General features: G+C 37.4%; 9 protein-coding genes and 2 long non-coding RNA genes across 29 annotated transcripts; 7 read left to right on the forward strand and 4 right to left on the reverse strand.

Annotated features, from left to right (window-relative positions):
* Nucleotides 1-4,124: 4,124 nt before the first annotated feature.
* On the forward strand, nucleotides 4,125-9,684 carry LOC131698688 (uncharacterized). The gene is made up of 3 exons (XR_009307713.1): nucleotides 4,125-4,451; nucleotides 7,220-7,351; nucleotides 9,111-9,684. It is a non-coding gene; the product is annotated as an uncharacterized LOC131698688 (long non-coding RNA).
* A 6,023-nt stretch (nucleotides 9,685-15,707) lies between these two features.
* six1b (SIX homeobox 1b) lies at nucleotides 15,708-18,496 on the reverse strand. The gene is made up of 2 exons (XM_034029612.3): nucleotides 17,733-18,496; nucleotides 15,708-16,555 (listed from the first exon to the last, which is right to left on the reverse strand). Exons 1-2 carry the CDS (start codon nucleotides 18,290-18,292, stop codon nucleotides 16,261-16,263), a joined length of 855 nt encoding a protein of 284 aa, XP_033885503.1. The 5' UTR covers nucleotides 18,293-18,496; the 3' UTR covers nucleotides 15,708-16,260.
* Nucleotides 18,497-29,664: 11,168 nt separating this feature from the next.
* Nucleotides 29,665-38,426, reverse strand: LOC117963850 (homeobox protein SIX4-like). Of its 2 annotated transcripts, XR_009307715.1 has the most exons (4): nucleotides 37,415-38,426; nucleotides 33,663-34,360; nucleotides 30,822-32,338; nucleotides 29,665-30,766 (listed from the first exon to the last, which is right to left on the reverse strand). XR_009307715.1 is itself a non-coding variant. In XM_034905310.2 (3 exons), exons 1-3 carry the CDS (start codon nucleotides 38,143-38,145, stop codon nucleotides 31,515-31,517), a joined length of 2,253 nt encoding a protein of 750 aa, XP_034761201.2. In that variant the 5' UTR covers nucleotides 38,146-38,426; the 3' UTR covers nucleotides 29,665-31,514. The 2 variants fall into 2 exon arrangements, 1 of the variants encoding a protein (XP_034761201.2); XM_034905310.2 differs by having other exon boundaries at nucleotides 29,665-32,338.
* A 1,329-nt stretch (nucleotides 38,427-39,755) lies between these two features.
* Nucleotides 39,756-85,312, forward strand: LOC117425253 (CDK-activating kinase assembly factor MAT1-like). 2 transcript variants are annotated; one of them, XM_034905954.2, is made up of 8 exons: nucleotides 39,757-39,985; nucleotides 43,549-43,701; nucleotides 44,432-44,505; nucleotides 45,044-45,147; nucleotides 45,983-46,123; nucleotides 49,890-50,018; nucleotides 63,831-63,952; nucleotides 84,517-85,312. In XM_034905954.2, exons 1-8 carry the CDS (start codon nucleotides 39,897-39,899, stop codon nucleotides 84,635-84,637), a joined length of 933 nt encoding a protein of 310 aa, XP_034761845.1. In that variant the 5' UTR covers nucleotides 39,757-39,896; the 3' UTR covers nucleotides 84,638-85,312. The 2 variants fall into 2 exon arrangements, with proteins under 2 accessions (XP_034761846.1, XP_034761845.1); XM_034905955.2 differs by lacking the exon at nucleotides 49,890-50,018 and having other exon boundaries at nucleotides 39,756-39,985.
* Nucleotides 85,313-85,361: 49 nt separating this feature from the next.
* Nucleotides 85,362-89,465, reverse strand: LOC117422702 (tRNA (guanine(37)-N1)-methyltransferase-like). 2 transcript variants are annotated; one of them, XM_058991940.1, is made up of 5 exons: nucleotides 89,342-89,465; nucleotides 87,705-88,333; nucleotides 87,413-87,537; nucleotides 86,189-86,843; nucleotides 85,362-85,655 (listed from the first exon to the last, which is right to left on the reverse strand). In XM_058991940.1, exons 1-5 carry the CDS (start codon nucleotides 89,359-89,361, stop codon nucleotides 85,597-85,599), a joined length of 1,488 nt encoding a protein of 495 aa, XP_058847923.1. In that variant the 5' UTR covers nucleotides 89,362-89,465; the 3' UTR covers nucleotides 85,362-85,596. The 2 variants fall into 2 exon arrangements, with proteins under 2 accessions (XP_058847923.1, XP_033893861.3); XM_034037970.3 differs by having other exon boundaries at nucleotides 89,331-89,464.
* A 66-nt stretch (nucleotides 89,466-89,531) lies between these two features.
* LOC117424348 (probable sodium-coupled neutral amino acid transporter 6) lies at nucleotides 89,532-113,837 on the forward strand. Its single transcript, XM_058991941.1, has 16 exons — nucleotides 89,532-89,820; nucleotides 92,775-92,905; nucleotides 94,725-94,798; nucleotides 96,853-96,905; nucleotides 97,387-97,426; nucleotides 100,802-100,880; nucleotides 103,780-103,865; nucleotides 105,651-105,709; nucleotides 105,904-105,969; nucleotides 106,812-106,862; nucleotides 107,062-107,141; nucleotides 107,928-108,028; nucleotides 108,518-108,642; nucleotides 109,795-109,939; nucleotides 110,187-110,281; nucleotides 112,311-113,837. Exons 1-16 carry the CDS (start codon nucleotides 89,728-89,730, stop codon nucleotides 112,392-112,394), a joined length of 1,362 nt encoding a protein of 453 aa, XP_058847924.1. The 5' UTR covers nucleotides 89,532-89,727; the 3' UTR covers nucleotides 112,395-113,837.
* On the reverse strand, nucleotides 109,348-133,477 carry LOC131698690 (uncharacterized). Of its 2 annotated transcripts, none has more exons than XR_009307717.1 (3): nucleotides 133,362-133,477; nucleotides 119,413-119,524; nucleotides 109,348-109,665 (listed from the first exon to the last, which is right to left on the reverse strand). It is a non-coding gene; the product is annotated as an uncharacterized LOC131698690 (long non-coding RNA). The 2 variants fall into 2 exon arrangements; XR_009307716.1 differs by lacking the exon at nucleotides 133,362-133,477 and adding an exon at nucleotides 129,866-130,015.
* Nucleotides 133,478-133,525: 48 nt separating this feature from the next.
* LOC117428032 (protein kinase C eta type-like) lies at nucleotides 133,526-177,055 on the forward strand. Of its 2 annotated transcripts, none has more exons than XM_058991939.1 (14): nucleotides 133,526-133,588; nucleotides 144,956-145,019; nucleotides 151,877-152,030; nucleotides 152,523-152,557; nucleotides 153,182-153,264; nucleotides 154,495-154,624; nucleotides 155,088-155,221; nucleotides 155,504-155,647; nucleotides 156,033-156,206; nucleotides 161,618-161,772; nucleotides 173,138-173,276; nucleotides 173,634-173,822; nucleotides 175,504-175,650; nucleotides 175,781-177,055. In XM_058991939.1, the coding sequence occupies exons 1-14, from the start codon at nucleotides 133,529-133,531 to the stop codon at nucleotides 175,928-175,930; spliced, it is 1,758 nt and encodes a 585-aa protein (XP_058847922.1). In that variant the 5' UTR covers nucleotides 133,526-133,528; the 3' UTR covers nucleotides 175,931-177,055. The 2 variants fall into 2 exon arrangements, with proteins under 2 accessions (XP_058847922.1, XP_034761863.2); XM_034905972.2 differs by lacking the exon at nucleotides 133,526-133,588 and adding an exon at nucleotides 133,861-135,107.
* Nucleotides 177,056-192,669: 15,614 nt separating this feature from the next.
* On the forward strand, nucleotides 192,670-209,060 carry LOC117418428 (hypoxia-inducible factor 1-alpha-like). 2 transcript variants are annotated; one of them, XM_058991944.1, is made up of 15 exons: nucleotides 192,670-193,134; nucleotides 198,829-199,019; nucleotides 199,674-199,819; nucleotides 200,133-200,217; nucleotides 200,800-200,912; nucleotides 201,762-201,967; nucleotides 202,366-202,472; nucleotides 203,227-203,374; nucleotides 203,545-203,768; nucleotides 203,899-204,155; nucleotides 206,145-206,267; nucleotides 206,607-206,971; nucleotides 207,100-207,196; nucleotides 207,485-207,590; nucleotides 207,898-209,060. In XM_058991944.1, exons 1-15 carry the CDS (start codon nucleotides 193,103-193,105, stop codon nucleotides 208,047-208,049), a joined length of 2,352 nt encoding a protein of 783 aa, XP_058847927.1. In that variant the 5' UTR covers nucleotides 192,670-193,102; the 3' UTR covers nucleotides 208,050-209,060. The 2 variants fall into 2 exon arrangements, with proteins under 2 accessions (XP_058847927.1, XP_058847926.1); XM_058991943.1 differs by having other exon boundaries at nucleotides 192,671-193,134; nucleotides 199,671-199,819.
* Nucleotides 209,061-211,337: 2,277 nt separating this feature from the next.
* LOC117425003 (snRNA-activating protein complex subunit 1-like) lies at nucleotides 211,338-218,467 on the forward strand. 2 transcript variants are annotated; one of them, XM_034041610.2, is made up of 11 exons: nucleotides 211,338-211,448; nucleotides 211,649-211,831; nucleotides 212,088-212,247; nucleotides 212,533-212,673; nucleotides 213,548-213,652; nucleotides 213,804-213,962; nucleotides 215,252-215,353; nucleotides 216,185-216,247; nucleotides 217,199-217,331; nucleotides 217,867-217,959; nucleotides 218,306-218,467. In XM_034041610.2, the coding sequence occupies exons 2-11, from the start codon at nucleotides 211,698-211,700 to the stop codon at nucleotides 218,338-218,340; spliced, it is 1,125 nt and encodes a 374-aa protein (XP_033897501.1). In that variant the 5' UTR covers nucleotides 211,338-211,448; nucleotides 211,649-211,697; the 3' UTR covers nucleotides 218,341-218,467. The 2 variants fall into 2 exon arrangements, with proteins under 2 accessions (XP_033897501.1, XP_058847935.1); XM_058991952.1 differs by lacking the exons at nucleotides 211,338-211,448; nucleotides 212,088-212,247 and having other exon boundaries at nucleotides 211,707-211,831.
* A 1,512-nt stretch (nucleotides 218,468-219,979) lies between these two features.
* On the forward strand, nucleotides 219,980-253,532 carry LOC117416881 (synaptotagmin-16-like). Of its 12 annotated transcripts, none has more exons than XM_034028400.3 (9): nucleotides 219,982-220,317; nucleotides 235,556-235,735; nucleotides 236,340-236,369; nucleotides 243,957-244,169; nucleotides 244,966-245,201; nucleotides 247,393-247,836; nucleotides 248,072-248,110; nucleotides 248,753-248,942; nucleotides 250,070-253,532. In XM_034028400.3, exons 1-9 carry the CDS (start codon nucleotides 220,305-220,307, stop codon nucleotides 250,381-250,383), a joined length of 1,659 nt encoding a protein of 552 aa, XP_033884291.2. In that variant the 5' UTR covers nucleotides 219,982-220,304; the 3' UTR covers nucleotides 250,384-253,532. The 12 variants fall into 12 exon arrangements, with proteins under 12 accessions (XP_033884305.2, XP_033884314.2, XP_033884291.2 ...); XM_058991951.1 differs by having other exon boundaries at nucleotides 220,231-220,321; XM_058991950.1 differs by lacking the exon at nucleotides 219,982-220,317 and adding an exon at nucleotides 223,679-223,698.
* Nucleotides 253,533-288,358: the final 34,826 nt, after the last annotated feature.

A 288,358-nucleotide genomic window follows, 5' to 3' on the forward strand; every position in this document is an offset into this window, starting at 1 on the left:
AAGGAATAATTACTTTGTTTGTATAACACGTTTGTATACGTTTTCAAACATGGGCAACAATTTCACTTAAATTGAAATGGAATCTTACAGAAGAGAACATTTGAATGGCTTGTTATTAACCTGTGGCCAGAGATCATTCAAGGGCACGGCAGCACTGCATGCGTCTTTGGGAAGTATTGTGTTTTTATAACATGTACAATGTTTGGACCTTAATTGAAAAGCTCAATTTGTGGAAGAACTTTCCTTAATATCAAGCGCTGTATCTGCTTTGCAACGGAGCATCATTTTGAACTGTGTCATTCCCTCTCCTTCTGGTGCTGCATGTGCTTGAATGGAAGATAGATTCCAAAATGAGATCTAGTTTAAAAAAAAAAAAAAAGTTATTGTTGCTTTGAATACCAAAAAACACACAGATAGAGGCCATAACTAGTGCTACCACATTTTATCTCACAGCACAAAACAAAAACAAATCACTACATATAACCAATCACTATTCTAAATTGTTGTTCACAACAGTCACACACACACACACATATATATATATATATATATATATATATATATATATATATATATATATATATATATATATATATATATATATATATATATATATATATATTCTTATATATTAGTATGTATTCTTCACCTTTACCAGTAGAGCTACACATGTAACAAATGAGGAAATTCCTCACTTTTACTAAAATGGATCTTATGTGGGTGAAAATAGAGAGTCGCTGTGGCAAGTGGATTCCAGTACTGTTTGTGGATAGATCATAGAAAATATTAAAACACATACAGAAGCAATTCATTTCAGAGCCTTGGACACCACAGTAGCCTGGCTTTGACCACACACTCTTCATCTCCAGTGATCATTTTCTTTATGACACCCCAGGCTGTGGGGAAACATGGCACAGTGCAAAGCTGAACTTTACTACATCCATTTGTTTCAGTGCAGCTTACAAACACCCACAACTCGCACATGGCTGCAGTCTTCTGAGCTGAACATAGCAAAGCACAAGAGCAGTTTGACTTCATTACAGGGATCCAGACCCATGAGGTTGCAGTTAAGGAAGGACAAGTAAGGAGAAAAGACAAATAGTGTGCTGAGCACCCTTTCCCCTTTTAAGATGTTATTGTTTGCCTTTCCTCCAAATGGGATTTTCACTCAGTGCCTGTTGCCACCCAGTAACCTAATATTGTAATTGTGCAATCAGCCCTAAAAGAGGGCTTAAAAGTTCCTCACATATTGTGGAGAAAGTTAAATCTCCCGTACAGCCCTGAAGTGAAGCAAAATATTTTTGTAAAGAATGTTCCAAGAAATTATAAAAGCATAACAAGGTAAAGACATTTCATGTATACAATAAAACCAATGGAATGTAATAAACAATTAGGTAATACACTGTATTCGAATGTCTTTCTGCTCTTAAATGATAACAAAAGTTATCTAACTAATGTATTCTTTTTGTTAATTTTTTATTTATAATTTTATTGCAGACACGGAAAACGGGACAATTGTTTGTATTGTTTTTTCTACACAATGTTAGGAAATATACTGTTTCCATGTTTGAGTTTGTAACAAAGGTTTACAGCAGGTAATACACTGAAAAGGGAAGTCATGATAGCACTAAAGGATGCTGCATGTTCACTGTATAACATGCACACTACAGCTGCTGCCCCTGCTTGCTGTGCAATCTTGTACATTTTCTTTAAACACTGTCATGATTGTTTTGATATGTGCTGACCTATACAGTACTTTATATATATATTTCCCTCTAAAGTTAATAACCCTTAACTCGTATGCCTTATACTCGTGTATATGGGATCCTCTTTTGTGTGCTGAAGAACCTTTCTGTTCTTCTCTCTTTGTTCTACTTTAGCATACCCACATATTTCAAGTGCTTTAGTCTGATAGCAATATTTGCATTCCAAATTAAAATCTAAAAGAACAGGAGAGAATGGATTTTCAACCCTTCACTAGCACTCTTTTAACCGTGTTCCTGTTTGATAGGGAATATTATATTTAGATTAAAGTGCAATAGTAGTGGGTGCCAACCAATGCGGATAAAAATATCAAAACAACCGTGATAGTGTTTAAAAATAAACATTGAACTGAACACAGGAGACTGACGGCAACAGTAACTGGGGAGAATGCTCTGTTAATCATGGGATATTTGCAGACACTTTAGCGTTCACAATAGGATCAGTAGGTTAAGGGAAGCTTGCTGAACACCTGTCTGTACAGTGCTTCTGTGTAGACAGTATATCTGCTCCCTCACATATAGAAGCAGCAACATTAAAAAAAAAAGACAGCTTGGACTGCCTGCTAGAAGATGAATGCTTACAAAGCAAACAGATCAAATGACAGGGACGTTTTGAGCATCAGAAAAATAATGAATGTCATAATTAATCATGCACGCTATATGAAAAGGGGTTTCCTGCGAGGAGCAGGTGGGGATTGTATTGCCTCATCCTTTTGTTGTCAGTGGATTAAACCATTTGGAGAAGTTAATATCGCTTTCAAACCTGTTTTTCATTAGCCATGCTGCCTTTTACATCAATCTCTTTACTTTTTAATTTAGAAAGTTCACTCATCAGGATAAACCCAGTGAGATATACAAGTTATTTATTTATTTATTTATTTTCTTATTTATATTATATTTATTTACCGAACAAGGCCAACCGAGGCCTCATTTACCTCAAAAACAATAAAAAAAAAGACAATTGCAATGTATAAAAACAAATGACAAAGTACAAACAACACAATAAAAACATGTGTGGCTCAAACTTAATCAGCATCACACACAGATCTAAGAATAGTATAAATAAGACAGCCTCTATTTGTTAATGTGGACTGAGGGAGAAGCATTGGCAGGAGGTTCTAAGCAATTCCTGAATACGACCTTTAAAACCGGAGAGGGAAAGATTATCAAATTCCATCTTCACACTCGGATGGAAACAATTCCACATCTTCGGGAGTTAATATGCAAAAAATAATTCTCCCGTACGTGTTGGAACAGCCAAATGAACACAGTCCTAATGGAGTTGCACACAACACAAATCACGGCTACAATGGAGTTTATGTGAAATGTTAGATCAGCACAACGTCCTGTCATTTCTTGAAAAGTAGGTGTTGATTTTTTTCAAAAGTTGAAACAGTTATAAAAGTTGAAACAGAAATAAATGTAACCCTGTACAGTGCATAGGGAGCTGTGAACATGGCTGCTGTATGCTGTCATCATTGGTGTCCCTTTAGTTCTTATTCCAAGCTTAGTCTGCATACTGCACCGGATTCCAGTCAGGTTGCAGGATCCCTGTGAGACTGTGCTAATTAGTGTGAGTGCTGTTAGAATGCAGAGCTTGCATACTGTTATAAAGTCTAATTGATTACCCCTTTAACTGTCTCTGTGCTGCATGAATAACACACATCATTCTAATGAGGAGAAACAGGTGTTTTAGCATGTGATTTAAAGAATATCGTTATCAATTCATGAAGACTAGGATTTGCTTTTTTTTTTATTTTGCAGGGAGTTTTTTTTTTTTGTCTTGAGAAATCATGTGCTGTTGTGACCTTTCAACTCTCTCAACCACCCAGACCTGGAAGCAAGATGAAATTGAGTAGATCTTCATATTCCAACTAGGGGCCATTCAGAATGAATACAATCATAATTGGGTCAAGGATTGAAACTTAAGGAGTGAAAGTCTGTAAGAAGGGTCTGCTGGGTTATTGAACAAATTCATCATTTTTCGTAACTGTTTCCCACACCAGCAAAAACCAACAAACAAACAAACAAAAAAAAAATGAACTGGGCCTGAAGTGGATAATTGAGCAGTGAAGTGGTTAAAAAGGTGACGCTTGGTAAACATGAATTTGTATATCTTTTATCGAGCTGAAAGAATTTTCCTCAATTGGGTTTGAATAGCCACACTTCATTATAGCCTAACAAAAGCCAATGTCACCGAATGTGGAGTTATTCTCTGAAAAACGAGCTTCAGTGATCTCCATTTTAATCCCTACAAAAGGAAAGCAAAGAACAGACAAAAATGACGTGGTTTTTGTGAAAAAGGTAATTCTATGGCTCTGGTTTTTTTGGACAAGCATTTGCAATAAGTGCCGAGGAAGGGCTGCCAGCGTCCAGCTTCTCAATCTGATCTCTATTTTCCCTCTATCATCTCCAGGCTGAAAATAATCTGTGTGGATTCCTGTGAGCCTTTGTGTTTGCTTGGGGAGATGTTGGCGCACAAGGATCGCGTTACAACTTTCATTTCCTGAAATGTTTGAGGGAACATCCAGGGTTTTATCCACACATCAGGCAAAACCGGAGGCTCGGGTTTCAAGCCCTGTCATTCAGCTGTCACCAAAACAAACGGGCCTCTCAGCGATGGAGACTGTGAGAGCTACCTGCTATTCATGACCCCCTGAAACAGGTGATCACTCATGGGAAGAAGAGGTAGGATTAATTATACTGCTCTTCTCCATTTCCTCTTATTTTGGCTGACTCAGACCCCGTGTAAAGTCTGTCATAAAAAAAAGAAACAATGTTAACTCCTTCTTCGCTGCCCAGAATTTATTTCACTAGCTAGAACTTAGAAAACGGACTGTCAGGTCACTTTACAAGTACATTGCTTTTCTCCCTTTAACACGAGTTGGTGCCCTCAGTGATCATATAGTATTTCATTGGCCACCCGTTACCGTTATTAACTTGATCTGTGTAAAAAGTCAGAAATGTATTGGTGTATTGCTAAGGTGCAAAATGATATGATAAAATAAGTAGGTCTTAAAGGAAGAACCTGTTCTTTTATAGAGTAGTCTTTATTGCAAACCTCCCAACACTGAAATAATAAAGTAGGTAACAATGAAAAAAATATATACATCAAATTGATTTGCAGCTTATGAAAATAAAAATGAAAATACTGTTAATTGTAAGTGAGCTATGGGTCGGACTATTGAGAGTCCCATGCTTACCTGTATTTCACATCGGAATCATGGTCTTATCTCTTTGTGAAGCTGAGATCCTGCTCTTTGTCTCAGTGAGGTTTGGTTAGTGCTGCAATGCCCTCTGCTTACAGGGCTACCTGGGGCTAGCTGCTTATGTAGAACTCTGTTTCCTGGGCTCTGACTCGACCCACATCCACTCAACACATTCCCTTTGTTTTAGCCGTGCTCCACTGGTCACCAGTCAGGTATAGGATTGGTTTTCAAATTCTGTTATTCACCTACAAAGCTGTCAATGGCCTTGGGGTTTCTTATCTACAGGAAGTGCTGTCAATCAACACCTCCACATCGCTCCCAGCAGTGGTCCAGCCTGCTCCTGCTCAATACCCACGGTGGTCCAGCATTTCCCTGTAATGGCCCAAGGCTATGGAACTTGATTCCCAAAGACATACGTGATACGGACCGAGTCCACAAGTTCAAATAGCTTTTTAAAGTCTACCCAGACTTTCTCTTGATTTTTGCACTCCCTTGGTTGTGTAAAGCACTCTGGTTTTACATTAAAGGTGCTCTAAAAGTTGGATTGTGCTATATTGTATTTTTTATATTGGATATAGTCAAACATATTGCTTTTCTTCCAAGATTTTGCAAATAACCCTAACCCTGGTCATTTTACTGTTACCTTGTTATCACTTGTACATTTTAGTTGTAAAAGCAAACCTTTTGTTGCTTCTGTTCTTTTTTAAAAAAAAAAAAAGATTTTAAATGCTGTTAATTGCAGTAGTTTTACATTTGTATTAAGCTAGTGTTACTATGTTACTGCGGAGACCAATTTAACAAAGCTAATAGTTTATTAAAAAGATTTGCTGGTAAAGGCATATTCACATGAAAGAAAGTTTGAAAGAAACCAGGACCAGTATAAAAAAAAGTTTGATGGATATCAAATTTAATAGAATTCATCAAAACATTGAAATACATTCTTTACATAACAGAACATAACAAAACAAATAAATACTATGGATATTTTGGTATTTACAAGATACTTGACCAGCTACACTATACTGGAGCTTCATTGAAGGATCTAATTTCATCCAAATGTTGCCAGCCTACCATTTTTAGAGGTCTGTGACACTTTCACAATGTGTTTATGGCATTTTGGGTGTAAAAATTGATTACATTATGTCTGTGAGACTACAGCATACTGTTTCTTAATGATGGACTTTCATTATTTAAACATTACTTAATATGATGTTTTCAATCCATAAATTACTGGAAAATGTCACACACGTACACGTACATAAAATAAACCCTTCATTGGCTCTCTAGCTGGCTGTTCTCTAGACGTGAAGGAGCACTGCCAGTGGTTCATATGCATCCTCTATTTGTGTAAGATTATTCTGTGGTGTACTCCCTTCCTTTGAGATGTGAAATAGAAGAAAAACATATAACAATAATAAGAAATAATCCCCTCCAGCCTCAATTAGAAGAATTCACATTCCTAGAAAGAAAACAAATCTAAAATCCACAAAACCCCACAGTTCTGTTATTGTGGCTCACCCAAAGAAGCTGTTGTATAAATTGGAACCATTTAAGCTAGGAATGCTGACTGTCTTGAGCCACTGTTGGTGGTTTCCATCCACAAAACACCCTTTATGTTTCAAATTCAAATGACAGATTTATTTTCCTGTGCCAGAAATATACGCAAGACCATATGTGGATTGTGGTGTATTTAGTGACCTGTTTATAGTGGAATCTAAAAAGGGCTGAGAAAAGAATCAGCTTTTCAAAGCGTTTACTCCAGTGCAAAACAACTTGAAACACTCAACCCTAAATTCAGAAGTAAAACTATAAGGAACTCCAAAGACAAATGTTTCAGCTAGCATCTTCATCAGTGTTGTTCTGAAAAAAACTTCAAGGTCAAAACCTCATTTTCAAAGTGTTTACTTGTCTCTTATAAAGTCCTACTTTTTGAAAGGAGAAAAACACCTGTTCATTTTTTTTTTTTTTACTAAAAGAGAACTAGGAAATGAGGTCATGTAATTCAAGGTACTCTCAGCTTCTTTGTTTGTCAGTATTGTAAAATCAGTGTGGAACTGAGTTCATTAAAGAGTAAACACCTGAAAAAACACACCTCAGTTTTAATGTAGCACACTGTAAACCCGTTCCTTCATAAACAAAACCTAAATGTTAGATATTATTCACAGGCCAAATTAGTTATTTATTTAGTAATGTTTAGACTGATCAATAAAGTACAGGTGTAATGTTTATTAATGGCTCATTCCACAGGTTCAGAATGGAAGATCTGCAATGTATTACGATTGGCAAGGATTCATGGTGTGCTTAATTGACAGTGGTCCCAGAGGTTTCCTCCCCTCCAGGGTTCTTTCCTTTCTCCTTCCCTCTTTGCCCCTGGGTCAGGTAGGTCTAGTTTTGGATACTGATGGCATTTACTAGTCTATGTCTGGCTGTGGTAGTGGTCAGCATGTCATTCTGTCTTTTAGCTTCTGAGGTGGGGGTCAAGCTCAGGAATGAGGGAGGGCAGCCTGTGTGTGAAACGACACAAGAGCAAGGCTCAAACTCTGGTGAGCGATATATTAGGTCTGTTTCTTTAGAGCTGTTGCTACAATCAACCCACAATCCTATTGGGTGACATTCTAACTGGCATTCAGAAACTCACTAAGATCAATCAGTCAATCAAAACATTAATCAGGAATAACAGTGTTCTCCATCCAAAGCAGCAACACAGTAAGAGACTTCATAAACGTTCAAGAGTTCTGGGGAACTAGGGCCAGCCTCGCAAACCAAGGTAGCAGGATGCTAAATACAGTTTATTCTTTAGAAAACAACTCATTAAAAGAAAAAAAGCAATATTGATTAATGATTAGGCTTGCTACTATTTGATTTTTATTTTTTTGCCAAATCGACAATTAATATCGACGTTTATTTTAGAAAGAATTTATCGTTTTTTTTTCTATCATTATTTTTCAATTCAAGCAGAGAATGGGTGAAATCGACCTTTATGCTTTAAAAAAAACCAGACTTTTCATGCCATTGAAAAACGTCTCATTTAGCGAAACCCCTTTATCATATTTAACATTCAACAAAACCATGGTTACCAACATTCTAATTGAAATAACTTTTGGCCATAGCTGAGCTATACATTTAAAAAGCTGATTTTCAGTTTCAGTCAAAAAGCAGTTAAAAATAAATTAATAAATAAATAAGCAGCCCTGCATCCTCAATATAACTCGATATCTAAACTACAGGTATACAGGTAAGAACTACCACATAAACTCTATTACAAATGTGTATTTTTTAATGGAAGAATAAATTAATTAAGATAACTCTGCTATTTCCTACCCATACCATGCTTCCTGTCAAAGCTTTGTGAATAGGGCCTTCTGTTTTGTGAACCCAGCTAAGATCTTTTTGCTAGCTTGCAGCATGCTAAATGCTTTGTGAAACTGGCCCCTGCTGTTTCAAAAGTAGTTTCAAGTAACTTACTGTGACGATGTCGTGCAACTTGATCCTGCAAGCAGAGTGGGTGTGAACAGCATTGCAGAGTCACCTCAATAATTTGATCCATCTTTATTTATTATACAGGCCTACCATCAGGTAAGGCTTGGTTTTGGCAACAGGTATTGTCTTGAGTTCAAGCTGGTATGACTGAATGCTATTCTTTTACATAGGCCCTGGTCTTAGTAAAATTTAGTGGAACGCTACTTTAGAAAACACAGACACACTGATTATTTGGTGTTGAAATAAAACTACTATAAATAAAGTCAAGTCGACAAATGCTAATGCTGTCGTTGTTGTCATAACAACCTAGAACCATACTAATATGATGTTACATGAAATACCTAGTTTTACAAGTTTGACAGACTTTGACAGAACAATTGAGACACAGGAGTAAAAGCTTTTAAAATACATCCCATTGTATTATGATAATGTTAAACGTGTTTATATTTAAGACTGTATAGTATGTAGTATTAATCGAGAATGACAGGATTACAATCTGTGCTGATGATGGATAACCTGCATATTAGTTAAAAAAGAACAGAAGTAGTTAAGCACTTCTCATTGCTGGTTGATTTCAGGTGTCTTTCTACACTGTGCTAATCCTGCAAATGACATGGAAGTGTTGTTTAATTGATATTTTTTTCTCTGTTATTCACAGGAATCTGAAGTGTCAAATCTGAAGGGAAGGTTTCACACTCCCTTAAAACTCCAGGGCAGGCCTGGCTGAGCTTTGTTTTGTCAATGAAGATTTGATAGTTTTGACCATGTTTCCAAAAGTGACAATTCCCCCAAATGTCCCGAACGTTTGCACAGAAGAACAGTCCAATAATTCAAACTATGACCATGTTGTAAAGCAATATAAAAAAATGCACCTCTTGTGTTCCGAAACATAACAACCGTTTTCATATGCAAAACGAATGGTCCTCGTTGTGTATCAAGTAGTTTGTCATGTTGCCAAAATAAATGCCAATTTAAATGGTACTCTAGGCCTATGAATAGAGTACAGAATTCTATTTGTTTATCAAAAGAACACTTTTTTTTTCTATAACGTACCACATAAAGCCAGCCTTGCTTGTTTGTATTGATAATTATCTGAGGTAGAGAGGCTAAACAAAGAGACTGAATATAAAATGAATTGCATTCTTACAACACTGGCTGAAAATAAATATTTTATTTACAGGTGCTGTGGTATTAACATGTCTGTTTAGTAAGGAAAAGGCATTGCAATTAAAATGGGCTTAATATACTGAGGTGAAACAAAAGGTAGACAAAGTGATGTACTTTGCAAGCCTTGTAGCTATTTAATAGTCCTCTCTAAAGTATACTGCATAACACAAAAACAGTCTATAGATAAGAAGATCTGCATATTACCAGTAGGCCTCTCATTTAAAGCAATATATACAATTGTGTTTGTACATGCGTTTGATATGCAAATCACAGCCATGTCTATTTACACCACTAGTCCACACAGCAGTATGGCCCCTTACTATTTACACCACTGCTCTAAACACACCTCGAATATTATTTCATTTCATTTGTCTAATCCTAGCCTAAACCCTAACTTTAATCATTATTGACAGCTCTTACTGGGAAACTTGAATTTGCACAGTAGTGGTGGAAATAGCTATTTCAGTGAAATCACACTGTTCCAGCTACACCAAACCCTTCTTGGGGTTCTGTGCGGTAAGAGGCTACCTGACCAACATTGACTCAATGGGGCTCTATTTAAATGATCTAGACTGTGATGCTCTTTCATGCTGTATGGATCCTGCTGGAGGTTCCTCCCAGACGTGACTCATTGACCCACTTAATAACATGAATGCAGACAATGTAACACCGTGGAATGGGGTTTAGGACGGTGGTATTAAGACAAGTCACTGTTTGGATCATTCAAATAGACCCCAATCAGATTAGGTCCCAGTGTTCTTTCCACTTGCGGACAAATAGACCTACTATTATCAAATTGATATCCTCCCCGGGTCTGGATTTAATAAACCCATTCCCTTAACATTGCACTAGATGATACTATATGCCATGTTGTGATGTCTGAAGGTATATAAATCCCCATGGCTTCTTTTGAAAGTTGTCTTCATTGCTTCAAGAGGGCAATGACAATAGCCTTAACACTTTTGATATTATGAAACTTGAAAATAGTTATAATCCTCCTTTTACCTTTGGGGGGTTTCGGGTCAAGGTTTTGTCAGAATAATGCATCACTGGTAAGGGAATCTCTTCACTACCTTTTTTTTTTAATCCGAGTTTTGAAAGATGCTTTTGTTTCCAAGTCAGCCCATGGTTATAAATTCCAGTAATTATGTCAGATAACGTGTATCATGCCTCTGGCACATTGAGACATCAAACAGGTTCCAGTGAAAAGGAAACAGTATGAAATATCATTTTTGTGCCATTTTTCCTGAAGGGAGCTCCTAATTTCAAATAAACAAACAGACAAGATTTCAGTAACCAAACCTACCTTTCAACAGTTTACCAGTATTAAATAAATGCATGTTTCTTTCCATAGCAAAGAGATATTTCTGAAAATGCGTTTAATGCCTGTGTTTGTCGAATTCTTTGTAATATTTAAATGAACTCACTGAAGAAAACGAACGATGGTAAAATATTCTAAGTCTATGTAATTTACTGGGCTTATCAAAAACGTTACATTAAGATAGCAGTATGTTTAATCTATTGTAAGGTATATCATTATATTGTTAACTATGCTTTTATTATTATTTTTGTTAAGCCAAGAATTATTTAACTATAGATTGCTGTTTTAAATACAACGTAAAACTTTCTTTCTGAAAAATAATCAGTTTTATGAAATGACTAATCGATTTTTTTTTATATATATAATGATATTATAGGGGCCTACACATTCAGAGTGCAATGCTGCAATATTGTGCTTTGCTGATGGCATCTGAAGGAGAAATGAATGCCTTTGTCTTAAAGTAAGGTGAAAAAACCAGGGAGCATTCCTTTGTGAATAAATAGCAATCTTAGCGTTGTGGAATAACATGTTTGTTGATCTGATCAGCCTATACCCAGCCGGGATAGACAAGAGGACCAGCCTAGGGAATCCTCCTCAGTTGTATCAACTAATTATTTCCAGTGGAAATCCCGGTTTAGCAACTGCTAGGCGATTAATACAATCCTCTGTGATCCCTCAAGTTCTGTGAAATGCTGTGGGTTGATCAAATCAACCCGTTAGTAAGCAATTGTGAATCCCAGTGAAGTCTTTGCGCAGTATTGTATAGGGTTATTATATAAGTCAATATGAACTAAGTCGACAGTACTTGTGGTTCAATATAGGCCACTACAGGGGTCATCTAGAAAAATCAAAAAAGGCAAACTGAAAGTTACAGTACAAGTAGTCTAATAATGCAATAATGAAAAGAAAAAAAAAATCTTCTGAGTTCCACCATTATCCCCGGATCATCTTTCTGCCGCTGTGGGGAGATGTAATTTGAGGACTGTGTAGTGGGGCGCGTCAGTGTTGAGCAGCTTACAGAACGACCACTGTAGCAGAATTGTAGATACAGGAGGGGAATACATACACTACCCATTCTGAAAGCTACATTTGCAAATGAATTAAAAAATATATAACATGTAGCGTTAAGTAACCTGTGATTTACTGTACGTTGAAAAATCATTTTGAATTGACAGACATGGTTGATGAAGCGGTTCGTTATAATTTGGCTCTAAAATACCTTGCTACTGTGCTTTTGCTTGACCGAGAATTCGCATACAGTGTAGGCTACAGCTTTTTAAAAATCGTTTATTTTAGAACCTGTAGATTTTCTGCGCATAATACACAATAAGGTTGAGCTATATCTAAAATGAACGTTTTCTTTTCTTAAACATAAACGACAGACTGGGTGACTAAACTGCTTCAGTCCATTTCTAAACATGCCTAATTAGGATTAACAGTGTTGACGTGTTTAACGTTGTCCCGTTTGTTCAACACTGTTATATAAAACTGCTGTTTTTTCCAGGCAATAAATAAATAAAAGTACAGAAAGCATGTAAGTACTTTTACTAGTTTTGATAAGCTGTGTACGTTTTGTGTAATAAAAAAATGAATATGTTCAGATGTTTTTGTTTGCTTGGTACTCGTTAAAGTTGTGTTTTATTGTACAAGAAAAAAATACATTTATTTTCCATCCACTGCCCAAATTGACGCTGCTATTCAATATGCCTTCATAGTCTGCATGTAAGTGTACTGTACAGGTTTTACATAATTAGAGGTCTGTTGTATCCTTTTGTTTAAATGTGTTGTGTTTGCCGGTGCCTTTTACTTTAGGACATACGTAAACAATCATTAAATATTAGCCAGTGATATATATATATATATATATATATATATATATATATATATATATATATATATATATATATATATATATATATATATATATATATAACTCAAAACGAGTTTTATTAAGGAAAACACAGATGGTCCAGTGAATATATTTATCATGATCTTGTTATTTAGAGTGTCCTATATTTTATAGAATCAGTTTTAATTTTTACAAAATATGCTGCAAACTTAGTGTGTGTTCACTATAACGTAACACCTAGCTGTGTTAATTTTAAAATGATTTGAAATGAAATAAAACAAATGTTAGGCTAGTGAGTTATAATATAGTGAACGGGAGTGGTGTGTAAATGATCTGTGTATAATCTACATTTTGAAAATGAAAATTTATTATGCAACTTCCTTCTAGGGAAACAAAACAATGAAGCAAAACTATAAGTTACAACCCCGCTCAAAATAAAATGCTCAAAATAAGCTGTATTTTTTTTTCCGTGTCGATTTTTTTTATTTGTTTTTAAAAAAAAAAAAAGAAGAAGAATCAACTGATGTGTTTGTATGATGTAATTGGTGGTATAACGTTCTTCAAAATGAAATCCATCATTGAAAATACTTTATAACATCTGCTTTCTTATTCCACGGTGTAATGAAAAACTAATCTTAATGGTTAAAATAATGCACACCAGACCCTACACACAGACATCAATGATATGTAATCGCACACTAGTGTGTGCGTACATTATCTATCTATCTATCTATCTATCTATCTATCTATCTATATATATATATATATATATATATATATATATATATATGTATATATATATATATATATATATATATATATATATATATATATATATATATATATATATATTACAATTAAAAGGATATCTGGTTGCTTTAAAAGGTGGCAGTTGGCCGTGCAGAGCCCTGCAATCAGCAGTCTAACGCAGGCAGCAACTGTTTCCGATTAAACGCAGGAAACCCTCGGCGCACTCTGTTCAAAACAATTACCCTGATGGGAGAAGGGGAGTTACTCAGGGAAAGACTCGCTGCGTCTGTATTAGTCTTATAAGTAGAATAAACATGAGAAAATAATAAAGTTATGATTATAGGCCTGTTTTCGTAACTTTTCCTTTTACGCGCCAGCTTTACCCACCATTCCAAGTAGAAAAAAAAAAGTTATGTACATTAGCTGTGTCATAATATGTATGGTTCGAGTTTTGGACCATATTATTATTATTATTATTATTATTATTATTATTATTATTATTATTATTATTATTATTAACAAATGCGCCTTTGATTGTATTAATGTGAAAAAGTTTAAAGTCAATATTTTCTGTTTAAATGCTATTTTTTTTTCAAGGCAAACTTGTGTCCTATGTTTTATAGAATCAATAATTATTTTATTGTTACAAAATCGAAAAGAGTGAAATATATTTAACAAATTATCTTTTTGTAATTTGATGTATTGTATCCCCCATTAATATATTCCTATCTAAATATTTTAGTGAAAGACAGATGCTATGTAAAATGATATGGCTGACAATTATCTTTACATTCTGTGTTAGCATTCATGTCTTGTCTGAAATTTGTATTCTGCTTAACATCAGCGTATTCGTGGTCCGTGTTTGGAGGTCGATACCACACACAGCCGATGATAGATTCTACTAAAGTTAAGAGTGTAAAAACTCGAAGGCGAAATGGAGCCTGCGGTGTTTCGGCCGAGTACATTAAAAGGCAATGTAGAACCCAATGTTTGTGTTCGCTGTGAAGAAGAATTTATGAATGTTCCCATGCGAGAAACCCTCCTGCAGAGGGTGGCATTTCTCCATGGCCCAGAACCCGAAGAACAAACATTATAAGAGCACAAAATAAACACTATAACACAAACTTAATGATCCACAACGCCAACAAAGGGGATTTGGATCTTTGGGGCTAAGGTGGGGGATGATGAGCAGGAAAGAAAATGGCATTTTCAGCCTGCTAAAAATGTCAAACGATAATTTTATCTACACGTGGTTTCACTGCAATGTACTTTTTGCGGTTTTTTATCCGTGCAACAAGAGAGGTAAATATCCCAACTATTTATGAAAATGTTTTTTTTTTATTTTTAAATCATTAAAGTCACCACTAAGGTATTTATATTTAATTCACTCATCTTTGAAAGCAGAAAAAACACCCACTCCCTTTGTACTGCTAGTAGCTGTATAGGCTATACCTCAGTCAAGTTTATATATATATATATATATATATATATATATATATATATATATATATATATATATATATATAAATCATATTACATTACTTTTAGTTACTTATAATTCACAACGTAACATCAATTATGTAACCGTTTACTTTTATCACACTGTAAAATCAAACAACTGACATGCTGTGTTTGTATAACTTTATAAATAGCCTACGTGTATATTCTTTACCTCACCAAAAAAGCTTAGACCTAAATATGGATGCTCCTTTTTAAATGTTCACAAAAGCGTATAGCTCAACAGTCGATATAACTTAAAAAGCAAGAGCAATTGCTAAATTAGGCCACATTAAAATTTAAAATTAATATCATCAGAAATGGATATTGTATTTTCTTATAGATATTTTATAGCAACTTTTTCATTCTAAAATACCTATAATTTGCACGACACGTCTTAACGAAAATAACTGATTTTATATTTGTTCCTATGCTATGTATTGCAAACATCTGCTATTGCGTCAGCAAGAATTCACCAAGAGATCCTTTTGTCTGTATTTAAAATGTAATTTGTATGTAGAACTTTTCCATCTGTTTTATTATTATTATTATTATTATTATTATTATTATTATTATTATTATTATTATTATTATTATTATTATTATATTCAGATACATAAAAACACAACTGGGTAACTTGTATGTAAATAACACACGTGAAACAACTGCAGTCAACATAATGTTATTTTTATTTAAACTACTTGGAAACGTAAACACTATACTGAATATGAAAATGTAAACTTCAAGGAGTTCAAGTTATAGCGTTTCTCCAAGTGTCCTCATCAAGATTTTCCTTTGTATTCAACTCTCTGGAAAGAAACACATATCTTCATAAATTAAGAAAAGAAAAGAAAAGTTCAGAGCCAAGAATGTTTAAATGAGATGAGTTTTTAAAACTGCAAGTTAAGTTATAATAACATCAATACTGTGATAGTGCGGTCCTATTTTAGAACTGGCTATATTTCTGTACCCACTAAACTGAGCAGATCAACACGCCAGGATGTGACGAAGAGCATTAGATACAGCTGCAGTGGCAATGATTTGATTTGTTTAATGACTTGACAAAAGTCACTGCAACGTTTTCTTCTGATTTTTTTTTTAAGTACCATCGTGTGAAAGTCCACATCAGAAATCTGTCTTTTATATATTTACTTATATTTATATATATATATACAATGAAAGTGTCGTATCTCAGTCTCTCATAAAAAAAAATATATATATCGTTTAAGAGCCAAGATCCACAAGGCTAGAAGTTAGGGGTCCGAGAAGAGAGTCTTGGAGCTGGTGCGGATGTCCTTGAATGCTGTGAACAGACTGAGAAGCGCTTAGACCGGCCAAGGGATAACTGGAGCCCACAGAGTGGTTCATGTTTCCCTGCAACAGTAAGACTGAGTTCTGATCAGGGCTTTGCGGGGGTGAAAACTCGTCTTCGGAGCTTGACATTAGAGATTTGCCCCCATCCAGTGGGGATAGCTGGTTCTGTTTGTTGTTGCCAGAGTTGTTGTTTTCACTGTTCTCCCTGGTGAAGCAAAAAAAATATATATATATATATTAAAAATAATAAATACATAAATTAGAATGAAACTTTTTCCAGAAGCAATACAAATGCGTCTACTCTTTTAGGGTCTATTTTTATTTTGCATGTATTAAAACAAAACAAATCATTAGCCTAAACATGTTATGAAACAGAAAACAAAACATTTAAACTGGGGGGGGGGTGGGGGGGGGGGGTTAATTACACTAATCAAATGCTCTTCAAACCAGCCTCTTATATTATTTTGTTAAGGTAAACATGGTAACATTATTCTACCGAATGCGTCATGAATGAGCCTGATCTTGGCCAAGCTATTATTCCTTGTTTATTTTTTTATTTTTTGGTTTGTAATTACATTTGTTTTGCATCATGATCATGTTGCATTATTTAATGTAGATGTATATTATCTATATCTATCAACCCTTGTATACCATCATTTAAACAGATCATGTAGCTTATAACTGTGAATTACAGAATCATTCGCTCATGAAACAAATAGGAACAGTGTAATTATAGTTATTATAAACATAAACGATATATATATATATATATATATATATATATATATATATATATATAACTATTAATTATTCAGATTTGTTCGTATACTATAATAACAATATTTATGCGTATAGGCTACAAATATATTTAACTAATTCAATATAAATCTGAAACAGGTTATTGTTTTGATGTTATTGTTTTGAGATTACATTTTACAATATGTGTAGTCCATGTTTATGCACTGTATCAATGCTTGCTATAGAAAAATATGATTTCTCATTTTAGAGAATAAAAATATATTTTGAACACTGTGTCCAAATCTAAACCTTGTGAAATGAACATACTTAACCGTGCTTCTTACTAAGGCTAGTCTATAAACATATCTGCATCCAGCTCAAGTGAAACGAAGACATACCGGTAGCATGCAAAAAAAAAACAACAAAAAAAAACATCATCTTATCTGTCAAAGTTTTCATCCTACGTTTTCATGAAACATTTTACAGGCTTCTGTGTATTAATAAAAACAAATAAAACCTAAACAAAACTGTACAGTGAACATTTCATAGTGGATAAACGACACGAGGCTCTGATAAAAACCGACATTTTGTGAAATGTAAGGACCTATAGTAAAAATTTATCATGTAAGATAATAATTGCTCACCTTTCTTTAGCTTCTGCGGCTCTGTCCCTCTGTCTTCTGTTTTTGAACCAGTTACTGACTTGCGTTGTGGTGAGTCCCGTGGCCTCCGCTAGTTCTCTCTTCTCCCGGGGAGATGGGTACGGGTTGTGGGTGTACCATTCCCTCAGTACGCCCCTGGATTTCTCCTTGAAGCAGTAGCTGGTTTCTTCCCCGTCCCAAATGGTCCGGGGCAAAGGGAATTTTCTTCGTACTCTGTATTTCCCGACTGCGCCCAGCGGTCTCCCTCTCAGTTTTTCAGCCTCGACGTAGTGCGCCTTCAGCCACAGCTGCTGGAGTTTGGGGTGGTTGTGTGGGGAAAATTGGTGGCTCTCTAATAATTTGTACAGCTCTCTGAAATTGCCACGGTGAAACGCAACCACCGCCTTGGCTTTCAGGACGCTTTCGTTCTTGTGTAGGTGGTCACACGCTGGAAGGGACCACAGAAACCGTCCCAGTCTTTCCAAGTTTCCCCCTTGTTGGAGCACCTCACACACACAGGCCACTTGCTCCTGGGTAAAACCAAATGAAGGCAGCATTGACATGGCGCTTTGAGGGTAGTAATTCTCACGTCGAAATAGCACGTCCTCTGAAAAGAGGAATGTATATAAAAAGGCGGTTTATAATTATCTTCGAAAGTGTTTTTGGGTGTATATGAAATCCGGTTATAGTGACAGTATCCACCGCTGATGTTCTCTGGAGTTTTAGATGTTGATTGTTGGGACAATTTGTTCCTGTTCTAGTTATGTCAGCCTTAAAGAGTGAAGCCCGCGCAGCTGATTGGTTCCCCAGCCCTCCTATACCATTGCAGCAGAGCAGAACAAAACTTTGCAACTCCATTTCCTCTTGGGAGAAACGTCAGGCTGCGAAACACTACCCCCTTCTCAAGTGTTACCTGAGGGAACTGGCCATCTCTATACAAATCAATTATTACAGACCTTTTAAAAACCCATTTCCACTGTACACTCCACCAGACCACGTCATTTTTTGGTGAGCTAATATTTAATTACGCTAATTCTGATGATGAATAAATAATGCATTGATAAATGACCTTAGGTGTTTATTGTATTTGAATGCATTATTAATTATTACTCGCTGTTTAGAGACGCATTTCCTTTTGTAAAATGGCAAAGTAGCACATCCCTTAAATATGATTTTAAAACAAACGTTATTATGTTATCTTTGGCTACGCCCTATAGTTGCAACACCTGATACAAACGTGTTTTCATTTCTGAACCATAAAACAAGTGTAATGGCATAGCCTATATCGATAAGCCTATACAGATAACGATTTAAAATATATATCTTTTAACGACTGTATGAGTTATTAATTCACTTTCGCCAACTCGCCAACCCGGCGAAATATTTGTTCTATAGCTTACGGGGGGGCGGTTGGTTATATACTGTATGCTGTAACATTTATACTTGTATACAAGACCATTGAAGCCTTAATTAAGCTATCTTAAATCTTCCTTTGCGCTTCTGCTTTCAATCTTGCATTAAATAGGTTCAATAGATACATTGACTACAGTCAAATCGGGCGAACAATTGGTCTTCTCTCAACATGAGATAATCTATTGTCAGTTGCTATAAGATATCGAGATAAGAACACTCCTCAAAAAAAGCTTAATGTCTATTTCTTTATATACTATATTGGACTTTTAGAATGTCAAATTCGAACACCCTCTAAAAGCGCACACGCGCGTTGAAACACCGTTCTCAATGTAGCCTAACTTGTAGATCTATGTCATGAAACAGGTCAAATAAGCCGCAGCCAGATTTTACGAAAAACATTATTCTATACACAGTTAACATATGTTGTTTTCTGATTATTTGTTTGTTTTACCGACACATCGACCACTGTTAGAAGGTGTAAATAAATAAGGCACATGTTTTAATTGGTTGCAAATAAATGTGTCAGTGATATAATTTACTAACAAGCGTCAATAAAAGTGAGATTGGAAAGTGGACCGGTCCTGCCCTGCTACCTTGTGACTCGGGTGTGCTTTTATTCCCTTGCAGTTGTATTTTAGTGTCTGTGATGCTCAAGAAGCTGAAACGTCCTGCCAGAAGGAATGTCTCCGCTTGGAAAAGAGCCTTATTGACAAGACAGCTGTCTGGGATTTGGAATCGAGTCTTTAACCTCATATCTGAAATGTACTTTATATCTTAAAACCACGAGAGCCTACGCAATGCTGCTATCGCTCTGCATTACCCGCGCATTGTTTCTGTGTAAAACTTCTTCTTCTTGCTATTATTATTATTATTATTATTATTATTATTATTATTATTATTATTATTATTATTAGAACATTTGTTAAACAAACAATACGTTGTATGTGGGTCAAGTGGTATTCCAGAGTTATAATAAGCTAATATTTTACTACTTGAAATAAGCAACTACAATGAATAGGTGTTTAATTGTATTTCAATTGCATATAGCCCAATGGGTTTGTAGTGCTATACACTGCAAAACCTTATGGTTTATTTCTGCTATGTCTTCGTGCAGATGAATTATGAAATTGAGTATAGTTATATGGATCTGGTGCAGGTTCATATGATACATGTTTCTATTTTATTTGAAATATAAAGTTAACATTTTTAGTAGTTATATATACATACACAGAGATAATCAATTAATTCACGTTTCTTTAACGATATTAATTATAACTTTATTAGTTATGTAGGCATATTTATCCTATATAGACTCTTTATAAAGCACATTAATTTGTATTACACTTTTTTTAATGATACAAAATATTAAATATTAAACATTTATCATAGCCATAATCCTTTTGCTTGTTTGTTTGTTTGTTTTTTTGTAAAAATTGACACAATCAGATTTTTCACGAATGAAATTGTCAGGTCAAATTAATTTTTGTTGCCATATTTTGTGTTACCCTATATGTAAAAATGGTGTTGTTTTTAACTTGCGTTGTTTACCAGACTGAAATATCGGGCTGGGGTCGTTTTTCAGCAATGGATTTACAGTGTAGGCCCTGTGTATAAACAGGGGTGTACTTTAACAGGTTGCTTTCTGGCTACTCATTTGTTGAAGAGACATAATGTGCCCTATAAAACTATACATATCTGAAGGTTTTTAGTTGGAAAACAATGTCCTCAGTTAGTTCAGCATGTTTCACAGACACTATGGACCCCAGCTTTGTTAGAAATACACTCCAGTGTGATTATAACGGCTGTGTCGCGTCTTTGAAGCACAAACGCGTAACTGCTTATTTAAAACAATACGCGAATAGTGAAAACAAATCTGCATCGCAGAGAGATGATCATATTCCCAAGCCGTTGTCGTCCTCATTGGTGCTGCTGCTGCTGCTGTTATTACTGTTGTTGTTACTTGACGCTTTTCATTTACCCCTATAAATGTTTATAAATATAAACCAAACTCCAAACATTTTGAAAGGCTTTCCAAATGTAAATGAAGTAGATTTTAGCGTTCTGTTTTTTCAGGACACGCCTTTATTAACAGCTATGGAAAAAGAACCCCCCTTTGCAGAGATTTTTTCTTTCTTTCTGTACAGTGAAATATAAAACCTGTCCATTAGTAAATTAGTTCTGTGTTTTGTGAGCTCTTTGCCATCTAGCCTCTGTTTTAAAAAATAGATCGCATTTCCTGATCTTTACTGAGATCTGCAATTTGACACCACGGGCCACGCAACCAGCTACATTCACTCAGCTGAAATGGGGCACTTCTTTATAATTTTGTTTTATACTTCTGAATGCCCGAGTATAAGTCTTGGCTCAAACAAATTGCTAGAGCAATTGCATGTGCTTTTCCAAGGTAGATGATTCGTTGCCCCGGCCATTAGTTTAAAATAAAGTGAAGCTTTAATTCGTTTTAGTGAGCTCTCCAGACACCTGTAAAAACAAAGTTTGTCAGTGTCTCAGGAGAACGGGAACAAGGGGAGTCTCCGTTAAAGCTGTCCCGTTTTGTCTGTCTTTAAGGATAATATGTTGATGACTTTAGAGTCGAGGATTAGCATTCCATTCGTCTTTAGGAAAAATAGAAGAAGATATATATATTTCAAACACGGTATGGCTGATGATTTTAAAACCATTCATCATTTTTTATGAAATATTATGGCCTCAAAGGATCTGTAAAGTCATTTTTTTTGTTAAAAGAAAACAAAACAGATAATCCTCTCTTTGGCTTCAGTGCAAGCTGTAAAATGTTAAACTGATGTTAAATGTGTCTTTTAATAATGGCCATGCAAAACCACGGGCGGTCCTGCAGTCGAAGTTCTGCAGCGGACAGACAGATGTTTAGGGGGCGAAAACAAAACGTGGAACCTAAAACCAACCCCAAGTCTTCAACACCATAAATCCACACGGATTGACAATATACCGTTGACTGACTCTGCGGTGTAAGTGGACGCAATTCGTATGCAACATCAAACTATACACTTGGTGAATTGATTGCGTTTTTTTTAGATATTTCATGTTTTACTAACATTCAGAAGTTTATGCATGAACAGGGTATATAGACATATGTAGTGTCCGCATATTCGCAGTACATATAATTTTAATCAAATGCATTTCAGTAACAAGTCCGGTTTATGGAGAGAAAAAAACCCGCACACACCCCTCTTAAAACGGTACCGCTTGTAAGGACAATATTCTTTTCTATGAATTTGAAAACACCATTCCACCCGTGGCGAAAGTAGTGTGGATGATGGTAATCTTGGGTGACATTAAATAAACAGCCCTCAGCTCAGAGGATGGAGTTAATTATCCGGTGAGTTCTGTTTAAACTTGGGAGGATCACAGGGGATGGTTTGTTTTGGCGCGCTTTAATGGGGTGGAATTGAAAATACATAGGGAAAAGAATGCCCAGTACAGAAAGGTTTTGGAAAGTGTGCAATAAGAAATAAATAATAATAATAATAATAATAATAATAATAATAATAATAATAATAATAATAATAATCGTGTTAGCTGTTGTTCTAAACACAGCATGCAATCATATTTCAAATGAAATCAATATACAGGCCTATACATTATATATGTAACCCGCTAACGTTTTCTTTCTCTTTCTTTCTTTCTTTCTTTCTTTCTTTCTTTCTTTCTTTCTTTCTTGGGAAGTGAAAAAGCTGTCGGTTAACCAGGCGGGCTGATGTAATTTTGCTAATGTGCCCATTGCTCAAAATACACACCTCAAATAATGGTCGCGCATTTCCTATAGATGCTCTGTAAAGAAACAGGTTAGCCACCGCTGGTCCCTTTGCATTGGCCATTATCCTGCCTGCTGCTGGTCTCTAATCAATCCTAATGCAATGGCAATTGGAGTCCCTGATGAATGGATCTCAGGTTTCTTGTAATGGCTCAACCACATTTCCCTGAACCTCCTCCTTTAACCTGAGAAGCCAAGGGGACGTGCCCATTCTCTGCTCATGATTACTTCAAGATGTGGACTTTGCCTTTGGGCTAAAACGGCGAGTCTTTGCTACTGCACAACTAAAACGAATTGGAAAAGAATCATCTTCTAGACACCATAACAGAACCTCATCAAAATGAAAAAAGATATCCCTATCCATACACTGGATTACAGATAATTATTTTAAACATGTGTGTGTCCAATCGTTAACATTTACTGTAACAAGATAATATAGGACGGCAACAGTTAGTGTTAGCTGTTTTATTTGAGCATTTTTTAAAAACGTGTCTAGTTATTACGGGAAGCATATAGACCCCAAGTATTCTACTGTATTGCATGCTGTTATTGTTACCTGGATTTTAAAAACGTTCAGTTTTACTAGACTGTAGGTTTGCTGTGTGGAGTGTTTTGTTTAGCATATAGGCTACCTGTATGCGTTTTGTTAAATGAGCTTTTCCATGCCATCTGTTTAGCGGTTAACTTCTTAGCAGCGATATTTCAGAACGATTTGGAATACAATAATGACATTTCCTGCAGAGGTCGACCGGCCACTGATATTTGAATGACATTTCCATGGCACCGTGCGCTAGAGACTACTTCTGATTGAATACAGCCTCATAACTCAAAACCACTGCGCAATATTTATAAAGGAATTCTGCAGTGCTCGGTCCCAGAAAAGAAAAAAAAAATGGATGAGATTTATAAAAGACCCCCCCCCCCAGCCAAAGGTCAAGGGTATAAAGGTTCTGAGTTCTAGACTCTTGAGTTGCTCAGAAAAGGTCATTAGTCTGGCATTAACCCCGCAACCCTTTCCAAAGTTCTGAGTTCTAGACTCTTGAGTTGCTCAGAAAAGGTCATGAGTCTGGCATTAACCCCGCAACCCTTTCCAAGTCTAATTTTTTTTACAGCTTAATAATTTATGAAACGTGGCTTGTAATAAATAAATAAATAAATACAAGTAGTCACTGCACAAGCGCTTATGCATATGTGTTTAATTACCGCTAATAAAACTGCTATTGCACCGACAGTAGGCTATATAGTATCATATTATGTAGTGATTTCAGTTTAATGTATTTTAAAGCTGAAATTGGATCTGGGTAGCTGACATAAATGCATTGCTTACTTAATGTGTAATTGCTCTCAAATCAATTACCAATATCGCTACAATTCAGTCTTAGGCCTATACCAACTCCTATTAACTTTATAGTAAAACAAGAACACAACAGCGTATTGTTAAATATAATCACGTAAACCTAAACTATACAGGTATAAAAACGTTGAAATCATTCCAGTCCAACTGGTAATATTGTACACAGTTCGTATCAATATATCTGTAAAAAAAAGTACACCAATGGCTTAATTAATAAAATGGCTATTTTTAAAACGTTAATAGTAGGCCTAAGCACTTTCTCTCCTTGTGTTTACTTTTTTTTTAAACCGCTTTTCGTAAAATAACAAAACAAGGTATTTCAATAAATGGATGAAGCCAAAGGGCATAAAAGACAGCAGAAGATTTCGATAACCGAATCTAGCGTAATTCGAGACATTATTAACTACTTAATATCATTTCCTGTCTTTTTTAAAATTAGATCATGCTTTTTGACTGTATTCGATTTTGTTCCATTAAAGAAAAAAAAAATAAGCTCTTAGTTTGCGCATCTATTGATTGGTATATATATATATATATATATATATATATATATATATATATATATATATATATATATATATATATATATATATATATATATATATAATATGCAGGCTTTTGTCCTTTTTTGTACAGCCTACAGTTTATACACAGGCCTATATACCTACCAAACCAATGATGTGTTTATTGAAAGGGCAAGAGTAGGGTTGTTGCCCGATATTTAGCTGATTACGTCATAATGATTTTCTAAACTAGTTTATTGAAGGAAAGCAGATTACGCCATACAAGCAAACAGAATCGCCTGCATCTCGAAAGAGTTTTTTTTTTTTAGATGAATCTGGAGAAATACAATTAAATAAAAACTAAACTAATGTACGAGGACGCAGCTATATCAGCCTCCTAATTACGAATTGACATAGGCTTGTTTACCAGATAGCTTGAGTTGAAATTGGAATATATGTATAAATGAGCACTGTCGACAGTTTAATACGACCTCTGCTTTGTTTCCTTTAGGATTGTGCATGAAGGCCAGCGCAAGATGGACTACAGTAATGTGATGCTCTTTACAGAAAGAGGGCGCCAGTTTATACACAACAACATGGTACCTTTCTAGCAGACAGTCTAAATGAATAAGCAACATACCGTGGAGTACAACATTCAACACTAATACAAGAACTGGTAGCAGCAGCATCACTACCACACTGTGTTTTAAACATGGGCAGAATACTGTAACTGGAGGCTTTGGTATCACAACACATTAAAGATGATTTACAATGGGGAAAAACTACTACTAATGATAATAATAATCTAGGTAAAATGTTGAGAAATTTGTATTGTGGTAAAATCTTACTCATCTCAGCAGACATCGAGCCTCATAATAGCAATATAGATAGGGTGGCATCTCATAGTCATTTGCAAAGACAAAACAAAAATAGGTTCACAGATCGAAGGAGATGTATCATAACCAATTCTGTAGTTTTACTCTTTAGAGGAACAGGTTAAAAATGCTTTGGGTCGAGCACGAGTTATTAATCACACCACCAGCAATGAATTGCCTTGTAATTGTGTCAGCAGTTAATTACATTTAAAATTGCATGCGTGCTCGATGCACACAGAACAATATATATAAAAATGTTCATGATAGGCATTATTGAACCAGGGAAATACAAAAGCGACATTCACACTGACGAGCATGTGAGAAAAAGCAGACAGGTGGCTTTTAACGCAAGGAAAGAAACTGTCAGGCTTAAATGTCTTCAGACAATGTAAAATGCAACAATAGCCATTAGAGAATCTTATGAGAGTATCCCTTTCGTGTAACAAAGAAGGGTTCATTTCTGGCATAGGCCTATACCACTTGACCAGTGTGGCGCGTGAAGATCATGAAGTGGCCTTCCAGCTGTCATATCTCTCCCATTACTGCAAAGACCAACAGTTTGTGAGGCTCCGGGCTATTTAACCACAGATCCATTCACACACAAACTCTCCCACACATACACACATCAGCTCCATGAAGATCTGTTGAATTTGCTGGTCACACTTTGTAATCCACACTAAGTATAATCGCGCATATGTTTCGTTTTGTATTATGGGTCTAACCGTACAGTGAGGCAAGTGCCGTGCAGCATTTTTTTTTTTATAAAGCAATGAACATGTGTTGAGCGCATTGTTTCATTTAAAAACAACAGCAATTCAATTACATTCAACAGAAGAAACTTTAAACCTTTTTGGTAGTTTTTGAAAAATATGATACCCGATTTGTGTAATGAGACCTGTAGCCTCTAACTGAACTTTCGTGTAACCTGGTAAATATAGTTTTGGTTAGCAGTATGTGACCGGTTTTAATCATAATACACACTATCACAACACCCCCCCCCCCCCCCCCCAAAAAAAAAAAGTAAATTCATTAAAAATATAATAATAATAAATATTATTTCCCATCATGCCAAAGACTAATTATACAGTATAGCCAACTGGAAAATTCCATGTTCAGTGTTTTGAATCTTGAAGCCTATATTTAATAATATGCATATGTTTATTTAAGATAACCACAGGTTGTACATTTTCTAAAACTTTCTAAACAGCACAATGCCTTGCTGCTACACAGATAGTTTTACCTTTCAATGTGAAACACATATGTTGGAAACGGTGAATACATTACAGTAGGCCTACTCAGCAACAAAAGGTCCTGACTGAGGGAACAGGAACTCCATACTTTCACTTAGACTAATCCCATGGTTTGCATGTGGGATGACTTCCTCCTACAGTCTGAAAATACATATTTCTGAAGACATGTCATGATTTACTTAAATTAAACCATATTCTAATAATTCACAACAGCGCATGAAAAAAATATAGTATACAGAAATAGTGGTGGGTCTTTGAACCTCTCAAAAGCACACAACCTTTCACCCCTCATTAGTGATGCCAGGAGGGCTGTAGCAATGTATGGCTGAGGTCATATTACATATGGCACACAGTCTGTTGCAACACATTAAATGTCAGCTTTGAAATTTTAAAAAGGCTAAAGGTTAGCCCTTTTAATAAGCTCTGTTCTGGGGGTTCCCTCTTTACTGGCGGGCTGTTCGTGGTTTACTGTGCACTTTTTAAAATTGCGTACAAAACGATGTCTGGAGTTTCCGTGTAAAAGACTGACTTCAAATTGAATGGAATAAAAGGATATTTCGTTACAAATGTGAACCCTCACCTTGAATTAGACTCATTTTCTAAATGTCATCTACCTACTTTAAAAAAGGTACATTTAAAAAGGCTTTTCCATTTTTTCCAAGTGCATACAATTCTGCCCTAGAAGAAAATAAATACATTGTATATATTTACATATTAACAAGTTAGGTTAGCCAAATTGTATGGGTGGAGTAGGTATTCCTTAAGTTATTTATGACACACACACACACACACACACACACACATATATATATATATATATATATATATATATATATATATATATATATATATATATATATATATACTGATATTATTTCTTTATTTAAAAAAAAAATGATGCATCACTATTCCTTAAAAAAAACTTTTTTTTGTTATGTGTAATTTAAGAATGCAATAAAAGTGTTTAATACTTTTTTTTTTTTTTGGTGTATTTGGTCTGAGATTCACAGAAGCGCGAGAACTGCACATCAGTTGTTTTGACAAGCTTTACATTGAGGTAAGCTGAATAAATAGACTAAAGATGAAACCCAACTCAGGCACATCTGGGATAGCGAATCCACTCAGTATGTTTTTGGCTCCCAGGCACCATGCTGGCCATCTGCTGTAAGGATCTACAGAGTGACCATAAAGAACAGCAAAGGACCTCTAGCAGCACTTAATCTGTACAGCATGCTCTTTGTTACGTATGGAAGTCTTACCTTGCTCACAGACCCTCAGGTCCGGGACATTATTGACTTACATGAAAGCTAGCGTATATCTGAGGACAAGTTGTTTTTGCAAAGGTAATGGACTCTGCTGATGTGTATGATCATATGATTTGAGATCCCATTTTATTTTAAGGATATACTGATCCTGTCTTTGTTTGTTTAAGAATATAATGAGGATATCTGCCTGCTGCCTCTTGGGACATCCTTAAAAAGAGATCTTGACATATCAAGAACCTATCCTAATGTTGACATTTTAAATAACAGTAATGAAATATCTACAGCATTTGTCTCTGTGCCTCTACAATACAGACACCTTAGTCACATGAAAGCCCAAATAATCATGCTTGATGAAACACACAGGTATCTTGTCTCAGTTCTTTTTAGTGATGTCATCACCTATTCAATTTATGCAACAAAACATTCTCATACCGCAAAGTTCCGGAATATTGATGAACTATAATCAGGTTAACCACTTTCCAATCTCAAAAGAGGAAGATGGATATAATTTGAAAAAGCACAGAAGTCTCTGGGTCTACTACACAAGATGCTGCACTGCTTAAGTCTGAGTGGTGTACAGCAGTTTGCCCATTTATTTTGAAAATGTGTAGATAGCAAAACTGAAATGCAGTATTTTCTGTTAAAACAAAAGAAAGAGGAGATCATATTGAAGGACTGCATTGTACATACTGGCATGCTTTATGAACACAGAACAAAGGGAAGGCAAGTGGGAAATGGTTCCTAAGACCCTCCTATAATTAAAAGCAACAAAGAGCCTTAGAAACACACATGATCTCAGTGCAACAGTCCAACTGCATTTCACATCGACTTTTGTTCTACTTAACTGTGGCACCATTATGAAAATGTAATGTTTGGCTAAAGAGAAACTAGCTGCATTTTCTCTCACTAACCATCAGCAAATAAACTGTCAACAACATCAAAGTGAGCGGTTTATTTCTCTAAAGGATTTCTGTTTGTTTCCTGGTGCCCGAGAAGTATGGCTTACTTGTTTTTTAATATTAAGGTGTTATCTGATATTGTGAAAGTCGTTTAATCTGATGCCTATGGAGATTAGTTCACTTGCACAAAGGTAACAATAGGTCCATTACCTGCAGTTTTTCACGCACCGAAGCCTCTGAAAGGTACAGTCACATGGTGAGGTGCAATGACATTCCAACAAAACAATAATCACTAACCACGCTGTCCACGGCCTAACATGAAAAAACTTAATAAATCTGTAAAGAACATTTCTGGCAACTGCTTACATACGTCAAATGATTTTAATGCCTATACAGATAAGTTCTAATATGTCATACACACATAATCGAGATGCAAAAGATAAAGAAGTGCCTACATCCATTGTTTATTTTCAGGAAATGTTAAAATACAATTTCAAATAAATGAATTGCCCAAGATCCTAAATATGTTTAAGGAACACTAATAGCATATATGAAGAAGCAGAAGAAATAACATCAAACTATGTATAAATATAAAGTTTTATTGAGTATAGCGTTTAGAAAAATAAGTTCACATCATTTCAGAATACAAACAAAAAAATGACATAACATTTCAGGCATACAATCCTATTACAGTACATAACAAACCCTTAGAAAGATATCTTTGGTATAACAATAGAGCACACGAATGCTGCCTTGTATGCTCAGTGTACCACCACCAAGTAGTGCAGTATAGACCTCCTGTTCTCTACCCATACCCCACACATTGTACAACTGTATCACTTCATCTGTAAAAAAGATATAAGGCACATAATCGGAGCACTGGTGTATTGGACTAAATTCAGATAACCATGCAAAGTAAGAAAGAACCCCCTTTCCAGTTAGAAAACATAAAAACAAACATTTATACACTGCATATTCAAAACATTTTAGGGAAATCCGTCTCTTAACAGAGATTCACATATTTATCTCAATGCCTTGCATTCTCAAAGCTCACATAGTTACAGGTAAGGCCGGCATATAAAATGTATTTAAAAAAACCTATAGAAACCTTATTTTATTCTAATCTGATTTTATTTTTTTACAGTTCAGGTCGGTATATTGCATATAGAACGGATGGAGACCACAGGATAGCAAGCTACAAATCACTGCAAGGGGGGTGGTAAACAGGCTGCTTTCGGGTCTGTCTTTAAAGGGGCTCCTTATGGTCAGCTATGTCAATAAAGTCGTGTTGGAAGATGTAAAAGTAAAGTGTAATCACAGCTGTAAGGTCTACTTTATTACACTCCCCTGCAGTGAAGCAGCAATCCAAGCGCAAGTGGAGAAGCTCATTTGGATGGATATGATTACGTTTACTGATAGTAGAAAAGGCACCTTTAATTGTAATAAGTCATTCTCCATGACAAAGTATCAAGAAAAATCCACACAAAGGACGGTAGGTCAATAATGGGTGAACCGCAGGTCTCCTGCAAGCTGAACTTGGAGCCATGACAAACGTACTGTGAATGTATTGCTCAGATGAAGATTGTATCTGTCTAGTTCTTTTTTTATGTAATAATTACATACATATTGTGTCTGATTCTTTGCTTGGTCACCCCACACACTTGCTGTCTACAGGGCACTGACTCCTAACTTTGTGGTTTCAGAACTTTTTACTTCCTAATGGGCTTTAGACCCCACAACTTTCAGATACCGCTTTAGATAAGTAATTAACCTTTGGTTAAAGCATGTGTCGGTCTCCTTTTTGCTTACGGGCTGTTGTTTACGTTACTCAGCCTCATTAAAACCAATCTATAAAAGTAGGAGAATTAAATTAAATGAGCAGTACAGTAATCCATTGAATTATAAAATGATGCATGAAATGCAAATACATACATTGGACTAAATACAATAACGCTGACTTTACAATCAATTATTTTCTGTGAAGTATTCGCCCAAACTTGGAATCTTTAAACCACGGGAGTCATTAATACCTTCAGAAAGGCTGCAATTTACTTGACAAAAGGTATTACAACAAGTATAGTTCCCGTTATCTTCCTGTATGGTAAATTACAGTAAAAAATAATAAAAATAATAGTGGTTCATAAAGAGGTACACAGTCTATAACCTCTGACAAAAACAGACTATTTTAACACCCTGGTTCAAAAACAGAGAGGTTTCCCTTTAGAAATAATACAGATTACAGTACATCTGATATCATATATATGCTACCTTCTGTGTAGAACCATGAAACTTTGTCCGTATTGCAAATTGATTTGTAGGTCGTCAATATTATAAGAATTCAGAAATGAATGAACAGAGTTGTCTAAAAGCTTTGTAAAAGTATAAGGCTAAAAACAGTCATATTGTCTGCAATTAATAATCTCTTAGTAAAAGTTAGATATCACTGATGTCTTCATCCATTTGGACGTTTTGCAGTTTTGCAAGCTGTTTCTCTTCCGTCTCCATCTCTCCACAGATGACTCTCACCATTTCACTCATTGCATACTTTGACTTGGAGTCGAGCATCATGAACTCCTCGCTCGATTTGTTCTCTGAAATTGAAAGGAAGTTGCCCTTCAGTGTGGGAACCAGCTGCTGCACTGTGACTTGCTGGCTGCTAAAGTCTTGAGAAAGATGCTGCCCTGATCTGCAGGAGTCCTCCCCTCGGTCTGCGGCCAGCATCAGATGGGACTCAGAGACGGTCAGTGGGCCTTGAGCTGCCGTGGAGATCAGAGGGATGTTCTGAAGAGTTGCATAGCTAGTGTTGCCCACAGACACTGCGTTGGGTGGGTTGCTGGCTGCCACAGAGACAGGCTGGTTAGACACTACTGCTGAGGGCCTCACTAAGCTGTTAGAGTTCAAAGGGTCTGAAGAGCCAAGGACAGCTGGCGACACCAGAGAGTAATTCTGGTTCAACGTTACATTGCTCAGAGGCGAGATCACAGTCTGTGCACAGGCCCTGGAAAGGTTTTCTGAAGACACATTCACATTTAGCTGGCTATTTTGATCGACTTGCAACAATTGAGAAAACACTAAACCCCCCTCTGCTGGCTCCTGCTTGATGGAGGTCACCCCCTGCAGTGTGTTTGGGACCGTGTACAGCACAGTGCGAGGCTGGACAGGGGACAGGACTAGTTTGCCCTGCTGCACTGTTGAGGATGGCCCATTGGAGAAGGATTCCCCTTGTCCAGTGGCAGCATTGCTTAATAAAATGTTACCTAAAAGGAAGATAACAATGGAATTTAAAATTATATTCTGCATCACATTTGTGCAACCTTTTGCATTCTATCTGGTGAAAGCATTTAACTATAGTGTGCACCTAGATCAAATCCCCTAAGTGCACATCTAGTTTATTTTTATGAACTGTATGCAAGAGGGGCAACACCAATTAATGTATATTGTAAGGGTGACACATTGGACCGTATTTACTAATTTATTTAAAGTGTGCTACTGTATTACTTAAACATTCTAGTGCATCTCTGAAATTGGCATTTATTTTTCTATTTGACACTATTTCATGAGCCATCACAGAGTAAACAGTGGGCATTTCTAATAGATTTTGATATATTTAAAACATGCTTAAAGATCTTTCACCTTGACAATCAAAATACTTCAGTGGCTTCTGTGTTCTGCTGGTAATGGCAGTAAAGGGATTTGCATGTTAGACTTGAACAAGCTCACCTTGAGATACTACTGCAGTACAGCAGACTCTGCAGGGCTCACATCAGAACACAACGTATTAAACTTCAAATGCACTTAGCAGAGACCGTACTGTGATGCGAAAATTAGAAGCGTGAGCCTGGATTTCAAGTAGAAAATCAATAACTCCTTTTAAATTGTTTATATGATATGCACTCTCCCTCTTCTCCTGCAGCGAGCCAAGAAAATAAAAAAAATATTATAATGTAGTGCAGAATTTTAACCTCTAATTTAACACCCAGGCACCTGCTGTAAACACATAGCCATACTGTTTGTGTGTGTCACTGGAGTGAATTTTAAACTTGTGAGTCATACTGTGCACTTTCCACATATCCCATCCAATGCCAGATCAGTTCAGACACTATGAGCGACTGCCTTAAATACACAGAAAGTATCCAAGCAGCAGACTACCTGCCCTTTTGTGAATATATTACATTACAAGGATACAGGTCACCTTTCATACTTGTGGATGACTTGACAGGATGACCCTCAGTTTCCAGGGTGTATGTGACAAATTGAATGGACTACATTTTTTGAAACCGACACGCAGATAAGCTAAACTATCACAAAAGTCTTGTCATAATTAGTGCACAGTATAGTAATCCGTCAAATATTGAGCGACTTACATAAACAGTACTCCAGTTACATTTAGATTTAAGCAGGATTACATTTATTTTACAGAAAAGTCACATTTGTTTTTTTTTTTCTTTTTTGTGTCCTCAAAACTAGTCCCCATGCAAGCAAATAAACCGAATGAATGGAATTTCACTTGAACACCCTTCGTTTGGGTCTCGCTCTCTGAACGAAGCTAGTGGTAGTTTTAGGTTAATGGAAACAACATACCATGGGAAGGTGCTGTTGAGACAGGAGGCATTTGTAATGGTGGAAGCCCAAGGTTCCCATTGACCATCTGCCCACTGGTTTCAGCAGTGGGGATTTGAACAAGGCTGTACTGCTTGACTTGAAGGGGTCCATTGCATGTTGTAAAAGTGACTACAGGTCCTCCCTCTTGAGAAGCGAGGGTCTGTAAGCTTCCAATTTTGATATCTCTGGCATTAATGGCTGCTGGGAAGGAGGCACTTGACGTGGTGAGATTGTAAGACATGGCAGAGTTAGTCACAGGTCCATTGAGGAGCTTAAAGTCTTTCTCATCAGACGAGTGCAGCATGATCTCTCCATTGCTTGTAATGTTGTTGGTGCTCCTCAGCGGGCTGAAGGCAATGGCCTGGGTTCCTCCCACGCTTAGTCCATTGAAGAGGATGTTACTTGGCGTCTGAATGTAGGAGCTCCCATTAAGGAACACCGAAGGAGTGTTAGCAGTCACAAGGTTCCTATTGAACACTGAACCAGGTGAACCAGAAGAGGTTTTTGGATCCCCTATCTGTTGAATGACCATGCCTTCTGTAGTGCTGGTGAGGGAGATGCTGTTGCTGTGGTGGTGGCGGTTGATCCCGTCCGACGAGTTGGACAAGGGCCGAGGGGAGAGGTCATCATGCCCTTTGCTCGACTCGTCTTCAGTACTGTGATTGCCATCAGACTCGCTGTAGAAACAAAAAAGATCTGGAGTTACTGACTGTGCTGCTTCATGGAGACTGTGGCTATGGACAAATGTTTAGAATCACCTAGAATTTTAGGAGCGAGACAATTTAAAAAAAATGTATATATTATATATATATATATATAATGTGTGAACATAATTTATGTAAAGCAATGAAACTACAAAATGATATCACGAAAGTCTACCAGAAGCCATAATTGTAGTACAGTATTTCATGTTAGATTGCAAAATGTCACTTGTCAGTTTTTCGTTAAGTATATGGAAAACTACAAAGTGGTGTGTAATTTAATATGTTAACGTAACTTTATTCAGCGGGTTTCATTCGACTTTATGAAGCAAAATTAGTTAATTACATATATACAGCCATTGCTGTATATATCACTTCTGACAGAGCTGATTGGAAACCCCCCCCAAGCCACTTTGTCTCATTAAATCATTATGACACCAGTCTGTAGATAAGGGTCACCTCCAACACGCTTCATACAACAACTATGAATGTATGCATCTTTCCACTTCAAGTACAAGAAATGTAGTTTGTCATCAGTTTGTGTGCTTCCAACCTTAATTTAAGATTTAATCAAATATCAGTAGCAGACTAACAACTGAAATGAGTTTAATTTATGAAAAAATTTAAATCTCTTTGGATTTGGTTAATTTGCAGGTGTGTGTTTGTGTATATATATATATATATATATATATATACACATTATATATATATATATATATATATATATATATATATATATATATATATATATATATATATATACATATATACACGCACACACACAATCATGGACCCTCTGAGTCCCAAATATACAACTTTAAAACTTGCTTCTAGAAAATGAATGCCTGTTTTTCCATATCAGTAAATCGATTTTTCACTAGATTTTGCATATTACAGACTCACACTATAAACATGCATGTCCTTCAAAAAAATCTGCAGATGTGAAGGAGGCATTTACTGATTGATTTGTGGAATTTACATTACATCCGCATGGGCAAAAGGCCCTAATCCCTGAGTGTAAATTAGATTAAAAAAAACAAACAAAATAAAATCCTCGATTCTCATGATGCAGGTTTTAACTGCAGATAGCCTGAAGGGGGGCTTGAAAGGATTATAAACAATCTGGAACCATTTGGTGCAATAACAGTACACTGTGATACTCGTAGTCCTGCGTCAAGTCACAAATGGGCAATGACAATGCCCTGCATGCGTCTACATTTATGATGTTTATTTAAAAAAAAAACACACACATTCGGTATAGAAAGTGTTCCACAGACACACCTAGTACAACAAATGAAAAAAACAACGCACTTAACTTTAGAAATACAGTACTCGGTGTACTACCGCTATGGTCAAACGTTTTGCATCACCTAGAATTTTATGATAATAATAATAATAATAATAATAATAATAATAATAATAATAATAATAATAATAATAAATCTCCATGAACGTAATTCAGAAAATTTATTTAACATGTCAAAGAAACTACAAAATTATATTGCAAAAGCCTACCGGAAGCCATAATAGCAGTGCAGTAATTCATGTTAGATTTTTAAATGTTACAGTTTTTTGTTATATATAGAAAATTATAAAGCGGTACTTTATGAAGCAAAATAGTTAATTCTATAGGGTGATGCAAAACTGTGGGCCATAGCTGTACTTACATGTTAATTCAATCAGTCACAAACTTAATATTTTATAACAAAATCAGTTCTTAACGAGAAATGTATCAAATCTCAGAAAATTACTTCTGAATTATATATATTATATATAGTTGGGGGGAACTTTTCCTTTTTATATGAATAGCCCGTGGCTATTCAAAAATGCTCTTTACGCACACTAACAGATGAGCTTCCAGCCCTTTGATTAAAACCGAAACAGTTCATACAAAGGAGTCTATTGAAGCTTTATAAAGCAGACTTCGTCTACAGCATTTTTACAGGATATACTAGAAATACGAAGTCTTCATCTTTGTTCTCACTCAAGTATCTCATTTTATTTTGTTGTACATTGACGCCAAACATACACACAAATAAAACAATTAATTAATCAAGGTTTTCCTATAAAGGGATTTTGACTTCCCGAATTTATGAGACGCTCTAGTTTATTACAAAGGCGTCCTAGAAGCCAAAATGCCTTTGAGCAATTTATGACATCAACTCCGGAAAGAAAAATGGATTCAGCCTGCAAGGGGAGGTCACCCCCACCAGGTGCTCATGAGACGAGCGATAAGAGAATACTGTACTCTCAATCAACAATCTGTGTTCTTTATTTGAACATCGCACTTCACGGGGTTCACGCGTTTTAATTAGGTCGGTGAGGATCTATAAGAATAAATAAAATAACGTGTGTTGTTTTGTTGCCTAAATAAAACATGCATGGCCTATCGCAATGGCGATTACAAAACAAACATGAAAATAAGTGTATTACTTTCAAATATGATTCATAAATGTAAATAGCCTGTAGGTTTAGCGCAATAACTTTTACTAGAAAGTCAAGACATACACTAGATCATTAATTAATAAACAATGCATACTTCATATGTTTTTTTAAAAAACTAATTATACACTAAGATTAAAGCAAAACAAAATAAAAATAAATAAAACAAAAACAGAATAAAGCAAACAGATAAAGAAAGGAACGGAGCGCGTTAGCAAAACCTGGTCATCCATCTAGACTTCTAATGGAATTCGATCTGAATGCGGACAGAATCAAGTTTCAAAACACAGCAGCGAGTGCATGCCATGCTTTTCCTTTTTCAATTAGTTTTGTAAATGATTAACTCTGTCAAAACAAAAAATAGCGAAGCCGCAATACAAACTGTATGGTATAGCCTCATTCGCCGTCCAGATTCTTAGGAAAACTTTTTAATTTTTTTTTTTATGTGCACCGTATCAGTACAGAATGCACTTTCCGTATATGTATGTTGTGCTTTATTATATACAAACAGAACAATATAGAGGTAGAGCAAAGCGCCATATTGCAGCACCTCACCAAAAAGAGGGGAAAAAAAAGGTTTGCGCTCACCTTTTGGATTGCGTTTCAGACGGATTTCTGTCCCGCTGCCTCCTGTTTTTAAACCAGTTGCTGACCTGAGTTAATGAAAGCCCTGTGATTTTCGCCAGGTTTCTTTTTTCGGCCGGAGAAGGGTATCTGTTGTGCTTATAAAGCTCCTTCAGCGCGTTCCTGGACCGCTCTTTGAAGCAGTACACCGTCTCCTCCCCGTCCCAGATGGTCCGGGGAAGCGGGTATTTTCTCCTCAGCCTGTATTTGTCCACAGCTCCCAGAGGTCTCCCCCGAGCCTTCTCCGCTTCTGTATACCGAGCCTTGTACCACAGGTCCTGCAGGGACGAGTGGTTGGAGGTGGTGAAACTGTGGTTCTCCAAAATGCTGTAAAGTTCCTGGTATCGTCCCTGATGGAAAGCCACCAAGGCTTGGGCTTTCAGGATGCTTTCGTTGCCACGTAGTAGGTCGCTTTGGGGCAATGACCACAAAAACCTGGCTAAGCGATCCACGTTACCACCTTGCTGCAAAGCCTCACAGACGCAAGCCACTTGCTCTGGGGAAAACGACAGGGCAGAAGTAGCACTAACCAAAAGTTCATTGTGGAGCTGCTCAGCTGTTGAAATTGCATGCTCCATAGACAGGGCTGCGGAATCCAGTTCTAGCAGTTTCGTGGTCTCCTGCGAGTCTCCCGTCCTAACATTCTCTTTCTTTATCTCATTTGCACATATGACTTCGCTTGAGGAAGAAGACATTTTTTGTATGCTTCCTGGTAGTCACTCCTCCTGGTTTCGGCAGGCTTTAGCCGATCAGGTTTCCGTTCGCCATACACAAACTATCAGATGTTGCTGTAAATGGATAGCTCTCTCCCCTTCTCCTCTGACTCAACGTGACTTCTAGTTAGCAAACTGTAGCAGGAAGGGGGTTCTGGCTGTGGAATGCGATCCGATTCGCCGACAAGACACTACATGGGAGGAGCCAGTAGAATCCAGCGCAGACAACTTCTACAGGAGATGTCAATCAGAAACACAGAACACTACGCTTACCTGTACAAGGTGATTTCAGACAGAACGAAGGATTACCAGCATAATGTCATATTAATTGGCGCTTACGTATTCCCACCAGAAATAATAAGCATATTCATCTGTTTGCTATGCTGTCTATTAAAATGTTTACACTGAGAATTTTGATATAGCTAACCGCAACACCACAAAAATGAGACAACGCCAAGCATCGGGCTACATGTGCTATACATTTGCCAGCCCTTAAATTGAAAATATGCAATAATTGTAAATGACAACATTTATAATGTATAAAGGGGTTGGGTGTGGTCGTCCATCAAGATAGAACCCATCATTTCCCCTACGTTGTAAACATAGTTTGGGATAAAGACAGATGTAACCTATCAATTTAATACATGCTCCGTTTGAACGTGCATGACCAGTTTTGCAGGGCGGCTAGATTGTTTCAGGAAAGTATTATGTAATTTCCCCCCCCCCCCCCCTATTTTGAAGTGTAGACAAGACACGCATGGACTAACAATTCACTTTTTTGTTACCTGCGGTTTTCATTTAAATCTGAAATAAATCTATACTTTTATAATAATAATAATAATAATAATAATAATAATAATAATAATTTAAAAAATCATAGATATTGGAGTTTGGTGTTTACATTGCTACAATGTTGCAAGTCATGTTTTGTAGTTTTGTAAAATACATTGTAACAGTTATTAGTATTACAGATACACTTTAGAGCTTTATAACACAAGTCAAAAACATTGTTGCAGTTCCAATAACCTGTCTACTTTTTAATTTAAATAATAACGTATTGTTATAACAATTACCAATTTAACATAATCCATTGTGTGTGTGTGTGTGTATATATATATATATATATATATATATATATATATACACACACACACACATTAAATGACAGATTTATATAGAATACATACAGTACTATGATTGTAAAAAAATTATAAGTAGTACAGTCAGTAACAGTAATTTACATCCGAAAATATGCACAGTATTTCATTGAAGAATTCTCAATGTAACACCTTCTGTTACAGCATTTCTTCTTTCGTGTAAATTATACGCAGTAGCTTGCATTGTTTATAATCACCCGGTAAGGATATGCAATACAATGCTTAGCTAACCAAAAACGTCTGCTTTTCAATTTCCACTGGGGTTTTAAGATAACTGCCAGGTCAACATGCTGTACACATTTCTTGTTTTGTTGAGCTGCAAATGAATGTGTTCTGCAACATTCTATTTAATAAGAAACATGTACAGTAATTCGATCCTTGCACAAGCCAAATACACACACACAAGGAAGCCCAGAAATCAAAACAAAAAGCCGGAACTTTACTTCGAACGCACACTGTTTCCAACTCGGAATGTATTTAATGTGAGGCTGCTAGTGTGGCGATGTCTCCGAAACACAGTAATTTGAAAGCAAATTAATTTATTTTAAAAAAAAATATCAGTTAAGGCAATAAAAAATGGACGACCAGGGCTGTCCGCGATGCAAAACTACCAAATACAGGAACCCGTCTCTGAAGCTAATGGTTAATGTCTGTGGACATACACTGTAAGTCATTTGGTACTGTTGATTATGGTTTTAAAAAAAACAAACACATGTACAATAATACAAAGTGTGAATCTTTAACTTTTAAGGGCTTAAACACCTTTTTAAATATCGTTTTTAAATGCAGTATGTGTTTTAAATTATATAGATTATTGTTTATTAAATGCCTCCGTTTAGAACTGATGGTTTAATTAAATATATTTACATTTTTGTTGTCTCCATTTTCAATCATAATTACATATAATTAGGCATTCTTGTACTGTAAGGTTTACTGAAAAACTTTACGTGTGATTTTTTTTCCCTCCCAGCTAGACATACCGGTGTTATGTGGTATTCTTATGTACATCTCCTTATTTGTTTTGTTTAATCGCTCATCATCAGATCAATCTGTTACTGATGACGTAGAGATGTGTTTGTCTGTTTACTGTGTGTCTCAGAACACTTGTTCTTGAAGTTTAGTTTTGAAGAATGATAACCTTATCAAATACATGGTTGTGGTGATCAGATCTTGACTTAATGCATTTTTTTGTTTTTTTTCTTTTTTAAAATATCACTGAAATGTCCGTGCTGCTATATGAATAATATGTTCAAGGTAGTCCGTGGTAGTTATTTTACATAATCTCATTTTGGCGAGCATGCAAATCATAATGCATAAACCTGCAAATCATAAAAGAGCCTTTAAACCCAGCAAGAGGACTACAAAAAGAAATGGCACAGAGACCACTGTTTAGCTTTTGGTCTGCCCTTAGTGGCAGTTTCCTTTGCCCTTTGTGGCATGTTGGCGCAACACTGATTCATTTTGTTATGGCATTTTTGGTAATAAAAATAAATACTTCTGCATTCAGCCCCCAACTCTGTGCAGTAGGTATTTTAAGACAACCTACTCCTTTTGTCAGGTAATTAAGATTTCAATATGAAGCGACAGTAGAATAGTTTGAAATGTAATCCTGATGCCATCACAATGTATCCACGGCTGTACCTGTCTATATTAACGTGTCTAAGTGCAGCAACCAGCGACAGAAATGTTGATCTTGTGGAAGATTACGAAAATAAAGAGCTCTTTTTTTTTTTTTAGCTGTTTCAGGAACAGAGCCAAAGTCACATGGGCTCATCATTCACCGGTGGTTGTTTATTGTGTTGGTGGTTGATTGATATTGCATGCAGGACAGTGCTGACAGTTCATGAGCTGCTTGAACGAATGCCCAGCTGGAAGGGAAAAATGGAATGGCCATCCTCTAAAATTAAACCAAGCGCACATTTATTTTCATATTTGTTGCTACATACTTATTTGTCACCTATGCTTGCTCACGCAATGTCCTTTGGTATTTAAATCCAGTACAACCCATCGTAAACAAGTAGTGTATTGGACAGCACAAACCATAGTAGATTTCCTCAGTGTCTGTATGTTTTAGCCGTCTCTGAAATACTGTAGCAAGACAGTGCAATTCTCACATGGTAGAAAGGTACTACACATGCTTCAGTCGTGTGAAGAGAACATTTTGACACTAAGCCACTGTTTTTGTATGTCTGCTGAGCTCCCGGAATGCTGTCTGCTAAAGGGAGAAGTGATCTCTTTCCCACAGCTTCATTACACAGACAGGGCTTGAAACAGTGGGGTTCTTGGCTGGCAGTCCTGAAGTACTGTATTGGGTACCCTGAATCTGTGCTAATCTTATCTGGGAGGCAGCAGATATCCAGTTTGTAAACTGGTTGTCAAGATATAGGCCTAGTTGAATGTATTTGCTCATCTCAACTGCACACCTCTGAACTGGGCCTCAGTTCTGTTTGACTGCAATCAGACTTCAAAGCAGGATGGATCCCATTGGGAAATAGATTTTCGATTTCTGTAGATGGGAAGCTAGGTACTTTCTTACTGACTAAGCAGTTTGCAAGCTTATATTTTCAACCGTTTGTTTGAATTCCTTAGGTCCGTGCATATGTGAAGTATATAGATTTTGCCGGCTTTGCAAGATTTTCACAGTTTCAATGTTATCCTGCTTAAACCTGCTGATGTTTTGATAAAGCAAAAGCATATGTTAGCACTGCAGCCCAGCCTTAAAGATTGGGAGATTAACTCTCTGGGATTTTCACTCACATAGCTCAGCACTGAAGAGGGTGGGTACTCCAGGACTGAGCTACAGTAGTACAGTAGCACAACAGCTACCAAAGCTCTAAGATTAAAAGTGTTGCCCACTGTTTTAAACTTCCAGCAAGTCCCCTGACCCACATCTTTTACTATCACCCCTTTGCATCTTCATCCCATTTCACCAGACCTTAACACTTTGTTAGGCATATGTTCTGAATGCAGCCATTGTATGGATGAATCTGTGGGCATGAGTTATCAAGAAAGATGTAACTCTAACTACATCCACAGCCACAAACCCAATACAGTCTTTCTATTCCCAACAGGCAGCATTAAAGTATGGATTACTGGGAATCCAGGACCATTGCAATACAGAGTGAATGTTCTTAGTGAAACGCTGTTGTGTCTTCCAGCTTGTGTTTCTGCAGTTTTGTTGCTTTAGCATCAAATGGAAGCTCTATTACTAAATATATAGCTAGTTTTCCACCACCACACTTAAGCCCCTGCATTGTTAATAATTGTGTCACGTGAGTTGCAGCATTGGGCATCATGAAAACTTAATATTGGATCAAATGAACAATAGTTTGATTTGATGGCTTGGATTATAACTGTCAGGACCCTTATTTTTAGAAGCTATTGGTGATTGATGCAGCATTGTTTCTCTCACAAGTGTGTCTTGTTGCCATGAAAACCAAATGAAGCTTAAAAGTCCTGTCCACACGAAGAGCCCTAAAGGTATAGGAACCCAGTGTTTCTATTGTTTGTTTCAAATTATTTGCAGTTGTGTGTTCCACGTGCTGGAAGGCATGTGATTATTGCCCATTGTGTAAAGTATTATCAGTGTCAATCAGCCTCTATGTCAAGGAAATAGTGTTATAGTACATAGTCCAAATTGGTCAGAATTTTAAGTCGCAGGATTTAGATCCACCAGTCTTTAGTTGTCCCCCCACCCCCCCTTAGATTTTCACAATAAATATTATGCAAGTCATCTAACTTTTTTATCAAAAACAAAATATTCTCATGGATATAAAATAATATATAACCACAATGTGTTGCATAATTAATGATGTACTTACTTCTATGCATACATGGTTCCAGTTACAGCAACTGGTCTGTTGTGTTACCAGTAGTTAATACATGGAGGTGGTAAGTATCAAAGAGTAAAGAAGAACAATTTCCAGCTGGTTTCCAATGATTCTGCATATAGTGGTCTCCTGGACAGCATCAAATATGCAGTTGACAGTAATACAATTTTCTGCTACTAAAATTACATAAAGCACAGCAATAAAAACATTTAAGTTGATGGAAATCTCTCATATCTGCAGTTGTGAAACTATCCAAGACAGATGGCAGGAATGTTATGGGCTACAGGGTTAGTAAGGAGACTGGAATGAGTAGCCGTTTACCATTGTTCACTGCAGCCTGTGGGCATGGTTCTGATGTTGCTGGCTGTTGCTCACGCCCTTGTGTTTGTGTGTTTCAGATGCGAAAGCTGTGTGGAAATGCTGTTTATCCGCGGCTCTGGAAACTGCCAGGAGTGTGACACCCCGCTCAGGAAAAGCAACTTCCGGGTTCAGCTTTTCGAAGACCCTGCAATAGACAAGGAAGTGGAAATCCGTAAGAAAGTCTTAAAGATGTGAGCAGCATGCATTGCCTATTGAGAAATCTGTGCAGAAGTAGCTTCATACTCCTCTATAAGGGACATAATAAGTGTTGTTAATCTGAACTCTCTTTGTTCTTGGTAATATAAATGTTTGTTTTGTATGCAGAGTCACCCCCCCACCCCCCTTCCCAACCCCCCGCCCCTTTGCAGTTATTTTGATTGGAAAACATAAACATCAGCAGTGAAAATGTTGTATTTGAAAGACGTTTTAGTGGCTTCTTAGTAAGTTCACAGCCGATGTTATTTATTACTGATGCAAAAAGGCCCTCACAGCAAATCTTTGCAGTCCTGACAAAGGTTTAAATAATATATGCATTTGCAGATGATAAACCAACACAGACGTTTGTCTTTGATTTTTTCTAGTTTTAGAGTTTAGTTCACATTCAGAATTTAAACCAGGATCACTCTCATATCAAAACAGATTATCATGTAAAAAAAGAAAATATAGATTCAAGTGCAAAGCGCTACACTTTCACAAGTGAGCATTCTTGTGGGTTTCATTCAACAGCAAGCTATTTCTACAAGCACTCCTATTCTATATCAACCCTGAATTTATAAATCATGAAAATGTGCAAGATACAGAGCAGATTTTCCTTCCTGTCATTTTTGTCCTCTAGATATATTGATTGAATAAAAGTGATATGGCACAGCATGTACAATTTTACAACGGTAATCTAATTTTAACTTTGTCCTGCAATTCTAGATACAACAAGAATGATTCTGATTTCCCCAGTCTCAGAGAATACAATGACTATCTTGAATTGATTGAAGAAATTGGTAAGTTATTTATGTATTTATTTGTTTATTTATTACTTATTTGTCATATGCCCAGTATTGCAATTTATACAGTTTTACATTTTACAATCTGATCTCCAATGACCTTTTATATTTTACTGTTGTTTATTTGCCAGCTCTTCTTGATAGTGAATCAGATATGGTACCATTTAAAAATAAGAAGAAAATAAAATTAAAAAAAAGGTTAGAGGACTGTCTTGTTGTAAAGTGTAAAGGTATTATTAACATAGGTTTAATAAACACGTTCCTTGGTTTCTAGAGATAAGAGGAAACCCAAGTTCGGTGCATATGATATGTTTACAGATGCTTCTGTAGCCTTAGTACAATACATTGTTTTCACTGCGATAGTGAGTAAGATACAGGCCAGCTCCCATCAAAGCAGAACTGCAGTTTGCCAGCACTTCCTGTCATGAGTCTATTGATTTTGTGTTGTAATTTCTCCTCAAGCCAGATTCTCTGATTTAATGCCTAGGCTAAGATATATCTGTTTCATCATTTGCATTGGTTTGTGTCTCTGCAGTTTACAACCTTACAAATAATATGGACCTAGAGAACACAAAGCAGATGATGGAGCAATACCAGAGAGAGAACAAAGAAATCATTCAAAAGAACAAAATCAAATTGGTCAGTAGCTGTTTTTCATAAAAAAAAAATATATATATATATATATATTATCTTATTCAAGATTTAGTATCACTGTGTATGGAAAATCAGGCCTCACTTTCCTCATTGACACTAAACTCTAGTAGAAACAGTTGCTGGAAGTTGGAGACTGGGTCTTCCATACATATCCAGAGTCTCTGTATTCATACATGCTTTTTTTGTGTACAGGACTAAGAATGCGTTTAAGTAGAAGCAGCACGACAACCTACATTTATGATTCATATATTAAAATAACCAACTTCAGTTTAAATAGATTGATAGCATTAGGATGATATATCAAACCACAGCCCTTTGTTAACAATATGTCTTCAGATTAATTCTAAGAAATGTAAAAATAAATAAATAAATAAAATAAAATGAAATTCCCAACCCTAATATTTATGATGTACATGATTTTGTTTTTTGCTTGTTCTTTTGGCTTCTATTACATATTTTATTCCAGAACCACTCTATAGCTTTTGGAAAATTTCTTTTACCAAGTGATATGGTACCAGGAAGAAGAAAGTGGAGACATCCTTTCGCTTGAAAAATCTCCATGTACCATGAACCAAATTAAAATAAAATAATAAAAATGTGAGCAAAGAACGTAAAGATCTTCAGCCCAGCGAAAATCTTTTTAGTTTGAAAGCATTATCACCCTGGTTAACATCATTCGGGTGAGACGTAAAACTGAGGCCCTGTTGTAAGTGACTTTGCAGCAGCAGTTGTTGATGCATAGTTCACCCTCTAGTCTCTAAGTCGCTTTGGGTAAAAGCGTCTGCTAAATGACTCATTCATTCGGGGTTCTTTGTGTCAGACTCGGGAGCAGGAGGAGCTGGAGGAGCTGCTAGCTATGGAAAGGCAGGAGAATGAGCAAAGAAGACTGCTGCAGATCAAGGAGGAGAAGCGGCAGGTCCTGGCCAAGAAGAAGAACAAGCAGGCGCTGCTGGATGAGCTGGTGAGTGTCTTCCAGATACCAAGAGCAATTCCGTTTTTAATTCAAAAACATTCCCTTTAAAAACCTGCCACCTTTAACCCAGAGAGTAATGTTCAACGACAGACAGTCATAACAGCATTTATTTCTTTATTTATTTATTTATTTTTAAATGGTAGATTTGCATAATTCTTTGGTTCCACTTTAACTTGCTGATATCTCATATCCAACATTTTACATGTTTTGTGTTTTTGCCGTGTTAGTCGTCATAGTAAACCCCTGTAGTGTTTGTTTTTCTATAGGTACGCTCTATAGGGTAAACTCTAAGGGCAGGTAAGACTTAGATGCCCAGAATGCATATGTCCAAAATGCTTTTTTCTACATAACATTGAAAAACCATCTCTATAAATCCTAGATTGGGGGAGCTCCGTTGATACAGCAGCATACGCTCTTGAGAAGAGTGAAGGAGTGAATCGGTGATTGCATGAAACTTCCTCCTTTAAACCCACTTGACCCTTTATTGCAGTATTGCTTTGAAGTAACAGACTGTTTATACCAATTCCCTATGGGAGATGTGGTAGAGACTTGGATATGTGCACTCAAGAATGGTGAGGTGGGTTTTTATGGCATTCTGTCTGGATTGAGAAAGCATCTTATTTAAATGTAAGTTAAAACAGACATCTTTTGTTTTAAGTAGTCTTTGGAACAGGGAGTTTTTCTTAATCTTTTTTTTTGTCATCAGAATGCAACTAGTTGCAAACTACAACAGATTTCCACAAAAATATCTGTGTTTTTTTTTCTCTAAGAGTTTTTTGGCTATGTTGTGTAAGAAGCTTGTGCTTTTATATAACTAAAAACTACAAAGCATATTTTTTAATTTTTTAATTGCAGATAACATTCTGTGGCTGAACCAGCTTATTATGCTTTCTCTGGTTTGTCATTTTAACGTGGTGCTTTTAAAAGAGTTGCTCAGTTGCTGGTAAAGAGTATGTGGGCACAACAGTCGTTTCATTGTTCTGAGCTGAAGGTGAATGAAGTCCAGATTCTCCCAGGTGAAATGTGACGGAACACAACTGTTTGGCTGTTCCAAGTTTCACAAAGTCTGCAAAGACTAGAAAGTCTGCCATTGATTAGTATCTGTTTTGCAGAGTGATTTTTTAAATTTTTAAAAAAATGTTTTAAATGTATTTATTTTTTATATCATTATTTGTCTGTGTATCACAGCGAATGCATGTTTGTGGCTGTGATTTATTTATTTATTTTGTATTACTGTTGGCAGTGTAGCCTCAAATCTACGGGTGGGGTTCTCTCTGTTAAAAATTTATTTCCCTGCATTCCCCAGCTAGGAAGTCCCAGAAAACAACTCTTCCATTAAGCGCAGTGATTGGCAGCTAACATGCCTAGGATGCCTCTGTGTCCAACTGCCCAGTGTCTAACGCAGCTGGGTGTGATTGAACCCTACCCTTGTGTTTTCCTGTTTTTCATGTGGCCCCATTAAGGAAAAGTGCATCTGCTTCTAAGCTTGGGGTTGTTGCGATGCTTAGCCACTGAACTGGAGAAAGCCCTCCGCTGTTGAATAAATAATAAACAGCAGAGTTATTATCTGTATCACAAAAACAACACATTTCATTATAAAGGTTTTAAAAAAAAACATTGGTTCCAGTATCACTTAATTATGCACAATGGCAATTCAAAATCAAAAGCATTTTTTATTATTGATAGTTCCACTGACTGATTTGCAGTTCTGCTGGAAAGAGCAAGTTGAGTAACTACTGATTTTATTTTTTCATATTCTTGACAGCAGTTTTTTGTTATTTCTAAAAATCTAAAATATTATCTAAAAGGGTTTATTTAAATAAAAAAAAATGTATTTTTCTGTGGTTGTCATAGTAGCCTTCCAAAACATTGTACTGTATTATCTGCAACTTTATAATGTCCATTTGCATTATGGTCCTGGTTACTGGTTACTAAATTTAGTTATTTTTTTGGTAAAAAAAGACTGTACAGGAACACATACACTATAAGAATGCGGACGTCCGTGTCCTTTAATCATGTAATAGAATGCTTTTGTGAAACTTGATAAAAAACAAACAAAAAAAAAAACAGTAAAAATAAATACAAAAATATATATGCCAAATATGGGTGTTAGCTATAGTATCAGGGTTGGGGTCAATTCCTGTTTTTCAGTTCCATTTCCAATTCCTTTTTAAAATCAATTCCCAATTCCAGTTCCTGCGAGAAGGAATTTTGAACTTGCTGGATGTTTTTGGGGTAGAGCATTACTATAATTCCATATCATATGGAACTTTTAATATATGTGATAAATAGAGTAATCGATTCACATGCTCTGAATAATCGATCAAAAGGGAACATTGAGATAAAAAGCCCTGGTTTAATAATCAGCCTTCTCAGTGATGGGCTGTGAGACAGAAGTTCCCTGTCTCAGACACTACCCAGGGGTGACCTGGAGGTTCTCCTTCTACCAGTGCCTCAGCCAGCATGCTGCTAGAGGCAGCTAGATGTAAAACCCAGGTCCTGTCTGGCGTGAGGGTGTTAAAGATCCCACAGTCCTTGTTCTAGAGCTGTAACAATGATCTCAATTCTATGGTGAAATTCCACCAGGATCCCATACTTCCTTACCCCAGCCTGGAGACAGGGATCTTATTGTTTTTCATTAGGAGTGCATTATTGCTCTGTACAGAGATCTTTAAATGAATGCACACATTAGACTAGCTGAGGAAAGGACTTCAAATACATTTATTGCATGCTAACATTTATGAAAAAGTACTGTAACAATTTTTTGTGCTTTTTAAATATGTCATTTGAAGTGTTGCAGCCTTACAAGCTTCTTGTGTACAATATATCTGTACTCTGGAGAGGTAATTATTCAACGTTCACTGAATAAATCTCTATCTGTTATTTAACTACAGTGCTCCACAACCATGTGCAGTTTAGCATTAAGATAATAATGTTTGCTATATTATAGTCACTTCAGATCTCTGTACAACTTGTAGCAGTAGGAGGTTATTAAGCTCTGTTATCCTCTAGAATGAACACATTTTGCTTCATTAAGTTGAATAAAACCTACTGAATAATGTTATGTTAACATACTGAAATTACATACCGCTTTGTAGTTTTCCATGTGACATTTCTAAATCTAGCATGAAATATTGTACTACTATTAGGGCTTCCGGTGGACTTTTGCGATATAATTTTGTAGTTTCTTTGATTACATGATGTTAAATAAAAGATCTAAATGATGTTCATATACTTTTTATTTTTTTTTTATGTTTTGTTTATTATGTCTCAATCTTAACATTTTAGGAGATGCAAAACTTTTGGCCATAGCTGTAGAAACAAAACCGAAATTTTTAAAAATTATTAAAAAAAGTCAAATAAATGAAAACCATATGGGGACAGAACATCTTTAGAAATTCCCTCTCCTCTAATGTTATTTCTGAAACTATTCACGTTGTTCTGCTGACCTGGCAGCGATGATCGATTTTTTTTTTTTTTGTATCAACAGCTTTTTGGCAATGATCCTCCACTAAAATTTAAACGCTTGACTTCCACCTACTACAAGTGGAATATAGTCACGACACTTAAAAACACTTATTGCCAGTATTATGTAAAACATCTTGCTTATATCCCATTTCTCGATATCAGATCCCTGAAAACGAGCATTAATCTTTTAAGTGCTCAGAGTGAGTTTTTGGACAAGACCTCTTGAATTTGAAGAGATGAGTCTCCTTGCCCTCCCTCCTGTTGAACACTGATCCCTGTGTTACAGGAAAGCTCCCAGCTGCCTGCCACCCTGCTGTTGGCTCAGCACAAGGATCGCGCGGCCCAGCTAGAGACCGAGCTGGAAAAACAGCGGCAGACTGTCAGGCCCACCACCTTCTCTACTGGAATCATGATGGTAAGACCATGGAGTCAGACGGGGTTCATGGTTTGGGTCCAACACAAAAATTGCATTTTCTTCACCAGAACGTCTTTTTGATGATGTTTGCTGAAGTTATTTTGAGTGGTTCTGGGTTCTGTTGAACCAATATTGAGTTATTGTTGTCTTATTTTCTATATCTGTATTTACCAGTGAGCTTGTCTAGGAAATTCTAACTTCCTAGGACTGAATAGGACTCATTCCATTTAAATCATCTGGCAAACCTTGGTTGTCCCTCCTCCTACTCACCCTGTCTATATATTCAGAGCAGGTTGAGCCAGCAGAGTTGAAAGGTCACATTTTCCACTTACTATGATCAAAAACAGCTTCAAGGACAAAAGAAAGGTGGACAATTGAATACAATTATATTTAAGCTATTTTTAATGCATCTTGGTCTTTCATGGTAGACTTCTTTAAAACAAGACCTCCATTCTCCCTCAGCCAATTTCAGACTTATAGCAGCCCAAAATACCTGAATGGTCCCCCCCCCCCCCCCCCCCCCCACCACCACCACATTCCAGATCCTGGTGGTTTAATGTGCATCTTTTTACAATAAAGGTTTGCCATGGGATACATGAGCAATAAAGTATATTGATTTGACTATAACAATGTCCCATTCTGGTTATAAAAACACTAGCATGCACAGGTAACCACTTGCATACATATTACAGTAGTTCTGAATGATTGAAAGTCTCTTAAGAGTACATTCAATCATCCCTAGTGCCAAACTTCCTTATTAGTTTAGCTTAATGGCATTGACTAATCCTGGCTAATGTTGTGTCTAGATTTGTTATGTATACCATTTAACCTGGTCTAGTAGATGCATGTTCCATATAGTGAAGAGAGGGAGCTCTTTCTGTGAGACAGAGTTTTTCCACTGATTTATACATGGCAAGTGTTGATCCTGGCAGCTTAAGCCAGTTTCAAATACCTCAGTTTAGCAACCAGCAGATACTACTGTACCTTACAGAATATACAGCCCCTGGTTTACATCCCAGGTGATCATTATCTTCTGTTTCCAAATGATTAGTGGCTACTACAGCATGACAAGCCTTTGCTTAACAAACATTCCCAAATATCCCTGTATATTCTTATTAAATCTATGGGAGTTTTCCATACAGTTCTGTCTAGATTTTGATAACCCAATGGGGGCATAAGTTAGTCTGTTTCCTTTGCTTGCTGTCATTTGCATGGTTCTTGAAATGTTTGTCCTCTGAACGATACCGAGTCATTTTCCAAGGTACTCTGATTGTGTGGTACAGAAGAAAGATGCTGTATATTAAGCTGTGCTTTAGTTTGGAGACCCAGAAAGACTGGAAGCTATAAAATAATAGGAAACAATACTGATTTGTTGGAATTTATAAATGCAAATATTTAGCCGAAGATGAAGATAACTTGTTTGGAGGGGGGAAAAAATCTGTAATATTAGGAAGGTGTTACATTACTCCTCTTACTTTTTGCTCGAATGTTATCAGAATGCAACTTTACCCAGTAGAGTTGTAAAACAAACAGCTATAACACTCAAATCAAGAAACCGTTGTACAAGCAAAGCACAAGCAAGCTGTATGTGCTGTCTAGTCTGATTCACAGCCTTTCTTATGTGATGTTCTGTTAATGTTTCAGGATTCTTTTTTGGCAGCAGTGTTTTAGAGAACGGCTGAAATGATGTATCCAGCCTATTTCATTACTTTTGGACTAGGCTAAAGAAAAAAAAAAGCCAGTGCAATAAAACATAATTCACTACATGAGTTAATTTCAGTAATTCTCAATGGACTATGATAGTCTGCTACTGGAATTCACATTTGAGAGATTTGCTGTCAGTTTAGAGACTAGAGCTAAGCCAAATGTGTCCCACAACTCTACCTAAGACACCTCAGCTTCCTCACCAAGAGATAGGCTTGTCTAGACAGGCGTGCCTTTTCATTTTCTGCCCCCCCCCCCAATTTCTGAAATTCTTCCATGGTGAATTCATAGAAGCAATCAAAACATACATGTGCCATATTTGTATGGTTTTATTGTACTTTCTTATTGTTAATGCTGCTTTTGTGATATTTTATGTAATACTGTTTGCTGTGCTGTAAGTCCAGGAACACACAGGCAGTTGGAAGTATGCATTTATGAAAAATCAACTCGGTACAATGTAAATATTTTGGCTTTTTGCTTATTGTAAATGGTTTACATTTTCAAATAGTTTGATACATGAACCATCAACAGCAATTAAGAAAGGGAATCAAGTCTTGTCACTTCTCTTTCTAGTTCTGCCAGTCCCTGCCTTTTTCTATAGAAGTATGATTAGGTGCTCAGAAACTTCACATGCTGCATCACTGACTCGGACTGACAGACATAATGGTTTGGGTTTAATTTAGTTAAATGCTTTTCGGTTTGTTAGCCTTTATGAAAAAAATGATTTGATAAAACAAACAAATGAGAACAGCTGTTCCCTGTTTGCAGGTGTTTATAAAACAGTGATTTGGCTTTCTCTTCTAAATAGCTGGCAAATGGATAAAATATCATTTTTCTACAGTGCCAAAGAAGAGGGCTTTATGATTTAATTCACCACATTTAAGACTTCAAGGGGCTCAGTGACTTGGCAATCAAGTATAAGCCCTGTTATCCCCTTAGTTAGGTTTCTGCTTTGACATTGTTTCCCTGGTAGTGATTTCCATTGTAACATGCATTCTGGTGGGTTCAGTCCTATTTCTAGTAGGCAGGTAATAAAATAGAAACCAGAACCACAGCCCATGCTTTTTCCGCCAGTCTTTCAGAGTCTGAAGGTTTGGATGAACATGGAGCTTGATGTAAATATTTTGAGACAATCGGGAAATAATCGCAGGTAGTGTTGTACTGATCTTCTTAAGTCAATGAACAATAGGCTTCCAGACAGCATTCTGTAATGGACTGCATGTATTTCAGCAAGATGCATTTTCAGTCAGGGTAACGTTTGTTATAAACCAAAATATTTATTAACAGTTAAATAAACAGTATGACGTTTGACTTTAAAATGGTTCGATGTTCAGTCCTTTATATCTGAGGCACTTGGTGCTGTGAATAAACAACGTTTTCTAGCCTGAAACACAGTAATGGACAGCATAGCAATTGTATTGCTGCATGTTGTAATTTGAACCCTAATTTTAGTCTCTCCTGTATATTGTAGCCAATATTGTGCTCTTAGAGTTAAGTTGTAGATGTTTTTAAAAAAAATTAGCGACTCCCATTCTTAACATTAAACAATAAAGAGTAACCAAAGAGCACTTACGAACAGATTGACTGTTCACATTTGAAGACCCTCACTTTCTAAAATACTGTTTGCCATGTAGAAGTAAATATTTTAAATTTTGTGACATAACACTTTTTTGTCAAGCCAAAAATGCTTCAGCCAGCACATCAACATTGGGTTGCTTTTTCATTGAGTCAGATTTTCAGTCCTGTGTCTTGGTGCCGAAAAGCATGTGACAGTAGTTTTTTTCTTTAAATATTGAATGAAGGCACCCTGTTAAATCCAGGGTGCTAAACTCAATAACAGTCTGAAGGCGTTTCAGGAGGGACTGGGATTGTTGTTTGCTCAGTTGCTCTAATTAGCATCTTGAATGAATCTCCCAACTAGAAGAAGCTGTCTAGAGAGAGCTGTCCTCGACATTGATCTCTTACACCCCGCTGCTCGGTCACTGGCACAGGGCCAGTTTGGCTTCCCCCGTCCATCTCCATCGTTGCCAGTTTGAGTGTTTGCCTCCCACACTTCCCTGTTGCATTAGCTGCACTTGATTATTTCCTCATGTGCGTGTCCTGGGCTTGTTCTGCTACCTTCTGCTCGGCAGCATTTTTTTCAGCCGTCAATGTCGTGTTAAATAAAAATGATTATACCAGCTAAAAAGCGTATCTAATAAAAGAGAACAAGAACCATGTCATAAAACACTGACTTAACTCGCCATAAGAATTTTTTTAATGTTATTTTCCAGTTACACTAAAAAGAACAATAGCATGCCTATTTCCCTGTCATTTTTAAATCCAAGGATTAAATCTAATCCTTCAAAATAATTTGTTTGGTATTACTCAATACAAAGTCACAGGTAGCACATGCCCCCCTTTTTTTTTTTTTTTTTAAACTTTCTTGAAACTTTCAGTTGCAAACCTTTTACAGATACCAAAATACCCCACCCCTTTACCTCAATGCAACCATTTTAGGCTGTAAAGGGTTAAGTTTGTTTGTATTGAAATGGCCCAGTTATAGTAATACAACAAGTATTTTAAAACCTGTAAATTTCCAAAGAAGCGCTACTGTGTAGTTAATTTAGCTGTGGCAAGCTGGTATGGCTTGTCAGTCTGGTTTTAGTGTTGACTACATCAGATAATCACTAGAACAACAGGAGTTGTGAAAACGAAAAATGCATACTTTCATTGTCTTAGTAACATACCTGGAAAAAAAATCTTCAGCTTCTTTTCGGGTACATTCTGTATTGTTGTCTTGGCACCCAATAAAGCTTGGCTGACAACAGTCGCCTGCTAGACTGCTCACCTATTGTTCTACAACAACAGCTCATTTATTAAAGACCTTTGACAGTTTCCTAAGACACTGTTTAGCTTCAGAAAGGGCCTTGTTGTAGGTAGAGACTCTAGGTTACAATTATGACCCCCTAATGAATGATTGCATAAAACCAAATCATTTTACAAACATACAGTTGCTTCTTTATCAAATTAAAAGTCCACCTTTTACCCATTTTAGGCAGTTTAAATGACCTGTTGCTCAGCAGAGGACTTATTGTCTAAATGTGTATTTTTTTAAAGTAGTGACACTGTGCTTGTTTTCTGGGCTGGTGGAATGTTGCCTCGGAACTGACGTGATGTCTTGATGGAAGCAGTGCCCGGAGGTCTTTGCAGTAACACTAAAGCACTGGGCTTATTAGTAAAGTTCTGAGGACCAGTTACTAAAATGTGTGTACAAATAGTCCTCATTTTAAATCGATCACTAGGGGCAAATGCCTAGTTTCAGAGAAACCGAGCAACTAAATCAATGCTAATGATAATTTAACAATAGAGATGTTTTTGAGATTCCTTAATGACGATCTTCATAAGTAACAACTTATTAACTTCATATCAAATTTAAATGTAGTAAACTGTTTTGTATGACTTTGTTTGTACCTGATATACAGGGACCCATGGTTGAAAGCGAGTGCTGGGGACTGAAATGTAATATCTAAGGAAGTAATGTTAACATTTAGGTAAAGCAGTCTTGATCTTTGCAGCAGTACTGTCAACAACGGTAACGGAAGCTTTTACTGCAGTGGTTTCGTAGCGTGCTCTTACAGGTGAATTGATAAACAGGATCAGTAGACTTCCATTATTGTTTTGACTTTTTAAATGTTCCTGAATTGTTCATTCTGTTTGACTATGGGTCTAATTTGCAGTCATGCTCTCTGAGCAAACAGTATTTCACTCCCCTTGTGCCATTGTTACTGGGTAGGTTGCTGAATACTATGCCTGGCATTTGCCCTTTGAAGAATCTGACCATTTGTGTCCAGCTTTTCATCACCACCTTGAATAAAACATCCATTCGTAAATGACTTTGTTGTAGGGTTTGCTTAAGTCTATTCAACAAGCAGCTGATGTATCACACATGCTGCACATGTTCTTAAGTATTATTATTATTATTATTATTATTATTATTATTATTATTATTATTATTATTATTATTATTACAACTAAGGTTAGCGTTCTCTAAAATAGAGGTCTTGAGGTAAGTGGTCTGAAAAAAAGTTTTTTAAACACCAAAAAAAAATCTGGTTGATTTAAATGTAATACATGGTATTTTTTCCTGCTGTTTAACCTTGGACTGTACTTGCCAACAAGATGGTGCATCTCAAGTTGTATTAGACAGTGATAAAGTTGCATTCAAAGAGCTCTTTTGTGAACAGGCTTATTTTTTTCACTTTCTTGTTTCTGTAATAATTTTTTTATTTTATTTTATTTTTTTTACTGTGGGTTTAAGAAAACAGCATAAATTTTGTCTAGTGTTCAATTGCTCCTGAATCCCCCCCCCCCCCCCCCCCCCCCAACAATTTTTTGTAACAAGTTAAGTTATTAGAAAAAAAAAGGGTGTATTCATTCTACACACATACATGTCAGTTTCCTGGAATGTTTCCTAGATTTTTTATTATTTTTTTTAAATAACTTTTATAACTTGTTCTTTACTCTTTGCTATAAACTGTCTGGTTAATGTGATTTTTTTTCTTCTTTTGAGCTGTCTTGAGGTAGAGGTTGTCATATAAAGGTGAATTTATTACAGCATGAAAGCAGAAATCCTGCTGAAAAAGGCCACCCATGTGTGCCGTTTAAAAAACAAACAAAAAAAAACCAAAAAAAAATGTCCATTGTATACAGAGATATATGTTCTGCCAACTGGGTTGCTTTGTACAGGTATGAGAGAAGTTGTGCTTCCCGTGTAGGTTTTCAGGAGTCATCAGAAAGGGCTGTTACTCAGCGATGTTACCGGTCAAAGATGAGGGCACGAGGGCTTAATCTCAGTTTATTTTTTCTCCTTAATTCCAGGTGAATGCAATATGTATTTTGTTTGTTTAAAAACACATTCTACCAGGAAGATCTCAGTGGAATGAGAGCATCATGCTTCCCTGACCGCTCTCTGTACGTTTGCATGATTCAGCAAAGAAGATCTTGCAGTCAGGGTCAGAGCGGCCGTTCCAAGTGATGCATATTCAAGAATCTTTCTTTTTCAGCACTCGATTGCTGTTGTACAGAGATTACACATTTGAATATTTAAATGTATTTAAACTGGTAAAATGTATGCAAATCCACATGCTAGGATCTCAATATTGAAATACACTTTTTCCCAAATCTTTTTTATTTTTTTATTTTTTTTTAAACAAATCAGAAAGTAGTCTCCAATTTTTTTTTATTTTTATTTTTTTTTAAAAGGAGTGTTCCTAAACAGTTCTCTGAATCCTAATACTATGCAGATGGCTTTTTTTTTTTGCAAGGGGAATGCCATTATAGAATTATTTGTTTTGGCATACATTTATTTGAAGAATTCTTTTTAAGGCTGTCCTAATAATTTGGGAAAATAAAATGGGACCCCCCCTTCATTTTACTTGCTGTGTATTAGAATGTTTTTATTAGTTTATTTTAGTATTAATAAACATTGTATGTGTTTGTGAAATGGTACATTTAGCAGGTTAAAAGTTGGTATCCTACTATGACAGGATATTTGAATGAATTCACATTTGAAATTCAAATTATCCTTACAGCCCTTTGCTAAAGATATTGTGATCTCTTTGGCTTTTTATTGTTATATATACAGTATACTACTGTTGTTGGCTAATGCTGTGCATGTTTTTCTATGATTACAGTGACATACTTCTAAACTATTAAACTAGAAGTATAACATACAACCTGATCTCCCTTGAAAACTGTTTCCACAGCCACATCCTGAGTTGTAAACCCAATTCAGTGATTGACATTTTTGTATTAATATTTAATAGTTTACTGTGTATTAACTAACCATTACCAGCTTACAGTTAAAGGCCATAGACTGCAGTTTTTCTCATTGCACCATTGTGTGTTTTATGTGGGCTGTAGAAGAAAAAAAAAAAAAACCCAAGTCTGAGCCGCAGTGCCCCTTTCCTATTGCTGTTATAAATCTGAGAAGTGTGTTCAGAAAAAGGGGGCTGTCTGCCAAACAGAACAGGTTCAACTCGTCTCTAAGGATTTATACTGCAGTAACATGCACGACTGCCTCTGTGGAGGTCATGCTAGAGGTCACCACAACTACAGTGTACACAGGGCTTGAAGTAACATGCGCCCATGGCAGCCAAAGATTTGGGAACTAATGATTGGTTATGCGAAGATCGCAAATCATTATATTAAAGGCAGGCTGGATATGAAGTATGGTCAACAATAAGTGTAGTACAAAGATTTTTTTTTTTTTTTTTTTTTTTTATACTCATTCTAAACATTTTAGGACAGGAAACACACTGCTTACTGTAGTAATACGTTAATAATGTATGTCTTAGATTTATTTCTTACATCCTGTGCTATTTTTCTAATGTAAATGTATGTCCTATATCTTGGGTAACTATTTGAATATTTTTTGTTGGCTTAAAACAGTATCCTAGTAAATGTGTCAGATGACTTTGCTTAGAATCTGTAGTTCTGGTTCATTTTCTTTGATTCACTGCTGACACAAGTATTTATATTTTCCTGAATTTTCTGCTTTGCTGAAATGCAGTGTTCTGTGACCTTTGAGAACGCATATATCTATATTTTTAATCTTGGGAGGATTGAGATACAGGTTATCATTTGTCTAGATTTACTGTAATGTGGAAAAACAAATCGATGGATTCGTTCATAACAGTTCTTACACAGTTCATTTAAAATTGCAGTGCTTCTCAACTTTAACCCTTACAACCCAGCTTATATAAAATAATTTAAATGAATTTTAGCAATGTAAAAAAAAAAAAAAGACTTTTTAGGAGCTTGCAGTTTTTTGTTTTGTTTTGTTTTTGTAATAATAATGTTTATCGGAGGCATGTGAATACCTAATGTTTAGTAGTATTAAATTCATTTTTGTTCGATTAGTTGGCCGTAGATTCACAATACATTCATGTGGCTCGCCACAGAAATGAACAGCTATTACACTGGCATTCGAATATTATATTAGAGCTTTTTGGTACATGTTAAAAAACAAAGCACGTTTGCAGGATCATTTCATGGGTCCCCTGTAGTTTAAATTAAAAAAAAGGTGCTAATGTTAGCCTTATGAGCATGGTGACCTCTATAGCTCGCACGTTACAGCCCAGGCTGTGAAACTGAGAGGAACTGAACTTTTGAAATGTTTTGGCTCCAGTGGGGCGAGTGACCAAGAAGTCTGCTGCCTCTTTAAATAAAAAGTGATGAGTATGATGAAGTGGCAGAAAGCCATCTGTAGCAGTGCAGTTAGCTGAGTGAAGAGATGAATGGGGCTCTGGAAGGTGCAGCGGCAAATGTTCCTGATTGACATCAGCATGTGTGAGAGCACTTGTGCTGAAGCCACCTCCACAGGCCTCACTGTGGAATATTTACACTGAACAGTGCTCAGCTTTCTGGGCTTTGCGAGCGGAGCAGCTGAATCTCTTTCCTGCACTCACGGAGGGGGAAAATAAGTAATAATAATAATAATTTTGCAGATGGCTGTGCTATAACATTGTGATTTTATTGCAAACATTTTATCTAAATTAAACATGTGTTATCTGTGAGTTCTCCCTGTTTGTTGTTATAAAGCACTGGACACTGAGAAGGTATCAAATGTAATAAGATGGTTTGCCCAGACCCTGATTAGCACTAATCTTGGATTACTTTATGTTACTTTAGGCAAGATATTTAAAAAAGTTTTTTTTCTATACTGGTAGTTGTTTCTCAATGACTTCTGATAATTGTAGTTTTACCCCCCTTTTGGTTTGAGTTGTCATACAGCCTGACTTCTTTTGTAGATGTGTGTTTGTAGGGGTACCCTTGGGTATGTAGTCTCACTCATTTTATTTGGATAGCCTGTGACTAGTACCCAGCACACATGGGTCACTTGTTCTGCACACCTATTTATTTATTTATTATTTAATTATTTATGTATGTAGATTAAGTGAAACAATGAATCACAAAGTCATAACACAGACTGGCTTTGAGCATTGTGGGTTGCATTTATGCCACAGGGTAGGGCTGTTTCTTGTCTTTATTAGTATTCCATTAGTAGACGGCTTGTGGCTTGTGGTGATGACACAGAACAATCTGATGTTCGTTGACATAATGTAACTGTTAGCTACTAAGGAAATAGACCCCCTATTACAGTATGTGGAAATGCCAAGCTATGACTGGCAGACATCTATAAATTAATCTGGACTGGTCCTTTTGACTTTCATATATGCAAATACAATTTGCTATGTAAATACAGATACGTGTGCAATGCATCTCATTGCAGAGCTTATTTCTAGTAAAATGTGAATCAGATATTTTCTTTGTAGGAAATATCTGTTGTCGAATATTGAGATTGTATTTTTTTTTTTTATGGAAAAGCTTTTGCAGATTGAATTTAAGTTATTAAAATAGAATTTATATTGAGACAAACATATATACCAAAGTAAAGGCTATTTCATTTTATTGAAGGAATACTGTCAAGCTAATGACATACATCCTTGTTTTTTTTCCTGTTCAGAAATGAGCTAATGTCCTTGTAAGTTAATACATTTTGTATAATTGCATGGCAAAGGTTTCTTGAGTGGTCAAGTGTAGAAAAAAAACTAAACTAACTTCCAAACATGCATGCAAGAAAATATATAGAAACAATATGTGCACTGCAATCACTCATGCACATAATTCTATGCAATTTCTTGGCTGAATTACTTAAGAAGTTAAATACATCAGATGTTTAAGTATACAGATTAACCCCAGTGCACTGCCTTGACACATTTTATAAAACATTTTTTGAACCTTGTTCAAAGCAACCCTGGTACGTACGTAGGTAGTTTAAAATAAAAATAAATAAATAAATAAAAACGTTGCAAGTGGATTTTCCCAAACCTGGATGTGTTTGCTGTAGGTATGTGATGACACAGGTTTTTTTTGTTTTGTTTACTCTAGACTGTGACTTTGAGTGTTAATGCTAGTTCTCCAAAAACCAACTTGTATGTATGTATGTATGTGTACACACACAGGAAAATCCCCGCTGCATGTGGTTTAATTTACATAGATTTTATTAGTTTGCAGCTGTCTGTTTTGAGCTGATTTTTTTTATTTCCAGTTCTCTGTTGCTCGGAGCACTCAAGGGAACCTGCTCTATTCCAGTCCCTGTTTGTTCATTTTGTTTATTTTAAAACCAGTTCTGCTTCTTTGTTTAGTCTGGTGCTGTCACATGCAGGTTTATCCATTTTGATTTTTCTCACATTGCTAAAAACTGAAAAGATTCTTGAAGAAGATTGTGCTTTGTTCATGATTACTTTTTCTCCAAGAAACAAAATGGTGGAGCTTTTCTCTATGCCACTTAGCTCTTCTTCTACTATATATATATATATATATATATATATATATATATATATATATAATTTTTTTGTTTGTTTTGTTTTTAGGAAGAGAGATATGTGGGGGCTCCTGAGTGGCACATTCTCTAGGTGGAGTGCCTTTACTGGATGCGCCACTTGATGAGCCTTTTCTTTTGTAAAAAAATAGCTTGAAGATCGCTGGTTTGAATCCAAGCTATGCCACTGCCGACCGTGGCCAAGCGCTTACTGGCCGGGGTAGGGGTTAGGTCAGCTGGGGAATCATTGGGTCACCGCACACCGGCAACCCCTGTAGCTGGCCGGGTGCCTGCAGGTCGGCCTGTACGCAATTTAGAACTGCGTGGTCCTCCGACACTGTAAGTTCAGACTTGCAGAGTGAAAAAAAGAGGATGTCTGACGGCACTCATTTCCGAGGATGCGAGTTAGGGGGGTTGCAGCTGTGAGCCAGGTTGAATAATAATTGGACATTCCAAAAATTGGGAGAAAATTGGAAAATGAAGAAAAATAATTGTTAAAAACAAAACAAAACAAAGACAGATATGTGAGAAACATAACCCAATAAAACAAACCTTTTAAAACTGCAGTTCGTGCCACAAAATTCTTCCATTCAAAGGTTTTGAAGGCAGATGATGTTAAGTCTCAACTGTTTTTTCAGATGTTTTTGATATATATATGAATTGGTACAGTATGTATGTATGTTCAGTATATATTGAATGAGCTCATGATACATTCGAAATATGCTGCCCGTGTTTAAAATGCATGATAACAAAACCTTCCCTTTGCCCTTTTCTTTTAAAACAGAGATTTTAAAGTTGCTGACTGTTCTTTCACAGAACAGTGGTGCTAATTGAATTGCATTAATTAAAAATGCAAGGCTTGCTGTTACTTGCTATGGCTCATTTATTTGCAAAATAAAGCGGGCTTTATCAATGAAGTAAGCGGGTACTGTGCAGTGAACTATTCCTGGGGCTGATAATTATTGGAGGGAATTTCATGACTGCACGCACAGCATTGTTCCTGGAGCAGTACCTTCTTGGAATTACGGGGTCCCTAGTAATGGTCAGCCAGCTACTAATGACTTTATAAATACACTCAACAAATAATCTGGAAAGATTGTGATGTGTCTGATGACAATTTTAACATCAAACTGGTAGGAAAAGACTATCAGTCAATAGTTTGCGGTTGTTTGCAGTGTATTACGAGTGTTTACATGGGCAGAACGTTATATAATAATAATTTCCATTAACCAGGGTTTTTTAATTAGTTGTGTAATTTGCCTGCCCTGCAGCTTTTAATGTTCAGCAAACAAATAATTACTCTGACCTATAGAGGGTGAATGCCTGTGGAGTAGATTAATCCCAGAGGAAAAGGGTAGGGTTGGCATGTGCAAAACTAGTTGTGGGTAACGATTACGCTGTTATTGGTATTATTTTTGAATTTTGCGTGCTCTTTTGAATCTATTTAAATCGGTAATAAAAGCAAATGTGCAAATAATATCTTGCGGTTCATTTACTTCAAAGGTCGTTGTCCCAGCTGAACCTATATTTAGAATAAAGCAATGCGGTCATGAAGATATTATTTTATAGTCCTTCACTGCATGCACCTTTTTCCCCTGTAACCTAGGAATGAACCCAGGCTAATCCACTGGCACAGTAGTGGTTTTCCTGAATAAACTGCCTTTGTTTACCTACCTCTGCTTTGTTCTCTATCGACTTGCAGCACAGCTGGTACATCATTACTGCTGAAGACTGGTAATGGATCACACAAAGTATACTTGTATTTCTTTGCTGTAAATTAGGATTCCTGTGTCTTACCGTACAGTGTGCTTTTGCTGAGCAAATTGTGTGCTAAAAGTAGTACATTTTATAAAACTTCTGATCAGCATATTGTTGTTATATAGCTATGGAATGTAGGGTTAAATAATCAGCCTGTCATGTGATATTTTTTTTTAAGTGATCAGGTCAAATTAGCAGTCAGAACGAAGCACATGCATAACAAAAAAAATGCATACATGTAATTATCTGTTGTCTTAGTTTAGTTTGGAAGTTAATGGAATGGACAAACATTTAGATGTGTTAGTAGAACTTTTGACAGCAGTTCCCTGGGGAGGTATACAGTAAGAGGAGCACCACACAGTCACTAGCAGTAAATTGTATGTTATTATTTGCATATTCCCAGCAACAAGTATCCAGTGGAGGTGTATTTCAGACTTGATTTCACAGATCCTGATGAACATTAATCTTAGATTAGCTTAGTTTACCACATCCTACCTTGCATATCTCTATAGAACACTTATCCAATTGTGAAGAGCCTTGCTAAGGACATTTTGTGGTTCAAGTTTGAGGAGGTTCTGAATCTGGGGTTACATGGAGGCTCATGTCAGTCTGTCCGTAAGTCACAGATTTTTCAAACTGATTTTAGTAGCATGCATACATGCCTTGGTCTTTAATATGACTAATTCAAGGTTTGTGGGTGTCGCATTCCATATTTGTTCGAGGCAAATTTCATTTTAAATTAATTGCTGGTGTAACCGGCAGTGTTGTGTGATACACTGCCGTTACGGATTCTGTTCCCGTGTCAGTGAGATGAGATGAGGTTAAAAACCATAAAAAAATCATTAAAAAAAACCCCAAAAAACACAAGTGCTGATCAGCCCGGCTGTTTTGCATAGTGGTTAAGATGCTCACTTGCGCTTTGCAGGTTTGTCAGTCTCTGCCCTGTCACACTAGTGAGGACTTTGTTTTTCTTTGCTCTACAGGGACAGAAGATCTCATTGCAGCCTGTGCCCAAGATTGAAGAGGTCCTATATGTGTATAAGCCTATACATGTGGAGACATACGGACCCCCGCTTCCAGACCTGGAGAATCTAGGAAGGTTTGGGTGAGTGCATTCCTGAAGATATTTTTGTTTAGTTTTTTGCTGTTAATGCTGTATTTTATGTGTTTGACAAGTAGCTAAGGTTTGCAGGGAGTTAATGTGAGCAAATAGTTGCACAGTGCAAATAACAATGACCAATATTCTTACTGATAGAAATGGAAAATATGTATCCCACAAAAATGTCAGTGATTTAAAAAAAATAAATAAAATAATGTGCCAAAGAAAACCCCTCAAAACAGCTTATCGTGATCTAATATGGTTTGTGGTAAATGTACTGTGTAAGTAAGCGTGCATATTAGAGTTCTCTACTTCTTTTTGCTGATGGAGACTTGAGAAACTGTGACAGAATGTGTCTACTACTTGTTTGTTTTCTGAAGATGTCATTTTTACCGCGTGTCTTGAGCGCTGTTGTTGTTTCAGATAGGCAGGCAGCCAGTATGAGGAAGGCCTGTAAGCACATCCGATGGGACTTGGACATTCTTTGAACATCACAAAGAGTGCAAGGTCACCCACACCGCATCAGTTGCTTAGCGATCCTTTCCAAAACCAATAAGTCTAGCTTCAGGTCTTAAAAGATTGAGTGTTACGGACAATTTCTCCCGCTCTGTCCCTTTATGGAACTCCTGGTACATCCTTGCCAAAGCTGGCACCTGTTGGTTACATTATGGAGCAGCTGTGACTTTACCCAGTGTACTGCAGTTCTCATTCCTGATCGGCAGCAAGTGCTGGCATAAGTAGTCTTGATACATCACTATCAACACTGATTTCTTTTATGTAGAGCTTTTCATAACATCGCAAAGCGCTAGTATGAATAAAACAGTAAGCAAGTAACAAACAATATGTATTCCATGAAGTCAAGCAGAAACTACTGTATCAAAACTAGAACAGTAAACAAAAAAAAAAAGTATTTTAATCCAGGATTGCGTGCTAAAGCGTCAGTATTTTTAACCACGACTCCAGCCCCAGTCGCTGCCGTCCTTTATTGTTTTCATCTTATTGCCATTGATTTGAACAGGTTCTGACTGTAATAAATGACCGCTCTCCATTTCAGAGGGCAATTTAACCAAAGGGCCTTGCACGTCTTCTCCCAAAAGTAGGGGAGCCTCGCAGAAAAATGGTAAAGCTCGTTAAAACTGGATAATTAAGCATTTCAGTGCATCTGTTACATTTCAAAGAATGATGCACATGATGTCTGAATTGAAATAGAACAAACTAAACTGGCAAGAACATGGGGTTGGGGACTTTTTTCATCACAGATTCACATGACTGAAAATCCCTGCAGGATCCCAGTCGTTTTAACCTGTACAGCGCACTGCCAAGGAAAACAAGACATTAATTGAATACACTCCAATGTAAACAGATCATTCTCATGCAAAGCTGGTCTAAAAAGCTGATTTCCATAACTGCCTATTTCCATGCATTTCGTTTTTATACTTAATTAAATGTACTCATGTAGTCCTGATGAGAATATGTACATTTCTCAGATCTTTTAAGTGGGAGATATTTCATTTTGGCAGGATGGCAGGGTACAATGGCTACCTATACATTTATATTTACTCATTGTCTGTTATTAGTCTCTTAATTGGCTGCACTTCAATGTGAATTATTCCACAGCGTGTATGTAACTACTGTCAGTATACCATTTAGGTAAGATTTTGTATAGTGGTAAATCACCATGATCCTTTCAGGTTAAATAAATACAAAACACAGCAGTCACATTCAAAGCCTTTCTGTTTAGAAATGGATATGCACTCCGCCCATTATAAAAGCTGTCGTCAAGGTCTGCCATTGCAACCTGCATTGTGGAGCCTTTGAAGTACTAATTGCAGGACCTGATTGTGTTGAGTTGTTGTTATGGGTTGCCACTTAGCAATGTTAGCATCACTGTTCAGAGGATTAAATGCAGGTAGATTAGAATTGACAGTCAAACATAAATGACTAAAGCAGGTTTTGGATGGAGAAAAACTCATTTTTTATGCCCAATAAAGCCAAGTTCAGCATGAGTAATAAATGACCTGTCTGAGGTGGAATTTATATCAAATCAGCAGGGGAAACTTTGTTTTCCCTTTCTATGTACCAGCTTCATCACTTTGAAAGTATTTCCACCATTGATTTGATGTATTTCGCGAAGCTGTTTCTTCTTTGAATGGGCTGCTTCTTTGTCAAAAATGACATGGGACCATTAAATTGAAGCTTAACAATATCCAGAACATGCAAGGCAGTTCTCTTTTAATTGCACCTTTGAGCAGCAAGACTTGCATTAAGTCTGATATTTCACCATGGAAACGTATTCATTTTCTTCTCAGTGCTACTCTTACAGTTTAGAAATACTAAAAGAAACTTGATGACAAACGTTTTGACAAAACTGCATTGGAGGCATTGAGAAAGACTTCTAGTCAAAACGTTTGTCATTGATTTATTACGTTTCTTTTGTTACCAGTATTTCAAAATGTAGCACTATTGAGTGTCTGATAGTCATGGATGATAGCATAGACGTACAGCATTGCCATTGCTGAATTCTACGGAATTATGGCCTTTATGGAGATGGTTCAGTCCAGATCTACTATATTCCTCTCGTGCCGATCAAAACAAGCTGTGCAACACAGAATTACCAATAATGCAAAATAGAGTTTTCTGGTCAGTTGGGAAATTGACTGTCTAATGACTTGCTTCACAGAGTTTATGATTGTTGGTTTGAATTGACTTTTATGTGTTGGTACTGAAGACAAGATCACCTATGAACAACTACGAAAGATTATAAAATAAAATGTTAAAACATCTACCAGTATTGTTGTATATTAATCCCTTTTCTTCATTGATAACCTCAGAGACGAGCTTAAAGCTGAAAAAATAAAGAAAGAACCCATCAAATCTTGTAGAAGTCTCTGCAAAAACAACTGGAAAGCTATGTGTTGTACAGTATACTGTACAACTGAGAGTAGCTGTAATTTCCACAGGGGCTGGGCTGACAAAAGGTTTAAGCTTGTTTAAACAAAATACAAAAAGTAATTCTGTTAAGTCAAATAAATAACCTTGGACAATGTTAGAGACACTAAACATGAATCTTTTTCTTCACTGAGTTGGCAGTAATGAGTGTGGGATTCTGTTATGCACCCGAACAGCCCTCTTTATATGACAGGTCTAAAGTAGGTACTTACAATAATATAATGGTAACCTTTTGCTAACTGTCACTCTTGTGGATAAGGAATTCTTAGCAAAAACATTATTTGTTTATTTGTCCAAACTTGACTGTAAGCCCTGAAAGAGTATTCTTAAGTGACTGTTGATGTTTTACTAATTCTGTTCTGTCGTAGCTCAGTTTGGAAACTTTCAAAAATCAGTTACAATCTAAATTAATATACAGTGCTCCCCCTTGATAACGCTGTAGTCGGGCGCCATAGTTAAGACACCGTGCTATTTGTGTTCCGCCTTATAACAAGAATACTAGTGTTAGTGTAATGGCATTATAGTGCAAATAGGATCCATGACCGTACCACCTTATAACCTGTTCCACAGTATAATGGGCCGCCTTATAAAGGAGGAGCACTGTGCATACCCATGGTTCATGCATAGTCTCTCAAAATAATGAAACAGTAGACCATTATCCTGGTGTGTAATATATATATATATATATATATATATATATATATATATATATATATATATATAGAATATATATTTACCTTCTTTACAGAAGACTGAAGGACAGCAGGTGATTGACAGGGACAGTTATAATTCACTTGAAGTCCAAGGGGTAGCCCAGTGAGACTCGCTGAAGCAAGTAGTGGTCCTGTCAAAAATGATGGAAAAAAAGTTACCATACCAACGAGTATTCATATATTCATCCCTGTGTTATCCGTCTGCCTGTTACCACATTAACTTGATTATATTTTCACTAAACAATAGTCTGAGATTTGGTAGAAAGTCTTACAACCAAGTTCCAGAGACCTATCTAAAAGCAGTGGGGTTACAAGCAATATATTTTAAAATGTGTGTGTATGTATGTATTTGTTTAAAGTCAGTTTTGATACAGTTGTTTTTAGACAGGTGTTCACAACATCACAGTCCCAATGGTGCAAATGATCCCTTTTGTCTGCATTCCTTCATTGAGTTCAAGGACTGGTTGGTGGCTAAACTTATCCTCCCAGCCCCGGAGGGTTTCCCGTTTGGCCAGGGTTGAGGCATGTTGGCTGGGTAGCGTTAGCAAGCTTGCACTGCAGCTGCCCAAGTTGTACCACCTCTGTGGACAAATAGAGGACTCCATTCTTCAGCACTGTAAGCCTGCCGCTTTCAATAAAGAGAGTATGCATCACAGTCTTCAGAAAGAAAAAATATATAATGCAGTGAGGGGAAAACAAAGATAAATATTGCACCCTGAGAGCCAGACAGCCACATATAATCATACATACGGTATAGATGTGGCAGTCTGGCCCAAGGAACACAATCTATTGCATAAGGTTTTCTGAGTGGGCACATCCTATTGAAAATAATGGAACTTTAGGACTGTGAATTAATTAGAATACTAAGTCATTTTCACCACAGAACCATTTCCTTGGAGTAAAACAAATAATAATAGAGAAATTGGCAGTACATAGAGTTTTACAAAAACCTCAAGTGCTGACAATGAAAGCAAAAAAAGCACAGTTGTTTTTGTTGGCTCAACACTATAATTATTTCATCTAACTGACAGGAATTGCTCAGCACTAAATGCCAATCTGGATAATATTTAGAATTTTTTTTTCAATCATGGAAAAAGTGAGTTTTTTGTTCGAACCAGTTGTCAAGCATTCGTCTTTCATCACCAATCGGACACAAGGCAGCTGAGCAGGGGTGTTTAGTCTAGTGCACGCACTCAGGAGAATACCAAGGGGCAGCATAGGAAATGCAATTAGAGGATTTTTTTCCAGAATAGGTGTTTTTACACCAAGGGGCTGTGAAAGTAATGATGAGAGGGAATAGGGCACACTTTGAGAGGTTAACAGCACTATTTTAGAAAAGGCAACATTTGGTTTCTGTGAGACTAAAGTTGCTTTGTGAATAAATGTTAAATAGGGGAAAAAAGAAAAAAAAATCATTTAAACTGTTTTCAGCCTCATGCCTGTCAAACTACTGTAGAAGTACCGCAAGTTTGTTTTATTAGAATTTTACTTTCATATAATGATTTGCTTTGTATAATCTACAATTATATTTTTTATTCTGGGGAATGGATAGTTTTCTTTAGCTTGACAGCCCTGTTTACAACAAGATGGCACCAAGTTTATTAACATCATATTGTTTGAATATTGTATTGAAGTAGTGTACCCTGCTTTGCAGATGTAAGGATTGGTACTGAGGGGGGTGTAACTATAATGAGTGAGGCTGTACGGTATGGTTTTGAATACTAGAATAGTAGAGTCAAGGTTAGATGACTAACCTTCCATTCTAGTAAAAGGTAAAGAGAGTATACTCAATACTCTGTCATGTTTTACTGTTTAATGTAGCTGAGAAATCCCACTGACCTGTAAGACCAACATTGCAGTAGATCAAGACAAACAGAAATTTGAGCAATTTAATATTTTATTGATGATTATGCAATGTACAGAAATTAATAATTTCCTCAAACCCGCTTGGTTTGAGGGTCCACCACCTGGCCTGCTGGAGGAGGCAGGAGACCCCCATAACAGAGCACCAAGTGGGTAGCTACAAGGGTAGAGCCGGGGGAGGCGGAGAGATGCTAATGAATCAGACACAATAGAAGGGTAAGTCTATTTATATAGCTCTGATAGGCCAGGATTGGATGACATAATGTGTGTGTAGGGGGCAGTATAATGTAAATATAACAATTATGGCTCACAGGCCATTGAGCAATTTTAATCTGCAAACATCATGCTTCTGTGACTTGTCAGGATTTGGTTTTAGTAAAGGGAATTTGTTTTCGGTGATGTAATGAGGGGACTTTTGGCAGGATGTCAGGAAGTAATGGGACTGTGATTAATGTTTTAATAGGCTTTTTTTCCGGACTTTAAGATGTGGAAGTGAAATGGTTTCTTGGACATATTGACAAGCATACAGCAGGTTTGGATATGTCATTTTTTGCGTCGTCATTTACGTGGTCCTTTCCCCCCCCCCCTAGAAGTGCATCATTCATCCGTTGAACTACATCTTTACATCTTAGAATTCTCTGACTATTCTTTGCTGTTTGCTTTTATCTTTATTTTCTCCGTTTCTTCATCTCATTTTAGTTGCTGCTGTTTTTGAAGTGATGAAGAGTTTAACATCTCTAATTCGTTTTTGGAAAGGTTGGATCTGTGTGATCTGGCACTTAAGAAGGCTGTGTTACGATAACTGCACAGACAGCACCTTCTGCTGAGCCTTATTATAATGTTGCGCAAATCTAGATAAAAGAACAGGTGCTCTGAATCAGTTGATTTAAATAGCAGACCTTTCCTTTACCACAAAGACGTTCCAGCATGGTTTAAAATAACAGTTGTTCAATCACTTAAAAAACTTGATTGGATATTCACTGTTATACCTGAAGTGCATTTGAAGTTTATACATATGTTGTTCTGTTTTTAAGCTCATCAGGACTGCTTGGGTTCAATTTTCTTGTAGGTTTTTGTGCTGTTATATATTTTGGCATGATGATTATTTGCTGGCATAAGTCCCCATATTCCCATAAAATCATTCTGCCATGCTTTAACAGTTTTTAAAGTTAAACCATTTTGAGTATTTTGGTTTGGCAGGTCTCTGCATCAACTATCAGGAAGGACCTTGATCTGTGAAGCTGTGCTTTGATTTTGTCTGGAAGTGTACAGTATATGTAGAGTGTGTGTGTGTGTGTGTATATAAAGGTTTCATTCATAAGGTACAAGATCCAGGAAATTACCAAAAAGATGGTGAAAAAATCAAATATGAGGTTTAGGCTTAAACAGCTTATTGAAATGCAGACCTGGAGTTTCTAAATTGAAAAGATAAGTCAAAACTCTGGACCGAGGTTAAATGATTAAAGATTAAAAAATATATCTATTAAGGTGGCCCTGAAGTGCAAAACCAAAGCAAAAAGAAGTATGCCAAAAAATGCCTTCTAAAAGTAGTGTGCATTGTTTGTATAAAGCACGCATCGTTTAACATGCATGCCAAAAAAAGAGTGTCTTCAAAAACGTAGCGTGCGTCTTTTAAAATGCATGCCAAGAAAAATGTGTTCCAGAAGTAGACTTTTAAAATGGATGTGACGCAGTCCCATCGACCAAACTCGTGTAAATCCAGGTTTAATATTCTAATAGCAAATTCGGGTTTAACTTTGATGGAACATTTTATTTTGAAAATGAGTACTTTCAGTTAAACCCGGCACCTTATTAATTACAAAAAAAATCCTGCCTTTTGGAAACAGACGAGTGACAAAAATAAGTAGATTGTATAGACTCGTGACACATTTGTGGCTGCGTATTAACCTTTATATTAACTTCTAAAAGTGTGTAGCTGTGCTTTGTCTCAGAATACCATTGGATTTCTTAGGAATTGGTTGTGGATGAGACTAAGTTACAAACAGTGTATATTACTACGCTGATTTACAGGAATGCTCTGAATGAAGGTTGAAATTAGGAAGAGACGAGTTGAAGCTTTTTAAACTTCCAAAAAATCCCATGGTATTCTTCTCAAAATATTTATGGAACAAAGCACAGCTACAAGCATTTAGAAGGGTTATTAAATTAACTGAAAGTACTAATTTTCAAAATAAAATACTCCATAAAACTTAAACCTGAATTTGCTATTAGAATATTAAACCTGAATTTACACGAGTTTGGTCGATGGGACTGCGTCACATCCTTTTTAAAAGACTTATTTCCGGCACGCATTTTTCTTGGCATGCATTTAAAAAGATGCATGCTTTAAAAAAAAACAAAAAAACGCACACTACATTTTTGAAGACACTCTTTTTTTTTTTGACATGTATTTAAAGTTGTAGCAAAAAGTTGTATGTTATATTGACCAAAATGTGTTTAAATGAAACCTTGCTTTTAATATTAATATTACCCTTGTGCTGAAAGTACAGCCATCATCAGCCATTCCGACTCCTGCAAGCAAAGTTTAACAAACATTCCAGATCGACTGTTTTAAAGATTTTTTTCAGTGTATGTCTGGGAACTCTTTTAACATATTTTCCAGTCCATTTTTACTGTTAAGAAGGTAGGGGGTAATGATATTCCCATTACTGCATGGGTCAAGCAATCATTTCTCATTCCTGTTAGAAAGCTTTTGTAATAGACATGGTTGTCTTCCAAATACAGATTTTTTTCCACATTTCTGTTTTTTTCTGCAAGGCCTTTTCTGGGCCTTTTTTTCTAACAGTACAATTGAGAATTAAAAATAACATGTTATGAAAGGAGACAAAACAGGACTGGTAACTGACATGTGGTCCCCACTGGTACTTGGACACTCTGGGAAGACTGCCTTCCAAAGTATAACGGATTCTTTGTGTCGTTGTTTTGTGATGTGGGCAACGGTTCACTTTGACCTATTGCAAGTAAAAGGGAATCCAAAAGCTTTCAGTGTGCATTAAAGAGAGATAAAGAAAATCAGATTTCACTGCGATTTTACTTTAATATAGTGTGTGTGTATATATATATATATATATTTTATATGTTGTAAAAGTATATCTCGGCACCCTGGGTTAGAAAGCTCATGTAGGACTCCTTTTTCACAGAACCTGGAATGCGTTTTCTATAAACTCTGTAACTCTGTGGGGTTTTTAAACTCTGGAGCTCTTGCATTGAATCCAGCCCAGACCGAATACATTTAACAGTATTGTGATTCAAGGCTCAAAAAAGGTCACAAATGAAGGTCTGTTTATGCAGCCTGAGGCAAGTTTCTTTAGCGCTGGGGAATCTACCACAAAAATGAAGACATGGCGCTGTTATTCATGTTTTTTTAGTTCTTGAAAGCCCTAGGGAGCTTAAGAAAAAGAAATATATGCTAATAGGAGAATAAGAGCTGGTTGTTAATAATTGTACCTGGCTATGTAAAGAAATTCTGTGGGGAGAAAAGATGGAAGTTATTTTGCCAGCTTAAAGATGCATACTGGTTCCCTTCTGGTTTGTGTATCATTTTCCATTATCGTTGATATAACAATTCTGCTTGATAGGTTTTAAACTTTTTATTGCCTAAAGTTGCATTTCTGTTTCATGCAGACTGACCTAGAATATGTTTAAACTGTATGCAGAAATCAAAAGGAAGACTTGCCCTGCCTAATTTCCAATGGAAATCCAATTGAAAAGCTTTTGAAAAAAAAACTTCAGATTTTAAAATGTGCATTGACAAAAGAGAAGAGACAGGAACTAAGATCTTATAATTGCAAAGGGATATTTGCATTGCAAACCACACATTAGTAGTGACCCAGATATGTTAGTCAGTTCAGCTTTTATTTCTGTAGGGATGTTGAGCAGGATTGAAAACCACACCATAGTAAGTCATCACATGGGTTTGAGACCCTCCAGCTCTCCTTTTATAGCTGTAATGACTAAGTGCATGCTTCATTTCTCCAGATGATTATTATTATTATTATTATTATTATTATTATTATTATTATTATTATTATTATTATTATTATTATATATGGCTTTGTTTTTAAGTGCTTTACATCTTACAAGACTTTATAATTTATAAATTGGAGATGTAATACAAGCATGTCTGAACTTGGTGTTTGGTATATGACTTTCTTTGAATCGATCCTTTTCTGTTTGTTGAATAAGATTCCAACTTCAGCAAGAACCTGTTTTGAACTAGCACTAGTCCTTAGAAAAAAAAAAAAAAAAAAAATATATATATATATATATATATATATATATATATATATAATCTCTTTTTTTTAATGTATGGTCAACACTTGGTAGGTGGGGTGTTGAAGCATGCACAAAAAGAAGCACAAAACCTACTAGTTATTTTTTTGGCCCAACAAGATGTTTTATCGGTTTAAGAAAAGGAATGCTGCTTGTAAAGGCTTTACATGTGGCCTAACTGGTGACTGGGAGTGGCATGTGGATACCCCTGGATATGGTGACTGCCTCCCCCTTAGAACTTTGCGTGCTACCAGCCACCGGTGGAGGTGTTTTAACAATAACACCCAGGCTTTGTGCACCAAGGGGGGGCTCTATGCTGGGAAAACTACCTCTGAATCTTAATCTTTTGTTGAAGGTAATTATCAGGTATTGTGTTGAGAGAACCTCCCACTCTGGCCAGCTCTTGCTTGTTTAAACACAAGATTGTGATTGTTATCTCTGTCAATTACGGAAAACAGATTGGACCTGTTATCCTTCTGTTTCCCCGCAGCTCTGCATGAAAGGATTAGAAATATCATAATGGGCCATTTTATGCTTAGGAACAACTAAATAAGCTTCTATTGTTTGTTTTACCACTTAAATAAGTGCACTGTGTGGTCCAGTTGTTAAAGAAAAGGGCTTGTAACCAGGAGGTCCCCGGTTCAAATCCCACCTCAGCCACTGACTCATTGTGTGACCCTGAGCAATTCACTTAACCTCCTTGTGCTTCATCTTTCGGGTGAGACGTAATTGTAAGTGACTCTGCAGCTGATGCATAGTTCACACACCCTAGTCTCTGTAAGTTGCCTTGGATAAAGGCGTCTGCTAAATAAACAAATAATAATAATAATAATAATAATAATAATAATAATAATAAGTAATAGTTATGCCACTCTGTGGCTGCATGTGAGTCATAATCAGCAAAATTCAAGGGGACTGAACTGTGCTGATTTTTAAAGCAAATGTTTAAAAAACCTTATTTAAACATTTTTAAATTCTCACCAAAATAAGAGGCAATATTACAAAACCATTGTGGAACAACTCACAACATTAATACTAGTGTGATTAGTGGTGGTGGACAAATGGACACCTTTCATAAATAGAGGCCCATATGCTCCCTCTGTAGATCCTGAATGAAGAGTCTGGAGTTGTATGTTAACAGTAAACAGAATCTCGCCCTCTAGTGTTGGCCAAACAGTGATTTTTATAAAGGTGTGGTGTGTGTTTTCGGTTTGTGGGTTTTTTGTTGTTTTTTTTTTCCCCTCAAGATTAAAAAAAAAAAATGTATGAGTATTATCAAAATCATTATCCACTTGAGGTGGGGTTCTTTTTTTTAAACAATTGTAAGCCATTTGAACAGGCACACTTATTTCCAAAGAGGTACTACTCCCATGCTGGGGGGTGAGGAGGTGATGTTTATTGGGGGGAATCCATCAGAGCTCTGGGGGGTCAGTATTTCCCCTGCTGCTTTTTAACAAGTGCTGTAGGATCTTTTATGTCCACAAAGCAGACTGGAATAAAAGCTTCTCTTTGAATTAGTGCTACCACATGTTGATGTGCTGGGGTGCTGGTGAATAGAGCTTGTTTTGGTTATCCCTAGATAAGGTATGGGCCTGTAACCTAGTTATTATGTCATCACATTAACTAAAGAAACCTCCCACGCTTACTCTGGTCCAGGTGCAGACTTCTTTTTTTTTTTTTTTTTTTTTTTTTTGTTAAAGCTGCTATTAATATTAAGAAATATATTATAATTGCTGACCTGAAAAAAACAGTCATGACTAGTATAAGTACTGTAATGTCATGCTTGCAATAATATATTATTTATTATTATAAACAAACAAATAAACACAATCATGGGGAATGTTGGTACAGCTCCAGATTCAAGCAGAAACACCATCCAAGTTGAAAAAGTGCCTCAAATGTGAAATAAACTGATTCAGAAGCTCTGACCTGTAAGACCATTGCAGTGGCCTAATGATTGCATCACTTTGAATATATTAAAATTTCTAGACTCTGATGTCCTTAGTGTGCACCTGTGTTGAACTTGTACATCAAAAAAGCCTAATAAATAAAAAAAAAAAACAATGATACACCTACTATTGTAATGTGGCTTAAATTATATCCGCTTAAGCACTTCTTTACCTTTGATTGTATGTGAGTTTTACCTCCTGCTTTGCACCACTTGGTGGCAAAATACTGTACGATAATTGTGTTGTTATAAGAGAATTTCATTTGTTATTCTAAATACATATTTATCTTCACTTTCCAAATAGTAGGTAAATGATTAAGTCCTCCTAAGTTGTTTCTCATTAGTGGGTTTTTCTTTTTCATAAAAATTACAGTCTATTCTGTGCATATTGTACAGTAATACAATAATTCTTAGCGGTCAGAATTCTGTACTGATTTTATTCAGCTGCATTAGAAAATGGGGGAGGTGGACAGACGGAGTTGAGTGCATATCGTTTTCCAGGGTTAAATGGAGCCAAAGGCAGTTAGTCAATGACGTCTAATGTAGCTGCAGTCTCCTACAGTGTAATCCACACCATTCAGAGGGAATGCTTAGCTGGTTTCTGTGGGGAGACTGCAGTATCCTTGCCATGATATGAAGCGGTACAAATATACTGATATGCTTACCAGCACATGCTTCAGTTCTAAGTGATTGATTTGCTGTAAGCAGCAGTTCAGGCTTGGAAATTTAAGAAGGAGCAGGAATGCACTCAGTGTTTTTGTGGAGGGGGGGTTGATGAGAGGATGACAGCTGAGCACTGACCCCCGGCAGAATGACAAATGACGAGCCAGGTGCCCGGCTCATCCAAGAATTCCTCCTAATGATTGGTTCCCGTCAGGATGACACATGCTGAAGTATTTGTGTGCTAAAGGAAGACTTCCTGAGCAGCAGATTACAGAGGAGCCCTTTCACTGCTGCTGTCGTCTCAGGTTTAAACGATCCGACCAAATACACTGTTAAAAACACTGACGTAACCTACCCTTGTATACTGTAGCTCCTTTTTCAGTGGGTTTGTTTGAACCCATTTCCCCTTGACTGACAGCGCTTTCTAAACATGGTTATCTTGACTTCTGACAGTCAATAAATCAGCCCGCTTTTTTTTTTTTTTAAGGTTTAGCGGAGGATCCCTATTTGTGTGGAATGTTTTCAGTAGAAAATATGATTGAATCTGTTATCATATTTATTACACTTTTAAAATGTAACGGGGGATCGGTACTCTTATTACCAAAAGGTTTACCCACATTGGTTTGCTTGATGTAAGAATGCAGGCTGATTTACCCTGGAATTAACCACACTATTTACTAATGAAGAAATTACCTCCTGGAATTAAACACTTAATTCACTAAATAATTAACTTATTTTAAATTCCTTATAAGATTTCACTTTTCAGATGTGCCCAAGTATCAGTGCAATTTTAATATTTTCTGATAAATCTCTAAAATTGTAACTTTTTGTCTGTGATGTGAGTAGTAAACATTGTCAAAATAGAGGACATATTATTGAATTATGTATTTAAAAACAGGCAGTACCCGAATAGTGTTTTGAGTCACAGATTAATACCAGCTGACCATTTCACCTGGATTTCAGTTGTTAAATCAAGTATCAAATACCTCCATTGGTAGCCAGTGTGGTTATTCATGGTTAGCCTCTGCACTGTTACACGCTCATTTGACTCAAATGTCAGATACCAAGATGTTTTATGGGCTTAAAGTGTTACTGAACACTACGTGAGTCTATCAACATTCTTACAACTTACTGCTGCTGCCTCATGCTTAGTATGTATTGCTTAAACACATCTATCCATGATTTATATTTAGAAAAAACACATATCGTTGGGTCAACTGGGGCAGTGGCTACCAAATACAAAAAGCTGTGGGCACAAAAGCAGATCCTACCAATAAATAGTGAGTGTGTCACAGTGCTTAGTTTGACTTCTTAATAAAGCATATAAGCTTCTCCCCTTGGTGCAGTAACTCAACCACAAAAAGCCATTTAGGCTGTGAATTGTTTTAGAAATCATTTTTATTCGTTTGTTTGTTTATTTGTTTGTTTGTTTGTTTAATGTTTACATGTTTTAATTAGACAATAAAATACTGTCCTGGATCTCAAGTAAAAAGACAATCTGACTTTTTAGAGGTGATGGTAAACTTCATCCCTTTCAAATTCAACACAAGCAGCTTGTAAATAGAGCAGCTGTGACAAAAGTGTAAAGAGACACTGGCTGTGTTTTTTTAAACACTTTCTTCAGTAAATCCAGCCCTCAAAATGTGTTCACTGTCTGCTAAAGAGCCCAGAGGATGATTTGGGGAGGTGGGGGTTAAGGGGCAGATACATTTCAAATGGTGCAAGTGGCGGTGCCGCGCATGACAGGAATCTTCTGAAGCCTACTTTAAGTAAATAGTAAAGTGAAACCCAAGTTGGAGTTCATCAGAATGGCACTGTGAAATCCTACCCTTGTTGAATTTAAGATGGACAAGAACGAACTCTTACAACTCGTTGAAAACTTTTGATGCTGCTAAGTATATACCCATAATAAGTGACGTTGACAGCTTGTAGGCTGTATCGAATTCCGGGTCTGTGAGACCTGCAGCTCAGTCCTAAGTGACAGTGCCTTTTCCAGTTTTCATTTATAAAAAAAAAAAAAAAGAGAAATGAAGAGGATGAAACCACTTGCTTACGTATAGCTGCTAGGTATCGTGTAAAAGAATGTCATTGTAAAATGAAATCCATAGAAAATCATGCTGTTGAATGTTCATGTCTCACCTGTTGTATATTTTCTGTTTGTCAATGGATAGTTCTCATTCCCATTTCTGCACTTGGTGCATGCAGTGAGAGTGATAAACTATATGCGTCTGGAATGTTGAAGACGCTACTCAAATAATAAAACAAAAAGGCGTGTTTTTGTTTATTTTTAAATAATGTAGAATATGTACAATAACATATTGGTCAGGATATATTTATCACACAATAGATTATGTCTCATTTTGTCTTAAGCATTACATTTAGTAAGTAACAGCAACCAACTTTTAGCATAAAATATTATACTTTTATATAAAATTAAGTGAAATGAATCTTGTGTTGTAGTTGCTTCCAACAGCTTGTTGGTGTAGTTAAAATGCAGCACCTGAACTTCAGGTGCAATAATATGGCCTTTTTTAAATCTGGATACTGTTGATGGCTAGGTAAATAACAAGACTCTCTAAATAAGAGGTGAAGAATTCACACCCGGAATGGGTCTTCATCCAACTAGGGCAGATATGCAGCTTAGTGGAAATCCTAGATAAAACAAGGATTTAGACGTGAACCCGAGTGGTGCTTTGTGTGCATCTAACTTTAGTACATACAGCCTGGGTGTTAGCCTGCTGCTGTTTCATAAAGCAGAGCCTCTCACTTTAAAGGGAGCTCCTTGGAGACCCGCGGGTTTAAGGTTACATAGAAATCTCGCTCTTCTTGGAAGGAATGACCACATGAGCTGTAGAGGGATTAAATTAGCGGAAGGGCACTCTTTGCGGGGCTTAAAATAACCCTTTTAATTTTAAAACGTAATGATCAATATGAAGCCTTCTTCAGATCGGTGCTGAAGTGTAATCATGTCTGTGTAGATACAGGAAGTCAGGAGGTGTATTTATATATTTTTTTATGCTTGGAGGAAGAATTCAGTGTTTTTGACCATTAATTTGTAACGTTATGCATTTTCCCCCCTTTTTAGAACTTCCGTCAGCTGTTAAAAGCAGTATTTTCAGAACTACAAGAAGTTTTAGTTGTTGATTGATTTATCAGTTGTTATATAGGGCAGCTCTTGATTATGTACCCATTTATACTTAAATATGTGCACCACTGTTAGCATAAGCTTTTCTGTGTTACATATATTGACAAAAGGTCTGCTTGCTTTACAATATTGGCACTGCACATGATAAATGAAGGTTCGTCCAATTGTTATGAAACAAGTGAATGGGCCTTCCTTGGCACAGGTTGCATTAGTTAGGCTAATGAAAGGAATATCTTCATTTTTGATGACATTTTATATGGATTTGTTACTGTGTCCCACTTTTACAACAAAGCTGACACCAGTAATGTGGGGCTTACTTTATATCCGCGGCAGGGATACAGTATGCTTGTTACTGACATGCCTCATTACACTTTGTACAAGGGCGTTTCAGCCAATCGGTGCATATTTATTACGCAGCAACAGCACCAATCCAATCCAAGCCATGTAAGTATACCCTCAGCCATACAGTTCCAGCACATGGCTGAGCGTGTACTGATGGCCACGTGTAAGTATCCCCTCGGTAACCAGGTGCTGCTGCTTGATTATTCCGTATGTCATGCCAGGATTTAGAAGTCAAACAAAAATCAGTTGATTAATTTCATGTTGATAGTGGCCGCTTGTTAATTAATTTTCTTTAAATGATTGAAATATTTTGTTATAGTTTAATGTTCCCATCATTTTACAGAAGGGTATGCTGCAGTGTGCATTGTTTTCGTAGGCTATGTTTTGATGGAAGGCAGCACAGACATAGACGGTGCCAAGTTTCTGGGCCAGCTATTTGATACTCTACTTGCGTCTTGCTTCATGCATATTCAATAGATGGTCTGGCTCGGCTAGATTATTGCTGTAGGTATTGTGTTTCCTAAGAAAACAATTGACATTTAATAAAATTAGTGATCCGAAACGTGTACCTCCTATTGCCATGACATTTTCCTTCAAACCCTGGCACAATAAAACTTGGGAACTTGTGTTTTCATTGTAAACCAGCCTGCTAAATAATGTAGTAGATTTATATGTGGAATAAGTAATGTATGGTTCTAATGGTCTGTTGTGCTTACTTAAGTTGCTATAATTTTTCCCAAGACTTAACAGGAGAGAAAGAGCCAAGCCTGTCTGGAATTAAGCTAATCGGGATTTCATGATGAGAGAATGTTTGTAGCTGTAATGGATTCTCAAGAAATGAAATCAAACAAACTGATAACAGATAGGTAATTGTAGCAATTTTCATTAGACCATTTGGAATTAAGTGCACAAAATTTCAAGACCATATAGGGACCATAATTTAATAAATAGAACGACATACTGAAAACCATAATGTAAAAAGAATTTCTAGTTGAAATCATATGACTAATAGTAACCATTTCCATTAACAGCCCTTACATTGAGGGTGTGAAAACAAAAACAACATTGCCCTTTTTTTTTGTAATTTAGTAGTTGCCAATTATTTATTTTTTTATTTTTTCTCCCAATTTAGAATGTCCAATTATTTTTAGGCTCAGCATACCGCTACCACCCCTGTGCTGACTCGGGAGGGGTGAAGATGAACACATGCTGTCCTCCGCAGAGTGTGCCATCAGCCGCCCGCTTCTTTATACACTGCAGGCTCACCATGACAGTGCAGCTCTGGGCAGCTTACAGGCAAGCACGCAGGCGCCCGGCCAGACCACAGGGGTCGCTGGTCCACGTCCACGGTTGGCAATGGAATAACCTGGACTCGAACCTGCGACGTCCAGGCTGTAGGGGGCATCCTACACTCCACGTGGAGTGCCTTTACTGGAGCCCCAGAACACTAATTTAATATAATCAATACAGTACCTGGTATTGATGTTCTGAATACAAAATGCTGAACTTAGACTGCACCAACATGCTGCATTTACATACTAAAACATTAGCTTAAGGAACAAGAGAAAAGATGTATAAATATTTTATTTAACAGGTATTGATTACATTATTCCTGTGGGTAGAGACCACAGAGGTAACCAATACTGTGTGCTATGGGCGGGATAAGATGCCTCATCGGAAGTTCACCAATCATTGCTGACAGAAGAGCAATAGCTGGGCCTTTGACCAAAGTCAAAGGTTGATGTTGTAAATATCGACAAAGTTTTAAATTACTAACGCTTGCATCAGAGGGTTTTCTGCTCTAATTTACTAGCAATTACTCATCAAGGTGAGAAATACCAGACTAGCAGACTAGATCCGTTCACTTTCCTGTCTTCTGCCTAGAACACTTTGTTCATAATGCTACGGTATCATCAACATTTGGGGTAAAAAAGTTCTCAAAAATATCTCTTACCCTAAATAAAATGTCAAAGAAACTGAAGCAACAGTCAAATCTATTTGCATTTTGGATTTGGAAAATCCACATCTGGCCAACTCCATGAAAATGAGAATGTAACAGACGATGAGGAGGAGGAGCTAACAGAGTGTTAGTATTTTAGCCAGCTTGTCTATGACAGCGACTGAAGAAATGTGTTTACTTCCCAGGAATTGTTATATAGTTATCTTCCCTGGCATTTGATTAATATAATTCTACTTCCTAGCATTTTATGTATATAGTTCCCTGGCATGTTATGTATTTACTTCACTCAGTGGCATTTTATGCAGACAGAAAATAGTTCCCTGGCATTTCATGTATTTAGTTCTCTGACATTTTAAGCACAGAATATGTCAAATTCCCAAGTCAGATTTTTGTGAAGTTATCTGAACTGAACCATCGACATCGAGTCAGAGCAATTGTAAGGTAGCATTGCAATAAAGTGCTACAATATGCTTTTCAATGTGTTGGTTCTCATTACTGTAGTTCACGAATGATCTAATTTGCAATGCTCAAGGCAGGGAGGGTGGCTGCCCCTTGGGGGAGAGAAGATATTGAGATATCTTGTGCTGATTTAGCCAGCATGCTTCTAAACTGAGAGCAGACTTTAATAGGCAGCCACTGAGGGGGAGGAAACTCACAATTACTTCAGACCTCCTTCCCAGCAGGTGTTGCTAATTACCAATCAGATTGAGAAGCAGTAGTATTTCAGAAGTCCAATGATGGGGAAGAGAAAAGAATGAGGGAGGGGGAGGGGGAGGGGGAGGGGGGGGGGTATTTGATCCAAAGTGGAAAAAACTCAAAAGACAGACTTAAAAATGGTTTTGAAAAGAGTGAGTTAAAACACAGGACCAATGGTAACTTTTTTTTTTTTTTACTGTTTTTCCAAATACTTGAATCGAATAACTGCAGTTTAATCTGACAGTTTAATGTTTTGCAATTGTACTAAAAGGTGGAAAATAAAGAAAAGGTTGTGATCTTGGAAACATCCCTTCTGAAGAATGTTGCGGTCTCTGTTCGGAACATCTGCTAATGCTTAAAATAAATGTACCTAATACAATAATAGGCACAGCATGTTGAAATCCCAGGCCCAGCAGAAGATCTGGGTTCCGCAACTCCCAGAGCATACATTGCAGAGAGCTCCTTGGCAAACTGTGCTGTGCTCTGAGGGTGCACATCAGAGATGGCTGACCACTGCCAGAAAACCCCAGGAATTCATTTGTTAGCTCTAAATGAAACATCCGCGAGGGGCCCAAAAACAACACATGTTGGCAATTCTTTTGGAATCCAAATTGCTATCAGTGATAAACTTTGAAGATAATAATATATGGATAATCTAGATACCAAAAATATACAGAGAAACTGTTCTGAGTGTAAGGAATTTGAGAGGCAACAGATGTCTGCATTTCATGTAGCTTTTGCATTTATATGCATCTGATTCTGATATCATGTCGTACAGTTGGATGAAGACTCACAACACAGCCTATAAAACATTTGGGAAATACCTACAGCAGGTGGAGCGGCATTTGAGGTCTGAAAAGCACAATTACATCTGCTTCAGTTGACTTTTCTACTATATTTGTTTGACTGGTATTCTAACTCGAGATTAAATGCTAACTAAAATCGTATTTTATTCTTTAGCATTTTAGTCCACTTTTTATGATTCCAATCTTCAGCACTATTTTGCTGGTTTTGTATTTTAAATTCCACTTTTATTATTTTTTTTTATCATTGTAGTACCACAAAACTATAAAGACAACACAGTTAAATACTATGATCAGGTACATTCCAGAGTATCTAGTGTTTCAAGCTCTAGTGTTTCAGCCAGCATCCTGAAGCTGTTTCTGTATTGCTTGCAATGGGCTGCTTCTACTGCCAGCAGTGCAGCTGTTTAAGAATTTTCAGTGCTGTTCTATCTAAAGTGCAAGTTCAGACCTGAATGGCCAAATCCTGAAGTAAACTCTGGCAGCAGTGTTAGCAGAAGTTAATGGATTGGAAAATTCTGATTCTGGATAATGTAAACACAGCGTGCCATGAATAAAAGGGAAGGCATTGTATGACAACTTTGCTGGGTTAATTGTGTAAAGCTAAAATAACGCTGGTATGAATGTAATCATTTTTGTTGTCACTCTGTAGCAAATTAAAACTAACTATCACTTAATATACATAAACACATACTCTAAACCATTTGAAAGTCTTTTTTTAGACATTTTAGATATGGAGTTTATAACTGTACAGTAATTACTAATTGTACATCAAATAAATCACATAGAGTATTTCCAAAATCAATTGATGCCAATAAGTTTTTTGTTTTTTTTTTGTTTTTTTTTAACTGATGGTAAAGTCTATTTGGCTTTAACCAGAGATAACAAAGGCCCATATGTGATGCAAGTGAGTGACACCATAGAGGAAACCATGGATATTTGTTCAGAAACAAAGTAGAATAGTGGCTCCTGCAGTATTTCAGATTGAATTCATACTAAGACCTACCTCTAAAAGAACCATAGCCCTACTAACATTTAAAAGAACCTAAATGGTAAAGAAAAAACATGGGTTGGGTGTTGTTTTGTAATCAAATGGAAAATATGGAAATGAGAATACTACAAATATATTTACAGTTGTATAAAAATAGAATTGTTTGGTCTGAAATAATGACAAGTTTTTTTCCCCCCTTTTCAGATACCTGAACCATGTGCGTGCAGCGCCCCCACAAGACCTGGCAGGGGGTTACACCTCCAACCTTGCCTGTCACCGCGCCATGCAGGATGCGTTCAGTGGACTCTTCTTACAGTCTGTGTAGTTTACTTTACAAGATCAATACAGACTACAGGACAGCAGCTGGAGTGAATTACAACAGCACATTACTACTTTCAACTGACTGCTTGAACATCCATAAATATGCAAAAAATCAAATCATAAAAGTAAAGGTGGATTAGTATGCGTTTTACTTTTAAAATTGGGGAGCATATTCTTGGTATCTAAGAATATATTGTGTTTCTTATTTTTTATTTTAAATAAACTATTGCACAAACATAGCACAGTGTGTTTCAGTAGTCTTATAACTGCCCTTTCCTTATGTATGGCCTTTAGATTCAGAGCCTGGATTAAACTCACCTATGCAGGGAAACCTATCCCTCGCACTTAAATAATTAAAAATTCAATCACAATATTGTATACTGTGTACCTTTTCAGTGCTTTCAGAACTCACTTGATTCATGCTCAGTTTCCATTGCCTAGGATTACCATACCTAAAGATGAAACAGGTCAAGCATGTTCCAGTAGGGCTGGCTTTCCACAGCAGAAATACTTCTGAAGAAAGATGCATTGTACCATTTTACAACCATTCTTGTTGAGAGATGAATGAAACAGCTTGGAAATGGAGGGGATTACTGGAGCTTTCAAACCAGAACTTGAATTAATCTGGTAATATTTGTACTGAAGTATACATGTTATTAAATTAATCCGCCCTAGTAAAGTGTTTTATGTTTTCTCTTTTTTTTCCCAAATAAAGGCACAATAACACGTTTAATTAAAAACATTTAGTTTGTTTTATTAACTGCTATGAATGAGCATATCTTTAAGTCCATCATTATGTACTGTATATGAAGTCTTTTGGGAAGCTAAAATAAAATAAGATGAGATGGATCCATAATTAAAACAAATATTGGAATGGTATTCTGTTTAAAAAGCTATTTCACTGTTGTAGATTATTTTGGATAAGATTCTCGACGTTGTATCCCATTCTGTTTTATCATGATTCTAAGGTGAATCAGGACCATCACACTTCTGACGTTTAGGGGCTGGTTCCTTTGGATTATCTGCAAGAAAGTTTGACTTCATTGAGAACACAAAGATCTGAAACCTCTCCCCCTATCAGCACATTTTATACAATCCCTGCACAATGTTCCTCTTACAGAATTAAATGGCTTTTCAAATTACATTACCATTATGTGTTTTCCTTTTGCATTTTATAAAGCTAAAACTGACCCATCAATAAAGTCAAAATTAGGAGCATGATGAATATACTGTACTATAGCCAACAATAAACATTTGATAATTATTAGATAATTAGTTCAATTATGCTTTTACATTGTACTGTTTGCTCATATCCTCATTGGTCACAGGTTTATGCAAAGACCTACTTAAAACAATATTTCACATGGAAACTATTGTGCATCATTAAAACACTACAACACATAGGCCTAACCACTTCTACCAAGTTAAAATATATACATGGTTATTATTTCCCTCAGTAACTTATTGCTTTAATTTAATTAGCTTAATGTCCCAAAGGAAACTCATCCCTGCTGAGAAGAGGGTCCTTCAGAGCTCATTCCAATCAAACACTGACCTTGCTCTTCTGAATGATTCCTGTAGAGCACCTCTGCTGGGACCTGGAAGCTTATGCACATCATTTCCTTGTTTGGAGCCACATTCCGCACCAGATGAACTGTGCAGTGACCCTCCAGAGACTTTCCCAAAAAGCCTTCAGCCCGTTCCTGAATGTCCTGGGCAGGGTTATCATGCTTAGAAAAACCATAGCAGTGCACAAACGGCAGACTGGAATCGCCAGATGGCTGGTTTTCAAGAAGATTTTTAAAAGCATCAAGGAATTCGATGGCTAAAGCTGGCAGGTTCATGACTATGTGAACAGTGTTTTTTTTCTGTGTCGATGCTTTATGCAGCCGTTCAGTTAATTGTTCTTTCACTGCTCCTAGAATAAAGTCCCTACCATCCAGGTTAAATACATGTATCTTTTTGTCTACTTTGTTCAGTTTGCAGTTGTGCTGCAGCCATTTGTAAGACTCAGGGTTGAGGTCGTTGGCGAACACTAAACAGCTTTTCCTGGCCGCTGGAATGGCGAAAGGTCCGACCCCGGCAAAGACATCAAACACTGTGTCCCCTGGCTCCAGGAGGCTAACTATCCTCTCATGCTCTGTGCTCAGACGAGAATTCCAGTAGACTTTAGAGAAATCAAACTCATAGCTAACATTATTCTCTCTGACCTAAGGAAGTATAAAAGATCATCAAGTTATACATTTAGCTTCTTTTCACCAATCAATTCATTTTTAAGATTAACAGATTTATTCATGTTTCAATTGCTTTATGAAACCAGCCTATGCTTTTTGACATATCTTTTCGACTTTCATAGTATAGAAGCATAAAAAAGAATAATGATAAACTTACATTGTAGTGCCAGGATAACAAACCAAAGCACTCAACTATATAATAATGTAATAACTCAATAGTGCAATCATTACATATTACATTTAAAGGTGTTTAAGATTTAAATTAACTTTTCAGTTTGACAAAGGCAACTTATTATGTCAAGTTGTCATCAGTGACATCTTAGTTGTCAAAGTAGAGGGATAATTTAGCATAACAATTCTCTATGGACCTTAGGATCATGGGTTTCCACACTTAATTACAATGGTACTTTTTAAAAAGGGTATTTTGATTACAGCCCTGCTACACTTTTTAGAACTTCCAGTGAGGATCTCGTTGAGAGAGGTGTGGAATCAGACAGGTAAAGGAAGGGCATGCATCTCAACCCTTTTTTTGTTGGAAGGATTACCTTTGTAGCCATGTTGTCTTCTCCAGCAAGAACTTCCATCTGAAAGTTCCGGTAAGTGGTGTCAATTATATTGGTTTTATTGACTACAGATGTAATGCTAGAATTCTTGTCAATTATAACCTGTCCTGTAGAACAGAAAAATAAGCGTACTGTTATACTGTTACAATAAATGAAGATCTTGACTGAAATACCAGAAAAACATCCGTACTTTTGAAATTGTACGATGTCTGACCTGAAACTTGTAAAGTAATTAGCACACAGTAGTTGATTACAGAATGGTATATTATCTTACCAATCAGACTCTTGAATGGCAGCTGGTGCTCTCGAAGGTTCATGTGAGCGATGTGTCCTACTCTGCTGAATCCATACGTTACATCCTGGCCCTCGGGTAAAACAGCACGCAAGACCTCCTCGCTCTTGAAGTTTTCATAAGCCAGCTCCAAGTCATATGTGTGAATCTTGGTGCTGACCTCAAGCTGTTTCATTGCAGCATTTTCTGACTCACCAAAGCAGCTAGCTGTTGAAATGGTAAAGGGATCCAGGAGCACAAGCCTGTGGTTTTCATCGTCAGGGTCCTCCACCACACGCTTTACGCCTGGCCGCTGCAGTGCTACATTCTTAAGAGATTTCATTAGTTTGTTTATGACTTCCTTCTTCACTTTGATAGCTGGGACAGAGATGGTTTTCCTGAAAGCATCCCGGTCGAGCTGGGTCATGCCACGCACACCTGCAGGAGGTGTGGACAGATCCATGTCTCTCTCTGACTTCTGTTCAGGCATTGCCAACAGTGTGACAGAGCTTCTTTTGCACAGTGCAAGAAGGGATGCAGGCTTTATGAACCGTCTGTGGTCTAGCTTTGTTAATGATGCTGTTTTCAATCTGATCTCTGGTTTTGCAAAATTAAAGATCCGGCAGATATTCCTATGGAAAAAAATTAAGTTGTTCCCTTAAAACGTAGGGCAAAAAAACAAACAAACAAAAACAAAGCAAAAAATACTTAGAGATAATTTAATCTCTATGGTCTCATTAAAGTTACCAGCATGCCTTCTTGGTCCCCATTATAGCAAGCAGGTTTCATGGTGTGTGAAATGTAAACATATTATCTTTGTTCTAATGCACATGTGGTTAAACTATTAAATAATAGAGTAGATAGACAATGAATTGGTAATACACTGGCAAGCACTTAATAAGTCCATGCACATGTCATACATTTAATTGGGGGCACATCCCCCGATGCCTCTTGGCTTTGTTGGGGCCCCACACACATTAATTCAGTGTAAGCCAGCAAAGGGCCATTGTCCAAAGAAAATGAAAGGCTGATCACATTAACATGATGAACAGATCCACAAACAGACTCAATAAATTACACTTTCACGTGCATACTGTGTACATAAACGTTTATGGGGATCTGATTTCGATACTGCACCGTATGTTGTTATGTGAAACATTAATCAATATCTCCAGCATGCGAAAACTGAAGTGGATTGGTTGTGAGGCCAGATAAAGCAATCCCACCCATACCAAGCACTATTATTTTCCTCATAACGACAAATATAAATACAGGGGTTAATGATCTACTATCAATAACACAACACTCCAAAACAAAACACGTGGAACACATGATTTGGACGGTTGTAAATATTACTGATATTCGATCATTAACCCCTCTATGTATATTGTCGTTATAAGAAAAATAATAATACATACCGTACTTAACAACAGGTAACACAGCTAACGGATGTTGACATTATACCTAAGTTTACTAGTTTAGTTAGCATGTATGCACATTGCACTGGACCAGTAAGTTAGGTCTGGGATCGTTTTTATCAGCATGCATTTGAACAAAGGGAAAAAACAAACAGATGTAAATATGCTGAAAAAAAAACCAACCCATACATCTTACAGTTCTGTAACTCACCTCAACATTACCTTTCCTCTCCAGAACTCATGCGAGCGGCATGCTACGACTTTACCAATGGCCGGACTCACGGTAAACGTCACTGACAACAACAGTGATTATTGGAAGAAAGAAGTCTATCTCCAACAAAAGTAGGCGGGGTTTGGTAACATCATCTAAATGCGACTGGCCAAGCCTATGTACGTAAACTTTGGACACTACACGCAGCGCAAGCAGCTGAGCTGAGCGAAAAAAAAAAGAAGTGCCGGTTGAGTTGAGATATGTGGAAGTACTCTAGCTAGTAGTTCAGCCGTATTAGGCTTCCCATATTACTTAGACTTAACGTTGTAGGGAGCTGGTATTTGTAATGTGTGTTTTCTGTGTAATTGTGTAGTTTGTATTTGTAAACTACAGGACAATGAATGACTACGAGGGTATAAACAGTGCGCAGCCAGACAGAACTAGTATTCAGGGACATGATGTTACCGAATCGGCGCCTCTGCTCGCGAATGTAAGTTTGTAATTATTAATTAGTTGAATTAGTTAACGCCTTTAGCATCAACTCCTCTGATCTTGTGACCTATGTAGTAGTAGTCCCAATTCCTTATTACTATATTAGTACTATATTACTATATTAATAATACTATATTAGTATTAGTAATACGACAATCAATCACACCTTTTGAGTTTGACTCTTGTTTTGCCCAGGAGTTTTATGTTTTCATTTTGTATGACAATGTAATTAACTTTAGCCCGATTAGCTCTAATCTCAGACTAACGGTAAGGACGACAAATTAAGTGGTAATTGGGGTCTGTGAAACCAAGCATTTTCTAAAGCATTTAAGCATGCATTTAATTGTAATTTAACCTGAACTGTGGGGTTGGTCCCCTTTGTCATATGACTTTTATTTGTGACTCTTTGGTAAGGTGGGAGAGTGCTTCAAAACTGGGTCCAGTGCAGTTTTCATCCTTTCTAAAAGAAACTCTTACAGGAAAAGGAAAGAAACCTATGTTTAATATGACATTTATAAAATCAAGCTGTGAACTTTGCACTTAAACAAAAGCTCAGTAAATAAGTCGCATTGTTTTGTTTGTTTGTTTCTTTTGGACGCTGGGCGCTTGCCTATCCCCTTCACCATCTCTGCCTATGACCTTTACCCCCTTGGTGATAGAAGGGTTTGCAAACACAAAGTGCATTTGAGATTATGTCTTCATGCTGGTATTTGTTACACAGCTGTAATCTTGGATTCCCAGTGAAATTGTGTAATGGTCAAAAAAAATAAAATAAAACATAAATAAAATCCTTTCACTGCTACATTGTTATTACTACTAGCTATATTACAGGCTGTGTATACAGTCATATTCTTTTGACCGAGTTTCATTATGGTCTCATAAAAAATAACCATATTGCCACAAATTTTATATTGACTCTCAGGCCAAATCTCTAGGAACCATTTAAGATCCAGACTTCATATTTCTACATTAAAATTAGCAGGAACATTATTTTGATTTTGCGGTATCAATGATAGAGATTATTCTATTTGAGATGTAGTCTTTAAAATGGGTACACTGCTTCAGTATTTACTGTGATTCTGCCTGTCACTAAACATGTTCATGGCTGCATTAGTTTTAATGTGCACCCATGGTCTATTTTTCATGTGGCCCATACAAAGGCAGCGGCAAAGCCTGCCAAGAAGTATGTTCTCACTCTGCTGACACCTCTGACATGCTCTTCCTGCAGGAAATTAAATTAATGCCATGAACATGACGCAGACAGTTTCTGAAGTTAAATTTCACCAAATGCATTTTACTGTAATGAATTCTACAGTAGTGTGACATTATTTTCCTGAACTTGAGCAGTACAGTACACTTATCGGTGCAATTTTTGTGTGTTTTTCATGTACATAAAATGAAAAACAAAATCATAAAAGATGCTCATGGAAGAGTATAAAACCCATGTTTAAGAATTATCTGTTGAAATAAATAGTACCTAGCTAAAGAAAATAATTCCAAAGGTATTCATGAAGACAAATACATTTTTTAAAAGGGCTGCAGGATGTATTAAGGTAATTATCGATTTTGCATAGCAAATAACATGGTGCATGCGAATGCAGTTACAAATCCTATTTTTATGGTTGCTGAACAGTTAAGCAAATTGGAGTTATGCCAGCAGCAGAAGAGCTGTAACATCTTTGCAGAAGGAAATTATATAGCTTTTAGCAAGAACATTACTCTTCTGTTCCAGGTAATCTTATTTCCTGGAAGATGCAGTTATACTCAGATTTATTAACACTTTAGCCCTTTATTCTGAAATTGATTCTTTGGAGCACAGAACTCCAAAAGATACAATGAGAACTCCTTAAATAGTATTTGAAATGTAACAACATGTTGTCATAAACCACACCGAGGAAAGGATATTACAAGTAACCACAAATCACACACTTCTTATAAGGTATCTTATCGCTGCTGTTATTTTTTTTTTTAAATCAATTTTTAAATATGCAATATGAGTGCTGTTATGAATGTACAACTTCTGACCTTTTTCTTAACTAATCAAACTGTTGTGTCACCTTCTGGTGTTACATTCCAGTGCTGTATTTTTAGATTAAGCTTAATAACGTACTTCCTTTTTCCCTTATGAGGTTTGACTTTTCTTTGAACCGATTAGAAGTTTCAAGAAGGGTTCATTATGAAATAAGTATCGGATCACTTTTTTAAATCAAACATAAATGTACAGTTACCTGTGTACAGCGTGAATGTGTCCTCTTTAGACAGATGGTCTTTATATCCAGGATGTTTTCCATGAAAACAAAACAAAAAATAATCGTCCTTCCATGCCCAGGGAAGATGGTTCCTACTGATATACGATGTTGATATTTAGAAGGGTATTAAGAAAAGCTTCACTGCATAAACCGTATGTAAATTGATATTGTCCTCTTGTTAAAATTGGCTCCTGGGGGGTTTAAACAGAGAGGCGTTGGAGATTGCTTGCCACTTTTTAATTAAGAAAATGAGAAAAGATGCCTTACCTACAATAAACCTGTAAAAGGCTTCAATTGATTTTTGCAAACTTCATGCAAGTACAACTCGGGATCAAGCTCAGGTATTTTAGTTTTGTTCTTGGTATAGGATCACCTGGGATAAATGAGGCCATTTTCACATAGCACATTCTGCTGCTATTTTCATCCACATTAAATGGACGTGAACCAAAAAGTCTTATATAGATCTGCAAATTATGAAGCAGTATATATATATATATATATATATATATATATATATATATATATATATATATATATATATATATGTTTGTTTATTGTATCTATTTTAATCAGGTCTAAATAGGCCTTTAGTGTTGCATACAGCCAAACAAATAACCCCAGCTTTTCTAGCTAGTTGATGCTTTTTATTTTGTAGTCCTGGTTTTTAAATATCTGTATAATACCATTTCCTACTTTTTTGCAGAGAAACCTGACCCAGGGATCCCCAGGGGCCTCATTTGGCTCCTCTGTGTTTAATTTGATGAATGCCATCATGGGAAGTGGAATCCTGGGGTTAGCGTATGCCATGGCCAGCACTGGGATCATAGGATTTTGGTGAGAGAGAGGGAAAGAGAGATTTTTTTTAATGCATTTGACACAGAGTTGTTTAAACTATGAAATGGTTTTGTAATGACAGAGGAAATTAAAGTTTTGACTGAAGGCTTTGTTCAGTTTGTTTTTCAAATACAGTACACATTTCTTTTGTCAACTTTTTTATCCTGTATATTCGAGTGAAGCTGCCTGAAGTCCTTCTAAGGCCAGTAATCGCTTGTTGGGCATGGTGCTTCTGGCTGCTATAATTGTTAAATCTGACTAGTTTAGCCTTAACCAAGTTTACATTGACTGACAGCAGATCCAGTGTAATCATTTAAGAAGATTTCCATGTATAGTATTTAGGCTTATTTTCCTCCGCTCAGAATCTTCCCAAATTAAATCATCATAAGAACTTAAGAAAATTTACGAACAAGAGGAGGTCATTCGGCCTATCTTCACTCGTCCAGTTCCTAGTAATTGATTGATCTCAACAACATGACTAGGTAACCCATTCCACTCTGTGGTAGGCTGCAGCACTAACTGTAAATGCTGGTAAGCTGCAGCTCTGTAAATATTGATATATTTCACCCAAATGTGGGCAAAATTAATTTAAATTAGCTTTTTTTTTGCTGTCTAAAAGTAACTCATCAAGTATTTGTTTCATGATTAAACTGAGACTCCTGTACTCACTACAAAAAGTAAAGTACAAATGTAGCATTTTTTTAAAATCCCATTCTTTGTGAAACGTTGTATGGATTAAAAAAAAAAAAAATCCCACTGGAAATTAGATGCAGCAATTTAGCAATCAGCATTTAATTATTTCACTTTCATTTATGCTTAGTGTCCATACATCTGTGACAACTCCAGCTACTGTATTTCAGTCATGGTGCAAAGTAGCTCTGGGGTCTCAAGTGAAATGGGTCTGCTGATCCAGACCCCATTCCTTGCGGGCTGTAATACTTCACAAACCTGTTATGCACAATTGGCAGTTCCTGTTCAGATTGAAAAAAAATAAATAAATGCTGCAGTCGATAACATTTCCAGACATAAACCAACCAACTCATGTGTCATTCAGCAGATCATTGTGACTGTTGCGGCAGGCCAGTTTAACATGTTATGTCAAATTTATAAAAGTATTGAAATGAAAGCCTGTCTGTGCCATATTATGGTCCACCAAAAATAAATAAAAAACACACTCAAGAATTCCGAAGATTGTAATGGAATCACACTGTTGCTTTTAACAATAAAGGATACATGATATGCCAAAAGAATATCAGGAGAATTGTGCCTGTTGTTCATGAAAAGCTTTCAGTATGGACTCAATTAATTTTCTTGTGACAATGACATCATCTGGCTAAGGTTCCATGGTCCACACCCTATGCTGTATAACAGTAATGTGCCGGTATGGTTTTCATAATAACTGCTCCAGGCATGTCACTTACTTAATCTCATAAATCTGATTAAATGATTAAAAAAAAAATGGTTGAGTGGACTTTCTGTTAGTCACCTCATTCATAGAAGTTGATTTGACTTTAAATAACAACATATTAAATGTTCATTCTTAGTCTTGCAGAATTTGAATAGAAAGAAAATAAAGTTGAAGGGTCATATGACATCAGAGCTAGATTTAAAACAAAAAAAGACCAAAGTCAGAGCATATCCACAGTCTTTTCCAAACCGGGTCTGCAAATTGCTTTATGTTTTTTGTATTGTGTTCCCTATTACAGGGCAGAAAGAAAAGTTATACAGGCTAAATTTTTCCTTTAATTAAACCCCATTAAGTCGTCTGACTTTGGACTTGAAAAACAACGGATAATTTGAATGTTATCTTTTTTTGCAGTATCTTGCTTATAATAGTTGCCAGCCTTGCATCATATTCCATACATCTACTTCTGAAAATGTGTGACCAAACCGGTAAGTGCTACAAATGAATTGCATATACTATAAAGATTACAAGAGCACAAAATAAATAAAATAGGAAAAAGGGAAAAAAAAACTGCAGTTAAAGATCTGAAAAACCTTTACACAGAGTTACAAGTGCATGGAATAGCCTTCCAGGTGAAGTAGTAGCATTTAAAACAACAATTAGATTCCTGATCGAATGAACAAACTCCTTTTGTTCTCAAACTGTTCTTACGTTGTTTTTTTTTTATATATTTTTTTTATAAAATAACACCAAGTACTTGTATGATTAAATGACCCTGTATAGGACAAGGATTAGGATCTTGAAAATTAAATGAGAGAGGTTTGGGTAAACTGCAGAGGATATCAGATCTGTGTATCTAGGGTATAAAGCTCCATCGTTCTTGTTTTCTTACTCAAAATAGAAACAGCAAAGCATCAAGTGTGACAGGTTATCGGAAAGGCTGGAACCTGAGCTAATGCCTTGTAACTGTATATTACAGCACTTAAACAAAGTATTCATTTTGAATGAAAAATAAACATATTTTTAGAATCACTTCCACAAAGAGCTTTAAGAAAAGAAAAAAAAAAAGATAATATAAAATAATAAAATAATAACGATTAAATATTGGTTATTTAAAACAGGCATGTGGGTTGTGTTTTAAAAAAAAAAAAATCCTGTATAACACGTTGTAATAAAAATACAATGTCAGACCTTTTAAGTTGACTTTTTAACTTGAAGGTTGTTTTCTATTATATTATTAGAATTTTTTTTTTTGTACTTTATTCATGATGCTAAATGAAAGTTCACTGTTGTTGTGAGTTTCTGTTAGCCCTGTTAGTTATACTGTAGAAGGCACTTAGCTTTATTCTGAACATTGGCTTTGACAAGAGGTTTATTTGAATAAAAAAAAAATACAAAACAGCTGTACTTGTCTCTAAATATAATTCTAAATATAGTATTTTTTTTTTTATATTATAATATTATTACTGCAGTAGAATGGAGTCCTTCCAATCCTTTTTTTAAACATGATTTCTTAATGTTTGGCACAAAATATGATATATTTTTGCAGCCTTATGTGTGTGTATATATATATATATATATAATGCATTAATTAGTTTAGCATTAGTCATATGTTCTGTGTTTGACAAAATAACTTCTCAGTTTAAGGTGCTTAATCATTACTAATAATATGAAAATGAAAAGAAAAACATTTAGTTGGCAGAAAAAAATAAAATGTGTTGCTCTAAAATAGAATAAATAATGCTTCTTTCAATTACTAATCATGGTTTTGACTACATTCTTCAGAGACCCTCATTGTTTCTTAAATAAGACTTGAACCGTTTGCACGTGGTCTGCGTTTGCTTTTCAAAACCTAGTATTTCATATGTTTTTTGTAACAGACAGTGTTTTTGGATGTAATTATTCGAAAAATAAGTCAGTGTGCCTGGATAGAAAAGCTGTAGTTTTACTAAAAGCAATCTGTGCAGATTGTTTAAAATAAATATGCGTAGACTGCTTTCTTTTTTGTTTTTATAATGTTGATGTTGGACTGTACGTTTTTGGTAAAATACAAACTGCATTTGGTTTTGGATTGGGTGCTTGTGGGGAATGAACGGATGCCAATCTCATCGGTCTCTGCATGGGACAGGTAGTATATAGACAGGAAGACAGGCTCATTGCCAGCCCCCCACCCCCACCCCCACCCCCACCCCCACCCCACAGTGATCTGCCAATGTCACCTTAATCTGTCCTGAAGGGAACCCCAATCTCCATACATCAGACTAGGTGTGCATGTTAATCAAATAGTGAAACATCTTTCAAGTCTGCCAATTGAGCTTGTTCTGACCTCTTATGGTGATTACTTGGCTTTGTGACATTTTCTTTTCAATTTGATGCACAGGCCTAAGGGATGGGTACTAATCTCTGGTTTACAGGTACCTTAAGTCCTAGATGGACAGTTGTTTGTTTGGATAAACCTTGTGTATAAACTAGTAGCACAGTTAAAACAGCAATCTTACTTTAATTACTTTAATTATTATTATTTTATTTTTTTTTCCTGCAGCCATTACATCTTATGAAGATCTTGGTCTCCGTGCTTTCCAGAAACCAGGCAAGGTAAATGTTATCGACCGTTAATTAATTAGCTGTTTTGCATTTGTTCTTCCAGTTTAATTATGGCCTTGGAGAGAAACATAGCCACAGATAGTTAACCCAGAAAACACAGCAGAAGCAGGAGCGGACACTGACAGGCAGCTGGTGAGGGTAAAGCTGCAGCTGCTTCTCTCATAGCAGGTGACTGCTGTTCGCAGAACACTAATGAACTTTATTGCTTTACTCAGTACAGCACCATCCTTCATATGTCAGGAATATGAAATGTTGAATATCAAAAATGAAATAAAAACCATTGGGCTACCCATTGATGCATATATTAGGAGGACAAGGTGGTATTTTGCATCTCTGAGCTACAACATTTTATTTTGCTGAAAATCCAGAAAGGAAAATAGTCTGTTTGTAATAATTGTATTCATTGAATCAAGGTCCGTTCCCAAAATTGCATGAAAACTGATAGCTGTAAAACATTTTAATTTTTTTGTAGGTTTTGGTTGCAAGTACTATACTGATTCAGAATATTGGAGGTGAGTTACTTTGTACATTTCTTAATAAAATAATAGATTGTTCTAGGTATTCTGTTGAGCATTTAAATTGAATGTTGTGTTGATTTTGATGTCTCTTTGTGAGAATATCTTTTTTTTTTTTAAATGCCATTTTTGATTATAAACTGTAGCATCCTATGCATTGAACATGAACTCAAACTGCCGTCCGGCTGCATGAAACACCGTGCATAGTAATTTGAAGTATGACACTTAAGGATACATTCATCTAAGGTGATAACTTAAATGTGTTAAGTTACTTTCTGCAGCACCCTTAAACGAAACTTAATGTGTTTTATACACTGCCCACTGAAAATGTTACTGCTGCATTTGTAACAACACATGTTTTAGTCTAATTACTTTTTCTGATATACAATGGCTCAATACAACCTCTAGCAATTTTTCTGCCTTTTTTCCCCCAGTTGGTTTGTTTTTTTGTTAAACTCCTTCCTCTTGTCAGTCGGCCTCTTTTCATTTTGCCAAGTTTGCAACTGTTCACAACCTCACAATTAACTCTTAAAATCACAAACTCTTAAAGCTCTACAAAGCAGCCCCTATGAGAGGGTAGCTTCTTTGCATACAAAGCAACATAACGTTCACGTAACTGCCGATAAAGTAAAACTGCTGGTTACGTTGCTCCTTAACAGAGATCAAATCACCATCTATCTGTTGGAAGAAAACATTTTAATCATACAAAAGACTTCTGCTAAACCCCACTGTTTAAAAATGCAATGTGTTTCTCACATTTGTATTACTGAACAGAATGTGGCTGATGCTGCTAGTACTGTTCACAGGCAATGCTGTCACGTACATCATCATCCCAGTAAGCCTCTGTAACCGGATATCAGAAAGGCATCCCGAAAAAGGTCACAGAGGTTGAACGTTTCAATAAATACATTTGCTGTGCACCCGCTGCTTCGCTCAGTTCTGCTGTTTTTTGAGAGCTGGATGAAAGACAAGCTGCCCGGAGAAGTTCTTTGTCCTTTATCAGGGTTTTGATCACTTAGTTCTCTGCACTGAAACACATGAAAAGGAGAAGATGGGGTCCCCTACGGTGATAAAAGTTCTGCAGAGATAACAACCCTTTTATTCCTTAAAATGTGTCTTTTCAGCTGGGATTTAATTAGGAAGTGTTGTGTAAATACTTATTTGCTCCGATGAAAATTGATAAGCCCATCAACTTTAATTAGTGTTGCCTATAGAGTAAATCAGCCATGTTGACAGTAGGCTTGTGTGATGCCCTGCAAACGTCTTTTTTTTTTTTTTTTGAAAGAGTGGAAACACTTGGCTTGAAGAACAAACACAGCACTTCCTCCCATGGTGCATTTGCTTGTCTAGGGATGGACAATTAATCCTATAAGAGCTTGTATAGACCCTAAGGGTGTTGAGAAGCAAGTTTCCGTTCTTCAATGAGATACACATTATTAGGTTAACATGAAGATATATAGACAGATAGATAGAGAGAGAATGCTTTACGGGGCTCAGACATAGACCACATTTATCACCTTAAGATTTAGCACATATGTGTGTATTTGTAACTTTTATGTATTTCTTTATTTCTCCTTTCATGCAATTATTGACATGCCATAAAACAGTAAGTAGGAGTTGCTGTGTTTGTGTTTGCATTATAGTTAGTAAAGAAATGCATGGAAATGTCTTCGGTACATCAACCTGTATTTACAGCCAAATAATACAAACTGGAGATTTTAAATGTGGTGAAATATAAACCGCATTTAATTTCCTCAGACTAATTTTAATATAACCAGCTTTCAAATTAAATTTGAGTATTAACATTGACTTGCCCATTTATTTAAGAAAAATGAACTTAAAATAGTTTAAGATCCATATATTTACTGATCTTTATATTAGGCAAACATTAATGTATAAAATTAGATACTTTTCGTATGTGTGTATATATATATATATATATATATATATATATATATATATATATATATATATATATATAATATATATATATATATTTTTTTTTTAATAACTTGATAAACAAATTATTTTGTTGTTTGTGCAATTCCTGTAACCGTAACAGTTTTATAGCAGGAAGTATTGTGTGTATCACAGTCAATTATAAGTATGTAATAAAATTGCTGTAGTATAATTGCTGTGGGCTGCAGTTAATAGTTTCTGCCTTGGTCTTGGGTAAAATCACAGATTAGATTACGAGCATACCCATCCCCATATAATATATTTCTTTTTTAAAACCCCAATTTTACCCAAGGAATTGCATGCTGGTAGACGCATTGTTATTGCCACTGTTACATCCTGAACCATTGATTTGGGAAGCTTAGAAAAAAAGCATATAGCCTATGGTTTGAGTAGTATATGGAGTAGAGAAGCACTAAATAATACTAATAACAAATATAGCTATTCTGTCTAGCAAAAACTTTGGCATGCGCTCCAAACGGAATGCCTTGTCTTACTAACACAAGGTAGAGGTCAGCATAGTTACAGTTTGATTAATGTGATGACAGAAAAATATGTTGTTTTTTTTAAATAAAAGGGCACATTGTTGCAGGTTTCTGTTTTACTTTTCTAATTTTCAGAATATAAACAGAATAGAGTACTAGAAATATGAAATACTATAATACATTTTACTTTAAGACCAAGTTTAGGAGTGAATTAGAAGAAATTTGAAATGAAAACAATTACAGCCTGAGGGATTTCAGTGACCAGTAAATGAAGCCTGCAGGCTGTAACTGCAATGAGCCAGGGCACGACACAGCTGTGCAATTCCACTTCGGAAACCCTGGGACTTTAAGTACAAAGAAGTGAATATTTCCTCATTTACTGACCTAGCAACTGGTTTTAATTTAGCCATGCTGTAGGTAGAAGTCAGTTTACATTAATGTGTTTTTTTTGTCGGCATTGGCAACAGGCCTCATTTATTACGTTCGAAGGCTTACTCATGTATTGCGAATGCCTTATACCTAGCCTTTCTTTCTTATTCTTTCTTTCTTTCTTTCTTTCTTTCTTTCTTTCTTTCTTTCTTTCTCTCTTTCTTTTTCTTTTGTTTGTTCTTTCTTTCTTTCTTGTGCATAATTCACAGGATTTTAATGAAAAGCTAGAGGAGATCAGATTACAGAGTTGGGGGGAAAAAATATTCTGGTTGCCATAGCAAGAAATACCTGGATTAGGACTGCGTTTTGCAGCTCAAATTGGAAGCATTACTAATGGGTTTGAAGTGATCAACAAATGTCTGCAATTCAATAAATCAAGCATACAGTCGTTTTTAAATTTGCTGACCGAGTATTATGGAGTAAAGGTCAACAATAGTTTGAAATTACGTTAAACTGAAGAAATAGAAAAATGATTTAATTTTGGTCTACTTATTATCCACAGCCATGTCTTCGTACCTGTTTATCATCAAGTCTGAACTGCCTACAGCTATTGCCGGGTTCCTTAGTGGTGACCAAAGCGGGTATGTAATTAATTCAATTGTCTGTCCACTGGCCGTTTAACCCCTATAATGCATGACTTAAATTGTGTAGCAGATGCCCAATGTAGATATCACCTTACAAAAATTGATCTTGTTGTAACACTGTCTTCACACTACAGCCCAGTAATAACCATTGAGGAATTTACGGTTTAATTTATTTGGTAACGAAGCAACTGTGGAACAGTAAAAAAAAAAACAATGCCCCATCCATAACTAACTGAGTTCTGAGAAAGCTAAAATAATTATCTTTGTTCTCTCAGTGGTGTTACGTTAAGTATTTTTTTAAAAAAAATAAATTTGTAACATATGTTCATGTATTACATTTGTACACTAAATATAATTTCCTATAGGAATGTATGTTTTTTAAAAAATGACTGAAATAAAATGTAATGTTCAAAAACACTGTTCAGTGTTCTGATCTAGTACTTGATTTCAGCCGTGTGTGGCTCCACTGCTGGGCATTAAACTCCTGGGGGACTGTACATTTTCAATATATTTTAAATACATTTTTTTTTATTATTATTTTATATTTCTTCTATGCACCACCTTACTGGTCATGTACATCATTTTAAACACTAATAAGTATGTACCCCAATGCCATCTGCAGGACACAATCCTGCAGCACTTGGGAACATTTTTGGGGGTTGCTGATGAAGGTAGGGGCAGGGAGGTCAACACCCCCAAGGCACTGTAACCTACTGCTGACAGCATAGGACTAAGCCAGTAGCCCCTCAAGGTTTGAATCCAAGCATAGTCACATCATCACTGTTTGACCTTGAGTAGAAATGCATTGTACTGCCATTGTCTTTGGGCAGAAACACGGCAGAGTAACCTTAGCATTAAAATGTGGGCTGCGAAGATCAATTAATGTGTCTGTGACTGAAAAAGCTTACATCAGCAGATATTAATATCATCACCTTTAAATTTAAACGCCTGCTCTGAACAGACCTCATTCCACTGTATTTTTATGTCTTGATCTTGATGTGTTGTTTTTTTTAGTTTAATGTTTTAAGACAGCCCTTAATACAACATACCTCAATGATGTTTGGGGCACATTAAACCTTAAAAGAACATCAAGCAGATGACAGGAAAACCTATTGTGTTTGTCATATTTGGCAGTCTTGTGTATAGTTATGTATACACAACACAGTGTAGTAGCTTTTTTGTTCCACATAAAAAACAGAACAGAACTTTAACTTCTTTGCAGTGCTAGTGTATTTTACTGCCATGGAGTCGAAGCACACCAGATGCTAATATGTTGACCTGTGTGTCAGAAAGTTTAAAAGTTATGTCCCATTTCTTCAGGGCAGGCTGGGGATAAAGCTGTTTACCTTATGTCGGTTGTGTGATGCGGTAGACGTTTTCACATTGCAATAGCACCTTTGTGAGATGGGCCCAAGCTTATAGTCAGATATCCTGAAGCCTTTAACTTCAGCTTCTAGCTCATCTTGAATGACATTAACTGGAGTTAGACACATGGCTTGCCTTTGGCTACTTGACCACTACCTGTAGAAACAAGGTTAGCTATTTATCTTCTACATGGGATCAGGGATTTAAAAAAAAAAAAAAAAAGTCAGTTGGGACACAGATGGTGGAAAAGTGTGCTGAAAGCCTTGCTGTTTTTGGCTTTTGGTTACTATACCCAGATCTGTTTCTCATTGCAGTGGTAATGCTTACTGATTGACTTGAGAAGCCGAGTGTCTTATAAATAGACTATAAATAAATAATAAAATAAGTAGAATTTATTTCATAGATGTTATACTCAACACTCACTGACTTTGGGCAGCAAGAAGTTGCTGCTCTAGAGTATAAAAAAACAAAACAATGTAACTATAGGAAGAATATAAATATGTTGGTAGCTGATTTGTATGTGTTTGCAGTTTGCCCAGTCTTTCTTAAGCTAGACCATGCCATCGGAAGCACTCTGGCTTTTAGTTAATAGGGTAACACAGAAGCTGCTAAGCTGCCAAGTTGGCGTCACTTTGTTTCATGATGTTGTTACAGCAGGTTTAGCATCTGAGTGGGTGATGCACAGATACACATAAACAACAAGCGAGATTTAATTTTACCACCAGCAGTGCCGGCGGAGCGAAACGAAGCGTGTCTTCTGTGTGTGTCATAACGTCAGTCTTCCCTCCAGATATACATCGTCAGGCCATTCCTCAATAAGGAAAATATTATCTGGCATTCTAGACATTTGACAGGAGGCTGTATGGTTGGCAAAATTAAGCTGTGCACATGTGAATTACATAATTGTTATGGTTTGTGAGTAAGCTCGTAATTTATAACACATGATGGGCTGTCTCACTGCATTTAGGAAAGAAATGAAGACACATTTTGAAACAGTCTGCTTTCACTTAAGAGCTTGGAGCATGAACATCTGAATTCCATAGCATTTGTCACACAGCTAAAGATTTTTATACCTATTATACGGTACCAGCCACAGCATGTACTGTACAGGGGTGATATTAAAAAAGCAGACGTGGTTCAGTTTAGAACAATATATTATTTAAGGATTAGGTTACAGCTACTCAGAAGAAAGCTGTTTGCTATGCAGATGTGCCAGACAGTGTTTTACCACTTTACTTTGCAGAAGGAATGAATAAAAGGGAACTGGGTTGAAAAAAAAAAAATGCTACAGCTTAAAGATGAGGTTTAAGATATTGCTTCCAAAAACTGATAAGCACTGTTAGGTACTATCTTACAGTTCTCAGTTCCTCGAGTATATTGTACCAGCTAACTGACCAAATGTACCTTTTAAACACATAAAATATTTTATATATATATATATATATATATATATATATATATATATATATATATACAGATTTAAAGAAAAGAGGGTAACTATTCCTTGTTGTACATTACTTTCTTATTGCAGAGACCCTTGGTATCTTGATGGAAGGACTATTCTCATTATCACAGCTGTCTGCATTGTTCTTCCTCTTGCACTTCTTCCTAAAATAGGTAAGCCAAAGTCATTAAAAATAATATTTGCATTTGGAATGAGGCTGTGGGTTTAGTGCAGAGCCTGACATTAGAAGTCTGCTGTAGGGGTTATTTTGACGCCTACTCTTCCTAAGTAGAGAAGATATGTTTATAAAGCACAGATATACACAGATCTCTTTGCTGATTCACATTATTTGATCCTTTCTGCAATTACAGCATTCAATGACACAAAATGCTATCTAAAAATCCCATTCATTTTGACTCTTCTGTGACCTATGAAAGCCCACCATGGTAAAATAAGAATCTTCATCTTGTATAGCATTAGAATATAAAAAAGGTGTATGTATATGTCTCTGTTTAACAATTAGCTATGTTCCTACTTGTCAGTGTAATTATAGTTTATGATTAATCAATGTAGATTAATCAAACTGAAGATTTTTGTGGATCTGTATTCTGCCTGTGGGGCTGTACTTTTCTTAGAATTCTCTACCCATCAGTCTAAAATAATTAACTTATAAGCTATATTGGAGTCTAAACTTGCCTAATATTTAGCATGTCAATGCAGGTGTTGATTAATTTTAATCTCTGCATCTTAATACTGTTTTTACAATTGTGTTTCTGTTGAGCTAGACAACGAGCAATTAACTGCTCTCTGTTTGTCTTTATAAATGGGTTGCAGATTTTTCAAGTTTCCTTCAAGAAGCAGTTCCTTTCGGCAATCAAATCATGTGAACTTGCATGAGTAATGCGAGTTAGTTTGTTTCTGTTCTCTTTTGTACAAGTGCCTATCAAGCAAGACTGTGAAATAGCACCAGTGGTTAGTAGCATATCTTTTTTTCACAGGCTCACTAGAATGTACTGGATGTTTGCTTGAATGAAAACCTTAACTAACATTAGATAGTGAGGTGTACATTGGCTATGTTTACAACTTTCGGCAACAAGAGTGGAACGTTCTTTTTCTAGAATTGATGTCATCGTACTGTCGTCATACTTTTCTAGATTTTGAAAATGTATTCCAAGTCAGAAACGCCTGGGGGGGGTGGCCAGTTTCAATTTGATACAATGAATATTGTTCCATGGGACGAAGTGCTTTCAAATTCAAGGAACAAATTGAGACAGAAATAGTACACTTCCTTCCTCTTTCCTGTAATCCCATTGCTCGTGTTAAATGTTTGTCGCTCAACTTCAGAATGAATAATGCAACGGCCAATAAAATTCAGTATCAAAAACAAACAAAAAACCGCCAACCAGGGAAAGAGCACATCAGAGCTTCCCCACGATTCTCAAAAGTACATTCATAGGAAATTCACAACAGATTTCTCTGAAAAATCTAAAAACAGGTTAATCTGTTTGTACTGTAAATCTTTTCATTTAAATATTTAAATTATAAAATACAATATAAAATCTACACACCTCCAGACTGTCACAGATAACCCATTGAAATCTCAGCGGCAAACCAATCTCCTTCTGTAGCTCAATCAATAAAGCATTAGTTTAAGGTCCTTGAGATCATAACATCAGATCTTGCTGTTGAAAAGTATTTTAGTTTTTAAAATACTTAGTAGTACAGTTCTTTGTTGAGTGATATCCAAAATATTAGCGTAGGCCCTCCTTTAATTATTGTAAAATGACACCCACTGGCGTGACACCGAGAAGTTTGTTGTAAACCCATGTCCTAATATAAAAAGGACAGGGTCAAGTGGATTTTTTTTAGGAATAGTAGCGCTACAATCAGAAAGCGCTGCCTCTATTTTTGTTATAAGCATAGCTATTGTTTGATTTGTATTTTATTTTTATCTAAAGGTTTTCTTGGTTACACAAGTGGCATATCTTTCCTGTTTATGGTGTACTTTGTTATTGTAGTAAGTAAACTATCCCTTATTACAACAGTTTTCTATTATGAGCTAAATATGTAAACAATTCTTGATTTGGGTCTGCTTTGCAAACACTAAAGTAACTAGCCATTGATGCCAATTTATAGAAAGATGTTAATATATTGAAGTTTGTGTTCTTTTTTTTTTTTTTTTTTTAAACCAGTTGTTTTCTTAATTTGCAGATCATAATTAAGAAATGGTCTGTTCCTTGCCCTCTTCCACAAAATGTTACAGTAAGCTACTCACAGGTAAACAAAACAACTATTGTCTAGTGTAAAATGTGTCCTGCCTCTTGCCTGTTCCCTGGACTTCAAAGAAATGGCTGCTCTTTTCAGACTGTAGTTGCTTCGTGAGCATGGAAGGCTAAAGATGTCCAAGCCCTGAATTGTCTCGAGGAAACCGTGCCAGCAAACCCAGTCAGGAGCTATTAAAGTGAGCGTGCACAGAGAGGGAAGGATTCTCAATTAGTTAGACCTCAGTCGCTTGCCATCTATATCAAAGATTTCCCTTTCTGGCTCAATTAAAGGGCTTTCTTTACCTACGTACAGAATGTGCATGTATTTAGACAGGACGTCTCTTTGAGAATGTATACATGAGTCCAAAGAGGACCAGGGCTGCTAGGGGTGGGGGTTGTAGCCAGAGCACTGGGGTTAGAAGCCCTGCTCTGAGGGTCATTAATGTCTGGAAAGCAGAGTTTGGATTAAGTGTTCTGCTTCAAAGACACTCTTAACGGCACAGTGCCACCACTCACCATTATAAGATATTTGTAGAGGGAGTATGTCCATGTAATCCTCAGACAGGAATTGACCTATGACTTTCTGTGTCAGAGGGGAGTATGCTGCCCACTTAGCCCTCAAGAAATGTATTTTGTGATTGCTTCAAGATTGCTTTATCCTGTCTGTAACCCTCTCCTGGGTATAATACTCGGATCAATCAGACCTGAACTAATAGTATGAAAGTTGAATGTGTGTGTGTGTGTGTATATATATATATAAGAAAAACATGCATATGTTAGAAATGTTGCCATTCAGTTTTTTCTTGCTACTTTAAAGATTGAGATTTTAAAAAATATGTTTTTCTTTTTTTTCAGTTTTCAAATTCCAGTGACTGTGTTCCAAAACTCTTTGCCATTTCCAGTAAGGTAAGGGACAACAATGTTTGCAACGATTTCAATTCTGACCTACAGTAGGTACTGTAGCAGTATGTCACAAAACCACCATCAGATTGCATCCAGTTCTCAAAACATGCCCAACTTTTCCATGCAACAGTATCCTATTAGGAATCTGGAAGAGCTACTGTGTAGAAGTTTATTTGTTCATTTTTCTTGTCCATTGTTTCAGAGTGCATATGCCATACCTACCATGGCTTTTTCTTTTTTGTGCCACACCTCAGTTCTGCCCATCTACTGTGAGCTTCGAAGGTAAGTCTTTAATGCAGCTGAATGGCATATAACATAACAGATGCAACGATTAGCTAGTTTAATAGATTTCTGTCATTAATCCCGGTCAGACAACACTGTGACCTCTGCTGTAGGTGTAAAGCGATCTGTACAAGCACAGGGGCAGTGATGTGAGAGATGCCCCTGCACTCTGTCCTTGCCTCAATAATGCATGTGCCTGTCTTGTTTTGCACTGCAGTAAATGTTCTATGTATCAGTTGCGTCATGCCCAAGGGGCCAGGCCTCCCTGCATTTTTTGCCCAAGCATTGTGTTACAGTCATGCTTTCATATTCATGGGGCTTTTTTTCAGTAAGTAAGACCAAGTATTTGCATTTCACACAAAAACACTGTAAACAATATGCATGGCTGTGCTTAAAATAATCCTGGAATAACAGTTAACACCATTAAAATGTGTATTTCAACGCACTAGCTCTGTACTACTCAAAACTGCAGTGGGGTGGCAAATGCTGTGTGTATTTTCTACTGATTTCTTTCAGAATTTTTCATGTCGCTCAGTAAAGATGCATTAAATATTTTTTTATGTCTAAATATATATTCAATTGTTTTTTTTTGTTTGTACAGTATGGAAGGCATTTGATTATTTTAGAAGACAAGAACCAAACAACTAAGTATTATAATCCAAGATCCCTCAATTCATGCTGTTTGTTCTTAGTTCTTGTAACAATTTCTCCCTTTGAAATATAAGAATCCATTAATAAACAATGTAAAATATGCCCCATTGAGTGATCTTACCATTTGTGTTGTAGGCCTTCAAAAAGCAGAATGCAAAAAGTAGCGAACACAGGAATCGCCTTCAGCTTTCTAATGTACCTGGTGTCAGCTATCTTTGGATACCTCACCTTTTTTGGTAAGAGTGGATTATGAACATTAAGTTAGCCTGTTTTTCCTTAAGTTTTCTGCACATTTAGTTATGTTGTGAGCTCATCCTGCTGAGATAGTTGATGTACAAAGTGATGGGAACAGGCTTTAAGTTACATGAACTTGAGCATCGGCTCAGTGTTCTGAGCAGTGATGAATAAGGCTGTAGCTATTGCCCTGGTCTTTACACATGATTTCCAAATCTGTTCCTCGTTAGCAACATCGCTATAGCTGTTCAGCCCGTGTACAGTATGGGAAAAAAAAAAGTATTTGCGCATTTACAACCCCAACAATAAGAAAGTGTATTAATATTAAGAAGGTCTCAAAACTTAGAAATATGAGCAATTAAAGAGTCCTTATTAAGGTTTTGTCTCAGTACAAAATACAAAACAACACTAAATGAATAATCACCACAGTGACTTGCAGAATTTCTTCATGTTAAATCTGAAATGTGATTGCTGTTTGTTTGTTACATCAGACGAGGTCGATTCTGAACTTCTCCAAGGTTACGGCCAGTACCTGCCACATGATGTTGTTATTATGACTGTCAGAATCAGCATTCTACTGGCAGTGCTATTGACTGTTCCTCTCATACATTTCCCAGTAAGTGCTGCCAAAATTCTTTCTATTCTAGTATTGCGGTTGTCTTAACATGATGGAAAGTATGTACAGCGCACAGCGTTTTGCAGACTTTAATTTTCCCTCCTCGTTGTGTGACAGATTTGTAGAGGGCTTGTTTCTGAAAAACCGCAAAAGAAAATATGACGTCGCTGATTTTAATTGTATTCCTGGAATCCCTAGAAAGTCAAAGGGGTCACGCTGCTTTGAAAAAGGAATGGTTGATTAGTGGTGGTTCATGGTTAAAACATTTCAAAGAAATTGGATGCTATTGGAAGTGGCATCTTCGTGCAGATGGAAGCATTTGCATGCAAAACAGGCTTAGCTGCATATTTTCTAGGTGAACCTTCTTCCTAGCCTTAGTATTACACACCCTTCCAAAACAAGGCTGTAATTACAATAATCATACATATGGGTGTACAGTTTTTGCTTAGCACTGGGGCCTTCACAGATATTGAGGTTTTTAACACGTTAAGAAAACTGACTTTGCAGTGGAGCCCAGGATCAAAAACAAACCTGTGGGACATTGGGTGAATTTTAAAATAGAAATGAGCAAAAAGAGTTAATAAAGCACTCTTTCTCTGTCCCTCTCTGATACTGAGTATCTGGTTACCTTGGATCGTGCAGTAGCAAAGCAATGACTTTCTATGATGTTTACAAAGTAAAACAGGTACATTCTTTAGTGTCTGGTTGGAGGTTTTATTAAACAATTCAGAACGAGGTTGAAACCAAAATCTGGCGTGGAATACCCTGCTTTGCCCACCCCTGCTCGAGAGCCATATTGATACACTTTAGAAAATGTGAAACATTCTTTATCTTCAAATTGGAGCTCTGATTTAATTGTTGCTGACAATGCATTGTTTGTAAGTAAAATCTCTGCAGTTCTTGGATATTAATTTGTTCTGTAATTCATCACCTTTTTTCTTCCCTTTCAAGTAAAGCCAGATCCAAGCTCTTAACCTAAGCCGTCTTTCTGAGGATTTCAGTGTCACAATGTTTGTTGTGGTCCTGCAAAGAACAAAACAAAACACACAAGGTTATATACTGGTGAGAAGTTAAATAAGCACAGTGGCGAAAGCTTGTGTTAAAATGTAGGTCTATTTAAGCGTTTTGTTCTGTTCTGTGACTACCCTGCAGGCAAGGAAGGCTTTCATCATGCTGTGTTTTCCTGGCCGTCCATTTTCCTGGCTCATCCACATTGTGGTCACCATTGGCCTTGTCACGACCATTGTTTTGCTTGCCATATACGTGCCAGACATTAGGAATGTATTTGGAATAGTTGGTGAGTATAATTTATTAAACAAATCAAATGAACATCTAGGATTTCTTGTAAATATTTTCCTACCTTATTCACGATATGCACACTGTCCTGCTTTTATTCTATGATGTACTGTAAGTCTGTAGTGAAGGATTTTGTTATTATTCATACACAGAATGTTTTTGTTTGTACTATTGTTATCTGTTTGAACATGGAAACCATCCTACTTATATATTTTTGAATGCTCTACTTTCTATACGTGTCTTTCTAGGTGCTACTACCTCAACTTGCTTGCTGTTTGTGTACCCTGGGCTATTCTACCTCAAAATTAGCAGCGAGAGTTTCAGATCATTACAGAAGCTATCGGTAAGTAGAGTACTGTAAAACAAGAACATTTCGTGAGCAAGAATTTGCTAATTTCGCGTTTATTAAAAATCCGCAAAATGAATGTGCCGTGAAATTTATTATTCATACACGTGCCGCACATTAAAAGAAAAAGAAGCGCAAACATTTATTGCAGCAAAAACGGACCTTGAAGGCCATTAGCGAAATTAAGTTGCCAAAAAACAATCCTGTTTTACAGTATTGAAATTGGAAGATTACAGGTATTCACTGGTTTATCTGTTTCCCATCGAACCATTATTATTATTATTATTATTATTATTATTATTATTTATTTATTAGCAGACGCCCTTATCCAGGGCGACTTACAATCGTAAGCAAATACATTAAGTGTTACAATACAAGTAATACAATAAGAGCAAGAAATACAATAACTTTTGTTCAAGCAAAGTACAAGTGTGACAAACCACAATTCAATAATACAGCAGATAATATTATTATTATTATTATTTGTTTATTTAGCAGACGCCTTTATCCAAGGCGACTTACAGAGACTAGGGTGTGTGAACTATGCATCAGCTGCAGAGTCACTTACAACAACGTGTCACCTGAAAGATGGAGCACAAGGAGGTTAAGTGACTTGCTCAGGGTCACACAATGAGTCAGTGGCTGAGGTGGGATTTGAACCGGGGACCTCCTGGTTACAAGCCCTTTTCTTTAACCACTGGACCACACAGCCTCCTATAGTAATAGTTACATCAGGATATGATTAAATACAAAATACTACAGCTTAAACACTTGGCAGATGACAGTATTCTGAAGTACAGGATTAAATGCAGTAAAATAGGGGGCAGATAAGAGCAAAATAAAGCACATTTAAATGAAGGGTGATGGTGTCCCAGGATACAAACAGAGGAGTTCTACAGGTGCTGTTTGAAGAGGTGAGTCTTAAGGAGGCACCGGAATGTGGTCAGGGACTGGGCAGTCCTGACATCTGTAGGAAGGTCATTCCACCACTGCGGAGCAAGGGTGGAAAAGGAGCGGGCTCTGGAGGCAGGGGAGCGTAGCGGAGGTAGAGCCAGTCTTCTAGTGCAGGCGGAGCGGAGAGGTTGAGTGGGGGTGTAGGGAGAGATGAGGGTCTGGAGGTAGCTGGGTGCAGTCTGGTCAAGGCATCTGTAGGCTAGTACAAGAGTCTTGAACTGGATGCGAGCGGTGATCGGGAGCCAGTGGAGTGAGCGGAGTAGTGGAGTAGCGTGGGCGAAGCGAGGCAGAGAGAACACCAGGTAGGGCAGCAGAGTTCTGGATGAACTGGAGCGGACGGGTGGCGGACGCAGGGAGGCCAGCCAGGAGGGAGTTGCAGTAGTCTAGGCGGGAAAGTACCAGGGCCTGGACCAGGAGCTGGGTAGCATAGTTGGTGAGGAAGGGTCGGATTCTTCGGATGTTGCTCAGGAAGAATCGGCAAGTGCGTGCCAGAGTGGAGATGTGCTGGGAATAAGAGAGGCAGGGGTCCAGGGTGACTCCGAGGTTCTTAGCGGAGGAAGAGGGGAGAGAGTGTGGTAGATTCCAGAGGAACAGAGATAGAGAGATCAGAGGAGGGAAAGAAAAGAAGATCACAATGCAGTACTTCAGAAGTGCTCAGCTCTCCTCTGTACCCTCTTAGAGTTGGTTAATTGCACAGATAAGGGCCACACAGACCTCACTTCAAACCTGCGTTCTATTCCTTTTTTTCTCTACAGCAGAACAGGAGTGAATATAGACAGCATAAGTGCTGCAGTTTGCTAATCTGGTGCTGATACACAGAGGCATTTAACATCCTGTTTGCAGTTAGATGGAGAAGTAGCAGTTCACTTTCCGCAGCACGAGATTATGGGCATCAGTCGGTAACAGTACTCATTTTGAAGAGTGTCCGCTGTCATTTTAAAGTCTGCTTTAACAAGGAATGGATCGACTTGAGCAGTTTAAAGCAGCTAAGGACATGTGTTTCTGATTTGCCGATTCCCTCTCTTATGTATGGCTAATTGTTTTTTTTTTTTTACTTTTACTGTCTTCACAGGCTCTGGCTCTCCTGGTATTCGGTGTGTGTGTTGGTGTGCTCAGTTTATCTCTAATCATTTCAAACTGGGTTGAGAGTCAGTAGCATTGCTGATGCATTATGTACATAGACAACACACTAACAAGTTTAAACATCTTAAACACACCACTGAAACAATATGCTACATACTCTTCAAAATCGGCTACATACGTTTATCCGAAAGTGTAATGATTATATTTTAGTGCTGGGATGAAAATAGACTTTTCATTCATTTTTAAAATTTGTACTTTTTATTATTTTTATTTCTTAGCAGACGTCCTTATCCAGAGCGACTTACAATTGTTACAAGATATCACATTATTTTTACATACAGTTACCCATTTATACAGTTGGGTTTTTACTGGAGCAATCTAGGTAAAGTACCTTGCTCAAGGGTGCAGCAGCAGTATCTCCCACCGGGGACTGAACCCACGACCCTCCGGTCAAGAGTCCAGAGCCCTAACCACTACTCCACACTTATTTTAAACCTGTACCCCACCAAAATACCTTTGAAAAAAGGAAGACGGTAATATACAGTCATTTTCTTTGTATGATACAGTATCTAATGGTATTCTAATGTAATATTCACTTAAAAATATATATATATTTCTTTGAATAAGAACATGGTTATTTTTGTTACATTTCAGAGAAAGTTAATTCCAGGATTTATACATTTGTTTAAATCTGTGATCTCAGATTCTATAAATTATGTGATCAGTATATACACATGCTGCTTGAAATCTATATCCATAAATTCCTACTGTCTTGACAATTTAGCACAAATTCATGTGGGTGTATATTTTGCCTTGTCCTTTCAGATGAGGACTGGCACAGTTGTCATTACAACTCCAACCAGTACTTTAAATTTATAGCATACAATATAAAGTGCAATTGCTTTTAAGTACACTGCACATTGACCACATATACTGTAAACCCTATTTTATAAGTGTGCCATTCATTTACAGCTATTTTCACTAAATCCATTTAATAATCTCTTAACTTTTACTGTCTACTACACCTGTACAACACAACAGTTTGGTTATGTGGTTTACAGTAATGCAATCCATATTCTCAGGGATTATTTTAATAGGTGACAACACAATAATGCTGTTACATGTTCTAAGAATATGTTCTTCCTGTGCAGTTCTGAAAACATTCTGTATGTAAATCTAAACTAGTTGCTTTTAGAAGACATCTGTAGTTCTGCTTCATTGCAATGAGGGCTGGCCCAATTAGAAGGGTAACATTGAGACTATTAACAAGGCATACAAACAGGCAATGTATTTGGGTGCTGGACTAGAACATAGCTTGAGCAGTCTCAATGAGTATGGTAAACATCAAGAGATTTGGATTCATAAGTAATTCCAATTTATTAAACACCTGTAATAGAGAGAGATTTTTTTTTTACTGAATTAAAAGGGATCATATTATAAATAGGATTTAATATTATTTTGAATATCACCCCTCCGCCTCCAAAAAAAAAGCATATTTATGTAATTAATATATATATATATATATATATATATATATATATATATATATATATATATACATATATATATATATATATATATATATATATATATACATATATATATATATATATATATATATATATATATAAATATTTATATTTTTATGTAATTTATATATAAATATAAATATTTTTAAGCGTGAGACATACTTTTGTAAGCATTCTACAAATACCTTCATTCGTAGGTGCTTAAATTCATACCTGCAGGATAAAGGCATGATTAGAATAAAAAGTGTACATGTGCAGTTACCTGCTTTCCATTTGGAAGTACTGTATAGCTTTTCTGCAGCCTAGGCCATTTACTTGTTTGGTTAGGAAAAATCTGCAGATGTTCATCATGGGGTCTATTCAGTTAATCTAACAGCGTTTACATATTTTAAAGACACAAATCCCTAACTGTGTGCACCACTCGCACAGTCTGACCATTTGACTTCTTAACCTTGTTGCACAAAGAGCCTTATTATTGAACAGCAGCAGTATCTAGACCAGTGGTACGCAACTCTGGCCCTCAAGAGCCAATCCAGTCCAGGTCTTTACTCCAAGAAGGTTCTAATGTAGTTGAGTACCACTGATCTAGACCAATTGAAAAGACTCTGCTGAGTGAATTAAGCATTCCAAAGCCTGGGTAATATAACCTGTTTTTAAAATAAATTGAATATACTTCTGCTTTTTTTTTTTTTTTTTTTTGCACATTTTGTGTTGTGGTGGCATTGTTTGTTTGTCAAACAGGTTACGTAAAGGAACAAACACCACTGAGCAGGAGTTGCTTTTATGTATTTAGGAGAGCGATGCCAGAGCACTATTGTGGACCTATAATTTGTTCTTATGTTTCTTGTAATTGTAACACTTGTGCCTTGTTACGGTATATTGATTATGGTGCTGTTAAAAAAAAGAGTTGTTTGTATTTAAATATAAATGTTTTAAATCAGCTATTGTGTTTTTGTTTTTTTTTTGGCAGAAATGCACATGCAATGTGCATATTGTGATTGTAAATATTTCCCATATATATTAATGTATTATCACTTCCCTATGATTTTGTATAGAATGTAGATACCCTATGTATCTCTTGAAGGAAAAGATCAATAGAAATTTTCAGTAATCTGCTTCTGATACTATTATTATTGGTCATAGCGAAATCACCTGGAAGGGGTGGGCTAGTCATTAAGTGATTAGAAGAAGCTAGCTCTGAAGAGGTTAACAGTTGTTTTATAATGTTTAATTTGTATTTGCTATTATAAGCATCTTCTGTTGCGTGAATGCTTCCTCTGACTGTGCTTTACCAGCAGCAGCTGCTGCATACTTGGCTTTCAGAGAGACAGGGCCCTGACTGTGCCTGGCATCCCTCTGCCGTCACACTCCGGACTTAATCGCGTCTTTTTGAGCATTCAGGGACAGGACCGCAGCCAGGAGACGCCAAGCCGCCCTCTGCACCTGGTTTAAATTTAAAGCTTGTTTTTACATGATGTCACAGTGTTATTGTCAGCACTCTAAAGGTCAAGTCTGCTTTTATTATGGGAAGGCAGGTTTAACGCTTTTGGAATGTTTCCAAACGTCGGAGGGAATCCTTTTGTGTTGACTAAATGAGTGCTGTGGCAATCTTAAGCTACGTCAAATTGAAAAGAAGGGTTACAGGTACATATATATTGTTGTATTAAGTGTATGTAAGAGGTTGTTGGGCCTCTTTAAAATTACTGTTTGAAAGTAAGTGAGTAGCTCGTTAAAAATAATACTGTAGGTCACAGGTTCAGATTCCTTTTAGGGCAGAACTAATGTACAGTCTGTATACCAACAGCACAGCATTGTTAGAGTCCTGCCAAGGCATTGGTTTAACCTCAGTTTATTGTTCTCCAGGGCTTCTGCAACATGTGTCTGCATTATTTCTTTTTAGAATAGTGGGACAATAAAGCGCCATCTAGTGACTGGAAGATGTAATAAATATAGAATTGTCTCCACTGAGACCTGCTGTATTCTGACACACGTCATTGGCTGATTCAGATTACAGCTGCTGTTTAGCAACACACACACACACACACACACACACACACACACACACACACACAAAATAGAAAATGGTGTATTAAAAAACCAAGAAATAAAAGAGTTCTGTGGATTCTTGTTAAGCTCTGTCTGTGTTGGTGTGGATCCAGTCCTTGCGTGATTTCTATAGGTTTGGTCTTATAAGACACAGTAATTGCATCATTATTGAGGTTGTTATCCCATTAAACAACTGATCTTTCAACTCTTGATAGTTTCTGTAAAGACGGATTTACATTTGTTTTCAAAATACTTACATACATGACTTGGGGTCATATTTTTCTTTGTGAAATCCCCACTTAACTGTCATGGCTTGGGAGGAAAAAATTAAAATTACTGTGTTCAAGAGTGTCTAACAGGCAATTAGTGGTAAACTTTTCATCATGGCAACAGCGGGGATTGATTTTTACTGTCAGAATCTCTCACAATCCCTGTCAAACCAGTTTAATGCAAACGCATAAATATATTATGGACTGTATTGATCTTATCCTTGCTTTTTTCAGCTAGTTTTCTGCTTTTATTTTTTTTTACCAACCGCATCCATTTAGCACTGTATGTAAGGGACATACACTAAAAAGTGTTGAATCATTCATATAGTCTTGCATGTCAAGTGGTGCTAGACAATGGTCTATGGATTATTTATGCCGATTTCCATGCTTTTTGAAGCAGATGGGAAAACTTTCCCCTGAAACCTGAAAGAAAATCCTATACAACTGAGGTCCAGAATCGAAAAAAACTGTTTCAAAGCGGGTATCAGGTACCAGAGGTTTTTACTGCACTAACTTAAATGAAGATTCACAAAAAATCTGAAACTTGTCAAGAACGTAATTTAAAAGCAGTTGGAGTATAAGTTTCTGGTCATGTGTAAGTGGGATCCAACAATTGTTTGTTTTTCAACAAAAATGGGGCACTAAGTTGTTTACTCTTAAAACAATTCTAAAAAAAAAAAGGTGTATAAACATGAATGACTTCTTTGTAATTGACTGACTATCAGCTAGAAACATTAGGTGATGTTGAGCTTCATGCATTTGTTTTCTCTGGTTTAGTTTATAAATCCAGTTCTAAGTTGAATTGTATAAATAGCGTCATGCAATAACAGTCGATGGACAGTGTAGTAGTCTCTTTCTTCCTTTTCATGCTGGGAAAAGTCCAGAGGTTAACCTCACCGCACTGTACTGGGGTGTGTGCTGAGGCCCCTTCCACACAGCCTTTACAAATGTGCCGTGCTGTCATGTAACCGGGCCGGGGAACATACTGTTACAATTAAAAGTCATAATATCAGAATATACATTTTGAAGACACAAAAAACCCTCGCATAAGATCTGACTGGAGGGTTTAGCTCCCCTTGTGCTCTTAAGAAGCCAGGTAACATTCCCACATGACAGAAGTGAGCGTGAGAGACAGAGGTGCCCGAGGCTCACAACGCTGACAATGAAGTAACTCTAAATATCCGTGACTAAGGCAGACCTGTGAAAAGCATGCAATTATCTGATAATGACAGAAAGGCTGATTCTCCGCATTGACAAGCACTTGCTAGGTGCAATGGGCAGGGCAATAGGCCATGCAAGTCCCACACTCAGTCATGCTAACTACTACTGTTTACTAATTGAAGGTAACTGGGAGAACAGTAGCTCTGTCATTAGTACAGCTTTAGCAATTTATAAGATAGGAGGGCCTTGTCTTTGTTGAGAAGAAAATTACACTACTGCACTTAACACAGAAGAACACAAATTCTAATAGTTATAAACCGGTGAGATATTTATACCCTGTATTGTTCCTATTGAATTGCATTTAATATTTAAATAATAACCATTGATATTTAGGTGGGTTTTATGCTTATGGGAACCGTTAAAATGCATTATTGCACATTTGTTTTTTGCAGGTGACAAATACAGATACTTCGTCATTACTAACAGAGATATATAAAAAAAAAAAATCCATGTTGATGAGGTTTCACAATTTCTAAAATGTTCATGTATTTGCAACGTTTGCTAAAATAGCGTGCAGTGATGTAAAACATGAACACTGCGTCTTTAACCTAATAATTCTGTGTGAAATCAACTGGAAGAACCTCTCACCTGAGGTATTAAAAGCCCTTTTAATCCACACGAACCACAAACAACTAGTCCATGGAGTTTTTTTGAAGAAATACGAGTAAATGACTGTAATTCTTAAAAAAGCAAAGACCTAGTATTTAAAGATTATATTGAGCTTTCAAACAATTTGTCAATGACAATACCTTAGAATGCCAGGTTAAGCATGCCTGGGTGACTGGTGGAAAAAAAACAAAAAAAAAACAAACAAAAAAAACTTGTCAGCTTAGTGTAAATCGTGTTTAGGATTTATAACCCTTTCATTTCAGGACTGCCTGGATTTGGTGGGTATGCAAGGATTAGTCTCACCACCAGTACTGGCACCTTTTAATTGAGCATTTACAGTCACATCCTCCTAGTCCTGTTTTAAACCATTCTCCTTCCTAGAATTAGCTCAGTTTTACAATCTGTGGGGGTTATCCTCGTCTTTGTTTAAATAAATAAACAATCTGGACCAAAATCGAGTTCCCTTAAATTTTAGAATAAAATTGTAGAATTTTGCCCACTATTGTAGTTGCAATGTATTATTTCTATCCACTCTACCTTGAATTTAAAGCAGTGTTTTAGACCACTCAGCTAAAAATAATCACCTTCCCCTCATGCTATCAAGTAGAACAATAGTCTATTTAATAAAAAAAATAGGGTCATGTTTACATAGCAGCAGTCAAAACAATTTTTCTTTATTTTTTTTTTTTTACTTTTTAATTTTTTTTTAAGCACAGTTTTCCTCTTGGAATCCAGACCCTTGCTAGTGAGTGAAAGAGAGCATTTGTACTGCTTCGTTGTCCTGCTTATCCAGATGTGTAGTTAAATGGACCTAATTGAAGGCCCGGGCGGAGCATCATCTGACGCAGTGCTCCATGTGCCTGCACAACGATCCTGTCATTCCACCGGAAATTTAAGTGGAATGGAGGAAATTGTTACAGCTATTAGCTCCCCTCAGGACATGAAATCCCTCTCCATGTTTAGAAAATCTTCCCTTTCATTGAGCTACCAAATAATGCGAACATGCTCTAGGAACCTGGCTAATAGCAGATAAGCAGCTTCCACATGTTTCCCCTCAGCATGAGAAAGACCAGGCTTTTAGCCAGGGATTTACTGTTGGACATGAAGACCTACCTTTCTTCACTAATAGGTGAAGAGAAAGGATTTCATCCGGAATGTTGTCATGGATCAGGCACAGAACAGAGTAAAACACTTTTGCGCAGTACAGTATTTGTTCATTGGATATGTCAAGGCACATCTGAAGGAAGCTGTGCAGAATCTGACTTTAAGAACCTTTTCTATGCAAAGATTCCATTAGTAATGAAAGCAAAATAAGGTAGCCAAACATTTTGGCTAGTGTCCAGTTTACCAGTGTACATCTGTAAGTTACCTTGTATTTCTGTTGTGATTGTGCTGAAGTTATGGATGATTCACTTACAGGAAACTGGTGTGTTGGCATGAAAGGCTGCTGTCTGGCAGGGATGCGATTTAATAAGAAACTGCAGTAGTCCTACATCTCAGGTCCCAAGGGCTGCCTCCTACTCTTCAAGCTGCAGGAGGACAATGAAGATAGATGAATACATGTAAATCCCTGATAGATCACAAGAGTAGAGTTGCCTCCTGTTTGATACAAGACTGAGAGAGACGAGCTTTGGAATTATATCATCAAATAGACAAAGCTAATGCAGATAAGCGGGGTGGGGAATCTGATTAACAAAATGCTAGGGCTTTCCTAAAAACAGCATTGTGTGGAAATTCAACTGATAGTAATCCTGTATACAGTACCTCCATTACAATTGTGCACATAGGGCCATTGTTACAATCCTGCGTATTACTGAATTGAGAAATACAATTATTAGGGAAGAGATGATCATATGGATTTTTTCCTTTACAATATTTGGAAATCATAAATAAACAGCAGTTACTACATTTTGCCACTGGCAGCACTGTGTGCAATGTAATTTGCATAAAAATGTTTACATGTAAACATTTTATTTTAAAATGATTTGCAAATACAGCACAGCGGCATTCACACTGCTTCAGTTATGTAACTAGAGTTTAACTCCCTTGGACAGTCAGAAAGAATCAGAAACGATATTCTGCTGGAAGAACACAATGCAGTTGTTGTATTCAGACATTCTCAGCAAAGCAGAACACACCCGCTGTGGAGTAAAATATATACTAAAACAACACAGAGTTTGGCAACTAGCACAGTCACTCAGTGTACATAGAGTTTCAAAGGAGAGATAAGAAGAGAATGAAAAATGAGAACCCACTTGTTTCACAAAATTCCCTTAATAGTTTAAGTGCAATAGACACCAAGGTGCTTTTCAATCTGCCTTTGGTTCTACAGTTTAGGCACTGAAAAACAATGTTCATCATTTGAAAGACTGAAGGTACAACACTAAACCAGCCTTCTGCTTCTGCATTTCGTCTTGGTCCATCAGCAATATACACACTCCAGCCCCCATCGTAGTGCTCCTAGCCACTATAGTAGCTATTTTTAAAAAGTTACAGCAGGTAATCATTGCGGGGAATGTAGGGTCTGTAATTATCCCATTAGGTAGTTTATCTGCAAGACCCTTATGGTTATCCTTATCCTTTTAAAGGTTTAGCTGTGATAGTAACATTTTAATTAATTCAATTCATTGGTGTTTGCTTTTTGTGCTGTGGCTGGTCTTGGCTTGTAGATGTAATCTGAGGTGAAGTTATTTTTTCACCTTTAAACAGATCGGTGGACAGATTGTTTTTTGTCTGAGGTTGTGTTATTTTACTGTCAATATATGAAGTTAATCTGCTTGTGAATGTATTTTTCTTTCAGAACCTCACACATCAGTGCAGTGGTTATTAACGGTGAATAGTGCAAGAGTTGTGTTGCCTCAGGCCAGATAAATAAATAGATTGATAGATAAATAAATAAACAAACAGTAAAAAGCTAATGTTTGACTAATAAATAATACAAAAAAACCCCAGCTGGCAGCTGATTTAATTTGACAGGATATAAGAACTGAAAGGGTTATACCTGTGACCTCAACGGCTTCCCGAATGGCAAATCAGTTGTTTTAATAACTGGGATCTGGATCTTTTCAGTGGGACAGCTGTGGAATTGAGTTTGCTCCAGCTGAATGCTCTCCCGATCACGTGCAGGCCGGGGCCTGAGGCCATGGACCACCTGTGTGGCACCTGCACAGCAAACCCAGGCTTAATAACAATAAGCGGCTCCGCCCCCACTCTCCTTTCAAAACTCCCATTCATGCCATTCATGCTGCCCCAACAATGGCCTGTTTTCAGGGAAAGAGACAATCGCTGGTAATGCTTGTTATCCTGGCCTCACCATACTTTACCTGTGCAGGTTCACTGCGGGACAAAAGCAATGATCCTAGGGGGTTTCAGTATGGATTGCATTATATCAACTCTGCCTTAAAGTGGTTCGCAGGGATTTTGAAGCTACACTACCTACTGCCGTGCAAGGCGAAAGTACATTACAGGCATCAAGTGGCTTAACAAAATATGGTGTTGTCCGCTATACTGGTGCAACTCTGAACTCTCTTAATAAACCAGTATTTATCTACCATTGCATATTCAGCCAGGGTATCTCAGCTTTGCTGCTTTGTAAATGAATAACATCAATCATTTCCATTGCTTCTAGGCTTACTGTGCATTACATCCAAATGCATTTTAACTAAGCTCTAAACCACTAACCAGTAACCATACTGCCTTCACACCACAGCTCTTTAATATTAATCTGGGAACTAGCAAAAGATGAGCATTCGCTGTGGCCATGGACATACAGTAAGGAGTGAGATACTCACTCAGATAAGCAGGTCCAAAGCCAAGAATTGCCTTGTAAGCGAGACGCAAAACTGAATCTGTAAATCTATGCAAAACTTAACAGGTAGCCAATGCAAGGACCTAAGAACTGGAGTGATATGATGACTAATTGTAGTCGGTATTGTAGCTGCAGTCTTTTGTATCAGTTGCAATCTACTTGGTGAGGCCTCTGAATACCACAAGTTGCAATAATCAGCATGTGAGGCAGCATGAATCAGTGTTGCAACATCAACTTCACCAGCAACGTGTGCCAGCAAGACACACTGCAAATCTCTTCTAAAATAATAATGGAAATACAATATTCAGCCACTGGGTGGCATTCTGAAAAAGTTGAATCAATGGTGACCAATACAATAACCCCTTGATATTATTTGGTTTTCCCCACTATAATAATCTACTGTATTGTACTGTAGTCACCTGAGAACTGTCTCACATACCATATGGCTGTGCCTTCTGGAGTATACCATGTCTAATTATTTTTAAATGATTTATGCTTTAAATCAAGAGACATTCCTTATGGGACTACATTGTTTCGTTAAAAAAAAAAAAAGTCCTACTATAACAATAACCGAATGGACACAGTATATCTACTCATAAAAGCACATATTAGCGCTGGGGTTCATAAATCTGAGAAGTGAAACCCGAGAGGGAGTCGAACAGTGTCTGGAGGAGCTGAGCAGACAGTAAAACCTGGCTCTGTAACCCATGCTGTTCAATTAAACCGTGTCGGGATTAATCACAGATTCTGTGTCACGCTACATTGATTTCACAGCCTATCGGGAACCAGCCTTCACTGTCAACATGAAACGTATTACCACAGTAAAGTCTCTGTTAAGGTAGACTCCCTGAATACTGAAACACTTTTTAATATAGTGGTACATACAGTATTACGAGTATATGTTTTATGAAATCCTTGGTCTTATATTTTTAAACGGGTTACAGCGGGCAACTCTTTCAGATGGACAGTCCATCGGCTACGGGGGGTAATATCCCTTGTGTTTAGTGCCGAGGTTCCCAACCTGCAATCCGCACTGCTTGTGGTCCGTGAGAACATTCCAGGTAGACCCCTGACCCATTCCCAAAGTTTCTGCATCTTCCCGTTTCCACACACCCAAACCGCTCCGAACATCCTAGTCGCTATTTATCTATTCAATCTGGTGGATAACGCTCGGGTTAATCCATCACTGCTAAAATGTGACCACAAGCTGCCCTTTGCAATTACAATGCATTTTTAAAGATATTTATTATTATTATTTTATAAGCGTAATATTCCTAAAAAAACCCACATGTGTTTCTGGTCCCATGCTGGTAGAGGTCTGTGAGAAAAATCCCTGAAAGGTGAGCCCCACTGGGTTAGCATCATAATTCAGAAGGAGCAAACTGCATGAAAGTGTGGCTGAACTGGAAGAGCAGAGCAGAGTACTCCTCCGCGGAGGCTGCGAGTGCTCCTAGTACAAACAGGTGAACTAACTGTTACAATCCTTCATGCCTGTAAAGCACCTCAGCTTTAAAACTGATTCAAAGAGTCATTATCATGGAGTCATCAGCCTCATCCCTGCTGATCAATGTGCTCTGTTTACAAGAATTCCAGTTCAGTAACACTCTTTTTTTTGACACACAGATGAAAATGTAAATAGGAAAGAATTCTTAAACGTCACTTATCTTGTTTCACAATAGAAGCAACTGAAGTTCACGTTGAACAAAATTAAAAACCTTTGGAAGAAAATGTCATAGTGTTCCTTTAATTAAAGATGACACACGAGAAATCAACATGAACTGACCTTGTTATGAAGAAGTGTTCTTGCTGGTATTTTGCTGACTAAACCACTAAATTATGCGTTTTGGTTCTCCCTTTTAATCAACATATGCACATGAACACTGATACAATGAAAGAAAGGGTCAACTGTACACATTCATTCATATTACAAACCGACCACACCCAATTGCAGCTTGGGAGAATGGTCCTTTAAATTAATAGTATGACAAAACATGTATGCCATTTGTTCTCTTTTATTCAGAAAAGACCTTTCTATGGGAAAAAAACTAAACAAAAATTAGAATGTTTGTTCTTTATTTATAAAAATAAAGCAAAGTTATAGACAATGTACAAAAGGGAGGGCATTATCACTTGACTACTACAGTAAGTGTGTGATTAAGTTAAATGTCTTGTGTAAAAAAAAAACATTGATTTGTTGTTCCACACAGTATTCTGTGATCTCTTTTAACTGCAGGCACCCCAAATATTTTTGGTCTGTTGGACAAAAGCTTACTTAATATTATAAAGAGGCTGTGTGGCCTTGTGGTTAAAGAAAAGGGCTTGTAACCAGAAAGTCCCCGGTTCAAATCCCACCTCAGCCACTGACTCATTGTGTGATCCTGAGCAAGTCACTTAACCTCCTTGTGCTCCGTCTTTCGGCTGAGATGTAATTGCAAGTGACTCTGCAGCTGATGCATAGTTCACACACCCTAGTCTCTGTAAGTCGCCTTGGATAAAGGCGTCTGCTAAATAAACAAATAATAATAATAATAATAATAATAATAATGTTTTGTGATTAATTCATCCGAGGTAGTCAAAGGTATTTAAGATATAGAACAAAAGGGATTTGCGCTTGGTTCAGAAGCCACCACTTCAGAGACAGCCATGTGGGGGCTCAAGTAAATTTATCCTTTTACTGAACGTTCAAAAGATTCCTTCATACTGGAGCGACGCCTCTCTGGCTGTGGGAGTTCTTACATCTGGTTCATATTAGTTCTGATGGAAAGCCTACTTGCAAAAACGAGACGTACCCAGTCTCTGTGAAGGAAAATGTCACGTTATTATTGCTCAGGCCCAGGTCCTTCTTGCCCTCTCTCTTTTTTTTTCTCTGAGTTGAGCTAACCACTGTAAATTTTCTCAAGAATTTTTATGGGCTGCCATTTGAAAATGTGGAGCTATATAGATTAAACAAGCACTGTTTCACGGTTTTCCATTTTACTTTTAAAATATGAAACCATCAGAGAAACGGGCCTCAAAAGCACGGTTCAGAATATTTTATTAGCCCCTTCAAGTGCTATTATGTTTGAACTTTCTCTGCTTAGTTCGTTAAATGGTTATTATTGCGGTGTTTTTATTCAGACTAGCTAGGCTTGACCGGGACAATGCAAACTCTCTCAAGCCTCTCAAGGGTGCTTAAATTAAAGTTTTGGATTTCATTCCCAATGTGAGCTATGGTATGAAATGCAGACCTGTGAAAATGGATACTTAGCACCAAATCAACTTTTATGATAGTAAATTATATGCCTTGGTTTTATTCACATTTTAATATGCTGGTTGTAAAATCCTTGGGGACAAAAAAAAAGAAGACTCATAACCATTGCACACTGCTTTTCATTTAAAACGTTTACAGATTAGATTCAGCGTCTTAAAGACACATAAATGAACAGATCAGCAGGTAAGAAGGTAAAGGTCAGGCTGGTACAAAGTCACTGCTTTTTACTATAGAAAGGACCTACATCATTATACAGTGTCATGTACAATTTTAATGCAGGAGATGCTTGGGCACCATTCTGTTGTTGGCGGATCTGCATTCTCCACTATGTCTGGAGTAGCACAAGACTTTAAATGCCCATAAGAGAAAGTCATATAAGTCAATAAGTTTGCTGATATGAACATTGGTATATATGTATAAGAACTGGATACCGTTGATTACAAACTGCACAGATCCTTTCTCTATGAGCAAGAAATAGTTTTCTTGACAGCACAAATCTATCTCTAAGACTTTTTTTTGCATACAGTTTGTTAGCAGATGTAGAGATTACTTTAGACAACAAAAGCCATTTTATTCTAGTGTGCCCTCTTAATTGCTGCACAAAAATAACATTCTTGAATGGGTAAATTCATAGGGCCTTTAAAACTGTCTTAAAGCTTTCCAGACTGATTCCTCTATCCTGAGCGGACACATTCTTAACCAAGAGAAATTAGGGTTTAGTCATCCCAACCCTCCTAATTTGGTTCGAGGTTCAACAAGTGAAAGGTTAGTCTATAAATCCAGAGAACAACGTTGTCCCCACCCACACGTTTCTGGAACAGCTATTGAGCAGGCCGAGAGGAATTGCCTGGAGCCTGTTAGGGGACCCCACATCTGTTTTCCCAATACTCATGTAGTGCCCAGCGAGTTCATAATGCTTTATATATAGTGTTGTCAGAGTTTTATATCCCTTAAGTCACACGTTATTGAGGTTCCCGTCCCTGGCGTGAGTTTTAAGCCAGGTGAGTTACAGTTAACAGCGGGGGCATGGTTGGCAAGTAATTTGGTTATTAACTGCAGTGGGAGTTTATGACCGGGGTCAGGACTTAGCGGTACAAAGTAACTAAATCAAGCTCTGCCCGCGGTCCTGGCAAGGTCAAGAACAGCGTTCCAGCCAGAGAAAAAGCCTTCACTAAGGTAGAGGGGGTTCCCAACCTCGTAAAAACCACACAACCCAAATGTGCTAATTTAACAACAGAACAGTCTGGAGGCGTACCTGTCTGCAGGCTGGATCAACGAAGCGCTGTCAGAAGCTATACAAGAGCCCAGTAAAATGGATTTCTGTTCTCCAAGACAGTCCAACAAGCTCCTAAACCCTAGCAAGTTGAAGCAAGTTGAACTCACTTGATAGCTTGAGGTAACAGGGATAGCTTCAATGTATGCACAAACTAGGATGTCAAGTTCACTGCCATGCTTTAGTTCACAATGTTCTGCTGATCCTTAAAGGTATGTCTTGATTTTATTAAACACTTCAACTACAAAATCAGGCCTGATGCTGACCAAAGAAAGCATGGTTCTGTGGTTGTATCTTATTAATGTTCTGTTGATACAGGCTGCTGTCAGGTGTCTTCTTAGCCGACACATCTGTTTTCACTGATCCTGTACATATCTTCACTGACTAGTTTCCTCTATGTCCAGTGTGTTGCATAGGCAAAGGGTCCTGTTGATGATATCTTTGGCTGTGGGTATATAACAGGACACTAACATACAGTAGGTACTGTATTTTTTATTGAATGTCCACATCAGTCTCAAAAAAGGTTCATGACAAAAAATAAATAAAAAAATCTTGTATTATCCCTAAAGAATTGCTTGCCTGTGTGTATGTGTTTGCATAATGTCTATTTAAAACTAGTCATGCTTGATGTTTTGAGTTTTCCCAAACATATGGAACATATTCTTTCCCATTTAATCTACAAGCTTCTTTTGAAAGCAAATAGGAGGAACCTGGCATGATTAAGCAACTGAAAATCAATTCTCCTTTTCAGCGGTAATTCCTGGAACTGCGTTTTTGCAGGTTTTGCAGTAATGTCCTCCAACCTGCCAGAGTGTAGTGGTAATGGATTCAGCAGGAAGCAGTGTGTGACTGTCAAACATGAAACACTGGAGTTTTCATTCTCGTGCGCAGTTAAACAAACTCCTGACCAGGGATGCTTTCTACACACAAGGAGCGTTGAACTGTTTTACTGTTAAGAAATAAAAGTTAAGCTGCACCTCTTTTCAGAGACTGGCTTCCAGTCAGCCTGTGACTATGTGTGGACAAAGTGAGCTGTTCTATTGAAACAAGATGAGTAAACTTAACTGCTTGTCATGGGTATTGTTCTGTGCAATGTGGAAAATCATGTTGGGCTCGTTTTATTACGATTCATGAATGACACTACGAATCGTCACGTTGAAGATTTTGAAGTTTTACTGGGGGGGGGGGGAATACCCCATTAAGCTCTGTCACCAGTCTTAACACGTTCTTTGGATGATGTTAAACAGCCATATTTAGTAATCCACAGTCAGCCCACTCTGAGAATCCAGTGTGTTTGGGTACCGGTATGTCCCCGGTCACCCACTTCACCCACTTGACTCCCCTGCATAAGCTTCCTGGAACGAGGCACTGCACAGGAAGAATTTTAGACTCACTTTCTTTGTGATCCTAGACAGTTCAGTATGCCGTCAAACATCAAATAAAGCCCGATAATCAATATCATAACAATGATCAAGGCCCATCTCACAATCAGCTTCAGATTTCGAAACAATTTTAGGCTGATGCTTTCAACATGGGATTAATACAACAACTGCCTTCAAAATACCTAAAAACTACATAGTGCACTATACCTTTAAGGCAATTGTGTGTGCTGGCACTGTGAAGGGCAAGATGAGGTCATCAGAACAAAAAATATGCACAAAGTTTTCACTCAGGTAACCCGGCTGAAGACAGGTCTGTCTGAAATAGGAAAATGAGAGAACGGCAAAGCACAGCACCAAAACCTTTTCAGGTGAGGTCAAATAGTTTAGAATTGAAACAAAATGCATGTACAGCACTATGAAGTTTAAACTATGATACTGGATCTTTAAAAAGGTTCGTCACTGCTTGACTGGAACCTTTTTGTTTGCATTGTGACTTTCTCCGCACAGTAAATTGACTTTAACTGTCACCTGTCAAAACCAGCTGTAAAATGCATGAACACACAACGTCTATCCCAGCATTGGAAAAATGCCAGCCTATTGTCAGTCAACTCTTGCTTAATGTAAATACCCTGCATAATAACAAAGAAAATAAAACAACAACTGATACAACAGCAACCAATGGCATGAGTGCACTTAAAATACCGTGTCAGCAATAATAAACGCATACTAATACTATGTCATCAAAAATAATACATACATACAGTTCATTCACAAGCTTTACTATGATAAAGGATGATTTCCAACAGCTATGCCATGTTTATTTAATTTGAAATTAGAAACTTTAACATAGGTTACAAAGTTCTAACCCTACCGTCCTCTTGGGTCAGTCTGCTACCTGCTTGATACTTGCACTAATCATTCTACAGCAATCTTCCCTGAAATCTGTAAACTGCTCAAGTAACTCGAACCCCAGTGTACAAACAAGAATGCCATTGAAATATTTCTGCATTTCCTAGGTGCATCATTTCTTTGAAAGTTCAGTTTCTCTAATTGATTTTATAATCGAAAGCTGACACATGGAGTAACAGTCATATGAATTAAAACCAAGTTGGATTTCAACTGTATTTATAAAGTAATAAAAGTCAGGGGATTTCAATCAGTCAGTGGAAACTTTTAACATGAAACTCCCATCTTTGCATCTCTTGCAAAGGAAAGCAAGCCTGCCCCAGCTCTCTCACGCAGTGTGCAGGGTGCTGGGAGACAGTGAGTTTGAAGGGTGCCTCTTGGGCAGGAGTCAAAGCTATTACTGCCCAGTACTCTCGGAGCCCCCCTCACCATTAAGTGTTAGTTCAGCTGGTTTGGGGAGGATGTCTAATTCCAGCCACTGTGACCCCTTGTGCGGCAGCTGCCAAATCCCAATAGCTGCCAGTCGCTAGCTGGAGAGAAACCAGATCCCAGAGGTGAACAACAAGTGCAATCAGGCACATTCACTTACTGTGGCATTGACACTGGCACTAATTCCATTCCCAAAAATAGAGCCCGAGGTCACCAGCAGGTATAGTCTGCCCCCTGCAGGACTAACAATGAATAACAGGTTTGAGGTTGGCTTGAATCTGCAGCTCCTCGTTTTCATTATTTTGGAACTGCCTATTTGTCCTAACGCACACGATTGTAAGAGCATTAGGGAGGGATTCAGGGATTCCAGATAGGTTTAATGAAATAAAACTGGTTCAAACAAAACTGAGTGGATTCAAGCGCATTCTTCTAGGGTAATGTAATGCATTCTTCTAGCTATGAAATGGGACAGACAGGTCACAGTAACAGGCATATTTCTGACACTAGGGTTACCACTAGGGATGAGCAACTATAATTGCTGCCACCTCTGTAACTGTGCCATTATTAGTAAATGTAAAATGTTTAAAGAAAATCAGTTTCAAAGGGAGAAAGCCATTTTTAAGCCACCTCATTTTAGAACTTTTAAAAGTGGTTGATTTGTATTTATTTAGCAAGCATAGCAAATATTTATCTAAGCAGAAACACCAACAGAAACAGTTAAAGTGCTTAGCTGTGCTCGAATAAAAACAACATTAATCAAATTGAATCTCTTCAGCTACAGCCAGACTAAGAGAAAGTTTCAAATATATTTATATTACTCACGTCTGTTTCATGTTCTTCCCGATAACCTCAGGATTCAGAATAAGACGTTTTTATGAGGAGGTTGAAATGCACTCCCGTTTTCAGAAGGTACAAGCACAATCCAACGATGTGTAATGTGGATGTTAAAAGCTTTGGGGCCAAGTCTTCAAAATTAAACACATTTATTTAAACCAGCTGGCAAAGAGAGACTGAGTGCTCAAGTGGAGCAGGTCAGGGGTCAGGGTTAACACCAATCGCAAAGCGGCTTTGAAGCTGACATTTTACAGATTATGTGTGCCTCTGCACACAGTGGGCACAGTGTATACACAGGACTCAGAGGCAACCATTTGAACTGAGGGTTTTTATGAGTCCACAGAGCAGCGAGAGCCCCTCTTTGAACCAGAGTACATGAAGAAGGAAAACTTGTTTTTATGTTGTGGAACCACTTAACAGAAATGACTTTAAAATCTAGGGCTGTTACTTCTTGCTAGATGTCTTCCCCCGCCCCCACCCCACCAGCAGCACCCCCACTTTTCACTAATAAATAACACTGCTACATTACACATTTTTTTATGTAGATTTAGAAAAGAAAAAAAAAAATATATATATATATATATACACACATACACATGTTATAATAAGGTTTACTTAGGCCAGCTATAAAAATAGATAAATAAAACTTAAAAAAAGATAATTGAGAAATCCATTCCAGATAAAACAATGATACTACATTCATACATTCACATGCTCATGACTACTGTATAATACTGTACAATGCAATTAAATAATGGATAAATTCGGTTCTTGTGAAATAGCCCCCTCTGGTGGTGAGAGACTTTTACTACAGTCATTTTAAATGACTTCTAAATATTCAGAGCTCAACAGTTGGACAGTGCAGGGATTATTGATATAGTATTACTATGGAACCACCATATGAACTTTTTTTTTCACGCTGTGTCTTGAGTTATACGTTAATAAAAATGAAAGCGAACAATGACCTACAGGGGTATTGTGGAATTCAATGTTGTAAAGCAACGTCCACTTTCCAACGAGCTCACTGTGGTGACAGCAATTTAAAATCAAAATAAATTGACATTTGCATTCTCCCTTGCCTGGCACATCGTAATGTACCGTTCGCAGCTTCTTAATGTAGCCTGGCCTCTTTGTTTTTATACCCAAACAGTAATCACCCCAGCTCGGCTATTGCTGCCACCAGGAGTTGTTTAACCTTCACAGTAATTCACTCAGAGTGACCTCAGTTCACCCTACAGCTGCTTACTTCATTAAAACATACCATCAAACAAAACAAGGGGGGGAGCAATAAGTACTTTCATCTTGTCCAAAGGGCAGAGAAATCGCTCCTGGTAGCCTGGTAGAGGCTGGGGTTCTCTCGAGGCACCATGGGTGGTTAAGATGGATGTGAAACAGATGTATGGCAAGCAGGCCTGGCCTCTACTTTACTGCCAAATTAACTGTAGCAGTGGAAGGCAATTAAAAACCAATCATTATACACTGCGCCACAAATAGTTTCAAAGTGTGGTAACATGGGGACGCTTACCTCACGCAAAGAATGCAGACTGCCTTTCGATTCACAAGCTAGCAGCATACTGTACTGCGCTGTGAGGTAATACCAAGGCCAAGGGAGCAATATTTTATAGTCTCTGTTTTTTTTTCTCTCATGCAATCCCTCTTGCCTGCTCCTGTTTGTTGGTCCTGGGCCCACTACAGTAACCCCCTGCCGAGAGAGACCAGGGCTAAAAACACATCAAATACAGGTCAGCTCCATTAGCTAACAGTTTTAGTAGCCATCACATTTAAAGGAGACACAACCCATCTGCCTTTTTCTCCTTTCAGTAAGGCTGAAAATGTGTTATTCGGTTACTGTGCTGTTTAAAGTTTCTGTTACATACATGCCCATAAAACCACAATACTTTTAGAAAAGATTATCTAAACAATATTATTTTTGGTACGAGATCTTGTTGAGAACATCATATAAAGGGGCAATAGTAATATCAAAGTGTCTGACCTGCCATTGCTGTACTTAGGGATTCGATATAAAATACAGAACAAGTTGTTTCCATGTTCTATGGTGATATTCAATCCAGAGGCACAGTATAAATGATCTTTTCAACTGATCTCAATCACTAAAGGAAGGGGGCTTTGAATAAACCAACATCTCTAAGGGTGTGTGTGTGCCTCGTAAGTGTATTTTAGGTCTTTAAAAGTAAGTACAATGACAGGCTTGATCCGAATTTAGTATTTAAACGCTGGCAGTATTTAGCTCTGCTACAGGTTAGATCAATTTAATAGGTGATACATATAGCACCACTAAACAGGAATCATAACATGTTAAGATAATGATCTGTGCCATGGTTTTGACTGAATCATGTGTTTGTTTGTTTTTGTTTGTTTCTGATAGCTAACATACATACATGCTGAATCGGACTCCATAGATCCTGTGGAAACTCATTTTTATGTTTGAGCTCTGGTTCACTGCAGCAAGCCTTTCTGCCAATGCCTCATTTCGGGGCTGTGTTGTGTGAAACATTAGATCCTGGCTGCTTTGCACAGAAACACGAAGGGTCTTGGACCAGGCTTGCTTGCAGACAGGTGGTCTTTATAAAGAGTTGGACCCAGTAAAACACTGCGCCCAGTAAAACCAGGAATGTTTCTGCTTCACTCCTGGTATTAAACCCTAATGAAAGCAGAGGAAATGAAGCTGAAAAAAAAAATTAACCAAACATAACAGCGAACAAATGCTCTTTATTGGAGAAACTCAAAAGTGTTTTTTCTTTCTTTTTTTTTTTACTCCACAGCATTTTGGAGTGGGGTGTTTTTTTTTAAGAGTGAGAGGTCTGGTTTCTGTTGGATGAGTGTTAAAGAACACCATGCCTTTCTTTTATTATATTTATTTATATGAAAGTTTTTTGTTTTTTTTTAAAAAAGAACCTCTTTAGATTATTTTCAATGCCAATTTCAGCCCAGCAGACCCCAGTGATTTCCATTACATGAGTTTTTTTCCAGTAATCTTTCACTCCTCCCAAGTCACAAACTCAATAATCCTTTCTCCTACTCCATGAATCAAATTCTTGCCGCACCACTGTGTTTTTGGACTATTAATGGCAGAGCAATATAGAGGAAAACTTTAACTTTTTTTAACATGCATTCTCCTGGACTCTAGTGACCAAATATAATCACTGTTTGACATGTAGAAGCAATAAAGCACAACTGCCACAGCTTATAGCTGACATACCCCCTTGGCACAAGCAGGGAGGGGCGGGGGCGGGTGTGCGTGTGCGTGTGGCGCAGGTGACTGAGCTGCAGTAAAACTGGTCACGCAATCAAATTGCAGATTGATGCAGATTACCTGAGTTGTTGTCATATTTGGGTTACTACTGTAATAGTTTATCATAATAATATAATATTTTAACAGTTATTATGGTTATTATTATAATATATATATATTAATGTCGTGCATCTGCGCTAGGGTAGTTTTTAAAATGTTGTATTTTCTTACCTCCTCCCTGCCTTCTGTTTATCGTCCTCTTTCTCTCGCCCATTTCGCACTACCTTCCCAGGCTCGGGAAACATAAAGATTATCTGAACATTTGCCAGAAGGTGGAGCTATTTCCCAAGTTATGTGTGTCCTGTTCGCGTAACAACAGCACACCTGTATACAAAGCCATGTGGACAAACACAAGGTGCGCAGTGATTCAAGGACAAGGCGCCCTCGTTGGCATGATGGTAATAATATATATATAATAATAATATATCTTTAAACGGTGCTTAAACGAATGGTGCGGGCTGGAGTAGCTAGACATTTTGGAGAAACTAAAAACCCAACAACCTGCTAATTTGTATTTTATTACGGTAAACCAGAAATTGTACAGACAAATGCTAGATTTACAAACACATTAAATCATACTATACCAATTTAGCAAGAATCCAGACAAAGTGGAGTGTACGCATTTGCAGTTGTGATATTTTAGCTGTCAATATGCTACATTTTATATCCACTACAATTACAGTCTACGGTGCGAGTGTGTATATGATTGTGTTGCCATTTACAAGCTGTACGGACGCATTTATACATAAAGCTAATTTGCAGAATAATTTCAACCTCCGAAAACCAGCTGCTGCCAAACTCGGAGAACGTGGTGCATTCTGGTAGTTGTAGTCCCAACACACGGTCAGACTTTGACATTCAAGCGGCAGAAACATAGAAAAAACGACATATGTTCCCAGACGTCAGCTTTTCTTTATTTGCTTCAATCTTTAAATAAAGGAAGTGGTGAAGAAATTTGCTAGATTGAAACTTTGCAGAACTCAACCTACAAGTGCATACTGTACAGAAACTAGTGTTTACACTTCTCGAGTGTGTTGTTGCTAATGTTATTGTTTGTTTTTTGTAAATCCCATAATTTCCTCGTGCGGAGCTTTTCGCAAAGGCTTTCCTGGTTGTGTTGCTTGCGAGAAAAGCGATTTCATGTGATCAGTTTCAGCTAACACCACCAAGGGGCAGAACACAGCGTGATGACTGCACACTAGTCAGTCAGGTTTGACTGAAGCCAGATGAAAGGTTAAGTGAATCGAGCAGCATAAACGTTCTTGGGAAGAACGAGGACAATACGGCGAGAGCGCTACACCTGTTGCCTAGTATTTTTCTTTTCATTATTTGAAATGGTCTGCGTTCAGAGAAAGAAACAGTGCTCAAAAGAGGAAATCTGCGACAAACATCTTCTTTTGGTTAAGTAACTTTTCTTTGATGAGACTACATTTTTTCTATTCAGAAGTTTCTTGAAACCTATTGTATAAATGGCCAAGGACTCGGGTGACTTTTATCCGTCTGAATTCGGGAATATGATGATCTGATAAGACATACCAGCAGGGCTTATAAACAGATATTTGCAACATGAAGTTTAATGGTTATTTAAAACTGAGGATCGGGGAAGCAGTAGATCTGAAACCCACCAAATTTTCCCTGAGGCACTCAGTACTTTTCAGTAAAACATCATTTTTGCTGGATCCCTATATATTAATCAGTGTGGACGAGGGGAGAGTAGGGCAGACTCACACCAAACAGCGGACCAACAGTCCTACATACAACGAGGAATTCTGTGTCAATATTAACAATGCGCGCAAGATCGAGCTGGCAGTGTTCCATGACACCCCGATTGGATATGATGACTTTGTAGCCAATTGTTTAATTATGTTTGAAGACCTGATCAACACCGTCAACACTGAAGAGACCTTTGAAGGCTGGGTAAGTGATATTTACAACAGGCTATGAGGTTTGTATGTTATTATTTTAATTGCAATAGTCATATAGGGAAAATGTAAACATTGGACGGGCAATTGCAAATATGAAATGCGGTGAATTTGAGCAATAGTTATATATTTAAATTGCACTGTATGTATATAAATATAGATTCATATGTTCAGTTATTTTATTATTACAGTGATGATTAGATTCTGATTGACGTGCCTGTCTTAGATAGCTTGCTGTACATTCCTATAACATTCCCAACAGGGTGATTTTAATGTCAGTATGCACATCCATAACATAGAATACAAGATGAAAACTTTGTGTACAAAAATAAACAAAAATACATTCCGTGTAGAACAAGGAGGCAGCAATAATGCAGGACACACAGCAGTTGAAGCATCCCATTGAGGACGTTTAATAGGGTTTCAGAAGAACACAGAGAGAATGGTAGTCCACGTTTGTGTTGCTGTTTAGTCTGATGATTAGTTCCATTTTTAGTTTTTAGTAAAACACATTATAGTCAGAAATGGGTTCTAGTTTATTCAATGTGTGTCTTTGATGTGTCTGTCTCTTGAAGAGCCCTCAGGTCATTAAAAATCCACTTTAAGATGAAAAAGTTATTCTGGGACATAATACACCTGCTGGGGGAGCAGCAGTTCAAAGTGGATTCTGACTGATTTATGACTACTCTGTAATATACATTGAAGCTTAGCAGACATAAACCTAGGCAACAACAACATTAGCATCACTACTGATCACAAATAGATATCCGTGATGGTTAATGTGTCTAATAATGCTTTTATATTGGGTCCTATTCACAAAACTTGAACTCAATCCAATGGGGTGGCCATTGAACAATCCTAAGCAACCTAGACTGTTCCTAAGGAAGCCAAAAACTCTCTAGAACAGTTTCTTGAGTATAGAACTGTATTTAATTAGAGAAAAACAGACTTGAAAATTCTTTAAATAGCAAACAAACCAGTTACGTTGTAGCATTGTACTGTGTATCTATATATGGCCTATTGTTTCATAAGGCTATCTTTAATGATCTGAACTGCTGCTGTTAACATGAACCTTTTTGTGGAAGAATACGTTCTTCAAATGTATCTTGGGCATCAAAGCAGCAGAGTCGACATTGCCAGGGCTTCTCTTAACGGTATTTCAGTATAATGACCCATCAAAAAAAAAAAAAAAAGCCAGTACATAGGAAACATACACAGGTTTCTTCTTTATTCTCAAATAGGGTTTGTAAAGGGAGCAGTAGTTTCTACTCAATATTGTACTGCAGTGTAGAAGATATGGTGTAGTAAACATGAGTTTGAAAAGTCTTTCTCGCTGAATGCATTTGCATCCTCACACTGTGGTTTGACGTTCTTCACAGTATTAAGCTTTTTGGTGTTAGAATTGTACTACTAATACATAGTAACCACAGACCCTTATTTGGTATCCTGTAAACAATGCAGGACTTGCATGAACAGTAACTGCAGCGATATCATTTCATTGGGTGCATCGTAACTAATTGTGGCAGCGAAATACTGTATATGGTGAATAGGCTGTGCAGGCAATTGTGCTCATGATTCCCACGCATTAAAATCGCTTTGAAGTGACAGGTAGTTGGCTTTCGTTTGTATACTGCACTTGGAGAATGAATTAATGCTGTGCTTTCGTCACCACCATTGCAAAGGTACAGATGTACTTCATCTCAATCATGGTATCAAATGGTCCTCTGAGAATCAGTAAAAGAAATGAGAACTATAGGACAACATCAATGGTAGCGGATTGTACTGTACCTTTCCGATGAGGGCCAAGTGAAATGCATAATGCATCACACTGTTCACACTCAGTTATATTTATATATATATATATATATATATATATATATATATATATATATATATATATATATATAATATATATATATATATATTAATTTAGCAAGAAAAAAAAAACTAGAAATCATCCGTTCCTACCTGCAACTAAGTTTTAAGTTGCTTGTTACTTGCTGCTTTCAAGTTGCCTGAAAAAAAGGTGTAAAATTAACACTTCAAAAACAGGAGCTGTACGTCCCCATTTTGCTGTGAATGCTTTTCTATATAGAAGTTATATATTTTTGCTCAGGCTGCTTGCTTTGTGCAAGGCAGAGTTACTGGCTCGCTTATGCAGATTCTAGTGGCTTATGTGGGAGTGAAGGCTCGCAGTCTCCTTGGTCTAATGTACATCATGTTCTGTTTCCACCAGCACCTTTTTCCGATTGGGGGGGGGGTGGGGTGGGGGGCAGATATTTTAAGTTGCATTTGTCAGGCATTCGAGCATTGTGTATGGCCACTTTGGTGAGGTTAAAGTACCACATAGTCCTAACCAAACTTGCGTTATTATTCAATTTTGCATTGTCTGGGGTTAGATTTAGGTAAAAAGTGACAGGGTGTGCTTCCAGTGGCACTAGCTTGGAGCTGAGAGGTTATGAACTTGCATGTGGAACTTAGATTTCTTTGTTACAGTGACATGTTTGAAACTACCAAAACCTCACTTAGGTGCATTTTAAAAACTACCGATTTGGATGAAAAACAATTAAATGAACTGGAAGATAGCAAAATGGAAAAATATATTTAAAAAAAAAAAATCACTGTCTTTATACTCACTCACCCTGACTTTGTCACTTCAAATAATGTCTTTTTAGCAGTTTGTAAACGCTACAGAAAAACACAAAAGATACTTCTGCACATTATCCACCCCTCTGCGACACAGATCTTGAAAAATGACTGAGATCTGAGACGTCATTATTTTAATTTTTTTTTACTCCTGTTCGGCTGCACGTTTCAAAATGTGCGCGTACACACCAGAATACCCTCCTTAAACTGGCAGCTCCAGCTGGTTTTCAAGAGAGATTCGGGAAACAAAGTCAACAAACAAACATACAAAGTAGATCCATATTGAAATCGGGTGCACTAACAGAAATGTAACCATCTCTGAGGTGGAACCCTGAAGAGTTTTGAAGTATCCCTTATGGTACTGTGTGAGTGTGGTCCATTCTCACACAAACAGCTGTTTGTAGTTTCTGTGAGATATAACGTGCTCAGTGTTTCTACCATTAATAATGTTTTTTCTTTTGCATCCCATTTTCACAGGATAACATGTTCTTTTATTCAGGCTAAAACTAGACACGTTTGGCATAATAGGTATTCCCCATATTCTTGCAGTTTTAGCGTGCTTTTCCCATGGTTATACTATGCATTTACCATAGTCTACCCTGGTTTGCTGTATTTATTACTGTGCTTTACCATGCTCTCACTATTCTTTACAATGCTAACCTATGCTTTACCATGCTCTCACTATGCTTTATTACACTTTGCTATGCTTTTACTATAGGTAACTTTGCTAAAGTTTTTTTTTCTGAAAGGACAAACCCCTGCATTTACCCTGGAGAGTGCAGTAAATGTACTGAATATAGCCACTGGAAACTACACAAGACTAGTAGAAAAAATACTTTAAAAACTGCAGGCCTTTCCCCTTCCTTTTCTGAATCATAGCATGAAACTTAATTTCCACTTGACACATTGTGAACACTATGTGAACCACGAATAGAGGAAGTGCAAGTACAGGGTCTTACACGCTTACAGTATCAAGTAGCAAGATTGTTCCAATTGTTAGCAGTACCCTGAATATGAGAGCATACAATGCTGCATAGAGTAGTGTCCCTTTGATGGTGCATTTCCTGTGCCACTTTACCTTTCCTTGTTATGATTTTCTTTGCTATCATTCTCTGTGATTCTTATGCTTTAAATGTTTGATCGTATCTTCTATAAATGTGACTCTGTTCCTGGATTTGAATTTGCTAGGAGAATCCTTATTGTTTGTCCCGTGTCTGTGCTTCCTGATTCCAGAAAAATCAGGTTAGCTCTGCATGCTTCTACCATGGATACCATGGAGTTCTGGCCTTTGATTGGTTGGGCTAAATGGAAACAATATATTGAGCCGTACTTTCAGGTGACTAGTTTCATCTAATTGAGATCATCTTAAAACCTACATATAACTACCTAAAGTGTAAAATGCATAGCTGACTCATCAATTTTGCAGAATGTCACCCTTTTAAACTATGTGGTATAACGTATTTTAAGAGTTTCTGTGTGCAGTTTTTTTTTGTACACTTCAGCAGTCTGTACAGAAGCACAGGGGTCAACTATTTGTGGCTTCCTGTAACATGCAGCACTAGAAGTCACTGTATTTACCCTCCTAGCTTAACAAGAAATGACAGAGAAAGGTTAGCTCAATACCACTGGAATAATAAAACATTTGGAACCACCTTTAATGGATTAGATTAAACACCCTTTTTATTTTCTCTCTTAACTTTTGACCAGTATTTTAGATCACTTGGATGCATGTGGATTCCTGTCGTTCTTGTCATTTTAATGGCACAGTCATGGCTCATTTTCATGGCATAAGCTGATAATCATGAACCGAAGAATAAGAAAAGACAAGTTGGCATTGTTCATGTGATTGATCTTTTCTAACCTGCCCACAGTTTTCCACTGCAGGTGGAAGCCACAAACCAAAAGACTGCAGCTACTGTAGACTGTAGACAGTTTATTCTGGTGTGTGACATCATCAAAGGGATTCCATAATGTCACTACAGCTTCCTGCTGACATCAGAACAGTCTGCTCTGTCTTAAAGAATATATATATTGAAATCAACTGTATGGGACTACAGTATCTACAGTTAGTGTAATTGACGCTTTTTAAATATGGGATAGTATATGTATCAATATGTTTGAATATATTTGTTAGGATAAAACATTTATCAAGTTTTCTTATAATATCCCACTCGCCCTATGGTTGCATGTGATCCAGATTATTTGTTTGATATGTTTACCTGGTTGCTAGGCAGCCAATTCCTGCACTCTTTTAGAAACCACATGGGCCAATAAGAAACCTGGGTTTACTATGCCTCATAAAGGAGGTTCACTATATACTGTAATATATTTTGCTTCCTGCAAGGGGAGGTGCTGTAGAATAGGGCAGCACAAGCTGTATAAAACAATTAATCTTTGGCAGTTAGGGAAGGGATGTAGTTAGGTGCTAGGTTTTCAATGGCAGAAGGTTTGGCAGCTTTACTCAGTACAGTAATGTATTGTATATGTAAAGTGGGGTGAAATAAGATGGCATAAATACTGCAGGAAGATAGCTTACAGAAATAAGACTTCCTGTAATGTCTGTGCTGGGAAGAACAGCTGTCACCTTGCGTTTGAATTTGCATCTGAATTGTTGATGGAGAACAATTTTGCATATCTGGTGTTGACCTCTTCCTCCCCAGTGTTCCACACCAGGTTATGCCCTGTTTTCTTTATTGTAAACATCAAGCTAGCATGAGTCTGTCTCTGTAGCATTCTACAAACCGTCACATGTTAGGATAACATTTATTTATTTATTTTTTTTACTGGTCACTTTCTCCAGTTAATGACTTGTTAATAACTAGCTTACTAACACGTTCAGTGTGTTTGTGTTTAATTGTGAATGCCAGTAAATACTTCAGATATAGTGAGTTGTCTGGAGGTGGTGATATTGTTGAAGTGAGTTTACGTTTGTTTAAAGACACTTCAACAGTACTTTTTAAAAGTTTATAAATATAGTATCTAACCTTTAACAAACCTCTGAACTCTTTTTGTTACCGTGTTAGAAAGCTAGCTGCTGATAGTTTATGAACTAACAAAAGTAAAGCAGGAGTGGTATTGGCACACAGATAGATCCATTGCAGTTCCATGTAATGTTCCATGTAATGTAGTTACCACTGCTTTTCTAGACTTGCACTGTTGCAAAGCTGTACACTAATGAAACCCATTATCACTCATTGCAGAAGTATGTATGGCAGCCAGCTGAGCATGTGAGTCATGCTGCAGTCCCCTACAGGGTAAAAAAAAACAGAGACTTCACGTGAACGCCACTCCTTCTACCAGATACTAACACGAGACATTTCCAAAATCACACAAACTGGACTGACCTGTGTTATCTCTTCCACTCCAAATAGTTCACATTTTTCTGAAGACATGTAATTGGAGACATGTACGGGCAGATGGCATGGCTTTGAGCTGCTTTTCGTTGCTGTAGCGTGTAAAAGCCAGAGGAGGGTAATGTTTTAGCAGGTGACACGATTCAATTCACTTTTACTGGGGGCAAAAAAGTATTTTAGGAAAACATGCAAAAATAAGAGCAACTGATGGAGCATTTTTTATTTATTTATTTTTTTTGTTTAGACAAGCTCACTGATTCAGTAGGGAAGAAATTACTGGTGCACACCCCTATATGTGTACCAGCCTCTGATATGTTCCACCTTGCACAGGCTTGCTCAGACAGAGCTCCATGGGTGAAATATCCTGGCGACTTTATTAATGTCCAGGTATGATTATGATTAAGAACACATGTCGGGAGGTTTGGTGGTCCAGTGGTTAAAGAAAAGGGCTTGATACCAAGAGGTCCCTGGTTCAAATCCCAGCTCAGCCACTAACTCCCTGTCACTTTATCTTGTGCTCCGCCCTTCGGATGAGACGTAAAATCGAGGTCCTATTGTAAGTGACCCTGCAGCAGTTTTTTTTTTACATAGTTCACCTCCTGTTCTCTGTAAGTCACTTTGGATAAAAGCGGCTGCTAAATAACTAATAATAATAATAATCATTAGTTAATAAATGCATCAAAATGAGTGGTTAGGCTTGTGCTTGTGGTGACTGGTTTGTGCCCAGCCTCCATTTTGTTGTATTCATCTTGATACTCACACAGCTCATAATGTAACTTTCATTTCACTAAACTGCAGATAACACTTCAGCCTAAAAGGGTCTTCAGCCCTCTCTTTCCAGGTGGTTCGGCCCCCTCTCATCTCAAGTCTTATTATGTCTTTGCTTTCCCACACCCTGTTCTACAGACTTTTCTTATTGAAACTCATTGAGACAAGGAGATACAATGGACAGATAAAGCTGCCATTTGGAAAGCCCATCGAAAATGAGGCTGCGTTCACGACACTTGAGTATTAAAAAGTTAAAAAAAGGAGCTTCAAGTTGCATTTTCAAAGGCTTTTTGTGATTATTTTTTTTCAGTCATTATTATTTACATTTATTCAATGCTGCTTGTTTTTTACTTTTTCATATCTTTGTTACATTGTTTTGAAATGAGTCCAGATTTTTTCTTTTTCATATCTTTGTTAATTTGTTTTGAGATGAGTCCAGGAGCTGTTGTTGTATTCTAGATAAGCTAAAGCAGGGGTGTCAAACTCCAGTCCTCGAGGGCCGCAGGGTCTTCTGGTTTTCATTCCAACTTAAATGAAATAATTGATCTAATTATTTGTTGAATTTGACATATTTAATATTTTTCAAGGTCTTTTACAGTTGATGGTTTTAGAAATGAACGTGATTCAAGGTACACAACCTCAAACATTTTGAGGCCTGGAGAGAAGTGTTAAATGTGTCCAGTTAATCAAATAATTAGACCAATTAAGTAATTGAGAGCTTGGGTAGAACGAAAGCCTGAAGACACTGCGGCCCCCCAGGAGCTGAGTTTGACACCCCTGAGCTAAAGTGTCTTCATAGAAGTATGAGCCAGTGCCATCTGGTGCACAGCAGTGTATTGCCAGCAAAACAGAAAGAGACTTGAGCCTTCCTGTCTTTTATTAGATGGTTGTCATAGACACTGGCTGATCTAGAAAAAAACAGGTAGAAACAGGTAGTGTGGTCCAGTGTTTAGGAGGCAGTGTGGTCCAGTGGTTAAAGTCCAGGGCTTGTAACCAGAAGGTCACCGGTTCAAATCCCACCTCTGCCACTGACGGTCACTGGTTCAAATCCCACTTCTGCCACTGACTGACTCACCACTGACTGACTCACCTGACTCACTGTGTGACCCTGAGCAAGTCACTTAACCTCCTTGTGCTCCATCCTGCAGATGAGATGTTAAATAAATGTCCTATTGTAAGTGACTCTGCATATAATGCACAGTTCACAGCCTACCTCTGTCAAGCGGTTTGTGATGGTGGTCCACTATGAAAGGTGCTATATAAAAATAAAGATATTATTATTATTATTATTATTATAACTGATAAAGGCATTCACCAACACTCTGCTTTCTTGCAGTTTTGTCAGGCTAGAAGTACTGCACAGAGTGGCTTCATATCTTAACACATGCCTACTGTTTATGCTTTGAGATGTTTTCAGCCACAGTCACAGACCACAGTGTAGTATATAAGTGAGGAAAGTGACAGTTATATTAAGTGCTTTGCATAGAATAAAAACAGTGAATGTAGCAGAACTCACAAGGCCTTTGTTCTATGTGTTTACTCCAGCCTATACTGTATATATACTCCAGTCTGTAGATACAATGTCCCTATCATTTGTTTACTGTAATATAAGTGTATTATTCAACATGCAAATATTTTGTTTTTGTTTGTCTAATAATTATGAAAATGGTGTTCCTGCCTTGGATTGCTTTCTAGAATACAGTTCTGCATGCTCTTTAGTAATTAAAATAAATCATTATGAATGGCATTATCAGTAAAAAGCACAGGGCTGCAGGAGACTTAGACAAGCTCATACTTCATGTGCATGGCCCCAAAACTTTGTATGCCGGATATAAAATGTATTAAAACCACAAGGATAACAAAAGCCGGGCTGATAACTACTGATAAGGGTGGATATGTTGGCTTTGTCTTGTGGTTTGTGACTGGCTGTCAGTGTGCATATGTCGTGTTTAACAATTAAAAAAGCTGGTGGGAAACTTTCAGAGCGTGCAAGCTTAAATACTGATCAGGAGTTCAAGCTGACTAGCTCTCATCTAGTTACATATTGAGAGTACTGTTCCACAGCATTTCTGCTCTTCTCTATAAGTACACTCGCCAGTGAACTAATACACCGTTACCAGACAAAGTAATATACTGCTGCCTTTTAACCCCCATCCAGACACACACAGAGCAGTGGAGATCAAGAAAGAGGAAGTAACCCCCCAGCCTTCTCTGCCACACAGATCAGCTCTCCTTGTAGCGCTACAGGAGACTACAGTGCTTTTCACCAACAAACTAATCCCATCACATGTATTGGCAAATACTGCAATAATATTCTATTTTACTTGGGCTATTAGTTAGGTTTCATAGTATCTTTGATAGGGCCACAGTGATAAAATCTGACAGCTAGAGCTGTATCTATCAATAGGAAGCAGACTTATTTTATACAGTACATCTGGATAGTAAAGTCCTGCACAAAAGGTCATTCAAACAGACTAAGAATAAAACACATTGTTACTTTTGAGTTTTGAAGAATATTCAAATGAATGAATGTCTGTGGCTACACCCAACTTGTGAGCTGTTTGCACTGTTGAATCAGAAACCAGTCTGTCATCTCTAGCTTTGTGTCTATAAGCTTGCTGTTTGGGGTTCCTCATCTCATTACCTCATAATGTAGTTATTAAAAAACACTACTACCTGTTTACAGTCACATCTTGACTGGTTTGCACTGCAGTGCTGAATGCCCTGCAGATCGACACTGCAGTACTATTATGTATAGTACAGTATCTATTCCAGTTATGCCCTCATGGCATTATAAAAACTCAAGTAAGGAGTACACTGGATGTGTATGCATTTATTGCATTTTTATAACATTTTTAACACAGCTATACTGTCAAACGCAGTATACTGTACAGTAGTGCTCATGCATTTCCGTGGAAGTGACTATTTCTAATGTACTGTCTCTGTAAGTCGCCTTGGATAAAGGCGTCTGCTAAATAAACAAATAATAATAAATAAACAAATAATAACAATAACGTTATTGTCGTAAGTTCTGGTTGTTTCTCTTCCTGACTTTTGTCTCTCTTTTATTGAACAGGTGGATTTGGAGCCAGAAGGGAAAGTGTTCATTGTGATCACACTCACAGGATCCTTTACTGATGGTAAGACATTAACCACATTGTTTTTATCCTGTTCCCCCGATTTTATACAAAATGATTGGATTTCCATTCCGGTGCAAAATGACTAGTGCTCAGGTCCACCATGTTTCATGGGGACCTAGATACACACCCCTCCAAACAGTATTAGGGTACAATTTAAATGGTGCTCCTTTCTGGTTCTGCCTGTAGGTGATTTAACACAAGTTGTAATGGGGTTGTCTAAGGACAGCAATGGTTCCAAAGGTGGCCAGTGCATTGATGACCATGATCCATACAATACAGCACCAGTTGATTAACCACTTAGGAACATGGCTTCTCTTGTTGGGTTGTTTTGTGCTTTTCAAGCTGCTGATATGTCTATATTCTGTGGGATGCTGCTACCAAGTGTTAAAGAGCTGGCTGTGATGAATGGGTTAAAAACACATTTAGGATGAATTCAAACAACACTGTAGCACTTCATGCTCAGTGCTTATTAATTGTATTGTTATTTTCAAACACAGAACTAGTTTTTTTGGTTGTTTTAATGGTTGAGGGTGTGCATGTGAACTTTCTCACTCTACAAGCAGATACTCAGTGCAGACGTGGAACATGTCTACAAAATATTAGAACTCCTTCTTTATGATTTCCCATGAATGATGGTTTTCCATCATAGCGCTGTTCATGGCACCTGCTTTCAACCTTATTGACTCTATTCAGCAATGAGTACAAGGGCAAAGGCACATTTTCTGAAAGGAATAAAAACCATTTTAATGGTGTAAAACTAGCACACCAGTTCTCTGATGGTGTTCCCAAGAGGTTTAAAAGAAGTGAAAATATTCACTGCTGAGCAGCACACCCTACATATTTTATATCAACTCCATTATGAGCTCTACAACAAGGATATACACGCATTGTTTTCTGAAAATCGGGTGTGTCGGGTAATTGAGGCTGCAGTGAATATATTATGGAGACAGAAAGTTTGTGTGGCTAAACCACAGGTTACAGTTATATCAGCAGGGGCCAGAAATGTGGCCCATGTGTTTACTCATGGGTTATCTCTGCATACCTGCATATTATCGGAGCTAAAGGGAATACATTATTTTATTTATTTATTTCAAAATTGTAGATACAGAAAATGTAGGCTTGCATCTATCAGTATCAGCCAAATCAATTATCGATGGAGCCATGAAACTGACACAAGGGCATGTCCCTTAATTACTTGCTACAATATTCTGACCTCCAAATCACCATTCCAAAAACAGACAGGGTCTGGAAACCTACCTTACTTCTGTTTGTTCTTAATCATGTACAGATAAGCAGTCTCACGTGACACTCATTACTTCTCAATATAACTTAATTTTCTATATCTCTACATAGCCAGAGCAATGAAGCATGTCCAACACGGCTTCAGATATTCAGTACAGAAGTGCATGTGCATGATACTGTGGGTCACACTTCACTTGTTGAGGTTCTCACTCTGCAAGCCTGCAAAAACAGGCAGCTGAGGACAAGAGATTGTGAGAAAAGCCAATGCTATATAGTGTTGCCTGGCGTGAAAAACAAACCCGTCCTGCTACACATTTCCTGTGCAAAACCGATGCTTCAAGCCAAACCGTCTTTATTTAGCATCAAACTGACCTTGCTGCAGTGAGCAAGCGGGCCGTCTGCAACATGCATAACCAGGTCCAAGGCAGTTTGTCAGCCACATTGCAGGTTACACTGATTAAGAGGAGCAGGGACATACAGTACAGCCTTGAAGAAGAGGCCGTGACATTAACAGGTTTCTTTAATTCATGATGCTATTCAGCACAAGTAATTCATTACAACTTATAGGGTAGAAGGAAATCTGAGCCTTTTTGCCCATCCCTATGGAAGTACAAAGGACTGCAAAGCATGCTTTAACTGCACCTCTGCAGCTGAAGGCTAGCTGCAGTATATGATTGTATAGACCACTGTGATGAACTCATAACTGGTTTCATATCAATATAACCCTGATACAAGTGTACCATGTTAACAGCATAGCAAGGTGGAATAAAGCATAGTGCACACATGGTAAAGCAGGTTGTAAATCCATAATATAAGCCAGGGAAAAGTTCATGGAAATTGTTTATAAGGGTTCACAAAGTGCATGTATCACAATTATATTCCACCATATTCATATTTTATGATCTTTTTTTAATCATTATATATATATATATGATTATATATTACCTTTGCCCTAACCATGATACAACATGATATAATCTTGAAAGAACTTTCCAGTCTGGAGGTGTTTGCAGTAAACATTGCTTTGGCAACAAGGACACAACTGCACTGTGAACGGTGACATTGAGAGAGCAGGGCTGCGTGACCAGGGAGCTGGAAGGTCGAGTGACTCTGCCGTCTGTACAACCATCTGATGTGATTAGTCCCACACCAAATATAAATCCTGTTTTTGCATGCATAATGCATTTTTTTTTTGCAGTCTTTGCAAGTTCAGAATCCATCTGAAACCTGGTTTAATAAATGAAAACACTGAGAATACCGGAAGTCAGCTGAGTGAGTGTATGTCAAAGTCCAGGGCAACAGTGATAGGGCTCTCTTCAGATCAGATAAATGACTGTGAAGAAAGAGTGTGTGTTTTCATAAGTCTAATGCACTTGCTGTACAATCACGTTTCAGGCTCTCTTTCGATAAAGGAATGAATCATCAGCATATTGTAGAGAATTGAGCTCCTTCCAACTGCCATGCGAGAGGACTTTTAGCAACTCCAAAGCTGATGCTGTTTGTCCAGTCAGCAGTACTCGGGGTGCCATGACTAACCTCTTAAATGAGAAGTAACGTCTGTCAGCATTTAACAGAGTGTGAAGGGCTTGAGAATTTCAGTTCAGTTCCTATGTAGTTCAAGCCTCCTGAATTACCCCTTCCAGTGACACCAAATACTTCCCTGTTACTGTAAATCCTGAACTAATTCTTTTAAAGCACACATAACTAGTTTTTACCTCTAGCAGGAAACCATTTCAGTATATGCTGAGAACACAAAAGAGCATTTCCTGTTATTTCTAGAGACCCTTCTTGCAGGGGCGCCATTTCAGATTTCAGTTGAGCGGGCAACTTTATGTTCTTGTTTTTTTTTTTATTGCAGATACAAACTTAAAAATCTGTTTATTACGGGAGCATTTTCTGTGATTATTTCCTATATTTTTATAACTGATACGATAACAAAATTACCAACACAGGACAAACAGGCAACTTTTAAGGCTTAGCAATCTGCACCTGCGGCGGGCAGACCCAGTTCCAAATAAAGCCTTATTTTTAAGCTTCTATAAGATCACAATCTTCTATAAGATTTTTTTAATGCATTTTTTTTATACTATTGGCTGTAAAAATAAGCAATTTCTATATTAGTTTTGTTGATATTGCCTTGTAATGCAGGTTTTACTTCTCAATACTAACTATCATGCAGTAACACAGGGCAGTGGGGTCGTTCAGTCATTTTAATTTGGTAGAAGGCGGTCGCAGTACCGCAGAGTTTGAGAAGCGCTGCTGTAGAGTGTGTGGTGCCTGGTTTAAAAAGCTCTCCTATGACTCGAGTTCATTAGGCTACAAATACAGCTTATATTAGATTTACAAACGATTCTCTCAAATGGAAGTTTGGGAAATTATTTTTCTAAAACAAAAAGAAAACAATTAAGGTTGCAAAAATGTAAATAATCTGATTGTTTAAGATCTATTTTTTTTCTTTTTTGTTCTGTATTACTAAAAAATGAACAAAACATGAAGATTTACACTTTAGTTAATACTTAATGGATTTCCTGCAAGTAGAGTTAACATAATTGATGGGGAAAAACAGTAACTGTCAGTAACATTTAATTGTCAACTATCTTCTATTTTAAATGAACACACTATTGCTGTATATGAACACATAGTATCAATAAATCAATCAATCTGAATTTCTAAAGCAATGTTGATGCTGAAATTGTAATAGAAACGCTCTTTCACTATTTGTGTGACTTCGACTTTCGTGCAGAATACTTTGCAATGTGTGAGTCTGGGAACATGTCTACAACAGATTTCCTGAACTAGTCACAACATGTAAAGATCTCTGCATATGTAACTTTCTTGATCTCTGTTTTTCCTTTGGCAGTGAAAGATGTTATTGAAATGCTGGTTTTCATAGCGTCGCTGGCTCTTTTGTGTTTTTGTGATCTTGTGCTTACCACAAACATCATCATTCTTGCCCCCACATCCCACCGTTATAATCAGTCCTGCATAGTTTACAGAAAGGATGTATTTTTCCAACGTCGTTTAGGATTACGTGAGAATATGTTGTGGTCCAAGAAGCTTCAAATTTGTATATATATATATATGTGTGCATATATATAATTAGCGTGCATGGGGGAAGGCAGCAGCAGGGCTGTTAGGTGACGTAATCACACATGAAGACATGAGCCTGATATACACTCTGTCTGCGTTAACTGAGATATATATCTATATATCCCATGGATCCTAAACCCTGCTAGGTACACACGGGGATTGTAGTAACCACAGCATGCCTTTTGTAGAAATGAAAGGTTTGCTGACAAAGGATTTAACAGTAGAGTTTTGAGCAAAATACGGGAGAAAGTATCTGACTGGGAGAAGTATCCAAAAAACGTGAAAGTTCTGACAAATAAGTGAGAGTTGACAGGTCTGCATTATTGTGTATTGTTCCTAAATTAACAAGTGGTATGAAACACGCCCCTGCCTTCTTGGAGGTACATCGTCCTCAGTGTTGAACCTTTTACCCGGTTATTTATTATGTATCTCTGCCACAGCCAGAGGCCCTAGAAGCCTATATAGCCTGATGATTGCACCTGAATAGCTGGGATCAGTAAGATACTAACAACCAAACGAGCAAGATGGGCCGAATGGCCTCCTCTCGTTTGTAAACTTTCTTATGTTCTTATGCGTTTTTGTGAAATACTGCCTGTGCTTGCAAATAAATTCTGCAGAGGAGACTGTCCAGTGAGACTTGAGGCACCCATATTGTATTGTACTTTTTATCTACTTATGATCCATGTTGAGTAAATAAAGATTTTCAGGGAACTGATTTGATTAGTCAAGGTTAAGTTTGTATTTAAAAACAGCTTTGCAGTGCCCTCATAAAGTAACCTGTAGTTTCCAGTTGATTTGAATATCAAAGTTGTCTCTGTGCCCTTACAGAAAGTTTACTGCTCCCCCGGTGGCTGTAGGATGGAAATAATCTGTTTACTGTGGAACTGAATTTTCACTTCCGTACAGAAGTCATTGATGGTTAGATAGTGTAACACAAGTCGTTCCACATTTTTATCTATAGAATAGATACAACAGTGTGTCAATTAACTCTGACAGCTCCAGCCAGTCTCTCTGTCTGTATAAATGTGAAGTAGGTGGGTCTGGCAGTGTGGTAGGTCACATTGCTGCATGACATACAGTAAGTAAGCTAAATGAAAAAAGCAAGTGAAATGACAATTTGAAGCTTCTTCCTCATTAAAAGTTTGAATTTAGTGCTGAAAACTTGTATAACAAAATAGGTATTGGTGTTACTTCAAAGATGAGCTTCCTGATGAACATTTTTAGCCACGGACTTATCTCTGTCTTCACAGCTCAATACATGCTGTGCAGGCAGGGTTAGAACATTGTGTTGTGCATGTACAGGTGTCAGTGGTTATAAATGATAAATGAGAGATGCCTGCTAGGAGATGGTGGTCTGTAAACAGTGACTTTGAGGAGATCGAGTCAGAGGATCAGAACGATATTTAGCAAAACTCGACTGAAGTGTTTTTAATCTGTTTCCTACATCTTGAGGCGAGTTTTGCAAGACTACAAAACCCACAAAAGGGAGCTCGATTTCCACGGGCTTGTAATGCGCATGGTCTTAATCAGATATGTTTGCGTTTACAAAACAAAATGATTAAAATAACTATAAATAATGTCCAATGCTACATAAATGACATGGAAGGGTGTGGAAGAGCGAGCAATACCAAAACCTTAGCAAAGCACCCGAACACCCCCTGCCTCCTCACATAATCACGTCTTGTAATAAGAAATTGCCTGTTTTTCTACCTATTGCAAAAGTAGATAGTATTGCCCCAGCATCGGGGTTGCGGTACAGTATGATTTTGTGATTGCTTCACATGAAACTGTTGTGCCGCTGATGACAGATAGGGTACTTTAAAAGCAAAGAATATTAAAGCATAATGCCAGGATCTCATGTAAAGCTTAATGATGTTTCAGTAAAGCTTTAAGGTTTTATGTATGATACCACATTGGTCCATTTTTAAAAATGTGCTAACCAGTTTCATAAATCACAGGACTTTAAAATGAGGGTTAAATATGGATAAAAGGTGGATTTAGTAATGGTGAGACTGAACAGAAACAAAATGACCTGCAGAGATTTATAGGACCATCAACCTTGTATTTATAGCACATGCAAACTATATTGATATATTTCCCATGTTAAAGCACATGGGTATGAAGACCTCTTTTAGATGGTCTAGAGCAGTCATTTCAGGAAAGCTTTGAATGTGACTACGGGCTGTGTGGGTACACATTGACCGAGTGGCATGCTGGGTACACATTGACCATGCTGAGTACACATTGACCATGCTGGGTACACACTGACCGAGTGGCATGCTGGGTACACATTGACCATGCTGGGTACACACTGACCGAGTGGCATGCTGGGTACACATTGACCATGCTGGGTACACACTGACCGAGTGGCATGCTGGGTACACACTGACCATGCTGGGTACACACTGACCATGCTGGGTACACATTGACCATGCTGGGTATACATTGACCGAGTGGCATGCTGGGTGCACATTGACCATGCTGGGTACACAGTGACCGAGGGGCATGCTGGCTCTTTGTTTTAGATACAGCGACAGCCAATGGACGGACCTTCAAGCACTTCTCCAGGAAACGGCAGGGAGCGGTGCGGCGGCGAGTGCACCAGGTCAACGGGCACAAGTTCATGTCAACCTACCTGCGCCAGCCGACCTTCTGCTCGCATTGCAGAGACTTCATCTGGTAAGGGTCTTTCCACCCCATTGAACATACTGTTTCAACACATCAAGCCCTCTCATCATACGCTGCACTCAGCGTAGTAAATATGTTCATTATGAACCCATTAAGTGCCATTGATCTCATTTGAGGACAGGCCACTTTGTAATTGTTTGGAGCATTTTTAAACTGGCATCTACCTGCTATTTTAATTGTCTCTTTAACTATATTGTTATGATAACTTACTCTAATTTTGTTAACCGCAAAAGTTAAGTGTAAATGTAATGTATCAAATTACATAAATACAGCTTGTGTTTTTGTTCTCCCATAAAATTTATTTGGTACTTAATGAGTTTAAAAAAAACACACACACTGAAGCAAGCAAAAAACAACTCAACACAGTGAATCAGCAATGACCAATAATTGAGCTACTGATAATATCCACAACACTGTGCCCTGTCTTTAAATGTCTGTTTGTTTTCATATCACTCAGTTGATTTTCATTTGGTTTTATTGCAGGGGAGTGTTTGGGAGACAGGGGTATCAGTGTCAAGGTATGTTACCTTTTCTATGACCAGTTGCTGCTGTTTTAATCCATTATTTTGTTAAGGTACTGAGAGCTTCAAATTGTTCCTAATACTTCTGTATGTTAAGGAGGCTGAATGGGCAAGGACTGAGTCACCTCCCCGCCCTACAGCGTCACCTAGTGGCCACTCATTAAGGTCAAGCAGATATCTGCAGGGCTGGCCTTTGTCAACCAGGGGCCAGTAACTCACCGACATCCTCTGATTTTATAATTAACACTTCATGGGCTTGCATTTCATCATATCTAGAGAACAGCTTATCCTCTTGTGATGAACTTTGATATACTGGGCACAAGTTATAGAGGGCATCATAATAACTTATTGCTGAACTGCTTTTTAATGTGACTGTCATGGTGAGTAAATGTAACTGTCAAGACAAATGTGTTGATCAAAGCTTATCTCGATCCATCAAACCACAGAGCAGTTCAGCATTCCTGCAAGTAAATGCATATATTATCAGAGCTACTAAATGGGAATCTTACAGTGTACCCGTCCATCAGATCATTCATCAGTCGAACCCTTTCCCGTCAATGTTTTTAAATAACAAACCAGTGGGGGCCCTTCTAATGCATCTGTGTCTCTTCTGGGTTTCAGTCTGCACGTGTGTCGTGCACAAACGATGTCACCAGCTCATCGTCTCGGAGTGCCCTCGCATGAAAAAGCCCGCAATAGAAGAGGTAATGAAATTGAAATTACATTTTTAAATTCACAGATTTAAAAAAAAAAAAAAACAGTAAAAAAAAAAAAAAAAAATCAAGCATTCTTCCTTTAGAGTACACTTGCAAATGTTAACGTGCCAATAAAACTGTCACAAACCCAGCAAACTGGTTAAAAACTGGTTAAAATCGAGTCATTAACTGACAGCACGGAGTCCTCTTCGTTCTCCCAGCCTCAGGGTTTTCATTAGCCGTGTTTCTGTGGGGTTTCACACTTGAATGTTTGTTTTGTGGTATTGATACTTTTTGATATGACTTCTACCTCTGCAGCTGACAGTGTGTGCCTTTTAACATGTCTCTGCTTGCAGCTGGTTTACCAGTGGTGTTCAAAAGTCCTTTGCATATTTAAAGGGAGACGGCTATCTATCTATACCAAGATATTTAGTGAGAAAGTAGTATTGAGTGTAGTTATCCAGGAACAAACTCCCATCCCATTGTACTGCTTTCCTAGAAAAAGAAGAACATTTTGGAGTACCATTCTACTTGTGAGATGTCTTGCTCATATATATATTTGGCATATTTTTTAAAGAGGAGATGATCATCTGTTCAGAGATACCAGGGTATTTTGGAAGTAAGGGGTCTGAGTGAGGAAACATGAGCAACACAGTCCCCACCCCTAGCCTTGCTGTAAATCATTTGTTGTTTTTCAAACTTTTGAACACCTCTGTTGATGCTGGTACTAAATGTACTATAATGACATGTCTGTACAGCAAGTAATAATTTGTCTAACACTCTTGTTTGTGTTGGGTGCTGTGCTTAGTAGTCACTGTAATTACATTAATCAGTGTAAGATCAACATTTTAATTGATAAGTAAGTACTAGATAGGTTTGATGAATGGATGTAAGTAGGTTTATTTAACAGTATTAAATAAACACACAGATCATTTTTTTCAATGAAAGATAATAAAGTATTAAGTTAACTGTTATACACAGAGATCAATGGTAGCTTGAGTGGTTGGTAGTATTTGTGTGATTTCTATATTGTTAAAATAAGGCAGATTATAAGGACCTCTTTTAGCTTCCGTAGGGCCGCTTAGCTTGAGGAGGAATTGGTATAAATATGGGTACCTGTCATGTGCACTTTTACAAACAATCAGGTGTTCCACGCATCACTTCATTTTATAAATGTATACTGCAATTAACTGGGCAGCAGTGTGTGAGATCATGCAATGTACTCTTCTGTGTTTGCAGGCAACTAACCAAGGCTTCAGCATCAACATCCCTCACAAGTTCAATGTTCACAACTTCAAGGTGCCCACGTTCTGTGACCACTGCGGGTCTCTGCTGTGGGGTCTGGTGAAACAGGGCCTGCAGTGTAAAAGTGAGCACTTTTCATTCGCTAAGCTAAAAGGATACAAGCAAATACCAAGCTGTAGTTTGCTGTCCATACTGGGATCAAATAAATTATCTTTTTTTTCATTTTAAATAGTTACAGGAAATCATCAATTCTACACAGGGACTATCCAACCAGAACATAATTGTACAACATATTTCTGACACCCAGTGGCAAACAGTGTTGTGATATACGTAATGCAATGCAGTTGTTCCTAAACTAAATGGGCCGCTGAAGTAATCCCAACCATACTACATGGGGGGGGAGAGGAAGGAAATAACTGTTATTGTTAACTACTTTAGAACCAGTAAAAGACTGAAGCGAAACTGATACAGCAGTATGTCTTGACTTAAAAACAACCCTTTACACACTGCTTGTTTTAAGTAGGCTGCTGTGTCTAACGGAGAGCAAGGGGAGCCTTTGTGACGGCGTTTCCGTTTTTTCATTCCAGATTGTAAAATGAACGTGCACATCCGATGCAAGGGCAACGTGGCTCCCAGCTGCGGAGTGAACAGTGTGGAGTTGGCCAATAAACTAGCGGAGATGGGGCTGCAAGCCGGAGGCCTCTCCAAAAGGGGCTCTTTGGTACTTAATTATTTATTTCTTTTCTGCACCTATGGGACAGACCTTTCGATTTTACATTTATTTATTGGGTAATGGCGCCATTAACTATTCATTGTGCAAATGATCCAATTTAGCAGTACTTGACTGTATTTCTGATAACTCAGTTATCCTCATATACTATTCATTCTGTTTACTGTCCAGTGCTACAAATGTTGACCATCCCGAGAGTTGCCACAAGGTGGCATTCTATTGTCTATCACATGTGAAAATATACACAGTATATGTTTTGTATTATTTCTACAGGCAAGTAATAATAACAGCAGTGAAAGAGGATCCAGAAAAGTAAGCAAGAAGGACAATCAATTGAAAAACAGCGACGCAGAGCAGAAGTTAGGCATTGGAGATTTCACCTTCCTTCAGGTTCTGGGGAAAGGCAGCTTTGGGAAGGTTGGTAGTCCTTGGTTTTTATTTAATCTTGCTCTGTTTCTTTTTGAGATCGTGTCATGATTTCCTCCATTGTCTTGTGAACTTCCCATTTATGTTTTAAAATAAATATGGTGATGAGAGCTACATCCAGTAATTTGACAAGGCAATACTATTAGCCTTTTCTGTTGCTGTCAATGTGACACCTTCCTGGTTTCCTGGATGTTTATAGCACCACCTTTCAAGAACAGATTTCTTGAGGGCCACCTGTTCTCCCTACCTCCTTGGATTTCACTTATTTTCCTCTGCAGTAAACCTTTGTTTCGAAGTGATTTCAGTGTTGTCTGCATGGCTGCAGTGGATCCTTCATCTTGTAACCCAGCCCCTGTGCCTTTGCCTTGCACTGCAGGTGATGCTGGCCAAGCAGAAAGGCTGTGAGCGGGTGTTTGCAGTCAAGGTGCTGAAGAAGGACATTATCCTGCAGGACGATGATGTGGAGTGCACTATGACTGAGAAGAGGGTCCTGTCAATGGCAGGGAGCCACCCCTACCTCACCCAGCTCTTCTGCTGCTTCCAGACACCGGTAAGAGACAGTTCGCATGCATACCTACCTGAGAGGTCCACATAGAAATTCTAAAGATATTACTTAAGGGTTATTCCAGCTCCACTGGAACAAGGAAGGTACTCTGAGGCCATACTTTCAAAGCGTTTACTCCAGGGTTTTTTGAAGGAGTTAAAGACTGGAGGTAACACTTTGAAAATATGTCTCTCAGTCTCTTCAGTGAATTATAGAAATGTTTGAGTTACATGAGTTACAGTTTGTTCCTTTGCATGAACTCGACACCTGCCCTGGCACCATGTGCTCAATCGCATGCGGTTTCTGTATCATCAGCCAGATTTTGGTCCAGTTAGAATGACCCATACAGACATTGATAGATAAAGACTTCCTGTTGGAAAATTTTCAAAAATATTAGTGATGTTTCCGGAGTCAGCTGACATTGAACCACACACATCCTGTCTGATGAAGCGGGCACATTGCAGCTAGCATAAAGTGCAGTAAAAAATGTGTTATGAAGGTATGACTATCTAGAAAAAATATGGAAAAATATATATTTAAAAAAATAAATAAATAAATAAAAATGGAAAATGAGATTTAGAAGACGACAACTGTACCAAACATTTACTTGTCATCTCGCTATCTATTTACAAACTTGTACTGTATAGGTTGTAATTGTGTAAATGTGAACATTGTAATTGTTGGTTATTTTAGGTTGTCGATAGTTGCTGGTATGATGTAAGAAACCATGGAGGTGCTGAGACAGGATTGTCCCAGAAAAAAAAACAAAAAAAAAAACATAGGGAGTTCAGGTCTTTTTACTACAATTATGTGAGGTGTTTTTCTAAATACAAAATGACATCAGAATCCCGCTTTGCTAAATAGATGTTCTGTTGGAAATGCAATAATCATTTGTTGTGCAATTTGAAGATCTAACCACAAGGTGGAAGCAATTGCTCTGGTTTTTACAGAGAAGCGTTGAAAAGCTGCTTAATTTGCAGTTACTGGCAGTACTTGAACATAAGCAGTTGCAAATCCTAGACCTCCAGCCTTATCTCATTCCTGTACTATCACCAGCTGTTAAATCCTTGACATGAAGGCTTAGGGTCTGGGAGAAACCCTCTTCTCTTTGCTCTTGATGGTGTTATCAGTTGTGTGGAGGGATCAATACCATTCGTTACAATATCTCTTAACTCGCCCTGACTAACAAGAGGACCTTTGCTTTGTTGTGTATAAAAATGCAGGTTTATGTTTTTGGTCAATATTTTCTTTTAACTAAATCGCAACAACATTACTGTATGGTAGCTCTGAATTTGTGTTTATGTATTTACAGCAGCTCGTAAACATGATTTACAGCATGGAGTTAGTAATACCGTCATGATTTATTTTCAGGGGTGTAGGTAGTTTAAAAGAAGACAGTTAATTAAAAGGTGATGCATTTAAAGCCAGGGGAACTGGAAAAAAACAAACAAACCAGTAAAGAACTGTGATGCACTAAAGCTGGACAGCACTAATCACTGCACAGCACAGCCCAGGGATTTAACAGCAGCGTGGAAGCTGGGAACAGTTCCATCAGCTATTGTATTTGCTTGATGAAACAATGTTTAATGAAGCAAAACTAAATGATGTCTTCATTCAATAAACAGAGTTCTAAAGGGAGGGGGTTACAGCTGGAATCCACCTGTGTGAAGCTTCGATTGCCCAGGCAGATGTGCACAATGCATTTACAGACTTGCACGCATGTATATTTCAGAAAACCAGGCCATTACGTTGCTGCAAAGCTAAAACATGCATTTTTTTTTTTCAAATTGGGAAGCCAAGAAATGCTAAAAATGGGCCTTGTTGCTTTGAATAAAACATTTCTGTGTCCAATTTAGTTTTTTAAAAAAAGACTAAAGGATGCCTGACAGTTGCTAGCAGGTTTCTCTCAAGGGTTTATTTTTTCTCACTCAGCTAACTGCCTTTGAGGTAAGGAATACACTGTCTAGTGTCCAGAATTAGCTAAGAGCTCACATGATGTGCTTTGAATTATTTAGATCAATTAATGGTGCTGCTAATTTCCAGAGCGGTGTCTTTACCTTGTTCTATTGACGGTAGCAGTTGGACACAGCAGCACTCTGCTTGTCAATAGCTTACAGGGAAATAAGGTCAGCTATTTTTATCACATGAGCCCCAACAGCTAGTGGACACACGAAAAAAAAGACAAACTGGTGTGTTTGCATGCAGGAGAGATTCATGGTGTTCATTTGTAATGTTATCAAGCTGTATGCATGGGAACAAAGGATATTTGGAACCCAGTATTTGGGCAGTTCAATACAAAAATAATTATAATATTGGACCTGCATTCACAATAATTCATTTAAACTCTTGAGCTTGAGTGCTGTTTGGGTTGGAGCTGATCCCTGAACACCATTGCTCTCTGCTGCCACCTACTGGGGAGGATGTGTATGTTCAGAACCGATTACAGCATTTGATGAAACTTTGCTTGTTCTGAAAGTTATTTGGATTAATAGCCATAGATCCTGACATTTTACTGAGTTGAGAAGGCTATATTTTGGGAACAGCTCCCCCAATTTGATGAGCCTTTGCTCACCCAGTTGTAGTCCATAGCAGTACAATGGTGCCGTATCAATACTGGTGCTCTTCCATAGGATCACTTTGCATGAGTTCTGTTCCAAATCCATTGCCATTGCTGGTAGTGTTGTGGTCTGAATAGGAATTGCTGAGGTTTCATGGCGTCCCAATTGTGTTTTATTTTTTACTTTTTTAAAAGACATTTAAACTTGTGCTGTATCAGTGTAGTTAGGAACAAGCTTCCCCGATTTGATTCAGTCAGACATAAACATGTAGCTCAGAACAAGCATTTTCCATCTGCAGTTTGTCAACAAATTGACCTTGCAGTGTCCTTCCAGAGCCGGCAGAGAAAGTCACCAGAGAGTGTTCTTTTACTTTTTGATACTTTTAAAATGATGTGTGCTGAATGGCACTGCTCTGTTGAGTTGTTGCTGTTTTCTAGCATTGCAAGACGACTTTGGAGCAGGTTTTTATAGATGGAACTGATTGATGGGAATAAATCTGTGTATGTGTTTATCTTTATTTCGTCAATGCACTGGGCAGAAATGGAGGAAATCTTAGCAGCTCAAACCTGCATTACCAGCAGGGGGCGCTAAAGGGCAGTGTGGTATTTTAACAGTTCCACAAATGAGCAAGAAATGTTCAAAAAGAATAATACTTTAAAATAAATAAATCAATTGTATATGGTATGCTATATCTCAGTACACGTAACTGTGCTATCAGTAGTTTTTGTTTTATTCCTTCTCTTCAAAGGGTATCATTATGTGTGGTTAAATAAGACCCCCCCCCCCCCCCCCCCCCCGTTTCGTCATTGATGCAATAATTAAAGAGACACAAACATAAAGCAAGTGTAATTACATTCTTATCATACAGGATCAATTACATTGCAACACCAGTTAGATTAAACTCTGAGCCCTAAAACTCTCTGTGGGGTAATGTAGAGGAGAATAGCCATTGCACATTTCATTTGATTCTTAAGTATACATTTTGGGGGAAAAAATATCTGTTTTTCCATCCACTCAGATGTCAGGGGGGATTCTGACCAAACCTCATGATTCCTGAAGAATCAACCCTTGAATGTGGAATAACTGACTGTATGTCAAGCTGTGTGATTCTCTTTATTAATATTCTCTTTATTAAGAGAGGAGCTCCACACACCACTGTTTAGAAAACTCCAGTCACGAAAGCCTGCTACACATGTCAGCTTAGATTCGATCTAATTCTTAATACTGCAGACACATTTCTAAACCCCAAAAAAGGAAGGTGTTTCAGAAATATTAATAGTAATACCATAATTCATTTTATTATTTAGGTAACACCCTTTGTATTATGTAAAACAGACAAAGTCTTAATGTAACTTTTGGTATTTGATCGTGTGATATCAGGAAGTCTTTTTTTATTATTATTAAAACATACTTTTTAAACAGTGTGGGGACTCTTTACCTTTTAATGCGTATATTAAACCAGTTGATTAACCATTTTCTTGTCGGAGTGTCACAGTAGTGTTTTGCTGCCGGCACCAAAAGGCTTTCGTCTGAACTAACACTTGAATGCTGTTTCATTAACACTGGCTTCATACATATCTAGTCTATTGAGGTGGCAGCCTTCAGGTTTTGGCTGGCAGTCATGTTTTCACACATTTACGAGAGAAGGGTTGCTGTTCCTTGAATTGCCTCAGATGTGTTTAAATGCATAACAAAGGCAAATTGTTATGTGTTTAAACACATGGAAATATATCTGTAATACAACGGGGAGCCCAAGAATTTTAAAGCATGTGATAGTGGGGACTGGATATTACAAAGCTATTGTAGATGAGTTCCTCCTACATAGAGGAATCCGATATAACTTGCTTGACAGGCAAGAGTTTAGTGTTTTGTCTAAAGCTCAAACTTTCCTAGGCAACAGTGCTGTGCATCCAGTTTGTTAAGGGCAGTGATTGCTTTGTTTCTTTAAAGAAAGCTGTGACCAAGATTAAGGTTCTAGTAAACAGGCAGTCGTTTAAGTCTGTTTCTCTGTGCATGAGCGGTTTTACATTTTCTTTTGCAATTTTAGTGACCATGTTGAAAGCATTTGGAAATGATGATGTTGATTAAATTTACTGTAAATTACTTAATCATAAAGTATGGTAATCACAAGTAAGGGTCACTTACCAACTTATTACAATGAGTTAAATATATATATATTGGAAAAAAATAAGGTATATAAATGATGGACATTGACGAAATGTTTTTGATTTCTTTTTAATCACTCGATCATTCATCCTTGGCCATAACACGCTTGAGTGACTGAAGCATATTCACTTAATCACTTAATTAGTGCAACAGTTGATTGGACACTGGATATGGAGTGATTTCAGCTGTTGAATTGCAAGCTTGAATAAAAGCAATAAAGAAAATCACAGAAAAAAAACAATATGCCACGTCTGTCAAGAGAGCAGCACCTTCGTGCAATTGGCATGTTGGAGGCTGGACTAGGGCAGTGTACTGTGGCTCGCCATCTTGGGTGCTCACAGCCAGCAATTTCAAACCTGGGGAGACAGTATAACCAGACACACTCTGTCAATGACAGGCCATGAACTGGGAGACCAAGAGCCACAACACCTGCCCAAGATCGACAGATCATTTTGCAGCATCTTCGTGATGTCAATTGTTAATCAGCACAATAAAAAATCACTGCACAAGTCACACATTCCTAATTACTACAACAGTAACTGTTGCTACCCATTTTTAAAAACAACCTGTACAATACATGTAGCCACACAGCTAGCTTCAATTAAAACTCAATTGCATTGGAATCAAGCATGCCCAAAGTGCTTTACAGCAATAAGCAACCATTACAAATGTATCTTTTGTGCCCTCTTGCAGGATCGTCTGTTTTTCGTGATGGAGTTTGTGAACGGTGGCGACCTCATGTTCCACATCCAGAAATCTCGGAAGTTTGAGGAACCTCGCGCCCGGTTTTACACAGCTCAGATTACCTCGGCACTCATGTTTCTGCATGAAAGAGGAATTATTTACAGGTAAGGCTGGGCAAACTGATCAGTTCATAATCTAATAAAACTCTATCTCCGATCTGATTCATCTTGCTTAAAGTTGCATGATTTAAGGAATGTCGGTCAACTTCAATGATCTTATCGGCAGTTATTATATTTAACCTATTTCCAAGAAGAATACCATGGATTCTCTTTTGGTTGTTTGGCGTCCATCCAGTAAGGTGTCACCACTCTCTGCAGTGACTGTGCTGTGGACCTTAAGGGTCCCCCCTATGGGAGGTACCGGATCACTGCCAAATAGTTCTGCCCTCTATTTTCAGATGCAGTGTAGCCTTGCACTTCATACAAATCGGTGACATGTTATGATCATTTTCAGGGCCAGGAAGCCAATAGTAAGCCTTCTTGAAGGGGCGCTGCCACTGTCGGTGTTGTTGCCCGTGAAAGATTTTGATGATGTCGGTATCCTGCCCGGATCATTAAAATAAAAGATGATTCTAAGAGATTCTGTTGTTTAGAATGACCTGCATCAAGTATATTCCACCTCCCCTGCGGCTGGTTTCACAAAGCCCAAGATTAATGCTAATTGGGAGCTGCGAAACAACTGAAAGTCTTGAAAACTAAACTAAAAATGAAAAGAAATGTGTTTCGAATGGTTGTAGACTTTGAGCTTTAAGTGGAAGTTGCAGGGCAGTGTGTAAAGTAGCCCAGTGGTTTGAGTTACCTGGAATGCTTCCAGTCTGCACAGTAACTATATTCCAAAGGTGGATGCAATCAGCACCTCACAGGGCATTATACTTTATTACTGCCTTTCAAACAAATCTGTGCTCAGGGGAACCCAGGGCCAGAAGACATTTTATTTCCACGAGAGAGTAATTCAACACATCCCTAATGTTCTTTAAAACCAAGTTATTGTCCTTGCTCAAATGGAAAGATTGAAGACATTTAGCAGAATGAAGAGTGCTTTCAAACACATTTGGCTTTCAGTCCGTCTCTAATCTTTTGTGTCCAGTAGCTTAAAAGTACACTGTATAACATTGTAGTAATACTTCCCTGTAAGTGAGGTATAGCCCTCAAAGGCTGCCAGTGTTAATGGCTGTTTCAGACTCCTAATGATGGCATCGCATTATTGTGTCCAGCAGAACCGGATGGAGGGGCACACTTCATGGGATTCCACATCTTAAAAATCCCCTCTCCCTCAAATCAAAGTATGCTGAGATGTGTTTAGGATTACATGAAAAATGTGTTTGTAATGCAGGAAGCAGAGTATTTATCTTATGCAATCTTGACTTGTTTCTTAGCCTTTGGTTAGAGATGTCAGTGTTTTCTAAATTGAGAATTTAAAGCTCATGCAAACTCTGTTTGATGTAGAGACAAGGGTTTTAGGCCTAATGCTGTGCTGGCCATGTGAGTAATCAGCTGGCATCCTTGGTGAGTGATCCGATTAGAGCTTGATAAAACTGCTGTGGTTTTAAAATTAGAACTGCTGTCTCCATGTCAGCAGGAAAAAACTGTAATACAGAAACTCAAAGTCATACATACTGGAACGGTACATACACATAGATATAAATAAATACATTAACAAGATTTGCTCAGTATGGATAGGTTTTCAAAGTGGAGAGACATTAGGTTAAGGAGGCCAGTCAGGGTAATTCAGCTGATGGTGGCACATAATCCCATTGTTAACAGTGGCACTGATTTAAGTATGGAAGGCATCCAAGGTTACTGAATAGTAGGTTGCAGGAATGATTTGTGAAATACAGAGATTACCTTTATATCTAATTCTAGGACAGATCATGAGTAGCTGTGAGCTGACCCACAGTCGCTGCCTGTCAGTCCTGTCTGCTTGTTCAGTAGCTGTTTCTGTGGCTGAGATCTCCTGGGTTCAGGGTTGGGTTAATTCTACCCAGATCTTAAATCTCACCTCAATTCTGTTGAACAATTAATGAGTTGAAATGAGATATTAAATAGCAGGTAGGTGTTTTATGGTGTTAAGGGAGTAGATCTGCCCTGGAGAGAGAGGATCTGCCATAGCTGCTGATTATGGTAGTTTATTGGGGGGGTAAGATCTGCCATATAGGAGCTTATCCGGGGGACAGATCTGGTGGTGGGAAGACCTGCCATGTGATACCAGCACTAAGCATTCCATTGAAATCATTTGACAATATGACCTTTTAACTTTGCCAGCCCCACATACTCTACATACATACACAGAGAGTATGTGGAGCTGACAGAGTTTAAAAAACAGGTAAAGGGAGTGAACTCCGTATTGGAGTAACCACTCAGATTGATGGGCAGCAGCATAAAATTAGCAGAGGACATTTCAGAAGGCAATTAAAGTGATATTTGAAGCTATTTGCTCTTCAAGGTAAACTATTCTCCTGGATGACATGACAGCATTTTGAAATCCTAACCCTGCAGCTGAGATGGGATGGGGAGGCCTCAGTGCAAGAATAGAATCTATTTGATAGGCGATCGTCTGATTTCACAGACCCCGATTTGCACTAGACTACCTTTCCTAATGTCCAGTCTCATTTTCATAAATTTAGTTAAAGTTTAAAAAGGCTACCAAAAAAATTGCATCTGTGATTGTGCCTTAGCTGCTTTGTGCAATATCTCTTCACCTCTGCCTTTTTCAATGGACCAGCTGCTGACAGGCTGATAAGACAAATGCTCCTCTCTTAAAGGTCTTTGTAGGGGCAGGTTAGAATTCACAGCAGTTTTAATTACATGTGCCTGCAGGAAGGCTCAGTGTTGTTCCTGTGAGTTGAAATTTCTGTCAGCCTTGCAAGGTCATCACCATCTGATGCATGTTTCCTCTGTATCGCTAAGATAACTTAGATTTCAGGAAATTAAAATACCACTAAGAAAAGGAAGTGAAAAGTGTGATAATAAGCCACCAGACAGGCATTAAAATACCTACTGTAATATACCAGAACTTTTATAAGGACCTGTCTACCCCGATTCGATTTGATGTGAGGCATGTTCTCCTGGTATACCTTGGGTCCCTTGGTTACTATATAAGGCTGAGCGAATGATGCAGTTTACTTATGCTTTGTTGTGGATCAAGTCCACTCAACAATGCTGCACTTTGTACCCTGATAGTGATGGCTACTGCTAATATGATAGTGCACCCATCCACCATGCAAGAATTGTGCACAGATGGTTTGAGGAGCATGACAGAGACTTCAGGCGTCTTCCATGGCCACCAAAAACCCCAGATCCAATTGAGCATGTGATTGCAGTTATGTTATCACAGCAGCCACTTCCCTAATAAAGTCTTGAACTGCTGCTAGGTGTCAATTTCATTTGAGCTGCATGTAGTGTTTTTTCAGATGGGTTAGGATCTCTTGAACTCGTCTCTTGGCCTCCCCGGTATGACTTTTTTTTTTTTTTATAGCCATATTCTCTAGGGCTTGTATACACAAAGAGTTGAAAGGTACATGATATTGGGAAACTGACCAGTTAGTGTAGTCTGTATCCCAACTGCAACAAGTAAATCAAAAGCCACTTTAGATATGGGCAAACATCCCAGCCACCACCCTCGTTGCCACACTTCATAATTCCCGGAGAGTGCTTTCTTTGAAGGTGTTGTGCAAACTCAGCCTATTTCTCTTTACTAAACTTATCCTTTTTGTCAATGTCAAAGCATCCCTCTGAACACATCAGATACTGTTTTGTGAGTGACAATATCAAAAGAGAGTAAGCTGAAATATGCTTTACAATATTACTTGCAGTGCCATAAAAAGCACTAGCAGGCATTAGCAAATGAGTGTCAGTGATTTAATGCAATCAGATCAGACCTTAAGCCCCTAGTATGAAAGATATTTTGGATTGTGTTTTTTTCTTTTAATTTTTTACCCATAACAGAGAGCTGTGAGCGAAACAGTTGCAAATGGACATACAATATGAATGCAGACACGCGTTAGTATTGTTACACATTTACTCAGTAATTTGCAATAGATGTTAGTAACCGATAGTCCACCAGATTTTAAATCTTCTTTGCATATCCCTATTTAACTATGCAGCCATCAATAAGATGATTACACTCTGTAATGAACAAATTAGATGTTTGTTTCTTACAACCACTTTAGCTGCACCATACAACTTTTCAATGCAACGTTTTTCATATGGATAATCGCGAACGTTACAGAACAGCAGCAGCAGCAGCTTTCTTCTAAGTGTTCTTCAAGATAATCTGAGCGGACGCTACAGATCTGGAAGAGAAATGTTCCTTAACATGACACAGGTGATTTATGTTTTAAGCCACCTGCCTCTCTTTCTCCTGCAAGCTCACTGGGCAAACACTATGTCTACATTTTACTCGGTGTTAATTCGCAAAGGGGTCACGTTCTTTGAAGCTCTCAGCCGGTACTCGAAACTCACAACTGCGCTGTCTAGTACTCACAAACCTCTGTAGTAAACAACAGTCTACAATATTGAATATCCAGCCTTTAAATCAGAACTTGGACTGGGCTCAGCAGTTATTTCTTACTGAAGCCAATGTTTGTAACACATGTAAGTTGCCAGTTTACTGGGCTGTCCACCTTATTTTGAAATGCACACAACTATTGAATAGAAAAAAAAAACTGTAACCTCAAATAAGTTTACAAAAACTGCAAATCTGATGTAGAAAATGGGAAAAAAATGATAAAAACAGAAGACAACATTGATACCAAGACTTGGATATTTCTATGCTCATTAAACATGTTGCACTCTTAAACACAGCATTGTTTTTTCTTGCATTTTGACTGTACAGTAAATGCTTTCACCAAAGACTGCATTTAGATACAGGTACCATTGCCGTGGATCATCTGCTGCCAGTATCACTAGCCTCAACTCTCATGCAAAGGACCACAACTCAAGTTTTAGTAAGCCCACAATACTTCCTGTTCAGAAATGCTAAATGAAAACAGCAACCCCCATACTGCTGTAGAGAGATGGATGACATTACAGCCTCATTGTAGCTAATTATAATCCCTGCTCACAGCAAAATTCATGTGCTAGGCTTATGTGCCTGTAGGTACAGTATCTATATACAAGTAGGATTATCTGTGGCAGTCAAGGTCAGAGTCACACCCATAAGACGATCAGAAGTTCCTTTAAGCCTAAAGAAAGTAATGTCGTTGTATAACACTAAATCTTCTTTTGTGTCAATTACAGTTTTTATAGCTTGACTTTGTCACTCACAGTCTAGCACTGCACAAGGGGATATGTAATTCTTCTTGTGAATATAAGAGAGAAGTTTAACACGTGTCTCGGGGCCCGAAGATCATTAAGAAAAGTGATTGTTTTAAGTCTGGGTAAGGTTTTTGTTTTTACCATCACTTCAGCATGGGTTATAAATACCCAGCTACATTGGCTGCAGTGTTTTGTATTGAAATGTATGGATCAGTTGTCCTTGGTGGTATAATGGGCTAGTACTAGATATAAAGGAGCCTGGGAAAGACTGGGATCCTGAGAAAGTGACTGTACAGTGCCTCCCTGTTTCTTAATCCCTCATGACTACAGCGGAAATAGACCGGGAATGAAATGTAGGTTCATAGTCTAGGCCATCTGCATAACTTTTTTTAATTTTTTTTTTTTAAGCACACAACCCAGCATCACTTTGAATCAACAGGAAACTAAAATACTGTGATTTCCAAAGGAAATACATGCCAACGCGGCTTTGTACTTTGACAGACTGACAGAAGTGACGGCTTCCTTAGCATTTGGTTCAAGGTCTCCTTCCTCACTGAGGAATTTTAGGGAAAATAGTGAGACCCAGAGTAGCAGTATATCCACATCTTGGTTTGAGGTTCACAGTGCTAAATCTGTATCCAGTGGCAACACTTCAACATGGAACTGGGTAACATTAGAAACCTTAGTATAACAGCATGACCGACATAGGGCATTGCTATATGTTTGTGAATCACCCTGCTATCGACAGTGAGTAAGACAGGTGCAGTAAAATATAAGGGATATGAGTCATGAAAATCACCAGACAAGTCTTTAGTGGCCTCACCTGTGGCTGGCTTTTTCAGTGGGCACTGGAGCAGCACACCTTTATTTCAGCCCATTGATTTCCTGCAACAGCGTTACTCAGACTGCAGTTTGAAAGTGAGGTCACGTACAGGTGACTTTTAAAAGCTTATTCAGCATAACGGCTGTGACTTGGTAAACAACCACACCTTGTGTTACCTCACCGGAGCAGGAGTAGACCTGAGTGCTATCAGACCTCACCTGTATCAGTTTCCATTAAAGCAGGGAGAAGGGCATTGACAACTCTTATTAATTGTTTTCTGTGAAAGAATATGTAGCTCTTATCAAGCTTGAAGCATTGCTTAAATCACGTTAGTGTCACATGGGTTTATTTTAATTGTATAATAAGTGGCAGGCTTTGATAAACTGAATTATTATTAATTACACCTGCATTGCCAATAGAATATAGTGTGTCACTGCAGGGGAGCTGTCTTTTCCCATACAAACACCTACTCTGCTGTGGAACCGTAGTCAACTGGCAGATTTTAAATCAAGCCCAAATCAAGCTGCTATGTGTGTGTGTGTGTGTATATATATATATATATATATATATATATATATATATATATATATATATAATTTGCTCCACTATGCTTACTAATGTATTGCCTCAATACTGTAAAATTATTGTTTTGTTTTGAGCCTTTAGTTGGGCTTCCTTATGTATCCAAAATGTTTGCCATTTTCAGCCAGAAACTCTAACAGAGACTAGCATGAAGGCATTTAGCTGGCCCATGTGTTTTAAGAAATACAAATAATAATATACCACTGGTGGACAAATGTTATGTTTCGTAAGGATCTTAAAGAACTAAAGCTAATGAGTTATTTTAAATTGATTCAAATCAAGTCTTTCCCAATGTCTTCAATGAATTATTTCCTAGTAACAGGAACATGAGAATCGAATGCTGTTATTTTGCGTTGCAATGCCAGGACTGCTGATCTGCCATTGGTACAGTATCTCAGTAATAGATATTTACAGTACAGTGTTCAAGGACAGCTCCCTCGTTCCCATAGCACCCCACAGGCAGAGAGATGGACACAGATACAGGATGACAGGTCAAGTTGAGATTTAGCTTGGTTGTAAATCCACAGCCCAGGACAATTTTTTTTTCTATACAGCACAGAGCCTGCATGGCAGATTCATGCTCTCTGGCTTTTTTATTTTTTGCTCATCAAAACTAATTACTAGTGAAGCTTTTGGGCTATTCCATGAACATGGTACATTTGTTACATTGGATAAGTCATTGATATCAGACTAATGGCATCCAAGCTTAGTACTTGCATATTCATAGGGTGGCATGCTGGGCTAAAAAGGTCCTTATTCTCTGAAATAGTTCTTCCTTCACACCGTCGAACAAGAGCTCTACCTTTTGCGATGGATGTATTTAAAAAAAAAAGGGGGGGGGGGTCTTGGGCTTGGCAGTAGTTCTAATGTTGACTTATTAAATGCAACAAACATTACATTTTCAAAGAATTAACTGTAGCTTGCCAAGCAGCGGGAAGAAAAAACATGACCCTGTCTGAACTAATCTGTTTTGAATAAGGTGAGGTGTCTTTAGTGTTATTACTGTTTGCACTGCTAATAATCTCAATGAAGAGGATAAAGAACTTTGTTCTTTAACATGCATGGGGCGCCACCAAATAGTTAGACGCCCCTAATGATGAGCCTTAATGTCATTGTTTGAGTCATGATGAAGATTGGTTCCTGGTATTGAATAGGCTGTGTGCGTCAGTAAGTCCAGTATTGATTTCAATGGCTAATCCGACCTCTTTCCCCATAGGCCAAACTCAGTTTAGTGAAAGCTGTGTTTTTTTTCCATACATCAATGACCATCTCTCTCTGTCTCTAAGTAATGTATAATCCAGTCTGATTGCCTAGAAATGAACTGCTGCAGTGTGCTAGGAAATAGCATGGCCTCCATAGTAATATACAACAATTGCATCTCCAGCTATTTGTCCAAATTTATTATAATGCACTTTCTGCTGCAATTTAAACATCAGTTGTTTTTTTCATATTGGCATTAACAAAGAGCCCTGGCTTTATATTCTTGTCTCAGTGTCTCAGCCAAGCTATTTTTCAGCATCCTGGTTAAACTCAGTGAAAAAGAAGCCACCTGGAGCCTTGCTGTGCAATTCTTTGACAGTCTTTCCTGGAGACGCAAGAGAACAGAGTGTAGGACATGACAGGAATCTTCTAGACATGCTAGGAGAAGCCTGCAAGCACTGCAAGACTGCTGTGGATGGTGCAGCTTGCACGTATTCCATCTAGCAGTGAAATCAGGGTGCATATTAAAGGTGATTCAGCATTTGCAAGTCCAAAACCCTCTGTTAGTAACTGGAGAATGAGCCTGACATTGTGAGCATGTCTCGGAGCGAGGGAGCAGCTCACTCTCCTTCCTGCAAAGTTGCCTGATTAAGTTGACTTTTGTCTCTGAGGGCCAAGTCGATGACACTAAAAAGTTAAGTTGACCTCGAACCTCTCCATCTGATCGTGCTCGTACTTGAGTCAGGATTGTGTAAGAGGGAGGGACCCCCATCACGATGCTCTGAGATAGTGTCCTTGGCTTTGGCTATTTAGAGACGTGTGGCTATTATTTACTCCATCACTGACCTCAGTCACAGAGTGCAGTACATCACAACATGGGAGAAGAACAATCTTTCTTCACATTCTTTGTATTGCTCAGCAAGAAACAACTAACAAGCTTAGTTTAGGTACTCTTCAGTCCACCTCAGTTGTCGGTGGGTGAGGGTTGGGTTGGAGTTGAAGCAGTTGTCCACAGCTCTGGCCATGTTTCATCCTAGTGTTAGTGCTGAGGTGACAGACACAAGCCCAGTGCTGCTGAGGCTGCTTTGACTCAGGAACACTTCAGGCAGTGTGTTTGCCAGCTTTCCATTGTAGGCGGGTAAAGGCTTTAGAATTACCAGGTACAATTACACTTTGATTGGAGGCTTTAAAGAGGTATAGCTGGCCTAACAGGCAGAGTTGCAAAGGAAGATAATTGCATGTGGAAAGCACACAAAGCAAACCTTTTCATTTCATAGAATCTGGAGATCGGTCCTGTTTATGTTGGCATGCATCTAACCTGGGGTTTGCCAGGAGCTTCATATGTCATTAAAATACCACAAATACTGTGGACAAGCAAAGACAGCTCCCTCTGCAATTGAGGAAGAAATTTAGCAGCCGATGGAGAGGGGGCACGTCTGTGCCTCTGGAAATGTGGCGATGCTGATTCTAGAAATGTCACTCTTAGAGGCCGAAACTTGAATGTATTATTTTATTTTAATTTAAAACCAAGCCTTTTCTGCCAACCAGAAGCCTCAACCTTGGGCACTGTAGTAGCAATAACTCCCACTGGAGTATTTTAGAAGTATTAAAACTGTATTGTTGGTTTAATTTGGTTTCCTGTCATTTTCCTCATCACATTTCTGAGCCCTTCCATTTGCATATCATTTTTGCAGGGGTTCAGAGCTGTAAAAAAAATAAATAAATTAATTAAAATAAATAAAAAGCAAGCAAGATCTAACCATTTCTATTCAGCAGTTTAAAAAAAAATGTGTGGATTTTTTTCTTCACTGAAGGAATTACCTGACAATGTTTTACCTTCAAAAAAAGAAATGACTTGTCAGAAACATGGATAGGACTTAAATATTGAACCACTTTTTTACCTCCTGAGTGTCAGTTCAGTTTTAGCCCTACAGTACATCACCAGTTTTTGACAGCTATTCAGGGCGTGTTGTCTTTCTTCAGCCCAGGTCCTCATATGTAGGATCCCACTTTACAATGGCCTTGCACACCTTTTTTGGCAGTCTTACAGAGAAATGTCTTACAGAGATGCCACGCATTGAATGGCTGCTCACTTAACTCTCCAAGGAAGGGTGGAGGCACAGGAACCATGCTTTGTCATGCAGAAAAAGGATTTTACTTAGCCTATAGTGCGGAACCTCTTTAAGTGAGAAGCACAGAAAATTATTTTTCTTTGTAATTTTAAGATAGATTTCTGTGCACTGGATCAGTTGCTTGCATGAAGTAACATAACAAGCACAATGCACAAAAAAATGTGTCTCTGCTTACAATTCGTCATCAGATTCTGATGGATTTGAATGGTTGCAACATTCAGAAATGAGATGAAAAATATACACAAAGTAGCACTGCATACTCTCAACTCTCAACACTAAACACTACACTACACTCCATAAGTATTGATGTCAGAAAGTATATATAATAAATAAAGATTTGTTTGAGAGGCAGGGCATGAACTCAGTTTGCCTTGTTACACTGTTACTTCCCTTCTGTCATAACTAATAATACAATCCTCTGCACACTTGATTTGGTTTAATTTGTCTGCTTGTCAACAAAATTACACAGGAGAACTTGACATAATTTGTACATAATCATTAAACGCTGCCTGCAAATTACATTTATCAGTATGATCACACCTCTCCTAGATAAATATTTAATTTCCTGCATGTCGTAACTAAACTGCTACTTGTGGGCAGTAGTTTAGTCCTGCCTCACAGGTTTTGGCAGCATTTGTTCCTCATTTGTTCATCTAATTGTTAAACATGTTAATAAACATTCTGCTTAACCAGCCCCATTAGATGACCTGTTTAAAATATCAGAAGCTTTTATTAGCTCATGGCTGATCTACTTTTTCTTCCCAAGTCCAACAACATCAGTGCTTCTCTCGTTAAAAGTCTTATGTGGTTGTCATAGGTTGTTTCAAATAGTTCCATATTTTCAAATTCTATTCCCCTGCCCTAAGTTATCCAGTGGACTGTCTCTCTCTGTAAATGGGTCTTAAATTCCACAGTGTAATTCTTATTCACTCGCCATGATAAAGTACATGTGTTCTCTGGGTGGTTATCAGTAATGTGCTCAATAGAGAGGGAGGGAGATAACCTTTGACCTCTTGCAGTTGGGCTGAGCTTTTTTTCTTTCTTAAACAATCAATATCTTTGAAAATCTGAAAAGTGGCAAGACGTCAAAGGTCGGCCTTTCATACTCTTTTTTTATTTTTTTTTATCGGTTCATAGATCTCTTTTATGGACAAAATATGTATTCTTTGTTTGGGTAATCATTATTGCATTCAAATTCATGTGCACTGAGGCCCATAGGTGAAGCATTGAATCCTGTGAAATCCTGATACACTTCCCCTCCTCCCTTCTGAAAAATCAGCTTTGAGGACTCTTTTAGAAGATGATTTTTCAGGAATAGTTAGTAAAGAGGCAAATAATGATTTTGCCAGAAAGAACAATAAAAAAAAACGTTCTACAGAACACACCTTATAGGGTGAGATGAGATATGAACTTTTCCTTTGCAGTGCTCTTCAATTTTACTGGAATCTATACTTGACCGCTTGCTTTTCTTTTATAGAGACCTAAAATTGGACAACGTGTTACTGGACAGGGATGGCCACTGCAAGCTAGCTGACTTTGGGATGTGTAAAGAGGGAATCTTTGAAGGAGTCGAGACCGGCACTTTCTGTGGAACTCCAGACTACATTGCTCCAGAGGTACAGCATGCGCAGATAGCACTTTGCCAGATAGCATGATGGGAAACCAAACAAGCATTTGAGGAAATTCCAAAGGAGATTCCAAACTGGAAACAACTGTGACTGCTGCTGATTGATATGCACATGTGGTTTGGAGCTACCTGTAAGACTGCTCTACTTAGTTCCCATTGGATAACCCCCCCCCCCCCCCAAAACAAATTGCTGCTAATTTTAAAAAAGGAAAAAGTATTTGCTAATTTATCGCCCTCATCTAAGAAAATGTAACTTGTAAAATGTCAGCCTTGCATTGAGGGTAAGAGTTCGAAGCGTGATGAGGCTGTCTGTGCAGTGATCATCCCCCCTGTTTCTGGTGCTCAGATTCTGCAGGAGATGCTCTACGGCCCCTCTGTTGACTGGTGGGCTCTGGGAGTGCTGCTCTATGAGATGCTGTCGGGACATGCACCCTTTGAGGCGGAAAATGAGGACGATCTCTTCGAGTCGATCCTGAACGAGGAGATCTCCTACGCAGCCTGGCTGAGCCAAGACTCTGTGGACATTCTCAAAGCAGTGAGTTTACAGCAGCAGCCTATGTGTCAGCTCGGGGGGGGGGGGGGGGGGGTTGGAGCCACAAACTTGCTTTCCCAGACTTCTCTATTGCTAACTGGAAATGGAAATGTTACAAGACTAGTAACTAACATCTTGATTGCATTGCGTTCTTGTTCTTGCCAAATTATATTTGGCACTAAATCAAAGCAGAGAGATACTATTTCGCTGTATATTATGAAACCAACAAAGATTAACCAGTAGGATAGGATTGTTTTTTATTATCCACACCATTGTACGGAACGTTAGAGCTGTTGTTATCAACTAATATATTTTCATTTCACAATTTGGTTGTTAATTTCCCTTAATATACCTTGCTGGATATTAAACTGCCATGCAGCCAGCTAATCCGCATTATGTTTTCTGGAGAAGATACACTAGCAGCTGTAAAAGAGAAACACTTAAGGTAAATTAAAGCATGCTTCCACAAAAACGGGGGGTGTTGTTAACGTAAGATGACTAGTTTAAAAAGACCTGCTTGGGGGGGATTTTGGCAAACGAGAGCAGAATTACCCTGAAAGCCTGCTTAGTGTGTGTAGGAGATTCTGTGATTAGAACCGCTGCAGCCTGGGGGTTTCATTCTCTAGCTGTTACCCTTGACTAGCTCTCCAGTGCACCCAACCTTTGTTACATAAATGTATTAATACAGCATCCATGGGCACGGCTAAAAATAAACGGCAGCTAAGAAGCAGCTCCAGCTCAGATGCACTTAAAAGCGCTCTCCCTCCTTTTAAAGTGTTTTCTAATTAAGATTGAATGAGCAGCAAAAATCATTCAAAGCAGATTGAACTGTAATATTGCATTGGTTCAGTAGTACATTAAACATTTCAGTCGGAATAACAGTATTGTATCTAATTGAGATGGAAAGCAAAATAAATTCAGAATGGATATTGGAAATGCAGTGATGGAAATAAGCTGCCTATTACACAGCAGTTTGAGCCAGTCCAGGGTTCACTGCAATCTTACACCTGAGATTACTGTAACTAGGGGAACCACAGAGAAGAAAAGCTCAGGTGGACCTTATTAAGCTCATAGTAACACCTAGAATCTAATTTCCATCCCTGACCCTGTATATTTTAGGGATATTCAATTTTGTGTTTTGCGTGTTCTACTCAAATACCAGAACCCCTTGTTGGTCTACAACGTAGCTAAACGCATTTAAACCAAATTGTTCAGAATTTCAGCAAGGTATACATTTTAAATGTAATGCGAGCTCTGTTCCTCCCCGCAGAGTGACTTGCCCGCCCAAATCAGCTTCGCTAGCCATGCACACAAGCTTCACATGTTCTTATATAACAGAGCACAGAAAGCAGTGTTCCATTCATACTGCATACCAGCTGCAATTATACACGGAATTATACACTCTGTTAACTACCTTCAAAGTGTCCCAATAGATTTATGTAACAGTGGTGATTGTAAGAGAGCAAATACGTGTTGGCCAGTTTGGTCAAACTAATGCTTTAATTATTTTTGAAGAACTGCTACGTCTATGTTTTATGAACAATCCACAGTTGTCTGCACTGCCCACAAGATACATCACTGTTACTAACTGGGGATCTTGTCTGAAGTGGCCTTTTCCCTATTGTCCAGGTCATTCAACTCTTCCTCACATGTAGACTGTAGTAACAATGTCTTCTCTCCACAGTTCCTGACTAAAAACCCCAGCAGGAGACTTGGTTGTGTGCCGTCCCAGGGTGGGGAGAGTGTGATCCCGCTGCATCCGTTCTTCAGAGAAATCGACTGGGAATTACTCAACCGGAGACAACTGGAGCCGCCCTTCAAACCTAGAATCGTAGGTGTCCGTTTTTTATTTCACTGTTTGTAACTAAGCACAAACTCAGTGTGAGCCGGAGGTGTTGCTTTCCACAGGTCCTCTGTCACATCAGCCTGCTCATTCATTTTCATTCATTCATATTTCCCAGAAATCTCCCCAGGATGTCAACAACTTCGACCCAGACTTCACCAAAGAGGAGCCAGCTCTGACTCCCATTGAAGACACGATGATCCAAATGCTGAACCAAGACGAGTTCAAACATTTTTCATTTACTTCGCAGGACTTGATTGATACTTAAAGGACAAACTCATAATTCAGTGAGCAAACCTCAGAGCGGTGTAGCAGGGGAGAGAAGAAAAAAAGGACATTTCTTCTTCTGTCACATCCTCCAGGCTTGTCATTTTTAAAGACATTCAAGCACTGTTTCAAAAAAAAAATCCTTGGGTCAAACTAAGTTAGATTTAGTGAAATGCTGTATGTACAGTACTTGAATTTGTATTTGTAAAATAGGATTTTATATATATATATATGATTTAGAATTAAACTGCTTTTTATTGTTTAATGTGTGTTATGCTGATGTTTGTTCCTTTTAGGCTGAATGCTTTTATAAAGAAGAGAACGACTTGCCTAATTGACAGATGTTTGTGAATGGATGTAAACAATGGGACCTAAATGCAAATGAATGGAATGGATAGCTGTTAAGAACATGATGATTGTGTGTAAACATAATGCCTTCATATTCAATGAAGTGATGTTGAAGATACTATAGCATTGTGTGCATCAGTAGCATACACCTCCACACTTAAACTACCTATCAGGTTACCTATAACAGCAGGGGTTCAGACCACCAATAGACCAGAATCAGTATTATTATGTAATTTATTACTTTGGTCATTGGATTGTACAGCAGATTTTGGAATTGGATCTCCTTTGTAACCAAAACTGATGTCACTTAAAGACACCATCCAAAATGACTGAGTGTGGGTGACAGTGGGGTTTGGCATGCTGTAAATGAAGTGCACCCTGTACTGTACACACAGATAAACAAGTACCCATGCAGGTGATGGAAGGGCGGAGGGATAGCGTCTTACACGAGACACAAAGCTTCACAGGGTTAAAAGTCAAACGGGCCGTGTAAAAGTTAGCATTCACTTTTAGAAAGCCTCATCTAATATTTTCCCTTCGTTGCTTTCTAATATGAAAATAAAACTGACTTCAGTGTAAGCTTGTACATGTTTGGACTAATACCTATTTGAATTCCAATCTTTAAGAAAATGTACGAGAATGTATTCTTGGACATGCAAATTACTAGCAGTAACTGATGTATACGGAATATTTTTTTGTTGTTATTTTTCGTGACCTGACTGTGATACCGCTACTGTTAATCAAATGAACCTGGTTGAGCCCAAATAAACAAAACAACTCAGGACAAAACAGCACCTATTTCCTGAAGCCTTGCGGGTCCCAGGATGATTTACTTGTAATACAGCAGTCAAGAACAGCTATTGCAATCGTCTCTGTAGGTGAGAACTGAGAACACCCTTCTGAGATTTCTGTACAGACCATTGGTTTTCTCTTTTCAGATTTTGTATTCAGTCATGTCAAGTACTTGTTTTAGAAAATAAACCAACTGTGAAACTCAGTGAGTCACCATGTCTTTATATATATATATATATATATATATATATATATATATATATATATATATATATATATATAAAGTAGAGCTGTGGCCAAATGTTTAGCATCACCTAGAATTTTAGGATTGAGACAAAATAAAAATAAAACTATATGAACATGATTTTAGATCTTTTATTTAACATCATTTAATCAAAGAAAATACAAAATGATATCTACCAGTAGTACAGTATTTCACGTTAGATTTCGAAATGTCAAATTTTTTCAATTTTTGTCAGTTTTTTGTTGTGGAAAACTGCAAAGTGGTATATAATTCAATATGGTAATGTTACATTATTCAGCAGGTTTGATTTGACTTTGAAGTAAAATTATTTAATTCTATATGGTAATGCAAAGCTTGGCCATAGCGAAAAGCACACTAATGCAATGAAGTTTAATCACATATTGACTCTATTTTACCGCAGGCCATTGAACGACCCATTAAAATGTGACCTTAAAGTATGCTGAGTCTTTTCAGACACGTTAAATAATTGAGCAGCAGTGATATTATTGCTAGCATACATTGCTGTAAGCATCCATGCAGGCAATGAATATTTCATTTGAAAAAACAAAACAAACCGAATGAATGATGCAGGGACAGTGTGAAATGGACTGTGCTGCTGGCAAAGAAAACCTATTGATCAGAACCTAACCTGCAGCCCTGTGGAACAGATTGTGGAAAGAAAGGTGAACTAGATACTGAAACAAGAAACCTGAGGATACTGGAAGGACTCCAGAAAGAGCTTTACCACAGAGTCTAAAAAGCTTTGACTTAATACCCACCCCCCCTACCCAATCTCTTTATCTGTCTCTCTCTGTCTAACTCACACAGCTCCCAGTATCTTCACAAAGGTGCTTTTCACAAGACTAAAGGGATGGAAATGTTATGCTTTCTTTCCGTATCTTGCTGTTTCAGCTTGAGTTTAAAATTAAAAAGTAAGCAGCTTCAATTCCTTTTCATAGTTTTTGTTGCTGTACTTTTACCTTGTGATAGTTTGTCCAAGATTCAGTTACTCGATTCAGTTTTTGATATTTTAGTTTTTGGTTCAGTAGCAGCTCTTGAAGTTTCATTTGCAATCCAACCTTTCCTACAGTTACCGTATGACTCCATGTACAGTAGGACAGTTCAGGCTTTTCAATTCATATCGCAATGCATTTTGGTATATTTTACTTTTTCCCTTTACGTGAACTTTACTTCATGAGGCACGGGGACAAAGAGATGGCTTTAAGTTTTCGTTTTTTTTTATTGGGCGCCATTAAACACAGCAATTGAAATAAACAAAATAACATAAGGATGCCAGATTAGGTTGGTAGCACTGGTAGATCTGCCTCGATTCTTGAAGACCGGTCATCCCCTTGATGCTGAGGCACAAGCGGAGGTTCAGCTTGACCAGTTGGTAGAGGGGAGGATTTCCAGCTTTATATGGGGGAAAAAAATGGCTTCCTCATATGAGGCTGTCATGCATTTGCGTCTTCCATGTGTCCCCATATAAAGACTAGAAGAGAGTTTTTTGTATCCATCCTCAAATGAGGTCGCCATGCATGAAAGGGTTAAGATACTTCTGATATTAGTGCTGGTAAGTTTCTCCCTCCGCCCACTTTGAACCAGATTGTTCTGTGCTAATTCTCTTTCTTTTACTTTGTTGCCAATTTAGACACAATATAATAAAGACTATAAAAAGGAAACTTGATTCATGGGAGTCCCATGCACTAAAAAAACCAAAGGCTTAGAGGTATTGGTTTTACATTTCATTATTAAATACCATTTCCGTTTGCTTATTTGGTTTTGGTTATCATTCAGCACCTCAGACCTCACAAACTATTCTTATGTATTCCAGTGAATTGCTAACACTTCCTCTGCACGTGTTTGGCAATGATGTAGCACATTTATGGTTTTTTTGCTTTTTTAAAAAAATATTTTTCTGTTTTCAGTATTCCCGGAACAACTGCTAGTCAATCCAGCTGATATTTTGCAGAGCCTTGTACAAGTATGTGACATACTCCAAACCAAATTTTCTGGCATTAATACAAAACTTGCTTTATAACTGCAATATTGCCTAACAATGCAGCACACATGACCATTTATGGACACGTAATAGACTACCGATAATAAAAAAACAAACAAACAAAGGCCCTACTTGGAAATTACTCTTAGATGAAGGCTGTGATATAAGCTACAGATTTTTATTTGTGAAATTGTATGTTCTTTTGATCCTTTCCAACAGTTCTTTTGAGTCCATGGGGACTAAACAGTTCTTAAAAACTTCCACCTCCTCTCACCCTATATAGTGTGTAAAATATTTGGAAACTTAAAAAGGTTACAATTTGTATAGTTGGAAACTGGAAACAAGCTAAATCATTGGAGAAATGCAACCCTTTGGAACTCTTAACAGAACTGCAGTGCGGTGGCATGTGGAGTGCATCTTTGAGGTAGGTTAGGACAAGCAGACCAAGGCAGCAAGCTCAGAAAAGTGTGGACTTAGGTAAATGATGCTGATGCTGCAGAGTTTTACTGATTTATGTTAGAATAGGATAAGTCGTGCTGGTCCATGCACAAGAAATACAAGATGATTTTTTTCAGGTGATGCTTTTTAATAGGATCTACTGAATAGTATGGGCAGCAGCGTGGAGTAGTGGTAAGGGGTCCGGACTGTTGACTGGAGTCGTGGGTTCAGTCCCAGGTGGGGGACACCACTGCTGTATCCTTGAGCAAGGTACATTACCTAGATTGCTCCAGTAAAAAAAAAAAAAAAAAAACTGTATAAATGGGTAATTGTATGTAAAAAAATAAATAATGTGATATCTGTATAATGTGAAATAATGTGATATTTTGTAACAATTGTAAGTTGCGCTGGATAAGGGTGTCTGCTAATAAATAAATAAATAATATGTATTTAAAATACTCTCTTGAGCCACAAAGGTCTCTTCTACAGGTGTGGAAGTAGAAAATTAGATAAAGTTAATCTTACAGAGAAAACTGTATTGGGAAATCGTTTGACTGGCAGTAGCAGTGTTAAATATAGTGCATGAACTGAATGAACTGAAGTTTAGTGTGTCACATTTCCTGTTTGGGTACAAACCGGCAGTTTCAGTGACATCAATCTACGTGGATGCAAAGCATTTCTGTGACTACTGCATGAATTCCCCTAATTCTACAATTATGTTTCCGTGTGGGGAAATCTACTGAGGAGAAAAAGTCTAGTGAGGGAAAAAGTGATTCAGCATTTCAAATTGGGAGAAAATCGGGGTAAAAATTATAATTGGACATAGTAAATAAAAAAAATGTAAAAAATAAATCTTATTTTCAAGAGAGACCGTGTCAAAACGAGACGTCTTCACACAGCCACAGTTGTTTACACCCGATGCACCTCCATGTCATCTCCTCTGTGATAAGCATGTCTGCTCATTACAGCCATATTCAAATCTGCAGGCGATTGTGCAGAAGAGATAAGAGAACTCACGCGGGACTCCAGCCATATCTCCTCTACTAGTCGCTGAGCTTTTGTTTTTCATCCATTTCCTTCTTTCTCGTGCCAATAAGAACACCCAAAAGGAAAGTACCAGAAGAAAAACAAGACACCCTTTGTCTCAATAATAATGAACAAAGCATGTATTTATAACATTTGGATCAGCAATGAACTCTTAAGAGAATCATAACCAATAACATTATGGCTCTCTGGTTATATGAGAGACGTGGAAAGCAATTAGGAGAAACTACTGAGCTACAGACTACAGGCTAAATCCTATTGTGGGAACCCAATTTTTTGCAACCACAATCCTTTCCAAAGAAAACTCTTTTTTTGGATAAAGGCCATTGTTATGGAGAGCTTTTCATTTGGCTTTAATTAAATATATACCTTTGGCTCAGTACCGATTAGGCTTGTTTATTTCCCCTCTGTTTTCTCCACAATTTGAAATGCTCATTTTGAATGTCAAAATGCATGCGTTCTCCATTCCCACTGTAAAGCTAATCGCCTTTATTCATCTGCCAAACCCTGGAGGACAGAGTTCAACCTGGGGTGCACCACCTGGTCTTGTGTTGCATTGTGTTTTTTATTTGTTGATAGTTTCCCACTACTTTGGACTCTTGACTCTCCACGTTAGAGCAATACAGTATGGCAGTTACTGTGCTTACTGTACATCTGGAAATGTTAAAACCTCACGCTGGCCACATGAAGCACGACAGACTACAGTTTCCCAGTTCTGAAAGGTCACATGGATCAAAGACAGCCCCTGTGTCATATCACCTTTCTGCAGGTTTCCTGGTTTGTTTTCCTGTTTCTGTATATTTCCTTGTAACGTGTCTGCACTTTACAGTTTACATGTATTGTTAAATGCACAAATTAGAATATTGTTATGCTACTATAGATATATAGCAGCTGGTTAATTATTGCTTTACAGCTGCAGCTGGAAGGAAAATGATGATCCTAACAAACATATATGAAATTCAGCATGTGGAGTTGTTGAGATCTGCTGACGTCAATGAGATTGAAATCCACACCTATAGACCCCTACGCACAAATGGTTGCTTTACAATAGAAGAAACATCTACACCCCTTATCAAACAAGCATGCCAAGAATGCAAATTTTACTTTGCATACTATGGGGCTTTTTTGGGGGGGGTTTTGGTGGGGGTTTTTTTGCATATGTTGCCAGACTAGTTTTGTCAGCTTAGTTGTGTCAGCTTTTCCAGTAAAATTATTCTAATGATGGGAAAAATTCCAAAATACAGTACTAATAACAGAAGAGCAGAGGGAAAGGGGGTTAAATGAGCAGGAACATGAAAATGGTGCTTGTGCTGAATAATGATATGTACATACAGTATCAAAACTATTTGTAGTTGTATTGTGCACTGTTAAACAGACTGCTAGAACTAACTAGATTCTCACACCTTCACACCTGCAGTTACATTCATTACCCGGGAAACAAGCCGATTCATTAAGAATCCCACCTGTAACTACTTAGCAGTGTTGTTACATGCAGCAGCGGGCACTTGCTGGAGCATGTTAGTTGTTACTATGCAGTCCTAAGTCACCCCAGAGGTTTATCTGACTTAATCAATATACAATATACTTAATCAAATTACATTCATTCATTCATTCATTCATTCATTCATTCATTCACTATATGTTTCATTCATTAAGTCATTCACGGACACAACAAAAATAGTCTAGGCTTTCTCAGGAAACAATATCCTTCTATGAGGAAATAATAAAGAAATTGCTTTTATTCATCTGCCATTGGTGACCCCCTATACCTACTCTCTGTCAAAAGCAGATTTCAGAAATCAAAATTAAATCACCTTTACCTGTATTTTTCTATTCTTTAATCTTACCCAGGAACAATAATAAAATATAGTACTAATCATGTTTCTCTCTGCAAAGTCTTTAATAAAGTCATATAATATATTCCTCAATATTGAAAACAGATACAACTTTTGAAATCATACATAATTAGTTATCTTGCTTTACATGTTATTTACATATGCATTTCTGTGTTCTGATATACCTGTAAAATAAAAAAAAAGAAAATAAATGTTGTCACTTGAAATACAAACAAACAGAATGTTTAGTAGAAAAACAAAGCTATCTATTGCCATTGATCGACAGGCCAACAGGAGATACCTGTGGAGAGAACAATGGGGGTGGAAATGTAATGCAATGAAAGGAGTTGGGTGGGACCTGGGGATATGGAGAGGAAGGGGGAGGGGGGTGGACAATGCATTAAACGCAAGGACAGTGTTGTTTACTTCAAAAATGCCCAAGGGGGGGTTTATTCCACTTAACCGCTTCCAACTTGTTTGAGCTGGCAAGCAGTTCATTTTTGTTTTGTTTTTGTTCCTTTTTTTTCAGGAATGTTGCAAAATAAACTGTAGAAACTGTATAAATGTGCTACTTTACAACTAGTCTAAAAAAAACCTGTAACAGCACTAACACATTATTTAAATGTTTTAAATTTGGTTTTGTATAGTACGGAATCAGCTCTTGTTAACTCCCCCAGTGCCATACATTGGATTTTAATTAAAATCTAATAAATATGTTTCAAATTACATTACACTAGTAAAGAACAGGGCTGGTATGTGCACACAATTATATTAAAATATAAATATAAGGACAGGGTTATATTAAATTATATTATTGCTTTATAATTTATAAGAAAATAAGTTAAACCATTTAAATGAGCTAAAATTACTTGCACAGCCTGTTCCAAATCTCAAAGGGTATTCCATGTACAAACATATCTCTGAAATGTCCCTTTAGATATACCCCTGAGTAAAGCAGCATATGGAAAAGTAATTCTTAACCGTAACTATCCAAAAAAATCCTAAGTGTAACAAGTCCCAAAGCTATCAGCTCATCAGCTCATAGATAAACAAGACACTGGACTCCAAATCAACAGCTATGCAAAGGTTGAATCCAGAAACATACTGAGAAGAACTGCTGCCCAAGGGAGCAAGTTTCAATCCCAATTTAATCAATGCTGAGAGGGGGAAATAATATAGGATACAAACCCTATACTTTCTGATTGAATGCTGCCTTTGGACCTGTATCTTTAAATTATTCTACTATTGTATTTTTAACTCGGTGTTATCTTTCAGCACACTTGCACTGCACAGAGATCTTGGACAGCTGTCAACATGTGTTGGCTCCTGTGAGTCTTGTGATGTGGTATTTTTAGTGGTACACAAAATATATGATCATTTGCGGTTAACAATTAGATAAACAACAGTGAAGTTTAACCTTTAAAAACATTTGATAAATGCCTATACTTATTGTAAAATGATACCACTGAAGTGATCTGCAATGGGCATCTGTTCTTCAGACTACAGTACAATAATTTACGTCTGCTTTTCATACAGATGCACTTCAGTGACATGACGCTGCATGCTGGCTTTCAGTCTTTTTTAAACAGAAAACAAATGTTGTGTATGATCGTCATTGTTTATTATTTGAATTATTTCAATCTCTGCCCTGAAAATGATTGGTTTAGGGTCACTCAAGCTTACTGTAGCAACAATGGCAAGGTACTCCCTATACAGCCTAAAATTCTGATGTACATCCATTAAGAGTAAGTGATAAGAGTTGACATTGACATATAATCAGATTGATTTTCTTGTGATACTCAGATGATGTAAGGATGTAAAACGGTGGCCTGCAGTATAGAACACCTTCAAATTAGGGTTCTCTGTTACTGAAAATGCAGTCAACATGAAAGTCTAGAGAATAGAAAAATGCACAATGCAGAAGGGGCCATTGGGGCTATAGAAACTCAACAATGGAAATGTGTTTCTGCATCATACAGATGCATACCATCCATCACATATAACACAGGATACAGCATTGCACTGGCCCAAATACACCAAGAGTTTATGCATGCAAGTGTTCAAATGGAGCAGCATACAAGACTATTCTGAGTCACCAGATAGGCACTGCTGAATTTATATTTCCCATGTTTTTTTTTCCAGGCTTTTTTTTTTTTCTTCACTGTATTTTGCTTAGTCCCTATGTTGAACTGGGGCAAACTCTGAACACTAGTTTGCAAAGTAAATATATGCACATTAAAAATTTCAGGTCTGATAATGGAAAATTAGTCTACAGCACCAGAAGAAATCAAAACAAGCAGTGATGGAAATACTGAAGAGCTGATGAGAAATGTTTCTTTTAGTGTTGACAGGAGTAGATGAACAAGTAAATAACTGCACCAAAACAGCACCTAGTCTGTCTGTGCCACTAATTTCAAGCTTCCTTGTACCTGAATCTGTGCTCTGTGAATGTTAATAATACCATCTTTTCTTGAAACAGCGTTCTAATCAGTTTAAAACACACTTTACCAATTAATTCAGGATGCTTGATTATCTTCCTAAATGGTATATCTGTTTCATTACATTAATCTGTGTAATCACACAAGTTAGCTGCACAACACCATACAGGCTTTACAACGTGCACACAGAAGTTTGTCAAGAAAGTGACTTTTCACTAACAATGACATTTTGGAATAAAATAAATCATGAACAGAAAACAAATGCATACATTTTATATTGAATAAGTGTATACAATCCCTTTTAAATACTCTATGACACCATAAAACACAGATTTGACTAAATGTATTACAGCCTCCTTCACAGATTTAAGAATACCAGTTAATATTAATGTTTTTGTTGTAATAACATTACTATAGACTCTGTTAATTTTAAATGGATCATACCATGCCCTAAAAATACTTATGAAGGCATGCAAAGAGATGCTGACATGATTATCATTTTGCATCTAACCTCGTCACAAATATATAAAATTCAAAGATTATAAACTAACTGTGAAGTAAAAATAACAACAAATTGTCAACATCTATTGCCATCAAGTAGGTATCTAGGCTACGAGTCGCATCACTGTGTGTGTCTGTACAGATATTTGAAAACAGCTGTATTCTTTAACTTGCTGTGTAATCGTCTTTTGAAAGATTCTAGTTAACCAGCCTTTTCTTTCACCAGCCCCTTACATCAACGCAATTCTTACAGCCAGGTCATACTGACGGTGCAGAAAGTGACTTTACCATCAGCACCATTGTTCTGTAGGCTAGACGTCATTTTACCCTTAACCCTTTCAATCAATTTGGATACCCAACTTTGCATCAGATTTCTGTGACAACTGTTGATTTGTACTAAAGATTCAACTGTTCCTCTGTCTCAGTCTTGGGTCAGTATGGGTTGGATAGTTCACTTTGCATAGCTTAAATATGCACTTATTATGTGCAACACAGCGTATCTTTGTAAAGAAACAACCTTATATGGAAATAAGTCAAACACAAATGACATGGTGGATAAACAAGAGATATATTTCCTGGAAAGCACTAGGAGTGTCACTTAGAGCTATTTCTAGATCTCTTTACAGGTCTACAGTGTTAATGATTAATTAACCATGAACTCCTATGATTAACCTTGCTTTTAACATTTTCAGCTATGATAGGTATTTATTATTAAATATTAATATATTTACCTGTGCTTTTACTATCATGTCCTCAGTGTTTATAAAGAATGCCGGAGTAAATAATATATTTTTTTCTTAATGTCTTAATTGTTTACACAAAACACAGACCCGCTTTTAATGTTTTGCAGTCAGAATATTGAAGACAATAACAACATTTGATGGCAGTCTGAGAATTAGAAAAATTAACTATTTTTTAAATTACAGAAAGGAAGTCAAGGGCATGCACACCTCTTTCAACATTACTGCCAATATTGTTACACCCATTTCATATTAGCAGTCATCCACTGCTGTTTCCGTCACTAAAAGTTTTAAACCTGGTATCCACACAGACATTTTAAATGGTTGAGTCCCTCCACAAGAATTCTAACAGAACTCAGCACCTGCATCCTCACATTAGATTTTCAGACACCAAGGCATGAGCTGCATCCCAGATTTTAAAACGGGGAAGCAAACACACTGTGTAACTCTTGTCTCCAAAAGTAGAAACATTATTTTAGAGGAAAGAAAATGCAAATTCAAAGCAGGCAGATGTCTGAGCAAATTACTGGAAACTGGGACATTATTTATATATTTATATATATATATTTTGGTAATCGAGAGCTTTCTGCCTAAGAACGATTCCCAAAACATGAGGTTATGAGCTGGGCATTTTTTCAGTGGAGTTCCAGGAAGGCATCCTGCTATATAAAATGTGCCAGCTTTACTGCCAAAGAAAATACAGGACCGAGCCAGATTTAGAATCATCGGCTCAATGCAATAGCAATTATATATAAAGCCTTCATAGTGTTGAAGAACTGAGGTGGTTTAAGGTGAGCGGAGAAGATTTGAACAGTTAGGTCACTTGTTTAGACCTTGACAAAGTAAAACAGTCTTGTTTGTTCCTAATCTTAGTATTCAAACCAAACCCAATCTCTCAAACCCAGAATCCGAAAGGGAAATTGCTGGAAGCAAAATAAGCACATGTTTTCAAGAGCAGACCTGAAACTGATACTTTGAGAAACACGTTTTCAGGAACATTTAGCCTTTGATCAATCAGGTATGTGTCTTAATGTGACTTTGCAAGATAGGAATGTCTACCTGAGAAAATGACATGGTTTGAAAAGCTGCTAAAATAAATTGAATAATTATATTGATAAACATGGCCTATCACCATACGTACCAATACTTGAAAAGCAACACAGTTTTAATATAATTATCAGTGCAGAACCACTCAGTGTCATAAGGCTTCCTTCTGTTTTGACAAATTTGAAGAAAACATGTTTCTGGAATAAAGTTTCCTTGTGTGTGCTGGGCTTTGTTAAATAAGCCTTCTTCTTACAGTAATCAAATAGGTGATTATCAATGGGCTGAGTGAGTTGCATTACTGAAAAGGAATACAAATGCTTGGAAAGCGCACAGTGTAACTATGAGGGCTGTTTACAGGTATCAGCATGAAGAAAGGCTTGTAAGGCATTCATCCACATTATTCCTTGTTTCTACATGCTCAAAATGGAGCAGAACAGTTCGATCTAGTACTGATGCCTGCAATTTAATAAGTTTCCGTACATTGCAAGTATAAATAAAGCTTTTTCAGAACTCTAAAACCCAGTGATCAGCAGCACCAACGTCCCCTTCTTAAGTGATGCCAGTTTAAGTCAAACGCAAAACTTCCAATGAGTTTCCGGCTCTCAAACCGACATTTCTTACATTCAAACAGTGACACGTTTTACTTAATTCTGTGTGTATGTACAGTAGTTAGGCAAAATCACCTTACATACTGTACTTGTTGTCTTTAAAAAGTAGTATTGTATTATAAGTATACTAAAATATACAGTGCCCTGGTAATGTACTTATAATAAACTAGAAATGGGGTGTAATAAAATAAGCAAAACAAAGACATAGATCAGGCTGGCATTGTGAATGCTAGGTGCTGCATTGCTTTGATTTCTGGAGTAATCCAAACCAACTACATTTTTCTGAGGGGGGAAAATAAATCAGTAACAGCACAGATTCTTCATCTTAATCTCACTGAGTTACATAAGAACACACATTTAATCTGCTTCACACAGTGCGTCCCTGGAATATATGCTTTCCAATGCTGATTAGTGCAAGTTACATGAATGTGAATCCATGCAATAATTTCATCATAACTGCAATGTCTTGGGGTATACATTGGAGACTGTTCTCAGGAGGTTGTGATCAACCTGGATAACCTTGCAGCTAAAAACGATATCCTGTTACGTGTTTCTAAATAAACGCTCCCCTTACATGCATGGCGCTGCTGGTTTAGTTCCCAGCAGTTTCTAGCATGACTAATGGTGAATAGAAAACCAAAAAAATGTGGTTGGTTATAAGGGGAACTTTTATTTTGTTGCACACATTTCTGGAGTCAACAGGGCCAGAGCTTTTCTAAAACATTTTTTGGGGGGGGGGGGGAGTTGTAATGGTTTTCAGGAATAAGTAAAAGTATACGCAGAGTATAACTGCAACTAAACACTGTGTGCTATACAAGCACCTTTTTTCCCTGCTGTGCACATGCTTCTTTTGTCTTTTGTATACCTAATCCACGATATTGGATTAAGCCTATTTAACTTTAGTGTATAATTTCAAGAAAGTTCTCATGGTTTTAAATAACAGTCTTTTTGGAAATGTTGATTGCACAATGCTTGAAAAACAAGCCGTCTCTTATGCTGGTATTATTTTAAACAAAAGACAGCAGATCTCCCTGTGATGTATTTGCATTACTCACAATCTGGGACAGTGAGTTCAAAAGCCAGTATTGAGAAACTGTTGTCTGCCAGTCTGTTTCTTTGGCTGTAGTTTCACTAAGTGCAAAATTCATGGGAAAAAAAAAATAACAACTATGCAGCATCCAGCTGAAGCTATTAAAATCTGGTTAGGAAATTCTGCACTTATCGTATCCTCTTTGTGACAGAGTCCGGAGAAAGATTATAGAGGGTAGATATATAGGACCATGAATAATGCCTAGCATATAACAGGGGTCTCCAATCCTAGTCAAGTAATTTAGGGTACAGTTGGAACAAAAACCAGAAGGGACACCGGCCCTCCAGGACCAGGATTGGAGACCCCTGCTCTATAACAAGTATAGAGGAAAATATGTAGTCCTACGAGTTTTAAAGTAGGTAGCAGGACCACAGTCCCCAGAATGCCCGGGGGTTGGTAAACGTAGCTAACCTGTCAATAATGAAGGACACTGGTGTATAAAAATAGGACAATTTTGCAGTAGTCGGGGGGTCTGTGGGAAGGCTATGTCCTGTGTACAAAGGCAAATCTTATGGGTTAAATATCCCCATCTATAACTGATCAGGCTGGTAAGACAGCCTCATAAAGACATGCACTCCCTATTATCTCAAAAACATTATCCAACAGGAGAAACATTCCACCACATGCTCCTTAGAGACTTCAAGATTCTTATAGAAGATATCTCTTCTCTCTAATTAAGACAGGAAAGTGCAATCATTTTTTTCTGATGTTGGAAAGCAGCCCAGATACCTCTAGGATCGGTGCCACATCCAGTTCAGACAGTTGTATTGATTTGTGAAACAATATGCCATTCTCAAGCCTGTCAGCCAGATGTTAAGAGACAGACCTTGGGGGAAACAGGTTGACAGGTTTTTTTCATTTATTTATGTGTTTATTACAGGGTGGGGTTGCCTTCATGTAACCATAGTAGATCTAACAATGGATACTGCACAGCAAGATTCTCCATGCTGCTTCGGTCATGTGCCTCAACTCTGCCTTGATGGGAATGGCAGAGTCATTAAGTACCCAGACTCCTCCAGTGCTTAACTAGTTCAAGCAGGTTAGTAACAGTCATGGCATTCAATACAACTGTTCATATAAAACGGAGAGGTCACTACCTCTAAGTGCCATAAACTGTATAAGAACAGAATCAACTGGCAATCTAGAAGACAGAAGATTTCTATGTCATTCACAATCAGTAGAAGATAAACAGTGAGTGGAATACTGATTCTGTATAACTCACGACTATAGGGCACACATGTTGCAATTTATTTTTGTATATATGTCTAGAGAACCACTTATCCAATTCTACTTGCTGAGGACATTCTTTACAACAAGTTTATGAGTATCAGAGTGAGTGAGAGCTCTAACCTTGTGTTTACAGCTGTGGCAGGGAATGAACGTCACTTGCATCCTTGTTTCTCAGTAGTGTAGTCTCTTAACCAAACATCCACCCAGGATTTTCCCATTACTTGTAACCTGCAGGCTGTAATAAATCCTTATCTCACCCCATACTTTTCTTTGGGAGGCATGTGCAGTGAAATACATATTAAACCCACAGCTCTCGCACTTCACTCATAAATCCACAGGGTCATTCAAGGTGACAGGAAATGATGTTATATTTTGAGACCACAACAGCTTAAAAATCTAAATCAAAACCTAAATATTTTGGGGCTCCCGAGTGGCGCATCCAGTAAAAGCACTCCCTAGAGTGCAGGATGCGCTCTATAGCCTGGACGTCGCGAGTTGGAGTCCAGGCTATTCCACAGCCGACCGTGGACGGGAGCTTCCAGGGGGCGGCGCTCAATTGTCCGAGTGTCGCCCGGGGGCGGGGGGGGGGAGGATGAGGGTTATGTCGGACAGTGTGTCCTCGGCTCACCGCGCACCAGCGACCCCTGTGGTCTGGCCGGGCGCCTGCGGGCTTGCCTGTAAGCTGCCCAGAGCTGCGTTGTCCTCCGACGCTGTAGCTCTGAGGCGGCTGCACGGTGAGTTCGCAGTGTGTAAAGAAGCGGGCGGCTGACGGCACATGCTTCGGAGGACAGCGTGTGTTCATCTTCGCCCTCCTGAGTCAACGCAGGGGTGGTAGCGGTGAGCTGAGCCTAAAAAAATAATTGGGCATTTCAAATTGGGGAGAAAATAATAAAAACTAATTGGCAACGACTAAATTTATAAAAAAAAAAAAAAAAAAACTAAATATTTTGTTTGGCAGTTCCCCTAAAAATTTAAAATAAAATACCATTGTGACACAATAATTAATTCAGCCTAAATATACCTTAGCAGAATCATTAGCAGACCACATCCTTAATACACTGGAACTGATGAGGTACTGCAGTAGATTCTGTATTGGTTCATAGCATTGTGACACCACTGCTTTATTATTATTATTATTTGTTTATTTAGCAGACGCCTTTATCCAAGGCAACTTACAGAGACTAGGGTGTGTGAACTATGCATCAGCTGCAGAGTCACTTACAACAACATGTCACCTGAAAGATGGAGCACAAGGAGGTTAAGTGACTTGCTCAGGGTCACACAATGAGTCAGTGGCTGAGCTGGGATTTGAATCAGGGACCTCCTGGTTACAAGTCCTTTTTTAATCACTGGACCACACATCCTCCTGAGTTAATGCATTGTGTGTAGGGTGTCTAATGGGAATGCAAAGCAAAGTTAAACAAAATGATATCTGTTATAAAAAGAGACAACCTATACATAACATATTATGATTGTCTTTAAACTTGAGAACTATGCCATATGTTATATTCATGGTATGACATCTATTTATACACAAGATAAGAGGTACTGACATTTCTTGTTGATTGAAAATGTAAAAAAAAAAAATTATTGTGGTACCATTGTACAAAAAAAATGGCTCTTTCCATCATAGTGCATAGCCATTACAGCACTGTATAGCCACTACAGAGCCACTGCAATGTGATTAAAGGTCATTTGCTTCAGTGTCCCTAAGCAGAAGGGCCCAACTGTGAAATAAAGCATAAGACTTAACAACAGAAACCAAATCTTTCTGAAACTTTCTACCATACCAGCTTCCCTCCTTTTTGCTTTCAGGATATTCCAGGGTTAAAGGGAGTACCTGCAATCTCAAGGGCAGATTGGTGACCTTTGACAGACCTGGCTCCTGGAGAGATCAGTGATTAGAATAACAAAGCTACCCTGCCCTGCAAGACAGCTGCAATGTAGATAGGACACATCTATAGGGATAGAATCCCATAGGTGACCAGACAGGTGGCAGTTTGATCTGTTGTGCACTTAATTAGCAACAATGTATAGGTTACAAGCTCAGGTGCGTTGTTCTCATAATAAGACAATTTTATTCAGTGGAAATCTAATTTTCATCTTATTGTCATCTCTCCAGGTGGAGGAAAATTGCATATCTTAATGTTCTGATGATTCATGGCAATGAGTCTGACTTCTATATTTTTAACATTGAACAAAACTACTAAATGTCATAAAGTAGTGCATTTTTTTAAATTAGGTAAAACATAAATAAAAATCAAAGGACACTACTTTAGGCCAGGGATTTGTATAAATGTACCTTATGTTGTTAGAAGCTATATTAGCATGTATGGTGATAATCAAAGAGCAGAAAACACAAGCCTCGCAAAAGTGTCTGAGCTACGTGCGCGTGAACAGTGTGAAAGAGCGCGCACGCACTTACCCAAACACAGGGCTGTGCGTGCGCACGTTTGCACTGGAAGCATGTGACGGCAGATGCTCGTGCTCTGGAGCCTGCTTGGTTTAGTGCGTAATTTGCGCTGAAAAACGGGAAAGAAAATAAGCGAGTGAACCGCACAGAACTCGTAGTGGGAGAAAACCAATACCATTTTTTTTACGATTTCTTCTTCAGAATTGTGTCAAGACGTTCCTGAAGTATATGCTGTGACAACCGGCGTACCGACCAATGTCAGTTGCAAGTCAGTTGAGCTTGGTTGTTAAAAAAAATATTTGATCAACTACGGACTCTACTCCCGTGGAATATAACTTGGATTTTCGTGCAGGCCTGGGATATTGTGATCCTTGGAAAAGCTAACGGAATCATTTGTAATACAATGGAGGTAGTGGCAGTTACAGAGAGAAAACGGCAAGTTTAACGTGGTTTTAAATATTGTTTTTTCACACTACTGTCTTTGTTTTTTGTTGTTGTAAAATGACTGGGTGTAAATGATTGTGTTTTGTTCTGCCCCGGCCACGTCGCCATTTTGTTGCTAGTATTGCTACTGTTTTAGTTGTACCTACTTACTTCAACACAATTGACTTGTATTTAGTTTTAGTTGGTATATTTTAAAGTTGGCATCTTATTAGGTTTTGGTACTATATTTGTCAGCGAGTTTTTACTGTTCCGAGATAGAACTCTTACAAAATGAAGTTTTTCGTGTAAACAGACAGTGTGTAGTTTACCCACACGTTACAAAATGTAAATTGCTGGTGTGCCGGTATTGTATGTTGTTAAGAATATGCAGTCGGTTAAATTAGGTATGTGAAGACTACGCTTGATCGAGAGAGTTTAATTTGTGTTGATTTGTGACGTTAGCTGTTTTGACTGACGTAACTGTATGTAATCTTACTGTTAGTGTTACGTTCAAACTTCTACTGTCTAGTAGTGGCGATTAAATCAATTACAATTCTATATGTCTTTGATTTATATATCCTCAGTTTGTCCCTTTGGGGCCACGACTGGGCTCTTTTTGTAGCCACGTCATTAATCTGGTACTGTGTGAGGGTTAATTTAAGATTGGGCCTATATGTTAGAATTGTGTACTTTGAACTCAACGGAATTCTTAAATGATCGCTGGTGTTTTTTGCATTGTATTTTTGTACAATACTACATTATAAATCGCAACACATTGTAACAATGTACTGGTGTGTTATACACAATCTGATAAATTCAAAGCGCCTCAACTGCTGGTAATGCCTTACAAAAAAAGCGAGACCAGATAATGAACAGAGAACCTTGTGTATCATTTGCTCCATATAGTGGGATAAATATTTTAAAAAAACAAAAGCTTGGGTACAGTGGTATAGTGTTTTTGTTTATCTTACGTAGATCTGATCCAAAAATCCGTATGTGAAATTAGATAAACCAGTGTTACTGCTGGGGAGGCTGTGTGGTCCAGTGGTTAAAGAAAAGGGCTTGTAACCAGGAGGTCCCCGGTTCAAATTCCTCATTGTGTGACCCTGAGCAAGTCACTTAACCACCGTCTTTCGGGTGAGACGTAATTGTAAGTGACTGCAGCTGATGCATAGTTCACACACCCTAGTCTCTGTAAATCGCCTTGGATAAAGGCGACTGCTAAATAAACAAATAATAATTACTAGACCTGGGTTTACATTTTAAGTCTTTGTAACGCATTAACATTTTAAAAGTACGCTTTTGACATACGGTTTGTGTCATGGTAAGTGCTACATGGTCTGTATAGAGTCTGTTCCCACAGTGGGATTAAGGGTCATGCGCATTTCCTGTATAACTTGTTTTCTTAAAACAATTACCTATTCATATTGAATGGGATTGAAATGGATTTGCCAGCAGTTACAGTATTCTATCATTAGTGATTAAGGTTATTTGCTGCATGGTCATGACACGAGAAAGCAACATTTTCACACATCGGTCGATTTAATATTGATTGACATCAATTTTATAAGTGGATATAATATTTTGGTATTTCAAGAAAACTTTATTTATTTATTTATTTTGCATTATTTTAAATTAGTTTGATACGACAATATGGGCCTTTTACAGTTAATTCAAACATTTGCATTTTATGGACAAAAAACAAACTCTTGTTGTATATTTATTATTATAGTGAAAGCAATCAGGACCAGAAAAGAGCTATTTTGTAGTAGTTTAATGTACAGTTCAGTGTCAGTTTTGACTGCCTTATTGCGATTTATGATTGTGTTTTTTTACATATTGGAAGCAATGCAACACTTATTGCAGTTTAAGCACATGCTGCTACTGGCTGCATTATACTGTTTTACATATTTTAAATATCTTAGAAAAACCCTTATGAAAAACAGAAAGTTGGATGTGATTCTTTTTAAATGTTTATATATTATTAAATACACTTTTCTCGAATGTACAATCTGTCGTATACAGTTTTTTGTCTGGAATAGAAATTGCGCTATTGTTTTTTTTCATAAGTGGTACAGACGCCATTTGAACTTACAGTACATTGTCTTTTGTCATTGTTGTGTATGCGTCCCACCCGTTTCCCCTCAGTATCAGATGTGACCTCTGTAAAGGTTCCTGTGAAGTGGTTGGAACCTGGCCCACTTTACGGTGTTAAAGATGGTTTCCTGCTGTGTAACATACACATTTAAAAAAGGCAAAACTATTTTAAAAGTAATTTCTTAGATGGAGTGTGAAGTTTGCACCCTTAAGAACAGTGAATGCCAGTGTGGTTTATATGAACAGATGAACCTAGACAAGTGTGTCAGTCTGTCAACCCATGCCACTATTTTAATTGCTAACATCTCAGAAAACGAAACATAACTGTACCCCCTTCAATTTGAAAAAAAGGATTGATTTCAGAGTTTTTGTTTTGTTTTTTTAAGGGGGATTCCATTTAAAACACAGCCACAGATATCACCAGATGTCCCTAATAAAAGATCAAAACTGAAGTGGCTCAGTGCAGTAGCCAAGGACTTCACAGTTTACAAATTCATATCAGATTGATTGTTAATCTCAGCAATTGCATCATCTACAAAGTGTATTTTGTCTCAGAGTATTCCAGAAATGTTTTATAAATGGGAACGGGTTATGTGTTCTTGCATCTACGTGCTCACCTGAAGCATAGAATATGATGATTTTTGCAGATATCCTCCCCTAACTTCAATTAAGGAATTGTACCACAGTAATTATTGAAGAACGGAAAAAATACTTCTCCAGAACAATTGAAACTCCTTCTAGACTTCTGCTAAATCAGTGCTGCCCATGGTTGCACTACACCCTGTTGACAGTGATATAATATTGGTATTTGCTAGTGCTGGGACAAATATCTGAATATTCAAACTAATATTTTGACATGTATTCAGATATGAAAATCAGATGTTCTTATTCGCTAGAAATGACAAAAATACCTTGCACTTATTTACCGCTTCACCAGAAGTTGACTGACAGTTTAAAAAATGGCAAATGAAAAAGCTCTGTGGTATGTGAGATTTAATATCTAACCCCCCCCCTCCCCCCCCAAAAAAACAAAAACAGAATCAACACAGCAGTTCCAGCATCTATTTAAAAGTTTGACAGCAGACAGCAAAAGTAAACAAACCAGATTAGTGATATTTATGGAAAGCCATCTGGGTCAGAAAAACTGCCAGAATCTCAAGGGACAGAAAGGTAAGCACGTCATTCTAAAATGCCTTGCTTAAACAGTGCCCAACTGGCTGGAAATATTGTGTACTGATTTTTTATAGATTGTATATTATACGGTGAGTTTTTTTCCCTACGTTTTACAACACCATTTCCACGTTTTAGTTTTATTTGAAGTGTTTAAAGTAAAATTTCAGTTTTCGTTTGCTTGTTCAGCCACAAAAATGCACAAGTAAACCTTATGTTATTACTTTATGAAAACGTGTCTATGGCCACTGTTTACTGTGAAGAAACGGCAATGGCAAGGAATGAAAAGTGAAAAAATAAATGAAATGCGGTGTTAACTTTATGTACTATTTATTTTGGGAATAAACAAGACAACGTTTCAATTGAACTGCTATTTGGCATCCTTTATTTTTGTAGTTAATTCACTGGGGTAAAGTAAGTCCTACACAACGTATTCTTTACTCCTGGGATATTTTTCTACTTTAATGTGTTGCATAGTGTAAGGTCTTGCTGTAAAATAAAGGCACACACACAGGGGCCACGCCCCCCTGCCCCTGCCTGCGTTCTGAGCAATATAATATAATCCGACCTCTGTATATACCTACCTATTTTTCTGTTGCACTTCAAGCTGAAGCATTTTCTCAAGCTATTGATATTGTGATCAAATTGTAACTTTTGTTTAGGTGGCAGAAACATGAAGGACATGATTTTACTTGAGAGTCAAAAGGTTTAAAATACAGTACCGGTTAAAGGGGAGAAGAGTAGTTTGCATAGAGTGGATTTAGAAGGACAAGATGGATTGCTGTCCTACGTTCTCAGTGTTGACATTCTTCTTGTACAGAATATTTTATGTGTTAAACAAGATGATGGTGTGAAGAAGAGTTTGCTTCAGTTTTAGCATCAAGAAGTTGGCTTCCTGTTTGGGTTTGTTTGCTAGCAAAAGACTTCACATTTAGTGTCACAGCACTGCCCAAACAAACCAGACATCTTCCAGTGGTGGTCTTATTTATTTATTTAATGTTGTTATTTTAATATGCATGCATCATGTATGTGTGATGTATTCTGTTTTTAATATCATAAGAGATGCAATTAAAATTGTTGCTGTAAATTGCACAATATTTATTTCCACATCTTCCTGTTCAGAGTACAAACTAAGTTGCTCTAGAAATGATGTATAGTATAGCATTGTTGTATCGAAGCACAGTATAGCTAAAAGTGAAAATGAAATGTGTGTTATTGCAGTTGGATAGTAAATGGCAAATATTTTCTGCCAATGAAGGAACACGGTTACCGAATAGTTTGACTTGTTACACAGTCAATTCTTGTTAGATGAGTCTTCCTGAGTCGAGATGGACAAATTGTGTTTTGTAGAGCTGCCATTTTTTTATACAGATGGGGTATTATCCTGAGTTAGAACTATAAGTGCAGCAGTGTGGAGTAGTGGTTAGGGCTCTGTACTCTTGACCGGAAGGTCGTGGGTTCAATCTCTGGTGGGGGACACTGCTGCTGTACCCTTGAGCAAGGTACTTTACCTAGATTTCTCCAGTAAAAACCCAACTGTATAAATGGGTAATTGTATGTAAAAAATAATGTGATATCTTGTAACAATTGTAAGTCGCCCTGGATAAGGGTGTCTGCTAAGAAATAAATAATAATAATAATAATTTCTTAGCAGACAAATATTTTAATGTGTATTTCTATTTCCACATTTATTCTTTGGTGTGTGTTTACGCTTGAAGTTACTGTTCCTGTTGTATTCTTAAAGGAGTCGTGATAATGTGCTTGTGGGAATATCATTCTTGTAAAGTAATTGCTTCATTTCATCATTTTTATCTTGATATACTGTAGGCCTACAATTCGGCCATTCAGTTATTTTGTATATTGCATTTTTCTTATTTTTTAGCTAAATGTTGGAAAAGACTGATTTTTTTTGGAATTAATAAAACACAATTTCCAAAAAATGATCCTGTGTGCTAAAAATATATAAGAGCAATGTTAATGGTTATATTGTCTTGCTTACTATTTTTGTAATTTTTTTTTTTTAGCAATTATAAACAGACTGCCTTGCGTTTTGTCTTTGTAAAAATGTTTTGTTTGCAGTAGTGAAAGTTGCTTGTATTGACGGATCAACCCTCTTGGCTAACAGCCAGTAACTAAGATAAATGAAGTAGTGTTACTAAATCGGGTTCTCTTAACGTCCAATCAGAAGAGAATGCTTTTGTTTTTCCCCAGGTATTCGTCCAATGGTCACCGAGAAGTCAATTCATGTAAATTAATAGTAGCTGCGTCAGAGGAAAAGGGATGGAGGCTGTCTTTTGAAATGACTTTAGACAGTACTTTAGCAATATGATACAAGTTCCTGCCTGCCAGCTGTTCATTATCTGCCATTATGTGTGATCTATTTTCTGATGAAGTAGGACTGTCCTTTGACTTCAGTTTTCCTGTTCTCAATCACCACAGGGTCAGTTCTGATCGTAGAAAGGAGAAATCAAGAGATGCAGCAAGATGTCGAAGAGGCAAAGAGTCGGAGGTCTTCTATGAGCTGGCCCACGAGTTGCCTCTGCCTCACAATGTCACCTCGCACCTGGATAAGGCATCCATAATGAGGCTGATCCTCAGCTACCTTCGCATGAGAAATGTACTCGGTGCTGGTGAGTTATCTTAAAAAATAATAATAATAAAAATAAATAATAATCATCTGGGGCAGCCGTGTGGAGTAGTGGTCAGGGCTCTGGACTCTTGACCGGAGGGTCGTGGGTTCAATCCCAGCTAGGGGACACTGCTGCTGTACCCTTGAGCAAGGTACTTTACTTAGATTGTTCTAGTAAAAACCCAACTGTATAAATGGGGAATTGTATGTAAAAATAATGTGATATCTTGTAACAATTGTAAGTCGCCCTGGATAAGGGTGTTTGCTAAGAAATATAATAATAAAAATAATAATAAATAATAATAATAATTTTAAAATAGCTTTTTACTAGATTTACAATTCTGCATGAAGTTTAGTTAATGTATCTGGAGCCAATTAACAGAGTCTGATTAAAACATCAAATACAGAGTAGAAGATGAGAACTCCAGCTGCTCCTCATAATGGGACAAAGGATTAAAGAAACTTCAAGGAGCATAATGGATATGTTTTATTAATGTATTTAGTGACCTTAGTCACATGTTGGATATGGAAGAAAAGGGGGAGATGCTTTTAGGTAATACCTCATGACTTCTGAGTAATGAAACGCATATATTCAGATTAAACAAGTACAAAAATACAACAGTGAGCTTACTAAAATGAACTGCTATTTCAGCAGGTGACCAAAAGGAGGAGTCTGAATTGGAGAGCCAATTTAACAACTTCTACCTGAAAGCACTGGATGGATTTGTAATGGTCCTGTCAGAGGATGGAGATATGGTTTATCTTTCTGAAAATGTCAGCAAGTGCATGGGCCTTACTCAGGTACTGCAACATGTTGAGTTAAATGAGTGTCAGCATTGTTATTTGATACTTTACAAACTCTTGCTTACAGTATTCATTAATACTGTCATTGCATAACTGATCTTTTGGCTTTTTGATTTATTAATTCCTAAGTATGGGCATTACATTTGAATTGTTTATTGACATTGTTTGGGGGGGACTGCTTCAACATACAGTAGTAAAGATGTTTTAGCTATACAGTAGACTTTTGATGTCTAACTTCTCTGGAAATAATTTACATCTGAAGTGTACTCTTTTAGTAGTACATTTACAAATGTGTTTTTTCTTCTTATAGTTTGAGTTAACAGGGCACAGCTTGTTTGATTTTGCACACCCCTGTGACCATGAGGAGTTGAGAGACATGCTCACACACAGAACAGGTGAGTGAATTATGTAAATTGGCTTGTTTTAATTATTACCAACTTGTAGCTTAAATGTATAGTTTGGGCAATATCAGATAATCATGAAAAATATATATTATTACACTGCTGGATTTCCTGTGAACGCCTGTCCTACTAACAAGGTCTTCCTGAATAAAATTGAAAACTGATGTTGAAATGTAATGGTCTCGCCATAGAAAACAGTGTGTGTGTGTGTGTGTGTGTGTGTGTGTGAATGGCTACTAAAAGTAAATGTGTGTTACAATTAGGACTGACTGGTTTTAAATGATCGTGGCTTCCAATTTAAATACTATCTTTTCTGCTGTGGGTCAGATGCGTGTTGCATTGAGAGATAAGAAGATAATATTTAATATAAAAAAAGCTGTGCTGTGAAGCACTTCTAGGCAAAGAGTTGAATTATAAAGGAATGAGACACTGCTTCAAGAATTTAAAAAAAAGAAGACAATTGCATATTGTTTGTTTAATCCAAAAGGATTTCCTACAGACACACACACAGATCTGTTGGATGAGACCCCGGGATTGAAAGTTATCATAATATGATGATGGTTTCTTGTGTACTAGGATCCACCAAGAAGGGTAAGGAGCATAATACAGAACGCAGCTTTTTCCTCAGAATGAAGTGCACTCTGACCAGTAGAGGCCGTACTGTTAATATCAAGTCTGCAACTTGGAAGGCAAGTCATCGTTTTGCTTCATGCTTTTAAACCATCCTGCAGAGTCCGGTGCCAATTCATTGCTGTCAGAAGGACATTTCATTAGTTCAACATTTTGCAAAGAAAACCGAACGTCATGTCCAGCATTTTTTATATTTATGAAAGCCGGACTATACAGGACTAGGGATGTAACCCGTAAAAGGAGCTTGAATGAATCCACTGCAGCCGCAAAATCTAACAGCATCCTGTAAAGCCGCTCCCACAGTTTCAAAGTCTTGTAACCATTTTAGGTAGTGCCATATTTGCAGGGTTATATAAATCATTAATGTGAAATGTGTTGCTGACCACAAGATATTGCTGCCATATTGAGGTTATGTCACTTTTGAACTTACAACTGCATAGACAGTACAGTAAAAAAAAAAAAGTTGCATTACCAGTGTAGTCCAGTAAAAATCGACCCTTTTACTGTTGCATTACTATAAACTGGCCATATCAATGATACAGACCACATGCTTTGACACAATAATAATCTTTTTAACATTTACATGTTACTTCATGTTTCCAAACCATTCATTCTTGTCACATGCCCCTTAGATTGTACTCCGAGGGGTGCTTTGTTTTTGTTCACAAAAACTCCCATTTCTTGTTTCAGCGGTTCATGAAAATATCCAGTTGCATGAAAATGTTATTTTTGCTTGTAGGAATATTAGTTGGTTAGGTGTGAAAAGTAAATTGAATATAATTAATGAGCAATATTTACAGTCAAACACTCCCACAGAGCAAACTTCACCAACAGTGTATTGCTGTTCTCAGTTTCTGTTACACTGCTCTGATCTGTTTTGATAAACATATTTTGTGTTTTTAATGCAGGTTCTTCACTGCACAGGCCACATCCGGGTGTGTGACCCCTCCAAAGGAGAACAGAATAACTGCGGGTACAAGGAGCGCCCAATGACTTCCATGGTGTTGATCTGCGATCCAATCCCACACCCGTCAAATATTGAGGTTCCATTGGACAGCAAAACATTTCTAAGTCGCCACAGCCTAGACATGAAATTCTCATACTGTGATGAGAGGTGAGAAATTACTTCTGCTGTTTAGTCAGGACAGGACCACATTAAGGTAGAGATCCTAATTTCACAAAGAGGGTAATTTTTTTGTATGTACCTTTACTATAATTGCCCACCAACCACTAATACATGACAATTTCCACATTTTACTTCCAAAAACCTTATGGTATTTCTTGCTAGGTTTCAGACAAAGAATAAATATGAGACATCTCTGCCACCTAGTGGCTGAAATATTACAGTAAAAAAAAAGTTAAATATTTCCACAAGATATTTTTAGTAACTTTATGTATTCACTTTCAGATTCCAGTTAGAGGAGTTGGTTTATTATTATTTTTTTCTTTATCAAAAGGTTATCGGTTTATAGGATCAGTGCTGATGCATTTCTCCCCTCCCCTTTGTTACAGAATTACAGAGCTGATGGGATACCAGCCTGAAGATCTCCTGGGCCGTTCAGTGTATGAGTATTACCATGCCCTGGATTCTGACCATCTTACTAAAACGCACCATGACTGTAAGCATTACAGCAATAATGATTCACACCATTCAGGAATACTGTATTACCCACTGAACATTGGGTGTCTGTAAAATGCATTTTTAGGTCAGTATTGCAATTTAGGCCAAAGAACACTTTGCTATATTTTACATTTCCCCAAGTAGGTTATAGAGACACAATGTGTACTAATTTCGACTTCACCAAAGGTTAGACTAGATGATGATAAACACAAGAATAATATTTTAATGAATATACTGAAAAAAGTTGTGGGGCTCAGCATTGTTTAGATTTGCTGGTGTATATGCTGCACAGAAGGGAATCCACTGGGAGACCAAAACTGCAGCAATTTACCTATGATGTAAACTGTCACTAAACTGCATTGTTTTTGTGGTGTATTCTTGACAACATTTTTTTTTTTTTACACATTAGCTGATGTGCCTACTATTTGTTGAAAATAATTCAGAGAACATTAACAGATTAATGTGGAGATCAATCATTGGCTGGTTGCACAGGGTTCAACTCAGAATGGAAATTCACAATGAAAGATGATGTTTACCTTTTTATTCATTACTGTTGGTGCTGAATATCTTTAAACTTCAACTATGACCAGCAATCGGTGTTGGGATAGTTAAGCAACTTAATCGTCCAACGCCTTTGACAGTACTGTTCTACTTACTTTAGTGATTGTATTTTTTATTCAATGTTATATTCAAGGTACAGTTCATGATGTATGCTCAGATTGTTTAATATTTATTTATGTTTTTTAAACCAGTGTTTGCAAAAGGACAAGCCATCACAGGGCAATACCGGATGCTGGCCAAGAAAGGGGGGTTTGTTTGGGTTGAAACTCAAGCTACTGTCATCTACAACACCAAGAATTCTCAGCCACAGTGCATTGTGTGTGTGAACTATGTCCTGAGGTAGGTAGATATTATTATTATTATTAATTATTATTATTATTATACATATTTAAATGTAAAACAGCTTGTTGCATTTTTTTCATAACATGCTTAAAATAACAAAATTGTGTGTCTGTGCTTTAGTAGATTCAGAAGATTACTTTAACCTCATCTAATTACTTTGCTTTCAGTGGTGTAGTTGGAGAAGACCTTGTATTTTCCCTGGGTCAGACTGAGAATGTATTAAAACCAGTCGAGTCTCCAGATGCAGACATTACAAAGCTCTTAATGCAGGTTGATCCAGAGGAGAATACAAACAGCCTGTTTGAGAAACTGAAAGAAGAACCAGAGGCCTTGACACTGCTTGCCCCAGCTGCAGGAGACACCATCATTTCTTTGGATTTCAGCAAATCAGGTGGGTAGATTTTACCATTGAGCCTAGATATGTAGTTTCCCTGCATTTAGAAAAATGTATGTACAATATAAAATTTAAATTCGTTACTATTTGTTTGCTTTTGTAACCGATGTGCTGTTTGGCCACACAGATATTTCAGAGATAAAGAAGCTTGAGGAGGTTCCATTGTACAATGATGTCATGCTGCCTTCATCCAGTGAGAAGATGCTGATGTCCCCTCTCCCACCCACAGAAGTGGTGAAGCCATTGCTTAGCAGTCATGACCCAGTTTTGAATGTGGAAGTAGTCACAAAGCTGGAGTCCAGCGCAGAGCCACTGGGAATTTCATTTACCATTCCTCAAACACCAGGCTTACCTTTACCAAGTGCAACCCAGAGTTTGCCAGAGGTGTGTGTCATTTATGAACTGACCAGATAAATACTGATTGCCAATGTAACTGTTCATTAACCCCTTGACTGCCACCTATTACATTTTTCCCCTTTAAGATTAAGTTAATTAGTTTATTTTACACAGTCATTTATTTTTGGATTAACACCTAACATGACTATGATTGTCAAACAAGGAAGTTAATCACTGCCATTATCCCATGTCCTTTCATGCCGATTGTTCAATCAGCAGTCTCTGTAGAAAGAATACATTTTTAAAGGAGAGTACAAAAGCCTATCTTTTTGCATTACTCGATTAGTACATTTAGTGGCAGTCAAGTGGTTGAGTATAAAAAAATAATAATAATAATACACGTGTACATTTAGAGTTAGGTTAGTAGGCATATATGGACTTTGTATAGCAAGATACAGACTATACGTACAGTACTGTGAAAGTTTTAGGCAGGTGTGAAAAAATGCTGTAAAGTAAGAATGCTTTCAAAAATAGACATGTTAATAGATTATATTTATCAATTAACAAAATGCAAAGTGAGTGAACAGAAGAAAAATCTACATCAAATCAATATTTGGTGTGACCACCCTTTGCTTTCAAAACAGCATCAATTCTTCTAGGTACACTTGCACACAGTTTTTGAAGGAACTCAGCAGGTAGGTTGGCCCAGACATCTTGGAGAACTAACCACAGTTCTTCTGTGGATGTGGAGATCAGGGCTCTGTCAGGGCCATACCATCACTTCCAGGACTCCTTGTTCTTCTTTACGCTGAAGATAGTTCTTAATGACTTTCGCTGTATGTTTGGGGTTGTTGTCATGCTGCAGAATAAATTTGGGGCCAATCAGATGCCTCCCTGATGGTATTGCATGATGGATAAGTATCTGCCTGTACTTCTCAGCATTGAGTAGACCATTAATTCTGACCAAATCCCCAACTCTATTTGCAGAAATGCAGCCCCAAACTTGCAAGGAACCTCCACCATGCTTCACTGTTACCTGCAGACACTCATTCGTGTACCGCTCTCCAGCCCTTCGGCGAACAAACTGCCTTCTGCTACAGCCAAATATTTCAAATTTTGACTCATCAGTCCAGAGCCCCTGCTGCCATTTTTCTGCACCCCAGTTCCTGTGTTTTCGTGCATAGTTGAGTCGCTTGGCCTTGTTTCCACGTCGGAGGTATGGCTTTTTGGCCGCAAGTCTTCCATGAAGGCCACTTCTGACCAGACTTCTCCAGACAGTAGATCGGTGTACCAGGGTCCCACTGTTTTCTGCCAGTTCTGAGCTGATGGCACTGCTGGACATCTTCCGATTGCGAAGGGAAGTAAGCATGATGTGTCTTTCATCTGCTGCAGTAAGTTTCCTTGGCCGACCACTGCGTCTGCGGTCCTCAACGTTGCCCGTTTCTTTGTGCTTCTTCAAAAGAGCTTGGACAGCACATCTGGAAACCCCTGTCTGCCTTGAAATTTCTGCCAGGGAGAGACCTTGCTGATGCAGTCTAACTACCTTGTGTCTTGTTGCTGTGCTCAGTCTTGCCATGGTGTATGACTTTTGACAGTAAACTGTCTTCAGCAACCTCACCTTGTTAGCTGAGTTTGGCTGTTCCTCACCCAGTTTTATTCCTCCTACACAGCTGTTTCTGTTTCAGTTAATGATTGTGTTTCAACCTACATATTGAACTGATGATCATTAGCACCTGTTTGGTATAATTGTTTAATCATACACCTGACTATATGCCTACAAAATCCCTGACTTTGTGCAAGTGTACCTAGAAGAATTGATGCTGTTTTGAAGGCAAAGGGTGGTCACACCAAATATGGATTTGATTTAGGTTTTTCTTCTGTTCACTCACTTTGCATTTAGTTAATTGATAAATATAATCTATTAACATGTCTATTTTTGAAAGCATTCTTACTTTACAGCATTTTTTCACACCTGCCTAAAACTTTTGCACAGTACTGTATGTACCTAAATAAATGTTTTATTTATTTTTTTTACAGCCAAGCAGTCCCAGTGATTACTGCTTTAAAGTTGAAACTGATTTTTCCGGTGAGTTTAAGATGGATCTGGTTGAGAAACTCTTTGCCATTGATACTGAAGCTAGGACCCCCTTTACTACACAGGTAGGTGTTTTTTTTGTTTGTTTTTTTAAAAACATTTTATATTAAGTTTATTAACAAATAACTTTCTACAGCCAGTACTAGATTATTTTAGATTGTCCTTAATATTGTTTCTTAGTTACCCTTCTGGACAGAAATGTTGCTTCATATTAATTCTGTGTTTTGTTACAAAGCCATAGTTAGAAACCTCATTCACCAATTGGGAACTCCTATTAGCTTTAACAGCTTTAAAAAAAAGACACATTTTTGAATTGTAAAAGCATTTCCCTGACTAGAGAGCATTACCTTGGTAATGACATTGCATGTTGTCACCTTCTAATTTTAAATTATCTTTCTCTCTAGGTTGCAGATGACTTTGATTTGGAAATGTTGGCACCTTATATCCCAATGGATGATGACTTCCAGTTACGCACACTGGACCAACTGTCTTCTATAGAGCCCATCTCTGCAAGCCCTCCTGACATCTTTCATAAAGCTCAGACATTAGTCACATTTGCACCAACAGCAGCAAAGTATGACGTCCTGCCCATGATGAGTATAGTCTCACCTCTGCATATGACAGAAGAAGTAAAGAGTGCTCCAAATTCGCCTTTCAGTGGAAAAAATAGCCGAACATCCTCTCCGATCAGAAAAAGCACACAACCTCTAGTAAAGTTGGAGGAACAGTCTAACCAATCCCATCCAGGAACTCCTTTGAGAAGTAAAAGGTATTTACAAACCTTATCAACCTTATATTATTTTCTTTTAAAACTGTAAACAATGACGTTTTGTAAAATGTTGATTGTGGAATTAGTATAGTGAAAATCTATTAAACTACTGTTTTCTTGTCCTGTAGGCCTACTGCTTTCGATGAAGAGTTATCCCCAAAGATGCTAGCTCAGCGGAAGAGAAAACTAGAAAGTGGGCTCTCACTTTCCAAGGCAGTTGGCATTGTAAGTTTTCTGACTCTTACTGCTCAATGCTAACAGTAATGGTTTGGGTAATTCACATTCCACCACTTGGCAATACCACTGTAAATAAAACCTGTTTTATTACACACCTGTTTACAATGAAACAGATGATACTGTGCTATTTTGACAGTAATTTAGAATAATCATTTTGTCTTAAACATTGTCTGAAAGTGTCAGTTTAAAAGCTTACAGCAGACTAGTGACTCCATAAACGTAACAATCGAAGACAATAGCTGCATTTTCTTAAGTTTCTGTCTCTTTTATTGCTAGGGTACTCAGCTACATCAACATGAGGGGACATTGAAAAGATCCAAGGCATCTGAGGATAGTGGTAAAGAGGTGCTGACGCACAAGACCATTCTCCTACTGCCAACAGGTTTGTTTTTTGTATAAGTTTTGTTATAATAAATGTTATAAATTGTTCCTCTGATTCCAAAGTGCATAGTGTTGCCTTCAAAGTATTCCTCCTTTGTTGTATTTTATTTCCAATTTACTATGAATCTAAAATGTCTAAAGAAATGATATAAATTGAGAGCAAAATGTAACTATTTCTAATTTCAGCATATGGACTATCTAGGGTAAAATAATTTTAGTTCATTACTAAAACTCTAAACTGACTAAGTGGAACCTTTTTAAAATAGTGATTTTTTAAAAAATGTATTTTATTTTATTTATTTTTGCAGACTTGGCAAGCAGACTGCTAGCCTGTTCATTTGAAAACAGCGGATTACCACAGCTCACCCGTTACGATTGTGAAGTAAATGCTCCGGTTCAAGGCAAACAGACCTTGCTTCAGGGTGAAGACCTAATCCGGGCTCTGGATCAAGTCAGCTGAAGCACACTCTCCTGTGCGACACTCAGTCTGGGACACTGGTGAATCCGCATCCAAATCAGTCTATTTATATTTTCTATATCTGAAGCCAGGCTACAGTGCTGCACCCACTTAGTATAGCAGCTGTAGTATAATCCAAAACCTTTGGTTTAACGTGGAAAGTCACGCTGTGTAGTGCTGGCAGCTTTATTGCAGTCTTATCATGTTTCTGGTGTTTTATCACCAAGGTTTTTTTTGTAATCCAACTTCAGTGTTGCTAGCTGCCTGATATGTCGTACTTTTACCCTGTCTGTTAAGTAAGAGTGCTTTGCCAGCAGTGCATTGTAGCGACACTCGCACAATATATATTTTCTTAAACTATACCAGCAGTTCATGCAATATATTAAACATTTTTAAACTACTTTTAATGAAAGATTCAGCAATTTATTTTTTCTTCAGTTATTTTCTATATAGTAGTAAAACCATATTTAGTCTGGAATGCACAAGTCACATGCTGTTTATTTGTACTTAAAGATTTGAATTCATTGTTACAAACGCTCTGCCTGATTTGGTAGTCTGTGGGTGGGTTTCATCTTGGGATGTTAACATTTTGGATTCTAATAGAATATATGTATATTTTCAGTAGTCACTTTTTACCAGCTAAAGTCTTTACTGTAGTTGTAAAAGTTCATGCTTAATTATTGTGTAGGTAAAGAGTATACATGTTACACTTGTCTGCTGTGGTGTAGATGATGAATCAAACAAGAAGTGTTGCAGGTTTTGCATTGTTATCAAATGCATAATATGTTAATATACTCAATTATTGTTTTATATGTGGTTATTAACATCAGTTTATGATATCAAGTAAGGAATAACTTTTTCAGTTTCTTTTTAAAACCTTTTAGCCCTAGCTACACCTTTTCTTGTGTGATCGTAACACACATGTATCTCATTTTGTTAAATCATCCCTTTGCTGTCTGTGGTTGGTTCTAACACTAAATGTATTACATCAATAAACATTATATGTGGACCAGGCTACATGTTTTAAATCTGTCTTAAGTACCACTTGAACATCAACAGTAAACTTCAAAGCTACTTATAAAATACTGGATGGAAAAATCATACTCCTATCTCAGGCTTTCAATCAACATAACTGCAGCGTTAAACAGCTTTAATTTAATCCACAACTCATGTAAAAAATGCAATTAAACTAAAAGTTGCTGAATGTAAATAACCAAGACCGTCTTCGCTAGTCAGTGAGTCACTTATGGTAAGGAATGTTCTAACCCGGTTTTATTAACATTTCATGTGAAGTTCATACCCTGTAGCATAGCTAAAATTGTATGTTATTGAGGGTATATATATATATATATATATATATATATATATATATATATATATATATATATATATATAATCATAGAAGACATCACAGTCTGTGTGATCAATCAGTGCTTTATCTTCAAACTGGGAACTTTGGAAGCTCTGGGAATGAACATTCTATTCTAATAATCATGAACCTCCACAAAATTTTTGTATAATTACAATTCTTGAATAACAACAAGTTTACTGCACTGTGTTTACTTTTCTTTTTAAACAGCTGAAGGGCTTTTGCCCGAGAAGTCCTGAAAATAAGATGTTTTACATTTTTTGTGTACATTTTTTTTAAAACCTTTTCTTTCATTACATATATATATTGCAGCTTATATAAATGCGTGGTTACATGAGATGTTTTTTAATGTTGTTTTCTTGTTTATAATTTTTCTTGTTTATACAATACTTTGTAATATGAAATTGTCACTCCAGAGATTAAACAATTAAGAATTCCTATAAACAACAGGAATATTCACCCATTTTGCCTTACTGTACTTCCAAACCAACAAAGCCATATAGTGTTGATGCATTATTTTTAAACCTAAAACAAAATGTTGTATCATTTTATAGTGGACAAAAACAAAAACAATTCCACGTGAATATCAACTACTCATTCTGAAGCTTCCATTATTTCTAGAAAAGGGTCTGCACACAGTACAGTTTGTCTCCTGTCCAGGAAAAAAAAAAACAACAAAACTTTCCTTAACCAGTTAGCACAGCAGGGAGAAAACAATGCAATATGCATTCAGAATAGTAATGCACAACTTAGTGTCGATTGCTATACAGTACTTTCAGCTAATTGAACTTTAATGTACAGATCTCATGGTATCGACCTCTTCACATATTACTTGACAACTAAACAAGCCTCTGTATGGAATAGGATGTGCCCAGTTTTGCATTCTGTTAACATTAAAAACCCACATTTGCACAAGGACTACATCCTTATTGTTTCATGTTTTTTCACTTTCACAAATAAAGCTAATTTAAGCACATATGCGTGCTATTTTTAGTCTACATTATCTACACAGATATATATGAACATTTACACAGTAAAAACGTTAAAATAACCTTTGGCTAAAATATTTACCACCTATGCACATGTTTAATACCATACCGCTATAGACACCCCACATTTCAAAGATTAAATCTTAAAACGCATTATGTGAAAATATATAGCATCATATAGGACTCTTACCGTGCATCGTAAAGTTTGTAGTTCTCTCCTTATAGCTTGATCAGGATTAGACACAACACTACTCTAAATAACGCTTGTACCAGGCTGCGTTCCAAACCGCACGTCACATTTCTTAGCCACACCCCGCGTACGTGCTCTTAATTGCATCTACACTCCAGTGCTAATCTGACAACAGCAGAACAGTCATCAATCATCAGTTATTAAGTTATTCCTGCTGCAGATCATTTATTGTGTGTGTGTGTGTGTGTGTGTGTTTTATTGTGATGCAATGAAATACGATTTCTCAATTGGGTACTTCAGAAGAATGTTCAACTTTCAGAACAAAGTAAGACGCAACGCTTTCAAAATCGTAAAATGTTACCAGTCAAAATGGCTCTGTAAACAAACAAGAATTGGTTCAGCTTGATTTGTGTGTCTTAAAAAGAAAAAAACATCAGATTGAGTTCATTGCTAATACATATTCATGATCATGTACCAAAATCCCGCATTGAAGAGAAAATATTGTAATTCAGAATAAATCAGAATGGTATACCACGTGTCTGTTTATCTCTGTTCCGAAATTTAAATTTTAAATTGTCTGTCTGGCATGTCAAAATAATTACTGTAACTTTTAACAGAAAACTCCCAGTAAAAATGTTATCGATCTCAACATTAAATATACAGATGTAAGATGCCACTGTCCCCTAAGCCGCAGATATATGCAAACAGCACATCCACAAAAAGAGATCCAGAACGCCACCTCTCTATTACCATTTTGGACCAAAGTGCCATCCGTAACACGGAAGTACCCTGTTCTTCTGGCATGGTTGCACAGTTCTAAAATAAGACGCTGTAATCGCTAACCTAGCATACCGGTATTTTAATGTTTTCTTTTTAACATTACCAAGAGTCCTTGTGCACTTTTTGTTTACAGTAATTTATTGAATAGTGACTTTTGCTTCAATAAGTCACTGTTTTACTGGCGGGTTTTGCATTCGAGGATAGGATAAATTTGCATTTAATCTGCATTCCATGGCCTTAACTTAACCAATATCAATGATATTAATTGTTTCAGCTACTGGTATGTTGCCACAATAACTAATTACAAGTAAACCAGAGCAGACATGAACGTGTGCTATACCGACACGCTGAAGGCTGACTGCGAAGATTTGCTGACCAGATTTCAGGTGACTGATTCTGTGCGATATGAAGACTTCTCTGCTCTCTGGCGGGAAATGAAGTTCTCCACTATATTCCAGTAAGCCATTTTACTCGCATGTCTTTTTTTAAATACGTGTGGTTAGTATTGTCCCTTCCCTATTCAAACATATTTGCAATTAATACTGCGACCAAACCAGTAGACCTTGCTGTCAGTTTATAGTTAGTGTATTTGCCATCTCGTACTTCAAATTCAAATTCAAAACTGGTCAGCTTTGCTCTGAACCCATTACAGGTTATCCACATATATTTTCCTCCACTGCACTGTTAAATATTTTTTTTCTGCCTTGTTCTAGTGGTAAAATGGGAGATGTTGAGAAGAGGAATTTCAGCAGAGAAGCACTGTCTACTGCCTGTCATTACTTTTTCCCTCCATACAGTTTTCAGATAAGAGTGGGTGCACTATACCTCCTCTATGGGCTCTATAATACACAGCTTTGTCAGCCCAAGGAAGCGGTATGTCCTATAAATAAAATTACTGCCAACGCACAGGGATAACAGAGATATATGAAATGTTACCTTAGGCAAGATAGTCCAAGGCTAGTGCTAATCGGGGTTAGTGAAGCATTTCCTTTGATGGCTTCATGCATTCTGTTGCTGTGTTGCAGATACACAAGTTGTGTAATGTTAATCCTTTCAGTAGAACATTGAAATATCAATAGACAGTGTATGGATTGAATTAAGAATACAAGTAGTGTAATACTGAGATGTAAGGACTTAGACATTTTCTGCACTTTTCAGATCACACTAGCATTAAAAGACTGGGAAGAAGTTGAGGCATTCCAACAAGATGTCATTAATGCACAACACTTTGATGCAGCTTATATTCTAAGGAAGATGTTTTTGACCAAAGTGTTTCACTTCACAGCCATGCCCCACTTGGTAAGTATTTTTTCTTTCTGTTTCACATTTTGTGTCTGAGTAAATTATTATGTACTGGTATACATTTGAATGCCATGCAATACCCTCTGGTATATGCCTAGTTGGTCAGGGGTTCATCCTACAGCAAGATAATGACCCAAAACATACCTCCAGGCTATGTCAGAACTACCTTAGAAGAAAAGAACAAGACGGTAGGCTTCAAATCATAGAATGGCCAGCACAGTCTCCAGACTTAAACCCCATCGGGCTGGTCTGGGATGAACTGGACAGAAGGGTGAAAGCAAAGCAACCTACAAGTGCAACACATTTGTGGGAACTTCTGCAACAGTGTTGGGAAGAACTTTCCGAACAATATTTGATTTCCATTGTAGAAAGAATGCCACGAGTGTGTTCGGCTGTTATGTCTGCAAAAGGTGGCTACTTTGATGAGTCAAAAATTTAGATTAAATTTTGTTAAACAAAACGATTCCATGATTTCTTTTTTATCTCCAATTGTTTATTTGTTCTATGCTTTAATTTCAGAGTACATTGAGACATTAAACTGCGTAAATTTCAATAAAAAATTGAGGTGTTCTAAAACTTTTGACCGGTAGTGTGTGTGTGTGTATATATATATATATATATAATATATATATATATATATATATATATATATATATATATATAATCATGTTTTTAACCAGACCAGGTTATATAATTTTTTAATCATTTTCAAATATATTTGACACTTTCTTTGTCATTATTCTATAATCCAATAATTTGATTTCTTGTAACATTTTTAAAATGTATTAGTTTATAAAATTAAATATCCCAGGCCCCAAAAAATAATGCTCTCATCACTTCCAATAAATATTTTTTATGCCCTTTTTTAAAGCTTTTCTATAGGATAAAACAGAAAATGCCCCGCCAGGAGATCTGTGAAGAGTTTAGAGACAGAACTGCTAAAGTGAATACCCTTATTACCACAGATGCATTGGAGGTAATTGTTTTGTTTTTTCAACAGTGATGCGGTTTTTATATCAAGAGTGTTATTACTGAAAGAATATTTAGCCTATAGGTTCCTATAGCCTTTAGGTTTTTGGTTGAGATGTATCATTTTTATTTATTTTTTGCTTTCTGTCTCCTGTTAGGAAATAACGAATGTACATGAACACTATCAAAAAATGAAATGTGCCATCTCGTCAGATAAGACCCAACCTGACAAAGCCCTGAGCCTCATTAAACAAGATCTTGTGTCGGACCTCAGAAACTTTGCCTTGGACTTTCATGAGTGGCAGGAAAACCGTAAGGTAGGAATTTGTGTGCAATAGCCAGAATGTAACAGTGTAACAAGTACACACAGCATGACGTTCAAAAGATTAAATAGAGACGAACAGTGTTGGGGAGTTAGTAATCTGGGTGGCATTCCCACTGCAGGTTAAGGACAGAGGTGGATGAAAATACTGAACTGATGAAGGCAAAAGTGTTAATATTGAATTCTGGGTTCTGGGTGGTTAAATTCAATAGGCTTCCATTCATTTTACTTCTTTTCTTTCTACCTTGTTGGTGGAAGATGGCCATCTCAGCTTCTAAGCTGTTTTGTTGTTGGATGGAATGTCACACAGAGGTAGAATTTCATTAATTCCTCATCCGTGCTGTGGAACAGCATCCCTGCTTCTGGACACATTTGCATTACTGTGCTCTGCCATTTAGAACCAATTGAAGTCAATTGCTAGAAATGCAATGAGAGGTTTGATATTAAGCTGGGATGAGTAATACCATATCCACACTCTTTAAATAATATGCAGTCCTCCCATTTTGAATGAAGTGATAATCATGTTGTTTCAGTGTGTCATGATCATGTAAAGCACATGGGCAGCAGTGTGGAGTAGTAGTTAGGGCTCTGGACTCTTGACTGGAGGGTCGTTGGTTCAATCCCAGATGGGGGACACTGCTGCTGTACCCTTGAGCAAGGTACTTTACCTAGATTGCTCCAGTAAAAACCCAGCTGTATAAATGGGTAATTGTACGTAAAACTAATGTGATAACTTGTAACAATTGTAAGTCGCCCTGGATAAGGGTGTCTGCTAAAAAATAAATAATTCTAAACATTCTGAAAAGTCTATGAATGAATTGAACAATTTAAAGCAAGCCTTTTCTCAGTGTTCATACCTAATATAGCCCCCCCCCCCAAGCTTTCTATCTCTTTCCATTCAAAACACTTGCTGTACCATCCTCATTTGGTCACTGGATGATGTGTTTTAAAAAATAAAATAAACAGAAACTGCTGTTTTGGTGACTGGGTGGCACAGTGTGGCAAGTAAATAACTAATATATTCAAAGGTTTGAATGTATTTAATGATCAAGGTTCCTGATATTGTATGGATTTTTTCATAATGCCCAAGCACATTTTCCCTGTCATTTACAACACATACAGTTTACTGCAATCCAGAACAAACACTCAACAATAAAACCGCTGGTTTAAAAAAAAAAAGAAAAACCAACAAAAAACACACACAAGTCAGCAAGTTGTTCTGCACATTACAGCAGTTAAACATCTATGGACAACAAATGACTGTAGTCACTGTTTGTCTCCCAGAGGAAGTTAAAACATGCCTTGAAGAAAGAAGCACATGGAATGGAGGAGGAGAAGAAGGAGGAGGAGGATGGTGGTGGTGAAGGAAGCTCTCAGGTGAATGAGGTAAGTTTGGAATGACCACATGATCACAGACCTATATAGGCAAATGCGCTAAGACCCTGGTTTGTAAACAGACGAATTAGGGTCCTTTGAGTGACAAGAATACTGAAACAACATTTTATATAGGATTTTTCATAAATGTTTGTGGCATGGTTTGATCTGAACAGCTGTAGTCCACATTTAATTATTCCCAGCTTCAATCTTGTCCTAAAACCACAATTTAGCTGTGGAAAGCATGAGGAAACGTAGCCCAATCACATTTCATTTCACACTGAGTAAACAGGAAAGGAACTGCCTGGTTCCAAGTATTACACACTAATTGTGTTGCATTTATCAGCTGATGAAGTGCAAACCGAGTTCTTTAGAACTGGCCTGATAGATAAAAAAAAATGTGAACACGTTGATTCAGTTAAATTAGGAAGAGGATTATCTCGTGTACATCAAAGGAATTTGTGTGCTTATCTGTCACCACAAGAAAAATTGCTGTAGTGCCAATTTCACATGCTGTTACTTTATACTCCCTATGGTATCCTGTCTGGATCTGTTTGGAATGTGTTACCTGTTTATTTATATAAAAATGCATTTGGAGAATTTGGTATTGAAACTGCCAGTACTAAATCTCTGAAATACGATAATGGGTGTTACTACTCAATTTGCCTAAAAAAGGAGTGATTGCCAAGATTTTAAAATATTTTACCGATTTTGCAGCAATATTACTGATCTCACTTTTATTGTGTTGAAAATCTTGTAGTTTTAATGTTGTGTGATCTATTAAGTGAAGGAACTACAGAGAAATATGTGTCAACATTGTGTTCTTTCTTTTTGCTTTTGCAGTCGTCTGTACGTGCGCAGATGCTGGAGAAAATAAAATCCAAATCCTACGGCCATGTTACCGAGGTTTGCTCTCCTTCATTCTTGTGTTTTGTTCATATGTTGTATTAGGGCAGGTTAAAGCTTTTGACTCTCACTTTTTCGCATTCTCTTTCTTTTTCTGATTGCTGTATATTCCAGACCCTCACATTGGGATTGAGCATTTTTCACATTATGTATTTTTTTCTACATATCAGATGCATTCATGGATCAAACATCGTTTTGAAGGGTCTATTTCATATCAGTTCTTGTTTGCTGTTTCTTAGTACAGCACTGTTGCATGTTTACCAGTGATAGGCCAAGTATGCTCTTACATTTCAAAAAGGCTAATGCTTGGAGCCATATGCTGGAACACATACACAGTTAAATTTCCTAATTTAGTCATGTAATTTCATTAAAATTCAGCCCCTAGGTTAATTCAGATTCTTATCCATGTGTTTTTATTTAGTGGACTATATGGTTAATTTTATCTTTAATGCATTCAAAAATGATTGATGGTAATTGAAAATGTAATATTCATGAATATAACTGATTTTTAAATTGACTTAACTGACTATATTCTTCAGTTGCTTGAATATAGAATTGATTTTCTCTCTACACCATAGACTTGTCCATCTTGGTGATGGTGGTGTAAGTTTGGATTACAACATGGCTTAAGTAATATAACTATAATTAGAAACTGGAGTACGTTTTCACAATAAATAACCCCCTGTATAACGTTGTAGTCAAGAGCCTTGGGCAAGAGGCCATGCAATTTGTGTTCCACCTTATAACGAGTATACAGGTGCTACTGTAATGGCATTATGGGTCAAATGGAAGCCTACTGCCTTACAGCTGGTTCCGCAGTATAAAGGGCTGTCTTATAACAAGGGAGCCTGTATTGATAGATAAAGTTCACTTGTTTTTCGGACTGAAGAACGTGTACTGTACAGTTTGGCTTGGCTTAGCTTTGAGCTCTGGTTTGCCTGTTTTCTTCAGGCCCCGAAATCAAGAAGACATCGCCAGGTAGAACTGGAGTCCTCAGGATCGGGATCTGATCAGGGCAAAGTGGAGAAAGGTGGTGGCAAAAGAAGACGACTGGCAGAAAAGGGAAAGAAGGCTTTGAAGAAATGTAATGAAACATTTTATAAAATATCTTCAAAGGACGGTTGATTGAGTGATCGTGTAAAAGGGCCTGGCAATGAACATGCCTTCAATGTACTTCTAAATGTACCAGTTTTTTTTAAAAACATGTAAGGTAATTTACATATATATCTTTTGATTCAGGTTTAAATAGTTTTTCCTGTCTTAGTAGTAAACAGAGACAGAAATGAACTAAAGAGACATTGCGTAAGATTCATTTTCTTGAACACAAGGCCCATTAACTTATTAAAGAAACATAGTTAATTGGAAACATAGATCATAGGCTGAATATTATTATTATTATTATTATTATTATTATTAGTAGTAGTAGTATTATTATATCACTGTTTAATCTCTGCAGATAAGACGAGACAGGTACTTATTTCTTAATCAAAATAATAATGCTATGTGTGTGCATGTATAAGTCAAATGATTTGTTAATAAACCAGTGGTTACATTATGGCTTCTAATGCTCGTTCAGAGATAGCTACAAAGTAAAATGTTCTTTTGCTGGTGTCTTGCAGATGAGGTGAAGCATGAGGTTGCCATGGACACAGACCCTCAGAGGCTTAGTATGCCCATGATTGCAGAAGAAGATGACAGTGATACCAAAGAAGGTAAAACAGTAGTAAAAAAAAGATTATATATATATATATATATATATATATATAATCTGAAGTCCCCTCTAACTAAAAGTCTGATCTTACTTCCAAGTGCAGCTTGAGCCATTCTAGGTTTCACTGCGAGTTGAATGAGGCAAGCTGAGAGAAATAGGTCAGCCTAATTGGCCTGTTTGACCTCATGTTGGATTAAATGGCTCTGCAGGGGGAGTACTGTTCCCATTCCTGATTTTCATTTTTTCATTCATGTTTTTGTCACAACACACATAAGAGGTAATATATGAACTAGCTACGTGTAACTAGGAAGCAGTAAGCCTTAATAATGTGTTTTTGTTCTCTCTAGTTATACCACCTCCAAAAAGGAGAAGAAAACGCTGATGACAAACAAGAGACAAAAAAGAACGCCCTGATGCTCTTCAAGGATTCAAGCAGCACTTGACCTGTTGAAAATGTTGTACCTAATTGTAAATTCTGTAGATAGTAAAGAGTTTGTTTTGGAAAGGAACATCTGTTATAATTGTCTGTGTGTTTGTGCAAAAACATTTTTCAGCATCACATACAGAGCTGCACCATAACCTCTCGGTAACAAATACTACTTTGGTTTTCATGCCTTAAATCTAAACCTCATATTTGAAGCTAACATTAGTAAGTTAACATATATCTAAAGAATGAGCATAATAGCATATCATAACACATGTCTATGCAACGTCTCTTAAAACACCCCTGCTGTTGTCTCACGCAGTCTTGGTATTTAATTGCAAACCTTTGGGATTGTTTACCGTTAACATGACATACAGTGTTTGTTTTATCAGGCACTGTATTCATCCATCAGGAGAAAGCTGGTTCAGTCCTATTGAATGGTGATTTTCATAAGGACGCTTTCATTGATTATGGACAGGAGCAAGCCATCATTCCTGCGAGGAATCAAAGTGAAGCTACGCTGAAATGCTCCCAGATTGCTGCTTAAGGGTACATAGCATTAAATGCATCTGTTCTGGTACATTAGTTGTAAAGAGAACCCAGCTGTCAGAAGACACTTTGACATGCAGGTTCTTTAATGCTATTCAGAAAAGGTAGTTCTGAAATTCCAACATCTTGCCATCGGTTATTGTGCTTACAATTCCATAACCTGGAATCTATATTCTGATTTCATTCTTCTCTGAGATAGACGGCTATCCTTTTAATGTATAAATGGTGATGCGGGGTTGTCAGTATTGGTTAAGAATGCATTAAGTGTGTAATAATTAGCTTTTTACTTTTGTGAGTATTAATAAGTGGAAAAGCATAATGGGCATCAAAGCCTGACGCTTTGGATTTTACAGGATTAATCATCCCTTTCAAACTCTATGCATTATGGAGTTAAGATAAAACAGCTAGACATACATGTATACCAGAGTCCTGTCATTACAGAAGAATTCAGGAGAGGAAAGCATTGTTTAGCTTGATACCAATGGGGAGAATTGACATGGCATGAAGTAACAACAGGAAGTATCTATATTTTACTGGCTCATTATTATTCATTATTTGTCGAATTCATTTACAAATTAGCTGGAGTCGAAGGCTGCCTCTACCTTTACTGCAACCTGTATACTCACCTGCAGACTTCCAAATCCGCTCTTGGAAAAAGGACTATAATAATGAAACGATGTCCCAAGATAAATGATGCTCCTGCCTACTGTGTTGGCTCTTCTGTGGTTTGCAGGCTGCGGCAGGCATTCTGTTACCAGAATCGCAGTGGCTGTCAACTATACACTTTAGAAAATACTTAATGATGCAGTGTGTTGAGATTGGCACACGTGTTGAATAATAAACCATTAATGTGTTGGTGTTAAAATTATAACGTTTCAATGTCATTTGCTGGCGTGTTAATGATTTAAGGCATGCTAATTACAGTATATGTATTTTAATATGTATGTGTTATATGTATTTTAAATACGTGTCTATGTGGGTGATATGCAGTTGTTGCAATTGCATCCGGTGTACTGTATTAAGTGCAGTACGAGGCAAAATGACATACACTTGTTTTTGTTTTGTTTTGGGGGAGGCTGTTGCTGCACCTGAGGCAGCGTAGATTGTATCCAACTGTAAACGTCACTGCTGTTTAATGCCTGGAAAGGAAAGGGAAGGGTAAGAGGCACTGAATCGCGGTGTTGTAGATCAGAGGAACAGGGAGGAGGGGGAAGATGTGAGCTCTGCGGGATCAATAACAGCAAGTAGCTGCTATCACGGGCAATAATAATGCGTGAGGGCTGAGAATGCACTGTTGAAAAAAACAAAGCAAACATCTGGATACAGTGCACATCTGTGGATTTGCTGCTTCCAAAACTGCTCAATCTGAAACCATGGCTGCAGACAGTAAGTATTCTAATACATCAGATATGTTTATTAAATAATAGTTTATTTTTATTTTAATTTTTTTTTTGCAATTTGAACAGTACTGCTTAAGATGTGGTGTAGGTGGATATATCTATCAATTTGTGTTTGATGCAGTGCTATGCATTGCACCAGAGGCTGCATATTTCCTCGTCCGGATTATTTATTTTTTTTAAAATACTTATATTAATTATTGGATTGAAGAGGGTGAATGGGTTTGCAAATTAAAAAGAAAAGAACAAAATAATTGCACCGCTATCTTTGGTAGTACAGTACATTTTAATTACTCTTACGTCGTGTTCAGATTACAGTGGGTGAGTTAACTAAGAAATAACATTTCCGGTAAGGACTTGTTATTTTAAACGGGTACCGAACCATATTTTATTAAAACAACGGCCGTGTGTCAAAGAATCAGTGAAGAAATGTGCGCTTTAATTTACCCGGCATGTGATAACGCAGCGGTTTTTTTGTTTGTTTGTTCTTTTTAGTACTGTACTGTTGAAGACTTCATAAAGGTATCTGCAAATTCAGCAGAAAAAGTAAAAGCGCAGGGTGCAGTACGCAGAATAGCTTCTATATGTTATTGTCCAATATGTTTTTGATTATATTATATACAGAGACAATACTGCTCTTAATAATGACTTCGCTGACAGCAGTTTATATATTTATTTCTGTTTATTTTTACATTTGGAAGATCTCTCCTAATGCCATGGTGCCAAACTTTGGTGGTGTGCATCCTCAAACAAATATTTTGGAAGAAATGACAAAGCCTTTAGATTTATTTTTATTTATGGGTTAATCAATCCTGAACGACATGTAGCTTTTGTCGTAATGGATGCCTGTACAGGACTGTTCAAAGGACAGCCATGGATCAAAGACAAAACAGGTCGAATTGCTTTGTGGTTCACAATATGTGACTAGTTAATTAATTCTGTGTTCTGGACGCCCCTGTAATTTATACATGTTTACAGGTCTGTCTAATCATTTTATCAGTATTGTTAAATGCAATCAGGAATTTTGAGAATTTAAAAAAAAAATGTGATTACCAGACGATTATTAAGAAAAGTCCTCAGGTGCTGTGGGTGTTCTAAATATACTGAAACATCAAAACACAGTTGCCACCTGGTTATCTAAAACCTGATTAACCAAAACTCTGGATTAGCCAAACAAATGACACATCTCTTTGTACAGTACAGGCGATACTGTATTCACTGCCAGCACAATCAACCCAGAACTCCCCACTGTGAGAACCCATGTGTATCTCAGAGCAGTTTGGATAAGGGAGTGTCTGCTGTATATTCATCATGGTCAACAATGCTGGTGATGAGATGGGTTGTACAAATTTTAAAGTTTAAAAAAAAACCTGGGTTAGCAGTAAGTTGGCTGTGGAGTCTTTTTCAGTATTGCAAGTGGTGCCAAAAGCAAACTGTATATCATATTCAATCTATAATTGGCTGTAATGTACTTGTATTTCATATTCCTCCTTGGTTTGTCTACTACAGTATAGATGGTATGCTCTGAGGAAGACGTGATTTGAAACTAGACATCAGCTTTGCTGTCCGAGGAAAGCATCCTGTCTCTGAATAATATGTATTATACAAAATAAAATGTATTTAGAAAGCTGCCTTTTGAGTGCTCTCACTTCCTTGCCTTCGCGAAGGAGTCTGAACAGTGAAGTCTTTGTGGGTAAGCAACCTGTTCTGATGTATTGTCCTCAGTGATTGAACACCTGCAATAATGCTATAGCGTCCCTGCTGATGTGCAGAAGCACTCTTTCTATATATATATATATATATATATAATTTACTCATTTTAAGTTGTGGTTTAAGCAGTTAGAGAATGTGAAGAGCACCTGCAGCCAACTCCTTTATTTTAACTGGAGTATTTGCCTGTAGACGACCTACACATACATAACATTCTTCTTTGCTTTGAGGCTCTGTTGACCCTTTTGACACTTTGAGCCATTAGAACCCTGCTATGCATATTATAACCTGGAGTCATTGCAACAGCCTGCTGATGTTTTGTATAGTGTATCACATCCTTGTGTAGGAATACACAACACCAACTCATTTTTGCAGACTTAACAGTACAGAGGTACTGTATAGTGCTTTCTTAGGAAACGTGAAGCTGCTAAATTATTTACAAAACTACACGGATGATGCAGCAATGATTGAGCTGCATTATAAAGAGTGTGGGACATGATCTCTGGTGATAATCTAAACGTACCTGTATATTCTTCAGTGTTACCCTTTATATGACACTATAGTATTTTTCCATTGTATTTAGTCTTTACTTGCTGTTGTCTTGTGTGGCTGTTTTATTTCAAAGACAGCACTAATTATTAATGGTCTTATCTCAGCTGTGCTTATGGGCTGGCAGAGGAAGGGGTTGAACAAACAGGAATTCCTATCGTGCCTGATACAGAGTTGCAGCTTTGCAAATGAATCCAATATACAGTAGCAGTGCTTTCTCGTTGCATTAGTCATCTGGATCCATAAGAGGGACCCAACCCGGTTTCTTTTTAATACATTTAGTGTCACTGTTGTTAACAAATTCTTAACAAAGCTTAACAGAGAGTGTCTCTAGTGGAAGAGGTATGTTGTTTTCAAGTGATCAGCATTTACTGCACAGGCATGCTTGTCTTAGATATTTGTTATGTTATTTTGTGAGATTTGTATTTGTGAGTATTTATTCAGGGGATGATGTCATTTTGTCATTTAAACATTCGTTTTGTAGGTAAGCTTCATTTGGATTGAATCATCAGTGTAAATAAGCAGAAGTGATTTGCTGACATTAGCAGAGGAATTCTGGGAACCAGTCAGATCTAACCCCCAAATTACTTTAAATCCATATGCTTTAACAGTTATGAAAAATCTCTAAATTTGATTGGAACAGACTATATTGTGTGAGTGGCTCTTACTGAATTGGTTTAAACATTTAGAGCTTAAACTGTTGAATTTCCAGCTTCAGGATTGCAGGCATGGCTACTCCATTGTCTGTAATGTGGGTTGGAGGGGAGCCATTATGTTTAGGTGTTTCCTGGAACTGCTGGTAACAACAGTCTTAATAATACAGAAATACATATGTTACTAAATGGAAACACAATTAGGAATCAAGGTGTTGCCTACAGGGATCAATTGCCTTCATAAATTTCCTATCACTCTGATACTTTTTGTCTGCTCCCTTAGTGCATATACAGAACAGATTAATGTTATACAGTATAAATAAAGCATTAATTATTATTTGTTTATTTAACAGACACCTTTATCCAAGGCGACTTAGAGACTAGGGTGTGTGAACTATGCATCAGCTGCAGAGTCACCTACAACGACTCACCTGAAAGACAGAGCACAAGGAAGTTAAGTGAGTTGCTCAGGGTGTGAGCCGGGATTTGAACCGGGGACCTCCTGATTATAAGCCCTTTTGTTTCACCACTGGACCACACAGCCTCCTCATCACTCAGGTTCCAATCATTTCTCTGTGCATTTCTGAGATAAGTTTGTATGCTTGTACATGTGTATAGAGTACAGTACTATAATGATGCACCGCGATTAATGACCGATTCTGTCTCGTTTACAGAGTCTTTTTATTGAAACGGGTTTCAGTGCAATTAAAGTTAAGAAAAGTGAAATACTGAAAGTGAAAATAAAAAACACAATCTTATGCTGAGATCCTCCACTGAAGAGCCTGTCTACATTAGGTATCGAGACAGTAGTAATGTTTTTGTGTATTTCATTATTAGCAGTTACCTTTGGAGAAGTCTTCTGGTATTTAATCTTGTCAGGGTTATTTTAATGCTCATAACCCATGTTCATACCAATTAAAATGCAAGGACATGCAAGGCAATGCAATTCAAGTTTAAAGCTGTAAACTGTCAGAGTGTGATACAAGGGTAAGGAAGGATCCTACAAACCTTCTTTGCAATCATGGGAGTCGTATATATATTTTTGTGTTAACGCTGACTTTAAATGAAGTGCAAATTAATGTTTAATGAATAGAACCCAACAAACCCCATTCTGTAGGATGTGGGCTGGAGACTCCAGTCTTACATGCTAAGGGCAGGCAGGAGGGACTGCACAGTAATTGCCCTGGACTGGATACAAGAAAATGCCCTCATTGGAGGAAACGAAAAGCACGACACCCATTTCTACAATCTATAACTATGGAAATAGCTTTCATCTGCATCTTATCTTTGATCACTGTTTTCATGTGGAGTCTTTTAACTCAGGTTAAGGAATAGGACGGCTGGGAAATATCACAGAAAAGGGAAACACATTGCTGGTACAGGAAGAGTTCTGCTTCAGAAGATTAAATGTTAACTCGGAAAGGAAAATAACATAACATGTATCATTAGAGGCGCCTCTCATCACTTACACAGTTCTGGAGCTTGCAGAGTGTATGTGTATAAGTGTTCAGCGGATACCTCTAATCAAGTTCAGAGTGTATTTCTCGCACACTGTTTGTTTTGCCATGTCATACAGAGTGCAAGAGCAAGTACACTCTCAACTTGATTAGTGGTAGCTGCCGAACACTTATAAACATATTGTAAGTCATTATATCTAAATAAACAACAGATGAAAACCTGATATTAACATACTTAATCTGGTTATATAGAACCTCATGTGGTTTAAATATTTAGAATGCTTTGTCATTGACATTCTGAGTGCAAAAATATAAGTGTACTTGCTGCTAATAGGTTCCTATGGGTGTGTGATTTCTAATGGATTACACATACTACTGTGTACTGCATTTACAGCGCATTTTCAAAAGGGGAAATGCTGGGTCTAAGGGTTTGTGAGCAGCCTTTTTTGAAACATGGTAAAGTTGAAATACCTGTATTTGTACAATACATCAAATGATCCAGCGCACTCACTTAAAAGCTCTGTTCCATTTCTTGGCTCACATCTTAATCCTTACTGGATATGCAAAATAGCGTGCATCCTATCTACAAAGATGAATTTGGAAACAGCTCCATTGCAGGCTGGTTCTTATAGGATCTGATATTCTTGTGCCTCTCTTCAGCGATCTGCTCCTGGCAGACTGGGGCAGCCTCCAGCAGCTATAATAACCTGGGCTGGAATCAGGTCCCCATGCGAGCCATTAAACGTAGTGCATCTTAGCTGATCTGCATCTCTGGCATGAACTGGGCATTTATCCACAGCTGCACTCTGCATCGAGGCTGCGGGAGTAATGAAGCCTCTGGGATTTGTAACCTGCCAGGAAAATCTACTGCATACCTAATAAGAGTTTGCTCCTTTGCTCAGTCCTTTGCTCATGCAGTTGTTGCAACTGAACACAAGTTTGCTGCAGTGTAGCATTGCCCATTGTGCAGATACAGTATTTACAAATATGACTATAAAAAGAGCAGTCTTTATAACTGCTAACATATTACTGCCATCATTTAAAGCAAATGCACACTGGAGGGAAATTGGCAATAATGTAGTATTAATTACCTAGCCCCCCCCCCCCCATTTTCTTATCTTCTTTGAGGTGAAATGTTACATCTCCTACAGTTTCACAACACCTGTATCTGTCTATGTCTGGGGTTTAGGGTTCAAAAGTAGAACATTATCTTTTTAGTATCAAATATGACTCCCTTTGCATCACTGAGATGATGGAAAAACAGACAAGTTACTGGCAGGCAGTAATTTATGGCATATCGCAGCCTGCACACCTGTACAGCCTTGATTTGGTCTGTTTTTGGGTGTGTGTTTAAGGCCTGGGACATTGCAGAATGCAAGAAGTATTTTCTTTGCATTCTCAGTATGCCACTGGATTGAAGGATATCTAACATTTTTTACTATGGTAGAATCGCCTGTTTGTTGTTTGCATTGGTGGCATATTTGTACAGATGCACTAAAATTTGTAGTCAGGGAGGGGAAATTGTATTTAATCTGCAATGATCCTCAAGCTAATGGGTTCATCTGTGACTTTTCTGTGTCACTCCCACGCTATATATAAAAAAGAAGAATTACAAGAAGATCTGATATGGTCAGAATATAAAATGGCATTTAGTCCATTTGATTTATATAAAGAATGCTGTATATACTGAAGAGTCTCTTCACTTTAATTGATATAAATCAAGTTCCCTAAATGCTGTTTTATATCCTCCACATCAGATTTTTTTGCAGTTCATCCTTTTTTAATAGTACTTTATACATTACAAGTACGGGCAGGTGCTGAAAAGCTTTACCTTCCTGCATCAGTCACCTTGCTTTATGGACTGCCTGATTGTCATTGCACTTTAAAAGCTCTCATTATCTCCACTCTTCCTGGCACTTTTATTAACCGCTGGTTTACTGGCTGTGAGAATAGGGCCACTAGGAAATGGGGGTTATTGATCTTTGCTGAATCTTATATGAGAGTTTGGGCAGGAACTGTGCTTTTCTAATAAATGAAGTGACGTGAAAGCTTTAGCAATGTTTGAAAACGCTTTAGACGAGGAACCGTTTCCTGTATCTATATGAAAAGTGTCGATCTCTGAATTCGGGAGTCGCATCAGGATGACAGAGAAAAGAAATTCTAACTGGGGCTGACAGTTAAAATCATTTTGATCTTGGCTCGCTGCTGATCGAAATAAGCAAGTCTGATTTCAGATCACTTTCAAGTCGGTCCCAGTGGTAGATAGAGATGTGGCTTTAGCTGCCTGTGGAGGCCCAGTCCAGAACAGAATAGCTTCGGGTGTTCTGGTCAGTATTGAGGTACTCTTTCACCGTGCCTGTTTGTCTGTTGCACAGTAAACTCATCCCCTGTGACCTGCTCACTATTAAAGTAAGACCAAGAAGATCCCCCTCCATATGGACCAGCACTCCATTAAGACCATGTTGTTGGTTGAACTAGAGATTGCCCTGTATACAGTAACTTTACAACCTGTTACCCAGCATGCGTGCCAAACATACAATACCAGACACCAGGGGCCGGTTTTTCAAAACCTGGAATCTGGATAAAAGTGATCCAGATTTTGTAATCCTATATTTTGTGATCGAGATTACTTTCATCTGGATCGTTTTGATTAGGTTTTTCAGAAAATGTCACTGCTGGATTACATTGAACCAGATTATAAATAATTACAATTACGAAATCGTTTTTTTTTTTTTTTTTTATGTAATCTTGATCACAGACAGCCTTATAACCTTTAGTGAACTGTGCTTTGACAGTCTATCATTTAATATTAAAAAACAATACAATTCAACAGTAACAGTTAGAAGCATGTGAATGAGAGTTAAAGCCAAATTAAAATGTCAAGACTTACAGATCGATATCTGTGGAAAGGCGACTATGTTTTCTGGCACCTCACACAATGGAAATCAATTTGATCTGGAACAGGGAAATTGGATCTAGAGGTGCAGTGTGGTACTGAAGTCCCCAGGGAGGGTGTGGCTCTGCACTTATGACAGCCAGGCAGCACATACCATAGAGCTCTGTTTCAATTTAATGCTGGCTATAAAGCCTTAGCAACAAAACTTTTGCAAACAGCTCTATCACAGACCTCCACTCAATAGCTGAATGCATGTCACACAGACAAAATAATGCAAATAGTGAAAAAAGGAACGTTTACCCTCTCGACACTTGGTCCTGAAGTTCATATTGGTTACTAAGCATAAACAATACTAGAAAATTCCTAAAGCAAAGTAGTGCCATTATTTTATAAACAGACCTACAGCTGCTAATGCTTTCTGTGGCTTTGCTATTTGTAGTATTGCAGTGTGCAGGTGTGTACCACTGGGTGGCAGTATTTAACAACATTTACTCATTGATGGAACGGCACCAACTTGAGAGGTAGTCTGAGTGAACACTAAAGATGAAAAAGGACATTGGGAGTGCATTGTGAGTGTTAGCACCAGAATAAAAGATTAAGAGATTTTACTAATAGGTGTGATGATTGTACACTCATATGAAACATGCTCGTTGTCTGTTTCTTAAATGACAGACTATGCATGTTTTCATTGCACCTTGCAGCATCTTGTGGAGTCTGCTATATGGGGTCACGGCTGTGATCAGGGCACATGGTGGCCCAGCCTGATATTACAGGAGGTGCAGGTCCTATAAAGTAGCCAGACAGTGTATATCTCCCCTGTATCTTGGTTAACAGGATTTATTACATTCTGTTATGATGGGATTTAGAAATGGATTGAATATAAAGAAAAAGGAAGGGTGCTTTCAGGAAGGGGCTTAGTTGAGCGCGGTGTACTTCTTCTGAGATTTAAATTTTTCCAGCCTCCTTGGTTTCCTGTTCCCTGGTGTTTTATCGCCAATGTTGTTGCTATGGTAAAACAATATTTCCCGTTGCCAAGTAATCAGGTGTATTCATGACTGCCAGGTCTCTGCCTCGTCACAGGTATGAATGGACATAACAAGCCTCTTTCAGCAAAGTCGATTTCATAAAGTGGATTTTCATTTTTGGGCTATATTATTTACAAATGACAAAGAAATGGGAGCAGTAATAGATGTTAATGTAAATAAATGTGTCCTGTCATTAACCCTCAATGATACACACCCAAACAAAGGGAACTGCAGCTTAACACAGACTTTTCAAAAACTATAGTACAATATATAATATGACCCGCAATGCAGTATATTACAGTGACTCAGTTTACAAAAGACTTCTTAATAGTGCCACATGAAGCCTTTTACTGTAAAACTACAGCTACTTGATAAGAAGTCATAAAATCATCCTAGAAATGTGTCATACGCATGGATGAAAACTGTAGTGAGTTTCATAATGGCCTATTCAATTGCTATTTACCTGTGTTTGATCAGATGGAAATGGTTGTGTATTATCAGAAGATAAAGGAAACAAAAACCTATTATAGTCAGTTCAGATGAAGGGTGGCTTTTTTCATGATTGCAAAAGCTGTTTAAAGTGCACACAGTATGAAAATGAACGAGGCATGATGTAATCGCATTGGGTGGTTTTGTCTTACTAGCTTTCCCTGCAAGGGGAGCTGTATGTTGCAGTAAAGTATGCCCCTGAGAAGATCTGTCATATATTACACCAATTAGGATGTTATCTGTTGACTATCTCCACCACACATCTAAATGAATGAGTTCCTCTTTGCTTAAAGACATTGTACAGCTGAAAGAAATAGCTGGACAACCAACATTACTGGAAAAGTTATACCTATGACTTAACCTGTATATAACAGGCACAACAGCTTGGGCTGATCCCATCAGCAACAGGACAAGTGTGAAGTTAATTGAAGTTAAATGTGACACACTTACTGTAGGTCCTTGTCTTGTAGGGGAGCTAGCCATTACCTTCGATAACTAAAATGTTTTTCATCCATTTTAGTTTGAGTTAAAAACGTGTGATTAAACAGCCCACAAATGAACAGGAAACTTGGAGCTGCGAGGATGCAGGCCAGCTAAGCTGTACCAAAATAGCTGTGTTCCTGTGAGTCCCCTAGCTTAGCTACAGAGACACTTAGATATAGATCACAACCTGAGACAATCCAATTTAGCATGGCACGTTCTATTTTATTGTATTATAAAATGACATTACTAGCAGTGATACAATCTAAATATGCAGGAATGGGAGAATAATGGGGCACTGAATCCAGATACAAGCTATTTTATGGACTGTACATTCACAATTCCCTGGCCAAGGTTGGCTGTGCTCAGCAGTCCACCTTGTAAAATCATATATATTACTCCCACTCTATTATTGTCTGTGTTTATTATTATTATTATTATTATTATTATTATTATTATTATTATTATTTATTTCTTAGCAGACGCCCTTATCCAAGGCGACTTACAATTGTTACAAGATATCACATTATTTTTATATACAATTACCCATTTATACAGTTGGGTTGTTACTGGAGCAATCTAGGTAAAGTACCTTGCTCAAGGGTACAGCAGCAGTGTCCCTCACTGGGGATTGAACCCATGACCCTCTGGTCAAGAGTCCAGAGCACTAACCACTACTCCCCAAATTATATGAATGGACATAACAAGCCTCTTTCAGCAAAGTCGATTTCATAAAGTGGATTTTCATTTTTGGGCTATATTATTTACAAATGACAAAGAAATGGGAGCAGTAATAGATGTTAATGTAAATAAATGTGTCCTGTCATTAACCCTCAATGATACACACCCAAACAAAGGGAACTGCAGCTTAACACAGACTTTTCAAAAACTATAGTACAATATATAATATGACCCGCAATGCAGCAAAATGAAACCTCACAGCAGTATATTACAGTGACACAGTTTACAAAAGACTTCTTAATAGTGCCACATGAAGCCTTTTACTGTAAAACTACAGCTACTTGATAAGAAGTCATCAAATCATCCTAGAAATGTGTCATACGCATGGATGAAAACTGTAGTGAGTTTCATAATGGCCTATTCAATTGCTATTTACCTGTGTTTGATCAGATGGAAATGGTTGTGCATTATCAGAAGATAACAGAAACAAAAACCTATTATAGTCAGTTCAGATGAAGGGTGGCTTTTTTCATGATTGCAAAAGCTGTTTAAAGTGCACACAGTATGAAAATGAACGAGGCATGATGTAATCGCATTGGGTGGTTTTGTCTTACTAGCTTTCCCTGCAAGGGGAGCTGTATGTTGCAGTAAAGTATGCCCCTGAGAAGATCTGTTATATATTACACCAATTAGGATGTTATCTGTTGACTATCTCCACCACACATCTAAATGAATGAGTTCCTCTTTGCTTAAAGACATTGTACAGCTGAAAGAAATAGCTGGACAACCAACATTACTGGAAAAGTTATACCTATGACTTAACCTGTATATAACAGGCACAACAGCTTGGGCTGATCCCATCAGCAACAGGACAAGTGTGAAGTTAATTGAAGTTAAATGTGACAAATGACAAAGAAATGGGAGCAGTAATAGATGTTAATGTAGATAAATGTGTCCTGTCATTAACCCTCAATGATTGCAAAATCAGGGAATTGTGAATGTACAGTCCATAAAATAGCTTGTATCTGGATTCAGTGCCCCATTATTCTCCCATTCCTGCATATTTAGATTGTATCACTGCTAGTAATGTCATTTTATAATACAATAAAATAGAACGTGCCATGCTAAATTGGATTGTCTCAGGTTGTGATCTATATCTAAGTGTCTCTGTAGCTAAGCTAGGGGACTCACAGGAACATTTATACAATTACAACTAACCCCCGCTGCTGACGTTTCTCTGTCAGAGCTCACCAATTTACCCTATAGGACAGACATTCACCAGAAGCCATGGCAACAGCTCTTTTTTTTTTTTTTTTTTAGAGGGGATCAATTCTGAGAAGCCATAGGGTTTTGTTTTCCAGAGAAGCTGGTTGCCAGGGAAACTGACCACTTTGTCATCCTCGGGTAGAAAAAAGCTGCCTGATGCAAGTGCAAAGGACTCACCAACGCAAATTATCTGCACATTTTAAAATAGCAAGAAGACATTTAGAGAGCATGATGAGACCCAGTGTCGCGTGTCTCTTATTCCCAGAATACTGTTAGAGAATTCTTCTAATTTGTCACTAATGTTTGTGTCAGTCAATATTCAGAAACAGAAGGAACTCAAAGACCTTACTGATGTGTTTGTTAGTTTATTTTCTTGTATTGTAAAGAAATTATCCGACATTGATTTTATATATGGCATTTGTTATGAGTGGGGACGCATCTGGTTGAGCACAGCTCAATGATAAACGATAAATGACTTGATGGATCTGGTTTACAATGTTGTAAGTAAGTAAGTTTAAGCTAGAAAATAATTGTAGAAATTAGAAATGACAAGTTACCATGTTTGGTATGTGCTACCTCTAAAACATGTTTGAGATATCTCTTTATTTCCTTGTTGGAAATTCCAGAAATGACCGTAACTGATCTATCCTGGACAGAGCTGGTTGTGGACATTTATACTTTTTTTTTTCTAAATTCCTGGTACAACTGTTCTAGTATTGTACAGCGACTATAAATTGATAGGTTATGGCAGTGTAAACTACCCCTTCCAATGTGATACTAAAAGGAGGTCACAGCCCTAAACCTGTCCTGCCTGATTCACCTGCTTGAAATGGAATTTCTTCAGTGTCACATGCTCATGTGCAAACAACATTCCAATATAGCCTACCCTGCCTCTGGCACACAAACTGCTGGAGAACACTCCCGACTTTCCCAGGCATTGCCATCCCCAGTGAACATAAAAAAAACAACTACAAACACAGAGAGAAAATGGAAGACAATGGGAGCTAGAGTGTATTTTTGTAGTTTTCAGTTTTAAAAAGTAAGTTGGCCTTATGTTACAGTTGTCAGACCAGCTTTGCCAGTTTGTGGACCTGAATTAAGGTAAGTAAGCAACAGGTGATCGGCTCTGTTTTGTATTGTTAAACAAACACGTTGAAGACTGAACTGATGTAGGATAGACTTGTAGATTAAGCTTTTAATATGTTAATTAGATGGTTATAGCTAGTTTGGAAAGACTTATTTTTGAAGTTGGACAGTTTGACATTACCTTGGTAAGGCAATGTCTACCTTTACTGTTCAAAACATGACAAATTTAGAAAACAAAATGTTGTTTTCTGTTTATATTTTATAGACTTGCCATTGATATATATCTTTTTTTTTTTGTTGTGGCTATTTAAAAAAAAAAAGGTTTCTCTTAATGTTATGCTGTTCACATAAAGTACATTATAAACTATGTAAAATTCTTGCTCGCTTTTTGGAGAATCGAACATATATGGTACCGGTATCTCAAAAGAAATGTTCATTAAAAAATAAATAAATAAATAAATAAAATACAAATGGAATGTTTAAAGGACAGACAGGAAAGATGAAGATTTTTTGAAGATGAACAAACGTCTAATGTATTCAGCTCATAAGAGGTTACAGTGCCACAGAGTGCTGTAGCTGATTCACCCATCCCCCACCCCACTGCTCTCCAGCAGGCACTGGACCAGCACCCAGCTCTGACTCATAGCTCTCCAGCAGGTGTTTCTGGAAAAGGCTGCTGTTATCGCAGATAATAAACCTTCAGCTGCAAAGTGTCTAATCAAGGCTATAGAAACACTGCTGTGGTTTTAGATGAAGATTTCTCCAGGAATATTAAATGTATTTGATTTGTTATATACAGTTCTAAATGTAAAGTCTCTCTCTCTGTCTCTCTGTCTCTCTCAGCCATTAGAGTTAGTGACGCCTGGTAAAGGAAACCAGCAAAATACCATCTCTGACCAGGATAGCCCTTATAAACATTTACTATAGCAAAGTGAAAGCATGGTAAAGCCTAGGTAAACATTGCACAGTCCAGATCAGATAGGTCTTGTTAAGATTATGGTAAACTATGGTAAATGCATAGTATAACAGTGGGAGTAGCATGTAAAAACTAATACATTATCATGCTGAGTGAGGGCAGTGCTGGTCTAGCTGGAATCTCCAGTCTCAAACGCTATGGGAGAGCTAGATGTTTTGCCACCAAAAAAAAAGAGAATTTCAGAAAGGGAGCTTCTGAACTAAGAATATAATTCTATCAAATCAGCAAATATCTTTTTTTTTTCAAAGCTTCCCTTTTTTGTTTCATTTTAATTGTTTATAAAGGGTATCTCACAAGCGTAAAACAGAATTTTAAAATACCAAGACACACTCAGTTTGTGCCCAGTCCCCATGTGACCGCAGATTCTATTGTCTGCAAGCATTCTATTTTCTAGCAGCACTGCATTGAATACGGTGCATAGAGAGACCTTGGTTTTTAAAGTCTTTCAGTGCTAATTCATTATAATAAGGTGCCTTGGAAATGTTAGAATGGTGGAGTGTAGACATTTGGCAGTGGCCTTTTAAGCAAGCCTTTTCTTTGCATGGAAATATTAAAGCACGTGGGTAGAGGAGTAGGACAAACCTCTCAAATACAGAACAGCTGCCATCAGTGTCGCAATAAACCCACACATAACAACTTGACAGAACATGCTACCTGGCTGATAAAGCAATACATTACATGCGTGTTGTAGGGTGTAAAATAGCTTGGAACCGCTTACAGAAATCTTAGGAGAGAGTAGGCACCCAGGTTTATTAAAAAATATTTACAAATATTTACAGTCGTAGCTGGAACCCTCGCAACGGCAACTCCTAGCACGGCCTGACAGAGGTTTCTCAAAAATACAAAATGAACACTTTCTAAAGCCTAACAAAGCAAAAGGTCACCTTTCACAGGTGAAATGTGATAATGGGGAAGTAACTATGGAGATACACTGAACTCTCTATAGCTTCTACTGAGCAGGACTAAAGATTCAAAAGCTGCCCAGCTTCTCCCTACAGACTTGGCCTGGCGAATGAACACTTTGGTTTTTAGCTTAGCAAACTACATATGACTCCTAAACGTGACTGAATTCTTTTGGTCGCAGGTTCCTTTTTATACTGAAAACAGTCAATCAGTTTAACACTTATAGCATCTCTGACGAGCTTCATGCACAAGCGGTGTGAGGATACAACAATCACATGATGCAACCATGTGACAGGGATGCAGCCCCTGTCTCACAAGGAAGTGCAAATTGAGACCACCAAAAGGTGGTCATTATAGGGAGCTGTTCTAAATACAAGGAGTCCTCTGATTGCATTGAAAGGACCTGAATGGTGAGAAGGTCTTTCTAGACAGTTTTGTTTGTATTCAATCGCAGCATTAGGAAAACAAATATTGCAATGAAATATTAACTGTCGCACCCCTTAAGCTTTTCTAAAGCTTAAATCTTTTAATCTCAGAGTTTGTCTTTGGTAAATATTTGAATTACAGCCTAACACAACTTATTGCATGCAATATGATTATATTAATCTTAAAGAGAAACTTGGTATGGGTGTGAAATATCAGATTTAACTGTATCCTCTTGTTTTGACTGAATTAGTATACTTTTCTGTTCTCAATCATCCTATCCTCTTCAAAACTCTGAAGTTTCAACTTTAAAGATCCCTTACGGCCTCAAAGGGGCCTTCAAATATTCTCAAAGTACAGTTGGTTCACCAATCATTTAACTGTTCCCTTGAAACATTCTGCCTCGAGTGAATGTAGTAAGAAATATATCAACTAGAAATACCATAGGCCACAGGGTCGCCTTTAACTTCTGAGTTTTAAAAAGTCTCCAGGATGGGATGTCTGGAACAAAAAATTAAAAAGTGAATCAATTCACAGCAAAGTGGTCAACAACAACAACAACAAAAAAAAAAAACGCCTAATAAATAAAAGAATGCCTTCATGCCATTTTGGTGTCTTGTGTTTGATCGGCAGTAACCCCTGAGGCGATCGGGTTCCTGTCTGCAGTCGGAGTGTTTATCGTTCTTCTGGCTGTCCTCTTCCTCTTTATCAACAAGAAGCTTTGCTTTGAAAAGATTGGTGGCCTGCCGTGCTTGGAGCAGCGAGGAAAGAAGAAACGGACCAAGGAAAAGGCTGGCATTCACGAGGGGCTGGGTAAGTTTCACGAGCAGTCAGCTACCAGGAACCCATCCCTGGTGGCCCAAGTGACCTCCTCTCTCTTGTTAATTTTCTTATGTGTTTCCCCTGGCTTTAACTGCCACGACATTTAGAACTCAAATAGAATTTAGGAATTACTTCCTAGCAACGGTTTTACCTGTGGGTATTTTGCTGTTCTCTCTTGTGTGGTTCATGTTATTTTCCATTTATTTTGATTCTCTTTTGTTGATGACTTTGAGCCTCTGTGTTTGTGACTCATACCCCTTTGAAGCCTCCCAGGAAGCTTTGCCAGCAAAGGCACAGGGTAGCTTTAGATTGCTTCCCCACTGCTGCATCAATCAGACTGTACATTGTAAAGAGAGCCTTGCAGACAATGTAAACTTCACAAAATGAATGCAGTACTATGTGAGCTGTAGAATGTGGGGAAAGTACAGTAAAAGGGACCATACAAGTAAGAAAACACCAGACATCAAATCCACTGCTAGGAAGTAATATTGTTTGTAATGACATTTTGAAAGAGGACATTATAATGTGCGTTTGCTATTGCTCTTTTGTTTATTTGGCAGCCCTGAAAATATATGGTACCGTTCTTTAATTTCAGAAAACAAACTTCCAAGCAACAAGGTTCAGGGTGAGCGTTTTTAAATCATTGGTGCTTTCATTTCTATTGGGAATAGAATGGAAATGTAACCCTGTACTTTAAATCTCTTTGGGGAGTTGAGTTGCAGAAGGGACCCCACCACTATTTATATCACAAGCATTACAACCCCTTCTTTCTCTAGTCATGTTTGGAGTCTTCCATGCTGTATTCCTTTTTTATGCTGCTTCTAAAGTGTGTTCTGACAAGCCGTGTAGTTGACAAGACAAGGTAATATACAAACCACGACTGTCAAATTTGTGATATCTCTGGGAAACAGACAGCCGAGCCATTTGCAATGTATGGTGCTGACAGCTAGGGAGTATGAGACCTCCAGGGCTCATTTCTCTGAAAAACAATCAGGTGAAAATGACTTGAGTTTATTATCACAGACCTGGACGGGATTGGAACTCGCTACCCAGGGAGAAAGTCTTTGTATCCTCCTTCCAGTCCACTTAGCTTCCTTGTAATACAGAAAGAGCCCATGCAGCCAGGGGCATTTGTAAAACGCAAAGAGCATGGCTTAAAAGGCTTAACCAAGTAAACACCACCTTTATTGTAACCCAACCATAATCACAGAGCCATTTTCTAAACAGAGAGGTCCCTGCTTTGTAATGGGTGTTTGAGTTCAAGTGATTGTAGCCTGTTCAACTGTAACACATTTTTATTTGTTTATTTTCAACCAGGAAATAAAAGTGAGATTTTTAGTACAGACAGAGGTGTCCTAATTGTTTCCTATGGTCATTTTGGCCTCTCAGAAAAAGTGAATTACTTTTCATGACCCTATTCTGCTGTATGCAAATATCACATTGCATTTGGAGTTTGAGGTGTTTTAGGTGGGTCAGGTAGATTTATTTTGTGAAGTATTGGTTTTGCTGAGTGGCTAAGCAAGAGGAAGTAAGGTAGCAAGATGTGACAAGAGGATATAGCTAGAGTATAAATCATGTACACTGTATAAGAAATCACTGTTCAATGTTTGTCAGATCCAGTACACCTTATAGTGTGTATTGTAATTCTGTACAGAGAACATTACATAGTGCATAGTTGTAAAGTTTAAAAAAAAAAGTTTCTGTTTAATAGTACAAATTATGTTTTTGTGATTAACTATAATACGTCATGTGTAGAGTGACTTATAACAGAAATTACAGCTGGGGTAACCAGAACCTGCAATAATAAGAGACAACCTCCACACAACGTATAACCTTGCCATACCGCTTAACGGAATACAGGAGAAGTATACAGTGAACCACTGTTGCATATCTACCTTAGAAGAGACCTTTCACAAACTCAGGTACCAGTACAATGATACACCTGACTGTGATTGACCGCGATGTCAAGATTTTTTCTGTATTTTGAGTGAAGACACACCTTGGGAGTTGTATGTAGGTAACAACAGTAAGGTAGCCAGGCACTATACAGTAGGTTTGGCAGTGGAATGATGAATTGCCTCTACACAGCCTACTAGCCACTCCAAGTGATAACAGCTGTACAGTTGTTAAGTATGAAATGAGTTGGGAGTTCAAGTAACTACCCTCACTTTTGGAGAACACAGACATGAACCAGCCTGCAGTTTCGTAGCAGTGGAGATGTTTAAAAACTTTCATAATGGTAACATCCCACCAGCTGAGTGGGAGACTTTAAGTATGATGTGTTTGAAGGTTCATTGCTCCAGTATGTGGAGGAGTCCATTAAACATTGTGCAGTTGTTGGTAATGCTTATAGCATCTAGTAACACGGTATGGGGAATGTTGTTTTGTATTGGATTTAGAGTTCATAGAACAATAAAGATACAAGTATGTTTTCATTATTTATTATGTTTCGTGAAGCTCATTTACATCTTTTGTAACAAACAAAAGCAGATCGACCGAGTATCAGCAAACTCAATTAGCCTCCAAAACTCAGGAGTGCAGATGATTAGAATGCCAGGAATTTTAAACAGGTTTTTATCAATTTTATTCTGCTCTTAAGATTCCTCAGCGGGCTTTAGAGAAGCGTGTGGGCTGCTGTGAGACCTGGAAAAAAAAAAACAGACTGCACATTTAAAAGACCTCAGGGATGGGCATTATCAGTGTAACAAAGAGAGGGCTTGGAAATGGAGAACATAATGCTTTTCAGAACACTGGGATTGCAGTGTACTACAGGAGTGCAGGCCTTTGATGTTATAACAATCCAAAACAAAGGACAGTTCAGACACCCCATGCAACAATGGATTGTTTTTCTGCACATCCCTAACTTAAAATTGCCTGAACGCTAATACCAAAAATCTATAGTATAGCACAGTCCTTTTCTAATAGTGGGAGAATGTATGCATGTTTTTATATGGACTGTACTTGAAATTGTGCAGTATAGTGGGTAATAGTATAGTATACTATGCTGCTGTGATAGGCTTGTATAAACCAGAGGGATGAAACCCAAGGTAGCTGATGTGCATTATTCATAGTGTGCATGGTATATTACAAACATTACTGTAAGGGTATTAGGGGTGCGATCATCTGCAATTCTAAGGGAACAAAATACTTTTCATGCCAACTTAATCTAAATTCTTCATTATGGAACTGCTGTAGTTTTACTGTCAGTTTTAATAGCACTGTGCATATTTTATTGCTAGTAGAGATTCACACATTAATTTGTTACAGTGGTTTTAATCAGCAGATAGTGCCATTCAACTCTTTAGAGCTACAATCTCACAGGGGACGCAAAACTGAAATTACTTTAAAGCAACTTACCTTCATATCTGTGTAATTGTACACAAACCTCCCACAATTTTGGATGTCCTTTTTCCATTCAAATTAACCATTTACTAAGGCAAGGATTATAGAAATCCTCTATTTACTTCCTTTACATTCAGTTTTGAGTGAGATATCGGTAATTGAATGCAGTTTCTGCTCAAGCTTTACAAGCTATATGAAGAGACTAGGTCTTGCTGTAAGACTGATGAGACTAGAATGTCAACATGGTTTGGACTGAGTTGACTGACACCACTGGGATATGTTTCCATGACCTACAACCTGTGGTTAACCCTTGGCATTCAGTAACATTGCTACTGTTTGCCTGACAATGTGCTAATATGTTGTTTTTGTTTATTTTCATAATTGCAGAAAGCAATAAAGAAGCAATTAATAAGATCTGCAATAAATACAATAACACCACTGCACCAGAATATATTTCCTGCGTGAAGTAATCACCAATGACACACTCTGATTATCTCTTTCTTATCTAAATATACTGGATTCTACCTTTCTCTTATGTATACAATTTCCATGTTTTTACCTCACTGACATATTTACCTTATTTTCTGACTTAACAACATTTTACATTGACCTGTGCACACCTATACAAGGATAATATGCAATTCTTGCATCTACAGGGAAGGGCACAATGACTTCTCATGATGGGACCATCATAGATTTTCACACTTTATCATTAGGAGGCCTTCCATTGCAGAGCAATAAATAATAAGTAAAAAGGCCAGCAAAACAAGATCGAACAATAAAATAAATAAAAGTAAAATAAAAGACATACACAAAAAAAAGAAAACATGGGTTTCATGTGTTTATTGGATTTAAATCTAACTTGTGTACTGTTTCCAGTATGCTGTTAAACTTGTTGAATATAAATAGATATAAAAGCGTGAGGAAAAATTATTTTATGCATTGCCTGGATTAAGTCTCAGATATTTCATGTCTGGTGCTGTAGGCTTATCTCCCGTAGGTACTGTATATTTCATGTACTGTAGTAAAGTTTGGACCATAACCCTGTTTTAATGGATTTATGCTGCTCATTCTAGAGCTGCAAAATTGATAGCTGTGGCATGTTGTCAAATTAAACCTCCTCCAGCCGGATTGCCAAGTATTATCTAGACTTTCAAACCATGGCGTCTTCTCAAGAAGCTCAGAATGACCTCCCTCCATTCTCTGCATGGATGGCTCGAATATCTGAAGCCATATCCACCACATTTCTCAACCTTGGTCAGGGAACAGCTACTGGGGATGAAAACGCTGACACCAATGCAAACGACTATGACAGCCTTAAATCTGATTCGGACGTGGAAGACATCCCTGAGGAGTCTGAGGATGAAACTCAGAGTGTGGGGAGCACAGATTCACTGCAACCTGCTGGTGATGTACATGTGGAACCAAACAACGACAATAGCTATCAAAGCAGTGCCAGTGGAGGCTTGGACATCTCTCCTTCAACCCAGCATGATAATGTTTCGGTGCAATCTGCTGGCTCAGAGATTAGCTACCAGGCCTTTACTGATGACCAACTTCTAGACAGGCTTTCTACCATTCCTGAAGAGACTGAACACCTGGATAACCAGATAAGAGACCTTCAGGTGGATATTAAAACACATGAGCTTCCAAGCATTGGTAAGAACCCAACGGCAGGTAAGCAAAAAATGATGCTATGTAGGAAATAAGTTCTAATATCCTGAGGGACCTCCTAGTTATTTAACATGTGACTTAATTGACTCAATAAAACCAATAGTAAACATTTAGTAAGTGTTACATTGAATGCAGTGACATTTACTTCACTTTCCTCATATTCTGGGTTATGAAATATAGAAAACTTGCAAATATTTTGCATCTTTTTAGCAACTTTTCTTAAGCAATAGAGGGTCTATGCAGTTTCTGCACATCAATATGACAACTTTTTCAAAATGTTGTGGACCAGGATTCATCTTTAGCTATGTTTTTGCAATACATTATTAGTGACTTGTGACCAATTTGCTGTTTTTTTTTTTGGGGGGTGGGGGGGGGGGGGTAAATCAACTGCAAACAAAAATAGAGAGTGGCTAACAATTCCTGAAAGGGTTCTAAAAAAACAGGTAAATGCATCCTATCTGAATAGGCACATTGTGTGAAACCATGTAAACAAACCAAGGCTGACAAAAAAAAAAAAACAACATCTGGAATGGCAACTGTTGAGCACTGAGATTCATAACTTGTAAGCATGCCTGCCTGGTGCAGATCTGTACTGTTCGATATTAAGATTGAAGACAATAGCATTTAATCAACCTAATTGAGGAAGGCTGCCCAGGAAGGCTGTGACTTGGAATCTAGTCACATGGGAAGATTGTTAACTTAGTACCATCCCTACTTGATGTTCCATTAACAATAGGTCATGCTGTCATAACGTCCAGCATCCAGTTTCTCTAGTGTTTGCCTTAACAGTGACTTGTCTATGGTTAAACAAAAGGCCTGGGTGGCTATTTTTAGAAACCAGGATGTGGAACAGGTAGCCCACATAACATAATGTTCCACTGCCTGATGGCGGACTGTTCTTTCAGTTTTGGAGGGAGTTGACTTAAGGTGGCTATCATTTTCAAAGCTTTTAACATTATATACCAAAACGGATTTGCACACACATTGTTTAGATGGTCTCTACTCCCTGAATCGTGGCACGATTCTACGATTCTTCTGTTCTACTGAAACAGTTAAGACGCTGTCTCTTCAGTGTGCATTGGTGGATACTTTGAAACATTGTGTCTTCATTCAACATGCATTAGTTTTGTTTGGAAATTATTAACTCCACTTCACTATCCAACTATCCATGTCTTGTTTTGTAATTACTAGTAGTCTCCTCATAGCATTTTTTTTTTTTTTAATAGAATCTTAAGCACCACTTTAGTGGTTAGAGGTAGGCGGTTTTCTTTGCCATGGAAACAGCACTTCCATTTGGTAATTTCATGGAGTACAATACCCGTGGTCCTTTTGCAGAATAAATGAATCATTTCAGTGTAGGTTTTTAATGGGTTTGTATATACTTGCTAATAGAGGGCCATTACAAAAGCTGATGCTAATTGTGCTGGTTGTAATGGTTACAGTTTACTTAACCAGCTCTTCTGTGGATACGAAACTGCAGGCATTTCATAAAGTAGTTCGTTTTTTTATCATTTTGAATGTATATATTTTTTAACTGAATGTATTCTGACATTTTCTTGAGCAATGACATCTATAGTTCTGTAAAAACTGTTTTTGTTTTGAGGTGAGTTTTTTTCATGTCTACTCTAAAAGAAAGGTTTTTAAAATTATTTTTGGTTTAGTATGTCCTAAATATCACTGTACCAGGGTAGGCAAATAATGTCAGAGTTAAATAAATCTAATTATCAGTATATACAGAAAATAAACCAGTAGTGCCCAAAAGAAACATGTATTTACCTGCGATTTACATTAAATAAACCACGAAAAAAGGACTGAATGTATGCATGCAGGATTCAGCTGCTGACAAATCAGTTAGTTTCAGAAGCTCATGAAATAGGCCTGTTCGCCTCTTTGTGGTTTCCATGGTGACACTTAAGGCAGTTTCTTCCTTGTATTGGTTTGCAGCAGGTACAGCATTTTGTGCCCTTTTATAGAAAAAAAAAAAACTAGGTCACTAAAGTAAAACAAACAGCTCTTTATATAATAGTCTTAATGAATGCCACAGTGAATACGAACAAACCTCATTACCACATACAGTATAAGGACTGCAGGAGCAAACAGCAGCTCAGCTCATCTGCTGTTACTGCTGAAATGTGTAACACCTTACTGTCACTGCTATCTTTGTAGGGATCTTGTGAAGCTGTCAATAAGTGTTGTTTGGTTGATGTTAGGTTTTTAAGTTTGGATCAGTTTTGCTGTTCTCTTTTTCAAGCTGAGATGTGCTAATCAGGCAACTGGACCTAAATCTAGGCAACAGGTAAAATAAAATGTACAGCACAATGAAGTATTACCCATACTGTTCCAATACTGTCCTGGAGATTGTTGGATGGTACTGTAGATGCCATAATGGAGACATTTCTAATATAGACACAGACAGAACAATCATTCTTGTTAATTTCCTATGCACCAGTCCGTTTCGAGTTTAAACAGATTAGGAGTGTCCCACTGTGGAAATGACCGCCTTTTAGTTTAAAACCAAAAGTGTGGGGCGTTTATGAGGACTGCTTCGGTCTGAGAAAGAATGACACCAAACATGGCTAAAAAGAAAGGGTTCCGGGTTTCTTTCTGAAAACATATCTACTTTCCCTTTTTCCTGTCTACCCACATGAAATTCCTAGTTTCTAAATCCTATTGCCTTCCTCTTTGGGTGCTTGTACCTGGGTTTCTCAGAATATTCATGCATTTCAAACACATTACACAATCTTCATGCCCATATACAGAAAAAGAGCAATGGGAGTGGAATTAATTACCATTAACTCTGCCCCAACTGCAGTCAGCATGCTGTCTTAACTCTGCTGAATTGCCATTTAAAGGTTTGTTCACGTAAAACCAAGTTACAATTTTGAAACAGTTCCTTTGGATATCAGCCTGTCTATGTCACAGCTTTTCCCCTGCCTGAGTTAAATCATTTTCCTCCACCTAGTTAGCTTAAGTACCCTGTCCACGGCTTCCCTTTTGTTCAACCAAGTTTTCTCAACAGAATTTATAAAAATCATTGACTTTCATCCAAACTTACTGTTGAATTTCAATAAGGGTGCCTGTCCACTGTATCTGATCTATTTAGACTAATGGTTTCCTCGTTCCAATTAACTCCCTTCACTTCGGCATCCTGTCTAGCGATTGCTATCAAGGACCTGTCCTGTCTTTCTCTCTGTAGTAAACAGTTATGGGCAGGATGAGGAGCTGCCCACGTCGTCAGACAGCGAGGACGAGGTGATTAAACAGTTTGAGATCTCTGTGTCTCGCTCACAGAGCTTCCGCTCAGGGGTGACTGAGAAGGGCATACAGGCAGGCCCTGAACAGCGCCACAAATTCACCCGCCTGCCGTCCAACCAGGAGGAGGGCAGCACGGAGGCATCGGAGTGTGAAGGTACCTGCTGTGCCATCCTGTCAGAAAAAAACAGCAGCAAGCAAGCCCTTAACGAAATGTGGTGTATGAAGTCCGCTAATGAAGTGTCCCGTCAGGATATTTACACTATACTGAATTGTGCATGTGGTGGACTATAGTCTGTAAGGGAATGAAGAGCTCATATGCAGCCTTTTGTAAATTATATCTGAGCTATTTTGCAGCCAAGTTCCAGAGATTTACTATCCCAGTTAGTCTCACTACAGCCCTCAGACCTCATTTTTAATTCATGCTTGGCAGACCTTTTAATAAAAAAAAGTCAACTCAATTTGTAGCATTCAAACATGTTTTCTCATATATGAGACCATATTTACTTGGCTCCTTTAAAATATGAATACCTTTTCATTCAGTTAAACGAATGTGGTGCAGTTGTTGCAGTGGAGCAGTAACTCTTTCCAATGAAGAATGTAACTTCATCATCGTGTCTCATGTGGTGCTTCAATCTTATGAATCTCAACCAACAGGAGCCATTCTTAGTTTATATTAATTATTGATATTTTCATACCATAGCCCAGCAGGGAGTCGCTGGTATTCTCTGTTGAATACTCTGTTTACATGGCAGACAATTCAAATTGCTGTTGTATTTTGGACAGAGTATTCCACAGATTATATTCAGAATACTGATCTCCAGAATACATAAACACACATATATAAATAGAGTCTTTCTAGCATGTAAACTTTGTTCTTTGTTTTGAGGGTTTGTTTTTTTAATGCATCATAACCTCAGAACTGTTGATATTTTTTGTATGCAATGTCTTAGACGGAGATAGGTTGAGTAAGAGTTACCACGAGGATGACCGCTTATCGATGGGTGGCCATGCGGCCTCTGAGAGGGGAGATTCGGGGCTGCGCCAGGTGTCTGGGACAGAAGGCAGCATCGCCCCCAGTCCCAGCAGACAGGCCACCGAGGGAAGTCTGGAGATGGAGACAGCCTTCGACAACCAGGGCTATGACGTGAATGAGGCGACAGACAGCTCATCAGCCTGGAGCCCTGAGGTATTGGGGAAACCTCTTCTTCTTTGCACATACCTTTTCTACGAACGCTCAAGAATTTTTTAAAAGTTGGTCATTTTTTTTTTGTATAATTCTGAATGTATATATTTTTAACTGAATGTATTTTGATATGTAAGCTTCTTGAGCAGAATTTGTAGATGACATATGCACTTAATGGCCAATGACACCTATAGTTCTGTAGAAACTGTTTTTGTTTTAGTGGTGAGTTTGTTTTTTTTTTCATTTTTTTCATGTGTATTCAGAAAGAAAGAAAGATTTTTTAATTGTTTTTGGTTTAGTATATCCCAGATATCACTGTACCAGGGTAGGCAAATAACATTATAGAGTTAAATAAATCTAGCTATCAGTTGTACACAACAGAATATAAACCAGTAATGCCCAAAAGAAGCATGTATTTATCTGTGATATACATTAAATAAAACACGAAAAAGGACTGAATGCATATGCAGGATTCGGCTGCTGAAACAAAAAAAAATTATACCCACAAATGATAAATGCCTGTGAATGGCTGTGCAGGAGTGCTACTCCTCAGAATAGATATAAAAAGAATATGTAATGATGCATGTCTGGAAGTCGTTGTGGAAACCAGCATGTGCTGTATTGTGTGTGGGCGGGCGCATCACATTATATGGACTGGATTACCTGTTCCCGACTTCAATGGTTATCTAATCACTGACATTTGATCAGTGTGTGCTGTGATTTGATGCCATTGAAAGTGCTTTCAAGGCTGCTTCTGTAACAATGCTTTTCAAAGCATTCTTTATTTCCCTCTTCGATTTGAACAATGAATTTCAGATGCTGTTTAACGTACCAGGAAATAATGTCCCTGCCCATCAGTACAATTTGAGACTTCAATTTACTGTGTTTTTAGCTTTTTAGTAGAACCGTTATTGTTAGAAGGATGTGTCTGGGGGTTGAACAGACAAATCCCTTTGCATTAAAATCAACAGGATCAATTTCCTTCCATTAGAAACTCATATTATTTTATTTGCAGTTGTCAGTATGGAAATGTCTCTAAACTCTCTGTGACAACTGTTGCTTTAATGAAGCCTCTTCTAAAAAAAATCTCGATTTTGACACCGTTCTAGTAAGCATTTATTTCCTGCCATTTCAGTTTAGAGAAAGGAAGAGGCTGCAACAAGCAATAATAACAGCTGGCCCAGTGACAACAGAATCCCGCTTTGAGCAATAACTAAAAAAAAAGATTATTATGCAGGGATAAACACAGTGACACAAAACAATTGTTTTAAGGATGTCTAGCAGAGAGCACAGAACTTAATCAGACAAACCTTGGTTGCACAGACAGGATTCAGACTAAGCCATAAAGCCTTGTTCAAGTGTGGGCTGGTACAGTATTTCTGACTAAACCAGGTTGAGAACTAAAGGAAATATACAAATTCTTGTTTAATTTTTTCCATAAAAGGCTGCAGTAAAATAGGATGAAGCTGAATAGCAGCTTTACTCAATTCTGAAAGCTTTGGTGTGCCGGCTTTGGATCATAGCGGCAAGCTACAAACAGCTTTTAGCCATTTCCCTGTGGAGCTGATGTAACTACAGAAATTGAAATAACTGCTGTTTACAGGTGCTGACCAGCAAAGAGCTGACAGATGCTGTCTCCAAGGGAAGCTGGAAGGAACTATCCTAGTTATCATTGTCATTGGGGAATGGAGCAGAAAAATGTATTGATGGATTCATTTGTAGTAACACTGCTAAAACACTAAGGCTTCCACATGTATAAGTGTAGTGCATATATATGTCTGTGGCGCCTCAGTCTGACTGTGGAGATCTGATGTCATATACTTGGGTTGGACAAAATAATCGAATCAACTTCAAGGTTTAAATTTTTCTGTAAAGAAACGTGACCATTGTGAGTCTTCCCCAGAATCCCACCTAGAGTCATTACGTTTGTTCTTTGTGAAGCAATCATTTGTGCTCTCTTTGGGCCCATTGCCTTTTATCAGTCTTCTGTCAAAGTCTGTCTGATTTTCTGTCTTCTGTATTGCCACTGAAAGCGATTTGCAGATGTAAAATTCAGCTTTTTACAAAATATATGTCAGTAACAAATTATCTAGTCATGTAAATACCTTATCATAACCTGTGTATTTTATCAATGAAGAAATTACCAATTGTAATGATGAGAGTGCAGACTGAAACATTCGCTTTATGATCCCAGGAACAGGAAGCTACTGATGGACCTTCCCAGCAGCCCGACACGCGCAAACCCATATCAAAGTGCGGGGACCTCATTATTATACTTGACTATAAGGCCGACAGCCAGAAGCTGCTAGTAACCGTGGTGACCGCGAAGGGCATCCCGGATAAGGACCGCAGCGGAGTGGACACCTGGCAGGTTCATGTGGTCCTCTTGCCCAGCAAGAAGCAGCGGCACAAGAGCGGGGTGCAGAGGGGCTCCACGCCCATGTTCAACGAGACCTTCCGCTTCAGCAAGCTGGAGGCAGACGAGCTGGGACACTACGCACTGCGCTTCCGCCTGTACGCCGTGCGCAAGATGACCCGCGAGAGGATGATGGGAGAGAAGCTGTTCTACCTGAGAAACTTGAACCTGGAGGGAGAGATGGAAGCGGTGCTAGAGCTGGAACCGCGGAGCAACATGAGTGTAAGTGTTGGTAAAATGTAATGTTTTTTTTTTAAATTTATTTTAACATTTTAGGGTGAAATGCCATTTTCAAGATAGGTTTAAAATATATATTTTTAAGTTAATAAATTTTCTGTAAAATCTGTTTACCAAATACACTGTTTTTCCCGTTTTTAGTTTTAGTTTTGCTTGTTTGCTTGTTTTTAAGATGTAATTTTAAACTTTTGAGTTTCAAGATGCAATTTGTAATCTACAGCAAAGCCTACTTTTGGCGAATGTAAACCAACTGGACAAGGTATGTTTTTCTAGCACTTGGAATTCTTAATCATACGTGGATGTAAACTGAGCATGATTGTGGCGCTCTGCAGTTTATGATTATATGATTCAAGCCACACCCATCCCTCCCTCCTACCTCTTCCTCTCGGATGATCCAATGATGAAGCGTAAAGAACACATACAATTTCAAATGAAATCTGAATATTGTAGCATCTGAGATTTTTTTGCATTTGCATTTGCTTACCTGAGGCTTCACAACTAATCAAAGGGTGTAAATGTATTCAAATCTGATTTTATAGAACATGTTTTATTTTGCATGAGTTTGTTGGATCAATATAATAATCAGCTATCCCAGATTTCAAAGTATCTCCAGGGTGCACCTGTAAATCAGACATGCTGTACAATCAAAAGAGGTAAAAGGGAAAGTCGATTGCAGAATTAAATTATAACAGCCATTGTTTATTCAAGAATGGTTTTAAATCGATTGCAGACTTAATTATAACAAGATTACTGTCATTGTTTATTCAAGAATGGTTTTAATTTTTAATTTACTGTATTTGAAAATCATATGGCAACATACATATACAGTAGGTAAGCAGAAACATTCTGCACCTTGGAGCGTATTTAAGCTGACAGGAAGTGTGCTTGCCTTGCCCCACAGAGCGGTGATTCCCAGGTGAGCTTGTCTGCCATCTCCCACAGCGATAGCGCCTCATCTACACAGTCCCTGTCTCACGGAGGCATCCCAGAGCTCCTCATTGGCCTGTCGTACAACGCCACCACGGGCCGGCTCTCCATCGAGGTCATTAAAGGCAGCCACTTCCGAAACCTGGCCCTCAACCGACCACCCGGTGAGTCAAAATCCTGCTCTTTCTTCACAGCTTCAGCTCCTGCTGGGCTACATCCTGGAAGTGCATTACAGTCTGCAAACAATCCCTCAAGAACTGCACTTCAGAGAATGATCTATGAGAAGGCATAAGCATACAGTAAAATACAGGTTGTAATACAATAAAAAAAGGTTGATATGCATAAGAAATTGAAAGGAAAGAAAAAAACTGATACACTGTCTGGTCACTGTCTGGGGGAAGGGGAAAGGTAAAGATCTAACCGCATTCGAAACTAGGTCCCGTAGTAACAAGGAGAGTCATGTTTGTTCTCTAGGCTACACCAAGACATGCAGTGTATCAGCAAGGGCAAAACAAGGGGATAGTGGTTACCAATAGAGACAGTTGTGGCCGCAAACAGTTAGTGATAGACGGAGGGAAAAGTCAGCTAGTCTTGTCAAGTCTGAAATATCAATGAATGAATGGGTTAGGGTTAGGTCAGGTCACCTTCCAACACCTTATGTAGTCTATACCACATTGTGTCAAGACTGTGATCAAGGCAGCTTTTTAAAACCTCAGTCTAGATGAAGAATTGTATTAGAGAATGTGTCCACACGCCCAGCACATAAGGCTGCTTGTTTGTTTGTTTCCTTGTACTTGGTAGCACTCCACAAAGCACTGTACTCTCATTAGGAGCTATTCTAAAGGGACCTGTGCTGGATGTGTTCTACCTTCTAATGAGAACTGCAAGTGTATGTGGACTGGTATTAAATGGAAAATGGGAGCCATATAAAAAATACTTTATTACCAGTTCTGTGTGTTAGTGGTTGCCTTAGAGCAAAGGAGCACTCTCCTTGGCATGAAACTTTGCTGTTTGTTATTAGCTGTGTTGCCCCGGGCTGGGTGTACGCAGAGAAGTGATATCACACTTCATTTTCATACTTCCTAAACACAGCGACTGATGCGAAAATAACTATCTTAAGAATAGAAGGAAAAAAAAACAGTTTCAGTAAAGTAAACAGTTTTTTATCAGTTAGTCTTATCTGTGTAAGAAATGCATCTGTTTTAATGGAATGGTCCTTCTTTAGAATGTATAAGTATTTCCAATTGGCTTCCCTACGCTGGGTTGACGATGGATGTCTCGTTTCTTGTAGACACCTATGTGAAACTCACACTTCTGAACTCGGTGGGTCAGGAGATCTCTCGGTGTAAGACGTCTATCAGGAGGGGCCAGCCCAACCCCATCTACAAGGAGACCTTCATTTTCCAGGTGGCTCTCTTCCAGCTCTCCGATGTCACGCTCATGATCTCCATCTACAACCGCCGCAGCATGAAGCGCAAGGAGATGATCGGCTGGGTCTCCCTGGGCCAGAACAGTAGCGGGGAGGAGGAACAGAACCACTGGTTGGACATGAAGGAATCCAAGGGCCAGCAGGTGTGCCGGTGGCACGTCTTACTTGAATCCTAGACTTCCATACGAAAGTCCAGAGAAGGTCCTCTAAAGATTGTGGCCTTGTACGAATCCAACGAGGACCAGTGTAGACTTCTAGAACTGGCCGCTTAGCTGGTGCTAAGATGAGTTCTGTTGCTTGTTTGCATTTTGATTACTTTTCTATCAACCAGAACCTACTTCAGACCAGTTGCTGCAGTGCATTCAGAATTACACGAGGCAATCTAGGTTTGATGTAACAAGGGTTTGTTCAGATGAAAGGTCATCTATTATTGTTCACTGTTAGAAGTCCTCATGAGGTGGCCTAATGCACTAAATCATTAATACTAATTCTTATGCACTTGCGATACATTTTTATTGCATGCCATACGTTTTTAACACTAAGTAAAAGGAACTATGCCAAAAGCTGAATGTTCTCAAAATGATCAACTGTTCTGCAGTGCTGTGTCATTTTTTTGTTTTAGATACACAGTCCCTAGAGAAGCTATTTCACAAACTATCTTCCTAGTCATACTCTTCAGTTCATCTTAACTTCCATCCATTGAGCCTTGAGGAATACGTATCAACTGCCAGTGGTGTGCTTGGTTTTAGAAAGTGAAATACCATGAGCTGCAGCTCTAGATATTCAGGCAATGTGCCACATCTACCTCACAATCAGCCTTTGCACTCTCATGTAGGGAGTCCCACCTGTATATCATGGCAGCACATTTGCATCTTTAACCCTAGTAAACTAGGTGTGGATTGGCTGTTGTGAATGGTAGCCCTGACCTACAGAGAACTGAACTCTAGTTTCAGGACCTGCCACCAGTCTACATTAGAGGAACAGCAGCAGGCATTAAAGAACAGTGGCTGCTGGTATGGAGCCTGGCTATTGTCCTGGGTGGACAGCAGCTGTAAAGTGAGATCTAGTGAGTGATACTGAATGTTGTGTAGAATTAGATTGCTGTTGGTTTTCTGTCGCGGCATGCTCACCACAAAGGAGATGATGTTTGTAGGAATTTCCTTTAATTTGCATTTCAAAAATACTTCAGTCCATTTAAAATGTTGCCCTGTCTGTTATGTTGTAAAGTCATGGTCTTTGTCTCTGAAAACAGTCTGAGAGGATCTCTAAAACCTTGTGTCAACAGTAGTGTGACGTTCACTTTGAAATGTCTCATTTTTTAGGGGACATTCCTCACAGTGTCTACAAACGCAGAGCTTTCTTTGAATTCCTTTCTATTCATTCTGACACCAAGAAACACTGGCTAGAGTCCAAACAACAAAGCATTTTACTGTTAACCATATAATCCCAAAACACACCTACAGTACGCATGTCCTTATATTCATGTATATTTAAAAAATATATATATATATGCATTAAAATATATATGTATATTTTAATGCATTTGAAATAAAATCTATTTTATATGGCATGACTTTATATTTTATTCTGTCTGTATGTTTTTATAAAGTGCCTGTAGGTAAGCGTCGGTGTGGGGCTATGATGTTTAAGTATTACGAGAAACAAAACCAGTGTTTAAGACCAGCATGCGCTAAATGTGTTGCCGTGGTATCAAATGGAAGCATGATCCGTCAACCCCCAGGGGGCAGTCTACACAGGGCCTCTGCAATGCATGCAAAGATGCTGCAACCAGAACACAATGTTTTGTATGTATTTTATGATAGTGTCAGTTGTGATTAACAGTGCAATATTCAGTAGTAAATGATGTGCATCTTCAGGGCTGCTAATCCGACACACATATAAATGTTTTAACAAGAAAGGTGGGAAATCTCTGTGATAGCATCTTGCTAGCTGAAACCAAACTGGAAGCTAACCGTTATGGAAGTTTCCTATAGTGGGTTTCACACAGTATAGCATGGCGATTCTGCAGCTGTGCTTTGACCACTTCCTGCTCTACTACATTAAAACTTATATAAGGGAATTATAAACAAACAACTCACTGAATGTTGAATCTCTATAAAAAGATTTGCAATGTATTTAAACTTTTTTTTTTTTTTTTATAAAAATGAAAAAGGTGCAACAATACATTTGCTGTCCAGCAGATTAGTGTTGCCAACTGGCTCTGTGTTCATTTATACATGATATGTAATTTAGTGTACATACAGCTAGGGCCAAAATGTTTTGCATCACCCTAGAATCAACTACTCCATATACTAAATAAAAAAAAAACTGACAAAATGTTGAATTCTAACATGAAATACTTTTATTTGGTTTATATTATGGCTTCAAGTAGACTTTTGCGATATAATTTTCTCGTTTCTTTGATTACATGATGTTAAATAAAAAAAATAAAGCTTTTTCTTTTTTATTATTATTATTATTATTTTTTAATTTGTATAATGTCTCCATCCTAAAACTCTAGGTGAAGCAAAACTTTTGGCCATAGCTGTACATGTTGTAAAATGGGACACACAGAACGAATACGGTGTCTGCTCAAACACTATACCTGGGATAATTCATCATATCTGTGCATGGTACTCTTTTTATTTCACCAAGCGGAATAACCTGTAATTCTAACAACCAGTGGAGGGTAGAATCCCTGAAAGGGTGTGACTACTGTCCTTGTGCTCTATTAAAGAGCTCTTGGAGAGCTTCTCCTGTAATGATCTATACAGTACCTAAAGGAAGGATTGTTAATGTTAACTGCACATATACAGGCTAATAAACGAATGGCATATACCCCCTCAAAAAGCATACCAACAATACCAATATTTATAGTGCACTTCATGCATTACGAGTAATGTCCTATTTATGCAAACCATGTCATATAGATAAACTATCAATGAGCAGATGAAAAGAGCAAACTAATTCAAATAGAAATATACAGCAAGGCTATACCCTTTAGCATTCTGCACCTACAGTGTTAAGTGTGTCTTATTCTTATTCCTGGTCTCATACAAAATCTTGTTCTGGAACCGCATTCAAAATGTGCATAATTGAAATTGTCAAGTAGTGTCCTACAAATAAAAAAAAAAAAAAAACTTTTAATATGAGGTGAATTAAAAATGACTATTAGACACGAAACTGTGAGGGCCTATGAAAATGATGGTTGTTCAGCTTCCCTGCTTTGTAATTTTTCGAATTGTATGCTGGTACATCAAAAAGCTGTTTTGTGGCCAAGTTAAAGTTCTTTCTTAAAATGAAATAAAATTAATTATGCAATACATGTCACCGTATAGTCTGTCTTATTGTTTGATTGCAGCATTTTTAAGAAGTTTAAGAAGTTGCCCAGTTAAGATGACTGAAACAGAAAAGCACATACACAGTGATTATGAACTACAACACAAATACATTATTTTAGATAACTGACGTTTTGTCCAGCAGCCTATATGTGTAAAACTAAAACTATGTAATTTGATGACTGCTGCTGGATAACCTGACCTTGACCGTGCACTGTGTAAAGATTTCAACGCTTTTTCCTCGGCAGTGACATTAGAATAAGCGCGATCGTGCATCTTAAGCAGTGAAATGGACACGCGGTTATTTCTCAACCCAGGTGAAAGGATTCTGGTTTCGTCCGGTAAATTTAAAGCTGCCAAACAAATGTATGTCAAGGGGTAGCAAAGGGAAATTAAAATGTAATTCCTTTCCAAAGACAATGGACAAAAATAATAATAATAATAATAATATTATAAAGCAACGAGTGACATTTATTTATTTATTTCTTAGCAGACGCCCTTATCCAATTAGCCCATAGTACACACAAAACAGTACTACATACACAATTGAGAATACACACACACACACTGTGGCACTTTTGTGTATAGCTTTATACTTCATGCAGTTTCTTTATGTTACAGCTGTGCTTATATGAAATCATGTATATATTATAATTGTAGTTTTAAAAAATCACACCCACACACAAACATCTCTAGCACCAAAGTCGAGATGTTGCTGAGATACGGAGAGCGTCATTATCGCCTAGCAACTCTCTTAGCAACAGGTAACATCTGCCGCTGCCTGGACCAATCCGCTACCAGAACAGCTGTGTTGTTGCTTATTGCACATAAAAGGATATTTTAAGATCTTAGATTATTGCAACCCAGATTGGAACTGGGTGTAAAAAAAAGAAAAAAAAAAAAAAAGAAAACTTACATCAAGACAAGGATTTGGATATCTGACACAAAAACAAAGGACCAATGGCACAGCAACCAACAACCAGCATTTTTTTTACTCTGTGAATTGCGTTTTTAAGAAACGAAGAGATACTTCTAAATTACAAGAACTCGTCGTGTTTTCTATAAGGTATTTATATATGTATTAATTTTATTTTACCCTGCTCTACTAATTCATGTTATAAAAATACCATATGAAACATGCATTGACAATATAGGCTATTGTATTGTTATAGTCAGAGCATCAAGAAAAATAAGGTAACAGATAATACTATAGTTTAGCTATGTTGTACAAGGAAGAATAGTAATCTGTATTGGATGTGCTAGCAGAAACATTTGTTCTAAATATACAACGCTGCAAAACAGAAAACAGTAATTTTCTAAATCAGTTCAATTAAAACTCGACAGCTTACTTTGTGCGAAACAGCTTTCATTTGGTGCGTTTTAACGTGCACGCATCATGTAAATCATTACAGAAGATGTATTTCAGTTGCATTCAAGTTAACTGCACAGGTTACTGCACAGGTTACAAAAACTCAGCTAAACATACAGCCACGGTGTAAATGCAGTAGCCTAATAAAAAACATGCGCGTGTAAGGGATCATGCTTACTAAAATATTTGAATGCTTTTGTTTTAAACAACATATTTTAACACACACATTAGAGTCAGAAGATGGCATTATGTGTGTTAATATTATTGTCGATGTTAATTGTGTCAGCTGTTGTGTGGCACATTTTCAATTATAAAGATGTGACATCCCTGTGTTTATATTTAATTCCAGATTACATTTGCTAAACTGTTGATCTGGCGTGAATGGTAATTACGATTTTATAACATCAGATGAACAGAATAATGTACCAGTAATATGCAACAATAGGCCAGACAAACCGACCTTGATACACGCGCTTCTAATACCGTCTCATGTGCAATGGATATTCTTAGTTTCGTTCATTGTTTTAAAAAACATATGTACTTGCAGAAATCGTTATGATTTTAATAATTACATGATCGTGTGTGGTACAGAGACGTAACACTGTTTCCTTTTGCAATGTACAGCCGTACAGAAGAGCCACTGTGTAATAAAGAAATGCTTGCTGTTGAAAAGAGTTTGACTGAAACGAAAGAGATCCATTTAGAACAGCAGTTTGACGGCTGACTACAGTAACGTCGGGTAATTATTGGTCTATCATCATCATTATTATTATTATTATTAAGAATATTTAGGTTTTATTGTAATCTATTTGTTGTAGTTTAGCATATATACCTTTTAACTTTCTTTCATTTTTTTTTATTTTATTTTAGAAAAGTAAATAGATAGAATACAAAACTGGAGTTATTATTATTTTTAATACCGGTAAGGTTTGGTGTTCATAAATCTGTTGTAAATTGTTTATGAAGAAGTTAAGAACAGGGCTTACTAGTTTTATGCATTTCAAATATTTTATTTTATATAGAACCTGGGCCTGAATTAAATCAAAGTGTATGGTGTAGCCTTTCCTGTACTTTATAATGGATATTGCACAGCCCTAGTTGTGATGTATTCCGAGCCCTGTTGAGCTTAGCCCACAGTTTGTAAGAGTTTTGAAATTTGCAGTGTCCTCCTGAATTTAGTCTAAATTCTTGCTCATATTGGTTAAATGATTGATTTGTTGCAAATAAAGTAATGATCCTTGTCTGACTGATTGATTCCAAATTAGGACCCATCTTTAACAGAGCCATTTTACGTGTGTCTCCAAATAAACTACCCAGCAGCATTCAATATTTCTTTCTATTGAGGCATGTACAACCTGGCTTGATTATAACGAACAATGATGCAAGCTGTTATTTTTTGAACGTTAAAACTATAACCAAACCATTTAGTTTTTTTTTCTTTGTCCATTAAATTAAAAAATAATCAATTGTTTTACACAGCCCATTCACTCCGAGAAAGACCAAATACATCAACAACGTCGAAAGTTGCATACTTTAAGAGAAAATATGCAGAAGAAGAGGATTTACATAAAGATTACCATGGGTATTTTCAGAAAGTAAGAACTTTTCTTTGGGATGGATTTTGGTGTTCATGAAACTTGCTGGGTTGGCAGGAGACAGGAGCCCTCTCTCTGTATCTGAACAGGAGGGATAGCACAAGCTGTAGAAATGTGAGCTTGTCCACATCTACATTGCCCTGTGAACATGCCCCAAGCCTGCTCTGTGAGGACCCCACCTGAGGGAGCAAGTAGTTCATAGTTTTGTCTCCATCTGCGGCTTCTCTTCATGAAAGGCTGCTGTCCCATGCAAAGAAACAGAGCATCCATAATTCCTGTAGCTGTCCAGCCTTTTTGGTTAGAGCCATGCATATTTTACTAACAGAAAAAAAGAAAGACTATCTTAAAACAAGTTCAATTTACCCAAAACAAAAGATCTGACTTGCTCTGGTGTTTTCGGATGTTCCTTTTTCATATGGGTGGTGCACCCATTTTCAAACGACCAAACTCAATTAACATGGATTGCAAATCCAGGCCTCCAGAAGTGAAAGGCTAGTGTCCACTGTGCCACCCCTGACCCCATGCCACAAGTGTCATATACATCTATTACGTTGCAAAATAAACTGCTTCTGTGCATTCTAAGGCTTGAAACCGCTAATGTTTCATGTTGCTTTCTTTTCAGCACTTGATATTGCCAGAGGACCGGACATGCATTTTAAGGCTGTCTCTGGAGAAGCTAAAGTTCCTTGAGGATCCTGAAGTCTATCTGCGTAGGTCTGTCTTGATTAACAATTTGTTAAGAAAGATCCACCACGAGGCTGAGAAAGAGGGCTTTGAGTACTTCGGAAAACATACCCCAGAACCAAGAAAGCGACTGAAACTCATGGTTGCCGGCTGTTGCTCTCAGTCCTTCTGCTACAACGAGCTGCAGTCTTATCATGTTGTGCCTTATGGGTCAGACAACACCATGTATGGATTGGGCTTTCCCAGCAGTCAACGAGGCCAAACTCCTCAACTACTGGTTTATAAAATGGACGATAAGGGATGATAACCTTTTGACTAGCACTTTGAAACAAGCACAATGTTTATCAATAGCTTAACAGAGGCAGAGATAATATTGAAATGCTTTCAGTAAATGGAAGACCCATGCCATGCCTTAAAAAACACGACTGAGAAGCATGGGTTTCAAAGTATATCATAGTATTTGGAAGCACAGTAGAAGTGGTTAACAAATTGTATTGTGGTGTTCTGCTTTTTATGTCAGAGTGTGGCAATATACAACAAGGATCTAAGCAGCTGAGCAAAAAATATTTAGATACACAGTTTACAGGTGAGGGCATATGCAAATTCAGCAGCAGCAGTTGAAAATTTCAGGGACCTTTGTGATTATATATATATATATATATATATATATATATATATATATATATATATATATATATATATATATATATATAAATACAGTATAAAATATATAGAGAGTTTTTTATATATTTTAAGCTTTTGTTCATTCATTGAGAACATTAATTATTGTTATTATTATTATTATTATTATTATTATTTATTTCTTAGCAGACGCCCTTATCCAGGGTGACTTACAATCGTAAGCAAATTTCAAGTGTTACAATACAAGTAATACAATAAGAGCAAGAAATACTATGTTAATGTTCCCAAAAGCATATTGTATGATTGTAGCTTTATGCTAATCAGTGAATACTATACTGTTAAAATGGAAACTTTTAAACTATACAATTTAGAAGCCTAAATCAGATACCCAAACTTGGGGGGGGGGCTGGGGGGTATTATGTCTGTTGTCTGTTATCGTTGATTTAACAGCTGATCTGCAGCTGTAAAAGAAGACTATAGTTTGTGACTGCTGGCCGATGTAATGAATGACTACTAAATGTTCTGTTTTGGCATCGATAAATATCTTATTATTAACTTGTCAAACTAATGTAGCCAAAACATATTAGATTGCTATCAATAATCACCAAACCTTTCACTCACTTATTTAACAAGCTGTTTTCCTCACCATATCAATAACACAGGTGTTTGAAATGTGATAAGATATTCACCTCAAGTTTTTACCCACACCTTTAAATAAAACACTATGCATTGCATTGGGTACACAATACAGACACTGTATTACTGTATTTATATTTGTCTTTCTCTGACATTCCAGAGAACTCGAGGGTTTGTTCAATTGATCCAAACTGCGCCATGTTTAGAGAAATAATAATAAAGGGGCCTTTGTGAACATGAAGGTTATGAAAATCAACCATTTACATGTGTGCCTGAGCCTCTTATAAAAAAATATGTAAACCACCATCCCTATTTGAACGATTTAACAAAGTGGATACTACTAGTAGAAAAATTACTACTGCCAGTAAGAAGCCCCCAAAAGACTGCTGCCAGCAATTTAACATCAGGGCTGAAGAAAGAGAAGTACTTATATTTTATTGCCTTTATGTTTAGAGAAAGTGCAATAGGTGGTTATATTAAGGATTTGTTTTGTGCAGTTACTGGCAGCAGCGGAATCAGCTGTCCTAGTGCCAGTAAAAATCCAACTGGTTTTTAACTTCTGAAAAGTAGCTAACCTGTTTATTAGGTTTGAGGTCTATGGCTGCGTACAAATGGGAAGACTAATGTTAGCCAATTATAAGTTGAATTAATAAATACAACACGGTTGCCATAGCGCTGTTTTTTTAATTTTAAATTTGTATTTGTTTTTCTTTTCTGTGGAACAGTGGCTTAATGTACTAGTCTGAGGGCCTGACTCAGCAGATTCTCCTACTGCAGGGACAACACAGCTAAGTTTTACCCCTGTGTATATGGCACACTTGTATGAATGCATAGCACGCACAAGCACATGCTTACTGTGAATAGTGTGGCTGGACTGTGTTTCTATGCATACGGTATCTGGTACTGTAATGCTGTTTCGGAAAGATATGTTTGTGTAAATATGCAGCAGATTAAAAAAAATGAGCTGCAAGCAAAATACATTGGTGGAATAAATGGAAAATGCAAAATCCGTATTTATTTTAATGCTGAATTAGATTATTTTGCTCTGCATTTCCGTCCATTGTAGTTCAGTATTTGGAATACTGTGCCTTACTGTGATGTGTGCATATGAGCCATTGTTTATATAGTACTGTATCTAAATGTATGTCCAATCAATGCTTTTAAAACTGAGGTTATTACTTTTAAGAACCATATGGTGCAATATTTAACTATAGCACATCTGCTAAGGTTTTGCTGCCTTTTCAAAGTGGGTTTTTTTGTAATTGCTGCCTATGATTTAATAACGTTTGTGTACCATGTTTGTTTCTATATAGTTAAGAGTGCAAACATGGGTTGAAAAAGTGGGAGCCTAATTAAATAGAAAATAAATGGTCCCTTGTAAATGTAAAGGTCATTCCCCATCATTTGTATTTCTGTTGAAGTCTCTGCACTCTCTGGAACCCGTTCATTATGTATTTTATTAATAGTAAGATAGTGTTCGCTTGAAGTGAGTTTTACAGCCTGTGCCAGATATGTGACAAAAAAATATTGTAATCAAGTATTGCATTTATTTAAAAAGGTATTGAGCTTATCTGCTATCATTACTGCCAAATAAATATGTTTTTAAATATATAGAATATGAACGAAAAAAAAACCCTATATAAATAAAAATATCCGTGATATATTTTAATACATTGATAAACATGTAACATTATCTATTTTCAGATATTGCTAGAGGATGCTGATTTTCAACATGGAACAGTTCATTTACAGAAAACCCTCTTATTTTCAAAGTTTACAATTTATGTATTTTAATGTATTAAAATATTTTTTTAAATGCTATATATTTGGCAAAGTATTTGTTATTTTGCTCAACATATCAAATAAATGTTTTCAAAAGTTTTCTACTGGCTTCTCTTGCTGTGTAACACAATTACGCAAAACACACAACACTGCCATCATGTGGCTAAACGAGGAACTTTATAAAAACTGAATCTACAACTAAAATGTTCTTGTGGCAGACGTCATTATGCAACGCGTCTTTGACAACAAGTTGTAAAAGGGATAAAGCAGCATCTCATAATGTTTTAAATGTTATACTAAAATGGTGCCTGCACCGTACTTAACAGGAAGCATATTGCTACATTCAAAATAAATGTAAATTAAATATTTATAAATATTAACCACATTTTAAAAACAAAATAGGTCTTTCTAAAGACAATTAAAAAAACGATTTAAATGTGGTAGTGTGTCTGCTTAATAAATTGATTTTAGCGAGACTGAAGTTATTACAGTTAATAGAGAACAGGGCGTAGTTAAAAGGTTTCAGTACCATATTGTTTACTTTCGAATGTCTCTATAGAGCAGCACTAGTCCTCCTTGTTGATCTGTGTGTATAATATAATTCCCCAGTACAATGCTTAACTATACTTTACCATGTTTTCATTATGCTTTATTACACTCGACCATGCTCTTAATATGGTAAACTTTTATAAGGGTTTCTGCACATACACATTTTTAGACAAGTGGACAATTCTGAAGTGCATCCGCCATCACAACATTCTGTTTCTTTAAATTTCCACTCACGCCTGAAGAAGAGACTTTTGAATTATTTAAGGTCTTTAGAGTTTATATAACACAGTGATCTAATACACAGTATCAACTCTCCAAACTATATGAGTTGAAACCAACATGCAGGAACTGATTTTACATTTGTCCCAGCCTGACTCAAGGTTATGTTTGCCTGTCTTTGGGCATCTGTTGAAGAATCTGCTGCACTTTTTGAATTGCCCAGAGGCAGAAATGTGACACTGCTTGGTCACACAGATCACAGGCAACATAGCAAACTGGCCTGGGAGAATCGAACAACCCCCTAACTTGCCTGGGGGGTGATGATGTCAGAACAGGAGTGCAGCAGGTTCTTCAACAGATGCTACCGGCATATGCAACCTTGAGTGAAGGGGAATTACATAAAGATATAAATGCTCTTACCAATGTTATGGCTGCATAGCGACGTAGTGAACAATTAATAACCCTTGTATATCCTCTGAAGGAGTCACTCTGCCCACAGCAGCACTGAGAGATACCTGCCTATACTGTCACAGGGACAAGGTCCATGCATACCCATAAGTGTACTGTTTATGACTGGATCAACACATCTTTGATTTAAGCAATTAGCAGGGTTGGATAAAATGCAAATGTTTGTTACCAGATTAAAACAAATGGAAATGTATTAAAATGAAAGCATTGATGGATGTCTGCGACACTTCAGAATAACAGAACCGGTGCTGCAGAGCTATACGCCACAGCAGCGTGATGTTCGCCAGTTTGTTTCTCTGACTGAGGGCTGGCCAGTGATTCCAAAGATTACATGCTCTGTTTGGCAGTGATGGCCTATAAATGATGTTTTAGTTTTTTCTAGGCGCTGCTGCTTATGTAAATATAAAAACAGAAGCCGGTGAAGCTATACATTGCGTGATTAACCTCGATCACTAGTCGATAAAAATATTTTACTACATAACATACTCCTAGCAACAGAGGCACCAGCTGGCTCTATAGACTTTACAATATGTGCTTAGTTAGTGAAGCACAAATATTCAATTATTAACCATAATACATGAGAGTCCACAAATGAAGATTATTATTTTCTTTCACTTAAAGAACAGATGTCTCAGGTCTGTTTACAGAGATTAAGAAAGACATTGTATCCACTTTCTCTAGATTGTATTAAGGGCACCAAGGAAAACTATTTTATTGAGTAGAATCTTGTTAGAGATTTAGATAAGGGTGGTGAGAAATTAGAGGTTGTCTTGGTGGAGTCAGAGAGCAGTACAGTAAGGTTAGCATTTCGATCACACAGAGATCCATTTTGAAACCCACTTCGTCGCGACACAGAGAAATCGCTATCTGGGGGACAATTGAAGCCAAGTTAAGTTTAGCCCTGGAGATGGGTGGGAAAGGGAAATGACCCTTAGCCCTCGGAACAGAGATATAGAAACACAATGAAATGTATATCTATATTCACTCTCTTTTCACAGACATTTTTCTTTCCACATTTTTCTTCCCCCAGCTCCAGTCATTTGCAAAGTGAATAAGACGGCACTTCTAGGGTCTGAATGATTTTCCATGATCAATGACTCAATGAGATATGCTACAGAAATCAACTGCAGCGGGTTTTAAAAGCATGATATCCTAGCCTAAGCTTCAAACACAATGATACTTTTTATTTTTTTTACCTGTACCTATTAAATCAGATTTGATTATTTGAAGATGATAAGGCAGGGAAGTGTTTTACATCTAAAAGGGCAGCACATTTTTGTGTGGTAAATGGGGTTTTTTTTGTGATTTTTAAGTTTGGGTGACAGCCGGCGGTGGGCATGTTAGAAGGATAATTCAATTCAAACTGTGCAGCAATATCCACAAATTGAAGCACTGCATAGATGAGAGCTCTGCTCTAACCAGGTATGGGTTCACTATCTTGGCACCATTCAGGCTTTAAAAAAAGAGGTATTATTGACTTTTGAAAGCCCTCTCAGATGCAGATGCATTTATTATTTGTTCAGTTATTCTGCTGCAGATTTCACATCACCTACTCTACAAATAAAACATAGGTAATATATAGTGAAAAGTAAAATTAACTTTGGCCAGTGGTTCTTTTAAGTAATTTAAACATTGTATTGAAAAATAAATTGTAATGTTTGCAATGCATTTCAATGGAAGTGAGTCAGAGCTGTTATATGTCACAGACCCACAGCTTTGTCATTTGCTTCATATGATTATGATATAGTACAAGTTTCATACTGTACAGAATGATGGCAACTCAAATCTAATGTTCCATAAAAGAACACCTGTAAAGCTCTTCTTTGTGTGCTTTAGTCCTTTATGTGGAAATGTGGTATTATTTCTGTAATTACAGTGTATAGCAAGCAGAAAAGGCGCTTAAACTTGTCAGTGCTATTCACTATGCTGAAGACATTTTCAGGCACATCAGTAATAAAAATGATTTAAAAGGAATAATAAAACGTAATTAATTCACCTTTAGAAAGCTTTTAGTCTTAATTAAACATAACCCCATATGAACAGACAAATACTGCACCTCTTTAGGCCTAATCATGTAAAAATCCATTCTCTTATTATATGTGCTTTTAGAGATAAGTTATCTGCCCCATAATTGCAAGATGAATGCAGCAACCTATGGCCCTTGTACTACTAGTGCATTATGTAAGATTCCATCAATCACTTGACACAAGTAAGCAAATCATGTGTAAAGGACTCGGAGAGACATTTGGAACTACATCAGCTGTTCTCTGCAGAGGGCACTGAATGTTCTAGACATTGAAATGCATCTTCACTGTTGTTCAGCCCTCTGATTGGGTGTGAATCAGAGGGCTTTCCAGGAGCACACAGCAGACAGCGTCTGTCACATGAGCCCATCTGCGGTTAATCAGGGATCTATCCATGCTGTCCATATCAACCCAGCATGTAATTGAGAACATGGACTACAGGCAATGTACAACTAAGGAACCTTTCTTTCTGTAAAAAGTGCAACGCTTGTACTTGTATGTGTCCATTTGAAAAATACATATAAAAGTTGCACTTTTTGTTGGAAACTAAGAATAATTATTTGCAGGCTTTTCCATCTAGGTGGCTCACTACGTTGAGTTGAAGACAAAGGGATGAAAGACAGGTTCAATCAGCTCGATCAGTAAATTCCAGCTTCTTCCAATATACCTCATTCTGTTATTTTGAATCCCTCAGAATGTAATGCACAGCATGTTAAAAGTGAGCGCTACTCAAGATAAACTGGAATGAAATGAATTATTTCAGAATGTGAATGACTGAGTTGATGAAGGTTTAGACTGAATGCCCCCTTGCCTTGGAGAAATGCTTATAAAGCCACACATATTCTGATTGTTACCATTAGGGGCCACTGCAGTCTTTAGGTCTGAGTTCAGATCTTCCTGGGTAGGGAATGGGTTTTGTTTGAGTAAAACAACGAATCCCACAGCGGTTGCATTTCCACACTTTGAAGTAGAAGGCAAATATAGTTGGAAAACTTTTTAACATCCTTGGATTTAATACAGTTCAAGCATGCATACCTTGTGATATTGTAAACACATGATAAAGCAACTCACAAACACAATACTAGTATTTGATCTAATGGGACCGTATTTCTTAAACCATTTTATTCTGATATTTCCCTACATATCTGTGTATCCATTTATAGCAGAGTATTTCTCTATGGAATTATTTGTAAAACAAAACAAACAAACAAACAAAAAAGGTATTAACGGTGCATTAACATTTATTTGCAACTTTCACAATACAGTTAATGCTTTGCATTCTATGTAATCTTATTTCAATGTAATGGGCAGCGTGAATGCGACACGCTTTGCTCTGATGCATAGTGGTTAAGACGCTCGCTCGCTGTGTGTATATTCACCAGTTCGTGCTCTGATGCATAGTGGTTAAGACGCTCGCTCGCTGTGTGTATATTCACCAGTTCGTGCTCTGATGCATAGTGGTTAAGACGCTCGCTCGCTGTGTGTATATTCACCAGTTCGTGCTCTGATGCATAGTGGTTAAGACGCTCGCTCGCTGTGTGTATATTCACCAGTTCGTGCTCTGATGCATAGTGGTTAAGACGCTCGCTCGCTGTGTGTATATTCACCAGTTCGTGCTCTGATGCATAGTGGTTAAGATGCTCGCTCACTGTGTGTATATTCACCAGTTCGTGCTCTGATGCATAGTGGTTAAGACGCTCGCTCGCTGTGTGTATATTCACCAGTTCGTGCTCTGATGCAGAGTGGTTAAGACACTCGCTCGCTGTGTGTTTATTCACCAGGTCGTGCTCTGATGCAGAGTGGTTAAGACACTCGCTCGCTATGTGTTTATTCACCAGTTCGTGCTCTGATGCAGAGTGGTTAAGACACTCGCTCACTGTGTGTATATTCACCAGTTCGTGCTCTGATGCATAGTGGTTAAGACGCTCGCTCGCTGTGTGTATATTCACCAGTTCGTGCTCTGATGCATAGTGGTTAAGACGCTCGCTCGCTGTGTGTATATTCACCAGTTCGTGCTCTGATGCAGAGTGGTTAAGACGCTCGCTCGCTGTGTGTATATTCACCAGTTCGTGCTCTGATGCAGAGTGGTTAAGACGCTCGCTCGCTGTGTGTATATTCACCAGTTCGTGCTCTGATGCATAGTGGTTAAGACGCTCGCTCGCTGTGTGTATATTCACCAGTTCGTGCTCTGATGCATAGTGGTTAAGACGCTCGCTCGCTGTGTGTATATTCACCAGTTCGTGCTCTGATGCATAGTGGTTAAGACGCTCGCTCGCTGTGTGTATATTCACCAGTTCGTGCTCTGATGCAGAGTGGTTAAGACGCTCGCTCGCTGTGTGTATATTCACCAGTTCGTGCTCTGATGCAGAGTGGTTAAGATGCTCGCTCGCTGTGTGTATATTCACCAGTTCGTGCTCTGATGCATAGTGGTTAAGACGCTCGCTCGCTGTGTGTATATTCACCAGTTCGTGCTCTGATGCAGAGTGGTTAAGACGCTCGCTCGCTGTGTGTATATTCACCAGTTCGTGCTCTGATGCAGAGTGGTTAAGACGCTCGCTCGCTGTGTGTATATTCACCAGTTCGTGCTCTGATGCAGAGTGGTTAAGACACTCGCTCGCTGTGTGTATATTCACCAGTTCGTGCTCTGATGCAGAGTGGTTAAGACGCTCGCTCGCTGTGTGTTTATTCACCAGTTCGTGCTCTGATGCAGAGTGGTTAAGACGCTCGCTCGCTGTGTGTATATTCACCAGTTCGTGCTCTGATGGAGAGTGGTTAAGACACTCGCTCGCTGTGTGTATATTCACCAGTTCGTGCTCAGCCTCCCCCCTGTTTTACCGGTGTCAGTACCTACATACTGTACCTTACACCTACAGCAATTAGCCCATTAGAGCATCATTCCCATGCACTTACATAGTTTCCTGCTCAAGCTGAATAATAACCTTAATAGCTCAGTGAAGAGAAGTATGTGGTGTAACTTCAAATTCCACTGGGTGATTCTTTCGGATATAACCTGCATTAACCAATCAGAGGCCAGAACTCATGTGTAAGTGTGTTACCACAACCTAAATACAGAACTTATCCTAATGCCTATTGTTTAATCAGAATTCGATTAGTGGGTGTAAAAAAACGGATATTTATTTGTATGTATTATATTTAGGGAACAAGTACCTCTGTGGGGGGGGGGGGGTGGTAGCCTTTCATTAAGTAGACAGCAAGGGCTTATATATCCAGCTCAATTGCTGCCTTAGCTTGAATGAACAGTCGTTGATTCTACATAATAAAGCAGAATCTAAGTTTAATTAAGTATGCTGCTGAGATAATTACTTAAACAGAATCGCTGAACCTGCAAAGGGTAGAAATACATCAGGGAAAGCATGTGTCACAGAACAGGGCTGTTAAGGTGATGTGTCTGTCTACTGTGCTATATATCTCGCAGATTTTTGATTGCAGATGCTTATGAGAAAAGGTTGAGGGATGCAGGAAGGCTGAAGTCTTGATGTACCGGTAATTAAGTAATGCAGCAAGATTAATTCTCTAGTGACATAAAAGAAAGATATCTCTAACTGTAAGCTGTAAAAATGGCACACTTCAGACAGACCGTATATGTTCCTGAAGTGGTTCTATGGAAGTGGGGATCAGAAAACACAACCAGTAGACCAGCCCAGGCGTCATCATGGTTAGTAAAAAACATATTTTTCTTTACATGTTTCTAAACCGTTCATACACCAGACACATAACAGTGTGCTGAAAGTAGAACCAATGACACTTAGTAAACACTGTGTATTTATTTAAAAATGACTGTACTTCTATTGATTCAGTTTACTGTACTTCCACAAAGCAAGTTTGGGGAAACTCAAGATTCGTGAGTGCCCAGAGATTACCTTTATCCCTTAATCCTAACATACAACAAAGTAAACCGTATGTTCTTTTTCTGTGTATTTTTGTTTTATGCCAGTTAAAGGGCTTAGCCGTCCTGCGAGCTAGTCAGGGCCCTGCATAACTTTAGGTAGTGCTTGAAAAGAGCTAGGTGTTTGTTTTCATTTTTGTTTATTTTGCTTTATTAAAAGGGCACGCAATCGCTAAAATCACAAATCTTGTGTCTGGGTCTGTGATTTCAAGGGTGAAAACGAACCTGAGCCGTGAGGATCCGTTACAATATATTGTAACATTTATGAAGTAATGAAACGATAGATACAGATCTACCAACCCACATGCAATTTGGCCTGAAGATTACACTTGGAATAATGCCAGTTGTAAACTGTATCCCCAAAAGTAGCTTTCGTAATTTCCCATAGTGGATTGATTTTTCCAGGTCAGAGTTCTGACACAGAGATCTATATTACTAGAATAACAGCAACATGAATGACGGCTGGCTGCTCCTGATGCAGGCAGATTGTAGCACAATTACACTTCACAAGAGCTCACAAGCAGTGAACCTGGATACTGAATATCTTTACAGAGCTGCCAAGCTTTCAATCTGAAAGGTCAATTCATTGCAGGTCAGATAAGAATTTATTGATATACCATTAGTGCTAGCTTATTCCCCAGTGGCCCGACTTATACATTGAGCCATTACTAGACTTCCGTTAAAAGAGCTAAATGTTTTTTAGTAAATATGAATGTTTCTTTTAGTTTTAAATAAATTACAGCAGAAGACTGTCCTGATGGATGAAAACACTTAACTCTCAGTTCATGTGACAATAACTGAAGCTTGTAACAGATTCATCCATCATCACCTGATTCCCAATTTTACAAAAAATCAGCGTTAGAAGAAGTCACAATTTTTACCTGTTCTTGTTCTTAATACTGTCCATTTTATCGCCTTTGGCTTATATTGAGCTCATCAATGTTTTACTAAAATTACAAGAGTCAAATATTAATGCACACAACAGACCAAACCAAATCATAAACTGGTTGTTTTATTAGGGGAGGCTGACCTAATGTCAAAGGATGAATCCCGGTTGCAAAGCTGTATGATTGATTAGCTTTCACCTCAACAAGTCTTCTCTCTCTCTGATGCCATAATGCAGATTGTGTGTGACCTGGGCAGAGAAAACAGCTTGTGAAAATTGCTCTAGCTAATTGGACTAATCGTTTGATCATGTTAATGATGTCAAGGTAGATGCCTCTGGACCTATGGCCTATGACTGGGCTTTGCAGGAAATTCAGATTTGTTGTTATTTTTAGTACAACTTTATATCGATGATTGAAAGATATAGAGGAACAACCTGTGGTAATACTGGATCCACTCAACAGAAACAAGAAACAAATACTGATTACAACAAAGGCAACTTCTATTTTATCACTGAGGGATTGATTCAAAAGGCAAGATGCCTAACTAGGCTGAACGCCAACATTCAAATGTCATACTATGTAACATTCAGTTAATGTTTATTTTTAGTTTGTTAATAACTATTTAGTATTGCTTTCCCTAAGCTAATATGAAAAACCTGATCCTGATATAAGATTCTAAGAATCTTAATTTGATATAAATGTACATAATATTGCCTGTTTCATCAATCAAAGACATTTACCTTTATTGCTAGAATATATAAGTGGAGATGAAAAGATAATACAGCTGTTTTTGGAATTACAGTATATATCAATACGATTTTTAACAGCTTTTTCATTTTTTTCCTCTGGTACTTGTTATAAAGTCATCTGTCTTATGATCATTCTTGATATATAACCAAATATCCTGAAACTTAGCTACAAAGATCATACCATATGTTCAAAAGCACTTTGGACCAATCTGGCAATGGAAAGATTGTAATACCCATTAACGATGTCATTAAAAAAATAAAACCTCGTGGATATATAGCTGCAGTTGTCAGCACCTTTGTTCTTTAGCAATTCTGTTTAAATTGCCAAGTCAAAATATTGCTGTTGTAAACCACCATTCTCTTGTCTTTAATACACTTAACTTACACCCATGACTTTTGAAATACCCAGAGGTTGAAGAATTGTAATGGCTTTCTCTGGAAGCTGTAGTGAATATAATGAAATGTACTACAGCTATGGTTAACACAGTCTAAATGGTCGAATGAGTTTCACTTGGGAGTTTCCTTTCTCTTCTCCCTAAGGTTACAAACTACAGTCAATGACTGAAAAGCTTGGAAATAACAAGTTTAATGAAGTGTGATTGTTGACCAATAAGCTATCTACTGCACCACTAACAGATTCTTTAATTTGCTTTTAAACTTCGGTTTCTTTGCTCCCAGGGCAGCTATCAGTGTTCCCATTGTGGTGTGCAAATGGTCAGTGTTTGGAGTTCAGCAGTATCATTTTTTTTTTCACTGCTCCCAGTTATCAGCTGACAACTTTTACATAATATTCTACCTATTTCAGAATTTCCAATTCTAATGTTGTCACTGCTCTCCACCTACTGATCTTCTGCAAAAGAGTGACCTGCGCAGCCTAAGCAAGTAATATTAATGAGCTACCAAACTCCTGGCCCAGCCTGGGCATTCTTCTTCAGGGTTTGCTGAAGCACAGTGTGAAATACTCCATGCGGGCTCCCAGTTTGAAAGCCTAATAGAAAACAATTAAAAAGAGTTCATAGTGTTAATATTAATCCAATGCTGGGGTAACCAACCAAAGAAAAAAATAAATAGTGCTAGAAATGCTCTGTTTGTTCATAAGTTCTCATATCAGGCTTCCTATTCTCCACATCTGTCAAGATATAAATACCTGTGTTACCGTATATTGCAAAAAAACACTTGTGTCACTGTCAGCATGGCACCATGAAAAACAAGTTAAAGTACATTGTCAAAAATGACTCACTTTATTCTCTTGACAAATGTTCTGTTCCCAAATAACTTTGAAATCTTTGACTCAATGGGAACCTGCTTTAATTAAACTCAGCTGTGCATTATAACTGTTAAACTTGAAATGACTCTATATACAGTAAGTACACATGTCATTCATATATATATATATATATATATATATATATATATATATATATATATATATATATATATATATATATGAATGACATGTGTACTTACTGTATATAGTGTCATTACACATGTAGTCACTAAGTAACTGCTATGTAAATACCCAGTAATTAGAGACACTTAATGTAAAGTGTTACCAATAAAAAATAATGGCGGTAGAAATCAGTCTATTACACTCTACTGATCCGTTACATAGTTAAGATGAAAGTAAAACGTGCCCTTTATATACTGTACCATGAATAATGACTTTAATAAATAACTTTATATACACTTAATGACATTATTATATTGTAATATGATATGGCATATTTTTATACATTTTAGACACATAACTTATTTGTGCATCTAAACAAATTCAATACATACAATAAAGATGGTAATGGCTTTCAAAACACTTCTTTATGTACAAGTGGTAGTGATTAAACAAAAACTCAATGTTGCTGGGAATATTGTCTTATGATATCAGTTATTGTAAAAAAATATCTGATAAACAGGTATCGTTCAATAAAAAAGGCTTTGCTTGCAACTTATGGTACACTGCATTTGGATTTCATAGCCATAATCCTCTGTAAAATGCACCGGTGTTAGTCAAGTGAAAATGTCTTCCATCCCTAAAGGTTCCCTGACAGAACTGTGTGAGGCCATTTTCGCTGAGTTGTTAAATTATTCCCCATATATCTCCTCCTCTCTTTCTGTGTAAGCAGATTAAAGTCCTCAGAGTCACAGATGCTGGGAGTCCAGTCCTTACCTCAAGGCAGGCTTTAAAAGATAAAGAAGCAAGATCACACCAATGTGTAATTATTTTAAATTGGATGCTTGCTGTGATCTTTACCACTTTTCTTTTGAGTGTTTTGCGGTGGAATCTTCTAGAAAATAGCCAGATCAGTTAAAATGAGGGAAATGAATGAATTCATGTATTTCACAGCATTTCATGATTCTTTCCAGTCGGATGCCTCCGTTTGTCTTTTTTGAGGCAGCTTTGCATTAAGCATGTCTACCTGGTAAAAATAATTAGCAATACTTCACTGGAGTGGTAAAAATAAATCCAACTGTACTGAAGACACCTGCTGCACAGACAAATAAAGAATAGGCGAGGAATTTGAGTCACGTAAATATTGCAGGAAACTGCAGAATTCTATAGAGAAAAATAATTCTACGATTCTAAGTGCCAGCATGCAATCTGGTGGTTTTGACTTTTTTTTAAAAACGTGACTTAAAAAGAGAGGCTTTAACTATTAGAAGTCAAAATAAAGAGCGGTCTGTTTTTAACTCACTAAGATCTCACACATAAACAAGCCAGTGTCCTGTTCAGAAGATGCCGAGCTATTTGAGTGGCTGTTCAAATACATATTTTTTCTTATTCCTGCCAAATATCACTGTATTACCCATGAGAAGTGTTCCTGCTGTGCTCTCTACCCCTTTGGTTTCTTAGCTGGATGTCTGTGCTCATTTCCCTAATAACCACTGATTTATACTTTGTTCTCTTTGCCCCCCAGGAATGCCTTGTAATGTAGTATTCGTTTTCTGTGCCTTGGTTCTGCAGCAATACATCCTGTTTATTCACTGCATATTTGGACAGGGTTTTTTAAAATCCCAAATTGTAAAACAGTAGTACAATGTTACTTTCAATTACAGTATTATCTATTGTTTTGCTTCACATTGAAATGTTTATTTAAAGAAGAATCGTTTATGAAACACCCCATATTAAAAATGATTTGACAAACATTTTGAAACAATGGGAGTGTTTGATACTTACAGATGACAGACCATGCTTCAGTATTCATAAGAGCAAAATATCTTTAGTAAGCTACAAATCCACAGGTACAGTACATTGACAAAAACATTAGTTCTATTTATAGATGATACCTTTTTGGAAGAAAAAAAATGCTGCTTGATGAAACCCCTACTATTAGCAAGTCCGCTCTGGTGTGGATCTCTGCTATTAGCAAGCCCGCTCTGCTGTGGATCTCTGCTATTAGCAAGCCCGCTCTGGTGTGGATCTCTGCTATTAGCAAGCCCACACTGGTGTGGATCTCTGCTATTAGCAAGCCCACCCTGGCTTGCTTAAGGCTGACCCAAATAAATGAATAAACAGGTTCAGTTTCTTCGTAAATATATGCAGCATTATGATTGAGATTTAGACATTGCAAAATCATTATAATTAAGTCAAGCACAGACATTTCCATGTCTCAATTCAATTATTTCCTTTCTTAAAAATCACCTCAAACAACCTCTCACACATGCTAAGACACATGCACAGACGATCATTTTAACAAGAAGACTCCTTAAAGGGTCATCTTTTTAAACCCAAAGCATTGCCGTAATTAACTGGCAAAAATGACAATAAAGATCAAAACCAGTGTGGGCAGAGCTATCCATAAATATGAAGACTTCATTTAGTCCCCCAGGCTCCATGAATTATAAATCACTACCACCACTCCAGCAAATCAGCGCTAGCGTATCTATGTGCCAGGAGACTTCTTATTTCCACATGAAAGTCCTTTCTCGCCAAGAGAAATGTGACCCCAGCCTCCCTAACATTGTTCTGGAATTTAAACACACTAAAACAAACCGTTATCCAGTCTTACCCATGATTACAACAGGTACATTTTAACGATAGGGAATGTGTTAAGTCTAAGACACAGTATTTAATATTCAATTTGTTTTTACCTAAGAAATATCTTAGAGTGCTCACTGTTTTTTAATTCCCCATTTTACTGCAGCCTGAAAGACGTAACAGTCCTCAAGCATGCTGAAACTAGCCTACAGTTCACTAAAATATACTAGCTGAACTAGTCGTGAATGTACTGTAGTGCAGGGGGATCGGGCTCCCTGCAGACATACCATTACAAGGTTTAATTGGATAAAAGAAAAAGCTTAAAGCAGCCTTGACCCTGCGCCTTTGATAACGGATTCATAATGTGTTATTAGTAACAGCAATCAGAAGCACCATCTCTCAGAGTGATTGGAGAGCTCAGCCCACTTTGCTGTATCTGCCAGGTACTTTCCCCAGAAACAGGAATTAATATGTGCAAGGAGCACAATACGGGAGGCTTAAACTGTCATACAAGAGAAGAATTTTAGCAAGTTTAATCTCTTGTCAAAGTAGGAAAGCATCAAGAATGGTGCTCAGAATGGGGTTTGTGGCGGTATATAGGAACTAGTTTATGTGACAATGAACCTACTTAGTTTGTGAGAGATTTCACACACTGCACATTGCTTTTCGCACAGAAGTGCAAGTGTTGTTGAAAATAAGCTAGATTTTTAGATAAAATAACAGAATTTGGCAAATTATGCAAACCCGGTTTTATTCATGATGTGAAGATTGTTGTGCACATCGTTTCACAAGATTAATGAAGCTGAGCTTCTAAGCCTACAGCAAAAAAAATAAAAATACTGTAAACAAGATGACATGCTGCAGTGCATATCTGAGGAGTTCAATATTCACAAGCTTTCTGAAATCCCAGCAGCAAGTGGACTGACCCACAGTTCCCTGTCGAATACTCTGTTGATGGTGAATTAAGCTCCTCCTTTATCCCCGGCTTTGCTCTGAACTTTGTTTAAAAGGATTAGAGCTATGTCTACACTCTTGAGACACAGTGGTTAGCTCCTGTGATCAATGACAGCGTTTTCATGTATAATTCAAAGCCGAATGTAATCCCATAAACTACATATTGTTTCGACTAATCTCTAACTTTTGTCATTTTGAAAACTTGCATCCGCATAGCGATAAATACATCATAACCTGCGGCAGTCTATTATTAAAATGCTACTTCCTTTCTCTGGGGAAGTTTATAAAATGTTGATACTGAGAGAAATGAAGAATGTTAGTAATATAAGTTTATTTTGAGTGAAGCTTCAAAGCTGACATGTTATTTATTACCTGACTGTATTTAGGGAAACTTACACCAAAATGTAATTTTATGTATTCTACGTGCTGGTCTGGTCTTTAAAGGGTAATACGTAGTTAGGTGACTTGTCATCCTAATTTCAAACGCTAACACTAATATTACCCCCTTAACTAAAACAGGAAAGTGTCACCTGGCTGGCATTGATGGGTGTGTGTAATCTTTTTAATTATCTGGCAATATATGAGCTGTTCAGAAGGCTTGGAGTGATGGAGGAGCCTGAGAAAGACAGATCGGATGTCCTGTGAGGATACACTCGCCCTCAGTTTAACTTTGAAAAACAACAGACTTTTAGAACTTTTAGATGATATGGCTTAGCGCTCTGACTGGGTAGAATCACAAATACAAAGTGAGTTTCTCAGTTAGTAAACCATGAACACAATAGTTCATAGTCTGTAGCTCTTCTTTCTACCTGCGGTGCTACTAAGCCTCTCAGCTGTCTTCTATAAGAAGTCAAACACATGGTGGACCCAGTGCGCTCTCTTTCAGGCTTGCGGTGAAGGCGGTGTTCTGGACTGGCATCACTGGAAGCTGACCAGCCCAGTTGTTTACAGGGCTGTTACACGAGGGCCAGGCGAAAAACAGTTTCCTTCTTTTGGAAATACTGGGCCGAATTCAGCCATTCTAACAGTTTCCATAACAGGTCATTCATAACCTTCAATTCAATTGCTTTTTGTTTTATTGGGTTCCAGCCAACAATGCAACCAACAGAGTTGAAAGGTCAGGTCACATTATTAAATGTCAAAAGGCAATGTGCAGACAGCATTCAAGTGTTCAATGGATTAAGCGAAAAGCTACTTGGGATAAAACACAAGAGCAACAGAACAGAGCAACATCACAAGATTCCATTACAATATTAAGTCTCCAGCCAGTGTTAATCATCTGTAATCATCTCCTTGATCTGAACATTGGAGAATGGAATTCTTCAGCCCCATGTTTAATGGGGGGCATTAAGATGTCGTTATGTATTTTTATTGGCATTTTTTGGAATGATTTACTCAATATACGGGTACAAAAGGTTAATGTTTCTCAGAAAATGTGCTTTAAAACTCGCTGACTTTCCCAAATCTGAAGGAGTAATCATTTTCTTAATGTTTCCTAGTGTACAGGTTGCCATGATTGTGATGGATGTAAACCTGTGGATCTAATCTATGTGACAGCGCACATTCAGCATCCTGTCGATAGGCACAACCCATTTGATCATAACCTTTGAGGTGGAAGTGTTGGATGCCTGATGTTTTGATTTTCCCAGATGCTGGTTCCCTTCGTCTGGCGCTGCTGTCTGCATGCTTGCTTTTCTTCCTGTCAGTTCCAGTTATAACAGAGTAATAGGATTTGTGGTCTGGTGAGATAGAGCAACTGTACAGCAGAACACTCTGATATGCTGTAATGAATACTCATTTATTTTCAGCATATTCAGCACTTGCTGGAAGCGCACAAGGATGAAATTCCAGCATCATCTTACTTTTAAAATCGAAAATTGAAAAATTGAAAATTGTATTGAAAATATAGTTTTTTGTATTTTTTTTTTAATCTGCACGGTTGCTCCACAAGTAAAGAATGTATCTATATGAAATGTTATGCATAACATTATAAACAGTATAGTGAAGTGAAAAATGGGGGCTGGAGGAATTTTTTTTTAAATTATTATTATAAACTATCCTATAATGATATACTTGTCAAAACGTAAGAGTATTCATTTCAGTTGTGACCTCTGATATTCTTCACATTTAGAGCTAATCAATATTTTGGAAACATCTATATGTTGTTCTTGTAACTGATAGTGATTATTGCCCACATTGTCAAACAGGTAACACAGCAATAATGATCCATGATGTGGTACAGAACAGAAAAGCCAGAGCACTTCTTGTTATGCTGTTTTTTTTTGTTTTTTTTTGTTTTTGCTTTTCTTGCAGTGATTTAGAGGACAGATCTCAAACCCCAGTGCACTAGAACAGACATTTTGAAAAGAGCTTTGAAACAGACTTTAAAGTTCTAAGTGTAAAAAGTTGTCAGGATGTTAGCAATGAAAAGAAAAATGACAGATACATTATTTAAACAGTCATAGCAACACGTGTGTACATGTGACACTATATTTTTCGGGAACCCTGCTACTTAATGTTTAAACTGGCACTTCATTCATTTCTGTGTGTCTAATTTGTTCTTAAGCATAGCCAGCATTTCTGTGATTCTTGTCAAACAAACTGATTGATTAGATCAAGAACTAATTGAATAGATCAATAACTGTGTGAAATATATGCCAGGTTGTAAACCTTAAAATACAGTCCATGGTGGCATAATGTCATATTAAGCCCAACTAAACATGAAATGGTATTTCAGTGCAGATGCTTTGAGCTGGATTAATTAAAACGTTTTTGAGTACGGTTCTTGAGATCATTTATGTAGTGTGGACAAGGCCTTAGACTGATGAAGCTGCTGGCTGTAGGGTTGTCAACTTGACTTTGTTTCTTCTAAGTTTTATCTATCAATAGAATTCCACAAAAGTATGTTTCAACCAGTGCTTGCTCCACGAAGATAAGAAAGCAGTACGTTTTTAAAAGTATCATTTCCAAATGCCTTGCTGTAAATAATTCAATATACCTACAGTAATGTATTAACCAATGACTTTTTTTTCTTAAACGTGTTAAGAAGTCTTAAAAACTCAATGTTTTTCTCTTAAGAGAAACTTGGTGTGGGCGTGAAACACCAGAGTTATCCTAACTACTGCGTTCTCCTTGTTGGTTAGTATAATTTCCAAATGCATCCTCCTTGCTGTTTAGCTGAATGTCCTAATGCATTCTCCTTGTTGTTTAGTATCATTTAATATAATATTTTCTGCTTCAGGCATCACATTGTAATGATGGACAGGCTGGTTTGATGATAAGCCAGGCTAGAGGGCAGGATACAGCTATGGCCAAAAGTTTTCCATCACTTTGAATTTTATGATTGAGACATAATTAAAAAAAAAAAAGAAAAGAAAACTGTAGGAACATAATTTAGATATTTTACTTAACATCATGTAATCAAAGAAACTACAAAATGATATCTACCGGAAGCCATAATAGTAGTACGGTATTTCATGTTAGATTTCGAAATGGCACATTTTTCATATGTTGTCAGTTTTTCGGTAAGTATATGGAAAACTACAAAGCGGTATTTAATTTAGTATGTTAACGTAACATTATTCAGCAGGTTTAATTCGACTTTATGAAGCAAAATGTGTTAATTCTGCTAAACCTTTGGCTGTAGCTGTAAATGTCACAGTCAGGTAGAGTACTTCTATTTAGCCCACATGTTAAACCATGTTACTCCAGATGCACAGCACTCCACCCAGTAGAGGGCGCTAAAGAACTATATACATTACAGTACAGTACGGTACAGTAACCAATTAGTAAAAGATCATTACGTCATCACGGTGACGTGTTAAAAACAGAAGTTTTAAGTACCCCTGTGGTCTCAGTAGAGCTCCCAGAATCATGTCTAACTTCCATCTGATAGCATAACCATTAACCTGTCCTCTTGCCCGTGGCCATTCTCTTCTTCTTGTTTTGAGAAAATAAACAAATAACATTAAAAGGACTGTAAATGTGCTGTGTAAATTGAAGCATAGTCATAAAATAAGTGTAAAGTACAAACCTTGCAAAAGGCCCTGTAGTAATCAACAGCTCCCTCATAAATCCACAAAAAATGGTATTCATAAAGCATTAGCAGGCCAGTGAGGGCATTATTATTAGTTTATTTAGCAGACGCCTTTATCCAAGGCGACTTACAGGGTCTGGTGTGTGTGAACTATGCATCAGCTGCAGAGTCACTTACAATTACGTCTCACCCGAAAGACGGAGCACAAGGAGGTTAAGTGACTGCTCAGGGTCACACAATGAGTCAGTGGCTGAGGTGGGATTTGAACTGGGGACCTCCTGGTTACAAGACCTTTTCTCTAACCACTGGACCACACAGCATTACCTTCCCAAAACTAGGTGCGTGCTTTATAAATTCAGACCTATTTTTGTTCAGTCAGTAATTTTATTTGACAGCTGGCAGCTTGAGATACTGCAAGAATAAATAAATAAAAACACCAAGTTTTAGCCTACAATTCATTTATTTTTCTTTGAAATAAAAGGAAAGTGATTCATTCTCCGCCTTTGAGTGCAAGTAGGGGGTCGCAATTAAATAATCAGCTTATTTGGCAATTTGTCTCATTCCAAAACGTGATATACTGTTGCCTAGGCGATTACCATCTCTCTTTATATACAGTAAACAATGTTAATGATGAAGTGACTCATAATGCATAGTTCAGTGGATTGTCTAAAAATACAAGAAATTAACTTCATGGTATATTGTCAGGTGTTTATTTTTACAAGAAACATCAGAAAAAAATGTGAAGAGCTGAAAACTCTAAAAAGAGATAATACTATTAACCCTTGCCATGGTTTCATTCAACAAGGCAACAGGATGTATCTGTTAGGGATACTGCATTTACCGTACTGCTGTCATGGCCAATTTATAAATGGTAATATTGTTTATTTGTTATACGCTTGTGTTATTAAGTTCAGGATAATGTCCTGCTATTTGCTTTGCTTTGAGTGAGAGGTTTTATGTGCTACGGCAGGAATAGTTTTTCAATATAATTAAAAAGTATTTAGGATAGCTGACACAAATAGTGCCTTATAAAGCAAACAATGCAGCGTGCCTTGTAATTCCATCGCATTTAGCCGTTGTGTTTAATGCATTAAAACCTTCAAGCTATTCTTGTCAAGCAAAATGGTGATGACTTCTGATAACTTGCTTGTTACAAAAACAAATAGCATTGCTGTTGTTTTGACATTCAGCAATTATTCCAAGCCAGTGGCGTAACTTTGCTTTCAAAAGCAAAGGGAACAGTTTCTGTAGCGTGGGCATATAGTAATACAATGAAAAATAAACATGAATTTCATTCAGATTGGCACCTCTGCGGTCGTGAATTCACTCCTCGGAGGACAGGAGCTGGTATTTCACAGCCACTCGAAGAAAATATTTTTTATGGTATTAAGACCAATGATATCACGAAATTTCACAAAAAAAAACAAACAAACAAAAAAAAAAACTCCTGGAGTCACTTTTGATTAAAAGTGGTATGATCTCATCTCCAAGTTGAACTAACATGATGAACAGGGAGGGTCATAAGTTTAAGTGCTGCTTTTTCCAATCAGAAAGAAAATGTGGTGGTGAAAATGAAGGTCTGGGTTGATATCTCTGGCCCAGCCACACTCACCCAGGAACAGCTGTTCAGAAATAGAATGAATGCTATTCCACGAGCAGCAAAGCCTCTGCACCCCATTGAGCGACTAATGGGGTTTTAATAATGTTTCAATTAAGAGTAGCAGCTTTCTCATACTCTCTTAAAAGTAACATGGGCGTTTCAATTCAGTTGCTTCTCAAAAATAGTTAGTAAAAATTGCTTGAAAGTTTGAAAGTGTGAAACGGAGTACTAATTGATAAGCTGTATTTAAAATGTATTATAAGAGGACTATTTAATATTTACAGCTCCGCAGCTGATTTCTTGCATGTTACCAGTCACTCATGCTTGCTATATTATCCTTGGTTGCATGTTATATACATTTTTCTCAAGTGGTAATACTTTTACAACACGCTTGATAAACAGTTATTGTTATATAATAACCTGTATCTATTTCGAAATATATGGGCCATTGACCTTTATGAAACCATTTGTACTGAAAATTAAAGTAATTTCAAATGTTGAAACACAGTGAGCATGGTAGGGTGATGCACTAGCCTTTCACCTTAGCCCTCATACAGTGTGAAAGATGTGGACAATACGTTCCTTAATGCTACTGAAACGATATATTTAAATGAAGTAATATTTCATGCAGTGTGCGCAAAGGAGAGGTGATTAAGAGGAGACCTTGTTTCATTCCATTGGAATTACTTCAGACACGGAACAAACATATAAATCAAAATGCTGCAGTCTGCAGTCAAGGGCTCTGAAATACGTCCAAGCGCATCGTGTCACTGTTGAGAACCATAGCGAGTCTTACCCTGCACTGGGAATGTGCAATATATACAATGCAGACAAAGCTTTAGCTGTAATGTGCATCTAAACTATTCAGATAGCAAACTGAGAATATCTCAGACGATTAATCGAAGGAATTGAATGTGCACAGTGGCAATGGCCTGGAGAGTAATGAAACACTGTTGGCTCTTGTCCTATCAATTCTCACTTTTATTATGGCAATAATAAAAAAAAAGTGCCAACGCTTCATATTAACTTGCTTTTAATTAATGTGTGCAGTACATCAATCCATGCATAATTGTGTAATTGTTAAAACATTCTATTAAAAATACTGCAAATGCAATTAAAGTGTAGCTGCATAATAAGTTACCTTAGAAAAATACTTGCTGATAAGAAGAATCAGCCTTATGCTTTTTATTATTTATGCACAGTACTGCCTAATTATCAAAAAAAATTACTATACCAGGATTGATACCATTAACTTTATTAGGGCTCTAAATGTTTTGAAGCCATTCCACAGAATCATTAAGCTCCCTGTTAGTTCTAACTATGTGTAGCCCAGTCTTAAGATCCCATCTCGTCTTTCCGACTGCATCGCTTTCTCTAAAATTTTCAAATTAGGCAAATTAGTGATTGTCTAATTTAATTGACGACTGTACTAGGCTGCACATGCAAGTAAGAGAAAAGGAACACATACCCACAAATGGTAAAATGCATGAGGTTATTAAGTGTAATTAAGAGGCACTCAATGAAAAGTGTTGTATGTGTTCATTTACAAATGCTACTATGACGGGTTATTCTGTTTCATTGGGTCTGATAATCCCTATCACCTTCTGTCTTGTGAACCCAGGTATTAAACTGTCTCAAGATGAAGGATTAGCCTTTCCTGTTTGATTCCTGTTGTGTGGATTTAAGAGATTTAGCAATGACACCTCAATTCCTATTGGGACTGTGGCCCACAACAGACCCTTTGCAGCTAATATTATTTCTAAAAAAAAAAAAGAAAAAGAAAAAGAAAAAAGTAACAAAAATAAACTTTAGTTCTGATATTTTATACTTTCACTTTGAATTTTTTCAAGCAGAGTTTCTATATTATACTGTAGAGCACCGTTTCTGTTATTATTATTAATATTATTATTTATTTATTTGGCAGACGCCTTTATCCAAGGCAACTTATGGGTGTTACAGGGTTACAATGCAAGCTTAATATATAATACTACTAAAATACAACATGAACTAGGATGCAGCAAGTTAGGATTACACAACACATTATATCAACAATGATATAATAGTATTGCAATAGTGCAGGATAGTGCATTAGCTGAGGATCCAGTAACGTGGTGTGTAGATTGGGGAAGTCCAGTACATAGTATGAGGCAGTTCAAGAGATCTAGAACATAAGAACATAAGAAAGTTTACAAACCATTCGGCCCATCTTGCTCGTTTGGTTGTTAGTAGCTTATTGATCCCAGTATCTCATCAAGCAGCTGCTTGAAGGATCCCAAGGTGTCAGCTTCAACAACATTACTGGGGAGTTGATTCCAGACCCTCACAATTCTCTGTTTAAAAAAGTGCCTCCTATTTTCTGTTCTGAATGCCCCTTTATCTAATCTCCATTTGTGATCTCTGGTCCTTGTTTCTTTTTTCAGGGTCAAAAAAGTCCCCTGGGTCGACATTGTCAATACATTTTAGAATTTTGAATGCTTGAATCAGATCACCGCGTTCTTTGTTCAAGACTGAATAGATTCAATTCTTTTAGCCTGTCTGCATACGACATGCCTTTTAAACCCGGGATAATTCTGGTCGCTCTTTGCACTCTTTCTAGAGCAGCAATATCCTTTTTGTAACAAGGTGACCAGAACTGAACACAATATTCTAGATGAGGTCTTACTAATGAAGTGCAGTCTAAGGTGGGTCTTGGGACGGAAGGTAGTGAGAGACGGAGTAGTCTTGGAAGTTCTGTCATATGTTAGCACAATGAACTCACTTGAGGAAGACATTTCTGTTCAGTAGCAGAGCTGACTGATAGGCTTGTGTTCAAGACATAACTCACAGATTAAATTGTTACCGGCCTGTGCCCAATGTTTACTGCCTGTTACATTAATTCCACAACAAAGCAATTTGGCTTGCTGTAGCCCAAACTTGTCTTCAATCATTTTATGCAGCCAAGCTGCTCCAATGGTTTGTCTTGACAGAACAGTGATAACATTATTAAGCAGATACTGTCTTATTTATTGACTAAGATTCAAAAACTGAAGTATTTTTAAGAGAATTGTGTGGGACATCTTCTTCGAGACCATTTATTGGGTCACATTGGGTTTCCATTGACAGATCCCTGTCAGATTAATATGAAATACAGAAATAAGTACTTTTACTGCAGCTATTTGTAGCCAGTAAAGTGTAACAGTTGACAGTAAAAGAGAATAAAAGGGCAACATTGCTCTCCGGGCTCTAGATTTTAGTACTTGAGAATGTCTACAAATGCCTGGGGCTTGGTACCAGGCAATGTATTCATTTGTCCCGTTAATGATCCTGTACACCTTCTACTAGTCCATGATCCTGGTAGTTTGGAGGAAAGTTGGTGAAATTTCAAATGCACAATAAAAAGTTGTCAAAAGGTCTTGAAAAGGATACATTTCTTATGTTTTAAGCACATACTATACGCATAGTCCATTCCATGACATTTATCGTTCATTGTTACGCATATGTTAATAATTCAAATCGGTATGCATTTTTTCCATCATGTATTGTTTTAAATACTCACAATAACAATGGGAAGACAGTGTAGCAGAGCATATTCATATTTTTGTTTTTGCCAGATAAATGAATCACATTTCTTATTGTGGCTCATCAGCTTGACGCAACGGACAGCTGCTTGGACAGATGTTTTCCGATCAGGCACAAGAGATGGCCCTGGTGATTAATTGCTCTGTTCAGGAGATTTTTGTCACATGCTTGTGAATTGCAATAATTGATTTTTATTTGTTGTGCCAGTGGCTGACAAAACTACAATTATAGAATCCTGTGGGGTATCTGGCAGCTTCACTCTTGTCACAAACCCCAATGCTTCTGAGTACCAGCGGACTACCTAACATCTGTTCTCCTCTGATTTTTAAAAATGTATTCATTTATTTAATGACTTTAAAACCTTTTTTTTGGCATTATTAATTAAAAAAAATTCCAGAGTTTGCAAACATGTAGTTCATTAAATCACATTTATGCTGGATGGATCCACTGAAATTAAATATGTTTCACAGGGATGTCTGTTCTCAATCTACTGGGGACAGGAAGTTTCAAAGCCTTTGGAAAACTATGTGAACTCAGCAGTACATGTGATGATAGCAAGCAATAAAAGGCAGGAGATGTAATTACAGGTAACCCCCACTAAACTGTATTTAGTACTAGTTCTGAAACACATTCGGAATAAATTTACTTTTGATACGTTTCCAATATTACTGCATAAACTGTTAACTGCAGTCCACTTTACTTACTGCGCACCCAACTCCATTCACCCACAATGCATTTCCCATATTAGGAAGAGGGGTTAGATGTCTGTCTCCCAAAAGCCAAAACTTAAAGGTTCAGATCTAGAATATATTAGGGATCTTTACAACTTTTATGAAACTGTTGCCACACTGCTGACGAGACACAAACCAACATCCGAACAACATCACTGGTTTGTTCTAGGCCTTTATTGTGAAGAATAGGATGCCGTTCCTGAAGCGTATTCATGCTTGGTTGCTTTCTTATTTATGATTCATTAATTTAGTTAAAAAGAGAAATTCTAACTAAATCCCGCATAGCATTTGCAAATGTGTGTCTGGCTGTGTGTGCTTAATTGGACTTGACTTAAGTACATGTTTGTTTCTTCTTGACATTAGCATCTTGTGCGGTCTTTGAATTTCACTGGTTGAAGTTCAGCGTAGAACAGCATAGAACACCACCAATGTGTCTGTAGTACATTTCTGCTACTCACAAGAACATCCTACTGGGGTTTGTAAGAGTTGTCATGTCTCATTAAAATGGACAACCGCCTTTGGGTACCAAGACTAGGGCTAAAATTCAGCCTTAGGCCATAATCCATTTAGAACACCTCAGAAAGGCATGTGGAGCAGTGAGATACTAAAGGCATCCTACTTCAAATGAGAGTTGGTAAGAACGCAACATTTGTTTTGAATATTTTAAATTAAAATATCTCCCACCAATCCACCAATGAACATTTAGAATTCAATAAAATAATAAAATACCCAGAAACACCAAGATTGAAATGGCAAACTTCGTTAAATGTTTGGCTGTAGTATTAAGTTACAAACAATTCATAAATGTCATTATTGGTGTAAATACATGTTTGGACCCTATACTGTATGTATAGAACACTTTATAAAATCAAAGGGTATGTTATAAATCTAAGAAACACACGACTTGGGCTTTTGTAAATTGTATTAACCTTCTTTAAACATACTGGAGTAAAAAAAAAAAAATCTTCTTGCATCAAGATCATACTGTAAACCTTCTGTGAAAAGATTAGAAATGTAAAAAGTATCAAAATGAAAGAATTATCTGTTCCTTCATCTAGACCCTTTAGCTGTCAAAGATGACAAAAATCATCACGAGGACAGAATCATTAAAATGCTAAGACATCACTCTTCACCTGCCCTGAACAGATAACTACTGAGTGATGCTCCTAAAGGGAGCTTGAATCCCACATTACACTAACAACACAACAGTATCTTTATTGGACAGATTTCCAAGTTGAATTTTGCACATGGCTGGTTTTATTCTTCATTATATGTAGGTTGTTACTTCACTTGGTGGCTCAGACACTGCTTTCTAAATTAGTATACTGGCCGAAAATACACGCATGTACAACGCGATAGCGCACACATTATAGTCACAGTGTTCAACTCTGTCAGTGCTGTGGGGAAATCAATGTGGTTTCATGTATTATTTCATTTTATTGCAACTGTTTATTAAAGAGGAAGCCACTGATCTGTTTAAGACCCTAGCCTCAATGTCTATTTTTTGGGAGGTAAAAATGAAAGGTGACTTTTCTGGAATTTAAGATTTGTGAATAAAGTAAAAGGACTTGTATACTGTAAAGTATGTGATCAGTTTCTATAACCTTTCAGTATTTTCTGATTGAAGATGAGGTTGAGGGCTATCCTCTATAAAACAAACAAACAAACAAACAAAAATTATACAAACCAATTTGATTAAAAAGGGAAATGGAAAATAAAGAGCTGAGTCTAATTGAACTTGTAAATGAAATGAGATGCTGGCTCCCTAAATTGTATCAGCATGATCCTAGAATAATGGGTTTGATTATCTCAACTGCAGAACAATTAAAAATGAAACACACTCACAAAGAGCTGAGGCTACTGTATTGAACCTTTCTTTTACCAATTAAACAAGAACTCTACTACATTTCAGAAGAAATCCAGTACACCTCAACTTCCATTTTATTCATTCACTAATTCACTAACAAACACTGACCCAATCACAAGATGTGCCTCTACAACTGCAAAGGACCAGCAAAGCCACTTACAGTACATGTAGTTTCAACATTCCTTACAAGGTATGTTCTGTAAGTAACTCTCTACAAATCTCTTTAAAACATCATATTGTCAGGTCACCATGACCTTGATCCACAGTATCTGGAATAACATCTTAACACACCATGACACAATATTTAATCAAATTCGAGCAAGCGGTTTTAAAGCTATACAGAACAGTACAGCCTTAATTAACACCACCCCAAAAAAGCATTTTTCCAATAGATGTCATGTGATTGTGGAATTCTTTTGGATTGGTTTGTATGTTCATGAAAGAAATAAAGGTAACAATTTACATTAAGTGTCTCTAATTACTGTGTAGTTACATAGTAAATACATGTGTACTTACACATAATTAAAATGTTATTATGCTAGTTACAATGTACTTAATGTGTACATTGTTTTGCAGGATATAACCCGAACCCTAACCCTATCCCTAACCACACTAACCCTTTTCTGATACAATTGTTTGCTTACATATACTGTAAAACCATAAATATTTGAGACCAAAATATTTGGCGAATCACACCCATAAAACCTATTTTGCTCCAGAAATGTTAGCGACCTGTTGCAATACACAAAATGTGTATTGTTACTGGAATTTGATTTTGTGCCAAAAATGTTTGCAGTTTTTTTTTCATATTGCAAAAAACACATAATAAAAGGCTCACAAATATTGATGGCTTTACAGTATTGTGCAAAAACATTTGCACATTAAGTGCATTGTAACTATGCATAATAACATTGTGATTATGCGTAAGTACACATGTATTTACTAAATGACTACTATGTAATAACACAGTAATTAGAGACACTTGATGTTAAGTGTTACCAAAATAAAACATCTTCATCAGTCCTTGGCTGTGGAAAAAGGAGAAGTGAAGCTGTGAGCCCGAATGACAGACAAAATAAAACATGAAACTGAAAGCAGGGAGTGAGAAAGCAAAACATAGAAAATACTCCTAGGACCTGTACTTGCTCATTCAAACTTAAAAAATATTGAAATTGAAATCATTTTGAAACCGTCTGCCGCACTTATTGGCTTTATGACACTTGCTTCAATTTTGTTTTAAATTACTAATTCTGAATTAATTCAATAAAAAAGGTAGATTCACAGCAAGAGGCACTAAGAAAATTCACTCACTGTGTTATGAAGCTGTGGAAACTAAAGAACAGCACCATTTTTCACCCAACACGCACAGAAAATGACTAGAGTGTGTTTCTTTTCTGTTGGCTTTAACCACTTAGCCAAACTTTGCTTGTGTCTGAAACACTCTCTACACCCTGACAATACTGACATTTTTATTTTCACCATCTGGTTTGCTTTTTTAATATGCCGTTCTCTGCCACACCTGCTCTAGCCTGTAATGTCTTTCATAGGCGAGTTGTTAAAAGAAAGCTCAAGTACATGTCTGTGTCTAGTGGTAACATTTCACAAACACCACAGAAGTACTTTAAGTTCTTGGCGTTGCTTGACTTTCTCTCTCACGCACACTCTCAGTTCTCATTTTCATCATTTTTCATCACAGTTCATGTTTCAAAGCACAATAAAGGAAAATACATATCCAGTGCTATTTAAACCTGTTCCAGCCAGTATGAGGTTACAAAACCTCCAGCACAAGCTTTGTGTCTGCCAAGATAATCACGAAAGACAACATCATATTTATGCCACAGTGACTAAGAATGTGAACGTTTAAAATTAGTTGTCTAATTGAGATAAAAACCAAGATAAGTAACCACCCATGCAATCATTATTACAATTCAAATGCACTTGACAAAACATTAACCGTGAACAACACCTTACTAAAACAGAGAAACACTGGAGATTTTACCGGTTAGAAAAATGGTTCTAACAAAGTAAATGTCACATTGTGAAGTTATGCTTCACTGGAAAAATGAATTAGGAATCAAAACCGACTGCAAAACTCAGGGCTCATTGATCAAAAATGAGTTTATTCATCTTGCAACTGGGACATGAACATCAGTAGTGCAGGTGTGAAGCCTCTAAAGGGGGACCCAGAAAAGACCAACAAAGTGAATGAGGCAAAGACTAAAAAAGTTTTGGGAAAATGGGAGCACACCAGCAACTGAAAAGTGTATTAGAACATGTGTAGTGCTTGCCCCATGGAGAGGTACCTGTGCTGGCACTGCAGGCACAAAGTGAAGAAACTAAACTAAACTACATGCCATCCCATATAGAAGTTTACCATGGTATTTTTGCACTATATTTGTGCAGTTTAACCATACTTTTACCATGGTTATACTTTGCATTTACTATTGTTTACCCTGGTTTGCCATGTTATTCATGTGCTTTACCATACCTCCCTATTCTTTAAAATGCTTATCTATGCTTTATTACACTTTGCTATGCTTTTACTAATGGACACTGTTCCACAGAGAGAGATTCCAAAATCAT

This window comes from Acipenser ruthenus, chromosome 18, assembly GCF_902713425.1.
Source record: "Acipenser ruthenus chromosome 18, fAciRut3.2 maternal haplotype, whole genome shotgun sequence".
NCBI classification, from domain to species: Eukaryota; Metazoa; Chordata; class Actinopteri; order Acipenseriformes; family Acipenseridae; genus Acipenser; species Acipenser ruthenus.

Bases quoted from the DNA above. Each gene is read 5' to 3' on its own strand.
- six1b (XM_034029612.3), bottom strand. From the start codon at position 18,292: ATGTCAATGCTGCCTTCATTTGGTTTTACCCAGGAGCAAGTGGCCTGT. The intron at 16,556-17,732 runs GTGAGCAATTAT...TTGCTTCACCAG, and splicing joins GCCGCAGAAGCTAAAGAAAG to GGAGAACAGTGAAAACAACA.
- LOC117963850 (XM_034905310.2), bottom strand. From the start codon at position 38,145: ATGTCTTCTTCCTCAAGCGAAGTCATATGTGCAAATGAGATAAAGAAA. The intron at 34,361-37,414 runs GTGAGCGCAAAC...TTGTTTCTACAG, and splicing joins TCTGAAACGCAATCCAAAAG to CGAGTCTGATGGCAATCACA. The intron at 32,339-33,662 runs GTATGTTGTTTC...TCTTCCTTTTAG, and splicing joins CTCAACAGCACCTTCCCATG to GTAACATTTTATTAAGCAAT.
- LOC117425253 (XM_034905954.2), top strand. From the start codon at position 39,897: ATGGACGACCAGGGCTGTCCGCGATGCAAAACTACCAAATACAGGAAC. The intron at 44,506-45,043 runs GTAAGTTATTTA...GTGTCTCTGCAG, and splicing joins TGAATTGATTGAAGAAATTG to TTTACAACCTTACAAATAAT. The intron at 63,953-84,516 runs GTGAGTGCATTC...CCCCCTTTTCAG, and splicing joins GAGAATCTAGGAAGGTTTGG to ATACCTGAACCATGTGCGTG.
- LOC117422702 (XM_058991940.1), bottom strand. From the start codon at position 89,361: ATGAGTTCTGGAGAGGAAAG. The intron at 88,334-89,341 runs GTAATGTTGAGG...TTTTTTCCATAG, and splicing joins ATGAGTTCTGGAGAGGAAAG to GAATATCTGCCGGATCTTTA. The intron at 87,538-87,704 runs GTAAGATAATAT...TCTGTTCTACAG, and splicing joins GCCATTCAAGAGTCTGATTG to GACAGGTTATAATTGACAAG.
- LOC117424348 (XM_058991941.1), top strand. From the start codon at position 89,728: ATGAATGACTACGAGGGTATAAACAGTGCGCAGCCAGACAGAACTAGT. The intron at 89,821-92,774 runs GTAAGTTTGTAA...ACTTTTTTGCAG, and splicing joins CGGCGCCTCTGCTCGCGAAT to AGAAACCTGACCCAGGGATC. The intron at 109,940-110,186 runs GTGAGTATAATT...GTGTCTTTCTAG, and splicing joins GAATGTATTTGGAATAGTTG to GTGCTACTACCTCAACTTGC.
- LOC117428032 (XM_034905972.2), top strand. From the start codon at position 134,757: ATGAAGTTTAATGGTTATTTAAAACTGAGGATCGGGGAAGCAGTAGAT. The intron at 156,207-161,617 runs GTAAGAGACAGT...GCCCTCTTGCAG, and splicing joins TCTGCTGCTTCCAGACACCG to GATCGTCTGTTTTTCGTGAT. The intron at 173,277-173,633 runs GTACAGCATGCG...TCTGGTGCTCAG, and splicing joins CAGACTACATTGCTCCAGAG to ATTCTGCAGGAGATGCTCTA.
- LOC117418428 (XM_058991943.1), top strand. From the start codon at position 193,103: ATGGAGGTAGTGGCAGTTACAGAGAGAAAACG. The intron at 203,375-203,544 runs GTAGGTAGATAT...CTTTGCTTTCAG, and splicing joins TGTGTGAACTATGTCCTGAG to TGGTGTAGTTGGAGAAGACC. The intron at 203,769-203,898 runs GTGGGTAGATTT...TTGGCCACACAG, and splicing joins TTTGGATTTCAGCAAATCAG to ATATTTCAGAGATAAAGAAG.
- LOC117425003 (XM_034041610.2), top strand. From the start codon at position 211,698: ATGAACGTGTGCTATACCGACACGCTGAAGGCTGACTGCGAAGATTTG. The intron at 212,248-212,532 runs GTATGTCCTATA...TGCACTTTTCAG, and splicing joins TTTGTCAGCCCAAGGAAGCG to ATCACACTAGCATTAAAAGA. The intron at 213,963-215,251 runs GTAGGAATTTGT...TTTGTCTCCCAG, and splicing joins AGTGGCAGGAAAACCGTAAG to AGGAAGTTAAAACATGCCTT.
- LOC117416881 (XM_058991945.1), top strand. From the start codon at position 236,317: ATGGTACCGTTCTTTAATTTCAGAAAACAAACTTCCAAGCAACAAGGT. The intron at 236,370-240,212 runs GTGAGCGTTTTT...AACCTCCTCCAG, and splicing joins TCCAAGCAACAAGGTTCAGG to CCGGATTGCCAAGTATTATC. The intron at 248,943-250,069 runs GTGAGTCAAAAT...CGTTTCTTGTAG, and splicing joins GGCCCTCAACCGACCACCCG to ACACCTATGTGAAACTCACA.